This window comes from Salvelinus namaycush, chromosome 13, assembly GCF_016432855.1.
Source record: "Salvelinus namaycush isolate Seneca chromosome 13, SaNama_1.0, whole genome shotgun sequence".
NCBI lineage: Eukaryota > Metazoa > Chordata > Actinopteri > Salmoniformes > Salmonidae > Salvelinus > Salvelinus namaycush.
Window position 1 is genome coordinate 25666606 of NC_052319.1, and position 230756 is coordinate 25897361.

The 230756-nt window shown below is 43.1% G+C and overlaps 5 protein-coding genes across 8 annotated transcripts; 3 read left to right on the top strand and 2 right to left on the bottom strand.

Moving 5' to 3' along the window:
• Positions 1–36433: 36433 nt before the first annotated feature.
• LOC120057934 (neurogenic differentiation factor 1-like) lies at positions 36434–39463 on the bottom strand. The gene is made up of 2 exons (XM_039006410.1): positions 39317–39463; positions 36434–38653 (listed from the first exon to the last, which is right to left on the bottom strand). The coding sequence occupies exon 2, from the start codon at positions 38642–38644 to the stop codon at positions 37580–37582; it is 1065 nt and encodes a 354-aa protein (XP_038862338.1). The 5' UTR covers positions 38645–38653; positions 39317–39463; the 3' UTR covers positions 36434–37579.
• Positions 39464–68158: 28695 nt separating this feature from the next.
• Positions 68159–69457, top strand: LOC120058023 (protein ITPRID2-like). Its single transcript, XM_039006506.1, has 3 exons — positions 68159–68339; positions 68836–69110; positions 69393–69457. The coding sequence occupies exons 2-3, from the start codon at positions 68903–68905 to the stop codon at positions 69455–69457; spliced, it is 273 nt and encodes a 90-aa protein (XP_038862434.1). The 5' UTR covers positions 68159–68339; positions 68836–68902.
• A 7965-nt stretch (positions 69458–77422) lies between these two features.
• On the top strand, positions 77423–113634 carry LOC120058364 (protein ITPRID2-like). Of its 4 annotated transcripts, XM_039006979.1 has the most exons (15): positions 77423–77474; positions 79682–79735; positions 89437–89479; positions 89603–89698; positions 90061–90269; positions 92319–93058; positions 93643–93703; positions 99427–101756; positions 101983–102045; positions 102695–102825; positions 103431–103575; positions 103951–104007; positions 105840–106337; positions 107338–107471; positions 113302–113351. In XM_039006979.1, the coding sequence occupies exons 4-14, from the start codon at positions 89655–89657 to the stop codon at positions 107452–107454; spliced, it is 4395 nt and encodes a 1464-aa protein (XP_038862907.1). In that variant the 5' UTR covers positions 77423–77474; positions 79682–79735; positions 89437–89479; positions 89603–89654; the 3' UTR covers positions 107455–107471; positions 113302–113351. The 4 variants fall into 4 exon arrangements, with proteins under 4 accessions (XP_038862907.1, XP_038862906.1, XP_038862905.1 ...); XM_039006978.1 differs by lacking the exons at positions 77423–77474; positions 79682–79735 and having other exon boundaries at positions 99427–101024; positions 101115–101756; XM_039006977.1 differs by lacking the exons at positions 77423–77474; positions 79682–79735; positions 113302–113351 and adding an exon at positions 113592–113634.
• Positions 113635–113718: 84 nt separating this feature from the next.
• Positions 113719–128383, top strand: LOC120058365 (protein phosphatase 1 regulatory subunit 1C-like). The gene is made up of 6 exons (XM_039006980.1): positions 113719–114414; positions 115347–115413; positions 123474–123505; positions 123732–123798; positions 126766–126939; positions 127498–128383. The coding sequence occupies exons 1-6, from the start codon at positions 114322–114324 to the stop codon at positions 127584–127586; spliced, it is 522 nt and encodes a 173-aa protein (XP_038862908.1). The 5' UTR covers positions 113719–114321; the 3' UTR covers positions 127587–128383.
• Positions 128384–128480: 97 nt separating this feature from the next.
• LOC120058051 (calcium/calmodulin-dependent 3',5'-cyclic nucleotide phosphodiesterase 1A-like) lies at positions 128481–227854 on the bottom strand. The gene is made up of 15 exons (XM_039006532.1): positions 227659–227854; positions 147902–148037; positions 146042–146224; positions 144437–144503; positions 143874–143990; positions 139331–139471; positions 139076–139176; positions 137165–137290; positions 133575–133676; positions 131338–131458; positions 130962–131043; positions 130555–130675; positions 129806–129999; positions 129363–129644; positions 128481–129010 (listed from the first exon to the last, which is right to left on the bottom strand). The coding sequence occupies exons 1-15, from the start codon at positions 227852–227854 to the stop codon at positions 128955–128957; spliced, it is 2025 nt and encodes a 674-aa protein (XP_038862460.1). The 3' UTR covers positions 128481–128954.
• Between the last annotated feature and the right edge of the window lie 2902 nt (positions 227855–230756).

Below are 230756 nucleotides of genomic sequence, written 5' to 3' on the forward strand. Positions count from 1 at the left end.
GGACCAGGCTAAGATGTTACACTCATCTAGTCAGCTAGCAGACAGGGACCAGGCTAACATTCTACACTCATCCAGTCAGCTAGCAGACAGGGACCAGGCTAAGATGTTACACTCATCTAGTCAGCTAGCAGACAGGGACCAGGCTAACATTCTACACTCATCTAGTCAGCTAGCAGACAGGGACCAGGCTAACATTCTACACTCATCCAGTCAGCTAGCAGACAGGGACAAGGCTAACATTCTACACTAATCCAGTCAGCTAGCAGACAGGGACCAGGCTAAGATGTTACACTCATCCAGTCAGCTAGCAGACAGGGACCAGGCTAACATTCTACACTCATCCAGTCAGCTAGCAGACAGGGACCAGGCTAAGATGTTACACTCATCTAGTCAGCTAGCAGACAGGGACCATGCTAACATTCTACACTCATCCAGTCAGCTAGCAGACAGGGACCAAGCTAACATTCTACACTCATCTAGTCAGCTAGCAGACAGGGACCAGGCTAGCATTCTACACTCATCTAGTCAGCTAGCAGACAGGGACCAGGCTAAGATGTTACACTCATCTAGTCAGCTAGCAGACAGGGACCAGGCTAACATTCTACACTCATCTAGTCAGCTAGCAGACAGGGACCAGGCTAACATTCTACACTCATCCAGTCAGCTAGCAGACAGGGACCAGGCTAACATTCTACACTAATCCAGTCAGCTAGGAGACAGGGACCAGGCTAAGATGTTACACTCATCCAGTCAGCTAGCAGACAGGGACCAGGCTAAGATGTTACACTCATCCAGTCAGCTAGGAGACAGGGACCAGGCTAACATTCTACACTAATCTAGTCAGCTAGCAGACAGGGACCAGGCTAACATTCTACACTCATCCAGTCAGCTAGCAGACAGGGACCAGGCTAAGATGTTACACTCATCTAGTCAGCTAGGAGACAGGGACCAGGCTAACATTCTACACTAATCCAGTCAGCTAGCAGACAGGGACCAGGCTAAGATGTTACACTCATCTAGTCAGCTAGCAGACAGGGACCAGGCTAACATTCTACACTCATCAAGTCAGCTAGCAGACAGGGACCAGGCTAAGATGTTACACTCATCTAGTCAGCTAGCAGACAGGGACCAGGCTAAGATGTTACACTCATCCAGTCAGCTAGCAGACAGGGACCAGGCTAAGATGTTACACTCATCTAGTCAGCTAGCAGACAGGGACCAGGCTAACATTCTACACTCATCCAGTCAGCTAGCAGACAGGGACCAGGCTAAGATGTTACACTCATCTAGTCAGCTAGCAGACAGGGACCAGGCTAACATTCTACACTCATCCAGTCAGCTAGCAGACAGGGACCAGGCTAAGATGTTACACTCATCTAGTCAGCTAGCAGACAGGGACCAGGCTAACATTCTACACTCATCTAGTCAGCTAGCAGACAGGGACCAGGCTAACATTCTACACTCATCTAGTCAGCTAGCAGACAGGGACCAGGCTAACATTCCACACTCATCTAGTCAGCTAGCAGACAGGGACCAGGCTAAGATGTTACACTCATCTAGTCAGCTAGGAGACAGGGACCAGGCTAACATTCTACACTAATCCAGTCAGCTAGCAGACAGGGACCAGGCTAAGATGTTACACTCATCTAGTCAGCTAGCAGACAGGGACCAGGCTAACATTCTACACTCATCTAGTCAGCTAGCAGACAGGGACCAGGCTAAGATGTTACACTCATCTAGTCAGCTAGCAGACAGGGACCAGGCTAAGATGTTACACTCATCCAGTCAGCTAGCAGACAGGGACCAGACTAAGATGTTACACTCATCTAGTCAGCTAGCAGACAGGGACCAGGCTAACATTCTACACTCATCCAGTCAGCTAGCAGACAGGGACCAGGCTAAGATGTTACACTCATCTAGTCAGCTAGCAGACAGGGACCAGGCTAACATTCTACACTCATCCAGTCAGCTAGCAGACAGGGACCAGGCTAAGATGTTACACTCATCTAGTCAGCTAGCAGACAGGGACCAGGCTAAGATGTTACACTCATCTAGTCACCTAGCAGACAGGGACCAGGCTAACATTCTACACTAATCTAGTCAGCTAGCAGACAGGGACCAGGCTAACATTCTACACTCATCCAGTCAGCTAGCAGACAGGGACCAGGCTAACATTCTACACTAATCCAGTCAGCTAGCAGACAGGGACCAGGCTAAGATGTTACACTCATCCAGTCAGCTAGCAGACAGGGACCAGGTTAAGATGTTACACTCATCCAGTCAGCTAGGAGACAGGGACCAGGCTAACATTCTACACTAATCCAGTCAGCTAGCAGACAGGGACCAGGCTAACATTCTACACTCATCCAGTCAGCTAGCAGACAGGGACCAGGCTAACATTCTACAGTAATCCAGTCAGCTAGCAGACAGGGAACAGGCTAAGATGTTACACTCATCTAGTCAGCTAGCAGACAGGGACCAGGCTAACATTCTACACTAATCCAGTCAGCTAGCAGACAGGGACCAGGCTAAGATGTTACACTCATCTAGTCAGCTAGCAGACAGGGACCAGGCTAACATTCTACACTCATCTAGTCAGCTAGCAGACAGGGACCAGGCTAAGATGTTACACTCATCTAGTCAGCTAGCAGACAGGGACCAGGCTAAGATGTTACACTCATCCAGTCAGCTAGCAGACAGGGACCAGACTAAGATGTTACACTCATCTAGTCAGCTAGCAGACAGGGACCAGGCTAACATTCTACACTCATCCAGTCAGCTAGCAGACAGGGACCAGGCTAAGATGTTACACTCATCTAGTCAGCTAGCAGACAGGGACCAGGCTAACATTCTACACTCATCCAGTCAGCTAGCAGACAGGGACCAGGCTAAGATGTTACACTCATCTAGTCAGCTAGCAGACAGGGACCAGGCTAACATTCTACACTCATCTAGTCAGCTAGCAGACAGGGACCAGGCTAACATTCTACACTCATCCAGTCAGCTAGCAGACAGGGACAAGGCTAACATTCTACACTAATCCAGTCAGCTAGCAGACAGGGACCAGGCTAAGATGTTACACTCATCCAGTCAGCTAGCAGACAGGGACCAGGCTAAGATTTTACACTCATCTAGTCAGCTAGGAGACAGGGACCAGGCTAACATTCTACACTAATCCAGTCAGCTAGCAGACAGGGACCAGGCTAACATTCTACACTCATCCAGTCAGCTAGCAGACAGGGACCAGGCTAACATTCTACACTCATCCAGTCAGCTAGCAGACAGGGAACAGGCTAAGATGTTACACTCATCCAGTCAGCTAGCAGACAGGGACCAGGCTAAGATGTTACACTCATCCAGTCAGCTAGGAGACAGGGACCAGGCTAACATTCTACACTCATCCAGTCAGCTAGCAGACAGGGACCAGGCTAACATTCTACACTCATCCAGTCAGCTAGCAGACAGGGACCAGGCTAAGATGTTACACTCATCTAGTCAGCTAGGAGACAGGGACCAGGCTAACATTCTACACTAATCCAGTCAGCTAGCAGACAGGGACCAGGCTAAGATGTTACACTCATCCAGTCAGCTAGGAGACAGGGACCAGGCTAACATTCTACACTCATCTAGTCAGCTAGCAGACAGGGACCAGGCTAAGATGTTACACTCATCCAGTCAGCTAGCAGACAGCGACCAGGCTAAGATGTTACACTCATCCAGTCAGCTAGCAGACAGGGACCAGGCTAAGATGTTACACTCATCCAGTCAGCTATCAGACAGGGACCAGGCTAACATTCTACACTCATCCAGTCAGCTAGCAGACAGGGACCAGGCTAACATTCTACACTCATCTGGTCAGCTAGCAGACAGGGACCAGGCTAAGATGTTACACTCATCCAGTCAGCTAGCAGACAGGGACCAGGCTAACATTCTACACTCATCCAGTCAGCTAGCAGACAGGGACCAGCCTAAGATTTTACACTCATCTAGTCAGCTAGCAGACAGGGACCAGCCTAAGATTTTACACTCATCTAGTCAGCTAGCAGACAGGGACCAGGCTAAGATGTTACACTCATCTAGTCAGCTAGCAGACAGGGACCAGGCTAACATTCTACACTCATCCAGTCAGCTAGCAGACAGGGACCAGGCTAAGATGTTACACTCATCTAGTCAGCTAGCAGACAGGGACCAGGCTAACATTCTACACTCATCCAGTCAGCTAGCAGACAGGGACCAAGCTAACATTCTACACTCATCTAGTCAGCTAGCAGACAGGGACCAGGCTAGCATTCTACACTCATCTAGTCAGCTAGCAGACAGGGACCAGGCTAAGATGTTACACTCATCTAGTCAGCTAGCAGACAGGGACCAGGCTAACATTCTACACTCATCCAGTCAGCTAGCAGACAGGGACCAGGCTAAGATGTTACACTCATCTAGTCAGCTAGCAGACAGGGACCAGGCTAACATTCTACACTCATCCAGTCAGCTAGCAGACAGGGACCAGGCTAAGATGTTACACTCATCTAGTCAGCTAGCAGACAGGGACCAGGCTAAGATGTTACACTCATCTAGTCAGCTAGCAGACAGGGACCAGGCTAACATTCTACACTCATCTAGTCAGCTAGCAGACAGGGACCAGGCTAACATTCTACACTCATCCAGTCAGCTAGCAGACAGGGACCAGGCTAACATTCTACACTCATCCAGTCAGCTAGCAGACAGGGACCAGGCTAACATTCTACACTAATCCAGTCAGCTAGCAGACAGGGAACAGGCTAAGATGTTACACTCATCTAGTCAGCTAGCAGACAGGGACCAGGCTAACATTCTACACTAATCCAGTCAGCTAGCAGACAGGGACCAGGCTAAGATGTTACACTCATCTAGTCAGCTAGCAGACAGGGACCAGGCTAACATTCTACACTCATCTAGTCAGCTAGCAGACAGGGACCAGGCTAAGATGTTACACTCATCTAGTCAGCTAGCAGACAGGGACCAGGCTAAGATGTTACACTCATCCAGTCAGCTAGCAGACAGGGACCAGGCTAAGATGTTACACTCATCTAGTCAGCTAGCAGACAGGGACCAGGCTAACATTCTACACTCATCCAGTCAGCTAGCAGACAGGGACCAGGCTAAGATGTTACACTCATCTAGTCAGCTAGCAGACAGGGACCAGGCTAACATTCTACACTCATCCAGTCAGCTAGCAGACAGGGACCAGGCTAAGATGTTACACTCATCTAGTCAGCTAGCAGACAGGGACCAGGCTAACATTCTACACTCATCTAGTCAGCTAGCAGACAGGGACCAGGCTAACATTCTACACTCATCCAGTCAGCTAGCAGACAGGGACCAGGCTAACATTCTACACTAATCCAGTCAGCTAGCAGACAGGGACCAGGCTAAGATGTTACACTCATCCAGTCAGCTAGCAGACAGGGACCAGGCTAAGATTTTACACTCATCCAGTCAGCTAGGAGACAGGGACCAGGCCAACATTCTACACTCATCTAGTCAGCTAGCAGACAGGGACCAGGCTAAGATGTTACACTCATCTAGTCAGCTAGGAGACAGGGACCAGGCTAACATTCTACACTAATCCAGTCAGCTAGCAGACAGGGACCAGGCTAAGATGTTACACTCATCCAGTCAGCTAGGAGACAGGGACCAGGCTAACATTCTACACTCATCTAGTCAGCTAGCAGACAGGGACCAGGCTAAGATGTTACACTCATCTAGTCAGCTAGCAGACAGGGACCAGGCTAACATTCTACACTCATCCAGTCAGCTAGCAGACAGGGACCAGGCTAAGATGTTACACTCATCTAGTCAGCTAGCAGACAGGGACCAGGCTAAGATGTTACACTCATCTAGTCAGCTAGGAGACAGGGACCAGGCTAACATTCTACACTCATCCAGTCAGCTAGCAGACAGGGACCAGGCTAACATTCTACACTCATCCAGTCAGCTAGCAGACAGGGACCAGGCTAACATTCTACACTCATCCAGTCAGCTAGCAGACAGCGACCAGGCTAACATTCTACACTCATCCAGTCAGCTAGAAGACAGGGACCAGGCTAAGATGTTACACTCATCTAGTCAGCTAGCAGACAGGGTTCAGGCTAAGATTTTACACTCATCTAGTCAGCTAGGAGACAGGGACCAGGCTAACATTCTACACTCATCTAGTCAGCTAGCAGACAGGGACCAGGCTAACATTCTACACTCATCTAGTCAGCTACCAGGCAAGGACCAGGGTAATGTCCTTCACACACTCATCCAAACAGGAAGAGTACTAATATCCTACAGAGGATATGACCGCATCAGGAGAGGGGAGGTTGCTGGACACACACTGACAAATAGGTAATCTGCTGTAAAGCAATTTAATTCATGAACTTTATTTAACTGATTGTACTAACATTTTTGCATATGATAAATAAGGTTCTAAGGACAGGCGGAGCTCCTCTGAGACTCCTACTCTAAGACTCCTACTCAGAGACACCTACTCTAAGACTCCTACTCAGAGACTCCTACTCTAAGACTCCTACTCAGAGACTTCTTGTCACGTTCCTGACCTGTTTTCCCTTGTTTTTGTATTTATTTAGGATGGTCAGGGCGTGAGTTGGGTGGGTTGTCGATGTGTGATTTTTATGTTGGGATTTTGTGTGTTCGGCCTGGTATGATTCTCAATCAGAGGCAGCTGTCAATCGTTGTCCCTGATTGAGAATCATACTTAGGCAGCCGGGGTTTCACGTGTGTTTTGTGGGTGTTTGTTCTTGTGTCAGTGTTTCGCCACACGGGACTGTCACGGTAGTTATTTTGTTATTTTGTATCGCATATTGTTTTGTTATATTAAATCACTATGGAAACTAACCACTCTGCGTATTGGTCCGATCCTTCTCGCCTCTCCTCGTCCGAGGAGGAAGAAAATGACTATCGTTACACGTCTACTCCGAGATGCTTTATAAATATAGCCCCAGATGTTTCGTTTTGTAGCCTTTCTGATAGAAGGTGATTATAAAGTTTCAGTGTCACATTAAGCGGTGGATATTAGGCTCCTGTGTGCTCTGAGATGTGAAGTCTCTGTCTCTCAGCTCCTTCATTAGAGTTCCTCTAGACAGCCTTAGCCAGGTTCTCTGTGTGTGTGTGTGTGTGTGTGTCCTGAAGAACAGATGCATGCTGCTATCTTTTACTACATTAGCTTCCCACATTAGCTAACTGACTTGCCTGCCTGGGAGAGAAATGCATTACTTTGGGCCACATGTCACCTTGGTCCGCGCCGCGCATGACTGCCTGTTAAAATTATACCTTGATAGCCTCACACAATGGAACATAAAGGACGGTGTGCTAGCGCCTCCTCTAGCTCCTCCTCTCTCTCTCTCTCTCTGTTTTCCACAGGGGGATGTCTTTTGTTTTATTATAAGGCTGTTAAGTCAGTGGTGCTGCTGAATAATTTCTCCCACAGGGGGAATTTAAACTGTGGTATGCTGGATTACAGGAGCTCTCACCTGTTACAGTGGGAACGGTGTATCCCTGCGCCCTCGTTTCCCAGGGAGCCTCTAATAACGTTGCACAATGAAGGGAGTGTCCCAGCTGACAGTTAAACACAAAAGGTGTTGCTGTATAACCCCGTCTCCCTCCTTGCCTTTTTTATCAACCCCTCACTCTCCTTTCCTAGAGATGGATTCTGAACGCTGGAAACCAAATGGAGGCATTGCCTTGGCCGGTGCTGTGGTCATTGCTGGGCCATCGCAGTGACAAGCCATGTGATGTGGTCTGACACATGAGGTGGCGTGGTCCAGCTGAGGGTGTCAGCCACCAGATTAAACCAGCCATCAGTCGTCTGGTAATGTCACCAGCCTGGTCACAGACAGACCAGCATGTGTAGAAGCCAGAGCTAACAATGGCAGCACCTGTACAAGGCTCAAGGCAGGATGTCCGTGTCTTTCTGATACCCTTGCCTTGTGCGAGCGGAGCGACGCTGTGTAGAGCTACAATCCTACAATCACCTCCATGGCATTTTCAAAGCCCCCTTTCTTTCACAGATTAGTGGGTCCTGTGTTGGGCAGGTCAATCAGACCAACCAGGCCCCTCATAGCCCACACCAGGCCATCTCCCCTCTCTGGACAGATAATATGGCCTTGGTGCTCTTGTCAAAGTGGATGGTCACACTCCTGCATCAAGTTGAACTTTATTGTTGTCGGAGCTAAAGGCCCTCAGGGGGAGGAAAAGAGAGAGTGGAGGAGAGAGCGAAAGAGAGAGGAGAAAAAGAGAGGGGGAAAAGCTCAGAGTTCAACTTAGAGTTGATCCATTGACCATTGTCCTTTAAACTGAATTCATATGTCTATTGATAAGTCTAAGTGTGAGAACTACATAAACCCTTTAGCTAAGTTGTTTAACAACAGAATGGAGAGGATTTTTTTTTACCCTTTATGTTTTAACTCTTTGTATAGAGCCTATATGAATATATGCATGATTCATGTAGTTGATGGCTATTATTTAATCGTATATAACATTATATGTCTATTGTTGATAAGGACAAGGTCTGTTATGCCCTTAATTTACTTTTGTACTTACTTAGGCCTTGTTGTGCCAGGTGATGGCTAAGGGCTCTGCATTATGCTCCTAATACCATTTTTTAACAGGGTCAATATTTCGAGCCGCAGTGGATCTTTGTCAGATCAAGCCAGAGCCGTATATTTATTTAGTGTATGAATCTGTGTCGAACCATATTCGCCCAGCACCTGAGTGTAATGAGATGCAGGTTTTATAACAACCAATAACTCTTGTTGATTCAATTTAGTAGTGCAAATGCACTGCCGCTGTGTTACATTTGGTGAAAAATATTCTGTACAATGATAAAAGACGAAACTGCTTGTAGTTCAGCACTCCTCTTCTAAAATGCTTTTTGAATACGGGCCCAGGCTTAGTTTCATAAGATGATCCATTCTGCATCATAAAAAAGAAGAAGACAATATCGAATCAATTAATGATTGTTTTTGTATGTTTTTTTCTTCATAAATAAGGCTATTCAGTGTCCTGTAGGCCACCTCAAGGCATGTTGTTTTAATTATGTTAATAAATTCATGTTAAAGTACAAAGTACTCACAGCCCTCTCACACAAAAACCCAAGGCCAACGTCCCAAATGACACCCTATTCCCTACATAGTGCACTACTTTTACCAGACGCATATGGGCCTTTGTCAAAATTAGTTCACTATATAGAGAATAGGGGGCCATTTGGAACACAGCCAAGGCTAAGTTCCAAATGGCTGAGGCTGAGGGAGGTACAACTTTAAAAGTCGGCTTTGCCAAAGTTGTACTGAGTCTTAAATGGCATACTATTCCCTACGCAGTGCATTACTTTTGACCAGGTCCATAGGGCTCTGGTCAAAAGTAGTGCACTATATATAAGGAATAGGATGCCATTTTGGACAAATCCTTGGTTTGCCTGAGGAACAGAACAGTACAGGGCTATAACAGAGCGGACAGGCCTGTGAAAGGAGAGATGGTGTAATGCCGGCTAGATTGAGCTAACATAACAACAATCCCCTTTAATCTCAGATGACTAATGCAGAACTAATCACGTAGTATTAGCTGGCTGCTGCTATAACGAACGTTACAGGGATTACGCTGAATTGTGTTAACACAGCATTATGTACAGACAGACAGTGTCACTAACTGGGGCTGTCTAGCTTTCGAGTGCTTGTCTAAGCTGCACCTGGTAGAGCTATCTCTAAACCAGGTTTTTCACTTACAGAAACTCCAACATACATTCTATGCACACACTGTACTGTATATTAGGCAACATTTCTGGGGTGGATATTTTAGATTGTCAATGATATTATGTCTGATGAGGCAGCATGTAGTAGATTAATTGAAAGGTGTTGTCACGTTCCTGACCTGTTTTCTGTTGTTTGGTATGTGTTTAATTGGTCAGGGCGTGAGTTTTGGGTGGGTAGTCTATGTTATGTGTTTTCTATGTTGGGTTAATGGGTTGCCTGGTATGGCTCTCAATTAGAGGCAGGTGTTTGGCGTTTCCTCTGATTGAGAGTCATATTAAGGTAGGTTGTTTCACATTGTTTGTTGTGGGTGGTTGTCTCCTGTGTCTGTGTTATGTTACGCCACATGGGACTGTTTCGGTTTTGTACGTTCGTTCTTTTATGTTGTCAGTTTTCCTGTTCATGCGTTCTTCGTGTTTCATGTGAGTTCGTCGTTCAGGTCTGTCTACGTCGTTTATTGTTTTGTAACTATTCAAGTGTTCGTTCGTGTTTTCTGTTTTGTTAATTAAAAATCATGTCATTTCACAACGCTGCATTTTGGTCGAATCACTACTCCTCCTTTTCGGATGAAGAGGAGGAGGAATTCCGTTACAGAACCACCCACCAAACCCAGATCAAGCAGCGGGTTAACGGACAGCAACGACAGCAGCAGTGGGTCAAGGAGGATTGGACATGGGAAGAGATTCTGGACGGAGAAGGACCCTGGGCAGAGCCAGAGGAGTGTCGCCGTCCCAAGGCGGAGCTGGAGGCATCTAAAGCGGAGAGGCGACGATATGAGGAGGCAGCACGGAAGCAAGGCTGGAAGCCCGCAAGTACAACCCAAAAATTTCTTGGGGGGGGGGGGGGGGGGCTAAAGGGTAGTGTGGCGAAGTCAGGTAGGAGACCTGCGCCAACTTCCCGGGCTTACCGTGGAGAGCGAGAGTACGGGCAGACACCGTGTTACGCAGTAGAGCGCACGGTGTCTCCTGTACGTGTTCATAGCCCGGTGCGGGTTATTCCACCTCCCCGCACTGGTAGGGCTAGATTGGGCATTGAGCCAAATGTCATGAAGCCGGCCCTACATATCTGGCCACCAGTACGTCTCCTCGGGCCGGCTTACATGGCACCAGCCTTACGCATGGTGTCCCCGGTTCGCCTACATAGCCCGGTGCGGGTTATTCCACCTCCCCGCACTGGTCAGGCGACGGGGAGCATACAACCAGGTAAGGTTGGGCAGGTTCAGTGTTCAAGGGAGCCAGTACGCCTACACGGTCCGGTATATCCGGCGCCACCTTCCCGCCCCAGCTCAGTACCACCAGTGCTTACACCACGCACCAGGCTTCCAGTGCGTCTCCAGAGTCCTGTTCCTCCTCCACGCACTCTTCCTGTGGTGCGTGTCTCAAGCTCAGTGCCTCCAGTTTCGGCACCACGCAGCAAGCCTCCTGTGCGTCTCCAGAGCCCTGTACGCACTGTTCCTTCTCCCCGCACTCGCCCTGAGGTGCGTGCCCTCAGCCCGGTACCTCCAGTTCCGGTACCACGCACCAGGCCTATAGTGCGCATCGAGAGTCCAGTGTGCCCTGTTCCTGCTCCCCGCACTAGCCTTGAGGTGCGTGTCTCCAGTCCGGTACCACCAGTTCCGGCACCACGCACCAGGCCTACTGTGCGCCTCAGCGGGTCAGAGTCGGCCGTCTGCCCAACGCCTTCTGCACTGCCTGTCTGCCCAGCTCCGTCTGAGCCATCCGTCTGCCCAGTGCCATCTGAGCCATCCGTCTGCCCAGTGCCATCTGAGCCATCTGTCTGCCCAGCGCCGTCTGAGCCATCTGTCTGCCCAGCGCCGTCTGAGCCATCTGTCTGCCCAGCGCCGTCTGAGCCATCTGTCTGCCCAGCGCCGTCTGAGCCATCTGTCTGCCCAGCGCCGTCTGAGCCATCCGTCTGCCCAGCGCCTTCTGAGCCATCCGTCTGCCCAGCGCCTTCTGAGCCATCCGTCTGCCCAGCGCCTTCTGAGCCATCCGTCTGCCCAGCGCCTTCTGAGCCATCCGTCTGCCCAGCGCCTTCTGAGCCATCCGTCTGCCCAGCGCCTTCTGAGCCATCCGTCTGCCCAGCGCCTTCTGAGCCATCCGTCTGCCACGAGCCATTAGAGCCGCCCGTCTGTCCCGAGCCATTAGAGCCGCCCGTCAGTCAGGAGCCGCTAGAGCCGTCCGTCAGTCAGGAGCCGCCAGAGCCGCCAGCCAGTCAGGAGCCGCCAGAGCCGCCAGCCAGTCAGGAGCCGCCAGAGCCGGCAGCCAGTCAGGAGCCGCCAGAGCCGCCAGCCAGTCAGGAGCCGCCAGAGCCGCCAGCCAGTCAGGAGCCGCCAGAGCCGCCAGCCAGTCAGGAGCTGCCAGAGCCGCCAGCCAGTCAGGAGCTGCCAGAGCCGCCAGCCAGTCAGGAGCTGCCAGAGCCGCCAGCCAGTCAGGAGCTGCCAGAGCCGCCAGCCAGTCAGGAGCTGCCAGAACCGCCAGCCAGTCAGGAGCTGCCAGAGCTGCCCTACAGTCATGAGCTGCCCTACAGTCATGAGCTGCCCTACAGTCATGAGCTGCCACTCAGTCCGGAGCTGCCACTCAGTCCGGAGCTGCCACTCAGTCCGGAGCTGCCACTCAGTCCGGAGCTGCCACCCAGTCCGGAGCTGCCACCCAGTCCGGAGCTGCCACTCAGTCCGGAGCTGCCATTAGTACAGAGTTGTCCCTCTGTCCTAAGCTACCTCTCTGTCCGGAGCTACCTCTCTGTCCGGAGCTACCTCTCTGTCCGGAGCTACCTCTCTGTCCTGAGCTACCTCTCTGTCCTGAGCTACCTCTCTGTCCTGAGCTACCTCTCTGTCCTGAGCTACCTCTCTGTCCTGAGCTGTCTCCTCTATGTAGGAGGGGCCTTAGTGAAGGTTCCTGGACCATGGTCGGGGGCGAGGGTCGCCACTCAAAGGACGCGAAGGAGAGGGACAAAGACAGTGGTGGAGTGGTGTCCTCGTCCACCGCCGGAGCCGCCACCGCGGACAGATGCCCACCCAGACCCTCCCCTTGAGTTGTAGGGGTGCGCCCGGAGTTCGCACCTTGAGGGGGGGGTTCTGTCACGTTCCTGACCTGTTTTCTGTTGTTTGGTATGTGTTTAATTGGTCAGGGCGTGAGTTTTGGGTGGGTAGTCTATGTTATGTGTTTTCTATGTTGGGTTAATGGGTTGCCTGGTATGGCTCTCAATTAGAGGCAGGTGTTTGGCGTTTCCTCTGATTGAGAGTCATATTAAGGTAGGTTGTTTCACATTGTTTGTTGTGGGTGGTTGTCTCCTGTGTCTGTGTTATGTTACGCCACATGGGACTGTTTCGGTTTTGTACGTTCGTTCTTTTATGTTGTCAGTTTTCCTGTTCATGCGTTCTTCGTGTTTCATGTGAGTTCGTCGTTCAGGTCTGTCTACGTCGTTTATTGTTTTGTAACTATTCAAGTGTTCGTTCGTGTTTTCTGTTTTGTTAATTAAAAATCATGTCATTTCACAACGCTGCATTTTGGTCGAATCACTACTCCTCCTTTTCGGATGAAGAGGAGGAGGAATTCCGTTACAGAACCACCCACCAAACCCAGATCAAGCAGCGGGTTAACGGACAGCAACGACAGCAGCAGTGGGTCAAGGAGGATTGGACATGGGAAGAGATTCTGGACGGAGAAGGACCCTGGGCAGAGCCAGAGGAGTGTCGCCGTCCCAAGGCGGAGCTGGAGGCATCTAAAGCGGAGAGGCGACGATATGAGGAGGCAGCACGGAAGCAAGGCTGGAAGCCCGCAAGTACAACCCAAACATTTCTTGGGGGGGGGGGGGGGCTAAAGGGTAGTGTGGCGAAGTCAGGTAGGAGACCTGCGCCAACTTCCCGGGCTTACCGTGGAGAGCGAGAGTACGGGCAGACACCGTGTTACGCAGTAGAGCGCACGGTGTCTCCTGTACGTGTTCATAGCCCGGTGCGGGTTATTCCACCTCCCCGCACTGGTAGGGCTAGATTGGGCATTGAGCCAAATGTCATGAAGCCGGCCCTACATATCTGGCCACCAGTACGTCTCCTCGGGCCGGCTTACATGGCACCAGCCTTACGCATGGTGTCCCCGGTTCGCCTACATAGCCCGGTGCGGGTTATTCCACCTCCCCGCACTGGTCAGGCGACGGGGAGCATACAACCAGGTAAGGTTGGGCAGGTTCAGTGTTCAAGGGAGCCAGTACGCCTACACGGTCCGGTATATCCGGCGCCACCTTCCCGCCCCAGCTCAGTACCACCAGTGCTTACACCACGCACCAGGCTTCCAGTGCGTCTCCAGAGTCCTGTTCCTCCTCCACGCACTCTTCCTGTGGTGCGTGTCTCAAGCTCAGTGCCTCCAGTTTCGGCACCACGCAGCAAGCCTCCTGTGCGTCTCCAGAGCCCTGTACGCACTGTTCCTTCTCCCCGCACTCGCCCTGAGGTGCGTGCCCTCAGCCCGGTACCTCCAGTTCCGGTACCACGCACCAGGCCTATAGTGCGCATCGAGAGTCCAGTGTGCCCTGTTCCTGCTCCCCGCACTAGCCTTGAGGTGCGTGTCTCCAGTCCGGTACCACCAGTTCCGGCACCACGCACCAGGCCTACTGTGCGCCTCAGCGGGTCAGAGTCGGCCGTCTGCCCAACGCCTTCTGCACTGCCTGTCTGCCCAGCTCCGTCTGAGCCATCCGTCTGCCCAGTGCCATCTGAGCCATCCGTCTGCCCAGTGCCATCTGAGCCATCTGTCTGCCCAGCGCCGTCTGAGCCATCTGTCTGCCCAGCGCCGTCTGAGCCATCTGTCTGCCCAGCGCCGTCTGAGCCATCTGTCTGCCCAGCGCCGTCTGAGCCATCTGTCTGCCCAGCGCCGTCTGAGCCATCCGTCTGCCCAGCGCCTTCTGAGCCATCCGTCTGCCCAGCGCCTTCTGAGCCATCCGTCTGCCCAGCGCCTTCTGAGCCATCCGTCTGCCCAGCGCCTTCTGAGCCATCCGTCTGCCCAGCGCCTTCTGAGCCATCCGTCTGCCCAGCGCCTTCTGAGCCATCCGTCTGCCCAGCGCCTTCTGAGCCATCCGTCTGCCACGAGCCATTAGAGCCGCCCGTCTGTCCCGAGCCATTAGAGCCGCCCGTCAGTCAGGAGCCGCTAGAGCCGTCCGTCAGTCAGGAGCCGCCAGAGCCGCCAGCCAGTCAGGAACCGCCAGAGCCGCCAGCCAGTCAGGAGCCGCCAGAGCCGCCAGCCAGTCAGGAGCCGCCAGAGCCGCCAGCCAGTCAGGAGCCGCCAGAGCCGCCAGCCAGTCAGGAGCTGCCAGAGCCGCCAGCCAGTCAGGAGCTGCCAGAGCCGCCAGCCAGTCAGGAGCTGCCAGAGCCGCCAGCCAGTCAGGAGCTGCCAGAGCCGCCAGCCAGTCAGGAGCTGCCAGAACCGCCAGCCAGTCAGGAGCTGCCAGAGCTGCCCTACAGTCATGAGCTGCCCTACAGTCATGAGCTGCCCTACAGTCATGAGCTGCCCTACAGTCATGAGCTGCCCTACAGTCATGAGCTGCCACTCAGTCCGGAGCTGCCACTCAGTCCGGAGCTGCCACTCAGTCCGGAGCTGCCACTCAGTCCGGAGCTGCCACCCAGTCCGGAGCTGCCACCCAGTCCGGAGCTGCCACTCAGTCCGGAGCTGCCATTAGTACAGAGTTGTCCCTCTGTCCTAAGCTACCTCTCTGTCCGGAGCTACCTCTCTGTCCGGAGCTACCTCTCTGTCCGGAGCTACCTCTCTGTCCTGAGCTACCTCTCTGTCCTGAGCTACCTCTCTGTCCTGAGCTACCTCTCTGTCCTGAGCTACCTCTCTGTCCTGAGCTGTCTCCTCTATGTAGGAGGGGCCTTAGTGAAGGTTCCTGGACCATGGTCGGGGGCGAGGGTCGCCACTCAAAGGACGCGAAGGAGAGGGACAAAGACAGTGGTGGAGTGGTGTCCTCGTCCACCGCCGGAGCCGCCACCGCGGACAGATGCCCACCCAGACCCTCCCCTTGAGTTGTAGGGGTGCGCCCGGAGTTCGCACCTTGAGGGGGGGGTTCTGTCACGTTCCTGACCTGTTTTCTGTTGTTTGGTATGTGTTTAATTGGTCAGGGTGTGAGTTTTGGGTGGGTAGTCTATGTTATGTGTTTTCTATGTTGGGTTAATGGGTTGCCTGGTATGGCTCTCAATTAGAGGCAGGTGTTTGGCGTTTCCTCTGATTGAGAGTCATATTAAGGTAGGTTGTTTCACATTGTTTGTTGTGGGTGGTTGTCTCCTGTGTCTGTGTTATGTTACGCCACATGGGACTGTTTCGGTTTTGTACGTTCGTTCTTTTATGTAGTCAATTTTCCTGTTCATGCGTTCTTCGTGTTTCATGTGAGTTCGTCGTTCAGGTCTGTCTACGTCGTTTATTGTTTTGTAACTATTCAAGTGTTCGTTCGTGTTTTCTGTTTTGTTAATTAAAAATCATGTCATTTCACAACGCTGCATTTTGGTCGAATCACTACTCCTCCTTTTCGGATGAAGAGGAGGAGGAATTCCGTTACAGGTGTTGGATATGGGCACTCTTTTTGTGTGATGGCCATGTCATTGCCCTAGACTATGCTGGAGAGGAGGAGGGTGGGAGAACGATGTGGAGGTGTTGGCCACTAGGGCCTGAAGAACAGGTTGATGGTGGCCACCCTGTAGTTAGTAATTATCTTTCCTTCTACGGGACTGACAGGGGGAGACAGTGGGTGGAGAGGGGAGGAGGACAGGCTGCCTAGATGGTCCAACCCAGCAGGACCCTCAGAGACAGGTGTCCCCATCATGCCAGGTCTCTTCCTAGAGACACTCACAGAGCCAATAACCACACAGGGTTGCTGCTTAAAAAAGTCATAAAAAATCACAACAGGAAGATATTGGAGAATGTCTTTGTGTGACAACCTGTAAAAAGATGGTGATATCCTAGTGACTATAGTGATCGATAATGTATTGCTTTATTATCAGTGACCAACTATGTCTCAATCTTTGTGGGTTGTTGGCATCATAAATGTTTGATTGCACTTTACAACATCACTGCAAACTGCTGTACAACATATATGCCCTGATATGTTTGGTGTTCAAATATTTGTCAAAAGCACAGCCCACTTAGGGTAGTACAATTACGTTTGGGGCCATAGGTTGAGTCCACATAAAAATGCACTATATTAGTTGATGTTCTCCATCTTTTTTACTGTCAGACCAAATACTATATGAGCCAGTTTACCAGACCTAGATTCAGTCTTAAAAGCAGAATTGCCACTGAGTCTAGAACTAGGCTTAATCTTTGTCAGAGAAACCAGTCCTATATGTTTAAAGTATTTTTTGTGAAGCACACTTACCACTGAGTATCTCCTTCATTTTTTTAAACCAGATCTCACAGTGGTCCACATTCATTTTGTTGAAGTGAATGGCATGGTCCTTCAGCTTGGGTCCATTCTTCTTACACTGGAACAGAGTGATGCCCAAGAGAGTGGCCCCTGTCTGCTGGCCCGTAGCAGAACGATGTCTCTTCACCTTCACTTCAAACACATCCTTCAGATGCACAGGAAGCAAAGACATGCTCCGGAAGTGCAGGAACCCTTTACTACAATGCCGCCATAAAGGCTTAGGCCTATACTTGAACAAAGAAATAACTTTAGTTCTGAGAGATAATAGCTTTAAAAGTGTTAAAGGCCCAGTGCAGTCAAAAATGTGATTTTCCTGTGTTTTATATATTCTTTATTTCCACACTATGAGATTGGAATAACAATGTGAAATTGTGAAAATTATGATAATGCCCTTTTAGTGCAAAAGCTGTTTGAAAAGACTGCCTGAAATTTCAGCCTGTTTTGGTGGGATTGAGTTTTGGCCTTCCATGATGACATCACCATGTGGTAAATTAGTTAATAGACCAATAAGAAATAGAGTTCCAAACCTATCTGCCAATAACAGCTAATTATCAGTTTTCCCCTAGACAATGCCAGAAAAATTGTTGCTTGAGAAATTGCCCTTTGCAAAGAAGCTATTTTTGTTTATTTTTGACCATTTTAATTTAAAACAATTACAGTACAGTAAGGTACTTAATTGTTACGCAGAAATGATTTGATCTTGAGATAAAAAACAGCTGCATTGGATCTTTAACTCTTAATGGGTAATGTGTTGACAGAGTGTGACATCACAGGATTGTTTAGTGTCTCATTCTCCCTGGCCCTCCTGCTGAAGACAATCAACATCAGACACAACTCCAATTAAACAGATCTGGGTTCTTTGTCCAAGATGGCCAACTGTCCTGACTGTGACTCCTTCTCTACTCTAAATGAGTCTGTCTCTCCTCATGTGAAACCCTTTCTTCATTAGGAAGATCCCCAGCCCCGGCCCCAGCCTGTTCCTCAGACAGTGTTTCAGAACATTAACTATCATCTATCCTCTCACATTACTGAGCTTAGCGGGACACCCCGGCTGACACCATCTGTTCCTGGTGATCAGGCTTCTTCCAGACCTGGGTCCAAATCCGATTTGAAATTGTTCAAATACTTTGAGTGTGTCCTCTATCCCACTCTAATGTTGGCTGCTACAAAAATATCCAATATATTTAGAGGAAATAAAGATAACCTCCCCCGATTGACAAAATGAGCTGGCTGTAGACAGGGACCAATGACAAACAGGGCCATATTAACAACAGTGATATATTAGGGTACAAGGGAAAAGGTACTCAGAAAAGGGGGTAGAGAGGGGGGATAGTTTGAGGCTTTAGAAAGGGGGGAGAGTCCCCCTCACCCGTTTCCTTCCCTCCAGTAATACAGTGATGTACAAGGGAAGGAGAGGGGGAAGGGGGGATTACAGTAAACTGGTGCTGGCGCCCTGTTCTGTCTGGATCAATCTAGGCACATCTGCCTGATTCCGACCATAAACAGGATTATAGGGGGACTTATCTGCTTGACGCTAATTGTTTTCGCAGTTTATGCACAAGCCAACTCTTTCAGGTGCTGCAACTCGCCATATAAAAACTCCATACACAGTGGTTGGCTGCCCGTGACTTCTTTCAGGCACAGGTCCATTCATAAAGTTGGCTGAGTTGTTTGGAACTTTTTTGGGGGTTATTTAGGGGTTTGGCAGGGGTTTGAATCTGTGAAACTAATTAGTGTAATGTTTTGGATTTGGACATTGTTGGTTTGGGTGGGATGTATTGTCACACTGTGCATAGGCAATATAATGATATATAGAGATGTCATGGCATTGAATTGCAACTTAATAAAATGTTCATGTATTTGTATATTCTGCAGAGGATGTGGAGTATTTTTGAAATTATAATTTTTTCCCAATTTTATCTATCTTCTTAAAGTCTTTGAAGTGAAACAGACTGGTGCATTTTTCCCTCCCTTTTTGGCAGACATTGCAAAAAAGGGATTACTTACTACTATTAACACCTAGTCATTATGTTACAACTAGGGCTTTCAGAGTTAATCAGTTATGTCACGACTTCTTCCGAAGTAGATGCCTCTCCTTGTTCGGGCGGTGTTCGGCGGTCGACGTCGACGGTCTTCTAGCCATCGCCGATCCATTTTTCATTTTCCATTTGTTTTGTCTTGTTTTCCCACACACCTGGTTCTCATTTCCCTCATTATGTGTTGTGTATTTAACCCTCTGTTCCCCCCATGTCTTTGTGTGGTATTGTTTATTGTAAGTGCTTGTGCACATTTAGTTTGACTGGTGCGCGTCAGGTTATTTGTGCCCATACTTTGTATTTCTTATGCCTTTGGTTTTACTATTAAACTGCTCCGGCTATTATCAAGTTCTGCTCTCCTGCGTCTGACTTCCCTTTCACCAGATACACACCCCTTACAGAATACCACACCCATTACATGGAGTCAGCAGGAGCAGGTGCACCTGGTATGAGGATAGAGGAGTGCGTCTAGGAGCAAGCAACGATGATCCAACATCTTGGCGTCGCGATGGACCGCGTCGTGCAGACCATGGACCGCTGGGAGAGACAGAGAGTTCCTCCAGCGCCCCCACCAGCCCAACCGGGGTTACCACTACTCATCCCTCCTGTACCCGGTCCCAGTGGGATGCGTCTCTCCCTTCCCAGGGAGTATGATGGGACGGCAGCACGCTGCCAGGGTTTCCTGCTACAGCTGGACTTATACCTGGGCACCGTTTACTCGGCTCCCTCGGGAAGGGAGAGGGTGTCCGTCCTCGTTTCGTGCCCCTCGGGGAGAGCTCTGGAGTGGGCTAACGCCGTATGGGGAGAAGGAGATACGGCGTTGGATGACTTCGAGGAGTTCACCCGCCGCTTCCGGGCAGTCTTCGACCACCCGCCCGAGGGTAGAGCGTCTCTTCCACCTGTGGCAGGGGACGAGGAGCGCGCAGGAGTTCGCTTTGGACTTTCGGACCCTTGAGGACCCCCGAGGACGTCCATCGAGAGTTGGCCTGCAGGGACACCACCCTTACTTTCGACCAGCTGGTGGACCTGTCCATTCGGCTGGATAACCTGCTGGCTACCCGCGGACGTCCAGATCGGGGTCTGTCGGCTCCATCCCCCAGCACCACCACTCCGATGCCCATGGAGCTGGGAGGTGCTGCGCTCAGCGAGACCGGAAGAGGTTCCGTCTCGTGCACCATCTGTGGCCGCAGACGTCACACTGCCGGTCGGTGCCGGGTTGGTTCCTCTGGAAGTCGAGGCACCATTTTCACCCAGAGCCCTCTGTTGCACAAATGATTTTGTTCGTTACGTTTCCTGAGTTTTCCCCGCATTCCCAGCATAAGGAGCTCGTCGATTCAGGCGCGGCTGGGAATTTTATAGACAGATCATTAGCCTTTAGTTTAGGGATCCCCATCGTTCCTGTAGGAATGCCCTTCCCAGTTCACGCCTTAGATAGTTGACCATTAGGGTCAGGGTTGATTAGGGAGACCACCGCTCCTCTGGGCATGGTGACGCAGGGGGGTCACACGGAGAAAATCAGTCTCTTTCTCATTGACTCTCCTGCGTTTCCAGTGGTGCTAGGTCTACCCTGGTTAGCTTGTCATAACCCCACTATTTCATGGCAACGGAGGGCTCTGTTTACCTCGGCTCCCGTGCTGGCCCATCCGGATCCCTCTTTGGCATTCATAGTGGAGGTGGGATAGTCCGAGGCTGGGATAGGAGCCGTGCTCTCTCAGCGCTCGGGCATGCCACCGAAGCTCCGCCCCTGTGCCTTCTTCTCGAAGGAAGCTCAGCCCGGTGGAGCGAAACTATGACGTGGGGGACCGGGAGCTGTTGGCTGTCGTCAAGGCTCTGAAGGCGTGGAGACATTGGCTTGAGGTGGCTAAACACCCTTTTCTCATCTGGACTGACCACCTCAATCTGGAGTACATCCGGGCGGCGAGGAGACTGAACCCTCGCCAGGCAAGGTGGGCCATGTTTTTCACCCGTTTTGTGCTCACCCTTTCTTACAGACCAGGTTCCCAGAACGTAAAGGCAGACGCACTGTCCCAGCTGTATGACACAGAGGAGCGGCCCATGGATACCACCCCCATACTCCCGGCCTCCTGCCTGGTGGCGCCGGTAGTGTGGGAGCTGGACGTGGACATTGAGCAGGCATTACGTGCAGAGCCCGCTCCACTCCAGTGTCCCGCTGGGCGTCTGTATGTTCCGTCTGCTGTCCGTGACCGGTTGATCTATTGGGCCCACACGTCACCCTCCTCTGGTCATCCAGGCATTGGTCGGACGGTGCGCTGTCTGACTGGGAAGTACTGGTGGCACACTTTGGCTAAAGATTATGAGGGTTTATGTTTCTTCCTACTCGGTGTGCGCCCAGTGTAAGGCTCCTAGGCACCTGCCCAGAGGTAAGCTACACCCCTTACCCGTTCCACAACGGCCATGGTCGCACCTGTCGATTGATTTCCTGACTGATCTTCCCCCATCACAAGGAAACACTACGATTCTGGTTGTTGTGGATCGTTTCCCGCCGTCTCCTTCCTCTGCCGGTCTCCCTACGGCCCTACAGACTGCGGATGCCTTGTTTACACATGTCTTTCAGCACTACGGGGTGCCTGATGATATAGTGTCTGATTGGGGTCCCCAGTTCACTTCGAGGGTCTGGAGGGCGTTCATGGAACGTCTGGAGGTCTCGATCAGCCTTACCTCAGGTTTTCACCCCGAGAGTAACGGGCAGGTGGAGAGAGTTAACCAGGATGTGGGTAGGTTTCTGAGGTCCTATTGCCAGGACGGGCCGGGGGAATGGGCAGCGTTCGTGCCCTGGGCAGAGATGGCCCAGAACTCGCTCCGCCACTCCTCCACTAACCTCTCCCTCTTCCAGTGTGTATTGGGGTATCAGCCGGTTCTGGCTCCTTGGCATCAGAGTCAGACCGAGGCTCCTGCGGTTGACGACTGATCCGGCGCGCAGAGGAAACATGGGACGCCGCCGCCTTTATTTTCTTGTGATTAATCACATTGTCTGAAAGCATTCAAAATACACTGAAAACATACCAAATACATAATCTATACAGCTTAAAACAACAATGCAATGTTAAAACAAGTCAACATGAGGTTAAAGAAAGTGTGCTTTTTCAATTTGCCTAATTTTGCTAAACGTTACATTAGACAAAATCAACGTCAATATTCTTGTAATGTTTTTTTGTATGAAAAAATCTTAATTTACAGCTAAATTTGAGCAAATTCAGAATTTGCGATGAATCGCGATTAATCACAGCAAATCCTGCGTTTCACTCAAAAAAAAAAAAAATAGCATTTGACAGCCCTAGTTACAACCTGTGCTGTTCACTGTAAGGCATGTGTGTGTGGTGATATAAATGCTTAGAGTGATGGACTGCAATTACCAGAAATACTATTGTGTGTAGTTTCATCCACCGAGTCAACACAATACGCCATGATTGTGGGAAGTGCACATGACAGATTGAAAGGACTAATTTCTGCCCATATTTGCTCTACAATTTATGACAGTCAAAGTTAATTAGCTGAACGGTACAGTGAGTACAGTAACCACAGCGAGGGTTCAGAACGTGTGTGACCCCTCCGTATTACAAGAGGGACAGATAGAAATTGTGTCTGTCCCAAATGGAACCATATGCCATATATGGTGCACTACATTTGACCAGTCCAATGGCCTGGTCAATTGGACTCTGGTCAAAAGTAGTATACTATATAGGGCATAGGGTTCCATTTGGGACAGACAGAGACAGACAGACAGTGTCATAGTCTAATTGCACAAAGGGAACAAACAGACCCTGTCGTCTGCTTTGTTTGCTTCCTGGTGGCTTGACAACAGCAATATAAAAATGTAAATATTGGGTTTTGCTGTCTGTGTGTGTGTGTGTGTGTGTGTGTGTGTGTGTGTGTGTGTGTGTGTGTGTGTGTGTGTGTGTGTGTGTGTGTGTGTGTGTGTGTGTGTGTGTGTGTGTGTGTGTGTGTGTGTGTGTGTGTCTCGGCAGGCAGGCCTCTGAAGGCACAGGTGGAAAATATGATCCTAGGTGCCACACTGTGAACCACATGGCCCAAACAACATGGGGGCAAAGAGGAGCACTACACTGACCTGGCACAGACTGGCTATGCTTGGACAGTTGACAACATGATAATGTTAGCTAGAGTTATCTGGGACTGAGAGCACTCTACTGTATGTCCCAACAACAACAAAAATCAACAACAACAGCTGAAATGAGACAAATAGCAGTTAAATCTGTAGTGAATATCAACACGTTGTAGTGTGAACTAAGACACACTTGAGATCACACATTAACACATTGAATGAAGAAGAACCCAACAGAGAGATTCTAATTTATGAATGCACAATACAAATTTGAACAAAAAGGCATATCTGAGAATATTCGTTCAATTTTTGTATTACAGACAATGTTGAAAACATTATCATTTCGGGATGTCAGATTAAATGGATGTATTTTTTTTACCATAAATGAATTGTAGTAGATTATATGATGCTGCTGTGCCACCTATGTCTGCTAGGAGCAGAAGTAGTGCTGGGAAGAAGCTTGTCTCCTTCTGGCTGCAATAAAGTTTTCTAGAAGTCTGCAGCTATGCTTAATCTTTGAGCTCCTTCTTGTGCCCCAAATGAAAGGCTGTACCTATCATGTCCTTTCAAATCAGAATCATATTTCGACAGAGAGAGACACAAGCCAGGCTGTTGAGCAGAGTATACAGTCGTGGCCAAAAGTTTTGAGAATGACACAAATATACATTTTCACAAAGTCTGCTGCCTCAGTTTGTATGATGGCAATTTGCATATACTCCAGAATGTTATGAAGAGTGATCAGATGAATTGCAATTAATTACAAAGTCCCTCTTTGCCATGCAAATTAACGGAATGCCCAAAAAACATTTCCACTGCATTTCAGCCCTGCCACAAAAGGACCAGCTGACATCATGTCAGTGATTCTCTCATTAACACAGGTGTGAGTGTTGATGAGGACAAGGCTGGAGATCACTCTGTCATGCTGATTAAGTTCGAATAACAGACTGGAAGCTTCAAAAGGAGGGTGGTGCTTGGAATCATTGTTCTTCCTCTGTCAACCATGGTTACCTGCAAGGAAACACGTGCCGTCATCATTGCTTTGCACAAAAAGGGCTTCACAGGCAAGGATATTGCTGCCAGTAAGATTGACCTAAATCAACCATTTATCGGCTCATCAAGAACTTCAAGGAGAGCGGTTCAATTGTTGTGAAGAAGGCTTCAGGGCGCCCAAGAAAGTCCAGCAAGCGCCAGGACCGTCTCCTAAAGTTGATTCAGCTGCGGGATCGGGGCACCACCAGTACAGAGCTTGCTCAGGAATGGCAGCAGGCAGGTGTGAGTGCATCTGCACGCACAGTGAGGCGAAGACTTTTGGAGGATGGCCTGGTGTCAAGAAGGGCAGCAAAGAAACCCCTTCTCTCCAGGAAAAACATCAGGGACAGACTGATATTCTGCAAAAGGTACAGGGATTGGACTGCTGAGGACTGGGGTAAAGTCATTTTCTCTGATGAATCCCCTTTCCGATTGTTTGGCGCATCCGGAAAAAAGCTTGTCCGGAGAAGACAAGGTGACGCTACCATCAGTCCTGTGTCATGCCAACAGTAAAACATCCTGAGACCATTCATGTGTGGGGTTGCTTCTCAGCCAAGGGAGTGGGCTCACTCACAATTTTGCCTAAGAACACAGCCATGAATAAAGAATGGTACCAACACATCCTCCGAGAGCAACTTCTCCCAACCATCCATGAACAGTTTGGTGATGCACAATACCTTTTCCAGCATGATGGAGGACCTTGCCATAAGGCAAAAGTGATAACTAAGTGTCTCGGGGAACAAAACATCGATATTTTGGGTCCATGGCCAGGAAACTCCCCAGACCTTAATCCCATTGAGAACTTGTGGTCAATCCTCAAGAGGCGGGTGGACAAACAAAAACCCACAAATTCTGACATTTTTTGTCCATTAAAATAACATCAAATTGATCCGAAATACAGTGTAAACAAAGTTAAACAAACCTTCTTCTGAAACTCGTCAGTCTATTCTTGTTCTGAGAAATTTTGGCTATTGCATGCAAGAAATTGCCAAGAAACTGAAGATCTCATACAACGTTGTGTACTCCTCCCTTCACAGAACAGTGCAAACTGGCTCGAACCAGAATAGAAAGAGGATTGGGAGGCCCCACTGCATAACTGAGTAAGAGGACAAATACATTAGTGTCTAGTTTGAGAAACAGACGCCTCACAAGTCCTCAACTGGCAGCTTCATTAAATCGTACACGTAAAACACCCGTCTCAACGTCAACAGTGAAGAGGGGACTCCGGGATGCTGGCCTTCTAGGCAGAGTTCCTCTGTCCAGTATCTGTGTTCTTTAGCCCATCTTAATCTTTTCTTTTAATTGGCCAGTCTGAGATATGGCTTTTTCTTTGCAACTCTGCCTAGAAGGTGCCAGGTTTTATGCGCCTTTTACTGAGGAGTGACTTCCCTCTGGCCACTCTACCATAAAGGCCTGATTGCTGGAGTGCTGCAGAGATGGTTGTCCTTCCGGATGGTTCTCCCAACTCTACAGAAGAACTCTGGAGCTCTGTCATAGTGACCATCGGGTTCTTGGTCACCTCCCTGACCAAGGCCCTTCTCCCCCGATTGCTCAGTTTGGCCGGTGGCCAGCTCTAGGAAGAGTCTTGGTGGTTCCAAACTTCTTCCATTTAAGAATGATGACCACTCTGTTCTTTGGGACCTTCAATGCTGCAAACATTTTTTGGTACCCTTCCCCAGATCTGTGCCTCAATATAATCCTGTCTCGGAGCTCTACAGATAATTATTTTGAACTCATGGCTTGGTTTTTGCCTGACATGCACTGTCAACTGTGGGACCTTATATAGACAGGTGTGTGCCTTTCCAAAACATGTCCAATCAATTGAATTTACCACTCGTGGACTTGAATCAAGTTGTAGAAACATCTCAAGGATGATCAATGAAAACAGGATGCATCTGAGCTCAATTTCGAGTCTCATAGCAAAGGGTCTGAATACTTATGTAAATAATGTATATATATATATATTTTTATATATATATACATTTGCAAACATTTCTAAAACCCTGTTTTCGCTTTGTCATTGTGGGGTATTATGTGTAGATTGATGAAAAAATATATATTTAACCCATTTTAGAATAAGGCTGTAACGTAACAAAATGTGAAAAAAGGCAAGGGGTCTGAATACTTTCCGAATGCTTACATGTATATAAGATACAGTATATCTCAGAACTGTTCTAAAGGACCAGAGTGCCTGTCATAGTTTTTATTATTATTATTTTAATTTTAATCTACATATATCAGGAACCATATAGGCCCAAGTATGGAGCCTTATGGGACACCACATTATATTATTTTGGCTCCGATAGAATTCCATCAATATCACAGACTTTGATATTATAAAAAATATATATTTTGTGTTCATATTTAGTGCATGGTGACCAACAACTTTTCTTCAAAATAATATTTATATCCTGAATTATAACACAAATTGAATGGCTGCTATTTGTAAGGTATTCCCAATATGTGCACTAGATGAGAATGTAAATCCATTAAAAAGAGCCCCCACAGGTTAATCTATCTATCTGATAAGATCTCTGGAGACAGTGGATATACGTATAATGTAGATCTGTAGTCTGACTCTAGAGAGGAGAGACTTCATGTTACATATATGACCCTGTGTGTCAACAGATGTGTTGTATTGATCTGGTCCCTATACAGCCATGACCCACAACATATGGAGCAGATATACACATCAGCAGTCAGAGAGATTAGCAGACTATAGGGCCTCAGCATGGGGTTAGATGTCCCTGTCAATCCTGAACTCAAGATGAAAAATAAGAGCTGGTTGAAGACCTTGACTTATTCCACATTTTGTTGTGTTACAGCCTGAAATTCCAAATGTATTAAATAGATTTTTTTTTTGCACATTTATTGAAAATGAAATACATAAATATCTCATTTAAATGTATCCACACCCCTGAGTCCATACATGTTAGAATCACCTTTGGCAGGGTTTATAGCTTTATAGAGTCTTTCTGGGTTAGTCTCTAAGAGCTTTGCAAACCTGGATTGTACAATATTTGTACATTATTATTATTTTTTAATTCTTTAAGCTCTGTCAAGTTGGTTGTTGATCGTTGAAGACAGACATTTTTAAGTCTTGCCATAGATCTAAATGCAGATTTAAGTCAAAACTGTAACCAGGCCACTCAAGAACATTCAATGTTATCTTGGTAAGCAACTCCAGTGTATATTTGGCCTCGTGTTTTAGGTTATTGTCCTGCTGAAAGGTGAATTTGTCTCCCAGTGTCTGATGGAAAGCAGATTGAACAAGATTTTCCTATAGGATTTTGCCAGTGCTTAGCTCTATTCCATTTATTTTTATTATAAAAAACTCCTTAGTCCTTGCCGATGACAAGCATACTCATAACATAATGCAGTCACCAACATGCTTAAAAATATGAAGAGTGGTAAGGAAGGACGCCTGTATCTTTGTAGTGACTGGATGTATTGATACACCATCCGAAGTGGAATTGATAACTTCACCATGCTTAAAGGGATATTCAATGTCTGCTTTATACATTTTTACCCATCTACCAATAAGTGTCCTTCGTTGCGAGGCATTGGAAACCCTCCCTGGTCTTTGTGGTTGAATCTGTGTTTGAAATTCACTGCTCGACTGAGGGACCTTAGAGGTAATTGTATGTGTGGGGTACAGAGATGAGGTATTCATTAAAAAATAATGTTAAACTCTATTATTGCAAACAAAGTGAGTCCATGCAACTTATTATGTGACTTGTTAATGTCACGTGTGCTCCCTCTCCAGCCTCTAGGTCACCAGGCTGCTCGTTAGGGTGCACACCTGTGCACCCCACACCTCTCACCTGGACTCCATCACCTCCTTGATTACCTGCCCTTTATATGTCACTCCTTTTGGTTTCTTCCCCAGTTATCATTGTTGCTGTTTCATGTCAGTGCGCTGTTTCTGTTTCTTTCATTTATTAATTAAATGTATTCACTCCCTGAACTTGCTTCCCGACTCTCAGCGTACATTGTTAAAACAAAGGGAAGCATCAGGGAGTGTATATTTTTTTATGTGTTGGAGGTGATGTCGGGTCTGGGTGTTCAAGCCGGAGCTACCTGGGAGGCCTCAGCCGGTTTGTAGGCTCCCATGAATACGCGGGTTGGATAGGCTCCCATGCCTAAGCTGGGTGAACAGGTTCCCGTGCCTCAACCGAGGCAACCGGGGAGGTCTCAGCCGGCTCATCAGGCTCTCACTCCTCAGCCTGTTAGTCAAGTTTCTGCGCCTCAGCGGAGGCGACCAGTCCGCTACGGATCCCCGGGATCGTCCCTGTGGTTGGCGACCTGCGGCTGGAGCCGAACGCGCCGGGGAGGGGGTACTGTCACGTATGCTCTTTCTCCGGCGCTCTAGGTCGTCATGCTCCTGCACCTCAGCCGGATCGACAGGTTCCCGCGCCTTAGCAAAGGTGACCGGTCCGCTCCTGATCCCCGGGATCATCATCTTGGTCGGCATCCTGCAACTGGAGCCGCGCGTCGGGGAGGGGGTACTGTCACGTGTGCTCCCTCTCCGGCCTCAAGGTCACCAGGCTGCACATTAGGGCGCACACCTGTCACCAGCGTTACGCGCATAATGACACTCACCTGGACTCCATCACCTCCTTGATTACCTGCCCTTTATATGTCACTCCCTTTGGTTTCTTCCCCAGTCATCATTGTTGCTGTTTCATGTCGGTGTGCTGTTTGTGTTTCTTGTTTTGTTCATTTATTTATTAAAAGTATTCACTCCCTGAACTTCCCGACTCTCAGCGTACATCCTTACAGTTTAGCACATTTTTAGTCCTGAACTTATTGCGTTAACAAAGTGGTTGGATACTTACTGACTCAAAATATTTCAGCTTTTATTAATAAAAAAATGTATAATAATTCCACTTTGGCATTATGGGGTATTGTGTGTAGGACAGTAACACAATCTCAATTTAATCCATTTTAAATTCAGGCTGTAACACATCAAAATGTGGAAAAAGTCAAGGAGTTTGAAAACTTCCTGAAGGCACTGAATGTACACTGTAACCTACACACGCTCATATTTCAACCGGTATGTAGCCTACAAATGCTCATGTTACATTAGCCGTCAAGCCTCATCCCTTTTTCTTGAGATTTATGCTGACAATTAGCTGATATCAATGTTTTGAGAACTTGTCACGAGTGAACTACCATAAAAGTGATACCCAGAGCCTTTGGCTAATTTATTTAAAAAACAAATACGTTATTTACATAAGTATTCAGACCCATTTTCTATGACACCTGAAATTTAGCTCAGGTGCATCCTGTTTCCATCGATCATCCTTGAGATGTTACTACAATTTGATTGGAGTCCACCTGTGGTAAATTCATTTGATTGGACATGATTTGGAAAGGCACACACCTGTCTATATAAATTCCCACAGTTGACAGTGCATGTCAGAGCAAAAACCAAGCCATGAGGTCGAAGGAATTGTCCGTAGAGCTCTGAGACAGGATTGTGTTGAGGCACAGATCTGGGGAAGGGTACCAAAACATTTATGCAGCATTGAAGGTCCCCAAGAACACAGTGGCCTCCATCCTCTTAAATGGAAGAAGTTTGGAACCACCAAGACTCTTCCTAGAGCTGGTCCCCTAGCCAAACTGAGCAATCGGAGGAGAAGGTAACAACGAACAGATGGTAACAACGAACAGAGCTCCAGAGTTCCTCTGTAGAGATGGGAGAAACTTCCAGAAGGACAACCATCTCTGCAGCACTCCACCAATCAGGCATTTATGGTAGAGTGGCCAGACGGAAGCCACTCCTCAGTAAAAAGCACATGATAGCCCACTTGGAGTTTGCCAAAGGGCACCTAAAGACTCTCAGAACATGAGAAACAAGATTCTCTGGTCTGATGAAACCAAGATTGAACTCCTTGGCCTGAATGCCAAGCTTCACGCCTGGAGGAAACCTGGCACCATCCCTACGGTGAAGCATGGTGGTGGCAGCATCATGCTGTGGGGATGTTTTTCAGCGGCAGGGACTGGGAGACTAGTCAGGATCGAGGGAAAGATGAACGAAGCAAAGTACAGAGAGATCCTTGATGAAAACCTGCTCCAGAGCACTCAGGACCTCAAACTGGGGCGGAGGTTCACCTTCCAACAAGACAACGACCCTAAGCACACAACTAAGACAACACGGGAGGAGGGGCTTTGGGACAAGTCTCTGAATGTCCTTGAGTGGCTCAGCTAGAGCCCGGACATGATCCTGATTGAACATCTCTGGAGAGACCTGAATATAGCTGTGCAGCGATGCTCCTCGTCCAACCTGACAGAGCTTGAGAGGATCTGCAGAGAATAATGGGAGAAACTCCTCAAATACAGGTGTGCCAAGCTTGTAGCGTTATACCCAAGAAGACTGGAGGCTGTAATCGCTGCCAAAGGTGCTTCAACAAAGTACTGAGTAAAGGGTCTGAAAACTTAGGTACATTTTATATTTCCGTTTTTAATTTGTAATACATTTGCAAAATTTCTAAAAAGGTGGTTTTGCTTTGTCATTATGGGGTATTGTTTGTAGATTGATGAGGTGGGAAAAGCAATTTAATCTATTTTAGAATAAGGCTGTAGCGTAACTAAATGTGGAAAAATCAAGGGGTATGAATACTTTCCGAATGCACTGTAGACCCAAGAACCTCTGTGGTGCAATTAATTCCCCAAAACTGAGGACAGACTGACAAGTAGCAGTGACAGAGGACCTGACGAGCCAAGATCTGCCTCACAGTCTCAGAGTCTTGGGAAAACAGGATATTTTTGAACATCAAATTAACACTTCAACACCCTACATCTAACAACCCACAAGTGAACTGGCCAGAGAAGTCATATCCCTCTCACAGGGACTGAACCTCATGGAAGGATATCTAGGACAGAGTGAAATAAAAGGGAGCATAACATTTTATGAAGTTAAATTGCATTTTGTAAACATTCACTGTGTGTCAATCTAAATCTTGTTGTTTTCTTAGACATCCATCCAATAAGAGGCATTTGACAAATAAAAGTGTTTAACATGCTATCTAGTTTAAATGCTGTGGCCAGGAGACAGATTTAATAAACCTCTACTGTTCTCCTTGCCTAGGTCAAGACACCTAGTACTGCCAAAGTTGTGGGTTCAATCCCAGCAGGAATCACATACACGTACTAAAGACAGTAACCTCAGTCCAAGGTCCAATCACAGTAAATAAGGCCAACGAAAGCAAAGCCAGGGGTCTCAAGGTCAAGCTATTGTAGGAGCCTCTGGGCAAACAACGCTTCAGTAGGTTTACATTCAATTTTAATTCACTATGAATATTATCTGTGGTGAGTTGATGCATTTAGTGTTTGAAACTGTGATATTAAAAGTATTGCCTCTCAATGATATGAGAGCATCAGATAAATAAGTACAAGAATTTAGTATATTATAGCTACTTGAATATGTTCAGTACCTAAAGAATACCTGTTATAACTTAATATTAATTTCTGTCTATCAAAACAGCATAACATTGCATTTCTTTGAACATTGGCATAACCTCAGCATGTCAAATATATAGGCTACTGTGAGTCATATTTCAAATGCTGATTGAAATTGAGACCACTGTACAGATCTGATCTGCTATCCCTGGGCAGAACAGAATCTCAAACCCAGTCAAATAGACAACCTCCAGCGAATCAGACATGTGCCTGTGGTTTTTTGGCAGTTTTGTTGGAGCATTTGGTAGTGGCCATAGGGGGTTATTAGACTAATGCTTTCTGGGTAATGAGAGTGCTGGCTTAATAACATTAGCTTGGATCACACATAACCAAAAAGTATTGCCTGTAAAGATTATTAAGCAAAATGAAACCCAATCTGTTTTGCACTCAGCAATTGATGCTTTTGAGAGATATATACTGTACAAAACAACAACACAAAAAAAATATGAAAGGGATGGATATCTAGTTCAAACTCTCCATATGTTTCCTTTTTTTCATTTTGTTTTGATGGAACTGTTTCATCTGATCAACCATTTGGACACATTTGATTCTATGTTTGAAGTCTGTGCACAAGAAACATGGCTACAACCCCACCCCCCTCTCCATTGAAACTGATAAGGCAAGTAGGGCCTCCTATACCAGCCCATGATGATCACACGTTGTCCCATGTATCCATCCTTCAGTGTGGAGATGCAGATGGCAATGTGTGAGTATCATTTACTTGGACATGTTCTAGGTCTGCTCCCCAAATGGCACCCTATTCCTTACAGTATATATGGCGCTGGTCAAAAGTAGTGCACTATGAGGGGAATAGGGTGGCATTTGGTATGCAGACTAACTGTCCACATGAGCACCAGATGCCCTGCTTTAGGTGGTCACAATAGTCGGCCAGCCGGCCGGTCAGAGACGGGGTCTATTACCGACACATCTGTTACACATGACTTTCTGGCAACAGGCACTTTCTACATTTTTCCTAACTGGTTTAGTGATTTTATCTTCAGTATACTTTGGCCGAGCGGCCAACAATAAATAAAGAATTCTTATTAGGCTATTGGCTGGCTAAGCTCTTCAAGAGGCAGCACATAATATAATTTATTTACAGCAATATAACACGAGACAAAGTAAGATCTGTCTGCTTCTTCCAGAATAATATTTGGTAACCTAGACCTACATCATTTCACCATTTCTTTTTATTTACCCTACAGCATGGGCTGGCCATTGAGTTTCACTCCCATTTATGTCACCATTGACAAGGGAGACTGAAACTGATTTAGACTGCTGTGTAACATAGTTTGAAGACCAAATAAATAAAATATCAAACAATAACGTTTTGAATATTGATAGGTTTAAAAGGCAAACTGTTATAATAGGTTTAGTAACAGTCAATAGGCCTATAAGCCTACATCACATACTGTGCGAATAATAGGCTATATGTAGTCTATAGTATAGGCCTATGCAAAATTGACTAAATATACTTTGTTTTATAACAAGAATACATTTTATAACGTTTTTTTTGTTGTCAATATTTAATATCTGTATACATAGAGCCAAGTATGTTTACTTCATGGCATGCAATTGATAGGCTGTCATTGATGTTGCACCTTTTCTTGGTTAATCTACCGTAGATAGATTAAACACGTACAACCCTCTTTTCTCAAATACCTTTGTGTCACTTCTTACAAGCCATGTAGGAAATGTCCGAAATTCACGAATTCATGGGGGATTCTGTTTCACTAAAGCCAAGAAACGGTTAGCTATGTCTTCATGTGAAAATATTATGTTTTATGATTCCCCTCCCTGTCTGATGTAGGCTATGTTGGTCGGCATGCGGCACTGGTAGAAGAAACAGACCCCGTCTGCAATTGTCATGGATAATGGTGAAACAGTGAGCTCACCTGTAGGGGTCTCTGGCTGAATAAGACTCCATGTCACCCTCGTCGATGACAGAAGGACGTCGTGACTCTTCTTCCCTATTTGAAATATCCCTCTCACTATCGGTTCGTCTGTGTCGTAATCGGTGTACTGTTTCTCTGACTGTTCTTGTTCTTGCTCACACGACTCGTCCGCGCAAAGCTGTGCAGCTGAGACCGAGAGTTTATCGGGTTGTTTTGGTGGTTGCGTTCTCTTGTTCTTCTTCCCACGGTTGCCTGTACTCACCGGAGACCCCGGTGGCGTCTCACTCAACTCCTCCTGGCTCTTTGACAATGCGTCCTGTTCATTTATCGATTTTCGAGGGGACTCAAACATTTAAAAACGTTAACGGTAAAGTCTTATTCCACAATGGTGCCTGCTTTGTAGGCTATTACTGGATTGCTTACATGGGCGCGTGCCCGCGATGGTAAGGTTACTATGGCAGGTCCAACAGTTGAAACTTCCCACTCTGCCTAGTTATGTAGTTATGACTAGATGGTATACAGTTTATGTCAGAATTGACCAGAATTAACTGTTGCTGCAGGTTGGGATAATTAACGTAGCAGGTTATGAGAATTAGGTTAAGGTTAGGAAAATGGTTAGGGTTAGCTAAAATGCAAAAATGTTAACTTTTGACGTAAATGTGACATAAACTGTAATCAATCGAGCCATGACCCCTCTGCCTACTTCAAGTCACCAGACGGAGCGCAGCCCGTGAAGTGTTCCTCCCGGGCACACGCCCGCAAGAAAAGTTCAAAATAAAATCTCTGTCAAGAGCCTATAGGATATAACGTATGGTGTGTTTATATTTCATGCAGCCAACTTGCCAGTCATTAGACCATCATTTGTATCATGCTATGGTTAATTTCTAAATTCGTTTACATGCTTGGCCTATGCACCGAATCCAAAGAGCTGGTGCGTAAAGTTTGAGTTACGCACAGGAATGGATTTATATTTTTCAGGACCCTGTCTGTCCTGTCCATTATGTCATTGACTTTACCTCAATGTTGAAGGTTTACGAACTAACAAAAGTAATATCCTACTGAGTAATACGGGTATAGGCCTATATACCTAGACAAGGCTAATGCACCAATATCCTTAACAGCACCATGGACAGTTCCTGATTTAACAAAGGAACCCTGCGTACCCATTCATAAAGTTACAGATGACACAGGGATTCCAGTTTCCCAATTTGACATAGTTTACAGCCAACCGACCAGGATGTCTCTCAAATAAATAAAAAACTGTGTGCATTTATGAAATAATACATTTGTATTTTGGGGACACATGATATACAGATTTCAGGAGTACATACATTGATTTCATTTTTTCATTTTATTATTCCAGTTTAAAGCATGCTGTGAGTGTTTACTTCCATCTAAGATGTATGCTTATAATCAAATGATTAAACGGTTCAGTGAAGATTCTTATATTGAGGAAGGACGGATATCCAAGGAAACATCTCTAATGGTTATTCAACATGACCAGTGAATAAAGAAGCACCATTCAGAATGTCTATCATGAAGTTGGCTCGCTGCATGGTGTTTTCCCTTATGATATAAGTATTGAGTTATAGATGCAGCCAGTGTGTTCATGCATAAACAAGATCATTTTCATAAATTAAAAACCTCCCTAGCAGAAGTAACATCTGTGTCTTGCTCGGTTTGCATACGAGATGGTGTTCGTACTAAATAGCAACCTATACCCTTCTATACTTGTGCAGGGCTCATAGTGCTCCGGTCAAAAGTAGTACACTATATATAGGGGATAGGGTGTCATTTTGGGAAGAAACCATGGTGGCATGTGAATGCCCCTTGACTTACTGCAGCTATTCGTGACATGGCAGAAAAACGCTCGTTTTGTCCTTCAGTATTTGATATACAACGTTAGGTAAATAAATGCTGGCTAAGGGGATGTGCTCATTTTCACTCATATAGCCTAGGCCTAAATGTTCATCACAAATGGATGTCTTAATATTTCTCATATCAAGATGCTTTTAATTTCATGCATCTACAATTCATAATATAGCCTAGGACAATATAGGATATATTGATTTAGTAGCCTATCCTTATGGGCAGAGAAATAGTCACTCTCCATGCGTAAAGATTTGACGGAACCCCATATTTTAGAGAATGTGTCAATAATTTGGACATCCAAGAAGTGTCGAATGTGGGTCTCAACGAAGTCAAGGTTATTTTGCGACCAGGCTGAGGGACTGAGGGGAAAGCCACTGAAACTAATTGTGCCTTAACTCTGGGTTTTGACAGATTTAGTCATAGGCTATACGTTTTCATTTAGGTTTTTATGCAATTTTATCATTATAAAGAACCATATAGTCGATGATTGAGCCACACCTGTCAACGTAATGTTGGCCAAATCAGTCCTGCTCAAAAGTTTCTATTTCTGTTTAGCTCCGTCATTGTCAATGCAGATGTAGGATATCAATTTGAGCCAGTTTGCTACAGCAGGAAAATGATCCTGCAGCATTAGGAAATGTGAATTATTATGTGGATTATAATTAATGGACATTTTTGTAGCGGTTGATACATTTTTCGTTAGGGCAAAGTCTGACATTTCAAAGTGGAAATTACAAACTTAAGAAGACTTTTTAAACCTAAAATAGACTACAGGTTTGCATTTTCTGTGTAGGAAATTCTCAGCAACAAAGGAATGATCAAACTAAGATCCTACATCTGTAGATCCAGATAATAATTAAAGAAATTGTAGGCTACTCATTCACTTTATTTTACAATAATAATTGAGTGCGCCTCATGAGATATACATTTATCTCCACTGACTTATGTACACTCGAATCACATCGGAAGAGAGTTTAAAACTAAAAACTAAATGCAAATAACGAACATATGAGCATAACTCCATGGCACTCAGTCCCTATGCGTCCTGAAAACATCCTACATTATAAAATGTTTACAAACAATATACAGTCGGCACACATTGAAGATAAGCATCATGCTGCAAATAGCTCTTCTGCACTGATTTGGACATGCATGCAATGGCGCAATAAGAAGGTGCCTGGTATGTTCCAAAATGTGCTGCACTGATAATGAATTTGAAGATGGGCCACGGTTGAATTTTGAAATGAAATAATAAGTAGGCCTACTTCGTTTTATGCAATGAGCATTTCCAGGTGAAGCGTTGTATACACAGTTAGGCGTTTAGGATACTTTGCAAGTAGTAGGCCCCTACGCATTATCAAACTTTTAAGTAGGCTATCAATGTTTTGGGGAAAATAAAATTATCAATATTGTGCAACGTTGCATGATTTGCAGTAGGCTAAATAATTGCTAAGGCAACCGATTTGTATTAGCACTAGCCTCTGTATACATAACTTTTTTATAAAACGGTTGTATCATATAAACATGACATAACACTATTTTATAAAAGATTAACAACATGGAGTTGTGTGAAATGAAATACGACTCGACTTTATAAAAAAGCTATTCATAATTCTGTACAAAATCACAACAAAATAATTCAGTATGGGAGATGTACAATACTGGTTGAAAAATATAGAAATCTTTATTATTTATTTTATTGGCCCAAGTATTCGTTTAAAAATTGCATAGTTTTCCAAATTATTGCTTGTGATTTTGTAGCATGGATAATCAACACATTCTGAGTATAGTCACCACTATTTCCACAATGTGACCTATAGAAGCGCTATAGAATACAATACATAAAATGAAAGAGAATATGCATATGTATCCGCACTTCTCCTAAAGGCAGTAACAACAATAAATACATAGGCTACATGATAGAATCAAGAGGATAATAAATTGCTCTTTTGCATCAGTGGCACTAGGATATCATATCATGACGCACTCTTATCAGTCTTTGTTGGTTTAATGTATTCACGGATCATGAAATATAGCGTTAAGCTGAGCATTCATGACTCTCTCGTGATGAGTGTGTCCTTCGTATGACATAATGTTTTCCATCGGTATCTCACACCGCTGCGCAGAGCTCGCGTAAAGGGGCGCGTGTCCCTGTGGACCCGCCAGTCCCGCGGCAGCCTGGTAGTGCATTGTAAATGCGTAGTTCTTTTCGAACTCAGACGAAGGCTCGTGTTTGAAGGAAAAGTTCCCGTTGACACTCAGTGGTGGGCTTAAAGGTCCGTCGAATGATGGACTAGTGCAGTCTGTAAGCGGCAGCGCGGTCTCAAAGAACGGCTCCAGCGCACTTCCGTATGAATGGGGCTTGACGTGGAAGATGTGGGAGCTGTCCATTGTACCATATGGAGGGCTGGGAAGACCCGGGGTCTGGTAGGAGTAGGGATGCGCGGCGAAGGAAGCACTTGCTGGTTGCATATGAGATGGTATCTCCTGTGTCTGCTCCGGGAGGAAAGTTCTGGGGTTGAGCTGGAGACAGCCTGCCACTAGATTAGTAGTGGGCTGAGACAAGCCCTTACACAGGGCCTGTACAAATGACATGATGTCTGGGCTCTTACCCGACCGCAAGATCTCTGACAGGGCCCAGATGTAGTTTTTAGCCAGACGCAGAGTCTCAATTTTTGAGAGCTTTTGGGTTTTGGAGTAACATGGCACAACTTTACGCAAACTCTCGAGCGCGTCGTTGAGTCCGTGCATACGATTCCTTTCGCGCGCGTTCGCCTTGTGGCGCCTCATCTTAAACCTCTGCATTCTGGCTTTTGTCATTTTCTTCTTTTTTGGTCCACGACGTTTAGGCTTTTGATCGTCGCCTTCTTCTTCCTCATCTTCCTCTTCATCATCATCCTCATCCAGTCTGTTTAACCCATCCTCGTCGTCATCCTCGAGGTCCCCGTGCATGGATTCGAGTGCGCCGTTTTTCTTCTCCATATCCTGTTCGTCCTGGGAGCCCTGACACTCATCAGTCCAGGTCGCAGAATCGTGGGGGTCTGATGACATCATGGTTTCTTCCGTGTAGGACTTAGTCATATTGGAAATCTGTCAATAAAAAAGACAACCGTGAGCAGACTCACTTAGGACATAATTTTCTACTTGACTAATAGCCTATTCAGCAGGAATTCGTTTTGGAAAATGTTCATTATGCTATACACATTTTTTCACTCTAAGTCAAACAAAAATAATGTTGTATCAGAAGAACCAATATTACGTTTGCAACACCGATGATTATATAGGCTATCATAAACGTCATATGAATTTGAGAGCAAAATGTAGAACAGTACTTTGTGGTCAGGATAAACCAAAAACATTATAGTAGCATAATACATAAAGTATTCAATTATCACCTAATAGCTTGACATAACGAGTCCACAATTTGGTAAAAAAATAATTGTTGCAATTACGTTATTTTAAATCTCCAGTCAGTTGAAACATCTATGAAATGTAATCGCTGAGTTCAATCAGAATATCTGAATCCCTGTTTCCTTTTTGTAACAGGTGACATATGGTCACATCACCTCTCATCTGAGCAGGTTTGTATCAATAAATAATTCAAGCCTATTCAGAAAATCTTTAACTGCTAAATAACTATACTTTTTGGCAATGTAACAGATAAATCACAGCACACAGCACTCCATGCAATTACTTTAACCCAAAGCATTTGCATTAATAAGTTATTGCGTTATAAGATTGAGAAATAAATACCTATGTTTTGCAGAATTATCTTGTTATGACTCTGGCATGCCCCTCCTGAAGTGTGAGGTCCGGTGGATGGATTGTAATGTGGCTGCGCCGACAGATGCTCGGGTTATATAGCGCTGCTGCTGATGCTGCGAGTGACTGACGGAGAGAGAGATGAACCTGTGTGTTTATATGGCTGTATCCCTAATACCATCACCATCGCGTTACCCAATGACAGTCAGGAACAGGCTCCACCCACCCAGGCCTTACTCCCGGCACGCGCCATATGGTCCATCTACGTCAGGCAAAAACGGCCTCAAGTGTCACGTGATATGGGACCATTTGTGTTCGCCAGCGCTCTGTATTCCGCTCCTTTGTGGCCAAAAGAAAGTGGCCATCTGTCACCAGTTAGGGACTCCATAGACCTGTGTGGACCCGCAGGGTGGATTAACCCTTTGGTGCGTAAGACATATTCAATCACTACCAATACTCAAGCCCAACCCATTCCCCACGTGTGTCCTCTTTACATGGTTTGATTTTATTAATCATGAATCTCATAATTAAGGAATAATGTCATTTTGCACATTAGGCTACTTTGGGGACATTGAACAGACCTAACATAGCCCAATAAACACGTCAAGTCACCAAGGAAAGAATAAGGCCCTTGCTGGCAATATTAAAGGCCCCATTCTGGCCCTTCATAACAAAAAAAAAGTTAATTTAGACCAAATGCATACTTTGCCTTTCTTTTTTTGCTCATTGCTGACTGCATCAGTGCTCATCTGTAAGCGTTATTGTCCCCATCTCTAACAGTGCGTGATGTTGATTGGCAACAGTGGTTGTACAATCTGGACCGAGCTCGAGCTGCTGAAGTAATGAGCATCGAGTCTCCCTCTCTTTTCAAACTGCAGGTCGGCACGCGAGTCGCACGCGCACTAACAAAAGCCTGTTTCACGGCTCACTGCCTCGATCCAACGACCAAAATCTGTTATCTTCTGTTCAATAATGCCCCAAAAATCTACGTGTTGACCGTTGGACAGACAGCGTAACAAGTGGGGGTAACAACATACAATCAAGACAGAACTGAACCACGAGACAACGATTGAATATTTAAGCAGAATAGTTATAGAGTGGGGCTACAAAATTAGTCCATAGGCCTAGAATGAGAAAGGCAATCTGCTACACGAACTAAAACCATACGGACTGTCTGGTCATTCACAAAATGAGTAACTCTAGGCCTATAGCCTAAAATCTAACGACTGGGCATTTGGGTAGTCCTAAATGTAAATACACCCATAAGCACATAATTTGGGATGAATTATCAATATCTTTAAATAAACCTATTGATATAGCCTATAGTTGCCTAGGCCTACGTGTATGGATAATTGCGCAAATAACTAAATTCTTTATGCTAAACAAAAAGTCTAAATTAAAACAATTTTGCCGAAATGATGAACCATCATAACATTTTAAACTTGTAAACGTCCATTAAAAAAGCTTCTTTTTTTTTCAACATTTCAACTCGGTAGTGTCTGAACGGACATCCCGAGAAAAACACCCCACATTCACACTGTTTGCTCAGCTCTGAATCATATATTTAACAGCATCGGTTAGGCTAATGGCCCGGCGGAGCAACGCAGAGCTCGGGGCCGCTCCGTGATGTAGGTAACCGTCAAGTGGCCACATAACCTGGTCGCCTCAAAGTGCTGCCTGAGAGAGAACACCTTATCTTGACTCTTTCATAAAACCAGGACAAGTTGTGTCAGTCGAAAGTCCCCTACGAGAACAAGCTGCGCACGCAGCTTCCCGGACTACATCTTTCTGTTACCATGTAAACTGTGTTAGCAGGAGACACACGTGGTCGAGGCTTTCAGCACCACCGACAGCTACACGTACAAGTTGGAATACATCACACTTCTCTTAGAAACTACATATGATTTTAGGATAGACTTCACAAAACAATTTGTTTATGTATTTAACAGCTCATAATTACTAGGCTAACTTTGGTTTAAATAATACACAGTAAACATATAACTAATTCCTAAAGAAAATGCACTGATTAAACGTGAATTTGCTTTAGACTTGCCTATGTCTAAACATAATTCACACTGATATTGGCTTCATATTGTAGACATATTGTAACATGTCTTTGCAAACATTATTCGTTTATTCTGTGCTCAACAATATGATACTTTACTGTTTTGCTCGTAAAACAATATTTTAAACGCAAAAAAGATAAACCAAGTTTACAGAACATCCCACTTGGCACAGACATAATTTCAACGTCTATTCCACATTGGTACAACTTAATTTCATTGAAATGACGTGGAAACAACGTTGGTCCAACCAGAGAGTGCACAGTGGGGTGCATTGTGTTCAATTTGGTGTTTGGTTGCAAACATCCTAAACCCACCGTATCTATTTGAATATGATGATCTGACCTATTCTCTAGCACTAATTAGAAGCCCTTGTCCCAGAGCAGGGAATACATACTGAGTCCCTACTCCTAGTCTCCTACCAATGCCCTTCCGCTTGAATGGACGCTTAGATTGAACTAATTCCGCGTAGCATTTCATTGCACCTTCATCGCACTAATTGCTTATGCAAAAATGCAAATGTGTATTAATTAGTTAGACCACTGATTAGTTATTTGGTATTGGCGTGTTATAAATCACAATTTTGGACGCGGATATAAAGTCCTGGCTCGAAATCCAGCTGTGTATTGCGCGATGGGTTTTGGTTTCAATAATAGGCCTAGGATATGGAACCCTTCCGGCGCGTTCATATTGCAGGTGACCACCTGCTGCATGCACGTGTCTATCTGACCCCTGTGTGGAGTGAAGATATGACCTAAATATCTTATTAGGGAAATGCATAATATTAACAATAACACCAATGGGCTAAGAATAAATATCAAATAATAATAATCATAATGTTCTTATTATTACTCTGTTGAAGCCTAATACAAATATTAACATATAAGGCCTACACTGTTGTAATATAACAATACCTACTAGACTTTTAATAATAACAATGTAAGTATCATACAAGTATTATTATTTGCCGGGGCCTCAGAATGATGTCCAATAATTTTGTTTATTGACGAACAAATATTAATCTTATATTTTTAGCCAAAAACGCATCACTTAGTTAAGACAATCCATTTTGTAAAATGTTGGGAACTTTAAAGCTAAAATCCTTAGTTGATATACATACAGTTTTTGACTTATAAAGTAATGATATAGAGGCCTATACCCATTTATTCTTGAAGAATATAATTTATAAATGCCTCATCCGCTTAGTTCAACTGTCGTACCCCATCAGAACCCAAAATATAAGTCTGGTTTACTCCAATGTTTGTAAACAATGTAAATGTAAACAAACACTGTATAGCCTCAAAACATGGTTAAAACTATAAAGTTGATCAAATCAAATGTTTATTGGTCACATACACATGGTTAGCAGATGTTAATGCGAGTGTAGCGAAATGCTTGATATCATGGATGGTCAGTCCTTGCATCTATAGATCTGTCTATACATTTGAGTGGTAACATTTATCCAGGCCCATCCCTCAGCTACTGTTTCAATTAAGGATTCTAGCTTTAATTTTGTTGTTTTTCTTTTAAAACACACATAGCCTAACAGTCACCCATAGATCACAATTACATCCTTCCCGATCTGTTTTAAATTCTTCGAACAGGCACTCATAACTAAGCTAGACAATATAACTTTTGTTTTCATAATTAAGAAACAGGGGTGGCACTTGAGGTAGCACTCGAATGTGATGAAATCAGCACATTTCATTGTTTATTTGTCAAAATGAGGTCCAGAATATTAGAGTTTTGCGCTGGTGAGTAGGACTGTGAGACTGAGTCACTTTTCTCAAACCCGACCAAGATCTTTTTATTGTTTTAATGTTTTGTCTTGGACGGATGCATGCAGCTGAATGCGGTAGTATGGCGTCGTCTTGTGGTGGATATGAAACATTATGTCGGAGGCACCAGGACCGGCTTCTTCAAAACTGTTAGTCTATAACGCTTCGAACACACCGACTGCGTAATTGCATCACTGCTGCATAACATTTTGCGCAGCTAGGCAACTATACTGATGCAGGTACCTTTTGCAAATGGTCGCATGCGGTTGGACACATGGAGGAGAGAATCATTTTCGCAGTATCCTCAAAACCGTGTCTTTTTGACACAACTGCTGACAGCTACAGGGACATAAACACAAAAAATGCTGCTTGGAGACAAGTGTCCACGATAGTAGGATTGCCAGGTCAGTTTAGTAGTGAGCTTGTGCTAGATGTGGCTAGTTAGCGTTAGCTAGCTAGCTAACCTAGCCAATGAGGTGTGTGTGAAAGAAATAGTCATACCACCTTCCTCAACGTTGGTCTCATTGTTGAAAGAGCCTACTCTGCCTATCTTGACTATTTATTATTGCATTTCGCTCCAAAACTGCATTTTGGAGGGAAATTATATTATAGGCTCTCACAATTAATTTGAGGATGTCATCGAATAAATAATATACTTGGCAAATAAATAAATAAAAAATGTAAAGAAATTATGCAATCAAACTGTTTTTATGTAATCCCAAATTTTTACTGAATGTGTGCAAAAAATAAAATCTACATTCATATTTTGCTACTTTCTGTCAAGTCCACTCATACAATTTGATGCATACGTTCGATTTATCGAACGTATGCACCACACAGAACGCACTGCAACTGCCTCTGCAACGCAATGCTGCAAGGCAAATGCAGCGTTCCATTGGAAATGAATGTACTTCTGGTGTATCGAAACGCAATGACACAGTCGGTGTGTTCGAAGCGTAATGCTCTTTTTCGCTATCCAGGATCAAATTTTATGAAAATAATCGGATAGGGTCATTCAGGTCCAAATACCAAAATATAAAGATCACAGAAACCGTATTTTCATTGCATTAAACAGGCCTACTCATTGCCGCCTAGTACTGGACAGCTATCTACGCGTTCACTGTCATGGTGAAACAGAAATTAGTAAACTACATGAATTAAGGTAAAGATAATAAAATAAATTATATTAGCCCCTGCATTTCGCTTAAGTAGGTAGGTAGCTAGGCTACATGCATTTGTTTGACACTTCTTAATGTAAGAGCTGACCACATTCCTATACTGCAGTCAATTTAACATCATGAAGCTTTGGTTTTCAGAGTTAAGAACGTTTTTTAAACCACCCCACCTTAGTTTCATTGAAATATCTCGGTTGTAGTGCATTTCGCCTATCTAAATCATCCCTTCCAGTCGGATCAAGAATATGCTGATTTTCGGGAATAAAAACTATTCTAATCACTTCCGTTGAGTCTTGAGAAACGCAAAAACAACATTTAATTAATACAGGTCGGATTGGATTACCCAATCAGAAGAATCAGAATCACATTTTTCAGTTTTAAAATACTAAATTCGAGCATTTAATCCACAATTGCCGAAAATCCGTTTAGAAAAATGTCGAAAAACTGGGCCCATAGGAGAAGCTTTAAACTATAGGAACTACTTTTTAATCTTTAAACTATTCCATAAAGTTTTTAAATTGTTTAGATTATGAACATCTAAAAAGTATAAATGTTACTGCAATTAATTGACCTAGTCAAACGTTCCTGATAACCACTCTAGCACAGGTGGGATTTCACATCTTCATATATATTGACTGAATTATAGGTATGTGGTGAATTGTTATATTGAGAATTGTCAAATAAATGCATCTACTTACTTAGAAGTGATATGCAAGCCCTATCATTTTTAATCAAGGTAGCTCTACCACTATTCATGTAGTCTACTCATCTCTGTTAAGACAGTGTAGAGGTAGTACCACAACCTGTCTAGTAGATGGCATGATCCTATCCAATTATTTTCTGAAAAATCGTCTCAAAAACAGCCAGATCAATCTGATCCCCCTGGATAGCAAAACATGGATTACAGAATCTGGATCAATCTGATCCCCCTGGATAGCAAAACATGGATTACAGAATCTGGATCAATCTGATCCAGATAAAACATTTTGAAAAACTGTGCCCTGAGCCTTGTGTGCAAATTAAGTAGAACATACATAGACAAACTATAATCCACTACACAACAAAACAACAACATAGGCCTATAAGCAAACCTGACTCCTACACTCTGGAAAAAAATTAAGTTATTCCATTCTATCTACTCTACACAAGGCTTATCCTATTGTATGCTATTCTATTGACAGGTGCTGCTCTGAGGAAAATCAAATACGGTGCATACGGAAAGTATTCAGACCCCTTGACTTTTTCCACATTTTGTTACGTTACAGCCTTATTCTAAAATGAATAAAATTATTATTTTTCCTCATCAATCTACACACAATACCCCATAATGACAAAGTGAAAACAGGATTTTAGAAATCTTTGCAAATGTATTAAACATAAGAAACAGAAATACCTTATTTACATAAGTATTCAGACCCTTTGCTATAAGACTTGAAATTGAGCTCTGGTACATCCTGTTTCCATTGATCATCCTTGAGATGTTTCTACAACTTTATTGGAGTCCACCTGTGGTAAATTCAACTGATTGGATATGATTTGGAAAGGCACACACCTGTCTATATAAGGTCCCACAGTTGACAGTGCATGTCAGAGCAAAAACCAAACAATGAGATCAAAGGAATTGTCTGTAAACCTCTGAGACAGGATTGTGTCGAGGCACAGATCTAGGGAAGGGTACCAAAACATTTATGCAGCATTAAAGGTCCCCAAGAACACAGTGGCCTCCACCATTCTTAAATGGAAGAAGTTCAGAACCACCAAGACTCTTCCTAGAGCTGGCTGCCCGGCCAAACTGAGCAATCGGGGGAGAAGGGCCTTGGTCAGAGAGGTGACCAAGAACCCAATGGTCACTCTGAATGAGCTCCAGAGTTCCTCTGTGGGAGATGGGAGAACCTTCCAGAAGGACAACCATCTCTGCAGCACTCCACCAATCAGGCTTTTATGGTAGTGGCTAGATGGAAACCACTCCTCAGTAAAAGGCACATGACAGCCCACTTGCAGTTTGCCAAAAGGGATTTAAAGGACTCTCAGACCATGAGAAACAAGATTCTCTGGTCTGATGAAACCAAGATTGAACTCTTTGGCCTGAATGCCAAGTGTCACGTCTGGAGGAAACCTTGCACCATCCCTACGGTGAAGCATGGTGGTGGCAGCATGATGCCGTGGGGATGTTTTTCAGTGGCAGGGACTGGGAGACTAGTCAGGATCGAGGGAAAGATGAACGAAGCAAAGTACAGAGAGATCCTTGATGAAAACCTGCTCCCGAGCGCTCAGGACTTCAGACTGAGACGAAAGTTCACCTTCCAACAGGAAAACGACCCTAAGCACACAGCCAAAACAACGCAGGAGTGGCTTCGGGACAAGTCTCTGAATGTTCTGTGGCCCAGTCAGAGCCCAGACTTGAACAACAATTGAGTATTGTGTGTAGATGGATGAGGGGGGGAAAACCATTGAATCAATAATAGAATAAGGCTGTAACGTAATAACACGTGGGAAAAGGTCAAGGGGTCTGAATACTTTCCGAATGCCCTGTACATTCCAATATTTCACTAATACTGTAACCTACTATAATAGGCCTAGCCTGACTACCCATACACATCGCTCCTGACAAACTAGCATTTCTTCTCCACAATGAGTCCGAATTTGCTTTCCTCCCTGACATTTTCGAGAACGCAAACACCTTCTGACTGTTCTGATTGGTCCCAGAAACCAATGGGTTGGGCCAGAGCCGGCCTACATGATGATGTTATGAACTTTGATATTCTGATTGGTTAGATTTGTTAGAGATGATCCAATCCCTGATGAATTAGTTTGGTACAACGCCCCTCATTTTGAAGTCACAACAAACTATTTGGTTGGCAGTTTCAGACTGAATGTATGTAGAGATTCAGGATTAGTCGTTGGGCAACAATAGGCCTACTGTATTTCACTGATGTTTGCACTACACATATGCCACAAGCAGGTTACAAAATATCTCTGTGGAAGACTCATCTCATCCCAGTTATGAAAACAGATGCTGCGCGCCCTTTGTTCTGTTACTTTACTCCGCCCGGAAGCGGAAGACTAGGGTAAATTAAGTTCTACAAAATTTGTCAGATTCCATTTCCACTGAGCTGCTTTTTAACGCTTCAAACTCCTTTCCAAACCACAACACAATGGTAGGCATAAGTGTTTATTGAAACATTACATACGATGATGTTTAGAAATCTGATGCTAAACTTTTACTGTGGCGTACTTTGCCTGATGCAATTCACATGGACCTCAGTTGTCACTGATTTCAATCCTCTTCGTAATTTTTGGGATACAAATTAACAGCTTTTATGTCAAGGGGAAATTTACACGGCAAATATATGTCAGAAAACAATGTAAATGCATAGGATATGGCGGTGTAAGACACGAATAGCCTTTGGATAAATAGTTTAGGATAGGGACATCTCAGGTGAGAGACTAGCTCGACTTTAGACACCTTTTTATTAATTCATTAATTAATAAACCGTCATTGACAGCTTGCGAGATATCGCCCGACACGTTGCTGACTGTGGCCTACCTGTTTTAGCAGCATTTGTCCTGCTTTGGATTTTATCCGTATTATCTTTAGACTGTTCTAGTCCCAGTTTCCCGATAGCGATGGATTTTAGGTTTACGAGTGTTTTAACTTTACGTGGTCCCTACAACGGTCGAAGATACAACGCGCGTTTCCAAAAACAGCACGCAGGGAGAATGTTCGCGCTGTAGGATCGAAATAAAAGCAGCGCTGCTCTCGGATTAGCTTTCTCCATTCAAATCATACTTTACCATTCTAATTATTCCACAATACTGAAGACTCATCAGCTTCTAGAGGGCTATATCACCCACTGTTGCAAATATTGTTGCAGCTTATTCTAATTACCCCCAAAAATGCACTAAATAAAGTAAAACAATTATAGACAGTTGCCAGTATGATTGAAATATATAGCATTGCAGGCTATAGGCCTACTGTATTTCCAGTATATTTTAGTGCAGTTATCTAGGTTTTCATTAGAAGCATATGCTACTTTTATCTGTTTGTAACAATTGCAAAGACATTGGCAACTTTAGTCAACTTTGTTTTGAAGTTATCAGGGTCACAGAGAGACAGACAAACATATTGATTATGTGTTTAGTGGAGATGTTCTGTGTATTAGTTGACGCAGAAGGGGAAAAAATGATCTAATGAGCACTTTGCTATTCTATGAGTGGTCTGAGACAGTTGGTAAAGGAGCGTTTTTAAGTGAAACTTTAAGGATGGTCTTCCTGTCAGTGTGCGTCTTGGTCAAATCAATAATCAATATTTCATCTTATTTGGATGGGCAAGGAAGTACAGTAGTGGGGTAGGGTGCCCATAACACTGTCCCTGATGAGTGTTATTTTGATTTCAATAACACTTTTGTTAGTTTAATTTATGAATTGACAAATATAAACACAAATATATAAGTAGTTGATTTGGCAAATGTTTCAATATATTATTGAACATAATATACTCTATGGGGATATCAAAGGTCCAGAGTGCCACCTCTGCTAGATTTTGAAGTAATCAACCATTTTACACAGAGAAATTGTCATAGTAGGCAATGTAACCAATCACAGCCCTCCTTTTACTTCTATCATTGCACGTCCTGCAATTCACCAGCAGAGGGCGACCATTTTGAATCCGTTTTCACGTTCACTCTGTTGGTAATGCTTACAAATTTGATCATAAATCTCTAAAAGTAGCAGACATCCCACTATGGAACTTTGATATGCCTGTAGAGTATATTACCGTATAACCATGTCACCAACGGTTATGGATGAAGGCCGTCATGACAATAAAATAACTGTTGTAAACCATTTTAAAATAAATACAAATATGTGTGTATTTTTGGAACTAACTGCTGACTGAAGGACGTGATGGCCGGGCATTCGTGCCTTAGCCGCAGGAAGATGTTACATTTTTCAGGGGGTGCTGCAGCACCCTCAGCATCCCTACTTCCTGCGGCTATGAGTAGTGCGGTTGAGTCCGTTTCTCCGGTAACATGGACTCTTAACAACGTGATGAAACTTTGTTGCTCCTTAATGAAACAAGCAAGGTGTTGTGTCAAACGAGCCCCATACAATGCAGCAGCGGCACACACAGAAATAGAATGAATAGAACAGGCTTTATTCTATTTCTATGGCAGCATATGCATTCAGGCGCGGAGGAGAGAGAGAGAAAAAAAGTCAAAATTACGGAGACCGCTGTCATTTGACTGGCCAATTACCGTCATCCAAAATTCCATGACTTTCACAGCCCTACCCACGTGCGAACACACAAGAGACACCCACATCAAAGCATGCCTCCAAGACCCAAATCTCGTTCTCAGTTGCATATCCTAATGAGGAGGATTAAATCAGTCAGTTCAGCCCCCCTTTAACCTCGAACACCAAATTATCATCACTGTCAATCATAAATTATAATTATTCATTTTTTATGGGTGAAACGTCCAGCTGCGTCTGCATTAAACTATTTGATCTCAATTAGTTTAATGGAAATATGCATTTAGATCTTCCTGAATTATGTAAGTAACTACTATTTGAGCAAATTTTAGAGCAGATGGTGTTAGCAAGCATCGTCTGAGTGTCCTTTAAACTCCAAGCGGGCTGTCATGTGCCTTTTACTGAGTGGCTTCCATCTGGCCACTCTACCATGAAGGCCTTTGGTGGAGTGCTGCAGAGATGATTGTCCTTCTGGAAGGTTCTCACATCTCTACAGAGGAACTCTGTTACTCTGAAAGAGCTCCAATCTGGTTCTTAGTCACCTCCCTGACCAAGGCCCTTCTCCCCCAATTGCTCAGTTTGGCCAGGCGGCCAGCTCTAGGAAGAGTCTTGGTGGTTCCAAACTTCTTCCATTTAAGAATGATGAAGGCCACTGTGTTCTTGGGGACCTTCAATGTTGCAGAAATGTTTTGGTACCTTTCCCCAGATCTGTGCCTCAACACAATCCTGTCTCAGAGCTCTACGGACAATTCCTTCGACCTCATGGCTTGGTTTTTGCTCAGATTTGTTTTAATACATTTACTACAATTTCTAAAAACTTGTTTTCGCTTTGTCATTATGGGGTATTGTGTGTAGCTTGATGAAGATTTGTATTTATTTAATCATTTTCGAATAAGACTGTAACGAAACAAAATGTGGAAAAAGTCAAAGGTTCTGAATACTTTCCGAATGCACCGAATGTTAGACCAATGTAGAATACAAATTCATCATTAAGTGATCTTGTGAGACATTGATTCAACTATGATCAAAACTTTCTTTAACAAGCAGCACAACACCCCTGGGCCTGGGAAAGGCCAAGATGTCATAAATATCACAACTTTGATAAATAATTTCTCAATTATGCTTTTAGATAAAAATGTCAAATATACAGTCGTGGCCAAAAGTTTTGAGAATGACACAGATATTAATTTCCACAAAGTTTGCTGCTTTAGTGTCTTTAGATATTTTTGTCAGATGTTACTATGGAATACTGAAGTATAATTACAAGCATTTAATAAGTGTCAAAGGATTTTATTGACAATTACATGAAGTTGATGCAAAGAGTCAATATCATGCTGCTCCATCATGCTCCATCACGCTGGAAAAGCATTGTTCGTCACCAAACTGTTCATGGATGGTTGGGAAAAGTTGCTCTCTGAGGATGTGTTGGTACCATTCTTTATTCATGGCTGTGTTCTTAGGCAAAATTGTGAGTGAGCCCACTCCCTTAACTGAGAAGCAACCCCACACATGAATGGTCTCAGGATGCTTTACTGTTGGCATGACACAGGACTGATGGTAGCGCTCACCTTGTCTTCTCCGGACAAGCTTTTTTCCGGATGCCCCAAACAATCGGAAAGGGGATTCATCAGAGAAAATGACTTTACCCCAGTCCTCAGCAGTCCAATCCCTGTACCTTTTGCAGAATATCAGTCTGTCCCTGATGTTTTTCCTGGAGAGAAGTGGCTTCTTTGCTGCCCTTCTTGACACCAGGCCATCCTCCAAAAGTCTTTGCCTCACTGTGCGTGCAGATGCACTCACACCTGCCTGCTGCCATTCCTGAGCAAGCACTGTATGGGTGGTGCCCCGATCCCGCAGCTGAATCAACTTTAGGAGACGGTCCTGGCGCTTGCTGGACTTTCTTGGGCACTCTGAAGCCTTCTTCACAACAATTGAACCGCTCTCTTTGAAGTTCTTGATGATCCGATAAATGGTTGATTTAGGTGCAATCTTACTGGCAGCAATATCCTTGCCTGTGAAGCCCTTTTTGTGCAAAGCAATGATGACGGCACGTGTTTCCTTGCAGGTAATCATGGTTGACAGAGGAAGAACAATGATTCCAAGCACCACCCTCCTTTTGAAGCTTCCAGTCTGTTATTCGAACTCAATCAGCATGACAGAGTGATCTCCAGCCTTGTCCTCGTCAACACTCACACCTGTGTTAACGAGAGATTCACTGACATGATGTCAGCTGGTCCTTTTGTGGCAGGGCTGAAATGCAGTGGAAATGTTTTTTGGGGATTCAGTTAATTTGCATGGCAAAGAGGGACTTTGCAATTAATTGCAATTCCTCTGATCACTCTTCATAACATTCTGGAGTATATGCAAATTGCCATCATACAAACTGAGGCAGCAGACTTTGTGAAAATGTATATTTGTGTCATTCCTACAACTTTTGGCCATGACTGTACAGTTTGTCAACAATAATTCCTCTAAAGGACCATTGTATGGATTCAATGCTTTTTGTCCTGATTTCATGAAGAGTCACCCATGCCATATTTTGATTTGGATTATTCTATTTTATTGAACTACAGTAAATTAAGTGGCTTTACATCCGGTAACAGAATTGCAGTAATGGAATTTAATCATGGGTCCTTGAGCTGTACTACACAGAAATGGATATGAATGGCATTCTCTTCATGGTGACGTATCCTAAATAGGTACGCAAAGGTAGAAATATGCAATATCCTCCTTTGCATGCATATTTCTGTATTATTCTACTCCGGCTATTATTTTAATGCGCTCCGCCACTAAACAAGACCAAATTTGGTTGGTCAGGATCGGACCAAATTGGAACCAATTATAACGTCTATGGCTTTGTTTAGCTGATCTGATTGTCCAATTTTTTTTTCAAATAATCATAATTGGGCTGCCTGTCTAAACACAGCCCAAGTGTCACAAGTTTGGACATCAAAGTACAGCACGGTGGAGTTCAGTACATTATAGTGTACTCAACTCTAGTGTGCTCTGCGATGCACAGAACTCCTCTTCTACTGTACTGTACAGCACAGGACTGTACTGAACTATACTCTAATTTTCTTTACTGTAATGTACTGTACTCTAATGTAGTGTGTTGTCCAAACTAGTGAAACATAGACATCTATGATTGGTTAAGATTTGGTCTGGACCAGACCAAATCTGAACCAATCATGGACGTCTATGTTTGGGCCAAATGCTGGCTGGTCAAGACCTCTGTGGATGTTGAAATCAAGGTTGGTACAGACCGGACCAAAAAACTAGGCCAGTGGACGTTGAAATCAATGCCAGGGTGGACTGACCAAATTTAAACTACTTTTCAACGTCAATTGATGTTCGGTGTAGGGAGGACTTGTCCAGACGTTTCACACTCTTGCTTTAACCACAAGATGACAGATAGAGAAAGAAAACAGTTATCAGCTAAACATGACAGAAATTCTGTCACCGAGAATCTTTTTTATCACTTCATGAACAAAATGTATGTCAGTAAAAAACAAACTAATTGGTAGGTCTACCTTTACTTGTTACTTGGTAACGGAATTTCAAGGCACAAGGCAATGTTTCTTAAACTTACAGGAGACAAAAAAATGCATCCTTAACAAAATATGTTGATATTAGATGGCAGGGGTCTCTACTTCAGAATTATTGTATTTAGATGTATATCTGTTACCTTTTTAAGACTTTTTCTGGTAGTTGTTTTCTAAAACCCATTTTCCACCTGTTTGACAAGAAATCAAAGCTTTTGCTTATTCCAAAATTTTAGGATGGAAAATGGTTGAATATATATATACCTTCAGAAAGTATTCACACCCCTTGACCTTTTCCACATTTTGTTCTGTTACAGCCTAAATTTAAAATTGATAAAATTTAGATTTTTTTTGTCACTGGCATACACACACTACCCTATAATGTCAGTGGAATTATGTTTTTAGAGATGTTTACAAATTAATTAAATGAAAAGCTGAAGTGTCTTGAGTCAATAATTATTCAACCCCTTTGTTATGGCAAGTATAAATAAGTTCAGGAGTAGAAATTTGCTTACCAAGTCACATATGTTGCATGGACTCAAACTGTGTGCAATAATACTGTTTCACGTCATTTTCAATGTACCTCACACATAGAAAATGACATGAAACAGTATTATTGTATGTACCTCACTCATACAATTATCTGTAAGGTCCCTCAGCCGAGCAGTGAATTTCAAAGACAGACTCACCCAGAAAGACCAATGAGGTTTTCCAATGCCTCGCAGAAAGGCAGGCAACTATTGGTAGATGGGTAAAAAACAAAACATACATTGAATATCACTTTGAGCATGGTGAAGTTATGAATTACACTTTGGATGGTGTATCAATACACCCAGTCACTACAAAGATACAGGCGTCCTTCCTAACTCACTTGCTGGAGAGGAAGGAAACCGCTCAAGGATTTCACAGACGCCAATGGTGACTTTAGAACAGTTACATACTCTAGTTTAATGGTGGTGATAGGAGAAAACAACTGAGGAAAGATCAACAATGTTGTAGTTATGCCACAATACTAACCTAATTGACAGAGTGAAAAGAAGGAAGCCTGTACAGAATATTCCGAAACATGCATCCTGTTTGCAACAAGGCACTAAAGTAATACTGCAAAAAAATGTAGCAAAGCAATTAACTTTTTGTCCTGAATACAAAGTGTTATGTTTGGGGTAATACAATACATTACTGAGTACCACTCTCCATATTATCAAGCATAGTGGTGGCTGCATCATGTCATGGGTATGCTTGTAATCGTTAAGGACTGTGGAGTTTTTCAGGATAAAAAATAAACAATGGAGCTAAGCACGGGCAAAATCCTAGGGGAAAACCTGGTTTAGTCTGCTTTCCATCAGACACTGGGAGATTAATTCACCTTTCAGCAGGACAATAACCTAAAACACAAAGCCAAATCTACACTGGAGTTGCTTGCCAAGAATGTTCCTGAGTGTCCGAGTTAGTTTTACCTTAAATCTGCTTGAAAATCTACTGCAAAACATAAAGATGGTTGTCTAGCAATGATCAACAACCAATTTGACAGAGCTTGAAGAATTTTGAAAAGAATAATGGCCAAATATTGTAAAATGCAGGTGTGCAAAGCTCTTAGACTTACCCAGAAAGACTCACAGCTGTAATCGCTGCCAAAGGTGATTCTAACGTGTATTGACTCAGGGTTGTGAATACTTATGTAAATTACATATTTCTTTATTTCATTTTCAATACATTTGCAAACATTTCTAGAAACATGTTTTCACTGTCATTATGGGGTATTGTGTGATGGGTGAGAAACATATATTTAATCCATTTTGAATTCAGGCTGTAACACAACAAATTGTGGAGTAAGTCAAGGAGTATGAATACTTTTTGAAAGCACTATGTATATGCCTTAGTTTCTCAAAAATATAGAGTCTTAGCTTTCATTTGACACCCAATTTGATATGCTCCTATGAATGTCACATGTTGGTGCTCATGGGTCCTTTTTACATGGAAGTGACCCACTGTAAAACGTTGCCAGCAAATCTCTTACAGTACAATAGTAGTAGTTTGTTGTTTCTAATATCAGGTGGATGCTATTAAACCCATCATTTTCAGCTGTTATAAGAAAATGTTATGATAATGCTCCAGGACGGTACATTGCGTGTTGCTGTGTTCCTGGCTGTTGGCTGGTGGTGTACCTTTGCTATCCAGGCATAAAGGCAGGCAGGTGGACAGGCAGGGCAATCAGGCAATCAAGCAGACAGACATCTATGTGGACAGAAAGGCCGTAGTGCTGATCGATTAGTGCTTTTTGGGGTCGGTTCACTTTTGGTTCGACTATTCAAAAATAATAATGGATTTTAGTCCCTTTTTTTTCTTTAACCCTTTAATGCACTATGCATTATGTGGGTTGAACAACACAGAATAAAACAATGAATACAATTCCCATGAATAAAGTCATCAAATAAAACAAATGTAATATACACAACAACTGAAATATTTTGTTAAAGTAATGTTAATAACTGCCAATTACCGCTTATCACATATAACCATAATTTATTAACATTACATTACTTTAACAAAATATTTCAGTTGTGTATATTACATTTGTTTTATTTGATGACTTTATTATTTAATCTCTATAGAGCTGCTGCCTATGCTGTCTGAAAAACTACAAAATTGTGATTTTATCAAAGTAAATAAGGCATACTTTTATGACTGCTGAATACCAACGATCAATCACTTAGATCATGTATTTTCAGGTAGAGATACATCGCGAAGCAACATCTGCTCTCTATATCACCTCACGATCACACATTCTTCTCTCTTCCGTAGCAGGCATAAAATAAATAGACCGGACAAGTAGATGCGCAATGGATTATGCTCATTTTAGTTAGTTTAGCGCATAAAATGTGGTAATTATGTAGAATATACTCCCTACTACATCGTACAGTTCAAGCTGGATCTGATTTATCAAATAATTTAACCGATGTCAGTCAATTAGTTGTTTAAAAAAAACAGAAAAGAACCAACATTTCGGTTAATCACTCAGTAGTAAGACAGGCAGACAGGCTCAGGAGGTGAGCACAGAGGACAATGTCCACAGACAATTTTTGGCAGGGTTGCAGTCACTGTCCAGTCCTGTGGGCAATTCCAAGGTAACAGAGTGATGCGGATTACCAACAACGACGAGACGCCCTACAGGGAGGAGGTGAGGGCCCTCGGAGTGTGGTGTCAGGAAAACAACCTCACACTCAACGTCAACAAAACAAAGGAGATGATCGTGGACTTCAGGAAACAGCAGAGGGAGCACCCCCCTATCCACATCGACGGGACAGTGGTGGAAAGTTTTAAGTTCCTCGGCATACACATTACGGACAAACTGAAATGGTCCACCCACACAAACAACGTTTTGAAGAAGGCGCAGCAGCGCCTCTTCAACCTCAGGAGGCTGAAGAAATTTGGCTTGTCACCAAAAACACTCACAAACTTTTACAGATGCACAATTGAGAGCATCCTGTCGGGCTGTATCACCGCCTGGTATGGCAACTGCTCCGCCCACAACCGCAAGGTTCTCCAGAGGGATGTGAGGTCTGCACAATGCATCACCGGGGGCAAACTACCTGCCCTCCAGGACACCTACACCACCCGATGACACAGGAAGGCCAAAAAGATCATCAAGGACAACAACCACCCGAGCCACTGCCTGTTCACCCCGCTATCATCCAGATGGCGAGCTCAGTACAGGTGCATCAAAGCTGGGACCGAGAGACTGAAAAACAGCTTCTATCTCAAGGCCATCAGACTGTTAAACAGCCATCACTAACATTGAGTGGCTGCTGCCAACATACTGACTCAAATCTCTAGCCACTTTAATAATAAAACATTGGATGGAATAAATGTATCACTAGTCACTTTAAACAATACCACTTTATATAATGTTTACATACCCTACATTACTCATCTCATATGTATATACTGTACTCTATACCATCTACTGCATCCTACCTATGCCGTTCGGCCATCACTCATTCATATATTTATATGTACATATTCTTATTCATTCCTTTACGCTTGTGTGTATAAGGTAGTTGTTGTGCAATTGTTAGATTACTTGTTAGATATTACTGCATGGTCGGAACTAGAAGCACAAGCTTTTCACTACACTCGCATTAACATCTGCTAACCATGTGTATGTGACCAATAAAATGTGATTTGATTTGATACTCAGATGTTTCACTTTAAATTGTATGTCAAACAAAAACAATGATAATGTTAAACAAACCAATTGTAAAGTTAAATATACCAGACAGCTATGCACTATACTTTTAACAAATACCACAACAAATTGTACAAAAACACATTTGCTTGAAGAACAGTGCAGATGCAAAGTTTGGTTAAAGAATGACGCCACAAATCATCATTCTGTCACCCAACTTTGCATCTCTCTCTTCTTCAGCTCCCAGCTGTGAAAGTGATAGACATGGGTTGAACTTGACACACTAAACTTCTCCTGCCCTTTTTTATGTTTATATAACCTGGGTCATGGTCAAGTTTGCCAACAGCAATCATTTTTGATAGGTCACTCTCTAAACCACTGCACTGTGATTTAGGCATAGGCTACATCCCAAATGGCACGCTAGGCCCTTTACATATAGGATGAAGGTGCCATTTGGGACGCACATTAGGGTCACCCCTGGTCTACTTGCCTCTACGAGGGAAAAAAGGGTTGAAGTGACACATTTTATAGGTTGTGGTGAGAATATTCACAGAGCGGCAGGGGTACCAGAGGTGTGAAACCTTTGGCTGGATCCAATCAGGAACACACTGACACGTGTGTGTGTGTGTGTGTGTGTGTGTGTGTGTGTGTGTGTGTGTGTGTGTGCTTTGTCAGTCCTGGAGCCTCTTTAGGTCAAGCACAGTTTCTTCTTCCTCAGGATAAATCTGGGATAAATCTTAACTTCACATCGCCTCGACGACGCTCTGTTTGAATTGAAACGGAAACTTAGGCTTAAGCTCGACCCTGTCGGAATGAGACTTTCACAAAAATACCAAAAGTGATGCTATCATAAGCAATGTCACTTTGTTCTTAAATAAAACGTAGTCTTACATTTTCGATTTATTTGGATTGGAACCCAGTCTGTTTGACATATCCAGGATATATAATATTTAGTGAGAGTTTGAGACTCTTCTTGACTTGTCAGGTCTGACAGTACGTGGGTCATTCAGGCTTGCTTGGGATCTAATGCTACATGATATTGCTTCAGCTTTATTTGGTAGAACTCAAAGGTCCAATGCAGCCATATTTATATCAAATCATTTTTGGGTGTAAATGGCATGTTATAGAAGGGATGTAAATGGCATGTTATAGAAGGGTCCATACAACTTTTTTTTTGTGATATCACGTTTTTGAGAAACTTACCCCAAACAGCAAATTCTTCATCCTCATTGTGTAGTATGGGGGCCCTGAAGAAATATGAACAAAGGCTCCAAATTCACCCAAATATGTCCTTATAGAAATGTCAAAGCTCTCAGTATAGTGATGCAGGTCTTTAGATGTTGTACAGATGAAATTTATCTGCAATGTTGTATTCCATTTTGTGCGACTAGTACCGGGTCGGAACCCAATTGCCTTCAGAGCTGCCTGAATTCATCGGAGCATATAAACCTTGCTCAATTGGTATCAAGGGACCTAACGTGTGCCAGGAAAACCTTCCCCCACACCATTACACCACCGCCACCAGCCTGTACCGTTGACACCAGGCAGGATGGGGCAATGGACTCATGCTGCCTACACCAAATCCTGACTCTGCCTTCAGCATGACGCAACAGGAACCGGGATTCGTCAGACCAGGCAACGTTTTTCCAGTCCTCAGTTGTCCACCGTTGGTGATCGCGTGCCCACTGGAGCCGTTACTTTTTGTTTTTAGCTGAGAGGAGTGGAACCCGGTGTGGTAGTCTGCTGCAATAGTCCATTCGTGACCAGGACCGACAAGTTGTGAGTTCCAAGATGCCGGTCTGCTACCCGCCTGTTAGCTTGCATGATTCTTGCCATTCTCTTTTGACCTCTCATAAGCGAGCTGTTTTTGCCAATAGGACTGCCACTGACTGTTTTTTGTTTGTCGCACCATCGTAAACCCTAAACACTGCCTGGCAAAAACGATCATGCTCAAAGTCGCTTAGGTCACTCGTTTTGCTCATTCTAATGTTCAATCGAACAGTAACTGAATGCCTCGATGCCTGTCTTCCTGCATTATATAGCAAGCCACGGCCACGTGACTGTCAGTAAGACCAAACCGTTTTCATGAACGGGGTGGTGTACCTAATAAACTGGCCACTGAGTGTATAGGAAACAGAGGTAATTCACATTTTTGACTGCACTGGGCTTTTAATAATTTGTATGTGTTTCTTCAGGACTTGCATCCAAGTTTGCAAGCTTCAACTTAATTAGGATTTTAAAGTGCATTTTACAGAGAGGACACAGCAGAGGAAGGTAACACCCTGGCGCTACATTGCTCTGTGAAACATCACAATGAAGAATGGAGTGTGTTTGTGTCAGTCAGTGTGCTGCTGTGGTAGCTGACTGCACAATGTCAGTAGAAAAGGACGTGTGTGTGTGTTCGTGCATGTGTGTACGTGACGAAGCAGTGGGATGGCTGGCAGGCCAAGGTATTCTGTTACAGCTCTAGACAAAGCAGTCGTGGTTCAGATAGCCAGATTGCAGCTCTGAACCCCGGCATTAATTCTTGAATGGCACCCTATTCCCATATATTGCACAGCTTTCGACCAGAGCCTTTAGGGCTTCGGTCAAAGGTAGTGCAGTGTATAGCGAATAGGGTGCCATTTGGGATTTTGAATTTGTTTAACTTTGAACTGGACTTTATGAAAGAAGTTTGGCATAACGAAAGGCCCTTGTTGGCACTGATATAGAAGGCCTATTTTCCCAGAAGAAGTTGCCTTTATTTATATTTTTTTCATTTAAGCTTTATTTGTAAGGTAATCTTATTGAGAGAAAATGTATTTTTTAAGAGCTGTAGTAGGATTGGATACTGTGGTTGACCCATTTTGACTAGTCTATCTACGCGACACTGCATAAAAAAAGAAACCATCATAGTAGTGCTACTGTGCTGTTTGTTTTAGAAGGTCATAACCGATAGCTGGTTTAGAAAAACTACGTATGTCCGTATAGAGGCAAGATCCCTGACAAGCTAAATGGAGGATACTGTATTTGTGCATTTTCTTTGCTGATTAAAGGCAATTTGTATTTTTACTTACAAACCAACCCCCCGAGACACACCACATATGTAATGCACAACCCAAAGGGGTTGGAAGAACTCTTAAATAACTTATGTAAGCCTACACAACTGTTGAGGGGAGGATGGCTCATAATAATGGCCTGAATGAATGGAATTGCATCAAACACATGGAAACATGTCAATTATTTGGTACCATTCCACTCCAGCCATTACCACAAGCCTTTCCTCCCCAATTAAGGTGCTACCAACCTCCTGTAGCCTATACTCTTAAGTTCAGTAATGAGTTTTCCCAATATATTTTCTCTTAAGACGTGAGAACTTTATTACAATTTTAAACTACTTGTTGGCTGAATGGAGTTCTTACTAAGTGCTTTGTTTTGGGGTGGGACTTGGTGTTCAGTAGCGCACACTAGCAAAACATTTTGCAACTAAACACAAGTTCAGAAAGTACCTCCCCGTTCCATTACCTCCACCGTTCAGAGTATTTCCTTTCTGGTTGTGTGTCTTTGGGATGTGGTGGCAGTCACGATTTAACTGATGGATGATGGGTCACATTTGGCCCATGATGTGGAAACTGGGCATTTTTAGTTCTGCTGAAAGGGGTTACGGGGTCAGGGTTCAGGAGGTTGGTGTGTGAAAGGGGTGCAGACTGGGACCTATATAGAAGCAACATGTAAAGTGTTGGTCCCATGTTTCATGAGCTTAAGTAATATATCCCCGAAATGTTCCATACGCGCACATTTCTCTCATTTCGTTTACATCCCTGTTAGTGAGCATTTCTCCTTCGCCAAGATAATCCATCCACCTGACAGGTGTGGCATATCAAGAAGCTGATTAAACAGCATGATCATTACACGGGTGCACCTTGTGCTGGGGACAATAAAAGGCCACTCTAAAATGTGCAGTTTTGTCACACAACACAATGCCACAGATGTCTCAAGTTTTGAGGGAGCGTGCAATTGGCATGCTGACTGCAGGAATATCCACCAGAGCTGTTGCCAGATAATTGAATGTTAATTTCTCTACCATAAGCCGCCTCCAATGTTGTTTTAGAGAATTTGGCAGTATGTCCTCACAACTGCAGACCACGTGTATGGCGTCGTGTGAGCAAGCGGTTTGCTGATGTCAACGTTGTGAACAGAGTGCCCCATGGTGGCGTTGGGGTTATGGTATAGGCAGGCATAAGCTACGGACAACGAACACAATAGCATTTGATCAATTGTCATTTAAATGCACAGAGATACCGTGACGAGATCCTGAGGCCCATTGTCGTGTCATTCAGCCACCATCATCTCATGTTTCAGCATGATAATGCACAGCCCCGTGTCGTAAGGATCTGTACGCAATTCCTGGAAGCTGAAAATGTCCCAGTTCTTCCATGGCCTGCATACTCACCAGACATGTCACCCATTGAGCATGTTTAGGATGCTCTGGATCGATGCGTACAACAGCGTTACAGTTCCCACCAATATCCAGCAACTTCGTAAAGCCATTGAAGAGAAATGGGACAACATTCTACAGGCCACAATCAACAGCCTGATCACCTCTATGCGAAGGAGATGTGTCACGCTGCATGAGGCAAATGGTGGTCACACCAGATACTGACTGTTTTCTGATCCATGCCCCTACCTTTTGTCTTAAGGTATTTGTGACCAACAGATGCATATCTGTATTACGAGTTATCTGAAATTCATAGATTAGGGCCTAATGACTTTCTTTCAATTGACTGATTTCCTTATACGAATTGTAACTCAGTAAAATCTTTGAAATTGTTGCATTTATATTTTTGTTCTGTATAAATATAAGTATCCTCTTTACAACATGTTTGGTCGCAAGGGAGTTTGATGTTGATGGGCATGATAACAGCTGAACAGTGTTCATTCTGACCAAGCTGGACAGCAGCATAGACGTGCTGTGGTGTTGGATACAGACCCACCCACACACACAGACATAAATAAACAATGTATTGTAACACACACACACACTGACACTCATAGTTCTCTAGGTCTTGACCAGGCCAGGTATTTTCTTTGGTCAATGTTAAGCTAGTCTCGCGTTGCTATACCTCAAATCACATCGTTGTCACGCCTCCCTTGGAGGTCTGGAGAATTTTGTATTGCAAAACCGTTTTGAATGGTCCCCTGGCTCCCAGATGTTACATTTCAAGAACCCTCCCCCCACATGGGGGTGCTGTGTGTTATGTTCATCACTGTTTTTAAGTGTGGCTGACAGTCTGCGTTTTTTTAACAACAAAAAAATATTTACTGAAAGGAGTACGCTGATAAAGTCAAACGTCACGACATGTTCTGAAGCGCTCAGGTGAGCGAGAATTTTTCCATGTCGCCATTCATCCGATGCTGGCTGTGCTTTGCTACCACCCGAAAATACCTTTAAGATTGCCCATTATTTTGTTTTGTTAAGGACCCAAAAACAGAGGCAGCGGGAGAATCTATTCAAGTAAGTAAAAACAATTTTCAAATGTTAAACAATATATTATTAGCTTGCTTGCTACTGTAGATTAGGCCACTTTGTAGGCTAACTCAATTGAGCTGCTAGCTGTTGAAATTGTGCTGGAATATATAGCGGCCGGTTTACGGCCACCTGACCAATTCTGCCATTTCCTTTTTTATAAATTTCTTTCGCTGTTCTTAAATATTTATTTTGTAAATAATGTTTCCACAACCATGTCCAGAAGCTATTTTCAGTCATAGGAAATCAGAACAGCAATCGCTAACCTCGATTTGGATGAAGATTTCTACTTCAACGGGTCAGCATCGCAGGACATACTGCTCACCCCGAACCGGGCCCTAATTCCAACTCTCATAAGAGAAAGAGACGACTATATAGAGGCCGACTTGCGGGCACCCTGATGCAACTACGGTGGCGAGTAAATAAACCACCACTACCCTCTGTTCTATTGGCGAATTTGCAATCACTGGAGAACAAACTGGACGAGCTCTGTACGTGACTATCCTATCAACGGGACCTGAAAAACGTAAATATTCTATGTTTCTCTGAAACTTTGTTGAACAAGGACATGGATAATATACAACTAGATGGTTTTTCTATGCATCAGCAGGACAGAGCGGCAGCGTCGGGTAGGCTCAAGGGGGGTGTTGTCTTTTTGTTAACAACAGTTGGTGCACAATCTCTATTATTAAGGACGTCTCAAGGTTCTGCTCGCCAGAGTTAGAATACCTCATTATAAACTATAGACCAGACTATTTACCAAGAGTTTATCTATATTTTTGTAGCTGTCTATTTACCACCACAAACTGATGCTGGCACGAAGACAGCACTCAACAAGTTGTATAGGGCCATAAAAAAATAAGAAAAGAGTGGGGCTCCTAGTGGCTAGTGATTTTTAATTCTGAAAAACTGAAATCCATATATCCTAATTTCTACCAGCATGTCACATGTGCAACTAGAGGGGCAAAAACTCTAAATCACCTTTACTCCACACACCGAGTCGCATACGAAGCTCTCCCTCGCCCTCCATTTGGCATATCTGACAATAAGTTTGAATTTTACTACACCGGCTGTGACACTCAACAGATGTGGCAGGGCTTGCAAACTATCACGGATTACAAAGGGAAACCCAACTGCAAGCAATACTGACCCATGTGTGAGGGCACCAGCTGTTCCGTACGACTGTGTGATCACATTCCCCGTAGCCGATGTGAGTAAGACCTTTTTTAAACAGGTTAACATTCTGTGTGTAAATTGGTCACCTCCCTGACCGTTGCCCTTCTCCCCCATTTGCTCAGTTTGGCCGGGGGCCAAACTAATTTCTGCCATGGAACTTCCCTGGTTCGCGACGAGGCTACTGTTGTGGTTGGTTTGGCTGCCTTTCAGTTTCCCTCCAGTCTCTGTGCTGTGGTTGGTTCGGCTGCATTTCAGACAGGGAAAGGAAAGAGTCTGCTCTGTAATCCACTATTGTTCTGCAGTATCAGCACTTTCAAAATATTTATAAGGAGGTATGGACCAGAGGCAGCAGCTTCAAATTGCCTGGCTTAGCACACCCTTATACGTAATAGTCGTATTTTGGCTTGATGCATGGTTTGCATCCCAAATGGCACCCTATTCCCTACATGGTGCAATACTACCCATGGGATATGGTCAAGTAGTGCACTATATAGGGAACAGGGTGCCATTTGGGATGCAAGCCCAAATGGGTTTGTTAGTCAGTATGAGTGGTGTAAGTGTCTGAGTGTCTGATCCGGTGGATAGGCCTGTAAGTGCAAAGAGTGATTATCAACACAGCTGCTATAATAAAGCCTCCACTCACATTACACTAATCTCTCTTTCCCTCTTCCCTTTCTCACACTCTTTTATCCAACATTCCATCTGCATCTGAGACCTCCTTAGGCCGTCATTGTAAATAAGAATTTGTTCTTAACCTTTTATTTTATTGTTGTTATTATGATATTAATAATACGCATAACACTATTTTAGTTGTCAGTGTTTTATTATGATTTTAGTGGCAAAGCAGAATAAAAAAAATCCAAATGTGAGGTAAACTCCCAGCAAAGCCAGCAAAAATAGTGATTATACAGATGTTTAACTAAACATGCACACAACAACAGTATTCATACCTTGGTTTTTGTGGTAAATGCGAATGCACATACCTTATCCATATTGTAGAGGCCAATGGGGTTTTCATTGAAGAGGTAAGGGAGGAGGGTGGTACATGTGATCTCCATAACATACCAATAGACATACCCTTGTATGCCTCCTCGTCTGTATACCTACCGACACAAAAGTGAGCAGTTCAGTCATCTGCACCCAATGCAGCTCCCGAGTGGCGCAGCAGTCTAAGGCACTGCATCTCAGTGTAAGAGGCATCACTTCAGTCCCTGGTTCGAATCCAGGCCGAATCACATCAGGCCATAGGGCGGCGCACAATTGGCCCAGCGTATTCCGTGTTTGGCCGGGGTAGGCCATCATTGTAAATAAAAATGTGTTCTTAACTGACTTGCCTTGTTAAATAAATAAAAGTTAGCCTTCATATTCTTATAGCATACAGTACATATTCTTACCTCTTTGATTGATATCCATTGAATTGTGTCCATTTTCTGTTTTTAGAAATATTTGCACAAATATTAAAAGCTAGATGGTATCATCACAAAACAATAGCAATTTAGATCATATAAGGGACAAACCTTACCTTAAATTGAGGAGATCTTAAACATTTTCGTTTAAATGCCTGCACATGCGGTCCTTTCAAATTCAAACAGTTTAGTTTGGCAGTTAGTTGGTGAGGGTTCTTGCAGGAACCTAAGGCGGTTCCTCGATGAACCCCACCTCCTATGGGGTTCGTGGAAGAACCTTTTGAGGACAATTTTCAGTGCCAAGAACCCTAAGATTCTCTGAAGAACTTTGAGATCTTAGAAGAACCCTTGTTAAACCCCTAATTTTTAGTGTCTTTGGGCTCAGATGATTTAAGCTGGTACAGTAGATTACTTCCGCTGTTCCTCTGTCTCTCATGCTGCATCCCAAATGGCACCATATTCCCTATATCAGGGCTCTCCAACCCTAATCTGTAGGTTTTCTGTAATTTCTTAATCTGTAGGTTCTCTCTCCAACCCTAATCTAGCACACCTAATTCTAATAATTGCCTGGTTGATAAAATGAATCAGGTTATTTACAACTGGGGTTGGAGTGAACCTACAGGAAGGTAGCTCTTCAGTGATGTACTGGGCTGTACACACTACGCTCATCAATCTACACACAATAACCCATAATGACAAAGCGAAAACGGGTTTTAAGAATTTTTTGCAAAAAAAAAAAAACTTAGTTACATAAGTATTCAGAACCTTTGCTATGAGACTCGAAATTGAGCTCAGGTGCATCCAGTTTCCATTGATCATCCTTGAGATGTTTCTACAACTTGATTGGAGTCCACCTGTGGTAAATTCAATTGATTGGACATGATTTGGAAAGGCACACACTTGTCTATGTAAGGTCCCACCGTTGACAGTGCATGTCAGAGCAAAAACCAAGCCATGAGGTCGAAGGAATTGTCCGTAGAGCTCCAAAACAGGATTGTGTCGAGGCACAGATCTGGGGACGGGCACCAAAACATTTCTGCAGCATTGAAAGTCCCCAAGAACACAGTGGCCCCCATCATCTTAAATGGAAGAAGTTTGGAACCACCAACACTTCCTAGAGCTGGCTGCCCGGCCAAACTGAGCAATCGGGGGAGAAGGGCCTTGGTCAGGGAGGTGACCAAGAACCCAATGGTCACTCTGACAGAGCTCCAGAGTTCCTCTGTGAAGATGGGACAACCATCTCTGCAGCACTCCACTAATAAGGCCTTTATGGTAGAGTGGCCAGACGGAAGTCACTCCTCAGTAAAAGGCACATGACCACCCACTTGGAGTTTGCCAAAAGGCACCTGAAGGACTCTCAGACCATGATCGAGGAAAAGATGAATGGAGCAAAGTACAGAGAGATCCTTGATGAAATCCTGCTTCAGAGCTCTCAGGACCTCAGACTGGGATGAAGGTTCACCTTCCAACAGTTCAACGACCCTAAGCACACAGCCAAGACAACGTGGGAGTGGCTTCAGGACAAGTCTCTGAATGTCCTTGAGTGGCCCAGTCAGAGCCCGGACTTGAACCAGATCAAACAGCTCTGGAGAGACCTGAAAATAGCTGTGCAGCAACGCTCCCCATCCAACATGACAGAGCTTGAGAGGATCTGCAGAGAAGAATGGGAGAAACTCCCCAAATACAGGTGTGCCAAGCTTGTAGCATCATACCATACCCAAGAAGACTCCAGGCTGTATTCGCTGCCAAAAGTATTTCAAAAAAGTACTTAGTAAAGGGTCTGAATACTTATGTAAATGTGATATTTCAGTTTTTTTTTTAAATACGTTTGCAAAAAAATTCTAAACTATTTTTGCATTTACATTTAAGTCATTTAGCAGACGCTCTTATCCAGAGCGACTTACAAATTGGAAAGTTCATACATATTCATCCTTATTCATCCTGGTCCCCCCGTGGGGAATGAACCCACAACCCTGGCGTTGCAAGCACCATGCTCTACCAACTGAGCCACACGGGACCGTAAAAATAAACTATTTTTGCTTTGTTATTATAGGGTATTGTGGGTAGATTGATGAGAAACAAATACATTTTTTAAATAAAGCTGTAACGTAACAAAATATAGAAAAAGTAAAGTGGTCTGAATGCTTTCCGAATGCACTGTAGATACACAATTGATAAAAAATGCTTAAAATCTTGGGTATGATACTTCAGTTGTTTGAAAAATGCTAAATTCTCCAACCCGTCTCCATCCTTATATGCTCCCTCTTCACAAAATGGCAGCACAAACTGTCACGTGAATATCAGTTCATTATCTGCAGAAGTGTTTTAAGTTCATCGACACTCTTTGTATCGTCAAGATGTCTCACTGTACTTCATTTAAATAGACAATCCTATTTGTTAATGGTATTTTCTAATTACCCCTTTTTAGATTCCCACACATTTAGATAGCTGTCTGTCACCGCCATTGTTTTATGTTTTGAGAGCAAAGTGTTTGTTTTGTGTTTGTTTATTTATTTACATTCCTTCTTATTTCAGATGATTACTCTGGAAATAGAAGTAACATAATAATAGCCGCCTCCTCTTGTCCCTCGAGGTTTGGCCTATACACTCCAGTGAGAACTCCCTCCCTCCTTCTGTCTATCCCTCTATCCTCCCTTCAGAAAAGAGCTGATCCACAACAGGAAATGACTCGGCACCAGCACGCAATCTTTCAACTAAACCGACATTTTCTGCTCCACTTGTTGGCAGTTGGACTTTTTACTCTCTGTAGCTCCTCACTGTATCCATCCATCCACCCTGCCTGCCTCTGTCCCACATCTCTGCCTGGCTGAGTGGGAACTACTTTTACATTTGATGGCTTTGGAAGTAATCTTAGTATTCTTGGAAGAATTCTTAGGATAATAATTCTGGCAGAAGGAGGAATTCCCACCAGGTATTATTAGTGTCGTGTGTCGTGCGGATTGTTTTGTGTTCTTCTGCTTCTTGTTCTTGAAGAGGTTGTCACATTTATTAATTTGGTGTTCTGGTCGTAATTAATTTAGCCATCTAAGTTATGGAAAGAAACAAATTGTGTGTAGTCTTGTTTTATCTTTGTTTGTATGATATAGCAACTTATTTTCCAAAGTCAGTTCCATTATTGGACATTTGCTCGTTTACAGCTCAACTCTGTTCTGTGAGCATACATGGTTATCATGCAGGATGATGTTATATTACAGGCATAGGCATGTTTTCATACCTTTCCTTTGTATAGTGAAATGAGGCTTGTTTGTGCAAGGTGTGTGTGTGTGTGTGTGTGTGTGTGTGTGTGTGTGTGTGTGTGTGTGTGTGTGTGTGTGTGTGTGTGTGTGTGTGTGTGTGTGTGTGTGTGTGTGTGTGTGTGTGTGTGGCTACCATCTAGTCTCATAACAATCCCCTCCTATTTGCTACAGGTGATTTGCCCCCTGCTGTAGCGACCAGGCCAGGGGAGAGGAGGAGTTGTGGATCCAGGAGCGGACCATGGAGCAGTGTGAAACTGCTGCGAGCCCCAGCATAGATCACCCATGGAAGGCAGCGACAATAATGAGGAAGGCCTGGATCCAGAGCAGAGACTCCTGGCAGGGCCTCTCTGAGAGCCAGGACACCCAGGATCAGGAGGGTTCCAGCGAGAAGACACTGTGTCCAGATCCCACTATGGAGGAGAAGACAGTCCCGGCCGAGGAGCCAGGTACGTTGGGATGAGCTACAGGGAGCAGCAGGCAGAAATAATTATAGTTTGGCTTTTTACAGCTCCATGGAAGTCACAACGAAACAATAAAGCCTACTTAAGGTCTTGTTGCTATATAATTACCAAGCCCAAAAGGGAATAAAATCCTGCAACAGCAAACAGATTATTATTTTAAAAAATTATCCAGTTGTAATCTACATTGTAGATTGAATGTTAAATTGCGTTTATAGAAAACTGAACAGTTGTACATGGCTTTGAATTGCTCCGTTTTTTTTCTCTCAGGGCCCGTCCCTAAGAAGATTGCGAGCTGGCTCAAGGACTGCAGGTATTGTAGTGTTGCATTATAATGAAACCTTTACATTTGCATGTAAATAAAACTCCTGACTGTCACTGTATATCAGGGAGGCTGGTGTGGAATGCCTAGTGACTAGCTCAGTCAGCATAGTCAGGAAAGTAAATACTTACTATTTTGTCATTGTCACTTCTAGGCGATCCTCAAAGACATGTAGTTAGACATCATTTGAATAAAGACTTGTGGTTAAATGGGACTGGATGGCTGGCTTCTCAGGAAAGTCATTGTTTGGTATGACTATTGGTTACTTTTTACAGCTTGTTTAGTATACTTAAATATACTAAACATTAAAATAATATACTTCAAATACGAGATGTATTTTTATAGTATATCTTAAGTATAACTATAATATCACTACACTTCAATACACTTATTAAAAGTGTACTTTATTATCATTGTTTTTTCGTACGATAAATATATTATCTGTCACGTTCCTGACCGGTTTTCTGTTATTTTGTATGTGTTTGACGGTCAGGGCGTGAGTTTGGGTGGGTAGTCTATGTTATGTGTTTCTATGTTGGTTAAAGGGTGACCTGATATGGCTCTCAATTAGAGGCAGGTGGTTTTCATTTCCTCTGATTGAGAGCCATATTAAGGTAGGTGTTTTCACATTGATTGTTGTGGGTGGTTGTCTCCTGTGTCAGTGTCTGTGTATGTTACGCCACACGGGACTGTTTTCGGTTTTGTTTGTTCGTTCGTTTTATGTAGTCATTTTTCCTGTTCATGCGATCTTCGTGTTTCATGTAAGTTCGTCGTCCAGGTCTGTCTACATCGTTTTATTGTTTTGTAATTATTCAAGTGTTCGTCGTGTTTTCTGTTTTGTTTATTAAATATCATGTCTTATCACAACGCTGCGTCTTGGTTCAATCCATGCTCCTCCTCTTCGGATGAAGAGGAAGAGGAAAGCCGTTACAGAACCACCCACCGAACCAGAACCAAGCAGCGTGAGTTCGAGCAGTGGCCTACGAAACAGGAATCCTGGACATGGGAAGAAGTATTGGAGGGAAAAGGACACTGGGCTCATATTGGGGAATATCGCCGCGCTCGTGAGGAGATGGAAGCAGCGAGAGCCCAGGAGCGGTGGTATGAGGAGGCAGCAAGGAGACGTGGCTGGAAGCCCGCGAAGAAACCCCAAACATTTCTTGGGGGGGGGGCTAAGAGGTAGTGGGCCAAGGGCAGGTAGGAGACCTGCGCCCACTTCCCAGGCTAACCGTGGAGAGCGGGAGTACGGGCAGACACCGTGTTACGCAGTAGAGCGCACGGTGTCTCCTGTACGTGTTCATAGCCCGGTGCGGGTTATTCCACCTCCCCGCACTGGTAGGGCTAGATTGAGTATTGAGCCGGATGTCATGAAGCCGGCCCTACATATCTGGCCACCAGTACGTCTCCTCGGGCCGGCTTACATGGCACCAGCCTTACGCATGGTGTCCCCGGTTCGCCTACATAACCCGGTGCGGGTTATTCCACCTCCCCGCACTGGTCGGGCAACGGGGAGCATTCAACCAGGTAAGGTTGGGCAGGCTCAATGCTCAAGGGAGCCAGTACGCCTGCACGGTCCGGTATTTCCGGCGCCACCTCCCCGCCCCAGCCCAGTACCACCAGTGCCTACTCCACGCACCAGGCTTCCAGTGCGTTTCCAGAGCCCTGTTCCTCCTCCACGCACTCTCCCTATGGTGCGTGTCTCCAGCCCAGTGCCTCCAGTTCCGGCACCACGCACTAAGCCACCTGTGCGTCTCCAGAGCCCTGTACACACTGTTCCTTCTCCCCGTACTCGTCCTGATGTGCGTGCCCTCAGCCCGGTGCCACCAGTGCCGGTACCACGCACCAGGTCCATAGTGCGTTTTGAGAGTCCAGTGTGCCCTGTCCCTGCTCCCCGCACTAGCCTGAAGGTGCATGTCCTTAGCCCGGTGCCTCCAGTTCCGGCACCACGCACCAGGCCTACAGTGCGCCTCATCCGGCCAGAGCCATCCGTCTCCCCAGCGCCATCTGAGCCATCCGTCTCCCCAGCGCCATCTGAGCCATCCGTCTCCCCAGCGCCATCTGAGCCATCCGTCTCCTCAGCGCCATCTGAGCCATGACCAGCCAGAGCCGTCAGCGAGCCATGACCAGCCAGAGCCGTCAGCGAGCCATGACCAGCCAGAGCCGTCAGCGAGCCATGACCGTCCAGAGCCGTCAGCGAGCCATGAGCGTCCAGAGCCGTCAGCCAGCCATGAGCGTCCAGAGCCGTCAGCCAGCCATGAGCGTCCAGAGCCGTCAGCTAGCCATGAGCGTCCAGAACCGTCAGCCAGTCATGAGCTGCCCCTCAGCCCAGAGCGGTCATTTATCCAGAACTACCTCTCTGTCCTGAGCTATATCTCTGTCCTGAGCTACCTTGTCCCGGTGCTGCCCCTTATCTTAAAGTTACCAGTTAAATTAAGTGGGTGTAAGATGAGGGTGGTCATTCTAAGGGGGAGACGTAAGCTGGGATTGACTATGGTGGGGTGGGGACCTCGCCCAGAGCCTGAGCCACCACCGTGGTCAGACGCCCACCCAGACCCTCCCCTAGACTTTTGGTGGTGCGTTCGGAGTACGCACCTTGAGGGGGGGGTTATGTCACGTTCCTGACCGGTTTTCTGTTATTTTGTATGTGTTTGACGGTCAGGGCGTGAGTTTGGGTGGGTAGTCTATGTTATGTGTTTCTATGTTGGTTAAAGGGTGACCTGATATGGTTCTCAATTAGAGGCAGGTGGTTTTCATTTCCTCTGATTGAGAGCCATATTAAGGTAGGTGTTTTCACATTGATTGTTGTGGGTGGTTGTCTCCTGTGTCAGTGTCTGTGTATGTTACGCCACACGGGACTGTTTTCGGTTTTGTTTGTTTGTTCGTTTTATGTAGTCATTTTTCCTGTTCATGCGTTCTTCGTGTTTCATGTAAATTCGTCGTCCAGGTCTGTCTACATCGTTTTATTGTTTTGTAATTATTCAAGTGTTCGTCGTGTTTTCTGTTTTGTTTATTAAATATCATGTCTTATCACAACGCTGCGTCTTGGTTCAATCCATGCTCCTCCTCTTCGGATGAAGAGGAAGAGGAAAGCCGTTACATTATCAAACTTCAACACATTTCAAAATACACTTGGAGTTGTTTTTAAGTTGAAGCATAGATTTTATTTTAAAGGAAACTGCTTGAGCGATACAGTGCTTTGCAAAAGTATTAATACCCCTTGGATTTCTTCACATTTTGTGTTAAGTGGGATTAAAATTGATTTATTTGTCATTTGTTGTCAACAATGAACTCTAAATACTCTAATGTCAAAGTGGAAGAAAACAATTAAATAATTAAAATATAGTCATTGCATAAGTATTCAGCCTCTTTGTTTAGGCAAGCCTAAATTGGTTCAGGAGTGTTTGGCCTATCAAATCACAGAATATGTTACATGGACTCTGTGTGAAACAATAGGGGTTGACACAATATTTTTATGACTAATGGTTCCTCTGTCCTCCATACATACATCTGTGAGTTCCCTCAGTCAAGTATTGAATTTCAAGCACAGATCCAACTACAAAGACCAGGGAGCCTTTCGAAAGCCTCATAAAAGGGCAGCGATAGGTAGATCGGTAACAATATCAAATCAGACATTGAATATCTCTTTAAGCATGGTCAAGTTAATAACTACTGTATGCTGTGGATTATGTATTAAACCACCCAGACACATCAAAGATGGTCATCCTTCTGAGCTGCAGGACAGGAATGAAACTGCTCATGAGGCCATTGGTGATTGTAAAATAGTTACAGAGTTGAATGTCAGTGATGGAAGAAAACTGAGGATGGATCAACAACATTTTAGTGACGCCACAATAATGATTTAAATGACAGAATGAAAATAAGAATACAAATAATCAGAATTCCAAAACATAAATATTGTATTTAACAAACAAGGCACTAAAGTTTTGACTTAAATCTGCTTAAATCTATGGCAAGATTTGAACATTTCTGTGTAGCCATGAGCATCAACATCTTGACAGAGCTTGAAGAATTCTGAAAAGAATAAAGAGATAATCTTAGAGACTTACCCGGGAAGACTCCCATCTGTAATGGCTGCCAACATTGTTTCCAGCATGTATTGACTCAGGGAGCTGAATACTTACGCAATTACTATATTTTAGTTATTTAATATCTAGCAATCTTTAACACATTTTTTATAGATATCTTCCACTTTAATATAGTATTTTGTGTAGATTTTTATTTTTTATTTTTTATTAAATCAATTTTAATCCCACTTTTTAACAAAAAAATGTGAATAAATCCAAGGGGTATGAATTATGTTGCAAGTTACTGTAGTTTCACTGCCAATAATGAGTTTTGAAGTACTTTCTGAATTCCTGTTCAGAAGAGTGCAGCAAAAGTTGAAAATGATAGCATCCTTTTTTGCAGTTGAAGTTTTGATTTATAATATGATATTGTTCCTCATATTTAGTTTATTCAAATGTTTTGATGTTAATTTTCAAACTGAATAATGTTCTACTTTTAATTACACATTACATATTACACATTTATTGAAATGTTAATAAGGAAGGCCTGGGTCCTTAATGTGAACAACTAAAGTGTTAAATACCAATCAGGTATATCTCAGGTATATCTCACTGATCATCCCCAAAGCCAACACCTCATTTGGCCGCCTTTCCTTCCAGTTCTCTGCTGCCAGTGACTGGAACGAATTGCAAAAATCGCTGAAGTTGGAGACTTTTATTTCCCTCACCAACTTTAAACATCAACTATCTGAGCAGCTAACCGATCGCTGCAGCTGTACATAGTCCATCTGTAAATAGCACACCCAATCTACCTACCTCATCCCCATACTGTTTTTATTTTATTTACTTTTCTGCTCTTTTGCACACCAGTATCTCTACTTGCACATCATCATCTGCTCATTTATCACTCCAGTGTTAATCTGCTAAATTGTAATTATTCGTTCCTATGGCCTATTTATTGCCTACCTCCTCATGCCTTTTGCACACACTGTATATAGACTTTCTTTTTTCTACTGTGTCATTGACTTGTTTATTGTGTTATTGGCTTGTTTATGGTTTACTCCATGTTTAACTCTGTGTTGTTGTCTGTGTCACACTGCTTTGCTTTATCTTGGCCAGGTCGCAGTTGCAAATGAGAACTTGTTCTCAACTAGCTTACCTGGTTAAATAAAGGTGAAATAAAAATAATTTAAAAATGGTGCACAGTTCTCAAAAGTGTTACTTGTAAATTGTAAATAGCATGTTGACATTGGCATAACATTGGCTCAATTACAATAGCTAATGTGGTTAATGAGTCGAAGTGTATTTGTAAAAGTATACTTGAAACACATTATAAATACACCTTTTTTGCAAAGAAAATATAGGAATTCTAATCACAATACAATTTTAGTATATTTCTAATTTATGACAAATGTACTTAATGTGCATTCAAAGAATATTTGTTTTGCTCTTCATCTGATATACCTAGAAAATACTTAAGTACATTTTAAAGTCCCAATTTATATCATTTTAAATATATTTAACATACTTAAGTACGAATAAAATACAAATCAAATTGACATTAAATGTATTTAAAATTGTTCCAATTTGATAATATTAAATATACTTAAAATATGAAGTATGATTTAAGTATATATAAAAAATAAAGAATCCCCGCTTGAGTTTGCCTGCGTGACAGGTTAAATGGCTCCCGGAAGAATTTCCTTGCTTACTAATAGTCTGGGTCATGTTTATTAGGGTTTAGCGCTGTACTTTAGTGCACAAGTTAAACAAACATTACCATGGAACTTAGAATCATTTATTCAGTCAAATATTCTAGTTGGTTGAAAATCCCCCGCGAACCTACGTCCATGAGTAAGACAGAGTGAGATAGTGGGAGAGAGCAAACAGAAAATCACATGCTGTTGAGGGTTTTACACAATGTCAATAATGTCCTTTTTATGAAATCTTCATTATGACAGGGCGCTGGTATAGGCCTACAGACAGCTGTTCCAAGTTTAGTTAACCTAGATGTTACATGAACAATTAGCATATAGACTTGAGTTGGTCAGACTGACTCATTATAGAAGTACAGTAAGATTTGAATACAGTAGGTCACATCAGAAAGCATAGGTCTGGAATAGTGACCATATGGAGTTTGATCTATTGACAGAGAGGTGAGGTAGAGACCTAGGAGCCAGCTAGAGCAGGGTTAGGGATGTTATGTAACGTGCTACCTTAGACTAGAGCAGGGCTCTCCAACCCTGTTCCTGGAGAGATACCGGCCTGTAGATTTTCACTCAAACCCTAATCTAGCGTGCCTGATTCTAATAATTAGCTGGTTGATAAACTGACTCAGGTTAGTTACAACTGGGGTTGGATTTGAAAACCTACAGGAGTGGAGCTCTCCAGAAACAGGGCTGGAGAGCCCTGCTCTAGTCTAAGGGCAAACAATAGCAATGTAGCACGTTATTTTTTTTAATATTTCTTTTTATTTAACCAGGTAGGCCAGTTGAGAACAAGTTCTCATTTACAACTGCGACTTGGCCAAGATAAAGCACAACAGTGCTACACAAACAACAACACAGAGTTACACATGGAATAAACAAACGTACACTCAATAACACAATAGGAAAAAAATCAATATACAGTGTGTGCAAAAAAAGGTAAGATTAAGGAGGTAAGGCAATAAATAGGCCGTAGTGGCGAAATAATTACAATTTAGCAATTAAACACTGGTGTGATAGATGTGCAGAAGATGCATGTGCAAGTAGAGATACTAGGGTGCAAAGGAGCAAAAAATAAATAACAATATGGGGATGAGGTAGTTGGATGGGCTATTTACAGATGGGCTATGTACAGGTGCAATGATCTGTGAGCTGCTCTGACAGCTGATGCTTAAAGTTAGTGAGGGAGATATGAGTCTCCAGCTTCAGTGATTTTTGCAATTCGTTCCAGTCATTGGCAGGGGAGAACTGGAAGGAAAGGCGGCCTATAAGGAGGAATTGGCTTTGGGGGTGACCAGTGAAATATACCTGCTGGAGCGCGTGCTACGGGGGGATGCTGCTATGGTGACCAGTGAGCTGAGATAAGGCAGGGCTTTACCTAGCAAAGACTTATAGATGACCTGGAGCCAGTGGGTTTGGCGACGAATATGAAGCAAGGGCCAGCCAACGAGAGCATTGTTCTGTGTGGGATCTTTATGTCAAACAAGATTTGCATGATACAGTAACTATAGTACTACTGTACAGTAGGATTGGGTGTGACTTGATCTGCTGATATGTGGGTAGTTGACAAAAAGATGAAACGGTTGTAGTGTTTGTGTATGGGTCTTCCTGTGTGAGGAAATGAGCCAGCACAGTGTTAGGAGGACACTAGAGACCAGGGGTGTTGAACTCATTTAGCCCCGGGGGACGCATTCAGTCTTCTGTATGAATATAGGTCCATTATTTCTACACAGTTTCAGTTATGTTTTGGTCATTTTTAAGTATATTGAGTTTGTTCCCGCCTAACGGTGTATGTGTGTCTCTTCACAGGACTCCTCTTGGGGCCTCTCTGGATGAACAGAGCAGCACTCAGTCCAAGGGTGAATTCCCCTCTACTATAACATCAGTCCTATTCTATAAAACTAACTCTCATATGGAAAAAGATCATGTGGAGGAGTGTGTGTGTGTGTGTGTGTGTGTGTGTGTGTGTGTGTGTGTGTGTGTGTGTGTGCGCCAAGGGGGTGTTTGTGGAGCATTTCGCAACTGTCTCACCACACCCCACCTTGGAGCCATAGTGTACTTTGGAGCATACTAGCCAGCTTCTGTACTCATACACCCACACTCACTCCAGTTACCAGTTGGTAGCTTTGTCAAACTGTTATTGTGCTTCTAAATCGAAGTAAGAAACAGACTCAGGCATGATACAAGTATCCTGAGCTAAAAGGAATAACATTTGGATTCCCTGTATTTGCCTTGTCTAACTGGTAATGCAAACTACATGGGCTGCTGGTGCCCTTTGATCAATGGCTATCTACAGTAGGTAAGATTTACCAACCAACCAGCTAGGAAAGTATTTGACGGTAAATATTTGTCTTGGTTTGAAGCGTTTGTCTGTAGTAGGCTGTTCAAAATGCGTTCGGTCAACCATGTAAAACGTTTTTTACAGGCACGTGCCAAGGTTTTTATTTGAATGGTTATGTAGTCTACTGTAGGGTATACATTGCATTCGGAAAGTATTCAGACCCCTATACTTTTTCCATGTTTTGTTACATTACAGCCTTATTCTAAAATTGATTAAATTGTTTTTTTCCCCCTCATCACCCAATACCCCATGATGACAAAGCAAACATTTTTTAAAAAATTGCACAAAAAAAAACAAATATGACATTTACATAAGTATTCAGACCCTTTACTCAGTACTTTGTTGGCAGCGATTACAGCCTCCAGTCTTCTTGGGTATGACGCTACAAGCTTGGCAAACCTGTATTTGCTGAGTTTCTCCCATTCTTCTCTGAATATCCTCTCAATCTCTGTCAGGTTGAATGGGGAGCGTCGCTGCACAGATATTTTCATGTCCGGACTCTGGCTGGGCCACTCAAGGACATTCAGAGACTTATCCCGAAGCCACTACTGCGTTGTGTTGGCTGTGGGCTTTGGGTCATTGTCCAGTTGGAAGGTGAACCTTTGCCCCAGTCTGAGGTCCTGAGCGCTCTGGAGCAGGTTATCATCAAGGATCTCTGTACTTTGCTCTGTTAATCTTTCCCTTGATGCTGACCAGTCTCCCAGTCCCTACCGCTGAAAAACATCTGCACTGCATGATGCTGCCACCACCATGCTTCACCGTAGGGATGGTGCCAAGTTTCTTCCAGACGTGACGCTTGGCATTCAGGCCAGAGAATCTTGTTTCCCATGGTCTGAGAGTCATTAGGTGCCTTTTGGCAAACTCCAAGCGTGCTGCCATGTGCCTTTTACTGAGGAGTGGCTTCCATCTGCCCACTTTATCATAAAGGCCTGATTGGTGGAGTGCTGCAGAGATGGTTGTCCTTCTGGAAGGTTCTCCCATCTCCACAGAGCAACTCTGGAGCTCTGTCAGAGTGACCATTGGGTTCTTGGTAACCTCCCTGACCAAGGCCCTTCTCCCCCGATTGCTCAGTTTGGCCAGGCAGCCAGCTCTAGGAAGAGTGTTGGTGGTTCCAAACTTCTTCCATTTAAGAATGATGGAGGCCACTGTATTCTTGGGGACCTTCAATACTGTAGAAATGTCCCAGATCTGTGCCTAGACACAATCCTGTCTCGGAGCTCTACAAACAATGTCTTTCGACCTCATTGCTTCGTTTTTGCTCTGACATGCACTGTCAACTGTGGGACCTTACATAGACAGGTGTGTGCCTTTCCAAATCATGTCCAATCAATTGAATTTATCACAGGTGGACTCCAAGTTGTCGAAACATCTCAAGGATGATCAATGGAAACCGGATGCACCAGAGCTCAATTTCGAGTCATATAGAAAAGGTTCTGAATACTTATCTAAATAAGTATTTTTATTTTTAATTTTTAATACATTTTCAAAAATGTCTAAAAACATGTTTTTGCTTCGTCATTATGGAGTATTGTGTGTAGATTGAGGATTTTCAACGTAACAAAATGTGGGAAAAAATCAAGGAGTCCGAATGCACTATACGTACAGGCTCCCAAGTGGCGCAAAGGTCTAAGGCACTGCAGCTCAGTCCTAGAGGCAGCACTACAGACCCTGGTTCGATTGCAGGCTGTATCTAAACCGGCCGTGATTGGGAGTCCCATAGGGCGGCACACAATTGGCCCAGCGTCGTTAGGGTTTTGCCGGGGTAGGCCGTCATTGTAAATAAGAATTTGTTCTGAACTGACCCAGTTAAGTAAAGGTTAATTAAAAATAAAACAAACAGTTCTGTCTGTGTGCTTAAACCTCTAGAGCTGATGTCCTGTGGAAATCTAATTAGCATAATAAATAAAACATCAAAATCCGTCTGTTTATGCTAGAGATACAGTATGTTTTTTGCATGGGCTCATTGTACCGCATCTGCCGGTGTCAGTCTTCCACGTTTGCAGCGGAAGGTTGCAGACCTACAGTAGTGTTTGTCAGACCATCCCTAAAATTGGTCTTCTAAGGAAAACATCTGTTGCGTTTGAATGGTTTGGCCTACAAACTAATATGACCCCTCTATGGAAGATGACACTCACGAACACGATTTAACTAACTGTACTTTACAGGAGTGCTAAAGAATGGCTGCAGCTTTGAAGACTACTTTTCTCTGGGAGCTGAGGGTAAGTGACAAGATGTGTTTGGGGGGAGGGGTGTGTGTGTGGGGTCATTAGATCAATACAATCTAGGACAGGGATGGGCAACTGGAGGGCCCTGTCTGCCACATAAAATAAATTAAAAGAAGAAAAAAAAAAAACATAAATGGGGGGGAACTCCGTCTGGTTCTCAATTTACTGTTGAGAGTTAGATTAGTAGAATACACAAGGTGCAATTTCGAAATGTGGTTGTGCATCAGCAGTTTTTCTGTTATGTCAGTCACTGATAGTCACTCAATTTGCCCATGTAAATTAGTCTAGCCAGCTATCTAAACTTGTAGTAATCATGGTCCAATTACCGAACGGGGGTGCCCCCAAATTGTTTTCTCTACGCTGTCAAAGGTGGGTCGCTAAAATGTTTTGCTTGCAAGTTGCCAATCCCTGATCTAGGACCACATTACTTCTATGGCAGTTTCAGTTGTTAATGAGCCTTCTAGAGAGACTAGGGTTGAATGTCAAATTGCACCCTATTCCCTATATAGTGCACTACTTTAGGCTGGACCCTGGTCAAAAGTAGTGCACTATATAGGGAATAGGGTGCGATTTGAGAGACAGAAAATCTGTGTGGCCAAACAATTAAGAGCTAGAAGCTTTTCATTGTAGGAGTGCTTGGCTCTTTAGTTTTTACGAAAGCTACAAAAAGGTACTCCCTGCTGTTGCTGCTCTTACGAGCGGACATAATACTATATCATTTGGTGGGTGCTTATAAACTCAGAAAAAAAAGAAACGTCCCTTTTTCAGGACCCTGTTTTTCAAAGATCATTCGTAAAAATACAAGTAACTTCACAGATCTTCATTGTAAAGGGTTTTAACGCTGTTTCCCATGCTTGTTCAATGAACCATAAACAATTAAGGAACATGCACCTGTGGAACGGTCATTAAGACACTAACAGCTTACAATAGGCAATTACAGTAGGCAATTAAGGTCACAGTTATGAAAACTCAGGACACTAAAGAGGCTTTTCTACTGACTCTAAAAAGCACCAAAAGAAAGATGCCCAGGGTCCCTGCTCATCTGCGTGAACGTGCCTTAGGCATGCTGCAAGGAGGCATGAGGACTGCAGATGTGGCCAGTGCAATTCATTTCAATGTCCGTACTGTGAGACTCCTAAGACAGGGAGACAGGGCGGACAGCTGATCGTCCTCGCAGTGGCAGACCATGTGTAACAACACCTGCACAGGATTGGTACATCTGAACATCACACCTGCAGGACAGGTACAGGATGGAAACAACAACTGCCGGAGTTACACCAGGAACGCACAATCCCTTCATCAGTGCTCAGACTGTCCACAATAGGCTGAGAGAGGCTGGACTGAGGGCTTGTAGGCCTGTTGTAAGGCAGGTCCTCACCAGACATCACAACATCGCCCATGGGCACAAGCCCACCGTCGCTGGACCAGACAGGACTGGCAAAAAGTGCTCTTCACTGACGAGTCGCGGTTTTGTCTCACCAGGGGTGATGGTCGAATTCGTGTTTATCGTTGAAGGAATGAGCGTTACACCGAGGCCTATACTCTGAAGCGGGATCGATTTGGAGGTGGAGGTTCCGTCAGAATCTGGGGCGGTGTGTCACAGCATCATCGGACTGAGCTTGTTGTCATTGCAGGCAATCTCAACGCTGTGCGTTACAGGGAAGACATCCTCCTCCCTCATGTGGTACCCTTCCTGCAGGTTCGTCCTGCCATGACCCTCCAGCATGACAATGCCACCAGCCATACTGCTCATTCTGTGCGTGATTTCCTGTAAGACCGGAATGTCAGTGTTCTGCCATGGCCAGCGAAGATCCTGGATCTCAATCCCATTGAGCACGTCTGGGACCTGTTGGATCGGAGGGTGAGGGCTAGGGCCATTCCCTGCAGAAATGTTCGGGAACTTGCAGGTGCCTTGGTGGAAGAGTGGGGTAACATCTCACAGCAAGAACTGCCTAATCTGGTGCAGTCCATGAGGAGGAGATGCACTGCAGTGCTTTATGCAGCTGGTGGCCACACCAGATACTGACTGTTACTTTTGACCCCCCCCTTCGTTCAGGGACACATTATTCCATTTCTGTTAGTCACATGTCTGTGGAACTTGTTCAGTTTGTCTCAATTGTTGAATCTTGTTATGTTCAAACAAATATTTACACATGTTTAGTCATATGTCTGTGGAACTTGTTCAGTTTCTCTGTTGTTGAATCTTGTGTAAATATTTGTTTGAACATAACATGTTTAGTCATATGTCTGTGGAACTTGTTCAGTTTGTCTCAGTTGTTGAATCTTGTTATGTTCATACAAATATTTACACATGTTAAGTTTGCTGAAAATGAACGCAGTTGACAGTGAGAGGATGTTTATTTTCTTGCTGAGTTTATTTGTCCTAATTTCACACATGTATTAATACGCATGTGTGAATTGGAAATGTGTTTTTTTTGCATATCCCAACTCCCCGAGAGACCCTCGGAGAGTGGGGTCACGGCCAGGGTCACCATTATCCAGCGTTTCCGGAGCAATTAGGGTTAAGTGCCTTGCTCAAGGGCACATCAACAGATTTGTTTCATCTTATGACCATGCGCACACACACACACGGGTTTCCCAGTTCAAAAGGAAAGGAGACGAGCAGTGTGTGTGTGTGTGTGATCAGATGGCATACAGTTGAAGTCGGAAGTTTACATACACTTACACTTAGGTTAACTCATTTTTCAACCACTCCACAAATTTCTTGTTAACAAACTATAGTTTTGGCAAGTTGGTTAGGACATCTACTTTGTGCATGACACAAGTAATTTTTCCAACAATTGTTTACAAACAGATTATTTCATTTATAATTCACTGTATCTCAATTCCAGTGGGTCAGAAGTTTACATACACTAAGTTGACTGTGCCTTTAAACAGCTTGGAAAATTCCAGAAAATGATGTCATGGCTTTAGAAGCTTCTGATAGGCTAATTGACATTGTTTGAGTCAATTGGAGGTGTACCTGTGGATGTATTTCAAGGCCTACCCTCAAACTCAGTGCCTCTTTGCTTGACATGGGAAAATCAAAAGAAATCAGCCAAGACCTCATAAAAACAATGGTGGACCTCCGCAAGTCTAGTTCATCCTTGGGAGCAATTTCCAAATGCCTGAAGGTACCACGTTCATCTGTACAAACAATAGTACGCAAGTATAAACACCATGGGACCACACAGCCATCATACCGCTCAGGAAGGAGATGCATGTCTACTAGAGATGAACGTACTTTGGTGCGAAAAGTGCGAATCAATCCCAGAACAACAGCAAAGGACCTTGTGAAGATGCTGGAGGAAACAGGTACAAAAGTATCTATATCCACAGTAAAACGAGTCCTATATCAACATAGCATGAAAGGCCTCTCAGCAAGGAAGAAGCCACTGCTCCAAAACTGCCATAAAAAAGCCAGACTACGGTTTGCAACTGCACATGGGGACAAAGATCCTACTTTTTGGAGAAATGTCCTCTGGTTTGATGAAACAAAAATAGAACTGTTTGGCCATAATGACCATCGTTATGTTTGGAGGAAAAAGGGGGAGGCTTGCAAGCCGAAGAACACCATCCCAACCGTCAAGCACGAGGGTGGCAGCATCATGTTGTGGGGGTGCTTTGCTGCAGGAGGGACTGGTGCACTTCACAAAATAGATGGCATCATGAGGCAGGAATATTATGTGGATATATTGAAGCAACATCTCGACATCAGTCAGGAAGTTAAATCTTGGTCGCAAATGGGTCTTCCAAATGGACAATGACCCCAAGCATACTTCCAAAGTTGTGACAAAATGGCTTAAGGACAACGAAGTCAAGGTATTGGAGTGGCCATCACAAAGCCCTGACCTCAATCCCATAGAAAATTTGTGGACAGAACTGAAAAAGCGTGTGCGAGCAAGGAGGCCTACAAACCTGACTCAGTTACACCAGCTCTGTTAGGAGGAATGGGCCAAAATTCACCCAACTTATTGTGGGAAGTTTGGAAGGCTACCTGAAACATTTGACCCAAGTTAAACAATTTAAAGGCAATGCTACCAAATACTAATTGAGTGTATGTACACTTCTGACCCACTGGGAATGTGATGATAGAAATAAAAGCTGAAATAAATCATTCTCTCTACTATTATTCTGACATCTCACATTCTTAAATTGAAGTGGTGATCCTAACTGACCTAAGACAGGGAATTTTTACTCGGATTAAATGTCAGGATTTGTGAAAAACTGAGTTTAAATGTATTTGGCTAAGGTGTATGTAAACTTCCGACTGTATCTATCTCAGTTCTCCCTCTGAGTGACCTGCCTGTTGGTGGAGGAGAGGAAGAGAGGAGGATAAATAATGAAAGGGATTTATCTGCAGATCTAGATAGGAACATACATTTACTTTAATGTCCTCTGGCACTGCTCTGTAGCTAGTCTCTACTAGCCCGTCTAAAACACTCCCTCTTCTCAAGGCCCATTTTATTTTATTTAACTAGGGAAGTCAGTTAAGAACAAATTCTTATTTACAATGACGGCCTACCAAAAGACAAAAGGCCTCCTGCGGGGAAAGGGGCTGAGATTTTTATTTTAAATTTAAAAAAATATTGGACAAAACACACATCACGACAAGAGAGACGACACAACACTACATAGAGAGAGACCTAAGGCAGCAACACATTACAACACAGCATGGTAGCAACACAACATGACAACAACCTGGTAGCATCACAAAACATGGTACAAACATTATTGGGCACAGACAACCGTACAAAGGGAAAGAAGGTAGAGACAACAATACATCATGCAAAGCAGCCACAACTGTAAGTAAGAGTGTCCATGATTGAGTCTTTGAATGAAGAGATTGAGATAAAACTGTCCAGTTTGAGTGTTTGTTGCAGCCCGTTCCAGTTGCTAGCTGCAACGAACTGAGAAGACGAGTGACACATGCCATACTGTATGACAATAGCAAAGGTCCTGTTGTGTTTCACTTGCAGACCTGGGTTTAGATGGTATTTTAAATCGTTCAAATATTTGTTGCATTTGCTTTAGCCAGCCTGGAGTGCCAGATGTCTTTGTGCCTTTGCTACAATTATACTGAACAAAAATATACTGAACAAAATATGCTGAACAAAAATCTAAACGCAACATCAAGTCAAAGTGTGTTTGTCACGTGCGTTGAATACAACAGGTGTAGACCATACAGTGAAATGCTTACTTACATGCTCAAAACAACAGTGCAAAAAAGGTATTAGGTGAACAATAGGTCATTAAAGAAATAAAAACAACAGTAAAAAGACAGTGAAAAATATCAGTAGCGAGCTTATAACAGGCACTGTCGGGCTGATTTAGTCGGGCTGATTTAAGGTAGTATGTACATGTAAATATGGTTAACGTGACTATGCATATATGAGCACCAGAGAGTAGCAGTAGCGTAAAAGATGGATTGGGGGGGACACACAATGCAAATAGTCCGGGTAGCCATTTGATTACCTGTTCAGGAGTCTTATGGCTTGGGGGTAAAAACTGTTGAAGCCTTTTTGTCCTAGACTTGGCACTCCGGTACCGCTTGCCATGCGGTAGTAGAGAGAACAGTCTATGACTGGGGTGGCTGGGGTCTTTGACCATTTTTAGGGCCTTCATCTGACACCGCCTGGTGTAGAGGTCCTGGATGGCAGGCAGCTTAGCCCCAGTGATGTACTGGGCCGTACGCTCTACCCTCTGTAGTGCCTTGCGGTCGGAGGCCGAGCAATTGCCGTACCAGGCAGTGATGCAACCAGTCAGGATGCTCTCGATGTTGCAGCTGTAGAACCTTTTGAGGATCTCAGGACCCCATGCCAAATCATTTTAGTTTCCTGAGGGGGAATAGGTTTTGTCATGCCCTCTTCATGACTGTCTTGGTGTGCTTGGACCATGTTAGTTTGTTGGTGATGTGGACACCAAGGAACTTGAAGCTCTCAACCTGCTCCACTACAGCCCCGTCGATGAGAACCATACAACAATTTCAACAATTTTACTGAGTTACAGTTCATATAAGGAAATCAGTATATTGAAATAAATAAAGTAGGCCGAAATCTATGGATTTCACATTACTGAGCAGGAGCGCAGCCATTTGTGGGCCTGGGAGGGCATAGGCCCACCCAATCAGAATGTGTTTTTCCCCACAAAGGGACTTTATTACAGACAGAAATACTCCTCAGTTTCATCAGCTGTTTGGGAGGCTGGTCGCAGACGATTCCTCAGGTGAAGAAGCCGGATGTGGAGGTCCTGGGCTGGCCTGGTTACACGTGGTCTGTGATTGTGAGGCCGGTTGGACTCACTGCCAAATTCTCTAAAATGACATTGGAGGCTTATGGCAGAGAAATTAACATTACATTCTCTGGCAACAGCTCTGTTGGACAATTGCATGCTCCCTCAAAACTTGAGACATTTGTGGCAAAACTGCACAATTTAGAGAGGCCTTTTATTGTCCCCAGCACAAGCTGTCATGCTGTTTAAACAGCTTATTGATATGCCACACCTGTCAGGTGGATGGATTATCTTGACAAAGGAGAAATGCTCACTAACAGGGATGTTATTGTGCACAATATTTTAGAGAAATACTATTTTTGTGCATATGGAACATTTCTGGGATCTTTTATTTCAGCTCATAAAAAATGGGACCAACACTTTACATGTTGGTTGCATTGCACCAGGTGAGCTCAATCAAGGCCAACTAAAGTATTTTAAATGATTTTGCCCAGGTTGTTCATAGGAAGTGTGTTTTGGTATTCGTTATTTTGAAATGTCAATAATATCAAAGAGGGTAGTTACTTGCATACTTGCTAAATAGAGTCCTTCATAAACTCAGCAAAACAATAAATGTCCTCTCACTGTCAACTGCGTTTATTTTCAGCAAACTTAACATGTGTAAATATATGTATGAACATAAGATTCAACAACTGAGACATAAACTGAACAAGTTCCACGGACGTGACTAACAGAAATGGAATAATGAGTCCCTGAACGAAGGGGGGGTCAAAATCAAAAGTAACAGTCAGTATCTGGTGTGGCCACCAGCTGCATTAAGTACTGCAGTGCATCTCCTCCTCATGGACGGCACCAGATTTGCCAGTTCTTGCTGTGAGATGTTACCCCACTCTTCCACCAAGGCACCTGCAAGTTCCCGGACATTTCTGGGGGGAATGGCACTAGCCCTCACCCTCCGATCCAACAGGTCCCAGACGTGCTCAATAGGATTGAGATCCGGGCTCTTCGCTGGCCATGGCAGAACACTGACATTCCGGTCTTGCTGGAAATCACGCACAGAACGAGCAGTATGGCTGGTGGCATTGTCATGCTGGAGGGTCATGTCAGGATGAGCCTGCAGAAAGGGTACCACATGAGGGAGGAGGATGTCTTCCCTGTAACGCACAGCGTTGAGATTGCCTGCAATGACAACAAGCTCAGTCCGATGATGCTGTGACACACCGCCCCAGACTCTGACGGACCCTCCACCTCCAAATCGATCCCGCTCCAGAGTACAGGCCTCGGTGTAATGCTCATTCCTTCCACGATAAATGCGAATCCGACCATCACCCCTGGTGAGACACAACTGCGACTCGTCAGTGAAGAGCACCTTTTGCCAGTCCTGTCTGGTCCAGCGACGGTGGGTTTGTGTCTATAGGCAAGTTGTTGCCGGTGATGTCTGGTGAGGACCTGCCTTACAACAGGCCTACAAGCCCGCAGTCCAGCCTCTCTCAGCATATTGCGGAAAGTCTGAGCACTGATGGAGGGATTGTGCGTTCCTGGTGTAACTCAGGCAGTTGTTGTTGCCATCCTGTACCTGTCCCGTAAGTGTGATGTTCGGATGTACCGATCCTGTGCAGGTGTTGTTACTAATGGTCTGCCACTGCGAGGATGATCAGCTGTCCGTCCTGTCTCCCTGTAGCGCTGTCTTAGGCGTCTCACAATACGGACATTGCAATTTATTGCCCTCACCACATCTGCAGTCCTCATGCCTCCTTGCAGCATGCCTAAGGCACGTTCACGCAGATGAGCAGGGACCCTGGGCGTCTTTCTTTTTTGGTGCTTTTCGGAGTCAGTAGAAAGGTCTCTTTGTGTCCTAAGTTTTCATAACTGTGGCCTTAATTGCCTACCGTCTGTAAGCTGTTATTGTCTTAACGACCGTTCCACAGGTGCATGTTCCTTAATTGTTCATGGTTCATTGAACAAGCATGGGAAACAGTGTTTAAACCCTTTACAATGAAGATCTGTGAAGTTATTTGGATTTTTACGAATGATCTTTGAAAGAAAGGGTCCTGAAAAAGGGATGTTTTTTTGTTGTTGCTTAGTTTTCCATCAGACCTGTATGGAATGGCTTTGAGGTTTATTGTTGGTAGTGCATGGTTGGTTCTGTCAAAGCTGTGACTAAACTACATGTTTCTCATTCTTCCACTCAGCTCAACAGCTGTAGTGATGCATGCTCTCTGATGTGCTACTGTATGTTGGTCTCTTTGAGAGATGGGGTCAGTCAGATTTTGTACGCATGGTTGCACTCCACACATTACTATTGTGTTTGTGCAGACCAGAAACGGTGGGTGGTAGCTAGTGTGTTGTGCTAAGGTTGGCTCCTGTTAAGGTCTGCTCTGACTTGTCTCAGGCTGTGTCCCAAATGGCATCCTGTTCCCTATAAAGTGCACTACTTTTGACGAGAGCCAATTTGGGTATTAGGGTGTTATTTGGGACATACCCATACATTGAAGCAAAGCAAGGGGCCCTAGTCAAACCTGAGATCAGTGTTCCATTGTGTCCATGTCATAACGCCCCATGATTAGTCAATCTTACTCAATCTCCGGCCTAGCGGATCTAGAAGGTACAAGTCTCAACAGACACCTGTATGAGGGCCCTTCACCCTTCTGGCACCAATCCACTCCATCAGGGAGTGGCAATGATGTGGATAGATGGATGCATATAGAAAAACATCACCATGTATTGCTACTGTTAATGCTCACACACAACAAGAGAATTAAGAGTAATTCAATGGAATCACATGCTTTGATGATTATCCTGCTTTTTGAGGTTAAAGAACCAGTTAGGCTGATTTGTGTTTGTTCAGTTCCAGGCAGACAACTGACATCGTGTACTCTCCTGTCTTTGTCTCAACCAGGACCTGGGTTCAAATACTATTCAAAGTGTTTGAAATACTTTGTGTTTGCTCTAACCTGCTGGACTGCCAGATGGGAGTTTACTGTTTTGGGACTATTCTATTGATCGATCACGCCAAGAAAGCTCAATTAAGCTCAGATAAGGAATTTAAAATGGTATAATATTTAGAATAGTATTTGAACCCAGGTCCTGGTTGAGACAGTCAGGCATCCACGTTTTCTTTGCGTCACTAAGGCGGCCTGGAAGAAGCCATCAGACTCGGAGCAGGATTTTTTTTCCTGACAGATGAGGCTAGTCCAGACTTCAGGAGGACCCTCTTTACTGTCTGTTTCCAAACCATCATTCCGTCATTATGTTCCTCTTTGTCTCAAAGACGAGGATTTGGTTCTGGGGATTCTCATTTCGACAGTGGCCTCTTTTGCTTATGTTATATGTGTGAAAGGGAAGGATTCATATTTTTAGAAATGGTTGACTTGGAATCACTGCAAAAACAAACCATTCTGTGATGTTTCATATCTGTTGTCCTTGATCACAAATATTAATTTCTTTCTTTCTCCTCCCTGCAGCCAACCACCTTCAGCCCAACAGTGCCAAAGCAGAGACACCCCGGTAAGACCCCCCCCCCCCCCCCCGCTTCTGCTATTGGCCACCCCTCACCCCCTCAGTTCAGTCCCAGCAGTAGTCTTACTCTCTGTAGCTGTGGTGTGAATACTTGCTCACTCTGCTCCCCAGCTATGGGATATGTGCAAAGGACAAGAGGAGCCAGTTCCTACAGAACAGGAGTATGAACTCAATAGGCTCAGGGAAGAGCAGCACCAGTGTATCCAGGTGAGTAGTAGACACTCAGATGGGCAGGCCCTGAGCCTCAGCCAAGCTCTGTGGTTGGTTTCTGCCCTTCTGGGTTTGAACTGAAGCCAGCCAAATAAGGTTTAGAGTGCTCTGGTTCATTCATATATTACAGCACTTCATTATTAGTATGGTAACCAGAACATTTCAGGTCCCAAGAAAGAGCTAAAAGCTGGTACATTTATATCAAGTTTAATAAAATACTGTTTCTGAAGTTAGTTAGCCAAGAAGTTTGGAAGTATCTCTGTTTTATCTCAGACTTTTCATTGTTTCATTGATGGTTCAGCACTGCATTATTTCAACAGTGTATTTTCTATGCATTCATGCATTCACTTTGTCTCCAGTGTGTCTGAGTTGTTGGACCTATATGAAGAGGATCCAGAAGAGATCCTGTATAACCTGGGGTTTGGCCGGGAGGAGCTGGATATCGCCTCAAAGATCCCCTTGCGCTTCTTTAACAGCCCCTCTTGTGCTAAGGGCATCGATCTCAAGGTCTACCTGGAAGCCCATCTACAACGCACAGAGATGGAAAAACCCAACTATGCCCTGACAAGTATGTTAACACTCTCTGTTTGCCTCCAACTGTCTTGCTTTGTCTTTCTATTGCTCTCTTGTTCATGCATTGGCTCTCTCTCTCTCTATCTCGCTCTCTTTCCCTTGGTTTCGCACTCTCTTTTTTCCATCCCACCCTCTTCCTTCGAGCTGTGAAAACACTGTATGGCCTGGAAACACTGATCGTATCACTGTTCGCTGTCATAAAATGGTCCAGACATACAGCCATGTGCTGGCATGTACATACATGCAGACGTACAGGTAGTGATGAAAATAATGAGTTGTGGTTCTGAGTGTCACCTGGAGTGCAGAGTAGCAGTGGGATAGGTGGTATGGTGGGGATGGTAGGTGGTGTAATGCAAAATGGTGGTAGGGTTGTGGTTGGAGTGGGGTGCTGGTGGGGGGTTGGGGTTAGGATGTGGTGGTTAGGGGTAGGATGTGGTGGTTAGGGGTAGGATGTGGTGGTTAGGGGTAGGATATGGTGGCGGGGGCGGGGTAGGATGTGGTGGTGGGGAAGGGGTAGTATATGGTGGTGGTTAGGGGTAGGATGTGGTGGTGGTGGTTAGGGGTAGGATGTGGTGGTGGTGGTTAGGGGTAGGATGTGGTGGTGGTGGTTAGGGGTAGGATGTGGTGGTGGTGGTTAGGGGTAGGATGTGGTGGTGGTGGTTAGGGGTAGGATGTGGTGGTGGTGGTTAGGGGTAGGATGTGGTGGTGGTTTGGGGTAGGATGTGGTGGCGGTTAGGGGTAGGATGTGGTGGCGGTTAGGGGTAGGATGTAGTGGTGGCTTAGGGGTAGGATGCGGTGGTGGCTTAGGGGTAGGCTGCCGTGGTGGTGGGGTAGGGGTAGGATATGGTGGTGGGGTAGGATGTGGCGGGTAGGGGTAGGATGTGGTGGCGGGGTAGTATATGGTGGTGGCTTTTGGGTAGATTGTGGTTGCGGGGTAGGATATGGTGGTGGGGTAGATTGTGGTTGTGGGGTAGGATGTGATGGTGGGGTAGGATGTGGTGGTGGGGTAGGATGTGGGGTAGGGGTAGGTTAAGATGTGGTAGTCTTGTAGGTGGTGTAATAATGGATGACACACCACACATTGGCTGGCCAGCCAGAGAGGAACAGGAAGGGACACAATGGCTGGCCAGCCAGAGAGGAACAGGAAGGGACACAATGGCTGGCCAGCCAGAGAGGAACAGGAAGGGACACAATGGCTGGCCAGCCAGAGAGGAACAGGAAGGGACACAATGGCTGGCCAGCCAGAGAGGAACAGGAAGGGACACAATGGCTGGCCAGCCAGAGAGGAACAGGAAGGGACACAATGGCTGGCCAGCCAGAGAGGAACAGGAAGGGACACAATGGCTGGCCAGCCAGAGAGGAACAGGAAGGGACACAATGGCTGGCCAGCCAGAGAAGAACAGGAAAGGACAGAGAGAGGTGTGTGTGGAACATGGCCTGTTGTCTGTAAAATGCTGGACCGAGGCCCAGTAAGAAATGCTGTGTTGTAGCAGCTCTCGAGTCAGTTTTATCTTGATCTGGTCTAGATTAGCACGTTAAAGGGAGAGATGAGACTCTCTCATAAATCCCTTTTGAAGTTTCACTCCTCCCAGTTAAGTTTGTGAGAGGTTTTGTCTTCCTTTTGAGTTGTTGTTGATTTGCAGCAGCCCCACCACTAACTGAAGGTCTTGCTGTTTCTGTTTCATAACCGTGTTGATTTAATGTACAGCATACTGATCATTGGAATTATGGTGGCCCTGTGAGCTGTGACAGCCTGTGCCTTTCTGTGGCTGGAAAGCTGATTTTATTGTTATGATGCAGCTTTCGCTTTCATCATCCTCCAAATGAACTGCACCCATGAGGGCTGAATCTGCTGCTAAGAGAGACAAATATAAACAGGCTTTCTGGAGACTAGCTAGCTAGAGCCTTGGGTCAAAGAACTCAGGAGCTCATTGTTTCTATTTTGATTCTTAGTTTATCAAGTTTACTCCCTCTTTCTCCCCCCCCCCTAAACTAAAAGTTGTATTTTAATTCCAGTTTCCTCTCTCTTTCTTTCCCCCTAAAGGTCGTTTCCGTCAGATTGCGGTCCTGACCACAGTGGCCAACGAATTATTCCATCTCTACTCCCAGGTGTCGGGCCAGCCCGTCCAAAAGATCTGCAGCCTGGATGGGGAACCCCTTACCATCGTCACTCCTTCTCCTCTGAAGAGGAACAACTCAGCCCTGAACGCAGCCAAGATCCTAAAGAAGACCATCACCAAGCATAACCTTTTCGGTGGGGCAGCAGAGGAAGTCTCTCATAGCCCCACAGCCCTGTCTACTACCACAGAGAAACAAGCAGACCAATTGAGTCCAGGTACAGGGGACAGCGCCATCACTACTGACTCCGACCACAAGGGGGAGCTCAAGCAGAAGGCCTTCATGAAGAAGGAATCTACTTCTCCGGCTATGTTGACTGAGGACAGCCACTCTAGAGGCAGCACTGAAGCCCCCCTGAGCATCAACGGACACCACCCTGGAGTGAATGGAGACAGTCCCAAGCTAAATGGAAATGGCCTGGCGTTGACAGGAAGTGGAGAAAATCACATCTCGTTCACTGTCAGTGTTGTCCCTGAGGAGGCCCAGGAGGGTGACCTGAGCCTGTGCAGCGAGGCTGACCTGGAGAAAAAGCACCAGGAAATCCATCAGATGGGCCAGAGGGCCATCCGATCAACCCCAGGCGAGGAACCTAACTACAGCCTGATGCCCAACCTTCACATCGCCCACCACCACACGCAGGCCAAGGATTCCTTTGAGATGGAAGAGGTAGGAGGACCATACTCACACACGGGTTGAGGGGGGTTCAAATCTTGGCTTAGTTGTACTGTTGCACTACTCCCTCCAGTTTGAGATGGAGGTAGGACCGTCCGTAGAAACAGAGTTATGGAGAGGGGTTTCGCTATACTGCCTTCCCAGTTCAATATACAGTTTTCTTCTTATCTTCATCTCCTGGTTCTCACACTGGGCTGTTTTTTTAAAACCCTGGTTTTAGCTGTCCTAGCAGATATTGTGAAAAGCTAAGGTCACGAACTTGCGTCTATAAATAAGTAAGAACAGTAAGAGAGAGCATATGGAGGACCCTGGAGACCAAATTATTATTGTGACTCCATCTGCAGTTTGTCCCTCCTCTCTCTCCAGATCTAGCAGAATGGGGTAATAGTTACAGTAACTGGAGGGAGGGGGCTGTATGCATCAGAAGTGTGTCAGTGTAGAAGTTGCCCCAAGTGTTTTTCTGTTTGGCTTTGTTTCACCACACAATATAAGTAACTGTGGAAGCCTTATGTTCCACATACTGTAGGAATGAAGAGGATTAAGTAAGTAAAAAGTAAAATGTTTATCTATCCTCTCAGGTCCAGAGTAATGAGGATGAAGCTCTACCTGGAACTTGCAGCCCCTCTAGAGCTGGCAGTGGTGAGTCTGGCCTGCATGTTATACACCTTTATAAGACATTATAAAGGCTCATACATGCTTATAACAAGTCATAATACTTTTCAGATTGATGTAAGGTGTTACCAAACTTTCCAACGTGGATATCCACTAATATGATCAATCACTTTATTACGTTACAAAACCATATGTTCTGTTGCTGATCAGTAAAATGAGTTAACTGGCATAATCACCATCTCTCAAATATTCACTAACATTTTGTTGTCTTATACAAAGTATTTAAATACTACTGTAGTGTACTCTGATGGAATTTTCCATATTGGCCTTTTAGACAAAAAAGACACAGGTATATCCTGGCCAGTTTTGTCGACCGTCAACTAATTGTAGCACAGGTTTTAGATTAGCGATGTCAGGGAAGAAGAGAGCAGATATTTAGGGAGCATTTTGAGGATAGTGATCGAATGGTTTAATTTATCTATTATTTCTAAGAAAATTGCTACTTAGAACACATGGACCCGTGACAATCCATTATAATTGAGTGACCCATCTAAAACAAAGGGCCGCTTTCCTCAGGAACTTATACATGTTTTATTAGATAAAACCTTATATAACGACTCAGTATATTTATTTTCCTACTGACCATGATATATTAGAACATGGAGCCTTAGGGATGTGCTCTTCAGGGAATCACTATAACCCAAAATACATGGAGCTGAAGTTAACTAAATGGATGACGTCTGCCCTCTGGTGGGTAACTCTGTACTTTTTTAAATGTGTGTATAATACAAGTTGTAGAGATGGGTTGGTTGTTTAGCAACAAAACAGACACTTGCGCCACTATGGGGCAAAACAGACGGGGTTGGCTTAGATTGTTGATAACATGTTGAAAACATAAAGTTGCAGAATGAGCACTTGTCTCAAATACATCGTTACAGTTGTTGGTTAGGTGGTTCGCAGGCTAGCACATTTTAGCCATATTAGCATAGACATGACATCAGTCAGAACATCTCAAAACAAGACATGGTATCAAGAACAAGATCAAACGAGCCCCTTATGATTCACCACATGGCCGTTTCTAGCTAGCTATCTGTCCATACAGAACCATAACAACACACGGCCTTCAGCCCCATTGACACGTGCGCATAGTTTTCATGGCGTTGTCAGCAAACCCGTCTATTGTAGATGCAATGCAAGTGTGTCATATCCCTGTGTTGCAAAGATACCAATGGAACACAGATTTTTTTTACTCAGTACAATGTGTCTCGTAATTCCTATGACAATGTTGATTACTTATTTTGTTTAAACCCAGATTGATGGTCCTCATGGACGTCACCGGGACCTGGCTACGATTTTTGGTCAGCCGCGAATATTTTGCGCTGCTGCAATTGTAACCGATGTGAAATGGCTAGCTAGTTAGCAGTGGTGCGCGCTAATAGCGTTTCAATCGGTGACGTCACTCGCTTTGAGACCTTGAAGTAGTGGTTCCCCTTGCTCTGCAAGGGCCGCGGATTTTGTGGAGCGATGGGTAACGATGCTTCGTGGGTGACTGTTGTTGATGTGTGCAGAGGGTCCCTGGTTCGTGCCCGGGTCGGGGCGAGGGGACGGACTAAAGTTGAACTGTTACACAAAGGTGTAAAAATATATATATACTGAACTTAATGCGCCACTTAATTCATAGAGCTGTGGTTAAATGAATCTCCCGAAGTCATCCAGCCGTTATGATCAGGGTTGTAGTGCTGCTGGAGCGCAGCACTTCTCAGAATGGTGCTGTCTAGCAAGATCACTTAATGATGAATTAGTAATCTACATAACACACCGAATATGCTAGCATAATGTCAGGCTACTGTTATACCAAAACACCATGTCATTTCTTATGACAATTTAGGATGATTGTGCTGAAATGTTGAATTTTTTCTCATGCGGAGCTGTGTTTAACTCCATCTGCTCTAAAATGTGATTAGTTCGGCTGGGTAGCCACCCTTGCGTCATTCAAGAAGATCCAAATGCATATTCCCATGAAACTGGTTGGGATCAAATGGTTGGTTGGCATGCATGCAGCATGGCCGTTTCACCTGTAAAACGTGAAGAATTAGGATTCACGATTTACATTAATGATGGCATTATTTATGATAAGGTAGGCCTAATTTGGTGTTTTAGATTTTTTTACATTTACATTTTCCTTTAGCCATTTACAGTATGTGTAGGCATTGGCAATCATGCAATTTGGATGATGCATTGTATGTACAGTACCAGTCAAAAGTTTGGACACACCTACAAATTCAAGGGTTTTGTCTTTATTTTTACAATTTTCTACATTGTAGAATAATAGTGACGATATAAAAACTATTAAATAACACATATGGAATCATGTAGTAACCAAAAAAGTTAAACAAATCAAAATATATTTTAGATTCTTCAAAGTAGCCACCCTTTGCCTTGATGACAGCTTTGCACACACTTGACATTCTCTCAACCAGCTTCACCTGGAATGCTTTTCCAACAGTTTTGAAGGAGTTCCCATATATGCTGAGCACTTGTTGGCAGCTTTTCCTTCACTCTGCGGTCCAACTCATCCCAAACCATCTCAATTGGGTTGAGGTCGGGTGATTGTGGAGGCCAGGTCATCTCATGCAGCACTCCATCACTCTACTCCTTGGTCATATAGCCCTTACACAGCCTGGATAGTCCCATTAAGCGCAAAGCAGATGGGATGGCGTATCGCTGCAGAATGCTGTGGTAGCCATGCTGGTTAAGTGTGCCTTGAATTCTAAATAAATCACTGACAGTGTCACCAGCAAAGCACCATCACACCTCATCCTCCATGCTTCACGTGGGAACTACACATGTGGAGATCATCCGTTCACCTACTCTGCGTCTCACAAAGACACGGAGGTTGGAACCAAAAATCTCACATTTTGACTAATCAAACCAAAGGACAGATTTCCACCGGTCTAATGTCCATTGCTCATGTTTCTTGGCCCAAGCAAGTCTGTTCTTCTATTGGTGTCCTTTAGTAGTGGTTTCTTTGCAACAATTCAACCATGAAAGCCTGATTTCACACAGTCTCCTCTGAACAGTTGATGTTGAGATGTGTCTGTTACTTGAACTGTGAAGCATTTTTTGGGCTGTAATTTCTGAGGCGGGTAACTCTAATGAACTTATCCTCTGCAGCAGAGGTAACTCTGGATCTTCCTTTCCTGTGTCGGTCCTCATGAGAGACAGTTTCATCATAAAGTTATTGAAATTTTCCGTATTGACTGACCTTCATGTCTTAAAGTAATGATGGACTGTCGTTTCTCTTTGCTTATTTGAGCTGTTCTTGCCATAATATGGACTTGGTCTTTTACCAAATAGGGCTATCTTCTGTATACCACCCCTACCTTGTCAGAACACAACTGATTGTCTCAAACGCATTAAGAAGGAACGAAATTTAGTTTTGATGTCTTCACTATTATTCTACAATGTAGAAAATAGTAAAAATAAAGAAAAATTCTTGAATGAGTAGATTTGTCCAAACTTTTGACTGGTACTGTATATTCTAAAATAATTTAAACAATAGGCTTCATGTCAGTACCAACTTTCATTCAGAAATGCTAGTTTAATAATAATAATAATAAAATGCCGTTCCCGTAGGCTACCTAAACAAACAGCACTACACCACTGGTTATAATAAATGTAAAGCAATTGACATGTGTGGTCAACTGATAATTGGGACAGCGTCATGGTGCTGCTTTGCGACAAGCATGGAAACTCATCTTGATAAATCAATCACGGACAGATTTTTGTTTTCAGTGAATCTCTGTTTGGATATTTGGTCACAATTAGGCTGGCAAATGTTAGCTACATTGAGGTGAGTGCTCATGATCATTAGTTAAGCAAATGAAAGCAATGCAGATTTTCTCTACACACAGATAATTAGGCCTATTGCCTAGCTGATGAGCTTCCCTGATATTTCCTGAACTTTCCAATACTTTTCTGATGCATTTCAGACACTTAGCCTACTGATGCGAATACAAGTCATCAAAGGTCATAAGGCCTACATTGTTTCAATAACAATATAGCTGAAACAACTATTGGATTCATTGATTTACTGAATTTACTCTTTTGTAATTGTAGGCTAGGTTACTTGCTGATAATTTTAAATATTATAGTAACAGTAGGCCTCCTACACCATAAGCTCTAAATCAAATCAAATGTATTTATATAGCCCTTCTTAGATCAGCTGATATCTCAAAGTGCTGTAAAGAAGCCCAGCCTAAAACCCCAAACAGCAAGCAATGCAGGTGTAGAAGCACGGTGGCTAGGAAAAACTCCCTAGAAAGGCCAAAACCTAGGAAGAAACCTAGAGAGGAACCAGGCTATGAGGGGTGGCCAGTTCTCTTCTGGCTGTGCTGGGTGGAGATTATAACAAAACATGGCCAAGATGTTCAAATGTTCATAAATGACCAGCATGGTCAAATAATAATAATCACAGTAGTTGTCGAGGGTGCAACAGGTCAGCACCTCAGGAGTAAATGTCAGTTGGCTTTTCATAGCCGATCATTGAGAGTATCTCTACTGCTCCTGCTGTCTCTAGAGAGTTGAAAACAGCAGGTCTGGGACAGGTAGCACGTCCGGTGAACAGGTCAGGGTTCCATAGCCGCAGGCAGAACAGTTGAAACTGGAGCAGCAGCACAGCCAGGTGGACTGGGGACAGCAAGGAGTCATCATGCCAGGTAGTCCTGAGGCATGGTCCTAGGGCTCAGGTCCTCCAAAAGAGAGAAAGATAATTAATTAGAGAGAGCATACTTAAATTCACACAGGACACCGGATAAGACAGGAGAAATACTCCAGATATAACAGACTGACCCTAGCCCCCCGACACATAAACTACTGCAACATAAATACTGGAGGCTGAGACAGGAGGGGTCAGTAGACACTGTGGCCCCATCCAATGATACCCCCGGACAGTGCCAAACAGGCAGGATATAACCCCACCCACTTTGCCAAAGCACAGCCCCCACACCACTAGAGGGATATCTTCAACCACCAACTTACCATCCTGAGACAAGGCCGAGTATAGCCCACAAAGATCTCCGCCAACCCAGACAGGAAGACCTCGTCAGTGACTCAACCCACTCAAGTGACGCACCCCTCCTAGGGACGGCATGGAAGAGCACCAGTAAGCCAGTCTAAAGGGGTTACTGACCACAATCAATTTAATTAATAATAGTGTTGATTATTTGGCCTTGGCGAGAGCACAACGAATGTAAGAAAACAGCGCTGCAGGAAGGGGTGCTGGAAGTGCTGCAGATGAATTGAAATACATTTGCCAAATTATATAATTACTCTTGTCTCTATAAATAAATGACATAAATGAAAATACTACACCAGCATAATTTAGCCACAGAGGATCAATAGCTTATTCATAAAAAATAGCTGTAGATTGTGTTTTGTCACATTTATGAGCGCATAGGCCTAGTTAGTCTACAGTCGGGAGTCCTGCAATTGGGCAGCCCGCGCGGTAGCAGAGAGAACAGTCTATGACTAAGGTGGCTGAAGTCTTTGGCAATTTTTAGGGCCTTCCTCTGACACTGCCTGGTATAGAGGTCCCGGATGGCAGGAAGCTTGGCCCCATTGATGTACTGGGCCGTACGCACTAGCCCTGCCACATCCGATGAGCGTCGGAGCCGGTGTAGTGCGATTCAATCTTAGTCCTGTATTGACGCTTTGCCTGTTTGATCTCTCTCTCCCTATCTCCATTACAGAACAACAACTGAGAACAACCAGCCAGCAGTCAGACAGTAGTGGTTTTGCAGAGGGCCCCTCTACTGATGGCTCAGCTAACAATTTAAAGGTACAGGAGAGCGCTGACAGCTGTGATTGTGAGACCATGCTGATGTCCTACGCTGGGGAGGTGACCACTCCTCTAGCCCTTGAACACCCTGCCTTTGAGAGGCTGCAGTTAAAGGAGGAACAGGAGGAGGAGGCTGTGCAGACACCCTCTGTCCTACAGAAACACCTTGAGGAGGACGGGAGGGGGAGCAAGAGCCCTATTGGGGAGGAGGAGCAGCGGCAGGAGGTGCCACAGTACACCTTCCACCAGTTACCTAAACCAGGAGATAGAGGAGTGGCCCAAGATTTGGAGCAGGACCAACAGCATAGCACTGCTGAGGAAGCTGCTTCTTATCCTGCCTCTGAGACTCCTCAGTCAACTCCTGAGACTTGCCATACTGTTGAGGCTGATCTTGATACGGCTACAGTGCCTGGTCCTACAGAAGACCATGGCTCCATCCTGGCCCCTGACTGCAGCTCCTCTGGTGCCCCAGCCAGGGAGGGTGTGCCTGACAGGGTGGAGATGGAAGCCAGGCTCTCCAGCCCTAGCCCCAGCTGCCCCATCCTCAATGCCTCAGCCAGGGTCCACGGGGCCCTCTACAGGGCCCAGCAGAGGGCCATGTCCCCAGGCCTCCAGGGCGCCTGCATGGAGGGGAAGGTGACAGTGAGGGATCTGTTCAGGAGAAGAGCCCCCCTGACGAGGTCCCGATCCCTGCCTACCTCCCTCCTCAGCCCCTCCCGTGCGGTCTCCTCTGTCAGGATCCAGTTTGGCCAGGAGACAGTCAGGCACTGCACTCGGACGGTCTTTTCCTACCGATACACCCCAGAAGTGGAGGAGGAGGTGCAGGTGGAGGAGGAGGTGCAGGTGGAGGAGGAGGTGCAGGTGGAGGAGGAGGTGCAGGTGGAGGAGGAGGTGCAGGTGGAGGAGGAGCAGGTGGAGGAGGAGCAGGTGGAGCTGGAGGTGGGGTCCATTGTGGAAGAGGAGGTTGCGGAGGAGGGGGTTCAGAGGAGAGGCAGCTTTTGCTCTATCTTAATTATCAACAGAGAGGCCGAGCGATCTCATGGCCCCGGGCTACAGAGAGATGGGGATCTGAGAAAGCTTCAAGGCAGAGTTCCCCCTTACCCCCTGGCCATCCCCCGCCACCTGACCCGCTCAACCATCTCACTGCACAGCCCCACTCCTGAGTGGGGAGAGAGACCTCTGGTGGAGCACCACCGTGCCTGGAGCACCTGCAGCGTACCTAACCTCACCCAACGTAACCTGGCACAGCATAACCACCCTAACCTGAACCACTTCAATAACCATAACCTCACTCAGCACAGCAACCCTAACTTCAACCTCACCCAGCACAGCAACCCTGATTTCAACCTCACCCAGCACATCAACCCTGATTTCAACCTCACCCAGCACAGAAACCCTGATTTCAACCTCACCCAGCACAGAAACCCTGATTTCAACCTCACCCAGCACAGAAACCCTGATTTCAACCTCACCCAGCACAGAAACCCTGATTTCAACCTCACCCAGCACATCAACCCTGACTTCAACCTCACCCAGCACAGCAACCCTGATTTCAACCTCACCCAGCACAGAAACCCTGATTTCAACCTCACCCAGCACAGCAACCCTGACTTCAACCTCACCCAGCACAGCAACCCTAACCTGGCGCACTTCAATTACCCTAACCTCACCCAGCACAGTAACCCTAACTCTAACCTCACACAACACAACCTAGCCCAACACAATAACCCTAACCTCCCACAGCACACAGCCCACAACTTACCCCATCATATGGCCCCTAACCATTCTCACCAGAGTCCTCCTTACACTAACAACATGGGCAACACCCTTCCACACAACTTCCCACACAGCACACACTACCCCTTTTCCCCGTACAGCTCCTCCTATAATACCCCGCCCCATAGCGACCCTTTCAGTTCACCTTACTATAACTACCACGGTAACCCATATAGTGGGTCCTACAGCTACCTACACAGCAACACTCATTATACTGCCCATAGCTCTTACTCTAACCCATCACACACACCTTCCAAACTGCCTCCACATCTCTCTACTGCCCCCTATGGAGAACCATACAGTACTCCATTCCCTGGCCACCGTCATCTGTTTCCTTACCCCCATGGAGTTGATCCTATGGGGGCAGCCCCTAATTCCCACCTTCCACCAGCCCTGTCTACCACTGAGATGCAGCTCAGACGGGTCCTTCATGACATCAGAGGAAGTGTACAGAACTTGGCTCAGGTGAGACAAAACTACTACACACTACTGTAAGTTGCTTTGGATAAAAGCGTCTGCTAAATGGCAAATATAGTATAGTAGTACATATGTGTTCTATAACTTTCTGCAAGGCTCTTTGCAGTTTTAACAACTAACACTAGCCATCCCACCCATAATGCAAGCAGAGACATTTGCACACTAGTTTATCAGTGACTAAGTATTTGATCTGTGGTTTCTCTGCCCTCAACAGAATTCATCAGAATGCAGAGCAGACATTTTCAATCCTCAGAGATCTGCCCAGCCACTGTTTGAGGTATTCACTCACCTGACCTGCCACTCTTAAAGAAATTAAATCCATGATTACCAATTCTGTCCTCCAACCTCTCCTGGGGTGTGTCTTGGGGGTTGGGAAATAGGTCAAAGACAAATCTCTGTGGCCTTTTGTCAATTTGATTTGCTCAACTTCTGCGTCCACGCTCGGCGTGGATTAAAATGCACTTGTATGAAATGACTCTCATTCTCCATTCGCACTTCATCAGGCACATGTTTACAGGGGTGGATCCCAAAGTAAATGTGTAAAGTGATAAAAACAAATGAGGTTAGTTGTGCAAGACATATAATAGATACAATTATAAGTAGCATATTGTTTCTAAACCTGTGCATGCTTTTCTCCTCCGACAAAACGAAAGCTGATTCAAAGGGGGCGTGGCAGATATCAAAACTCTTCCGTGAAGGACTCAGGTAGATTACACATTACTGTCCTTGATGAAAGGTGGCTATCGAAGAGGGGAGGACAGTCTTCCGTTCGTGTGACACTCGTCGACCACTTATCTGTTTCTGGGTCGCGGAGGAGAGACTACAGAAGACAGTTTTTTGCCCAAATGAAAATCTCCCTGTGTCTCTGTGACAATAGACAATAAAGTAATCTTCTTCGTTGTTCTCCCCCCCCCTCCTATCCTCAGACCTCTCTCCAGAAGGAGCTGCAGGCTAAGAGAAGGAGTCTGAATGTGTTCCGGACCCAGATGATGGATCTAGAAGTGTCCCTGATGAAACAACAGGCGTTAGTCTACCAGCACCTCAGTCACGACGAGAGGTAGGCTAGAGGCCCTCGGACACGGATGTTAGCAGAGTCTGTGACAGACAGACATGCATACATGCAAGTGTCTTAATTGGGCGTTGGGCCACCACGAACCAGAACAGCTTCACTGCTCCTTGGCAAAGATTCTACAAGTGTCTGGAACTATATTGGATGAATGCGACACCATTCTTCCACAAGAAATTCCAACATTTGGTGTTTTGTTAATGATGGTGGAAAACGCTATCTCAGGCGCCGCTCCAGAATCTCCCATTAGTGTTCAATTGGGTTGAGATCTGGTGATTGAGGCGGTCATTGCATATGGTTTACATCATTTTCATGCTCATCAAACCATTCAGTGACCACTCGTGTCCTGTGGATGGGGGCATTGTCATCCTATACAGGCATAGACATGGTAGCAAAATGAATGGCCTGTCCAGCATTTTTATACATGACCCTAAGCCTGATGGGATGTTAATTGCTTAATTAACTTGGGGATCACACCTGTGTGGAAGCACTTACTTTCAATATACTTTGTATCCCTCACTTAAGTTTTTCCATTATTTTGCCAGTTACCTGTACACACATGGTAACAGTGGTCTCTTTCTGTATGTGATTGCCAGGCAGGAGGCGGAGCAGCTGCAGGGCCTGCGGTCAGCAGTGAGACGGGAGCTGAAGGAACTAGAGCTCCAGCTGGAGGATCGGCTGCTGACCTTGAACGAACAGCTCCGCTCTGCCAGCCACCACAGTCTCTACCGCCACCGCATGGTCGGTACCTGAAACTACACCTGGAAACACACACACACACACACACACACACACACACACACACACACACACACACACACACACACACACACACACACACACAGACCGGACTGGACCGACTGATACTCTCTCGCACTTTCTCTCACTCATAACTCCTAAACATGTTGGATAAATGGTTTGTCATAACTCAGTTTGCTCATGGCACCTACTGTGGTTCCTCTGGGTTCTTCTCATTTGACATGACATCAGGCTGCATGTACATCACTACTCTTGTGTTTGTTGTTTAGCCACCCATCATATCATCCCGTACCTCTTCTTTAATGTAACATTAGTGTGGTTGATATTTATCTCTCCTTTCTCCTGTACGGTATGAAGAGCGGTCACAGCATGTACAGCCTGTCTAACAGTTCTGCTCTGAGAGCTATGGAGCCGGTGAGTACCTGCAGTGGGTCTGGGCTTTTATTTTCTAGGTTGTTCTTCCTGTAATGGTGTGTGTTCTATTAATAGAAATATAATGAACTTGCTTTCACTTCCTTGTATTGTTATCGTCAATATGGCTGCACGTCCAACCGTCACAGAACATTCACATGAATAGGAATGTCTGTTCTTGGAATTCTAATTCTACAGTGCATTCGGACCCCTTGACTTTTTCCACATTTTGTTACTTTGCAGCCTTATTCTAAAATTGATTTAAATGTTTTTTTCCCCTCATCAATCTACACACAATACCCCATAATGACAAAGCAAAAACAGGTTGGGTTTTTTTGGGCACATTTGATCAAATAAAAAAAACTGAAATATCACATTTACATAAGTATTCAGACCCTTTACTCAGTACTTTGTTGAAGAACCTTTGGCAGCGATTACAGCCTCGAGTCTTCTTGGGTAGGACGCTACAAGCTTGGCACACCTGGGGAGTTTCTCCCATTCTTCTCTGCAGATCCTCTCAAGCTCTGTCAGGTTGGATGGGGAGCTTCGCTGCACAGCTATTTTCAGGGCTCTCCAGAGATGTTCAATCCGGTTCAAGTCCGGGCTTTGGCAGGGCCACTCAAGGACATCCCAAAACCACTCCTGCGTTGTCTTGGCTGTGTGCTTAGGGTCATTGTCTTGCTGGAAGGTGAACCTTTGACCCAGTCTGAGGTCCTGAGTGCTCTGGAGCAGGTTTTCATCAAGGATCTCTCTGTACTTTGCTCCGTTCATCTTACCCTGGATCCTGATTAGTCTCCCAGTCCCTGCCACTGAAAAACATCCCCACTGCATGATGCTGCCACCACCATGCTTCACTGTAGGGATGGTGCCAGGTTTCCTCCAGACATGATGGTGCCAGGTTTCCTCCAGATTTGATGCTTGGCATTCAGGCTGAAGAGTTCAATCTTGGTTTCATCAGACCAGAGAATCCTGTTTCTCATGGTCTGAGAGTTCTTTAGGGGCCTTTTGGAAAACTCCAAGCGGGCTGTCATGTGCCTTTTACTGAGGAGTGGCTTCCGTCTGGCCACTCTACTACTGAGGCCTGATTGATGGAGTGCTGCAGAGATGGTTGTCCTTATGGAAGGTTCTCCCATCTCCACAGAGGAACTCTGGAGCTCTGTCAGAGTGACCATCAGGTTTTTGGTCACCTCCCTGACCAAGGCCCTTCTCCCCCGATTGCTCAGTTTAGCCATGCGGTCAGTCTTGGTCTTGGTAGTTCCAAACTTCTTCCATTTAAGAATGATGGAGGCCACTGTGTTCTTGGGGACCTTCAATGCTGCAAAAATGTTTAGGTACCTTTCCCCAGATTTGTGCCTTGATACAATCCTGTCTCGGAGCTCTACGGACAATTCCTTCAACCTCATAGCTTGGTTTTTACTCTGATATGCACTGTCATCTGTGGGACCTTATATAGACAGGTGCGAGCCTTTCCAAATCATATCCAATCAATTTAATTTACCACAGGTGGACTCCATTCAAGTTGTGGAAACATCTCAAGGATGACCAACGTAAACAGGATGCACCTGAGCTCAATTTTGAGTCTCATAGCAAAGGGTCTGAATACTTATTTTTAATACATTTGCAAAAATGTAAAAAAATAACTGTTTTGGCTTTGTCGTTGTGGGGTATTGTGTGTAGATTGTTGAGGATTTTTTTTTATTTAATCCATTTTAGAATAAGGCTGTAACGTAACAAAATGAAAAATAAAGGGAAAGGGTCTCAATACTTTCCGACTGTTTTACTTGTCGCACTTCACTATGTGTCATGCTTGTGGTTTGTGTGGTTTCTCCCTCCAGATGTCGAACCTGCTGATGGAACCGCTGTACCTGCAGACAGAGCTGGGCTACGAGGATGGGGCAGAGAGCAGACCAAGCATGGCACCCACCCCGAGCTCAGGCCGCTCCTCCAGGTCAGCCAGTCCAATGAGGTCCTCCGGATGTCACCCAGGCTCCTCCCACACCCCAGAGCTGCCCCTCCCAGGCCCCCAGAAGACAGAGGTGTACCGAGCGTCCATCTCCCTCACCCCAGCCCCCCCTCCACGGCCTGGTGCCTCCACAGGGTTCTCCCAGGGCCAGATCAGTCCTCTAGATGCCCAGGACCATGCCATAGAACAGGCACTGACAGGAGAGCAACATCCAGAGGATCGAGCGCAAGGAGAGGAAGAGGGCAGAGGAGGAAGAGGGGCAGCTGTAGACCCTCACCTGCTAGAGGAGAGGGGTAGGGAGGGAGGAAGAGGAGGAAGATTAGGTGTAGGAAGGGCAAACAACCCCCAGCTACAGCAGCTCATCAAGGAGGTAAGTGAGCTCAGTGTGTTCTAGGATTCTATTTTAGAATAAAGGTCAACATTGAGATTGTATTCTATTTTAGAATACGGGACAACATTAAGATTTGTCCTTCACTGAACTATGAGTGCTCAAATTGGACCATGCCCGGTGCCTGCCAGTATTTGTGTTTGAGGTGCAATAACAATGCCAATATCGCCCAGGACATGTTTTATTATGTCCTTGGCTAACGGACAAGGTTACTACATCCATATTGAAAGACGATTCCGCTCAGGAAAAATCATTCACTGAGCTGATTTAAGCGCTTGGCATGGACCACATTTTGAAGCTTCAAAAGGAAATTGGGATTCCACAGGAACCTATGGATATAACTTAGGACTACTTCTTAGTCAGTGGCCTGATGTCAGTGTTTGGCAGGGCTTTAAAGATGGAATCTGAAGTAAGGGGAAACGACACCACTGGCCTCCCGACCGCCGTTGTTATTGTTTTTTTTGCCAGGCTGAGGAGCGTCGTGCTGCATGGTAAAACAAATTCTGTATATATTGTGCTCTTTTATTGTGCGAAAATTGATGTCCGAGGGGAAAAAACAGCATTCGTTGTTTGGAGTAACTTGTTGTTGTAATGTTGCAAAGGAAAATAGCAGTTTCACCATTAAGGATTCCAGCTTTAGTTATTTTGAGGGATGAGAGATGTGTGTTTTGTGTTTCACAAATCTAAGTTTAAAATCAACTATTTATGAAGCCCTTATTACACCAACAGAACAGGGTGTACTGCCAATCCTGGGTTGTGTTCATTAGAGCACTCTGTGGCAAAACGTTATGCAACGAAAAACCAGCATTTCTTATTGGGCAAGTTCTGATACTGTAGCACCTCCTTGTTTCACTCAGTTTCTGAGCATTTCCTTCTGTTTGAGTGTAGTCAATGAGTTATTATGTCCCTTCCTATCAAAGAGACGATTGATTGATTGATTAATTGATTAGTCTCTCTGTGTAACTTCTGTCCTCTACCTCAGATCAAAGAGAGCCTTGCTGATGAGATCCGACAGGAGATAGCCAGCGAGCTCCTGGTGGCCGTATCTCCACTACGATCACCTGTGTTGGCCAGAGAACACCCCCTGTTAGACTGTTGACAGGTCCTACATCTGAGGTGAGTGTCTGTCATTCTGTGGGTAGAGACGCTATCTGTTCATACTGAAAGTAATCTCTATTTCTTCACTAAGCCATAAAGATCCTTTCATGTTATCTACACCCTGCCGTAACCAGAATCCCTGTAGCAATCCACCATACCTGATCCAGCGGAGCTCAGCTCAGCTCATTTCATACACTTGTACAAATTGGTTCTTCGAGCCATATAGACCTGTTGCGATTCAGCCATCCGCTGGCACCTCCATAGCTTTCGGCTAGCACCCCTATTTCTCAATGTGTAAAGAGTGTTGTTGTTTTCTCCTGCAGTTGAAGATAACCACTGGTAAAGTCTACCAATTCTACTCAACCTGAACACTGGTGAAGCCATACACTGAACAGCCCAACAACCTTTTTACCACTGTTTCTACTATTTCCAGAGAGTCTGATGATGGCAGATACCTTAACACTGTGTTTTCAACCATATAGGTAGAGTTTTTTTTATTTCTATGGTTTCTTCTCCTGAGTAATCTGCTGACTGACAGATACTCTGGGGCCTCATTTATAACCGTTGTGTAAATTTCACACTAAATATCTGAATATCTGCGTGTGCCATTTCTGAAAAGACTGCATACATACAAAAATATTGAGATTTATAAACTTGGCACACACCATACACCCGTCCTGAAACTGCGTGAGTGAAAGAGCATCAGTACTCTGTCTGAAAAACGCCCATCATTCACCTTTTATGGTGACAAAAAAAAACTTATTTGCTGTATACTTTGGAAGTATTCGAGCAGTTTTCTAAAGGAAATGGCAATAGCGAACTTGATCAAATGTCTTTGGAGGTGATTGCAGAATGTTATACTTTTGCAATGACATTTGCTGTAGGCCTAGGCTATCTGATAGACAAAAAGTTCATGAAAGACAACAACTATTGCAAATTGCTGTTGAGCTGTAAGCAGACCGTTTGAATTTAATTGGGCCTAATGTTTTGCATTGACTTTTTCTCGAAACGATGCTGCACTGCCCTCGAATTCTGAAACCTTCTCTACTTACAGTGGTAGACATGCACACTACAATGCACCTATTCACCTGGTAAATTTTAATTTAGTTATAAACCTGCTTCCTTTCTGATGCATAGAGCAAAATACTTGAAATAATAGCTTATCTAATAGGCTTAATTAAATGAATGATGTGCATGGTAATTTGTTTTAGGCTATGATTACTTCAGAAATTTGGACCAATAATGTCCAGAAAAGGTGAAGAATTTATTCTGCAATAGTTGTGAAAAGATGTATTGTGTATAAATGCAATATTGTCTACTCGAGAAATGTTAAATTACAGTATTCAGATGTCGGCTACAGAAGTAACCTGCAACCCGTCTGTTCCACCGTTAATACAACTGCGCTCTGGATCGGATGGCATAGAGCAAAATACTTGAAATAGCTTATCTATTTACTACTGTGAAGTGGGTCCAATTAAAGGAGATATGAGATGAATGGTGTCCTTGTTGTTGCCCTATATAGGCTACCTCGTGAGTATGACACCATCACAGAAAAGGTGAGGAATTTATTATGCAATGATCATGGAAATAAATAATAAATAATAGCCAGGGATATAGATGATTGTCTAATTATTTTTAAATCCAAGGATAAACTAAATATATTTTCGCTTTACTCACTAACGGAAAATGATTGCATCTTGTTATTAACCTGTTTATTGTGATGCATAAGCGTGTCCATATCCTCCATTTGCACAAAATATAAATGTACTTGCCTGCTTGCAATACAATATTTCAACCACTAGAATCTGCATAAGCATTGTCTAAAGTCTGTGAGAAGGCGAGCACGTTTTTACATCAGGTTCAGTTTTTATAAATGCTCACTTTTGCGTGAAAATTGGAAATATATTTTGTTCCTGCCAAAGGTTTATAAATGAGTTCCCTTGTATCTTTAGACCTGTATGCTGTGTACCTTGGAGACACTAATGCTGCTGTATACTTGCTGTTATAGTGAACTGTCTTGTTCTCTGTCTTAACCGTCCTATTTCAAACACTCAGAATGACTAACTACTGCATTACTCATGTGTTGTCCACAGGGGTGGAATTGGAGGGGAACTAGAGTTCGCAAAGTAAAATAATTTTGACATGTACAAAATGTGTTTAAGTAACTCCCCAGTGTTTCCAGATTTCTGTGAAACATGACCTATAATTACTTACAATATGAGCTAAATAGTTTTCCTTGTATTTTTTTTATTTTTTAGTAAGTGTGTTAAAAAGCTGTTTTTCTGTGTTGGAATGTTATGGGTGTACCCCAACAACAGAATGGTGTGGGCATATACCCGGTATTTAAAAATATTAATGCTAGTAGACCGCTGATTGGCTATCTCCTCCTCCTCATGGAGATGACATCATGTTCTATGAGGAAATGGCAAGCATTTTTGTGTTTTATTTTTTTCAATTAATGCTGGCAACATATGAGTATAGGAAGAGTCAACTGTTTTTGGGGGATATGAGTTAACAGAATATGAACTTTTAAAAGTTCGATTTTCACTGGGTAGTTACTTTAAGGTAAATTCTAGGATCAGTTAGTTCCCAGAGTGACTTTTCTCCAATTCCATCTCTGGTTGTTGGTGACATTGTTATTATGTTATGATATGATCCTGACGTTGTGTATGGGTTGTATTTAAGCACATAGATGTGGATCAGGGTGCGTCTCTTGTCCTAAAGTTGAAAAATAGAGTTAGAAGATGATTATGGTTGTATGGAAATTTAGTGTCAGCTGTAAATTACCATGCCCTCTTCTAATGCCATCTCTATGAGGAACTAATCAGAGCAAAGTCTTTTAAATACTTTGATTGTTTGCTCAGCTTGCCTGTAGTGCCAGGTGGGCAGGGTTTACCGTTTTGGGACTATTCTAATGGCTCATTAAGCCAGGCAAGGTCAGATAAAGTATTTGAACCCAGGTCTGGAACTAACTATGCAATACATTTCACTGTCTCTGAACTTGAAAATATCCTTAGTAGAAAGACTATATAGAGCTCTATCAGACAAGATACTGTTAATTCTACTGTGTTTCTACTCTCCAGTTCAGGCCACCTGTCTGTCTCTATTATCTATCTTTTTTATTATCCCTTTAAAGAAAATATCTCAGGACAAATACATTTAGTGGTTTTAACGTCTATTTAAGATAAGAAATACAGGTATGAATTTTTGTTTGTTTTTAATGAGACACTAACGAAAACACGCATCTGGGTCGTATTCATTAGGCACCAAACGGAGGGAAATTGATTGAATCGTGGAGGGACTAACTGGACTTACTTTCTGTAGATTTTTTTTTAAATAACGTTTTCCAGTGTTACCCTAATGAACACAACCCAGGACAAAGGTGTGAAATGAATATAATGCATACATTTAAGTGGTGCTTTTCAAAAGCAGTAGTTGATGCAACCCAATTAAACTTGTCGTTTCCAGTTTGGACAAATTATGTACATAATGTTTATGTTAAAATTAAATATTGGTGCACCTAAAATATTGAAGGAATGCAAAAGGGACTAATTTTGTGGAATGACCCACTTACTACATAGCTGATCTGTACTTACCTGTAGCTTACTTGTACTTACTAATGGTCAAGCACAGACGAACATGCAACTTATAACATCTCTTTTCCCCTATATTCTGAACTGTGCATCACCCCTGAGGTGGCACCCAGTCGCTTGTCCGGCCCGCTCCACACCTCCAGCCCCTGCCTCTAATTCTCTGGTATTTCCTCCAGAGGTATTAGGTGTTCCTAGGTCGTACGTGTTTAGAGGCACAGAATGATCCCCGAGCATAAATGGGCACCATTGATGGCAAGGCGAAAACACACTGGTTGCGTCTCAAATGGCATCCTATTCCCTACATAGTGCACTACTTTTAACCAGGGTCAAAAGTAGTGCAGTAGGGAATAAAGTGCCATTTGAGACGCAGAACTGCCCCAACCATGGGCACTGGGACTGTGGGCCTGTTTGTGTGTCACTCAGTTTGACTTGGCGTGGTGTAAATAACAGGTCTGTGTTGCTGAGGTTATTACTTTTCTCTAAAGCGCTCCTTTATATTGTTTATTATGGTTTCTCTGTGTACAGCACGTTGACACATTGTGAACATTACATCAGCGTACTGTGTTTTGTTTTCTCATTCTAGCTTGGATCATCTGCCATTCCTAGACAGATGCCAGACACAGAGAAATGGGTCATTTATGGGTAATTTATGGGTTATTTATGGGTCATCAAAGTCCTCATTGAGGACTGCATGTCAGAATGTTGTTGTTTTGCCACTTCACTTAAATTGAAGTTTTGGTCAGTCCTTGCAGACTACTACATCATCCACAAATAAACATGTTATTTATTTGTATGTATTTGAACATTGTGGTTACATTAATGATGAATGAAATCAAATAAATCTAATTCATGAATTATGGGTGTCAGAAGCTGGTCGTTTTTCCAACACACCTATTATAGCGTTGGTATTTCATCAACGCTGTCCAATTCAAGCATATAAGGCTATAATATCGTTTGGATTAATGTAATAACTATTGTATGTGATTTTATAAAAATGTGGGGTAAAGAAAACTGTTTTAACATGGCAACCTCTTGAACTGACCTGTATTTTCCTGCATTCTAGACTAGAGCACTGAGTGGAACGATGAATTAAAAATCTCTGTTTAGTTAGAACGCAGATTTTTGGAGGGTCTGTGGTTTGAAAATGCAGACTTTTGAATTTGGAAGCTAGCGCAACCCCCTGATCTGAAATATGAGGATATATGGTGATGGGAGTCAGTATCCCATTCCGAAATGGACACAGGGTTTTCCCACTCTGACCCGATATGCACAAATACATTTCTTTAACATGAACCAGGTTTCCAGCCAAACTTTATGCGATTAAACTACATATTGAAGAAAAAAAAATCAACAGGCCTGGTGGAAATAACACATTTATTGGTCAATTTTCCAAATTGCGACAAAACAAAATACTATAAAAGTTGCCCACTGGGCACAGACGTCAATTCAACATCTAGTTTTGTACGAGATCTTCAGTTTCTTGGCAATTTCTCACATGGAAAAGCCTTAATTTCTCAGAACAAGAACAGACTGACGAGTTTCAGAAGAAAGGACTTTGTTTCTGGCCATTTTGAGCCTGTAATCAAACCCACAAATGCTGATGCTCCAGATACTCAACTAGTCTAAAGAAGGCCAGTTTTATTGCTTCTTAAATCAGAACACCAGTTTTCAGCTGTGCTAACATAATTGCAAAATGCTTTTCTAATGATCAATTAGCCTTTTAAAATGATTAACTTGGATTACCTAACACAACATGCCATTGGAACACAGGAGTGATGGTTGCTGATAATGGGCCTCTGTACGCCTATGTAGATATTTCATAAAAAATCTGCCGTTTCCAGCTACAATAGTCATTAACAATGTCTACACTGTATTTCTGATCAATTTGATGTTATTTTAATGGACAAAAAATTAGCTTTTCTTTAAAAAACAAGGACATTTGTAAGTGACCCCGAATATTTGAATGGTAGTGTGTATATATAGATCAGTGAGAAAATCTAAATGATACTAATTTATAAACTACGACATGCCTGCGGGATTGAGCATATTAGTCATTTTTCAGACAAATCCACTGTCTCAAGGTTCACATACCACTCAGGAAAGGAGAGGGAGCGAGAGGGGAGTAAGCAACCACGAGGTCTATGAGAGAAAGAAGTATGGAGGGAGATAGAGAGAGCAGGGGGCAGTGGTTTCCTGAACTTGGTGTCACAAATCCCGTTTCCTGAGTCTGTTTTTGCCTGTGTTCTGTCCTGGAGTGTTTTTCCGGTGTCCTGGAACGCACCCTGTCTGGTTGCCGGACGACGTAGCTAGTTGGGAGATCTCTGATTACCCGCACCTGTATCCCATCAGCTATCTGCACACCTGGTCCTGATCATCATCCCTCCACTTCATAAGCTCTGACCTGACATCCATTCCCTGCCGGATCGTTAGCCATGAACAGTATGTTATGCCAGCGTATCAGCCTCCAGTTTGATAGAGTTTGTTTTGTTGTTTTGTACGTCTTGCTTGCTTGCCTTGAACTTACCTCTGTTTGTTCTGTCTACAGTCATTCACCCGGAACACTCACCCCATCCCTGCCTGGTCGTCGGTGGCTTCTGTTACTCCCTTGGATCTGCCTATTCACTCCCATCAACTCACTTCCGCTGCCCGCTCCACCACCTGGATCTTTCTACCTTTACGGTTAAACTTGTAAATAAATACTCACCTTCGTCCTACTCTCCTTGTCCTGGTCTGCTTCTGGGTTCTACTTTAGAAAGTCGTGACACTTGGGTTATCAATATTTAACATTGTGCCTGCCTGGTCCCTTCGGGGGATTATATTGCACTTCTGGGCCGTGATGTCATGATACTCAGAGAGAGAGATGGAGGGAGGGGGAGAGAGATATCAGAGACTCAGACTGGCCTGTGGCTTTCATCAAAGATAGAACACTTGACCCAGCAGAGGCTAAAGAGCATGCTGTTGGTCTGTCTGAGTTGAGGGCTGGGGGACAAGGGAGACTGGCTGTGGCTGCTATAGTGGACTGGACATTAGAGGAGTGTGTGAGGTGGAGTGCATCTCTCTTTTTCTCTCGTTTTCTCTGACGGGGGCAGGGGAGAGGCAGGCTGGGCTGTGCACTAAAGCTATCACAGGGCTCATAAGGAAGGGGGGAGGAACAGAAGAGAAAAGAGGCTGCTGCTGCTACAGTATGTGCAGCTGCTCCCAACACAGTCCCCTCTTCCTCTCTTTCTCTTACTTTCCCTCTCTCCTCGATCTTTCTTTCTCTATCTTCTCACACCATGGAGCCCAACATGGAGCCCAACAGTCCTAAGAAGATCCAGTTTTCTGTACCTGTCCGACAGAGTCAGCTGGACCCTCAGGCATCGGAGCATGTAAGTAAAAACATCCACTTCTACATGATATGTTAATAAATGTGATTACCATTATGACATGGTAATGGAATGATATTGTGATGGTGGGCTCACTGAAAGAGTGTGGGGCTTATCCCTGTGAGCATTTCTGCCCCCCAAAAATTGCAACACTTACGAAATTCCTCCTGCTCTTGCTCAGAATGTTTTCTCAATTTATTTTTTCTTCTACATAATCACATCGTAGAGAAGACAGGACACACAACAAATGCTACTTAGTCCATCTCCGTAGACTCAGATGTATTTCTATGTAGTGTTAGACATGAGTTTAGGACCTGTTGCATTTTTGCAACCCGGGAATCTCACAGAGTTAAAAGGACTAGCTCCTCTTGACACTGACTGGCAGAAGAAGCTTTACTTTGATCATGTTATGCATGTGTGGGAAACCTGTTTTATGTCATGGATGATGGTGAACTCCTTGTAAGATGAGTGAAGGCTTGTTTTCCCCATCCACTTTCTGCAATTATTTGTCACAATCTTAGTTTTCTAGACTTTATTGCAATGTCTTAGTGCCTTAAGTGAATATTGCTTGGGGAAAAGTATAGTGCCAGACTAAACTATTTCCATTGTATCCTTATTTGTCACCATAGTGGTTATAGAAAAATAGCTTCATCCAAAGCTTTGGCCAAACTCCCACTCCACCCACCACCTCCACACCCACCCCTCTCCCTAACCTATACTAGTGATTTTATTGACACTGAACTCTAGTCTATCACTTTGTAAAACATGCACACACAGCAGTGACTGGTGCTTGTTGTCTGTCTCCAGCTATCCTCAGCGCCACACTTTAACACCACTTTTCCCTGTCCTGTCTCTCTGCCCTGTCCTGCTCTACCCTGTCCTGTCCCGACCTGCGCCCCTATCCTATCCCGCCCTGTCCTGTCTCTCCCAAACAGATCCGTAAGAGGAGACCTACACCAGCCACCCATGCCATCTATCTTCCACCAGACCTAACTGCAGCAAGTAAGATACTTCTCCTGTGTGAGAAACAGGGTTGGGGTCAATTTAAATGTAATCTCATTCAATTCAGGAAATAGACATTCCAATTCCAATTGCCCTCAATGAAAAGCAGTGAAAATGGGATTTCGGTAGTTTCCTGTATTGAAATGGAATGTGTGGTCTGGATGTTGCTAAGCTACACTCAGCATGACTAAACTGTCATGGAAAGTATGTGTCTTCATATGACAATTGTTTGGTTTTTGATTTGTTATGCTGGTTTGAGGGTCGTTTGAATTTGGAGACTTTTTGTTTGTTCCCAACTTGCTCATTATTGATAATGAGAAACACAAACGAGATTTGGCTCGCTCTCATTTATGTCAATCATCTAAGTGCTTTCTTTCAGATCTGTCTGTTGACATTTAATGAAGAGCTGTGGGATATAAAGGAGTTACGTAAACATGGGTTGAATGAGGGTTCGAAGACTATTCTTGTGGGCTACACAAAATGGAGTGTTAAACTACAAGATGTCTAAGGGGGGAATGATGGATCGAGGGTGATATCAGCCCTGGAGAATGGGAGTAACGAGAAGAGTGTTAAAAAGGAGGCGGCAAGGCGAGTGTTTTTATCTTTGTTGTGTCATCATGAAACAGTGAGAGTGGAATCTAACCTTGAGTGAGAGATCCAGAACATGGAGGGTCACAATGTGATATCAGCACAAATACCTTCCCTGTGGCGTCAGCATATGGAGACTGCAACACTGCACAGCTATAGTCACAACACAGCCACAGCTTACAGCTCAGCCTCCAGCACAGCCTGCTACCAAGCCACAGTCACAGCCCATACCCTAGCAGACTGCAGCACAGTCATAGCAAAGGCTGCCTTGTCCACACTCTGGCCTTCCTCCCCACTGCTTTTGAAAGGTCATCATAGAGTAAGACTGGGAGAACCTGTGCCAAAGAAAGCTCCACAGGTATAGCTGTGGATGACTCTGAGACAGTGAGAAGAGACCAGCAGGACCAAATAAGAGATGGTTGGTCTGTAAAAGAGAGTACAGTATCTGTCTGTAATCAAACACTGGTACGTTTTACAGTTCAAACCTGATAGATAGCAGAGATTCAACCTTCAACCACATGACACACACCAATCTATCAACCATTTCCTTATGTTGCGTCTGGAATGCAGTGAGATCAGATATTTCTGGCCTCCAGGGTAAAGCTTGGTTCATTAGCCTCATCAACACCCTGTTGGTGACCTTGACCTTTACCCCATGTGACTTGACTCTGTGATCATGGACAAACATACATCTCCACACGCATCGCCCAGCTGCCCACCACGTCCCAGCCTGCTGTACAGCCCAGTACAGAAGGCATGCAAAAACCCACCCAGACACACAAACACACACTGTTCAGGCTGCCCAGTACAGAACAGAAAGTCATGCAAGCAGTCAGGCATCACGGTCATACGCAACATCACATCACTGAGGGGAACAGGATGTGAATGGTTATCATTACCGTTATGTCATGACATGAGATAGTGTTGTTGTATCTGACCGCTGTTCCTCATGTCATAACCTGGCACAGCCTGGCTGGCCACATATCTTACAGCACACAGGGTTTGATAAATCATCCGTTTGTGTGTGCGTGTGTATTTGTGTGCATGTGAGCATGTGTGTGTTCTGTGAGGTGGGGTGCGGCCTGAACAGTGTGTGTTTGTGTCTGGGTGGATTTTTGCAGGCCTTGCACGCGCGTATGTGCGTGTCTAGAAAGAGAGGTTTGATAGATAATCAGTATGTACAGGGTGAATTTCTACCCATTGTACTGAATCATCAGTATGAATGTACAGATTTTATTTAACCATTGTACTGAATCATCAGTATGAATGTACAGATTTTATTTAACCATTGTACTGAATCATCAGTATGAATGTACAGATTTTATTTAACCATTGTACTGAATCATCAGTATGAATGTACAGATTTTATTTAACCATTGTACTGAATCATCAGTATGAATGTACAGATTTTATTTAACCATTGTACTGAATCATCAGTATGAATGTACAGATTTTATTTAACCATTGTACTGAATCATCAGTATGAATGTACAGATTTTATTTAACCATTGTACTGAATCATCAGTATGAATGTACAGATTTTATTTAACCATTGTACTGAATCATCAGTATGAATGTACAGATTTTATTTAACCATTGTACTGAATCATCAGTATGAATGTACAGATTTTATTTAACCATTGTACTGAATCATCAGTATGAATGTACAGATTTTATTTAACCATTGTACTGAATCATCAGTATGAATGTACAGATTTTATTTAACCATTGTACTGAATCATCAGTATGAATGTACAGATTTTATTTAACCATTGTACTGAATCATCAGTATGAATGTACAGATTTTATTTAACCATTGTACTGAATCATCAGTATGAATGTACAGATTTTATTTAACCATTGTACTGAATCATCAGTATGAATGTACAGATTTTATTTAACCATTGTACTGAATCATCAGTATGAATGTACAGATTTTATTTAACCATTGTACTGAATCATCAGTATGAATGTACAGATTTTATTTAACCATTGTACTGAATCATCAGTATGAATGTACAGATTTTATTTAACCATTGTACTGAATCATCAGTATGAATGTACAGATTTTATTTAACCCTTGTACTGAATCATCAGTATGAACGTACAGGTTTTTATTTAACCCATTGTACTGATTCATCAGTATGAACGTACAGGTTTGATTTATCCCATTGTGCAGAGGAAGGGAAAGGGTTGGTACTGTTAATTGATGGAGGGTGTGCTGGCCCATATTCTCCTCAGAGAGAGTTTTTGGCAGAGAGTAGGGGGTGTTCTTGTCTGCGTCCCAAATAGCACCCTATTCCCTTATAGTGCACTACTATTGACCAGGGCTCATAAGGCTCTGGTCAAATGTAGTGCACCATGTAGGGTGCTATTTGGGATGTTCCTGTTTGTGACAAACCAGCTAACCCAAATCTACTGGGTGGCAATTAAATTGTCTGACAGAAGCCAGTCGCAGGATCTTCATCCAGGAGCCAGCTTAGAGGCATTACATTGTCAGAATGTATGAATGTGTGTTTTACATCACAGACCCACCCTTTCTTTTTATACATTGATTTCTTTATCCTTGGCTGGGTGCATGTATTTCTGTCTCCTCAGTGCCAGGTCTGTGTTTTATGGCAGGCGTAGGTAACCACTGCCAATGTGACAGCTCTGTTCCCACCATGACCCTGGTTCCATCCCTCCTTCCATCTCTCCATTCCTCTATCCCTCTATTCTATATGTCTCCATGGGCGTATGGACAGTTTCCTCCAGCCTAGTTGTCTTGTCAAACTCTTTGCTTAGTTGATAGTGTTTATGCTATCTGGCCTTTTACCATTACATTATCCTGAGAGATCCCATTGGGAGCTACTGACTGTGTGCTGTGAATGAGAATGGATGGTGTAGTCGAGTGAAACTTATTTTGCTCAACTCTGTCTGTGTATGTGGGCTGCATACTGTAGGTGGTGTGCGTGGGACCCTATTCATTCACAGCCATTATTTCAGCTACAAGCAGATCTTTGTCTTGCTGATATTTCCCTGTGAATGTCATCCAAACTGTGTCTCTTGGAGAGAGGCCACTTCTGAAGGTTAATACTGAAACTTACTGTAGTATTGTGTCTCTGGATTATCGGGTGTTCTGAATTAGAATTTTATCATTGAGAACCAGAGGTGCTATCAAGATATTTTGAGCTGCAGTGCCCATGGCTTTAATTTAACACTCTCCCTAACAGAGATAATGTGTGAAACCCATGGACCTGGAGATAGCTAATACAAGACTCTCCCTCTGGCCATTTTAGCTTTTTATAAGGTTCACTGTTGATTTGCCATCAGCTCTTCAACTCTCTCCTCTTGTGTAAAAACAGCTGGTCATTTTCCTTGGACGCAGACCCAGTAGTATGGCTGGTGTCCTATAACAGTGGCTGGATTGAAGGGTGTCACAGAGGATGTATAGTGTTATAGATGCATTGTAAAGTGTCATAGCAGCCTTACATGACCCCAGGGAATGCCAGTCTTTTCCCCTGCCCACTACAGCGGAGACTATGACGTCATCACCCTCCCATGCCCGTAGGCTTGATGGTCCGAGACACACTGACTTCATTCAGCTATTGTTGTGAGGTGATGTGTTATATGGTAGTAACATGCTGATAATGTGGTTCACATGTTTTGCTGCTGCCTTTAGTTCATGTACTGTGTTGGCCTTAGAATACAACATAGGCCTACAGTACAAGGTTGAATTTTTGTCCAATACATATCATGTGCTCTGCATTTGTAGATTTTTGTAGTCACATCCAATGCTTGTCTGTTGTTCCATGCCATTCATACAACACCCTTGGTCATGTTAATGTGCTCCACATGTTTTGATGTACGTTCATGTCAGTTCATGTACAGTGTTGGCCACAGAGAACTACATACAGATGTAGGATCTTAATTTAACCTACAGTCCCAGTCAAAAGTTTAGACACACCTACTCATTCAAGGGGTTTTCTTTTGTTTTTTACTATTTTCTACATTGTAGAATAATAGTGAAGACATCAAAACTATGAAATAACACACATGGAATCATATAGTAACCAGAAAAGTGTTAAACAAATCCAAATATGTTTTATTTTAGTATCCACCCTTTGCCTTGATGACAGCTTTGCACACTCCTGGCATACTCTCAACCAGCTCCACCTGGAATGTTTTTCAAACAGTCTTGAAGGACTTCCCACATATGCTGAGCACTTATTGGCTGCTTTTCCTTCACTCTGCGGTCCAACTCATCCCAAACCATCTCAATTGGGTTGAGGTCAGGTGATTGTGGAGGCCAGGTCATCTGATGTAGCACTCCATCACTCTCTTTCTTGGTCAAATAGCCCTTACACAGCCTGGAGGTGTGTTTTGGGTCATTGTTCTGTTGAAAAACAAATTATAGCCCGACTAAGCACAAACCAGATGGGATGGCGTATCGCTGCAGAATGCTGTGGTAACCATGCTGGTTAAGTGTGCCTTGAATTTTAAATAAATTATTGACAGTGTCACCAGCAAAGCACCCCCACACCATCAAACCTCCTCTTCCATGCTTCACAGTGGGAACCACACATGCGGAGATCATCCGTTCACCTACTCTGCGTCTCACAAAGACACGGCGGTTGGAACCAAAAATCTCACATTTGGACTAATCAGACCAAAGGACAGATTTCCACCGGTCTAATGTCCATTGCTCATGTTTCTTGGCCCAAGCAAGTCTCTTCTTATTATTGGTGTCCTTTAGTAGTGGTTTCTTTGCAGCAATTCAACCATGAAGGCCTGATTCACGCAGTCTCCTCTGAACAGTTGATTTTGAGATGTGTCTGTTACTTGAACTCTGAAACATTTATTCTGGCTGTAATTTATGAGGCTGGTAACTAATGAACTTATCCCCTGCAACAGAGGTAAATCTGTCTTCCTATCCTGTGGCGGTCCTCATGAGAGCCAGTTTCATCATAGCACTTGATGGTTTTTGCGACTGCACTTGAAGAAACTTTCAAAGTTCTTGAAATTTTCCGTATTGACTGACCTTCATGTCGTGAAGTAATGATGGACTGTCATTTCTCTTTGCTTATTTGAGCTGTTTTTGCCATAATATGGATTTGGTCTTTTACCAAATAGGGCTTTCTTCTGTATACCACCCCTACCTTGTCACAACACAACTGATTGGCTCAAACGCATTAAGAAGGAAAGAAATTCCACAAATTTACAAGGCACACTTGTTAATTGAATGCATTCCAGGTGACTACCTCATGAAGCTGGTTGAGAATGTGAAAATCTGTCCTCAAGGCAAAGGCTGGCTTCTTTGAAGAATCTCAAGTATAAAATACAGTACCGTTAAAAGATTTGGGGTCACTTATAAATTCTTGTATTTTTTTAAAGAAAACCTTTTTTTTTGTCCATTAAAATAACATGAAATTGATTAGAAAAACAGTGTAGACATTGTTAATGTTGTAAATGACTATTGTAGCTGGAAACAGCTGATTTTCTATGAAATATCTAGATAGGCGTACAGAGGCCCATTATCAGCAACCATCACTCCTGTGTTCCAATGGCACGTTGTGTTAGCCTTTTAAAATTATAAACTTGGATTAGCTAATTGATCATTAGAAAACCCTTTTGCAATTATGTTAGCACAGGTTTGATTACAAGCTCAAAGGAAAGGACAAACCCATAAATGCTGATGCTCCAGATACTCAACTAGTCTAAAGAAGGCCAGTTTTATTGCTTCTTTAATGTGCACAACAGTTTTCAGCTGTGGTAAAATAATTGCAAAAGGGTTTTCTAATTATGTATTTCTGATCAATGTTATGTTATTTTAATGGACAAAAAATGTGCTTTTCTTTCAAAAAACAAAGACATTTATAAGTGACCCCAAACTTTTGAACGGTAATGTTTATTTAGATTTGTTTAACACTTTTTTTCATTACTGCATGATTCCATATGTGCTATTTCATAGTTGTGATGTCTTCACTATTTTTCTACAATGTTGAAAATATTAAAAATAAAGAAAAACCCTGGAATGATGAGTAGGTGTGTCCAAACTTTTGACTGGTACTGTATATTGTCACGGCAAAACAATCCTACAGTGTCACACCCTGGCCTCTGTTATATTGATTTTCTTTATTAGTTTAGTTAGGTCAGGGTGTGACATGGGATGTTTGTGTGTTTTTTCTAGTTTAGGGTGTGTGTATTGTTTAGGGGGTTGTGTATGGGGTTGTGTTCAGTAGAGAGGTCTAGGAAAGTCTATGGTTGCCTGGTTTGGTTCTCAATCAGAGACAGCTGTTTATTGTTGTCTCTGATTGGGAGCCATATTTAAGGCAGCCATAGACTTTAGGTGATTGTGGGAAATTGTCTACGTTCTATGTTGCATGTGTGCACTTAGTTCGGTTTAGCTTCACGTTCGTTTATAAGTGTTTGTTTTTTCCTTCATTAAAATATGTCTTTTTTCCACGCTGCGCCTTGGTCCACTCATTCGTCTCCTAACGATCGTGACATACAGAAACAGGATTTGAACATTTAGTCGAATGTTGCTTGATCGGTGGTTAGGCTATTAGCTGGTCAAAGGTAGGATACACAAAAATGCAATACTCTTAACATAACCATGTGTTAGTGTGGGTTTTCAGTGAGCTTATGTAAATCACAAAGCTCATCTGCATTTCCTGAGGTGCAGGAAAATTCTTAGCAGCAAAAGAGTGATCAAAGTAAGATCCAGCATCTGTATAATACAGGGCTCGTGTGTTGCCCCATGCTATCCTTTCAACAAAATAGTCATGTTAATGTGGTTCACGTTTGTGCTGTCTTCCGTTTATGCACTACAGACGTGATGGAGCTGAATTTAGTCTGGATTTTCAGGCTACGTCTGTTGTCCAGTGCCATTCAATAACTTATTGAATTATTGGTGTTTTGCTCCAGCTGTGATCATGGTGATATGAATCACCCCTGGTTGTCGTTTCTAAGATCAATTTCAATTCAGAGAAACGTTAATGGAGGAGAAGTTAGAGCAAACCAGTCAGCCATTACAGCCGGAGGTTAGCAGTGATCTGGACACTGAACCATACACTCTCTCAGCCATGAGCTCATCGTGATAAACAGTACAGCTCTCCCACTGTAGTCACATCACACAGGTGAAATACAATGTTCCAGCAGAACCTCAGCACACAGATTCTAACCGAGGGTTGAGTAATAGCTCTTTTTTGGGGCGACAGGTAGCCTAGTGGTTAGAGCGCTGGTTCAGTAACCGAAAGGTTGCTGGATCGAATCCCCAAGCTGAGGTAAAAATGTGTCATTCTGCCCCTGAGCAAGGCAGCGCCCCGCACCTCTCTGATTCAGAGGGGTTGGGTTAAATGCGGAAGACATTTCAGTTGAATGCATTCAGTTGTACAGCTGACTAGGTATCCCCCTTTCCTTTTTTTAAGGCTGACAATTTTAGCTAAACTGACAAATGTACTATAACTCATGTCTGCTTTTCTCTCACACAGATGACAAGCAGACTACAAGTCATCAAGGAGAGGTAGTTCACACTCTGTTTAAAAGCAGAAATAAAAGTCAAAAGAACAACATTATCAGGATGCTCCCTAGCAGCAGTCTATGGTTCTATGAGGTAGCATGTCTATCTGATGCAGTTGTCATTGATTACCTGAGATGGCCTGGCTCCTGAAATAGCTTCAGTGAAATGGGATCTCTGCTTGTTGGTTCTCATGCGGTTCTTTTTTTCCCCCTCCATCTCTCTACACCAGACCCAGAGTGCAGGGGCATCTCCCGCTCAGAGAAAACACAGCGTCTACACTCCGCCCACCATGAAAGGTACAGGTCGTCACTCACACCATTTTTTCAACACAAACCGTTGCATTCACAAACTCTGCGTCATGACAGCACAGGTGCCATTGGTTCATATTCTCCTTTTATTCTGGAGAGTAGGAAACACTGGGTGTATTGTCTGTGGTCAGCATTATATTTAAACAGAGCCTCGTGAAGCGTGTGACAGAGTGACTGACCATGCTTGCTGGCTCATAGAGGTAGCTAATTCCTGGAAAGGCCATGGCCACTCACTATACATCTACATTAGATATTGATTGACTGAGTTATATCATCCTCCTGTTATAAGTCTCACAAATGGATAGTCAGATAATGCACAAAGAGAGCTACACCATCCCATCTCTCAAATGGATAATCACTAGTCAGGTGGTGCAACAAGGACTATGGGCACAGAATAAACTAATTTGAACACAGCAGCCTATTCTTGGTCCAATTAGATAGCAACTATATTATTGTAGTAATTATTGCAGTTTTCATTACACATTTCGCTTGTTAATTAGGGTGTGGATTAGAATATATCCAACATGGCCCACCGCCCTTTAACAACAACATGGCCAAACAATATCCAATGGCCAAAAGCCTTTAGGCTCAATGGCCTTGAATTCAGTTGAATGCTGAATATGCTCCAGTTCAGAGCACAGCAGAAGACCACGTTCTGTTGTAACAGATGGTCAAATAAATTAAAGGCCCAGTCCAGTCAAAAACATGATTTTCTATATTTTCTATATTTCCATACTATGAGGTTGGAATAATACTATGAAATTGTGAAAATTATGATAATGCCATTTTAGTGTAAGAGCTGTTCAAATCATCAAGTCAAATTATATTAGTCAAATGCTTTGTAAACAACAGGTGTAGAGACTAACAGTGAAATGCTTACTTATGGGACCTTCCCAACAATGCAGAGAAGATAACAGAAAAGTAATAACATGTAATAATAAAGTATAATAATAAAGTAATAATAGATACACAATGAGTAAAGATAACCTGGCTATATACAACGTATCAGTACTGAGTCGATGTGCAGGGGTATGAGGTAATTGAGGTAGATATGTACTGTACATATAACTAGGAATAAAGTGACTAGGCAACGGGATAGATAAACAGTAGCAGCAGCGTATGTGATGAGTCAAAAGAGTTAGTGCAAAAAGGGTTAATGCAGATAGCCTTGCAGTTAAGAGCGTTGGGATGGTCACTGGTTCGGATCGCTGAGCCGACTGGGTGAAATATCTGTCGATGTGCCCTTACGCAAGGCACTTAACCCTAATTACTCCTGTAAGTCACTCTGGATAAGTGTCTGCTAAATTAATAAAAAAAAAAAAAAATGTAAGATCATTATAGTCTGGGTAGCTATTTGGTTAACAATTTAACTAACTATTTAGCAGTCTTATGGCTTGGTGGTAGACGCTGTCAGGATCCTGTTTGTTCCAGACTTGGTGCACCTGTACTGCTTGCCGTGTGGTAGCAGAGAGAACAGTCTATGACTTGGGTGGCTGGAGTCTGACAATTTTTAGGGCCTTCCTCTGACACCGCCTGGTATAGAGGTCCTGGATGGCAGAGAGCTCGGCCCCTGTGATGTACTGGGCAATTCGCACTACCCTCTGTCGCGCCTTGCGATCGGATGACAAGCAGTTGCCATGCCAAGTAGTGATGCAGCTAGTCAAGATGCTCTCAATGGTGCAGCTGTAGAAAAGTTTGAGGATCTGAGGGCCCATGCCAAATCTTTTCAGCCTCCTGAGGGGGAAGAGGCGTTGTCGTGCCCTCTTTACGGCTATGTTGGTGTGTTTGGACCATGATAGATCCTTAGTTATAAGGACACCGAGGAACGTTGATGTGAATGGGGGCGTGCTTGGCCCTCCGTTTCCTGTAGTCCACGATCAGCTCCTTTGTCTTGCTGACATTGAGGAAGAGGTTGTTGTCCTGGCACCACACTGCCAGGTCTCTGACCTCCTCTCTATAGGCAGTCTCATCATCGTATTAGGCCTACCACCGTTGTGTCATCAACAAACTTAATGATGGTGTTGGAGTCATGCAGTTGTGAACAGGAAGTACAGGAGGGGACTAAGCACGCACCTCCGTGTTGAGGGTCAGCGTGGCGGATGTGTTGTTGACTACCATCCCCACCTTGGGGCGACCCGTCAGGAAGTCCAGGATCCAGTTGTAGATGGAGGTGTTCAGTCCCAGGTACCTGAGTGATGAGCTTGGAGGGCACTATTATGTTGAACCCTGAGCTTTAGTCATAGGTGTTCATCTTGTCCAAGTGGGAGAGGGCAGTGTGGAGTGCAATATAAATTGTGTCATCTGTGGATCTGTTAGGGGGGTATGCAAATTGGAGTTGGTCCAGGGTGTCTGGTATGATGGTGTTGATGTGAACCATGACCAGCCTTTCAAAGCATTGGCTTCTTGGGCACAGGGATTATGGTGGTCTGCTTGAAACATGTAGGTATTAAAGACTGGGTCGGGGAGAGGTTGAAAATGTCAGGGAAGACACTTGCCAGCTGGTCAGCGCAAGCTCTGAGTAAGCGTTCTGGTAATCCTTGTGAATGTTAACCTGTTTAAAGGTCTTACTCACATCGGCTTTGGAGATTGAAAAACCGCCTGAAATTTCTGCCGGTTTTGGTGGCAGGGAGTTTAGGCCTTCCATGGTGACATCACCATGTGGTAAATTAGTTAAATCCACTAATAAGAGAGTTCCAAACCTGTCTGCCAATAACAGCTAATTTTCTGTTTTCCCCTCCCCACACAAACCCTCCGACAGTCTTAGCAAAATTCTTGTTTGAGAAATTGCTCTTTGCTAAGAAGATTTTTTGTTTGTTTTTACGATTTGAATTGAAAATTATTACAGTATGGTTACCTAGAAATGATCTGATATTGAGATAAAAATGGCTGCATTGGACCTTTTAAAGTTAAGTATTATAGCACCATTTATTATGGTTCCATACTGTGTGTCCACAGACTGCTTTAGAGGCCATGATGAGGACAGAGACAGCCTGCCTCCTACCAGACTGGCCAAGTCTCACACAGACACGCTGGCCCTAGCAGAGGAGCTATCAGGGGCCCTGCCACGACTGGCAGACACACCGAGGCGCAAAGACACCCCCTACCAGCACCAGCCTCCCTTCACTCCAGGTAAGGCCCTCACAGCAACACACTGTACCTGATATGAAAGTCTAGTCGAACTGGACTGTAGCTTATGTGGAAGGCTACAGTCAAATAATGTGGGCCTGGCTCAGGGTGGTGGTGTTTCCTTTACAGAACATGTAAAGCTGCAGATACAGCTCACCACTGTGGTTTAGGTTGTGAGGGCGAATCAGTTCACACTGTCAAATCTAGTTGGTCACACTACTGTCAATGGCTTGATGTTGGTCATAGTTAACAGATATAGACTAAAGCGTTTAAAGATCTCCATACACATGGACGTCTTCTCTGTGCTGTTGCTTAGCTGCAGGGAGGAGTGTTCCAGACACCTTAACAGATGGTCTGGTCACAGGACAGATTACATTTGACCACTGTGCTGACACAAACAGCATCATACTTGCACACACACACATCATCATCCTTTGTAGCGTATTAGAACAGGACACAGTGTGTGTCTGTGTCAGGAGCTGTTAGAACATACTACGACTGTTTCTTAGTTATTGATCTCTCTGATATGACCCTACAGCACTCTGTCTGTCCAATTCCCAGGGGTCAAGCTGCTCAAGAGCAAATCAAAGATCTCCTTCCCTGAGGAGGAAGAGAAGGAGGCGGAGGAGGAAGAAGATACCAAGAAGTAGGATCCAAAGTGAAGCGTGAGGAGCAGACAAACTGTTGGCCATGTTTCTGATAGTTCAAACACATGAATGGGTAATGAACTCTTGGTAAGAGATGATGCTAAACTATCAGGTTATCATTTCTAACCTGGGAATCCATTTTATTCAGCCATGCGTTGTTGAGATCAAGAAAGGACAATGTCATTCATTTGTCTGTACTGTATCTCAAACTCTTAGTTGGTTATGTATGGTTAATTGTTGTTAGATATTGTAATAAGAGAGTATATATGAGAAATTTCAACAGCAATACTGGCTGTTATGCAGTGAAATTATATCTGGAAATATACTGGTTTTTGTGTTCTTTAAACAGAAAATATCATAATGCATCTCATTGTGTCAGTCTCATCATGTAAAAACATATTTCACATAGATTGACTTGATATTTTTGTAGTATTTTATACAGAAACTGGGCTAGGTAAGAATTGTTAGACTTGTTTACCACTCTACGGTACTGCACAAACAAAGGAGTCCTACCATTTATTACATTTTTTTCACTCACTGGTGTTTGGAGTGTCTGAGTCCTAGGCTGATGCATTGCACATGTGACCAAATAATAAAGTTCATTATTGAATGAACTGTTGGCAAAACCTGTACATTTCAGATGTCTAACGCATTGTGGACATATAGTGTAGCAGAGAAACATCACCTGCAAATAATGCCAAACCCTCTCCTCTCAATTTCAGGCAGCATTATTTTAGTAGGCTAATTGTTATCTCAAATTAATCGTGGAAAGATTTCATAACACAAAATAAAACATTTTACTCCTACATGTAGTCAGTGTATTTATTGTGTCTACATTAACTACATTACAATAAGAAATGAATAAAACAGCACCCCCAAGTGGGTAATATTAGGCACTGCACAACCAATCATACTCATAGTGTGGGTAACTGTCGGCAACCATTCCAGTACTACTCTAGGGTAAAATATGTTTGTCTAGCATGAAATCAAGAGAGAACACACACTGTTGCAATTAAGTACCGTGATCGTCCTAGTGTACCATACAAACCCATCTGAAAGAGAAGAGAGAATGAATATAGACAAAAACTACTTGCGGTGCAAAGAGGAGCAAGAAGATCCCCATATTTAATAAATAACAATACAATAACAGACTGGAAATAAAATCAATCAGAACAAATACAATAAAAAAAGCTAACAAACAAATATGGTGAATCAGGGGCGACACACAATTGGCCCAGTGTCGTTAGGGGCTGGCAGGGATAGGCCATCATTGTAAATAAGAATTTGTTCTTAACTGACTTGACTAGTTAAATAAAGGTAAAGTAGAATAAAAATCAGGAAGTGGCAGCGTTGTTGGGTAGCTTATCAGAATCAAGGGCTCTGAAGAGACTCCTCCCCTGACTCAAGGACTGCCCCAGGGCCTGCTCCTGTAAGCAACAACAGTTACCATGACAACACAGCATCACACAGTTGTAACCTTGACAACCCTCCACTCCGCAGTTATCTCTTGGACACTTGGTCACAGATCGTCGTGACTGACAATACGATTATAGAGATGAGAGAAATACTACATAGCTATAGCCTACTGACAGGACACAGAATTATAAAAAGACATGACATTGATAGGTTTCACTGTGATGTTGTACTGTTCTGTTACGGTGCACTACATTATGTTGCATTGTTGTATCGTATTGTACATCGTGTTGTATATAGTGTCATATACCTTATTGTATATCATATCATATTGTACCACATCATATCGCTAGCTAACATTCCTACCGTTCCATGGTAGGCGTTCAGGAGAGATGGAGCCAGGTGATGTTGTCTCTTTATCCTCACACGGGGACAGAGAACTGTGAGGATGGTGGTCCAGCTCTGAGTCCTCCTGGGAAGAGTTATTGGAGTTTGTGTTGTTCATCAGTTCATTGAAGGGCTCTGATTGGAGCTCCTGGCTGTGTCTCTCAGGGCTGGTGTGAGTCAACGTAACCTCTGTTTTCATCTGGGACTCCTCCATCTCCTCTGGGTCAGTGTTCAACTCAGCTCGCTCTTTACTCGCCAACTCTGAGGAAACAAGAACACAAGCAAAAAGAACATCTAATGTCATACATAGACTTCTGACAATGGAAAGAACATAACACTGAAAGAAGGAAAGGTATTCAGGAGACTGAAGAAGACAAGGAAGAAAAAGACGAAGAAGAGCAACAACAAAAAGACAACTATACCTTGTACAGAGAGCTCCTTCCATCGGTCTTTGTTGTGTTGGATGACCTCTGCCAGTGTGTGTCTGACCCGTTTCAGGTCGATGCCAGTCAGGCTATAGTCTGTAGTAAGCCCCTGGTCAACCCCCTGGCTGGATCCTCGACCACTATGTTTCTGGACTGACTCCACCACCGTCACCGACCCACTACCCGTCAAACTGAGCAACATAGAATATAAACACTGTCTATTCTGTCAAATATATGACACCGACTCCTTGTGAGGCTGTCCTAATATGGACATCAATTAAATAGAACAGAACATACTGGAGTAAGACTTGGTTGCTTATTCCACAACTTCGATCGACCATAGAGACTGAACATCAGGAAAGTGGTAAGCCTACTGATGATACTGGTAGGCATGTTGATTCTGTCAGACATGTTAAACTGGGAAAACTGTGATTTCAAATCAATCAACCAAATGTATTTATAAAGCCCTTCTTACATCAGCTGATGTCACAAAGTGCTGTACAGAAACCCAGCCTAAAACCCCAAACAGCAAGCAATGCAGGTGTAGAAGCAGGGTGGCTAGGAAAAGCTCCCTAGAAAGGCCAGAACCTAGGAAGAAACCTAGATAGGAACCAGGCTATGAGGGGTGGCCAGTCCTCTTCTGGCCGTGCCGGGTCGAGATTATGACAGAACATAGCCAAGATGTTCAAATGTTCATAGATGACCAGCAGGGTCATAGTGTGTATAATATTAGGAATGTGTCATACCTTGACCTGCGGACGCCAGTGTCATGTGACTTTAAGGTATCCTCTATTAGAGGGGTAATGATCTTCTCGGTCGTGTCCACCAACACAGAGAATGTGGGTTCCACTATGAAGTCAATGAACCCTGCGAGACAGACAAACATTTGAGAAGAAAAACAGGCATGACTCGCTCACACTGACGATTATAGTTTTCAGAGAAACAGGAGAAAAAAATGTGTGTGTGATGTCACAATAATTTATGAGGACAGGCAGTGTAGATTCCCATGCTTTATCATATCAAGGGAAAAATATTAAATACTTTCTCAAATGTCCACATGGTGGCCCATTTGAGCTATGGCCTGTCGGAGAATACAAACCCATCCTGAATGAAACCACACACAGTGAGGCCAATAACAGGGTGTGATGCTCACCTATTTGTGACTGTGCGATCATGGTAGCTTTACGATCACACAGAGGAGAGAATGGCAGCCCTAACGCAACCTCTTTATCGCCCTGTAAGAAATCAACAACACCAGCCTTGGTAACCATACCAATGTAGAATGGCAGGTTACTGTATACTGTAGTATTGTGTACTACAATACCCATAATGCTCTGTATAACATAACCAGTTCATCCAAGTGAAGATATTACTGAAGCTATCAGAATGGTGTCCCATCTCCTTAATAATACAAGTTTCATTAGGTGAGATACATACAGAATACAGTGCTGAAACACTCAAGTTTCCCTCTTCCATGGTTTCTGTCAGTGACTATACACTGTAGTGGTGAGACTATGTTGGTACTGTACCTGTCTGAAGAACTCCTCCATCAGGGCCTGTGTCCATCGGTAGTGCAGCTTCCAGGCCTTGGCTGGGTGGCTGATGTCAGCTGCATGCAGCATCAGAGATAGGGCTTTAGCCTTGTCTACTCTGTAGATACAATGGTACATCAGGTAACACACAGAATTATACACTGAGAAAGAGTGACACACTCACACACACACAAACATATAGGATTGAGGGCACGTTCCAGCGCGCGGTCTCAGAACATGCGCAGAACAGCTGGCAGGCATATTCACTGTAATGTTCAACCTCTTCTTGTCCCTGTCTGTAATCCCCACATGTTTTAAGATGACCACAGTCATCCCTGTTCCGAAGAACTCTAAGGTTTACCGCCCTCTAGCTCTCACATCTGTAATCATGAAGTGCTTTGAGAGGCTGGTTATGGCACACATTAACTCCACCATCCCAGACACCCTAGACCCACTCCAATTTGCATACCGCCCCAACAGATCCATTGACGCAATCTCAATTTCTCTCCACATTGCCCTCACCCACCTAGATAAGGGGAATACCTATGTGAGAAGGCTGTTTATTGACTACAGCTCAGTGTTCAACACCATTATCCCCTCCAAGCTCGTCACCAAGCTTAGTACTCTGGGTCTGAACGCCTCCCTCTGCAACTGGATCCTGGACTTTCTGATGGGCCGATCCCAGATGGGGAGGGTAGTCAACATCACCTCCACCACGCTGAGCCTTAACACAGGGGCGCCACAAGGGTGTGTGCTTAGTCCTCTCCTGTACTCCCCTTTCACCCACGAATAACTCCAACACCATTATCAAGTTTGCTTTCGACACAACGTTGGTAGGCCTACAGGGAAGAGGTCAGTGACCTGACAGTGTTGTGCTGAAGCAACAACCTCTCCCTCAACGTCACCAAAACCAAGGAGCTGATTGTGGACTACAGGAAACGGGGGGACGAGCACGCTCCCATCCACGTCGACGGGGCGGCAGTGGAGCATGTAGACAGCTTCAAGTTCCCTGGTGTCCAAATCACTAAAGACTTAAAATGGTCCAAACACACGCGCGCAGTCGTGAAGAAGGCGTGACAGTGCCTTTTCCCACTCAGGAGGTTGAAAAAGTTTGGAATGGGCCCTCAAATCCTGAAAAGGTTCTAAAGCTGCACCATTGAGAGCATATTGACTGGCTGCATCACTGCTTGGTATGGCAATAGCACCGCCCATCGATCGCATGGCGCTACAGAGGGTTGTGCGGACAGCCCAGTACATCACTGGGCCCGAGCTCTCTGCCATCCAGGACCTCTATATCAGGCAGTGTGAAAAGAAGGCCCGGAAATTGTCAAAGACCCCAATCACCCAAGCCATAGACAATTTTCTCTGCTGCCGCATGGCAAGAGGTACTGACACCAACAGGCTCTTGAACAGCTTCTATCCCCAAGCAATACGACTGATAAATAGCAAACAAAATAGCTACACGGACCGAGTTTACCTTATATCTATATTGAGCTTTGCACACTGACAGGGCCCTACACACTCACACTGTCACTCAAACACACACACAAACACTCACTCCATAATTTACTCACTCACACATAATATGCACATACATTATACTGACTCTACACATCCACTCACATGCAAGCTGCTGCTAACCATTTTCTTATATCCTGTTGCCTAGTCACCTTACCCCTATACATATCTACCTCCATCACACCTGTATCCCTACACATGGGCTCCCGAGTGGCACAGCGGTCTAAGGCACTGCATCTCAGTGCTAGAAGTGTCACTACAGACACCCTGGTTTGATTCCAGGCTGTATCACAACCGACCGTGATTGGGAGTCCCATAGGACGGCGCACAATTGTCCCAGCGTCGTCCGGGTTAGGCCGTCATTATAAATAAGAATTTGTTCTTAACTGACTTGCCTAGTTAAATAAAGGTTCAATACAAAAAACATGAACATACACTATGGTATAGGAACTGACTTTTAAAATATTTCCTGTACTGTATATAGTATGCTTACTTTGTATTTCTTATTTCTCATGTTAGTTTTTTCTAGTATTACATTGTTTATGATTATTGCATTGTTGGGCTTTGAGTTTGCAAGAAAGGCATTTCACTGTACTTGTGCATGTGACATAAAAACTTGAAAGAAAGGCATGGTCCAGAGAGCCAGGGCTAAAGGTTAGGGGTAAGGGTTCAGGGGTTAGGGGTCATAGGTCAGGGTCCAGAGACAGTCCACTCACCCCTCAGGCTGCTGCAGGGCGTTCCTCATGCTTTTGATCTGCTGGAAATGGCAGGACATGTCTGTACTCATCACCATCTCAATCACCAGGGTCCGCAGCTCTCTGACAGACACAGACACAGACAGGTTAGAGAGAAATGGCAGGACGTCTGTACTCATCACCATCTCAATCACCAGGGTCTGTAGCTCTGACAGACACAGACACAGACAGGTTAGAGAGAAATGGCAGGACGTCTGTACTCATCACCATCTCAATCACCAGGGTCCACACCTCTCTGAAAACACAGGAAAAGTGAAAACAAAAAACAAAAAAAAGTCTGTTTCCACCTAGCCTCCACTCCAGCTGGTCTTGGATTCTCCAGGACAAGAACACAGTGTGATGTCTAGCACCACTTCCACTTCCAACAACATCAAGCATTGCATTTCTTTACAGTACCTAATGATGGGTGTGAGCCTGTGGAACTTTCCATAATCACTGATAGAGTGAATGTGAAATAGTTTATATAATAGTCTTGCGTTGACATCCAATTGTATTAGTCACATACGCCGAAAACAACAGGTGTAGACCTTACAGTGAATGTTAACTTACAAGCCCCTAACCAACAACGCAGTTTAAAAAATATGAATAAGAATAAGAACAAGTAATTAAAGAGCAGCAGTAAAATAACAATAGCGAGACTATATACAGGAGGTACCGGTACAGAGTCAATGTGTGGGGGCACCGGTTAGTCAAGATAATTGAGGTAATATGTACATGTAGGTTATTAAAGTGACTATGCATAGATAATAACAGAGAGTAGCAGCGGCGTGAAAGGGGGGGGGGGGGGGGGGGTAGCCACTTGATTAGATGTTCAGGAGTCTTATGGCTTGGGGGTAAACCCTGTTTAGAAGCCTCTTGGACCTAGACTTGGCACTCCGGTACCGCTTGCCGTGCGGTAGCAGAGAGAACAGTCTATGACAATTTTTAGGGCCATCCTCTGACACTGCCTGGTATAGAGGTCCTTGATGGCAGGAAGCTTGGTCCCAGTGATGTACTGGGCCGTACGCACTACCCTCTGTAGTGCCTTGCAGTCTTGGAGGCCGAGCAGTTGCCATACCAGGCAGAGAAGCAACCAGTCAGGATGCTCTCGATGGTGCAGCTTTTCAGTCTTCTGAAGGGGGAATAGGTTTTGTCGTGCCCTCTTCACAACTGTCTTGGTGTGCTTGGACCATGTTAGTTTGTTGGTGATGTGTACACCAAGGAGCTTGAAGCTCTCAACCTGCTCCACTGCAGCCCCATCGATGAGATTGGTGCGTGCTCGGTCCTCTTTTTCCTGCAGTCCACAATCATCTCCTTTGTCTTGATCACGTTGAGGGAGAGGTTGTTGTCGTGGCACCACACGGCCAGGTCTCTGACCTCCTCCCTATAGGCTGTCTCGTCGTTGTCGGTAATCAGGCGTGCCTGGCCGTGCAGTCATAAGTGAACAGGAAGTACAGGAGGAGACTGAGCACGCACCCTTGAGGGGCCCCTGTGGGGAGGATCAGCGTGGCGGCTGTGTTGCTACCTACCCTTACCAACTGGGGACAGCACATCAGGAAGTCCAGGATCCAGTTGCAGAGGGAGGTGTTTAGTCCCAGGGTCCTTAGCTTATTGATGAGCTTTGAGGGCACTATGGTGTTGAACACTGAGCTGTAGTCAAATAATAACATTCCCACATAGGTGTTCCTTTTGTCCAGGTGGGAAAGGGCAGTGTGGAGTGCAATAGAGACTGCATCATCTGTCGATCTGTTAGAGCGGTATGCAAATTGGAGTGGGGCTAGGGTTTCTGGGATAATGGTGTGGATGTGAGCCATCACCAGCCTTTCAAAGCACGTCATGGCTACAGACGTGAGTGCTACGGGTCAGTATTCATTTAGGCAGGTTACCTTAGCGTTATTGTGCACAGGGACAATGGTGGTCTGCTTAAAACATGTTGGTATTATAGACTCGGACAGGGAGAGGTTGAAAATGTCAGTGAAGACACTTGCCAGTAGGTCAGCACATGCTTGCAGTACACGTCCTGGTAATCCGTCTGGCCCTGCGGCCTTGTGAATGTTGACCTGTTTAAAGTCTTACTCACATCGGCTGCGGAGAGCGTGATCACACAGTCGTCCGGAACAGCTGGTGCTCTCATCCATGTTTCAGTGTTATTTGCTTCGAAGCGAGCCTAGAAGTAGTTTAGCTCGTCTGGTAGGCTCGTGTCACTGGGCAGCTCTCGGCTGTACTTCCCTTTGTAGTCTGAAATGGTTTGCAAGACCTGACACATCCGACGAGCGTCGGAGCCGGTGTAGTACGATTCGATCTTAGTCCTGTATTGATGCTTTGCCTGTTTGATTGTTCGTCGGAGTGCATAGTGGGATTTCTTATAAGCTTCCGTGTTAAAGTCCCACTCCTTGAAAGCGGCAGCTCTAGCCTTTAGCTCTGTGCGGATGTTGCCTGTAATCCTGCTTCTGGTTGGGGTATGTACGTACGGTCACTATGGGGACGACGTCATCAATGCACTTATTGATGAAGCCAATGACTGATGTGGTGTACTCCCCAATGCCATCGGAAGATTCCCGGAACATATTCCAGTCTGTGCTAGCAAAACAGTCCTGTAGCTTAGCATCTGCTACATCTGACCACATTTTTATTGACCAAGTCACTGGTGCTTCCTGCTATAATTTTGGCTTGTAAGCAGGAATCAGGAGAATATAATTATGGTCAGATTTGCCAAATGCAGGGCGAGGGAAAGCTTTGTAAATGTCTCCGTGTGTGGAGTAAAGGTGGTCTAGAGTTTTTTTTCGCTCTGGTTGCACATTTAACTTGCTGATAGAAATTTGGTAAAACGGATTTAAGTTTCCCTGCATTAAAGTCCCCTGCCACTAGAAGCGCCGCCTCTGGATGAGCATTTTCCTGTTTGCTTATGACGGAATACAGCTCATTGAGTGCGGTCTTAGTGCCAGCATCGGTCTGTGGTGGTATGTAGACAGCTACAAAAAATACAGATAAACTCTCTAGGTAGACAGTGTGGTCTACAGCATATCATGAAATACTCTACCTCAGGCGAGCAAAACCTCAACACTTCCTTAGATATCGTGCACCAGCTGTTGTTTACAAATATACTTAGTCCGCCCCCCCCCCCCTTGTCTTACCAGACATCGCTGTTCTATCCTGCCGATACAGAGTATGTTGATAATGTTATCGTTCAGCCACGACTCCCGTGAAGCATAAAATATTACAGTTTTTAATGTCCCGTTGGTAGTTTAATCTTCCGTGTAGGTTGTCGATTTTATTTTCCAATGATTGGATGTTAGCTAGTAGGACTGAAAGCAGTGGGGGTTTATTCGATCGCCTACGAATTCTCAGAAGGCAGCCCGAACTCTGTCCTCTTTTTCTCCATCTTCTCGTCACGCAAATGACAGGGATTTAGGCCTGACATGCCACACCACACCACATTCGTATCTAAACCTAAAGTCAAGGCTAAGTATCTAGGTTATGTTACAGTACTAGCCCCTTCGTTCTTTGAAGTGGTGATCTCAATCTCTTAATCAAATGTATATTATAAAGCACTTTTGACTTTCTTAACTCACCGCCAGTCATCTTTTGACAGGTTGACCAGTATGTTCATCTCATCCTCTTGCATAAGTCTGTACGCAGCACTGACATGGTGGTTCTCCAGGACTGACCGGTCATTGTACAGGATGGCCACCTCTGACCTGGAGAGAGGAAGAGAGGGGGGAAGAGAAGGTGTGGATCACCGTGTGATTAGTCATTGTGCTGCATGGTGGTTACCAGGCGAGATTACTTTACCAGGTAGCCATCCTGTATGGCAACAGTAACTAGCAGGCAAAACTGGTTGAAATGATTTAATTTCAACCAGTTTAGAAATTACAACAGCAATTATGATACGATAGTGATGGTAGATATTTGAGATGGGGTGGCAGGTAGCCTAGCGAAATGTTGCTTGTTTGAATCACCGAGCCGACAAGGTGCAAATTCTGTTGATGTGCCCTTGAGGAAAGCACTTTACCCTAATTGCTCCTGTAGGTCACTCTGGATGACTAAAATGTAAATGTGATGGTAGCGAAATGAGAATTCCAGATTTTCCTAATGCAGAACAGGGCCACATCAGAAAGTAGTTGTTCTGAGACAAATAATATATATATTTTTTTTTTACCCCCAATTTCGTGGTATCCAATTGTTAGTAGTTACTGTCTTGTCTCATCGCTACAACTCCCGTACGGGCTCGGGAGAGACAAAGGTCGAGAGCCATGCGTCCTCCGAAACACAACCCAACCAAGCCGCACTGCTTCTTAACACAGCGCGCATCCAACCCAGAAGCCAGTCGCACCAATGTGTTGGAGGAAACACCGTACACCTAGTGACCTGGTCAGCGTGCACTGCGCCCGGCCCGCCACAGGAGTCTCTAGTGCGCGATGAGACAAGGATATCCATACCGGCCAAACCCTCCCTAACCAGGACGACGCTAGACAAATTGTACGTCGCCCCATGGACCTCCCGGTCACGGCCGGCTGCGACAGAGCCTGGGCTCGAACCCAGAGTCTCTGGTGGCACAGCTAGCACTGCGAAGCAGTGCCTTAGACCACTGTGCCACCAGGGAGGCCCTGACAAATAATATTTTATTTAATTTTCTAAATTTTATTATAAGTAAAATGAGAAAAAACTAAATGAGACAGTTACTAGTACTTTACTCCAGTGCTAGGGCAGTTTGTAGTACTTTACTCCAGTGCTAGGGCAGTTTGTAGTACTTTACTCCAGTGCTAGGGCAGTTTGTAGTACTTTACTCCAGTGCTAGGGCAGTTTGTAGTACTTTACTCCAGTGCTAGGGCAGTTTGTAGTACTTTACTCCAGTGCTAGGGTAATTTGTAGTACTTTATTTCAGTGCTAGGACAGTTTGGAGATTGAAAGTAATCAGAGAGGGAAAGTTTACTAAATACCTTCATTGTCCATTTCACAACAACCCCTCATTTCTAAAATACGAGTAGCCTTTCTGATCAATTTTTATTAGACTAGAGAGTCATGCAGAGGTAATGAAGGGTTTAAACTAAAGGACTCTCTCTCTCTCTCTCTCTCTCTCTCTCTCTCTTTCTCTCTCATCACTGAGGTCAGTGCTGCAATTTTGAGTATTCTCATTGTGCAATTCATTTTAATGGGTTCTTTAAATGGGTGCCTTCACTTAAATGGGCTCTTTATATGGCCATGTTCCCTTCTTAAGGCTCCATTGGCATTCATTAGTCAGGGTCAGACTGACTGAACTGTCTGTCTGTCTGTCTAGGAGGCAAAAGCTGTACAATACAAGGACATCTTCAGTTTAACATTAGTATTGGTAGGATGGAATGAATGAAAATGGAAATAAATAATATGTCCATTAGGTACAGCAGCTAAGTGTTGTGTCAAACTTCAGGAATAAAAATGCCTACTGAAAGAAGCAGAAGTTTGCACCGTCCGTAGGAAATTTCAGGAAGAATACTGACACACACCTGGTCTGAATGTGAAAGTTGTTGGTTGTCCCAGTGTGTTCAAAGTCATGGATAGCTGCAGCAAACACCATGGCTAGGATGTCCAGTTCAGTGAGCCAGTGCTAGAGAGACAGAGAGTAAATGTAACAAGAAACACAATCAGAATCCTCTGTCCTTTGATCTGTCTATTATGCTGGGGGGGGGGGGGGGGGGATTCATTGCATCCCTATTGCACCAACCTGCATGTGTGTGTGTGAGTGTGCATGTGAGACTCACCATGATGCCAGTGTGGAGCATCAGATAGTGTGCTGTCTGTGTGACGTCGGCAGCGTGGATCAGGTTATGGTAGGGGTTTCTGTGTTTGCTGTAGCCCAACTCTAGAGCCTCTACGAAGGACACCAGAGATGACACTGGTATCTGGGGAAAAACAGGGCGGTTAGAACATCAGAGATGACACTGGTAAATCAAATCGTATTAGTCACATGCGCCGAATACAATAGGTGTAGACCTTACAGTGAAATGCTTACTTACGAGCCCCTAACCAGCAATGCAGTTAAAAAAAATACTTATAAGTATAAGAAATAAAAGTAACAAGTAATTAAAGAGCAGCAGTAAAATAACAATAGTGAGACTATATACGGGGGGGGGGGGGGGTACTGGTACAGAGTCAATGTTAGTTGAGGTAATATGTACATGTAGGTAGAGTTCTTAAAGTGACTACGCATAGATGATAACAGCAGAGAGTAGCAGCGGTGTAAAAGAGGGGGGGGCAATGCAAATAGTCTGGGTAGCCACTTGATTAGGTGTTCAGGAGTCTTATGGCTTGGGGGTAAACCCTGTTTAGAAGCCTCTTGGACCTAGACTTGGCGCTCCGGTACCGCTTTTTTATTTTATATTAATTTTTTTATAGGTTTTGTCGTGCCCTCTTCACAACTGTCTTGGTGTGCTTGGACCATGTTAGTTTGTTGGTGATGTGGACACCAAGGAACTTGAAGCTCTCAACCTGCTCCACTGCAGCCCCATCGATGAGAATGGGGTGTGCTCGGTCCTCTTTTTCCTGTAGCCCACAATCATCTCATTTGTCTTGATCACGTTGAGGGAGAGGTTGTCCTGGCACCACACGGCCAGGTCTCTGACCTCCTCCCTATAGGCTGTCTCGTCATTGTAGGTGATCAGGCCTACCACTGTTGTGTCATCAGCAAACTTAATGATGGTGTTGGAGTCGTGCCTGGCCGTGCAGTCATGAGTGAACAGGGAGTACAGGAGGGGACTGAGCACACACCCCTGAGGGGCCCCTGTGTTGAGGATCAGCGTGGCGGCTGTGTTGTTACCTACCCTCACCCCCTGGGGGCAGCCCATCAGGAAGTCCAGGATCCAGTTGCAGAGGGAGGTGTTTAGTCCCAGGGTTCTTAGCTTATTGATGAGCTTTGAGGGCACTATGGTGTTGAACGCTGAGCTTTAGTCAATGAATAGCATTCTCACATAGGTGTTCCTTTTGTCCAGGTGGGAAAGGGCAGTGTGGAGTGCAATAGAGAATGCATCACCTGTGGATCTGTTGGGGCGGTATGCAAATTGTGAAATGCTATCACACACACCAAATTATTTTCTCATTTTGTAGTGCAGGGAATTACATCCCCAGAGTTGACTTCATTAGAGAAAAGATAACTCCTGCACACTCCTGCGAGATATTACATCTGGCACATTGTTTATTGTCCAAATTGTCATGTGTGCCAGAGTTATCTTTTCTCCAATGAAGTTGGAGAGACCGAGAGAGACATGTGTGGGGGGCTTCATGTGTACTGTAGCTTATGTGTAAGCTTAACTCCTTTAGTTTAATCAGACTAAGAGCAGAGTAGGGCCCAGAACACCGCTCTTCCTAAATCAAAATATGAGCATCATGCGTCACAAACGTTCACATTCACAATGAAAGAGCTGAGCTCCTCCGGATATTTGAGTATCCATTTAAAGCCTAGCTGTCACATTGATTCTAGGAACAGTATGGCTGTGAATGACAAAACCCACACGTGACAAGGCCAGGGCCTTTCCGACTGACTGTTGAGCGATAGCATGGAAGAATAACAAGTGATTGGATTTATATAGCACTTTTCTACCAACTGAGGTACTCAAAGCGCTTTACATAGTAGTCGGAACCACTTCATGCATCACCAATGTGTGGCACCAACCATTGGTGATGCATGGCGACCATTTTTGTGCCAGAACACTAATCACACATCAGCTAGAGAGTGATATATGCCAATTAGGAAGGAGGGGGATGATTAGGGGCCATGTTGGGAATTTAGCCATGACACCAGGGTTAATACCCTTACTCTTGGGATTTTTAATGACCACACAGAGTCAGGACACCCGTTTAACGTCCCATCCGAATGATCGCACCCTACGCAGGGCAATGTCCCCTTCACTGCCATGGGACATTAGGACCTCCTGGCCCTCCAACACCACTTACATCTGGTCTCCCATCCAAGGACCGACCAGGACTAACCCTGCTCTGGTTCATAGGCAAGCCAGCAGTGGGATGCAGGGTGTTACGCAGCTGGCTCGTATACACAATCTTGGCAATTTGGTAGTACTTCAGCAGTTTTCCTCCTGTTATGTCAGTCACTGACAGTCAATCAATTAGCCCATGTCAGCTAACATTTTATAGATTGCTAGGTAAGTTAGTCTAGCCATGTCACGCCTACTCCCGTTTCGACGCTCAACGTCGCCAGTCTACTAACCACCGGTCCTGGCAATCATCATTACTCACACCTGCTCCCCATCGTTACGACACCTGGACCTCATCATCACCTTGATTACTCTCCCTTTCTTTAGCCCTCAGTAGCCTCAGTCATTAGGCAGTATAGGTTTTGTTCACATTCTGTACGCCTCTCCTGTTTTGTTTATCTTCAAGATTCTTATTATTAAACTCACCTTCTGGACATGCTTCCTGACTCCCAGCATATACATTACAAGCCAGCTATCTGAACACTGTACAGTAGTAATCATGTCCGAATTAGAATCAAATCAAATTTTATTGGTCACATACACGTGTTTAGCAGATGTTATTGCGAGTATAGTGAAATGCTTGTGTTTCTAGCTCCAACAGTGCAGTAATATGTAACAATTTCACAACAATACACACAAATCTAAAGCAAAGGAATGGAATTAAGAATATATAAATATTTGGACGAGCAATGTCAGAGAGGCATAGACTAAGATACAGTAGGATAGAATATAGTATAAACATGAGATGAGTAATGCAAAATATGTAAACGTTATTAAAGTGACCAGAGTTCCATTATTAAAGTGGCCAGTGATTTGAAAGTCTATGTATAAAGGGCAGCAGCCTCTAATGTGCTAGTGATGGCTATTTAACAGTCTGATGGCCTTGAGATAGAAGCTGTTTTTCAGTCTCTCTGTCCCAGCTTTGATGTACCTGTACTGACCTCGCCTTCTGGATGATAGGTTGAACAGGCAATGGCTCGGGTAGTTGGTGGGCTGGAGGGCAGGTAGTTTGCACCCGGTGATGCGTTGGGCAGACTGCACCACCCTCTGGAGAGCCCTGCGGTTGCGGGCGGTGCAGTTGCCGGGTATCACCGCTGTATCAGGCGGTGATACAGCCCGACAGGATGCTCTCAATTGTGCCTCAAAGTTTGTGAGGGTTTTAGGCGCCAAGCCAAATTTCTTCAGCCTTCTGAGGTTGAAGAGGCGCTGTTGCGCCTTCTTCACCACACTGTCTTTGTGGGTGGGCCATTTCAGTTTATCAGTGATGTGTACGCAGAGGAACTTGAAGCTTTCCACCTTCTCCACTGTGATCCCGTAGTGAATAGGGGGGTGCTCCCTCTGCTGTTTCCTGAAGTCCATGATCAGCTCCTTTGTTTTGTTGATGTTGAGTGAGAGGTTATTTTCCTAGCACCACACTCCCAGAGCCCTCACGTCCTTCCTGTAGGCTGTCTTGTCATTGTTGGTAATCAGGCCTATTACTGTTGTGTCGTCTGCAAACGTGACGATTGAGTTGACCGGGCACACAGGGCACATGCCTAGGGGCTCTGACCTCCAGGGGGCCCCATTGATTTTGTTAGACACTCCCACTCAGATATTACATGAACATGGCATAAATCATGGCAAAATGTGTGGAACGGCAAGGGATATAGCATTAAAACTGTAACATTTTCTCTCTATCCATGGCATAATTTGTTGAATCGTATAAAATTTGCAAAACACTTATGTTATGTCATGTTACGTAGTCTAAATGTGTATCTAGAACCTAAAAAGGTTATTTGGCTGTCCCCATTGGAAGAACCCTTTTAGGTTCCCTTTCTACAGAGGGTTCTACATGGAACTCAAAAGGGTTCTGCCTGGAACCAAAAATGGTTCTCCTATGGGGACCGCCGAAGAACCCTTTCGGAACCCTTTTTTCTAAGAGTGAATGTAGCCCTTCAAGTAAAGTGTAACCATATTATCATAGGATTAAAATATAATCCTGACATTCAGATCAAAGCACAGTAACTGTATGTGTTTGTGATAATCTCACCACTCATCTAACAGAGGACATGTAGAAACTCAGGTATAAAACCAGACAAAGAGATGAGGACAGAGAACAGAACAGAAACAGTGTGAGGTTGAGTGCATATGTCTTCCTCTGAGGTACCCAGACCAGAGGCCTGTGGTGTAGAACAGAGGACAGAGTAACACACACGCACACACACACACAGAGGCTTAGGGTATAGAACAGGCTGAGGGGGTGATTAGGAAGAACACTTAGTCAATAAACAAACTCACACACCCTGATGTTAGAGTGAGAGACTGAATAGAGACTAACCCTGAAGCGGTTGATCAGGTCATATCGGGTGAGCAGTTCGTAGACCAGGAACTTTAATGCGTGTTCACTGCTGGCCTCGTGGAGCACAAACACATCAAAGGACCAGTTATCTACATCCTGTAAACAATAAGATGTCAGGGATGATGACAGCACAGAATTAAATAGAACACACATTGTGTTCTATAATAAAACACATATTGATTATCATCGCTATGAATGTCAGAATATGATGTTATGATAAAGTCTAAAATAGCTGTAAAATCGGGTACATCTTGTACAGATGTAATAAAGCCTTTATTCTGCAATGATTATGCATGATATGACAGTTTATCTATTTAATGTTTTAGGATGTCATCATTCCTATCTCAAAGTGTAGCTTGACTGATATCATCTTTCATTTCTCATAGGTCCAGTTTCCCAGACACAGATTAAGCAAGACAAGAGATTCCCCATTGAGCAAGATTTTTTTGTCCAGGACTAGGCTGAATCTGTATCTGGGAAACCAGTCCCTAGTGTATGATGTATAATAGTAATAGTAATACTATAGTAATAGTAATATGTACCTTCAAAGCAGCGATGGCAGCTGGAGGGTACGTCAATCCAGCCATGTTAGATGTCCGTCTGTACATCCTGAAGATAGGTACACAACCATTAGGTGGTTAGACAATAGAACTGCGATGCACCCAGCGGGCAAAACGGGTTGAAATAATGTTATGATGAACACTGCTTGTAATGATTTCATTTCAATGAGTTTTGCCCACTGGGGCAGTTCCTGTACATGTACTTTGTATACATAGAAAACTGTACACACAGACAACAAACCCCCTGCTGATGATTTCAATTGTATTCTTCCCATTATGGTATCAAAATGCTACAGTCACATAATGCCACAATGCCTCAGTTTTCAACGATTACCAGTAATGGGATCAACAGTAATTGAATTTTTAAAAAGATTAAAGGCTTTTGAGCAGGCATTCTTTGCAGATTACGAATATTTTGGCACTGGACAGAACCGAACCAAAGGCTGGATGTTGAAAGGGGTGAGGGGAGGGATGAGACAGGGCTGTTAAATAAGGCCAAAGAAAGACTGTATTTGGGCTTTGGCAACAACAACAAAGAAAGGTGTGACATGTCGGAAACCCAGCCAAGTTATCTCTGTTCTTTAAGTGGGCCTTGGTCAAGAGTAGTGCACTATATAGGGAATAGGTTGCAATTTGGGATGCATCCTACATCTAGTTTATAAAAGAGAAGGAGAATCTGCCAGGCTGGGCTTTGACTGTATTCTCTTCTCTCGTCTCCTCTGAGAGTGTTTTCAGTCATAGACCAGTTCATTTTTCTCAGGGGAATCTGGGCTGAAGAGACCATAATCTCTGACACAGACATATTGTATGTGTAAAGACAAAAAACAACAACTGTAAAGACAGATCTTACTATGGAATATGGACACACATTTTATAACTCAAATTCTAATGTTGTCCACAAAAGAAGAAACCATCCAAACCTGTTGTTTGACAAATTTGAATAATAAACTAAGCAATGTACATTCCAACTGTCGAACTGAGAATGCCTGCATTGTGGATTCCATTTTGGAATATTCATTTCAGGAGATACTGTAGCCTAGTAGTTGCCATGGAAATAAAAGTGAGACACAGGCCATAGCAACAGCTCTTGAGAAGACTTGAGACACATTGCTGAATATGATGTTTATGTATTCATGTTAGTGCCCACTGTAAGTAAGAATTCACTATTGACCATTTTTATTGACTGGCAGAATGACAATTAATACTATTAGACTACAAGCGAAAGCAATTGAGGGAAGCGCATTGCTCAATATTATTTATGTATTCATGTTTGTGCACACTTACTGGAAGGTTTTTAAAAATAACAATTGTTCTAAGGCAGAATGACAGTTACGTGTTTATTTTAAGAGCAACATAAGAAGTAATTCATAGGAGCTTCTAACAAAAGTGTTAATGGTTTGATGGTATGTTTTTTTAACTTATCTGTACTTAAATGTATCTGCATACTTATCAATGTAGATAGCCTACTGTAATTCTTTGTTTATTTTCCCATATATCACAAGAGTACATCCTCCAGTACCTCTTGACGAAGAAGACTGTGGTTTGTTGTGTGTGTGTGTGCGTGCGTATCTGTGTATATGTTTGTACCTCTCTACAAAGATGCCAGCCTGCACGGCATGCACGATGCTCTTGAACCGTGGTTTCTCCTCGGGTCGTCTCCTGACCACGCCCATCTTCCTGGTGAAGGTCGAGGCCAGCCAATCCCGCACCTCCATTGGGACAGAGTCCGTCTGGATGTCACTGAGCTCATCCTCAGTGTCCAGAAGACGCCTGTGAGGGGGAGGGACAAGGGACAGTCAGACTACAGGTCACTCGGAACACACAAATGTAACAGTCCCATACTACCTGATATTCACCTGTTACATACCTGTAACCCACCTGTAACAGTGTCACATTCCCTGTCATTCACGTTTTACCCATAAGTAGTATAGCTTACATTTCCTGCAAAAGTATGCGAAATGTCACTTACACTAATAGCTAATACTGTAGCTAATTAAAGTGTAACTTGTTTCCATTGCTGACTGTGATGTGATGAGATGAGAGGCCAGGTCTTGTAAATGCCTGTTTACCTGTCCTGGTATGGAGCCCCTGAACCATCATCCTCACTATGTGATCCCCAGTAAATGTCATTCTGAAGGCTGAATGGACTTCTTAAGTGTTAACTGACAGGCTCTCTTTCCATTGCAATTTGTTTAGCTGAGGAAATAGCCTTGGTGAATTATTAACCGTAAAACAGATCCTCAGCTGTAATGAGAAAGAAAATGTGGCCAATGAAGGAAAAGAGAGGCAGATATTTTGAATGTTGTGATTTTAGAATGTCAACATTAGGTTAGATGCTAACGTAAGGAAATGAGGCTTACGGAATCACGATAAGGGTGCAGGACTTCCTTCTGCAAGTAATTATTCTGAAATTGTAAAACCGAGCTACCGTGAAAATAAATGATAATATATTATGATGATGGGAAATGCAATTACTACACAAATATGATTCAATCAAAGTCTGCATCCAAAATGGCACCTTAATCTTTTTATAGTGCACAAAGCCCATGTGCACAGATGTAGGGGAAGGGTTCTACATTGAACCCAAAAAGGTTCTACCTGGAACCAAAAAGAGTTCATCTACAGGGACATCTGAAGAACTCTTTTAGGTTTTTCCTAAGAGTGTACATAGTAAATAAGGTGCCATTTGGGGGGGGGGGGGGGGAGGGAGAAAGTGAGCGAGAGAGAGAGATGAGCTCTGCAATCAGACTACAGGCTATGCAACACCTGCTTATCACTGGAGAGCCCAACTGAGCTGACTCACTCTGCAGTCACTCTGCAGTCTGTATCAACAACTACAGCCACAACGACCCAGACTGAGAGGGATGTGTGGCTCAGTAAGACTTTAGTTTTATAGTCTCCTCATGGAGAGATGGAAAACTTCACACATGGAGTTTAAGAAGTAAAGTATGGAGTGCTCCTTTGAGTAATCGGACGTTCCCCCATGACGGGGGAGACACCCAGAGAGAAGTGAGACACCCAGAGAGAAGTGAGACATCTAGAGAGAAGTGAGACACCCAGAGAGAAGTGAGACACCCAGAGAGAAGTGAGACATCCAGTGAGAAGTGAGACATCCAGAGAGAAGTGAGACACCCAGAGAAGACACCCAGAGAGAACTGAAGGACTTTGATCAGCAGACACAAAGACACAGTTTGCATAGAAAAAGTATATTTTCAAACTGTCTGAGCTAAGGCACCAAAACAGAGTAGTACTGCACTTGTGGTACTCTACTGGTTGTACAGCACTCGATCTGTCAAGGAATTTGATCATCAGAATAGGTTACTATCTATGAGTACCATATTTTATGTGAGTTGTATTTGTGCAGTTATTTCCCATACCTTTAACGGGGTGCAGAGTGCAAAATATTTGATGTAGTCATGGAATTGAATTCAGCTGAAATGCACTCACCTGGTTTCATCAATATAGACTGCCTCTAGAACAGAGGCTGCATACTCTATATTCTTCCTCAGGTCCACCACATTCACTTCTCCCTTGTCTAGCTGCTTCACCAGGCATCTCAATCTGCAAAGAGGAAGTTGGATTCAAATTTCATCTTCATATATGAGCTCATGAACACTGGATAATACATAGTACACGGAGAACAGTACTGTATGTCGATACAACTCAACAGTCTCTGAGCTGGTCTAGTCAAATCAAACGTTATTGGTTGCGTACACATATTTTGCAGATGTTATCGCAGGTGCAGCTAAATGCTTATGTTTTTAGCTCCAACAGTGCAGTAATACCTAACAATACACACAAATCCCCCTACAAATGCAATAGGCAGGAAAGAAATTCCACAAATGAACTTTTAACAAAGGTGCACCTGTAATTGAAATGCATTCCAGGTGATTACCTCATGAAGCTGGTTGAGAGAATGCCAAGAGTGTGCAAAGCTGTCATCAAGGCAAAGGGTGGCTACTTTGAAGATTCTAAAATATGTTTTGATTTGTTTAACACTTTTTTGTTTACTACATGATTCCATATATGTTATTTCATAGTTTTGATGCCTTCACTATTATTCTACAATGAAGAAAATAGTCAAAATAAAGTAAAACCTTTGAATGAGTAGGTGTGTCCAAACTTTTGACTGGTACTGTATATATTTCTTACATTTCTTTTTTATTTTTTTATTTTTGGGGGGGTGTATTGTTTTGCATTGTTAAGTATTGCTGCACTGTATATAATGGTGTGAAATAGACAGTATGGACAATACCATTTATAGAAAAGGTGTGTACAGCATTAGTTATATAGAGCACCACAGTATGAGTCATAATACCCATAAATCCTAGCAGTCAAACAGGGAAATGGTTCCATTCATTTTTCCCATAGGGGATTTTAGAATCACATAAAATAAGGGCTGTGTTTCATGTAGGCTTACCCTGGTGTGACCTTTCGATAATTGTGTAAATCTCTCTCGGACAAGGCGACTTTTATCAATTTATTCACCTGGATTTACCCCCCCACCCAAAATTAAATGCTAAAGTGGCTATCATAAAGAAGTACAAATGCCATGATGATCTAGACAAGACTGCCGAATCGAGGCAAAGGTAAGAATCTCTGCATTAACTATCTAATGTTAGCTAAATGTAGTAATTAATAAATTGGCTTAAATGGACAATTCTGTGATCAGTCTTGTGCAAGTTTTAAACTGACACAAACTGTTAACAAAGGTGTCAGCTAGAGATGACGTGCAGGAGTTTGCAGGGATTTGTAGTCTTGCATGATGTCTACTTTGACGCTAATTAGCATTTGCTAATTAGAGTTAATGGGGCTGAATAGAGAGTTAATGGGGCTGAATATATTGATAAAAGTCACCTTGTCGAAGAAAGATTCACAGTTATCAAAACGTCAGGCCAGGGTAAGCCTACACGAAACATAGCCCTTATTTTAAGTGTTCCTAAAATCTCCCATGGGAAAAATGCATGGTTAAAAACGATTGGAACAATTTCCCTGTTTTACCGCTAGGTTTTATCGGTATTATGACATCTCAACTGTGGGGCTCGAAAAAGAAAAAAAATGTTTAGCAGATGCTTTTATTCAAAGCACTCACAGATATATGTGCATACATTTTAAGTACGAGTGATCCCAGGAGTCGAACCCACAACTCTGGCGTTACAAGCACCATGCTCTACCAACTGAGCTACAAAGGACCAAGGGCCCTTTAGGATGAGCCTCGACTAGAACACAGTATATACATATGAAGTGGGTAAAACAGTATGTAAACATTATTCGTGTGTGTGTGTGTGTGTGTGTGTGTTAGACATCCAGAGAAATAGCACCACTGAACTCCAACCGCCTGATCAACAAAGCCCATAAAGTCAGTGAAGCCTTTGGTTTTGGTCTCATACAGATCTTTAAATATTTACCACGGGACTAGTGCATCATTAAAAACAACAGGGGATTGACACTGTGCCATGGCTCGCCTCGGTGGGCACACAGACTATCACCAAACACCAGACGCCCAACCGACCAACCAATCCTCAGCAAAATGACTTGGGATGTGTCCCAAAGGGCACCCTATTCCCCAGATAGTGCACTACTTTTGACCAGAGGGCCTGTAGTGCACTATATAGGGGATAGGGGGTGCCAGTTGGGATGCAAACCTACTGTAAGATCCCTGCTGCAAGGCAAGACCATAAGAGGAGCATCTGTTTTCAATCTGAGGTGTTATTATGTGAAAATCTGTAACAGAGGAGGATTCAGAAGTATTGAAGTGTTATTGACATGTGGTTTTATATGAACACATAATCCTAAAACCCAAGCTGTCAAAACAACAGGATCAACTGACTGAAAGCCAGGATACAATACAGAAAACACACACACACACAATACAGTACGAAAAACAACCAACGCATCTGCATACAAAGTGAGCAGGGGAAAGCCATTTACGAAGTGAGCAGAATGTATGTAGTAGAGAGACTGATAAGCCTTGGACTTTATGGTGCCTTTACTGTGGGCTTGTTTGCCTTATCTAGTCATTTGTCTTCCTTCTCTCTAGTCTTTCCTTCTTCTGTCTTCAGAGGGGAAACACAGCAGGATACCGCTCTGCCAGTCAAGATGAGTGAGCCATGTGCCAAGTCTATACTATTCTATCACAGGCGGCAACTTAATTGAAGAGGACAGGCTCATAGAAATGGTTGGAATGGAGTAAATGGAATGGCATTGACATATCAAACACATGGTTTCCTAGTGCTGATACCATTCCATTAACTCCATTCCAACATTATTATGATCCGTCCTCCCCTCACCAGCCTCCTGTGTATTATATTGTGCTCAGTGTTAATTGAAAATCTGACTGACTACTATTGGCAAACTGCCACCCCCAGCATTAGCTTGTTCTGTAAGCTACAACAAGACAAACACCTAGGAGCGGCTCAAACATGGTGAACTCAACCTACATTGACGTGACCGTAAATAGTGACACCTGTTGCACCTAATAGTGGTCTGTAATATCAAAATATTTCAATACATGACTCTAATGAGGATGCAGAAAGTAAACATTTGCCTTGCATAATCAAGCTGAAGACAGCCATCTCTTCCACATTGTCAACTGCCTGTGATATTACATCTACTGTTGCATTTAGCCTGATATAGTATCTGGTGCACTTTGGATGAGAGTGAGATGCAGCCAGGGTGAGAGTTGGCAACAGTCCCTCAAAACAACTGTCTCTCCAACTCACTTATCACACATTCAGTAGCAACAGGTTTCCACAGACCAGGGTCTGATTTCAAAAAGTGTCTCAGAGTAGGAGTGCTAGGGCAGGTCCCCCCTGTCTATATAATCATATGTACTATGATCTAAAAGGCTAAACTGATCCTAGATCAGCACACCTACTCTGAAACTCTTTGTGAAAAACAGCTTCTATCTCAAGGCCATCAGACTGTTAAACAGCCACCACTAACATTTAGCGGCCGCTGCCAACATACTGACTCAACTCCAGCCACTTTAATAATGGGAATTGATGGAAATTATGTAAAAATGTACCACTAGCCACTTTAAACAATGCCACTTAATATAATGTTTACATACCCTACATTACTCATCTCATATGTATATGTATATACTGTACTCTATATCATCTACTGCATCTTGCCATCTTTATGTAATACATGTATCACTAGCCACTTTAAACTATGCCACTTTATGTTTACATACCCTACATTACTCATCTCATATGTATATACTGTACTCTATACCATCTACTGCATCTTGCCTATGGCGTTCTGTACCATCACTCATTCATATATCTTTATGTACATATTCTTTATCCCTTTACACTTGTGTGTATAAGGTAGTAGTTGTGGAATTGTTAGGTTAGATTACTTGTTGGTTATTACTGCATTGTCGGAACTAGAAGCACAAGCATTTCGCTACACTCGCATTAACATCTGCTAACCATGTGTATGTGACAAATAAAATTTGATTTGATTTGAATATTGTCACAGACACAGCGTTTAGACTACAGTTTGAAACCACTGAAACCATGGGAATAGTTCATGTGTAGTGGGTGGGGGAATAACAACAGGGCTATTCCCCCACAGTGTTTCCAGCCGTAGGTTTATCAATCATATGACCTTTTCCTCTGTCACTCCCCACAGCACTGGCCTGATGTCTTCCATCTCACACACCCCGGATTAGACCAATCACACAGCAGATAAATATAAATAGTGGCCCTGATTGGTGGATCTATCTGGGTCACAATAACACAACCTTGTCTTTGGAAGCAAGCGAAAATTACTTTTTCATGTGATTTCAGTATGTTTCAGTATAGGTTAGCATATGATAAAAGATTCTGAATAAAGTGGCAGTATATTAATAGTTGAAACAGCCACAAAGGTAGCAGTATTGAGATATTTCTTAAGAAATAGAAAAAACATGGACTTTACAATGGTAAAGGGACTAAAGACAGGTCAAACATGTTACAACAAGTTCAGTTGTATAAGCATGTGCCATATCTTTCTCAACAACTGGGTTGCTTATCAGAGTTCACATGAGCTCTTGGAATTTTTGTTTGACATTTTGGTCAAGTAGAAAACCTAAGACATCTGGACAACTCTCAGATGATGTTGTACAGTACCAATGTTTTAAACACTCACATACAGATGTAGGATCTATATGTAGGAACTATTTTGTTGATGAGAATTTTCCTGTACAGCAGGAAATGCAAACTTGTAGTATATTCAAGGTTTAAAAAGGCTTCTAAAGTTTGTAATTTCCACTTTAAAATGTCAGACTTGATTTGCCCTAACATGTAAAATGTATCAACCCCTACAAAAAATGCCCATCAATTAAAATGCACATAATAATTCACATTTCCTGTTGCTGCATGATTATTTTCCTGCTGTAGCAAACTGGATCAAATTAAGATCCTACAGCTGCAGGATGCATCCCAAATTACACCCTATTCCCTACGCAGTGCACAACATTTGACCACAGTCCTATGGCACTGGTCAAAAGTAGTGCACTATATAGGGAATAGGGTTCCATTTGGTACACAACCATAGCCTTATCTTTGCTGTCCAGGACTTCAACTCAGAGCTCAATATAATGAGAAACTAACTCCATGTGTTGACATATATTATCCTCTTACTGTGACTATGAAATATTTTGAGTATATTCGTCATAGAACTATATAGACTACAGTACATACTGTAAGAGGACCCTTAGGGACCTGTGTGAGGTTTTTAAAGAATGAAAATGAATAAAGTTAACAATTTGCCAGGGTCAGATTAAAATAGGCTTTATGTGAAACTGTATCGCCTTCAGGAACTTCTTTCTGAGCTGGGCCTCCAAGAAGTACAAACAAAGACATAGGGGGATGTCTGATTTTAGCTGCATCCAACGGGACATGTCAGACCTACAAGAGAGCATTTTCCCATGAGTTAACTGTGTCCTCCTCCTTGGAAGGGGCTGATGCCGTCACCAGGGCCCAGACTGGGGCCCCAGAGGGCACAGTGACAGGGCTGGAATAGAGTTGGGGCACCCTGCCCTGCTCCTCTCTGCCAACCTCTCAGACAGACTGATCCACCATTCCTCACCCCTGAAGATGGCACCCACAGGACTACTTTATGACCCGATAACGACCCATTTCCAAGAAACAGCGGTGGATGATTGCTACTACATTTCATGTATGAAAAAAGAAAAAGTCCAGAAAAAGTCCAGACTCTCTGCAGTATGTTGTCTGACTGTGAACTAGACTGGTTTTGTGCATCATTTATTTCAACAAATAAACAGATCTGTACCCTGGTGGTGCCCCAGGAACACAGAGGCTAAACGAGAATGCTTTTCATGTTGCTAAGAAATCCAAATGGCACCCTATTCCCTATTTAGTGCACTACTTTATGGGGTCATTTGGGATACTGTCACTGTGTTTGGGTGGTTGTCTTTAATGGCTCCTCAATAAACTAATTCCCATGCTTTCAGATTGTCAACAACATGGACTCACAGAGGGGATCTATTGATGGCAATAAAAATAACATCCCTGTATGATACAGGCTATTACCAAAACAGAAATTTTGTCAATGTGTAATTTAATGTGTTGATCCATGAAATCAAAACGACCTACAGTACATTATACTTTGGAATGTTTTTGCTGTACAATTATTTTATTTTAAATAACACTTTGTATGGGAAACAAACCAAACTCCGATGTAAGCTGGTGAGTTTTACAACCGGCTTACCATTCAAGGCTCCATCATTCTGACAAGTGAGTGGTTCCAGCGCTCTTGGTGGCTTTCCAATTCAGATGCTCAAGCTTTTAAAAAACGGTCATTCACTGGCCTATAAACACACTTGGTGAGGACAGGGCCTTGTTGTGTTATGTTAACACTGGTCTGAGCCTGGGCCTACTTTCTGCTTTCTACAGACCTGCAGGCCTCCTAACTGACACTGGGTCTCTCCAACTCAAACATGTTCACAGGACCTTTGGTAAAACCTTGCCGACAAAAGAAATCTGGTGTTGGTAGTGGTATGTTTGACAGCCCTATAGATTTCAGTATAGGGACAGACAGACTCTCTAACTGAAACAGGGACTGTTCAACTCAAACATGTTCACAGGAACGGGGTTTAAAACAAGCCGACAAAAAGCAATTTACATCCGATGTATGTTGCAGACATATGTTGCAGACCCTAACCATAACCCTTACCATTAACCTGTCTCTAACATTATCCACGCTATGTGACATATAGGCTAACTAGTATGTTATGATAAGTAATGTCAGTTTGAGGATAATGGTTTATTTCATGTGTAAAAAAAAAGTTAAAGGAAATTAATTGTCACATACACCAGATAGCTGCAGTGAAATGTGTTGTTTTACAGGGTCAGCCATAGTAGTACAGCACCCCTGGAGTAAATTAGGGTTAAGTGCCTTGCTCAAGGTCACACCGACAATATTTTCACCTTGTTGGCTACTTTGGCAACTAAAAGACTGAATTACAGTAACACATAGGCTACACATACAATAAACACATTTAAGTTAATAAGATTAGATATAACAAATTGAACAATATCAAAAAGTATGGGGGTTAAGGCAGGAGAATGGAGGCAGGAGAATGGAGGTAGAACGGTCAGAGGCGATGGAGGGAGGAGGGAGCATCTATTATGTGACATATAGCTAGAATAGTTAAATGTCACTATTTTGACATTCTAATGAGACCAGGCAGTTATAACTAAACAAAAAGGTATTTTCTCTGGCTTGCCACATTTTAGATAATATAACCCATATAACACGCTTCTGGTTTATTCTGAATTGTAAACTGGCCTCTTGGGTGGTCCCTAAATGGATCTCACGTCTGTTCTATTCCTAGTTTGGCACAACAGACAGAGACAAAGTCCTACACTCTGACCAGTATCTCTGTTGGACATCTCATCCTACAAGTCAACAGAGATTTCAGTTTCTCACAGGGCCAACAGAGGTTCCATAGTCTCACCATCCCTGGTTCCACCTCTGGTGTATGGTGACATCTTAGTTCAGTCGGTGTGACTAGAGGGTAATTAGACCAGTCTCCTGGGTGATACATGATAAATCAGACTCCCTCATCTCTCTGTTATCATCCTGTTCTCCCCCTCCCTCCCTCCCCCTCCTCCCTCCAGCCCTCCCTCACCTCTGTGTTATCAACCTCCTGTTCTGTTTTGTTCTATATGTAATGGGAGGGCTAAGACTCCATAAACTCTCATTACATGAAGGATAACCTACTGCAAAGTACACTGTAAATCCTGGCACGTCAAACACCCACACACACAAACAGCAGTTCCCCATAATCCCATTATAGCAGATGACTATTCTGAGGGGTGCTGGCTGTACTGTAAGTCGAAGAGCAGGCCATGGGGTCAGTGGTTTCAGAGTTGACACACACACACACACGGCCATATGAAAAACAGATAATGCTCTCTCTGGGGAAAGTCAGAGGCCTCTCTCTCTCGGCTCAAAACCCTCTGTAGTCATCTTTGATGGAGATGGAGAGAGGTCATTTAACTGTTTGCTAGACGTTTTTCTGACAGCTGAGGTGAATTATATCATAACACCAGACCCACCCACACACACACACACACACACACACACACACACACACACACACACACACACACACACACACACACACACACACACACACACACACACACACACACACACGCACACACACACACACACAGATCTCCTAACTGTGATGGTTAGACTGTAGCCATTTGCGATGGACAGGGAAGTACATTTATGTAGATCATATTTGGCTCGCAATTCCACAGCCACAGCCGAGACTCACAAGAAGTTACAGCTGGCTGCAGAAGTAGGTCAGAAGTTGGCGTTGTTATATACTTTGGTACTTTATTTCCAACCCAGATGATACACAAGGCCTGACGACAAGGGGAAACCAGACAGCTGTTTTCTGTTATACAATAGCAGAGCAAAATGTGCTTCATGTGTGCTAGGTTTAGTACAGGCATAAACCATGATCATCTCAAGTGGAGCCTGACTGAACTTTTCTAACCACAGAGGGGAAACTATTCGCTCTTCGTCTTTCAAATCTCCAAAGAATGATATCAGTCTCAGCTCTGTCCCTGGCTAAATTAAGGAACTAATAACAAACTTAATTCAATAAAATTATCAATGTTGTTTTACAGTTTTGCAGCAAAGGGTGATTTGAAGACCTGCCAAAAAAATACTCTATTGTTTTCCCTAATTTTGTGAATTGTGCTGAGAAAATAGTTTTAATATGATCTTGGTCAAGCTTATCTACCTTGGTGTTTGAGATAGTGTCGATCTCCTGGACTGTTTTCTGTAGCACTGAACCCTACACCCCTTTAGTCCCAGGATGCAGTCACAAAGGGTCACCGCTGTTTGGTGTGTGTGTGTGTGTGTGTGTGTGTGTGTGTGTGTGTGTGTGTGTGTGTGTGTGTGTGTGTGTGTGTGTGTGTGTGTGTGTGTGTGTGTGTGTGTGTGTGTGTGTGTGTGTGTGTGTGTGTGTGTGTATATCCTGACCAACATGTTTGTTTGGTCCCTCTCGTCTCACAGTAAACATCATGTTATTTATTCATCTGGGTCGCGTCCCAAATGGCACCCTACTCCCTTTATAGTGCACTACTTTTATGGTCTCTGGTCAAAGTTAGTGCATTATATAGGGAATAGGGTGCCATTTGGGATACACATATTCAGCCATGATGATCCAGTACAGATGTCATGTTGCCCCTCTAGTCCCTCTACTCTTTCTGTCTATCCACTGGGAATTGAAGTGCAGCCTGGGATGTCAGTTGTTATACTGTACTATACTCACTTGGCAGAAATCTCAGAGATCAATTGGTAAACTCTGATTTACCACACCAAAATACCACCACACAAGGTCTATTTGCGCCTCTACCGGATGGAAACTACAAGTGTAATGGCTGTGCTCAATGCAAAGGCACTTACAAATGTAGATCCTTCAAACACCCTCAAACAGGGAAACAGATCCAAATCAAAAGGTGTTATCATGTGCTCCACTAAGGCAGTTATTTATCTTATAACTTGTCCTTGTGGTAAAAAGTATGTGGGTAAAACGAAGCGCGAATTAAAAGTAAGGATCTCTGAGCATCGTAGCACCATCAGGTGCAATAACCCGACATACCCAGTTGTGGTCCACTTTTTGGAAGCAAACCACTCTATTTTGTCCCTTCGCTATTTCGGCATCGTCTAGGAGAGGGGGTGACCATGACAATTTATTGTTAAAACGAGAGGCTGCCTGGATCTTTAATTTACAGACCCTTGCTCACTTCAGTCTCAACGTAGACTTTGATCTGAAGCCATTCTTGTGATTATTGTGCTTTTCCTATTCATTGTAAATGTTTATAGGCCTATGTAGCCAAATTGTATCTATGATCGTAGGTTATCCATTCATGCTTTTTATATGTTCTATTTATATCTGTAAATCAAGCCACTCCCAGCCATGATTACAGACACCTGTGTGTCCTTTCAAAGTATATAAACTAGTGACCCGCAGTGTTTGTCATTATACCCTGATGAAGACAGCGTGTCTGTCGAAACGTTGGTTATTCAATTATTGTATCTGAGCTCCTAGAGTCTGCGCCTCTCCTTTTCTTTTTCAGTTGTAATACTGTAAACATAAGATAGTGTGCCTCATTTCCAGTCCAGAGACATGGCTTGATTCAAAGAGAGAGTGTGTGTGTGAACATGTGTGCGTATATGTGTGTGTGTGTGTGTGTGTGTGTGTGTGTGTGTGTGTGTGTGTGTGTGTGTGTGTGTGTGTGTGTGTGTGTGTGTGTGTGTGTGTGTGTGTGTGTGTGTGTGTGTGTGTATGTGTATATGTGTGTGTGCATGTGTGTATCAGTCAGAAAACAAGTATTCCCATGCAGACAGTCTTCCCAGCAGTATCAAAGCCTGGAAAGGTTTCGGGGGGCTAGCGGAGGATTAGAGCACCATAGGTTGACTAAGGAACATGACAACCCCACAAGACCCCACAAGACTCCACAGGACCCACAAGACCCCACAGGACTCCATGAGACCCACAAGACCCCACAGGACTCCAGGGGACCCCAGTACTCCACAAGACCCCACAGGCCCCACAAAACTTAAGGAAAAGAGTCCCCCTCCATCTTATGGGGTCACTAGTTCAGTATGGGCTCAGGATTCAACAATCCAAGAAACATAAGCGACAACACCACCCAGATACACTTTGATTATGACCATGACGTAGAAGTATTTGGGAAATTACTAATGTTCTCAAACTAGGACTGGACACCTCCACAGGACCCTGCTGGACCGCCCGCAGTAGATCAAGGAGAAGAAGAAACATCAAAACAATACCACTCAGATTACAGTCTATATTCATTTCCATGGTGGAATCTATTCATAGAGGTGACTTGGGAAATGACAGCTTTTTCCAAACCCAGTCCTGACTGACAAAGCAGAGGCATCCATCCTGAACAATGTGACAACGCCTCCCCTCATAGTCCAGAGAAACACGTGCTTTCATTTTGTCAGACTATGTCAGACTCAGCGCAGATTAATTCTGAACAATGTGAGAACACTTCCTACCCCTGAGAAACAAGTGCTTTAAAACATCTTTAAAACAGCAGTTCATGAAGCGAAGTAGCTGCTAAATATTGATGTGCCCTGACTAACTCTGTAAGAGCAGAGCAGAGAGAGGGACCTGTTACACCGCTGCATTTCTTTACCAGCCCTCTCTCCTTCCCTCCCTCCTTTCCTCCTTTCCTCCCTCCCTCCCTCCTGTTTTACATGCTAAGAAGCTATTAGCAACCTGCGTCTAATAACCGTCAGGGCCAATGAACCATGCCACAATGTTCTGCTTTTAATGACCGTCGAACCACAACAGAGACAGACAGGAGTAGTTAGTACACTCCACTTCCTACTCCTTAGAACACACACACACACACACACAGATATTGGAGAGTGTGCTATAACAGTGAGAGAGAGCTCTGGGAATTATCCAGCCATGAGATAGGACTATGATTACTGCAACAACATAGCTAGTGTAGTTATACCAACGGAACTGACACAGTCCGGATCATCAGGCAGAAAGAGTAGGCAGGTGAAACAGCCTTTAATATGATCCTTCACACTCCACAGGAGCAGGAGCAGGAGCAAGACAGAGAAGACAGGCAGGATAGGGAGAGAGGCAGGTAGGTAGACCGACCACACTTGTAGATTGATATGAGCCTTCACCCTCAACAAGAGCAGCACAGGAAAGAGAAGCAGAAGAGAGGCAGGTACAGTAGGTAGAGTGACCTATTAGTAGTAGTTTCCTGGGGACGGACAGTTGCTCTTTCTGTCTTACCTGAAGACGGGTCTGTGGAGAAGCTTCCTCTTGATCGTGACATACTCTTCCATTTAAAGTATGAGCCCAGGCTGGGCTGGGTTGGGGATAGGAGCAGGGAGCTCTGTGTGAGGCTGGGCTGTCCCCAGCTGCTCCTCTCCTCACGTTGCACTGTGCTGCTCTGAGACAACTGGTCCTGCCTGGTCCCTGCTAGTCCCCCTAGTCCATGGTCCTGCCCTCTCCCTCTCTCTCGCTCTCCTCTCTCTTTCCCTTTCTCTACTCCCTTTCTATGCTCTCTCTAACAGACCAATGAGAAAGGCCATAGAGGACACATCACAGTGTTGCTCTCCTAGTCTCAGACAGAGAGGAGGAGAGAGCCAGGGGAACAATCCCAAACAACCACAAACAGGTCATCAAAAGAACCCAAAAGTATCCAAAATAACCCCCAAGTACCCAAAACAACCACAAACAATCCCAAACAGATACCTCTGGACTCCTGTGTGTGTGTGTGTGTGTGTGTGTGTGTGTGTGTGTGTGTGTGTGTGTGTGTGTGTGTGTGTGTGTGTGTGTGTGTGTGTGTGTGTGTGTGTGTGTGTGTGTGTGTGTGTGTGTGTGTGAGCACAAACAATCTCTCCTGTCCATCGAGAGATTTAGAACCCTGCAGCAGCCCCCTTATCACCGAACTTCATCACATACAGAATGTTTTGGGGTCTGCTGCCTCAACTTCAAGGCGTCCCGTGTGAGCAGATTTTTTAAAACAAGTTGTTAAGCAAATGTTCTGTATAGAAATTAATGAAGATGGATAGAGGCTGGTCAGAGGGGCTGGCTAAACATCAAGACGTGGTCATTAAATCACAATATCTTTTATTTTGCCAGGATGATGTGTGGATGGTGCAATGCAGAGTAAAGTACAGTAGAGTAGTGTAAAGTACAGTAGAATAAAGTAGTGTAGAGTACAGTAGAGTAAAGTAGCGTAAAGTACAGTACAGTAAAGTAGCGTAAAGTATAGTAAAGTAGCGTAAAGTACAGTAGAGGAAAGTAGCGTAGAGTAGAGTAAGGGAGTTGGGAGTGTGTGTGTCCGTATGTATGTGTGTGTGTAGGGGGGACCACAGAGCGGTGGGAGGCCCTGCGGTGCTTTAATCAACAGAATATATGGTTGTTTAACTTACTGTATGTGAAGTTGAGGCACGCTTTCTCACCCCAACCCAGCTGGAGGAAACTGATGATAAACATCACCAACAGTGGGGATGTTTCCAAATGGCACCCTATTCCCTACATAGTGCAATACATTTGATCAAAGCCCTATGGTCCCTGGTCAAATGTAGTGCACTATAGGGAATATGGTGCCATTTGGGACTCTGGGAATGCCATTCCTCCTGGAGGTGGAAACAAACACTCAAACACTATCATCTGATGGAAGACAACCCTGACACACACACACACACACACACACACACACACACACACACACACACACACACACACAGACACACACACACACACACACACACACACACACATACACACACACACACACACACACACACACACACAGAGAAATGTGGGTTTTGGGGTAAAAGCAAGCAACAAGAAGTCTCAACTTCAGGAAAATACCCTCATTGACAAATACATTGTAGTGCACAAAATCAGACAAGTTCCAACTAGTCTGTCACTCAAATACTGATTGATTATATTATTATTATTTTTTTATTTTATTTTTTTTAAATGTTATCCCATTTTCTCCCCAATTTTCGTGGTATCCAATCGCTAGTAATTACTATCTTGTCTCATCGCTACAACTCCCGTACGGGCTCGGGAGAGACGAAGGTTGAAAGCCATGCGTCCTCCGAAGCACAACCCAACCAAGCCGCACTGCTTCTTAACACAGCGCGCCTCCAACCCGGAAGCCAGCCGCACCAATGTGTCGGAGGAAACACCGTGTACCTGGCCCCCTTGGTTAGCGCGCACTGCGCCCGGCCCGCCACAGGAGTCACTGGAGCGCGATGAGACAAGGATATCCCTACCGGCCAAACCCTCCCTAACCCGGACGACGCTATGCCAATTGTGCGTCGCCCCACGGACCTCCCGGTCGCGGCCGGCTGCGACAGAGCCTGGGCGCGAACCCAGAGACTCTGGTGGCGCAGTTAGCACTGCGATGCAGTGCCCTAGACCACTGCGCCACCCGGGAGGCCCTGATTATATTATTTTGACTGTATTCAAAATTAGCTTGCCAAACCAAAATGATTATGCCAAAATATTTAAGTCATTCAAGTGAATCAACTTTACACTACAAATTGAAAACAACACGGCCATAAACAACACGTATTTTGTCACAATTCCTCAGTCGGTAAATCAACAATATTTCCCACACATATCGAGGTGTTCTAATGAGTGGGTGCGCTTTAAAACAGTTACCTGTCCAAAATTGTAAATCAGTAACGTAACTTTTGGAATACCCAAACTCAGTAACGTAATCTGATTACATTCTGTTACTTTTAGATTACTTTCCCCTTAAGAGGCATTAGAAGAAGACAAAAATACATAACTGGCCATACATGGATGTTACATTTTACTTTATGGGTTGGTTATGTAGGCTTCTTCTAACCCATTGCTTTCTACTACATATAATAATACAATTAAATATGGAAGTATAAATTTGTCAAATTGTTTTACCTGAGCATAACCCCAAAACTAAGGACTTATTAGCCAGCCCTACTCTGTTGTTTAGGATTTTGTTGTCATGGAGGACTGATTGGGCTCGTTGATTCGAGATGAAAAATAAATGCTGCGCTCATGGAATGGCATGCTTTGAGCACTGAAGTAGCATAAAGTATAGTACTATTCACTGAAAAGTGCAATTTACATGTGAAAAATGTATGCCATAACCTGCATTTGCTAAATGCCTATGGTTTACCTTTTTGTTGGTCACACTTTGATGTCTTGATAATATGCAGCTGTTTAAAGGGCAAATCCACAAATGAAACAATAACAAAACGGCTCCCTGCCCCTGTTTTGGTAAAAAGATGAGGGATGGGCCTGGAGAAATGTAACCACTCTCAGAATTATTGTTTTAACCATGTTATGAGGATATACAGTGTTAGTTTACATTTATAATATTTACAAACATTGGAGAAAAACAAGCTTATATGTTTGGTTCTCATGGTTGGTTCTCAAGAAACAATGGATATACAGTACCAGTCAAAAGTTTGGACATACCTACTCATTCAAGGTTTTTCTTTATTTTTACTATTTTCTACATTGTAGAATAATAGTGAAGACCTCAAAACTATGAAATAACACCTATGAAATGATATGGTAACCCAAAAATATTTTTGATTCTTCGAAGTATACCCCCTTTGCCTTGATGACAGCTTTGCACACTCTTGGCATTCTCTCAACCAGCTTCACCTGGAATGCTTCTCCAACAGTCTTGAAGGAGTTCCCACATATGTTGAACACTTGTTGGCTGCTTTGTCTTCACTCTGCGGTCCAACTCATTCCAAACCTTATCATTTGGGTTGAGGTTGGGTGATTGTGGAGGCCAGGTCATCTGATGCAGCACTCCATCACCCTCCTTCTTGGTCTTATAGCCCTAACACAGCCTGGATGTGTGTTGGGTCATTGTCCTGTTGAAAAACAAATGATAGTCCCACTAAGCGCAAACCAGATGGGATGGCGTATCGCTGTAGAATCCTGTGGTAGCCATGCTGGTTAAGTGTGCTTCGAATTCTAAGTAAATCATTAACAGTGTCACCAGCAAAGCACCCCCACACCTCCTCTTCCATGCTTCACGGTGGGAACCACACATGTGGAGATCATCCATTTACCTACTCTGCATCTCACAAAGACACGTCGGTTGGAAACGAAAATCTCCAATTTGGACTCATCAGACCAGATTTCCACCGGTCTAATGTTCATTGCTCATGTTTCTTGGCACAAGCAAGTCTCTCCTTCTTATTGGTGTCCTTTAGTAGTGGTTTCTTGGCAGCAATTCGACCATGAAGGCCTGATTCACACAGTCTTCTCTGAACAGTTGATGTTGAGATGTGTCTTACTTGAACTCTGTGAAGCATTTATTTGGGCTGCAATCTGAGGTGCAGTTAACTCGAATGAACTTATCCTCTGCAGCAGAGGTAACTCTGGGTCTTCCTTTCCTGTGGCGGTCCTCATGAGACCCAGTTTCATCACAGTGCTTGATGGTTTTTGCAACTGTACTTGAAGAAACATTCAAAGTTCTTGAAATGTTCTGCATTGCCTGACCTTCATGTCTTAAATGATAGACTGTCGATTTCTCTTTGCTTATTTGAGCTATTCTTGCCATAATATGGGCTTGGTCTTTTACCAAATAGGGCTATCTTCTGTATACTAAATTGTCACAACACAACTGTTTGGCTCAAATGCATTAAGAATGAAAGAAATTCCAGAAATTAACATTCAACAAGGCACACCTGTTAATAGAAATGCATTCCAGGTGACTACCTCATGAAGCTGGTTGAGAGAATGCCAAGAGTGTGCAAAGCTGTCATCAAGGCAAAGGGTGGCTACTTTGAATAATCTCAAATATAAAATATGTTTTGATTTGTTTAACACTTTTTTGGTTATTACATCATTCCATATGTGTTATTTCATAGTTTTCATGTCTTCACTATTATTCTACAATGTAGAAAATAGTAAAAATAAAGAAAAACCCTTGAATGAGTAGCTGTGTCCAAACTTTTACAGTTGAAGTAGGAAGTTTACATACACTTAGTTTGGAGTCATTAAAACTCCTTTTTCAACCATTTCTCAAATGTATTGTTAACAAACTATAGTTTTGCCAAGTCGGTTAGGACATCTACTTTGTGCATGACACAAGTAATTTTTCCAACAATTGTTTAGAGACAGATTATTTCACTTATAAGTCACTGTATCACAATTCCAGTGGGTCAGAAGTTTACATACATAAAGTTTACAGTGCCTTTAAACAGCTTGGAAAATTCCAGAAAATGATCTCATGGCTTTAGAAGCTTCTGATGGGCTAATTAACATCATTTGAGTCAATTGGAGGTGTACCTGTGGATGTATTTCAAGGACTACCTTCAAACTCATTGCCTCTTTGCTTGACATCATGTGAGAATCAAAAGAAATTAGCCAAGACCTCATTAAAAAAATGTGGACCTCCACAAGTCTGGTTCATCCTTGGGAGCAATTTCCAAATGCCTGAAGGTACCACGTTCATCTGTACAAACAATAGTACGCAAGTATAAACACCATGGGACCACGCAGCCATCATACCGCTCAGGAAGGAGACGCGTTCTGTCTCCTAGAGATGAACGTACTTTGGTGCGAAAAGTGCAAATCAATCCCAGAACAACAGTAAAGGACCTTGTGAATATGCTGGAGGAAACAGGCACAAAGTATCTATATCCACAGTAAAACGAGTCCTATATCGACATAACCTGAAAGGCCACTCAGCAAGGAAGAAGCCACTGCTCCAAAACCGCCATAAAAAAGCCAGACTATGGTTTGCAACTGCACATGGGGACAAAGATCGTACCTTTTGGAGAAATGTCCTCTGGTCTGATGAAATAAAAATAGAACTGTTTGGCCATAATGACCATCGTTATGTTTGGAGGAAAAAGGGGGACGCTAGTTAAACAATTTAAAGGCGATGCTACCAAATACTAATTGAGTGTATGTTAACTTCTGACCCACTGGGAATGTGATGACAGAAATTTAAGCTGAAATAAATCATTCTCTCTACTATTATTCTGACATTTCACATTCTTAAAATAAAGTGTTGATCCTAACTGACCTAAGACTGGGAATTTATACTAGGATTAAATGTCAGCAATTGTGAAAAACTGAGTTTAAATCTATTTGGCTAAGGTGTATGTAAACTTCCGACTTCAACTGTATATAAATATCATTTATAAGTCCAAAAATGGATGTAGCAACTACAGATTGCCTCTTAAAGCCTATCAAAAGTGTGCAAGTTTGAGCATGTGTACATTAGACCTATAGATATATATTTTGTATCAGCATGAATTAGATTGAGAAATATAAAAGCCACACTTTTATTCCATAGGCTGGGATCCGCACTATGCAGCGGTTGCAAGAGCATATTTTCACTGGCTGTCCACTGGTTTCAAAAACAATGATTGATAGGCAGCTTAAACTTCTTGAATTCAACCATTATTGGGTTCAAATACACATTTAGATTTGTGAACTGCCATCCACGACAACCACAATCTGTAAGGCGCAAATAGCCAAATGAGAGAGCAGCAGCGTGATTCACATAAATGCGCTATGTAGATATCAATAATAAGTTATATCCGTATAACCGAAGACTACACCACTTCTGTCATCCTTAATTCCAAGCGTAGATTCAAATTGGATAATCCTTGGATGCTGACAGCAGTCCCACCATTGGAAGATATATCTTGGACTGTAGCCTACAAAAGCCTATTCCTGCTCTTTTCCTGCGGTCCATCAAACACTTTTCGTGTGTCATTATAGTGGTCTCTGTCTTGTGGTCAGACTTGCTCAGGTGGAACAATCTTAAACTTGCACCTTTTTTCAAAGCTGATTTGAATGTCATTGAGACAACAGAGAAGTGTCAAAGATTTTTTTTGCAAACATCCTTTCTGAATTTAAATGTAATCCTTGAAGTAATCTAGTTTTTCAAAAGTATCTGTAATCTGATTACAATATTTTTGCTGGTAACGTAACGAATTAGAGTTACCGTTTTTTTGTAATCCCTTACATGTAACAGATTACATGTAATCCGTTACTCCCCGACCCTGCTATTCAAGCACTACCAAGCCATTTTCCTGTCAGCTTGGATCTAATCATGTCTTCAGCATGAGGAAACACTTGATGAAAGCAGGGGGAAGAGGAAAGCTGTTTCAAAAAAAAGGAGGCAGATGTTAGAGAGAGATACTGTACTACTCTAATAGGCCTAATAGTCGCAACAACTGACACTATTTCGCAGGTTATATCAAGCTGTAACAGACAGAACATATTCCAGGCTATACTTGACCTGACACGATATCACGTGACAAAACTTAACAAGATGCAACAAGTGTTCACATAATCTTGGAATGCAGAATCAAACTTTGCATGCCCTAGCTAGCTAGCTATTTGATTTTACATGTTAACAGTCTGCCATGAGAGACTATTGTTCCTTTGAAATGGCATTGGGTTAGGTTGCTTTGGGTCTTTCAACACAACTGCCTGTTGTCCGGGAGGGAAGGAACTAAGAAACTCACTTCAGCGCTTGACATCAAAGAGTGGAAAATATGTACTGGCACCACAATGACTTACGCAACTCTTCTAAACTTGAAAAGCTAAACATGATTGGTTCTGAAAGCAGTGAAACTCTCCATAAATGTTCACTATTTAAGCTGTAATATTATGTTGAAGACACAATTTTGCTATTATAACAATGTTCTACACTTATCTAGTTCACTGTACATAGTCCATCTGTAAACAGCCCACCCAATTTACCTACCTCATCCCCTTACTGTTTTTATTGATTTACTTTTCTGCTCTTTTGCACACCAGTATCTCTACTTGACAATGATCATCTGATGATTTATCACTCCAGTGTTAATCTGCTAAATTGTAATTATTCGCTCCTATGGCCTATTTATTGCCTACCTCCTCATGCCTTTTGCACACAATGTATATAGACTCATTTTTTTCCCCTACTGTGTTATTGACTTGTTTATTGTTTACTCCATGTGTAACTGTGTTGTTGTCTGTTCACACTGCTATGTTTTATCTTGGCCAGGTCACAGTTGTAAATGAGAACTTGTTCTCAACTAGCTTACCTGGTTAAATAAAGGTGAAATAAAAAAATAAAAAAACTGTGACAGAGGTGAAATACAATACAGCGTGGAGAGACAACATAAAGAGGGTGAAGAGGTTGAAGTCAAAGTATTGTTGAAAGGGCGCTACAAACAGTATCATGACTGTAAAGGGTTTACCTTGAAGGTTCACCTCAGCTCAGATGTGTTTCACCTGAGAGTTTAGAATTAATCTTATGAACAGAAGAAGACAAACCAACAAACAACTAGAGTAGCTGTAAATAGGGTACCCTACCAGTCAGAGCCAAATCAATAGTGAACCTTGGGTACTGGGTATGTTCAGGACGTAAAACAAAAGTGGCACAGTCGGTAGAGCATGGCACTTGCAACGATTCCCGCTGGGGACACCCATACATAAAAATGAATGCATGCATGACTGTAAGTCACTTTGGATAAAAGCGTCTGCTAAATTGCATATATTATAATTATGTATTTCTTTATATTAAATGTCATTATAATTATTACTGATGTTAGCAACCCATAACCAAGTAGAATCTCAGTCACTGGTCAGCATTGGGCCTGAGCCAGCCCAATATTGGTGTTGGCTGTGGTGCATGGAATACAGGGCTATATTTGGATGCCATTATGGATTGCTTTACCATGCTTTTTCCATTCTCCCATTCTTAAGCGCAAAACATATCCTTTAGGGCTTGTTTGAGGATCCAAATAAATCCCAAATTACAGCTTTCTTGATATTTTTTGAAAACCTGTCCAAAAAAGACAACTGTACCATGTCAGATATAGAGTTGAAATGTATTCAATTTTGAGTTTGCATCCCAATATTACACTTTATATACATCACAGAAGACTGAACTATAACAAAACTGGATTTTTGTCTGTTTTTTTTTAAAAACAATCTTTATTCTGAAGAATATTAATAACATTCTACCCATGAGACAAAAAGGGCCATTTTGGTCATTTACTGCAGGATAGGGGCACACTAAACTAAATAACTATTATACGAGTGAGGAGTCACCCAAATATTGTGTGCATGCTGGCCTGCTTGCTACATTTCATTTGTTACAAGACACTAAGGACTCTGAGGCACAATCAGTCATTAGCTTTCAAACAAATTATAGAATATAATGTACAATAACATCCACTCCAGTAAGTAATAAAAGCATGTCAAGCCATTGATCATGTGCTTCTAAGGGCCCTAGTGAAATATTCCTTTACTGTGTTTCCACTACAGGTGCATCGGGCCTATTCCTAACTATCGGTCTAGTAGAGCTGAATTATTCCTAAATCCAACTGTGTGTGTGTGTGTTTATCTGTGCGTGCGTGTGTGCAACACCTTTAGTCATTTCTTTCCTCCCTGTATCTGACAGACAGACAGGGCCCAGAGCCCACAGTCAGTGCAGAGCAGGTTACTTTTCTTCTATATCTGTTGACTTTCTGCCAGACCTGGGTTCAAATACCTTTCAAAATATTTCAAATACTTAAAGCATTTGCGCTACCTTGCCTGGAGTGCCAGTTTGTCATTTTAGGACTATTGTATTAGTCCATTAAGTCAGGCAAGCTCAATCGAACACAGACACAATATTTGAAATTATTTCAAATAGTCTTTAAACCCAGGTATGTTGGCTGGTCTGGTGTTCCTCTCCTTGCCCTGACAAGAGTGAAAGGAAACGGTGCACTACTCAGTAGCTCTGCATTTAGCTCTCACCGTATTTCAATCTGTGTCATGGAAAAAAGGCAGAAAGGCAGAGGCAGAAAAAAGGCAAAAAGGCACCAGAACCCCCCCCATGAAAAAACAAACACCAGATAGCTGCAGTGAAATATGTTGTTTTACAGGGCCAGCCATAGTAGTACAGCACCCCTGGAGTAAATTAGGGTTAAGTGCCTTGCTCAATGGCACATCAACCAATTTTTCACCTTGTCGGCTTTGGTAATTGAACCAACAACCTTTTGGTTACTGGCCCAACGCTCTCACCGCTAGACTACCTGTCGCCCCAATTCTGCTGTTAGCATGTGATTGTGATAGCTCTGTTAGCCCTGTGGTGCTATGAGGATTTTCAGTATGGCAGTATGTGAAGTGGAGTAACACTTTCAACTGTAAAGTCTTGTACTAGCTTTACACACGCAGCCTGTCTTTCCTGGACTCAGTGTGTGTTGAACAATTAATAACTGTAGAGTGAATCTCCACAATGAAAGTGCTCTCATCCAGAACTTGTGTATGCTTAATTGATCTACTCCAGAGCACTATGCATCAACCTCAAGCCACAGACTACTACGATGTCCCATAGATGACACGTCACATGCTGCTATAGTAACAACAAATTGTAATGCGTTGTCTCTCCATTAGATCAAAATGGGTTCAATTAACTGTATAGGCGGTTTGGTTGTTTAGCAACAAAACCAATGGGTGCGCAACTATGGGGCAAAACAGACAAGGTTGGCTTAGATTGTTGACAACATGTATACCATATTTAAAAAAATAAAAATAATTGTTGTTGCCATATTAGCCTAGACGTGACATCAGTCAAAACACCTCAAAACAAGACATGGTATCAAGAACAAGATAAAACTAGCTGAAACGAGCCACTTACGATTTCCCTATGGCAGCATCTTGTCATTGTTGCTAGCTATCTGTCCATCCAGAATCACAACACACACAGACTTCTGCCACATTGAAGCACACGCATCGTTTTCGTGCCGTTATCAGCTAACCCGTCTATATATCCAACAAAAACACCACACATGTTAAGCAAATGTCTATGGAAAGGTAATAACCTGACAAACAGATAGCTATTTAAAAACATGAAACTAAATCTCGATGCTTGCTTGTTAACTGAAATCAGAGGGAGCCTGAGGTACTGTACGTGACACAGATTGAACGTAGAGGAATTGGAATTGGTAATTGCATTGCAACACTTTCATTCTGTGGCAGAATTGGTTCTAAGGAAGCATGGTGCTGCAGGGTCTGATCTAATCAAGAGGAGACGAGAGAGGAGCAGACAGGCAGTTCTGTTTAGAATAGACAGTCAACATCAGGGGATTATAAACAAAGAATAAGAGTGACACAAAAACAAGGACAGGATATTCACTAGTGATTGCCTTTTATTGTTCAGACATTCTTGTAGTTATGGTTAAACAAGGGTCCTATACATCCCCTATATCAACAGGCTGATTGTCTCTGTCCATATACATTAGGACACTGACTTATTTTCACTGGTGTGGCAACCTGCCAACCACATAGTGTATGTGTATAGAGTAGGGTTGGGAGGTATACCGTACAGTATATATTATATCCCGGGGTATTTTGAAAAAACCTTTATGATTTTCCAATACCGTCAATATAGGTTTTTTATAAATGTGAATATTTGTAGTTTTTAAAAAATACCTGCAGTCAACTTGTGCACCGACAATAGATAAAGCAGATTACGTTCATAATTTCACCTCTTAGATTATTGTCATGATGAAGTTTACCGGTACTAGCTACCCAAAACAGTTGTTTGAGCCAGTCACGTGTGTTTTTTACAAAGAAGCACAACGAACAAAACTGGAGATTTGTGAGCTGAGTCACTCCTGCAGCGCAATTTAAGTGAGGTGATCAAGTTACATTGCATGAAATTCACTAGTAATGTTAGCCAGTTATATATCTTATAACTATTAAATTAACTAACTATGTAAGGTGTGCCATAATTTATGTCCAGCTGGGTTTTGCTAACTTGCTAACGTTAGCTAGTTAAGTGGCTAAAGTTAGCTTGAAAGATCAAGCTTCTTGGTCGCTAACAGCAGCACAGACAATCTCCTCCTGGATTAAGATCACTGCTGTCTAGTATTTGTTTTATGTATGCCGCAAAATGCATTTTAAGATACTTGCATGAGCTGGGTTGTCTATCTTACTAGTAAATGTTTGCATGCGCTCGTTCGCATTTACCTAGCATCAGCTATGGGGATTCTTTAGTACTTGTTAGAATTCTGGTAAGTGATGTTTTTTTGCCTTTTTTACGTAAAAAGAAAAAGGCCCCTTGTGCGCACTATCGGTAATGCTGTATACCACGGGATGGCACAGGCACGCTATGAAGGTATGGAAATCTGAACGTCGCCCAACACTAGAACAGAGTTTGAGAAGATGCCAAGTTGTTCAAAAATATCACCTCTATCAGAAACCAATTCAACATTATAGTTAAACCAACCATCGAGATCAACATCTGCAGTACCTTCAATTGTTATTATGAAGGCCACATTCCTGAATAGATTGGCTAGACTTCACAATGATTGGCTGTCCATTAACAGCTGCCTATCATTGGAGAGTATGAAAAGGGGGGAAAATAGAAAGGAGAGAACAGCTGGTTGCCAGGAAACACCACAGCACAGTGAATCAACTAACCAATCTGCTGCTGCTGGGTCAGGGACGTAGACTTACTGAACATACTTCACATATGTGCACAATAGAAGGTTAAAACTGGATTGGAGTCACAGTATAATCAAGTACACACACACACAACATGGGGTTTAGATTTGGGTGGAAAGGGTTCAAGGAGCTACTGAGCATACATTCACACAACAGAATAGATGAGATAGAGAGGGTTCAGGGAAAGGGTTCAGTGCACACAGAGACGTACAGTACCTACTGATCATACATACTGTGCGTGAACACACAATAGCTATAGACGGAGAAGAGAGGAGTCAAAGCCAGGAATACAAACATGAAAGTAGTTTATAGCCTCCTGCCCTATCCTCTGCTCACTGTAGACAAGCTGCATGTACTATGGATACATCATCTCTTCACGTTTTTACTGAGACAGCTTGACCGACGGTTGACTGTCAGAGGCACAGCTGAGACTCATATGCACTCAATGACCAAAAGAGAGCACTTTTGGTCATTGACAGCAGGAAAGGGCTACATCAGCCATAAATCCCCTTGTGACAGGGGGGAATGGAAGCTTGGCTACAGGGAGTGGCACTTGAACGCAAGCTTCACAAACACATTTGATTGTTAAAACAGTTGTAGCCTGTCTATCTTTGGGTAACAGGGTTGATGTGTTATGCTTGACCCGCTCAGTTTTCCAACACTAAACACTAGAAAATGGTCAAAGAGTATAACCAGCTCACCTGCTTTTACACTATGATTTTTGACTATCAGATGTTCAATGTTTATTTTTATTTTAGAGTTCAGTTTACGTAACAGGATTGACCTTAAAATGAGGGACAGATGTAAATTAATCACTAATCACATTAAATAAATATTAATCTTCAGAAATGACTTTGTCAAAGCAAAAAAATAACTTGGGCTTAACAATAATGATGAAACTTGTAGAAATTTGGGGATTAAGTGGGGTCAAATCTTCCTAAAAATGACACAAGGTTGATGTCAAAATGCTGAATTTTGGCACTTTAGCAAGTCTTTATTCATATGAAAAAAGACTTTTAAAATGCAATATTGGTGCAAAATGTCTACTTAAAATATCAAAGGGATGCAAAAGGCACTCTTTTTGTGGAGTGACCAATCTGGCCTCTGCTCACTCTGAAGACAAGCTGCATGTACATGTACTATGAATACATCATGTCTTCACGCTTTTACTGAAACAGCTTGACTGACAGTTGGCTATTAGAGTCACAGCTTGCCTCATATCTGCTCTGCTCATGTCATTGATGCCTTATCGAAAGCTTTTACACTATAACAGTATATAGAGCTTCAGTAAAATTATGGCCACTTAAACTAGAAACACATTTAGTAAATACATTTGAGCTATGGCATCCTCAAAGCTACATTTGAACAGCAGTCCAGAATGTTGGGATTTAATTGCAATTGATCGATTACATTTTTGAACATTTTCAACATACTGTATAGTATCTCCTGTTGCTGTACAGTATCCCCTGTTGATGTCACATTGAGTGGATTTAGTGGGATAGTTCAATGGGTACCTCTAGTGGAGAGAGAACTCTATGGGCCAGTTGAAATGACTCACCCAGGAGTCAATATTTGAAAGTCTATTGCTACAATCAAATCCACTAACTAACATTATCTATTCATGAAGATTCCTAAAAATGTTTGGTTCATCAACCACAGAGAATGGACAATAACTCCATGCGATCGGCGCAACTACACAGTTCACAACTCCCTTAATAACAGACTGCTCTCTGACTCAGTGGCCAAATATTGTACCCTCTAGTCTAATCTTTTGTGGACAAACACACGTAATATAGGATGGTATCGCAGCGTCTGTCAACAGACTGTGGGATGCGACGACTAACAAGGAACTTTGTTCCGGTGCACAGATTTTTTTCGTAACAAATAACAATTTTACAGGTGTTCGCATCTTTTGAATTTTGGAAGGGGAGAGGACATTTGTCCAATGATTTGTCTCAGAGTTTCCATTTAGGGCGGTGGAGACCTTGCTAGTCTCGTTATCTCCTCCTAGGACTTAATCGAGCATCTGACGCAATTACGCAAGATTTTTGTTCTGGGTTCCTGAGACGATGTAACCTTCCTGAGACGATGTAACAGTTCTGTTGAATCAAAATACATTTTATTTGTCACATGCACCGAATACAACAGGTGTAGACATAACAGTGAAATGCTTACTTACAAGCCCATAACCAACAATGCAGTTTAAAAAAAAATAAGTGTAAAGAAAGCATTAACTAAAATAAACTGAAGTTAAAAAAAAAAGAAAAGAAAAAAAGAAAATATAAAAATAACTAATAATTAAAGAGCAACAGTAAAATAAAAAGGTAGCAAGGCTATATACAGGGGGAACTGGTACAGACTCAATGTGCTGGGGCACAGGTTAGTTGAGGTAATATGTACATGTAGGTAGAGTTAAAGTGACTATGATAATAAACATAGATAATATATAGATAATGAACAGAGTAGCAGCAGTGTTGAAATGGTGTGGGTGGATGGGGGGGTCAATAGAATTAGTCCGGGTAGCCATTTGATTACCTGTTCTGGAGTCTTATGGCTTGAGGGTAGAAGCTGTTAAGAAGCCTTTTGGACCTAGACATGGTGCTCCGGTACCGCTTGCCGTGCGGTAGCAGAGAGAACAGTCTATGACTAGGGTGGCTGGAGTCTTTGACAATTTTTAGGGCCTTATTGAGGATCAGCATGGCAGATGTGTTATATACATGTGTTGAATACAGTATAACAACATCTGGTTATACATACTGCGTTAAATACTAATGCAGAGTTCTGTATCATTATATTTCTACACACTTCACAATCCACACCCACCCTTAGAGACAGACAGACAGACAGACAGACAGACAGACAGACAGACAGACAGACAGACAGACAGACAGACAGACAGACAGACAGACAGACAGACAGACAGACAGACAGACAGACAGACAAAACCTGTGCTGAGGGCCTGACTCTTTCCTACAAGGGTCATTGTGGAAGAGCACCTATGTGTGAGCATGTTGCATGAATGCAAGCTTTCAACAGTAGACTGCATAATGCAGTATGTGTGAATATGTGTGTGTGCGTGCGTGCGCATTTATGTGTGTGCGTGTCTCCCTGTGTGTGTGTTTGTGTGTGTGTGCATGTGTGTGTGCGTGCGTTTGTGCTTGTGTGTGTGTGAAGGCCAATTGATCCAACTTAACAGTCTCTGAATGTGCTCTCTGTGAGAGCTACTGACCCCACCATACAGTATGAAAGGGATGTAACAAGACGCTCTAAACCAACACAGTACTGTGTAGTATGAATATAGTATTTAAACCCACATACAGTATAGCTTCAACAAGAGCATTACATGTTTTATTCTGTAGATCAGGGATAGGCAACTTTGATGGGTGTGGGGGCCACAAAAAAATCTGAACTCATCATGAGGGGCCGCAGTGGCTCGCAGGTCTGCGTACCCACATCCATACCCACACCTTGCAAGCAAAACAATTTAGTGGCCCCTCTCTTGACAGTGGAGAGAAACATTTTTGTTTTAGAGTGCATTTACTGCAATCAATACTTTTTTTCATGGGACTTAAATAAAAATGTTACGTTTGCTGCAATTCTACACATTTTTCCATGAGGTGGAGAGAAATGTTGGCAGGTTTTTATGATATCTGAGTAAGAGTGACTAACAAAATCAATGTGGGCCCCCGGTCGGTAATTTGACCATGATTACTACAAGTTTAGATAACTTACCATTAAAACCATTTTTGCTGACATGGGGTAATTGAGTGACTGTCAGTGACTGACATAACAGGAGAAAAACCTAATTTTGAAATTGCACCGTGTGTATTCGAATATTCTAACTCTCAACAGTAAATTGAGACCCCGACTGAGTTCCTCCCACCCCAAAAAATATATGTATTTTTTCTTTGTTTTGGAAATTGATCTCCGGGCCTTCAAATTGGGGGCTGCAGGCTGGCAGTTGCCCCTCCCTGCTATATACACTAGGCGTGGGTGGTATACTGTATATACATTATGCCCTGGTATTTGAAACAGCCACGGGATGGTTTTTCAATATCGTCAATACTGTTGAAACTATTTAGAAGTTTTACAATAGATTTGTGAATATTTGTAGCTTATTTTTAAGTACATATCTGCAGTCAACTTGTGCAATACATTAGGAGAAAGCAGATTGCGTTCTTCATTTCACCTGTCACATTATTTTACATTATGAAGCTTACCATAGTTCCCCAGAAAAGTTGAGCCAGTCACATTTGTTTGTAAATAGCACAATGGGAGAAAGTGGAAGCTGTGTATATGGTTTAACTTGCTAGTTAGCTAAGTAAGTGGCTAAATTAATAAGGAGACAAGGCATCATATAGTGTTAGCTTTCGGCAGTGTTTGAGAAGCAATTTGGATTTAATTTCATTTAACCTTTAACTGTGGATGCATTATCTGTACTGCTGCCACTGCTATCTATCCTGATTTCCTTGCATTTTTTCTCCTCTCCGTTCTCTGCCCCTCAGTCTGCCCCTCTTCTCAGATCAGAGCAGGCAGGCCCGTTGCCCTAGCGACTCAAGACTCCACACAGACAGTCCTTCAGACAAGCATGCATCAAAACTTGCACAGTGGCTCTCATTGTAAAATGTCCAAACTCACCAAAAATGACATTCGGTAGCTACTACATATACATACACATATGTATATACATACATATATATATATATACATATACATATATACAGTGGGGCAAAAAAGTATTTAGTCAGCCACCAATTGTGCAAGTTCTCCCACTTAAAAAGATGAGAGAGGCCTGTAATTTTCATCATAGGTACACTTCAACTATGACAGACAAAATGAGAAAAAAAATCCAGAAAATCACATTGTAGGATTTTTAATGAATTTATTTGCAAATTATGGTGGAAAATACGTATTTGGTCAATAACAAAAGTTTATCTCAATACTTTGTTATATACCCTTTGTTGGCAATGACAGAGGTCAAACGTTTTCTGTAAGTCTTCACAAGGTTTTCACACACTGTTGCTGGTATTTTGGCCCATTCCTCCATGCAGATCTCCTCTAGAGCAGTGATGTTTTGGGGCTGTTGCTGGGCAACACGGACTTTCAACTCCCTCCAAAGATTTTCTATGGGGTTGAGATCTGGAGACTGGCTAGGCCACTCCAAGACCTTGAAATGCTTCTTACGAAGCCACTCCTTCGTTGCCCGGGCGGTGTGTTTGGGATCATTGTCATGCTGAAAGACCCAGCCACGTTTCATCTGCAATGCCCTTGCTGATGCAAGGAGGTTTTCACTCAAAATCTCACGATACATGGCCCCATTCATTCTTTCCTTTACACGGTTCAGTCGTCCTGGTCCCTTTGCAGAAAAACAGCCCCAAAGCATGATTTTCCACCCCCATGCTTCACAGTAGGTATGGTGTTCTTTGGATGCAACTCAGCATTCTTTGTCCTCCAAACACGACGAGTTGAGTTTTTACCAAAAAGTTATATTTTGGTTTCATCTGACCATATGACATTCTCCCAATCTTCTTCTGGATCATCCAAATGCTCTCTAGCAAACTTCAGACGGGCCTGGACATGTACTGGCTTAAGCAGGGGGACACGTCTGGCACTGCAGGATTTGAGTCCCTGGTGGTGTAGTGTGTTACTGATGGTAGGCTTTGTTACTTTGGTCCCAGCTCTCTGCAGGTCATTCACTAGGTCCCCCCGTGTGGTTCTGGGATTTTTGCTCACCGTTCTTGTGATCATTTTGACCCCACGGGGTGAGATCTTGCGTGGAGCCCCAGATCGAGGGAGATTATCAGTGGTATTGTATGTCTTCCATTTCCTAATAATTGCTCCCACAGTTGATTTCTTCAAACCAAGCTGCTTACCTATTGCAGATTCAGTCTTCCCAGCCTGGTGCAGGTCTACAATTTTGTTTCTGGTGTCCTTTGACAGCTCTTTGGTCTTGGCCATAGTGGAGTTTGGAGTGTGACTGTTTGAGCTTGTGGACAGGTGTCTTTTATACTGATAACAAGTTCAAACAGGTGCCATTAATACAGGTAACGAGTGGAGGACAGAGGAGCCTCTTAAAGAAGAAGTTACAGGTCTGTGAGAGCCAGAAATCTTGCTTGTTTGTAGGTGACCAAATACTTATTTTCCACCATAATTTGCAAATAAATTCATTAAAAAATCCTACAATGTGATTTTCTGGATTTTAATTTCTCATTTTGTCTGTCATAGTTGAAGTGTACCTATGATGAAAATTACAGGCCTCTCTCATCTTTTTAAGTGGGAGAACTTGCACAATTGGTGGCTGACTAAATACTTTTTTGCCCCACTGTATATACGTACATATATACACATATATACACGTACATATATATATATACACATACATACATACATATACACACACACATATATATATATATGCATATCTCTCTCTCTCTCTCTCTCTCTCTCTCTCTCTCTCTCTCTCTCTCTCTCTCTCTCTCTCTCCCTCTCTCTATATGCATATATATATATATATATATATATATATATATATATATATATATATATATATATATATATATATATATATATACACATATACACTGCTCAAAAAAATAAAGGGAACACTTAAACAACACAATGTAACTCCAAGTCAATCACACTTCTGTGAAATCAAACTGTTCATTTAGGAAGCAACACTGATTGACAATAAATTTCACATGCTGTTGTGCAAATGGAATAGACAAAAGGTGGAAATTATAGGCAATTAGCAAGACACCCCCAATAAAGGAGTGGTTCTGCAGGTGGTGACCACAGACCACTTCTCAGTTCCTATGCTTCCTGGCTGATGTTTTGGTCACTTTTGAATGCTGGCGGTGCTTTCACTCTAGTGGTAGCATGAGACGGAGTCTACAACCCACACAAGTGGCTCAGGTAGTGCAGCTCATCCAGGATGGCACATCAATGCGAGCTGTGGCAAGAAGGTTTGCTGTGTCTGTCAGCGTAGTGTCCAGAGCATGGAGGCGCTACCAGGAGACAGGCCAGTACATCAGGAGACATGGAGGAGGCCGTAGGAGGGCAACAACCCAGCAGCAGGACCGCTACCTCCGCCTTTGTGCAAGGAGGAGCACTGCCAGAGCCCTGCAAAATGACCTCCAGCACGCCACAAATGTACATGTGTCTGCTCAAACGGTCAGAAACAGACTCCATGAGGGTGGTATGAGGGCCCGACGTCCACAGGTGGGGGTTGTGCTTACAGCCCAACACCGTGCAGGACGTTTGGCATTTGCCAGAGAACACCAAGATTGGCAAATTCGCCACTGGCGCCCTGTGCTCTTCACAGATGAAAGCAGGTTCACACGCACATGTGACAGACGTGACAGAGTCTGGAGACGCCGTGGAGAACGTTCTGCTGCCTGCAACATCCTCCAGCATGACCGGTTTGGCGGTGGGTCAGTCATGGTGTGGGGTGGCATTTCTTTGGGGGGCCGCACAGCCCTCCATGTGCTCGCCAGAGGTAGCCTGACTGCCATTAAGTACCGAGATGAGATCCTCAGACCCCTTGTGAGACCATATGCTGGTGCGGTTGGCCCTGGGTTCCTCCTAATGCAAGACAATGCTAGACCTCATATGGCTGGAGTGTGTCAGCAGTTCCTGCAAGAGGAAGGCATTGATGCTATGGACTGGCCCGCCCGTTCCCCAGACCTGAATCCAATTGAGCACATCTGGGACATCATGTCTCGCTCCATCCACCAACGCCACGTTGCACCACAGACTGTCCAGGAGTTGGCGGATGCTTTAGTCCAGGTCTGGGAGGAGATCCCTCAGGAGACCATCCGCCACCTCATCAGGAGCATGCCCAGGCGTTGTAGGGAGGTCATACAGGCACGTGGAGGCCACACACACTACTGAGCCTCATTTTGACTTGTTCTAAGGACATTACATCAAAGTTGGATCAGCCTGTAGTGTGGTTTTCCACTTTAATTTTGAGTGTGACTCCAAATCCAGACCTCCATGGGTTGATACATTTGATTTCCATTGATAATTGTTGTGTGATTTTGTTGTCAGCACATTCAACTATGTAAAGAAAAAAGTATTTAATAAGAATATTTCATTCATTCAGATCTAGGATGTGTTATTTTAGTGTTCCCTTTATTTTTTTGAGCAGTGTATATATATATATATATAGAGAGAGAGAGAGAGAGAGAGAGAGAGAGAGAGAGAGAGAGAGAGAGAGAGAGAGAGAGAGAGAGAGAGAGAGAGAGAGAGAGAGAGAGAGGGAGAGGGAGAGAAGATAGATAGATAGATAGACAGATACCATGTGACGTACCTTTGAGACGTGTTTTTGTACTTCTGCCTGAAAAACAAGATGAGGGGTGGACATTAGATTAGTAGGCCATACAAGGTACGTCATCGCTCTGAGCTGTGTCCCAAATAGCACCCCATTCCCTGCATAGTGTACTACTTTTAAACAGATCCCCCTATGGGTCCTGGTCAAAAGTAGTGCTCTATATAGGGAATAGCGTGCCATTTGAGACATAGCCAGATATAAATAATGAGTATGTTTCTGCTCTGGAGCAGTCTGGTCTAGGAGATTCAGATTAGTCATGTACATTTATGTTTTCTCTCTCCTCTCCAGTCAGTCATCTCCTTCTAACTATAGGGTAGTGGAGAACACACACACACACACACACACACACACACACACACACACACACACACACACACACACACACACACACACACACACACACTTCTTCACCAGGGTGTTTAATCTGGTGTGAAGATCCAGTGAAGAGGAGGAATGTTGCAAAAGAATCACTGGAATTATCACACTCACAGCAATTATTTCAACAGCAGTAAATTATGCATCACACAAAATGTTTTTTTCAGATTTTATAAAAAGTGCTTGAAATTGTACTTTAAAGCATTAAGACAAGAGACAGCTTCAACAAGAAAAGTTATGAGAAAAGAGCAAAATCACTCCAATTTAGCTCAATCATTTTTTAAATAAATTTTCCCTAGACTGTTAGATTGACATGTAGCCCTGTATGTGGCCTATTCCTATACAGATGCTCAGTGTGACATCATGTCATTTCAGGGAGGGGAGAAGTGCTCAGTGGAGAGTCCTGACTATACAATGAGTCTGTGTGTGTGTGTGTGTGTGTGTGTGTGTGTGTGTGTGTGTGTGTGTGTGTGTGTGCGTGCGTGCGTGCGTGCGTGCGTGCGTGCGTGCGTGCGTGCGTGCGTGCGTGTGTTGCTCTTTGTGAGCTGAGGTGATTATAATGCTGGAGCAGAGATTTTAATATCTGAGATCAGGCAGCCAGTCAGTCCGTCAATCAGCCAGCCAGCCAGCGAGCGATCACCGCTTACCCCAGCTGTGTTGACTTAGATCAGCCCGCCTAAAGAGGATATACAGGTATCTGCTCTGCTCTACCCGCTGTTACCCCTACTCTCCTCTCCACTCTTTTCTCTGCTCTCCTCTCCTCTGCTCCCCTCTCTCCTATCCCCTCCTCTTCTTTCCTTTCTTCCCCTCTGCTCTCCTCTCCCTTTCTATCCTCTCCTCCTCTCCTCCTCTCCTCCCTTTATATCCTCTCCCTCCTCTACTTCTCCTATCCTATCCTATTCTCTTTACTTTTCTCTTCTCCTTTCCTTCCTCTCCTATCCTCTAGAACGCTATTTTATTCTCGTCCCCCTCCCCTCCTCTCATCTATCTCCAATCCTATCCTCTTCTCTCCCATCCCCTCCTCTTAAAACCCCTCTCCTCCCCCGCTCTGCTCCATAGCAACACAACTGTCTGTCTCCTACACCAGTGAGCCACAGGTATTCAGGGGATTACATTGAGAGCAGGGTGTGTGTGTGTGTGTGTGTGTGTGTGTGTGTGTGTGTGTGTGTGTGTAGGGTAGGTTACTTTCTAAATGTAATCCGTTAGATACTAGTTACAAAATTGTAAACAGTAATGTAACTTTTGGACAACCCAAACTCAGTAACGTAATCTGATTACATTCAGTTACTTTTAGATTACTTTCCCCTTAAGAGGCATTAGAAGAAGACAAAAATACATAACTGGCCATATATGGATGTTACATTTTACTTTATGGGTTGGTTATGTAGGCTTCTTCTAACCCATTGCTTTCTACTACATATAATAATACGATTAAAGTATATCTTTACATTAATATATATAATTTATAAGTTCAAAAAATTTATGTAGCAACTACAGATTGCCCATTTAAGTCTATCAAAAGTGTGCGAGTTTGAGCATGTGTCCATTAGGCCTATGGATGTATTTTTATCAGCATGAATTAGATTGAGGAATAAAAGCCCTATGTTTATTCCAAAGGCTGGGATCCACACTATGCAGCTGTTGCTACTTGTTACTTGCTGTCCACTGGTTTCAAAAACAATGATTGATAGGCAGCATAAACTTCTTGAATTCAACTATTATTGGGTTCAAATATACATTTAGATTTGTGAACAACCACAATCCGTAAACCGCAAATAGCTAAATGAGAGAGCAGCAGTGTGACTCACATCAATGTGCTATGTAGATATCAATAATAAGTGATATCTGTATCGCCGTAGACTACACCACTGCTGTCATCCTTACCTCTAAGCGTTTATTCAAGTTGGATAATCTTTGGATGCCGACAGCAGTCGCACCATTGGAAGCCATAGCTTGGACTGTAGCCTACAAAAGCCTATTCCTGCTCTTTTCCCGCATTTGGTGTGTCATCATAGTGGTCTCTGACTTGTGGTCAGACTCGCTCAGATGCATTTTTTTTTAATTTGCGCTATTGTTCAATGCTGATTTGAACATCATTGAGAAAACAGTGAAGTGTCAAACATTTTTTTTCCGCAAACATCCTTTCTGAATTTAAAAGTAATCTTTTAAATAATAATCTAGTTTTTCAAAGTATCTGTAATCTGATTGCAATATTTTTGCTTGCAACACAACGGATTACAGTTACCGTCTTTTTGTAATCCCATACTTGTAACGGATTACATGTAATCCGTTACGCCCCAACTCTGTGTGTGTGTGCGTGCATGCGTGCGTAGAGAGGAGATGCTCAGGGGACAGTGTGTGATTGAGGACTATGTGATCAGGGATTTCAGCGGTGGATTGTGTGTGTGGGCGAAAACATGTGTACTGTGAGTGCACATTATAATGAACTATTTTTTTTTTATTTTTTTTTTTTTTTTTTTTATATTTTTTTTTTTTGGGGGGGGGTAAATATATATATCCATTCACGTATGCATACATATACACATATATACATACACATACCTACATAGACATACATACTTTTTTAAAAGAGTATACCTTTATTATTATTCCCCGCAAACCCTACCACCGATCCCCCAATTGGAGTAAACTGATAAACATTTCTGTTTTTACCTTCAATTTATACATCTTATACACATTTTACAGACACAGTCTACTTTATAATAGTTCTCTCTTGTTTGTTCTTAGTCCTTCCTCTATTTCTGTTGTCCATCCAGTTTGATTTCCACTTGTAACTGTGCTATTTCACAATAGCTACCTATACACATTTCACAGATCCCGTATGCCCTACATTGTTTATCTTGTTATTAGTCCCACCCTTCAGCTCCACTCAACCTTTCCCATCTATCTTCCAACATCATCCATTTCGGATTTTTATTTGCCATATATTTTTCAACTGTGCTGTGATGCTTCACAAAAGATTTGAATCTTCCTATTCTCATAGCTTCCACGGATTGTAAATTAAAAATAAACATTTTTGCTAAAATAATTATTATATTATTGATTGATTGACTATGGCTTTTCAAATCCCCCAGTATTGCTATCTGTAGCGTTAGTTCTACGCAAATGTTGCAATTCTTCAACCATTCCTGGACCTGTGACCAAAAACGAGCTACATGCGGACAATACCAAAATAAATGGTCTAATGACTCTGCCTCCTCACAGCAGAATCTACAGAGCTGGGAAGATTGTATCCCCCATATATATAACATTCTATTAGTTGCAAGAATTTTGTACAATAATTTAAATTGAAAAATTCGAAGTTTTGAATCCGGCGTTGTTTTGCGTATCAATTCATAAACCATGTGCCATGGAATGGGTACATCGAAAATCTCTTCCCAACTATTTTGCAATTTATATGGCACAGCTGTAAGTTTTTTGGTCCTTAAATGAAATTGGTATATGTTTTTATTTATCACACTTTTCTTTAACCATTTATGTTCTTTAATATAAGGCCGACATACAAGTTCCTTACTTTTATCCCCTTCCACCTGCCTCTTCCATTTTTGTGGTAATGCTGCAATTAATTGGTTGTAATTTTGGGTAGAGCAGACATTTCCATATGTCTGTGTTAGCTGCATGTGTGACATTACTCCACCAGTCCTATTTATGATATCATTCACAAAAATTATACCTTTTTTAAACATTTCTTCGATAAATACAGTTTTTTTTATCAATTACTATATTTGAATTTAACCACAAGATTTGTTGTACTATTTGTTCCGTCCTTTCAGGTGGATTAAACTGAAATTGCAACCAACTTTCTAAGGCTTGTTTAAAATATAAAGATATTTTGGAGATTATTTCCTTTTCAAGCAACCGAAAGTGAGCAGGTGTAATCTGAATAAAGGGAAAAAGGCCCTTCTTGAACATAGGATGAGACATTCGTACCAATCTACTAGAGAACCAGTTTGGATTTAAGTATAACTTTTGTATGACTGATGCCTTTAGTGAGAGGTCTAATGCTTTAATATTTAATAATTTCTGCCCTCCGAATTCATATTCGTTATATAAATAGGCCCTTTTAATTTTATCTGGCTTGCCGTTCCAAATAAAATTGAATATTTTTTGTTCATATAATTTAAAAAGCAGGTCACTAGGTGTAGGCAAAACCATAAGCAAATAGGTAAACTGTGATATGATTAAAGAGTTAATCAGGGTGATTTTCCCACAAATAGACAGGTATTTTCCTTTCCATGGTAGCAAGATCTTATCTATTTTTGCTAACTTTCTATAAAAATTTATTGGAGTGAGATCATTTCTTTCTTTTGGGATTTGTATACCGAGTATGTCCACATCACCGTCAGACCATTTAATTGGTAAACTACATGGCAATGTAAAATGTGTATTTTTTAGTGATCCAATACGTAATATGGTACATTTATCATAATTTGGTTTTAATCCAGAGAGGATAGCAAATGTATCTAGATCCTCTAAGAGGCCGTGGAGAGATTCTAGTTGTGGTTTTAAAAGAAAACATGAATCATCAGCGTACAATGACACCTTAGTTTTTAGGCCCTGGATTTCTAATCCCTTAATATTAATGTTTGATCTAATTTTAACAGCTAACATTTCGATGGCAATAATAAATAGATATGCCGATAGTGGACAACCTTGTTTTACTCCTCTAGATAGTTTAAAACTTTCTGAGATGTAGCCATTATTTACTATTTTACACCTAGGGTTACTATACATAATTTTTACCCATTTTATAAGAGATTCCCCAAAATTGAAATATTCTAGGCATTTATATATAAACTCCAGTCGTACTTTATCAAAAGCCTTTTCAAAATCAGCTATGAAAACCAGGCCTGGTGTCCCCGATATTTCATAGTGTTCTATTGTTTCCAGTACTTGCCTTATATTATCTCCAATGTATCGTCCATGTAAAAAACCTGTCTGATTAGGATGAATAATATCTGACAAAACTTTTTTTATTCTATGCGCCAAGCATTTTGCTAGGATTTTTGCATCACAACACTGAAGTGTAAGAGGTCTCCAATTTTTTAAATGGACTGGATCTTTATATATACCACTTGGGTCCTGTTTCAGTAATAATGATATCACACCTTCTTGTTGCGTGTCTGATAATCTATCATTTATATAGGAGTGGTTAAAACAAGCTAATAATGGTCCTTTGAGTATATCAAAAAAATGTTTGTATACTTCCACTGGTATGCCATCCAGTCCTGGAGTTTTCCCATCCTTAAAGGCCCCAATTGCATCAAGTAGTTCCTCCTCTGTAATTAGGCCTTCACATGAGTCTTTCTGTACAGATGTTAATTTTACATTATTATTAGGGAAAAAATCCATACAATTAGTTTCAGTTAGTGGAGATGGAGGAGCCTGAAACGAAAATATATTCTTAAAGTACTTTACTTCCTCTTTCAAAATATCATTTGGTGAATCATGCGTGACTCCATCATTTGTAACAAGTTTTAATACGTTTTTTTTGGTAGCATTTCTATATTGAAGATTGAAAAAGAATTTGGTGCATTTTTCCCCATATTCCATCCAGTTCGCTTTATTTTTGTAATATATTACACTGGATCTTTCTTGAATAAGTTCCTCCATTTCTTTTTGTTTTTCCTCTAACTTATTCTGTGCCTCTATAGTACCGTTTTTATTGTTATCTAACTGTACTGTTAGTCCTTCAATTTCCTTTGTTAATATGGACTCTTTTGATCGAAATTGCTTTTGTTTTATAGATGAGTACTGAATTGCATGGCCTCTAAAGGCACACTTAAAAGTGTCCCATACAATATGGGGATCTGCTGTACCTATGTTATGTCTAAAAAAGTCAGTTATAAATTCTTCTGTCCTAGTTCTAAACAATTTATCATCTAGTAGGCTTTGATTAAATTTCCAATATCCTCGCCCACGTGGAAATTCTGTAAGAGTAATATATATGCCAATTATGTGATGGTCCGACCGCATTCTGTCCCCTATCAAACACTTTTTAACTTTTGGTGCCAGAGAGAATGATATAAGAAAGTAGTCAAGGCGACTAGCTTGATTAAGCCTCCGCCATGTATATCTCACTAGGTCAGGGTATTTAAGTCTCCATATATCCACTAATTCCAATATATCCATGACATTCCTGATTTCCTTAAGTGCCTGAGGGTGATAGTTTGTAGTGTGATTTCCTTTCCGGTCCATAGAGGTATTTAAGACCGTATTAAAATCTCCCACTATAATAATAGAGTCTAGTGTTGCTTGTAGAGTTGATACATTCTTATATATATTGTCAAAGAAGCTTGGATCATCATTATTCGGACCGTATAGGTTAATAAGCCATATATGTTTATTGTCCAATAACATATTTAAAATAATCCATCTACCTTGAAGATCTGTTTGGACAAGTTGCACATTTGGATCAAAGTTATTATTAATTAAAACCATCACCCCTTTTGAATTTCTTTGCCCATGGGAGAAATATATTTCCCCCAGTTCTTTTTCCACAAAACTTCATCTAAAACTGTTGAATGGGTTTCCTGTAAACAGTAGATATTATAATCCTTCTCTTTTAGCCAGGTAAATACTGATCGTCTTTTCTTATTATCTGCTAAGCCATTACAATTGTAACTGGCTATACTTATTTCACCACTTACCATAATGAGACACACCTTTCAATTATTTTTATCAAAATATATGTTTGTAAACGTCCTATTAAAAAGTAACATAATGATTGAGTGTCTATATAGTTGTACCATGACATTTGCATCTCCACTAAGCAAACCTCCAATTGGTCCCCACTATTCCACCCGCCAAAAGCCCCCATCTCGAGTTGGGTTGTCATCCCAATGCCCGGCAGACCACCCCCGACCCCCCGCATTGCACAGCCCCGGACCGACTGGGATCCATCCTTCGAAAAGTGCACACAGCACCATCCACCGAACCGAAGCAGATCCATTGCCAAATGCATTTCCATCGCCCTCACCTCGATTTTTATTACATATTGCTGTGAATCATCCTCTATAGTCCCTAACATCTATTACTTCTTCCTTCGCAACAGTTGTGGGATACACACATACACCCACACACATTCAGCCCTTACCCCCACACAACCATAAGCTCACCCTCTCAACAATTGCACCATCCCAGAGCCCAACTCAAGATGGGTCATGATTTACAAATGTACTTGCAGTTGCAGCTGCATGAGAAGGCCTGCAAGACCGCGCAAAAAATGAGCATAAATGTAGAGATTTATTTACCATTGTCACATCCTAGATGATGGAGGTCAAATGTACACCTTCTTCCTGAAACACCCACAATACGGTCATCCATTTTGACCATGTTCCCAAGCATCTCCATGCAGTCCGATTGGTTTCGTGCCACCAGGGCCACAATAATATACCCCCTCTCTGAATGTCCGAGTGTGACCCCCTCCCCATGGGTTACTGCAGCTAGTGTTGCCAGCACTGCCACTGCCTGGGTGGGGGCACCCCACCGGAATCCCCACCGGCTAGGTACAAGGTCGTCAAGGTTCTCATTAGCAGCTTTGAGAATTTCCTTGTTTATTATGCTCTCCCTTTAGGGGGCTTTGGCTTTGCAGGACCAACCCTGCCAAGCAGGCTCAGAATCTTGAGGGGGCAGTGCTGCTCTTGGTCCCTGACCTCATTTTGGCTGCATACAGACCGCTTACAGCATGCACATAAAACAGTTAGGGACTTCTCCTTAGTATCTGGGCCATTCATGTGGGTGTCTAGGGTATAGGGCCATGGACCGTACCATTAAAATAGGATAATAAATAATTAGATATAATTTATTTTAAAAATGTAGTTCCCCATGATAGGATAATAAATAAATAAGACGTATAATTCATTATAAAAGTATATCCATCATCTGAACAACATTGAAAGCCCTCTCATACCCGGCCCACAGCAATACACTGGCTCTGGGATATGCAACTATTTCATTACTCACTCACTCAACTTTCCAAACATAACAAATAAAAATAAACACACACCACACCATCCACACATACTGTGCCTTCTGTTTACTTAGTGTTTATCTTCACTATGTAGAAATAGTGCTTGTGTTCAATTAGTTATATGTGAAGATTTATAGAAAAGCTATATTTTGTATTGTATTGTTACAATCAGTAACCGGGCTTGAATTGTGTTTATTTTCCTCATCTATGAGAACTTTGTAATTTTTAAAATAACCATGGAGTAATCTTTGTGTCTCTGAACAACTGGTTATCAATATATAGTTTATCAACGACGAGAGCTACTCGTTTCGCTTTTAATCTATTTTCTTTGAAAATTGGATACAGAACTTTGCGCCGTTCTGCAATTTCTTTCGGAAACTGATCATTCATGCCAATTTTGGTCCCAGCAAGTCTTTTACCCAGGCTTTTAACCATTATTTTATCTTTAAATGAAGCAAATTTGGCAACGATTGGGCGTTCGTACCTCTGCCCTCTCTGTCCGAGTCGGTGTACACGTTCAAGTTGGATCTTATCGATAACTTCGCGTGGAATCTGAAGCGCTGCAAAAAGGAACTCTCTAACTACAGATTCAGGAACCTCTCCTTCTTTCTCTTGGATACCTGTAAGTACCAAATTCTCTCTCATGGATCTAGTTTGTATGTCCAGTAAGCATTCCTTCAGAACGTTGTTCTCCTTTTTAAATTTATTCATTTCGGTTTCAATCTTATTGACTGTCCCTTTTAGCGCGTGTGTTTCCTTCTCCAAAGCCGCAGCTTTTTCATCCCTCATCTCTAGGCTTGCCTTCAACTCTTTTATATCTTTACTAACTAATTCAAGTATACCCAGTTTGTCATTTATTGATTTTAGCAGATCGGTTTCGACCTTTACCATTGCCGGTGGTGAGAATATTAGATCATCAGTGTCGGTTGAGGAGTCACGTTTTCGTTTTTGAATCGGTTCCCCTGTCTTACTCTCCGTCATGTTTGGGTGTTGCTTGTTTTCGTAATATTTGTCGATAAATGTCTCTAGTCTTAGGATTTGTTTTGTGTTATTATCCAGATTGAAGGTTATCACCCACCAGATTATTTAGTGCTAATATTTTAGTCTAATTTAGCAGATATTTCGAATATTATGTTTTATCTTGAGGTGCTCTACATAACTTCGTTCAGTCCGCCATTACCTTTACGTTACCTTTACGTCCGCCGTTATAATGAACTATTGAATACATAATGAGTTTAGACAAGCTTCAGTGATAAACAGTTTGTAACGGCGTTCCTCCTCCTCTTCATCCGAAGAGGAGGAGCAGGGATTGAACCAAAATGCAGCTTCTTGATAAGACATGATTTATTAAATTAAAGACGAAAAAACACGAAAACACTTTAACTAACTACAAAACAACAAACGACGTAGACGCACCTGAACATAAGAACTTACATGACACGAAGAACGCATGAAACAGGAACAGACTACATAAACCGAACAAACAAACCGAAAACAGTCCCGTGTGGCGCAACGTACATAGACACAGACACAGGAGACAACCACCCACAAACAAACAGTGTGAAAACACCTACCTTAATATGACTCTCAATCAGAGGAAATGAAAACCACCTGCCTCTAATTGAGAGCCATATCAGGTCACCCTTTAAACCAACATAGAAACAGAAAACATAGACTGCCCACCCAAACTCACGTCCTGACCAACTAACACATACAAAACTAACAGAAAACAGGTCAGGAACGTGACATAACCCCCCCCTCAAGGTGCGAACTCCGGGCGCACCAGCACAAAGTCTAGGGGAGGGTCTGGGTGGGCATCTGACCACGGTGGTGGCTCAGGCTCTGGGCGAGGTCCCCACCCCACCATAGTCAATCCCAGCTTACGTCTCCCCCTTAGAATGACCACCCTCATCTTACACCCACCTACTTTTAATGGTAACCTTAATATAAGGGGCAGCACCGGGACAAGGGGCAGCACCGGGATAAGGTAGCTCAGGACAGAGATATAGCACAGGACAGAGAGGTAGGTCAGGATAGAGAGGTAGCTCAGGATAGAGGGGCAACTCCGGACTGAAGGGCAGCTCCGGACAGAGAGACAGCTCTGGACTGAGGGGCAGTTCTGGATAAATGGCCGCTCTGGACGCTCATGGCTGGCTGACGGCTCTGGACGCTCATGGCTGGCTGACGGCTCTGGACGCTCATGGCTGGCTGACGGCTCTGGACGCTCATGGCTGGCTGACGGCTCTGGACGCTCATGGCTCGCTGGCGGCTCTGGCAGATCCTGTCTGGTTGGCGGCTCTGGCAGATCCTGTCTGGTTGGCGGCTCTGGCAGATCCTGTCTGGTTGGCGGCTCTGGGGCAGATCCTGTCTGGTTGGCGGCTCTGGCAGATCCTGTCTGGTTGGCGGCTCTGGCAGATCCTGTCTGGTTGGCGGCTCTGGCAGATCCTGACTGACGAATGGCTCTAGCGGCTCCTGACTGACTAACGGCTCTGACGGCTCGGGACAGACGGGCGGCTCAGACGGCGCTGGGGAGACGGATGGCTCAGACGGCGCTGGGGAGACGGATGGCTCAGACGGCGCTGGGGAGACGGATGGCTCAGACGGCGCTGAGGAGATGGATGGCTCAGATGGCGCTGCGGAGACGGATGGCTCAGATGGCGCTGCGGAGACGGATGGCTCTGGCTGATCCTGTCTGGCGGAAGGCTTTGGCTGCTCCTGTCTGGCGGAAGGCTCTAGCGGCTCCTGTCTGGCGGAAGGCTCTAGCGGCTCCTGTCTGGCGGAAGGCTCTGTAGGCTCATGGCAGACGGGCGGCTTTGCAGGCTCATGGCAGACGGGCGGCTTTGAAGGCTCAATACAGACGGGCAGTTCATGCGGCGCTTGGCAGACGGACAGTTCAGGCGCCGTTGGGCAGACGGCAGACTCTGGCCGGCTGAGACGCACTGTAGGCCTGGTGCGTGGTGCCGGAACTGGAGGTACCGGGCTAAGGACATGCACCTTCAGGCTAGTGCGGGGAACAACAGGGCACACTGGACTCTCAAGGCGTACTATAGGCCTGGTGCGTGGTACCGGCACTGGTGGTACCGGGCTGAGGGCACGCACATTAGGGCGAGTACGGGGAGAAGGAACAGTGCGTACAGGGCTCTGGAGACGCACAGGTGGCTTAGTGCGTGGTGCCGGAACTGGAGGCACTGGGCTGGAGACACGCACCATAGGAAGAGTGCGTGGAGGAGGAACAGGTCTCTGAAAACGCACTGGAAGCCTGGTGCGTGGTGTAGGCACTGGTGGTACTGGGCTGGGGCGGGGAGGTAGCGCCGGAAATACCGGACCGTGCAAGCGTACTGGCTCCCTTGAGCATTGAGCCTGCCCAACCTTACCTGGTTGAATGCTCCCCGTCGCCCGACCAGTGCGGGGAGGTGGAATAACCCGCACCGGGCTATGTAGGCGAACCGGGGACACCATGCGTAAGGCTGGTGCCATGTAAGCCGGCCCGAGGAGACGCACTGGAGACCAGACGCGTTGAGCCGGCATCATGGCACCTGGCTCAATGCCCAATCTAGCCCTACCAGTGCGGGGAGGTGGAATAACCCGCACCGGGCTATGCACACGTACAGGAGACACCGTGCGCTCTACTGCGTAACACGGCGTCTGCCCGTACTCCCGCTCTCCACGGTTAGCCTGGGAAGTGGGCGCAGGTCTCCTACCTGCCCTTGGCCCACTACCTCTTAGCCCCCCCCCAAGAAATTTTTGGGGTTTCTTCACGGGCTTCCGTGCTAGCCGTGTACCTTCATAAATCCGGTCTCTCTCTCCCGTTGCCTCCGCTCTCCTAATCGCCTCCAGCTGTTCCCATGGAAGGCGATCTCTTCCAGCTCGGATCTCCTCCCATGTGTAGCAACCTTTTCCATTTAACACGTCCTCCCATGTCCACTGCTCGAACTCACGCTGCTTGGTTCTGGATCGGTGGGTGGTTCTGTAACGGCGTTCCTCCTCCTCTTCATCCGAAGAGGAGGAGCAGGGATTGAACCAAAATGCAGCTTCTTGATAAGACATGATTTATTAAATTAAAGACGAAAAAACACGAAAACACTTTAACTAACTACAAAACAACAAACGACGTAGACGCACCTGAACATAAGAACTTACATGACACGAAGAACGCATGAAACAGGAACAGACTACATAAACCGAACAAACGAACAAACAAACCGAAAACAGTCCCGTGTGGCGCAACGTACATAGACACAGACACAGGAGACAACCACCCACAAACAAACAGTGTGAAAACACCTACCTTAATATGACTCTCAATCAGAGGAAATGAAAACCACCTGCCTCTAATTGAGAGCCATATCAGGTCACCCTTTAAACCAACATAGAAACAGAAAACATAGACTGCCCACCCAAACTCACGTCCTGACCAACTAACACATACAAAACTAACAGAAAACAGGTCAGGAACGTGACACAGTTTGCTACTACTGCGACACGTTTGTCAGATACAAGTTTAACAGCTATATAATCGACCCATTCATTTGTTGTAAACTGTGAAAAATATATATTATGCAACTGCAAATTAGTGTAATCATAGTGCCAGCTGTATTTAGCTTAATCAATCTTATGTGGTAACATATTGATTATAAGGTAAAAAAATAGAACTGCTGAAGAACACATATTATACCATTATTACTTCCATTAAATCTTTAATTAATTTGTTCATTCATGTACTGTAAAAACAGTAGGTAAATACAAATACTGATATCGGTTTACAGTAAGTACCAGTCAAAAGTTTGGACATACCGACGCATTCAAGGGGTTTTCTTTATTTTTACAAATGTTCTACATTTTAGAATAATAGTGAAGACATCTAAACTATGAAATGAAAGAACACATATTGAATCATGTAATAACCCCAAAAAGTGTTAAACAAATCAAAATATATTTTAGATTCTTCAAAGTAGCCACCCTTCACCTTGATGACAGCTTTGCACACCCATGGCATTCTCTCAACCAGCATCATAAGGAATGCTTTTCCAACAGTCTTGAAGGAGTTCCCACATATGCTGAACACTTGGTGGCTGCTTTTCCTTCACTCTGAGGTCCAACTCATCCCAAACCATCTCAATTGGGTTGAGGTCGGGTGATTGTGGAGGCCAGGTCATCTGATGCAGCACCACCACTCTCCTTCTAGTTCAAATAGCCCTTACCTAGCCTAGAGGTGTGTAATTGGGTCATTGTCCTGTTGAAAAACAAATGATTGTCCCACTAAGCACAAACCAGATGGGATGGCGTATTGCTGCAGAATGCTGTGGTAGCCATGCAGGTTAAGTGTGCCTTGAATTCTAAAGAAATCACTGACGGTGTCACCAGCAAAGCACCCCCACACCATCACACCTCCTCCTCCATGCTTCGCGGTGGGAACCACACATATGCAGAGATCATCTGTTCACCTACTCTGCATCTCAAATTTGGACTCACCAGACCAAATGACAGATTTCCACCGGTCTAATGTCCATTGCTTGTGTTTCCTGGCCCAAGCAAGTCTCTTCTTATTATTGGTGTCCTTTAGAATAGGTTTCTTGGCAGCATTTTGACCATGAAGGCCTGAATCACCCAGTCTCCTCTGAACAGTTGATGTTGAGATGTGTCTGTTACTTGAACTCTGTGAAGCATTTATTTGGGCTGCAATCTGAGGTGCAGTTAACTCTAATGAACTTATCCTCTGCAGCAGAGGTAACTCTGGGTCTTCCTTTCCTGTGGCGGTCCTCGCAAGAGCCAGTTTCATCATAGCGTTTGTTTTTGCAACTGCACTTGAAGAAACTTTCAAAGTTCTTGCAATTTTCCGTATTGACTGACCTTCATGTCTTCAAGTAATGATGGACTGTTGTTCTCTTTGCTTATTTGAGCTGTTCTTGCCATAACATGGACTTTGTTTTTGCCAAATAGGGCTCTTCTGTATACCACCCTTACCTTGTCTGATTGGCTCAAATGCATTAAGAAGGAAATAAATAACTTTTGACAAGGCTCACCTGTTAATTTAAATAAATTCCAGGTGACTACCTCATGAAGCTGGTTGAGAGAATGCCAAGTGTGCAAAGCTGTCATCAAGGCAAAGGATGGCTACTTTGAAGAATCTCAAATATATTTTGATTTGTTGAACACTTTTTTGGTTACTACATCATTCCATATGTGTTATTTCATAGTTTTTATGTCTTCCCTATTATTCTACAATGTAGAAAATAGTACGAATAAAGAAAAACCTTTGAATGAGTAGGTGTGTCCAAACCTTTGACTGGTACTGTACGTATACACACACACGCTAAATACATACACTAAATATACAAAAGTATGTGGACACCCCTTCAAATTAGTGGATTCGGCAATTTCAGCCACACCCATTGCTGGTAGGTGTATAAAATCAAGCATACAGCCATGCAATCTCCATAGACAAACATTGGTAGTAGAATGGCCTTACTGAAGAGCTCAGTGACTTTCAGTGTGGCACCGCCATAGGATGCCACCTTTACAACAAGTCAATTCGTCAAATTTCTGCCCTGCTAGAGCTTCCCCGGTCAACTGCAAGTGCTGCTATTGTGAGGTAGAAATGTCTAGGAGCAACAATGGCTCAGCCGCTAAGTGGTAGGCCACACAAGCTCACAGAATGTGACTACAGAGTGCTGAAGCGCGTAGTGCGTAAAAATCTTCTGTTCTTGGTTGCAACACTCACTACCGAGTTCCAAACTACCTCTGGAAGCAACGTCAGCACAAGAATTGTTAGTCGGGAGCTTCATGAAAATAGGTTTCCATGGCCCGAGCAGCTGCACACAAGCCTAAGGTCATTATGTGCAATGCCAAGCGTCGGCTGGAATGGTGTAAAGATCGTCGCCATTGGACTCTGGAGCAGTGGAAACGCGTTCTCTGGAGTGATGAATCACGCTTCACCATCTGGCAGTCCGACAGACGAATCTGGGTTTGGCAGATGCTAGGAGAACGCTACCTGCCCGAATGCATAATGCCAACTGTAAAGTTTGGTGGATGAGGAATAATGGTCTGGGGCTGTTTTTCATGGTTCGGGCTAGGCCTCTTAGTTCCAGTGACGCTACAGCATACAATTATGTTCTAGAGGGATTCTGTGCTTCCAACTTTGTGGCAACAGTTGGCGGAAGACCCTTTCCTGTTTCAGCATGTCAATGCCCCCGTGCACAAAGTGAGGTCCATACAGAAATGGTTTGTCGAGATCAATGTGGAAGAACTTGACTGGCCTGCACAGATCCCTGACCTCAACTCCATTGAACACCTTTGGGATGAATCGGAATGCCGACTGCGAGCCAGGCCTAATCGCCCAAAATCAGTGCCCGACCTCCCTAATGCTATTGTGGCTGAATGGAAGCAAGTTCCCGCAGCAATGTTCCAACATCTAGTGGAAAGCCTCCCAGAAGAGTGTAGGCTGTTATAGCAGCAAAGGGGTGGACCAACTCCATATTTTTATTTTTATTTTTTTTATTTTTTTTAAATTTTATCCCCTTTTCTCCCCAATTTTCGTGGTATCCAATCGCTAGTAATTACTATCTTGTCTCATCGCTACAACTCCCGTACGGGCTCGGGAGAGACGAAGGTCGAAAGCCATGCGTCCTCCGAAGCACAACCCAACCTAGCCGCACTGCTTCTTTAACACAGCGCGCCTCCAACCCGGAAGCCAGCCGCACCAATGTGTCGGAGGAAACACCGTGCACCTGGCCCCCTTGGTTAGCGCGCACTGCGCCCGGCCCGCCACAGGAGTCGCTGGAGCGCGATGAGACAAGGATATCCCTACCGGCCAAACCCACCCTAACCCGGACGACGCTAGCCCAATTGTGCGTCGCCCCACGGACCTCCCGGTCGCGGCCGGCTGCGACAGAGCCTGGGCGCGAACCCAGAGACTCTGGTGGCGCAGTTAGCACTGCGATGCAGTGCCCTAGACCACTGCGCCACCCGGGAGGCCCCAACTCCATATTAATGCCCATGATTTATGAATGAGATGTTTGACGAGCAGGTGTCCACATACTTTTGGTCATTTAGTGTACCTACAGTACATACATTCACTGAAATCATATAATGTACACAATCCTCTCAAACCTACAGTAGTAATTTATACACACTGTAATGTACTGTTTACAAAACAAATATGTACACATAAGAATACCAATGAACCTGCTTCGATATACAGTATAGTGATGGAATACAAAGATACTGCAGCAGCGCGTCAGAACTGGCGTTAAACACTGCATCAGTTCTTATAACAAATAAACATTTCTACACAAGAGCTTGAAAGCATCTCACTCGTTCAACCACCCTGACAGATCACGTCTCATGGTCAGCTCCTCGCTGAGGAGGGATGAAAGATGAAAAAGAAAAGGAAGGATAAGAAGAAGAAAAAAAACTTACATTCCCTTGAGTCGCATCCACATTTTCTCAGTCTGCTCAGTCTTTGGGTACTTTAGGGAGCTGCTGTCCATGCCATCTGTGTAAGTACACAGTTCATCCAGATCCATGCTGAATGTGTTATAAAGGTGCAGCGATTAACTGCAGTATCTCAGGTATGTACAGCACAGCAGCTCTCTCTCGGTCTGCACGATGCAGTCTGAAACCCTGAATCCTCAGAGCACTTCTCAGTCTGGTCCTCAAAGCATCATCCCTGTACTGTAGTCATGAGAGGCTTGTGTCTCTTCTTTCCTCTCTACAGCTTCTGCATTACTGCGCTTATTGGCCTATTAGAGTATCAGAGCAGAAAAAGAGACAGCTGCTTCACACAGTGCAACACTGTCAGGCAGGCAGAAATGAACCACTCTCCACTACACACTGACATTCATTGTCTGACTGTCAGATGGTTCAATCTCTCTCTAGAGTACCTCTCGCTCTGTTTCTCTCTCTCTGTCTGTCTCTAGTACCGCTCTCTCTCTGTTTATCTATCTGTTCTCTCGCCCTCTCTCTCTGTTTTTCTCTCTCTAGTACCTCTCTCTCTTTCTCTTTACCTCTCTCTCTCTCCCCGTCTCTCTCTTGTACTCTCATCACTCTCAGAGAGGAGTGGAGCAGAGAGACCAGAGCTAGGCAGCAGCGAGCGGCTCCACCTCGCAGAGGCAGAGATTCCTTTCTCATCAAGAGGAGTTCAGTTGCATTTGCTCACATCCAGATCCAGTGTAACATGATGTGGCCAGTAGATGCTCATCAGAAGCTGTAGCAGCAGTATCCTCTATGGATCTCACATCACATCCGCTCCATTTGTCCAGGCAGATCCATTGAGAGATGCTAGGGATGTACAATTAGTGTCAGCTGCTTATGACATAATTATCAAGCCCACCTAGAAATCATTCAGGGGCACCACACTGAGAGAGACCATTAGACACTACAGACAGCTGCTGCAGCCAGGGAAGCAGAGCATCGGCAGCTATAGAATAGATTCAATAGATAAATGTCCTGGTGCTTGCGTCAGTTCCTTTATCAATCACAAAGGTGCAGTAGTAATGAAATAAAACAGATCGGTAGCAGTGGTAGCATCGCCTGCTACAATGTCTCACTCCCCCATTCCACTACCGTCCGCTCTCACTCTCCCTGGCAGAAGGAAGGAGGGCAGGAGAGCTCTGATGAAAATATGATTGTTTGTGAAGCAAAAGAGGCGTCATGGCTGATTAGTGGGACAGAGGGAAGAATAGAAAGATAGGGCAGATAAGTATAGAGAGATAGTGTAGATGGAAGGCTTGGGCTGGGATCAGTACTGTACATTTGCCCTAAATCTGATCAAACCGCCACAGGACAGATGATCTTACAGTTGTGAGAGAGGGGGTTTTACACATATCTCAAAATAATGACAGAAGCTGGACAAGAGCATGGTCCAATAGAGAAAAAGGAAATGTCCACTTACTGTTCTCAGTGCTGCCTTACAGATATGATTCCACTCAGAAATAGTCTCACTGAAACTATTAGAAATACCACCGCAATGAATTATCACATTTTTCCAAAATCAAATCAAAGTGTATTGGTCGCGTACACATATTTTCAGGTGTTATAGCAGGTGCAGTGAAATGCTTATGTTACTAGCTCCAACAATGCAGTAGAATGCCTAGAAAACACAATGCAAATACACAAATAATCCCAAAAATCTAAACAAGAAATCAAGAAATAACAATCCAGTGTAGATACAGTGAGCATGGGTTAGAATCCAGAATATAAATACGTGGAGTGTATATCATTTGGAAAAGAAGATGGTGTGTACAGTAGGAGGTATATTAGGATAAGCTATGTCCAGAATACAGTATACATACACAGTGAGTAAACAACATTATGTAAACTGAATAGAAATAGAATCTAATAAATGTCACCATATTAAAACAGCACTTCACTCCTCTACCAAGAATTATTTCAAGGGTGCACCCTGCACTGTACTTTTCTCTGTGAACAGATTCATCCTAATCATATCCTTGACGTCTGCTTGTCTTGCCTTCATATAATTACAGCACAACAGAGAGCAGCACGCAGAACAACTTAATTGTTTTCAAATTAGCATGGCACGCCAAGCAGAAGCACGTTTCCTCTATTCAATTATACTGGAGTGGTAAAAGAGAGCTTCTCACGATAGAGTCACACACGTTATCTTGCACAAAAAGTAACCTATATCATCTGCAAGATTGCACAATATACAATAAGTTATAGGGTAAGCAAAATGGTTAGCGCATAGAATTTAAAAGGTATTGTCGGATATTATTCATCCTAATCAGACAGGTTTTTTACATGGACGATACATTGGAGACAATATAAGACAAGTACTGTGTCACGGCCGTTGAAAGATGAGGACCAAGGTGCAGAGTGGTGAGCGTACATTTTCTCTTTATTTGGAAAAAGACGCCGAACAAAACAACAAACACTATTAATGTAAATAGTCTGGGTAGCCATTTGATTAGATGTTCATGAGTCTTATGGCTTGGGGGTAGAAGCGGTTTAGAAGCCTCTTGGACCTAGACTTGGCGCTCCGGTACCGCTTGCCGTCTGGTAGCAGAGAGAACAGTCTATGACTAGGGTGGCTGGAGTCTTTGGCAATTTTTAGGGCCCAACTCTGACACCGCCTGGTATAGAGCTCCTGGATGGCAGGAAGCTTGGCCCCAGTGATGTACTGGGCCGTACGCACTACCCTGTGTAGTGCCTTGCGGTCGGAGGCCGAGCAGTTACCATTAAGAGACAGTGATGCAACCAGTCAGGATGCTCTCGATGGTGGAGCTGTAGAACTTTTTGAGGATCTGAGAACCCATGTCAAATCTTTTCAGTCTCCTGAGGGAGAATAGGTTTTGTCGTGCCCACTTCACGACTGTCTTGGTGTGCTTGGACCATGTTAGTTTGTTGGTGATGTGGACTTGAAGCTCTCAACCTGCTCCACTACAGCCCCGTCGATAAGAATGGGGGGGGGGGGCGATAGAACACTATGAAATATCTGGGAATACAGGCCTGGTATTCATAGCTGACTTTGAAAAGGCCTTTGATAAAGTGCATATGGAGTTTATATATATACAGTGGGGCAAAAAAGTATTTAGTCAGCCACCAATTGTGCAAGTTCTCCCACTTAAAAAGATGAGAGAGGCCTGTAATTTTCATCATAGGTACACTTCAACTATGACAGACAAAATGAGGGGGAAAAATCCAGAAAATCACATTGTAGGATTTTTAATGAATTTATTTGCAAATTATGGTGGAAAATAAGTATTTGGTCACCTACAAACAAGCAAGATGTCTGGCTCTCACAGACCTGTAACTTCTTCTTTAAGAGGCTCCTCTGTCCTCCACTCTTTACCTGTATTAATGGCACCTGTTTGAACTTGTTATCAGTATAAAAGACACCTGTCCACAACCCCTACATATACACACTACAGTGCAAAGGTTTGGGGTCACTTAGAAATGTCCTTGTTTTTTAAAATAACATCAAATTGATCAAAAATACAGTGTAGACATTGTTAATGTTGTAAATGACTATTGTAGCTGGAAACGGCTGATTTTTTATGGAATATCTACATAAGCATACAGGGACCCATTTTCAGCAACCATCACTTAAAAGGCTAATTGATCATTAGAAAACCCTTTTGCAATTATGTTACCACAGCTGAAAACTGTCGTGCTGATTAAAGAAGCAACACAACTGTCCTTCTTTAGACTAGTTGAGTATCTAGAGCACCAGCATTTGTCGGTTTGATTATAGGCTCAAAATGGCCAGAAACAAAGAACTTTCTTCTGAAATTCGTCAGTCTATTCTTGTTCTGAGAAATGAATGCTATTCCATACGATAAATTGCCAAGAAACTGAAGACTTCGTACAACGAATACAACAGGTGTAGACCTTACAGTGAAATGCTTACTTCCAGGCTCTAAGAAATAGTGCAAAAAAGGTGAACAATAGGTAAGTAAAGAAATAAAACAACAGTAAAATGACAGGCTTTATACAGTAGCGAGGCTATAAAAGTAGCGAGGCTACATACAGACACCGGTTAGTCAGGCTGATTGAGGTAGTATGTACATGTAGATATGGTTAAAGTGACTATGCATATATGATGAACAGAGAGTAGCAGTAGCGTAAAAGAGTGGTGGGTGGTGGGACACAATGCAGATAGCCCGGTAAGCCAATGTGCGGGAGCACTGGTTTGGGGTAGTATGTACATGAATGTATAGTTAAAGTGACTATGCATATATGATAAACAGGTCCCAGACGTGCTCAATGGGATTGAGATCCAGGCTCTTCGCTGGCCATGGCAGAACACTGACATTGCTGTCTTGCAGGAAATCACGCACAGAACGAGCAGTATGGCTGGTGGCATTGTCATGCTGGAGGGTCATGTCAGGATGAGCCTGCAGGTAGGGTACCACATGAGGGAGGGGGATGTCTTCCCTGTAACGCACAGCGTTGAGATTGCCTGCAATGACAACAAGCTCAGTCCAATGATGCTGTGACACACCGCCCCAGACCATGACGGACCCTCCACCTCCAAAAATTGATCGCGCTCCAGAGTACAGGCCTCGGTGTAACGCTCATTTCTTCCACGATAAATGCGAATCCCGACCATCACCCCTGGTGAGACAAAACCGCGACTCGTCAGTGAAGAGCACTTTTTGCTAGTCCTGTCTGATCCAGCGACGGTGGGTTTGTGCCCATAGGCGACGTTGTTGCCGGTGATGTCTGGTGAGGACCTGCCTTACAACAATCCTAAAAGCCCACAGTCCAGCCTCTCTCAGCCTATTGCGGACAGTCTGAGCACTGATGGAGGGATTGTACGTTCCTGGTGTATCTCGGGCAGTTGTTATTGCCATCCTGTACTTGTCCCGCCGGTGTGATGTTTGGATGTACCGATCCTGTGCAGGTGTTGTTATACGTGGTCTGCCACTGCGAGGACGATCAGCTGTCCGTCCTGTCTCCCTGTAGCGCTGTCTTTGGCGTCTCACAGTACAGACATTGCAATTTATTGCTCTGGCCACATCTGCAGTCCTCATGCCTCCTTGCAGTATGCTTAAGGCACGTTCACGCAGATGAGCAGGGACCCTGGGCATCTTTCTTTTGGTGTTTTTCAGAGTCAGTAGAAAGGCCTCTTTAGTGTCCTAAGTTTTCATAAATGTTACCTTAATTGCGTAAGCTTAATTGCGTACACCTTAAGTGTGTAAGCTGTTAGTGTCTTAACGACCGTTCCACAGGTGCATGTTCATTAATTGTTTATGGTTCATTGAACAAGCATGGGACAGTGTTTAAACCCTTTACAATGAAGATCTGTGAAGTTATTTGGATTTTTACGAATTATATATGAAAGACAGAGTCCTGAAAAAGGGACGTTTCTTTTTTTGCTGCGTTATATATATATATATATATATATATGTGTGTGTGTGTGTGTGTGTGTGTGTGTGTGTGTGTGTGTGTGTGTGTGTGTGTGTGTGTGTGTGTGTGTGTGTGTGTGTATAAATATATATATTTACCCAAAAAATATATGGGGGATAGGAAATGATGCAGACAATTATATTGATGGAAACTACAATCTATCCACAATATTAAAGCTGATCTACCCCCCAAAAAAATATTATTATTATTATTATTATAATAAGGTAACACTTTACTTACAGCTATTGTACTATGATGACATTACAATGCATTGGAAGCATGTAAAATAGTTCAGAGTAAAGCTAGTTCACAGAGTAGCCTATAGTTTTCAATAGCTAAGAGAAGAGACAAAAGATCAGAAAAAATCATACAGATGTAGGATCTTCATTTGAGCCACTTCGCAACAGCAGGAAAATAATCCTGCAGAAACAGGAAATTTGAATTATGTAAATTATAATTAATGGTTGTTTGTAGTGGTTGATACATTTTTCGTAAGGGAAAATCAAGTCTGAAATTTCAAAGTGGAAATTACACACTTAAGAAGCCTTTTTAAACCTCAAATACACAAAAAGTTTTAAATGTCCTGCATTGCAGGAAAGTTCTCCTGCAACAAGGTGATCAAATTAAAATCCTACATCTGTAGTATAGGTATTCAGGTATTATAGCATAGGTAGTATATGAATTCATTCTTGTTCACTGAATTATGATTAGATCAGGTGCCATATGGTTTTGCTGGTGCTTGGTCTTGTAATCAAAAAGGATGTAATGACTGTTTGAACTGATTTTCATACAAAGCTATTTCAATAATTGAAAAAGAAAAACATGAACCTTGAATAATAGTAAACGAGAACACAAGAACACTCATACTGAGCAAGTCAATCAAACATTTTTCATATTTGCTCCCTGCTGCGTTGCGTGATTGATGAGGGGTTGCCATGGTAACACATTTTCTTGTTACACAAATGGCTTCTTGGTACTGAGGGTGATGACTTGACTGCTGTAAAATAAAATAAAAGGAAAAAAAACAGAGAAGAATGGACCTGATGCTGTGAGGCAGGGGAGCTTAATCTAAATGCTTGAAGTAGTTTTTTCTTTGACACTAACTTTCTTTCTTCCCTGAAGCCCTGAAGAACAACTGTATAACAAATACATAAGATTCACATCTATTCAGCATTACAAATGCCTCCCACGTCTTTCTGCCCTTCTGTGTTTGGGGGAATTCTACAGGCTTAGAACATACTTAGCTGTGTTCTCTACTATGTAAGACTCATTTCTCCCGCAATAATATTATGAAGAAAGACCATTTCCATAATTCTAAAGAATGAATGTCTTCTTTATGAATAACAAATTAGCCGTGCGAAGCTAAACTCCCGTCAACGGCGCACTTGTCAATAAATATGTGGAAGTCAACCTCCCTCCAAGAGGCCACGTGTCAAACTATAAGCAGAAACGAGTAGTATGTATAGTACCGTATGTACTGTATGTTAGCCTATACAGGTTATGTTACAGTGCTGCTCAAGGTCACATCCCCATGATTCCTTTCAACCCCCTCTATAAAGGCATAGCTATCATCAGTGTACATCTGATACAGAGCAAACACACATGCGCACACACGCAAACACACACACGCAAACACACACACAGTTTCCCTCCATGCAAGAAGCATTAAGAGGCAAAGGCATTAAAGCATCAATCTGAGATTGGTACATCCATTTAAATTAATGGTACGAACATTTAAATTAATGATATGTATCTATTGATTCTTGTTGAATATGAGCTTAGTTCAATTGCCATACCCCATCAGAACACACAATATAAACAATGTACATGTACTGTAAATAAACACTGTATAACCTCAAAACATGGTTAAAACTATAATGTTGATATCATTGTTGGTCAGTTCTTGGATCAATAGCTCTGTCTATGAAATAGAGAGTTGTTACATTTTTCCAGACCCATCCCTATTTTTTACCGAAAACACAGGCAGGTTGTTCGCTTTGTTATTGCAGATTGCCCCTTTAAATCTACCCTAATCAACTCTTCTCTCAATCCTCTTTGTGATGCAATGACAGATACCTGCCATAGCAGTGAATGGAGAAATAATTAACTTGATTTGACTTCTACAAACATTTGTCATCAAGTTTTGTGATGCAGTAATGCAGTGACAGATAAACAGCCATGATGTCAGTGCCTGGGGGAAATGATCATTGTCAGGACAGGAAGGTGATGGAGAGCAGAGAGAGCACTGTGTGGCCGTATGGTTTTAACACGTATTTTTAATTAAATGGCTTTTTAAAGTACCTACACTACACTATGACGCTTTGCCAATGTTAATTTCCAAAGCCGGTTGGAATTATACAAGGTGATTGATATTTTCATCTTCTTACTCAGTGTCATAGGCTCAGAACTTGTAAAAAATAAAGTATAATTGCTCAATTAAAGTTCGGTATCATGGCAGCAAAGTTCAGTACACAACCCCTATCCCCTAACCGTTCTGTTAGAAGATCTGAATCAACCAGACAGACAGATGAAAACAATATGGCAGAGCCTCATCTATGCCCACTGAAAGTCTCTAACCCCATATAAACAAATGTGGCTGTGAAACGCTGCTGTCACCATGGAGACCAATCCTGAATAAGGCAATATGTGAAAACCGTATCTCTTTAATTAAGTTAATATGTTGGCATTTAATTTGGATGCGCACAACGGACAGAGAAATCCCAAGAGAAAAGGGATTTAGATATGAGGGTGGATACAAGGCTAGCTGTCGAGTTCCACTGATCCGCTTTGAACACGATATCGGTGATGAAGCAATTCATTTTAAATGAAGGAAGCGAAGTGGGCGAGGGGACTGAGGGGAGACGTGAGCATGGGCGAGAGAGTGTGAACAGGGCGGGACCTAAATTGCAGAAAGCTGAATTTTATGCAAATACTCGTGGCATGATTGACCAATCAAAGCTTACTATAGCTGCCAGCCCCTACTGGATTGTCTGTTGATACCTAGCACTATCTAGCATGCTTGTTGCTGACAAGCACCCACATGAGGGCAAAGCTAGAGAGGCTATCCGAATTACCGCAGACAGTGGAAATCCCCTGTAAGAGTTATGGTTAAGGTGATCTTCCTCTTTGTTTCGTTATATTAGCATATACACTATATATATATATACACAAAAGTATGTGGACACCCCTTCAAATTAGTGGATTTGGTTACTTCAGCCACACCCGTTGCTGACAGGCGTATAAAATCGACCACACAGCCATGCAATCTCCATAGACAAATATTGGCAGTAGAATGGCCTTACTGAAGAACTCAGTGACTTTCAACATGGCACCGTCATAGGATGCCACCTTTACAACAAGTCAGTTCATCAAATTTCTGCCCGACTAGAGCTTCCCCGGTCAACTGTAAGTGTTGTTATTGTGAAGTGGAAACGTCTAGGAGTAACAACGGCTCCTCCCCGAAGTGGTAGGCCACACAAGCTCACAGAACGGGACCGCTGAGTGCTGAAGTGTGTAGCGCGTAAAAATAATGTGTCCTCGTTTGCAACATTCACTGCCGAGTTCAGAACTGCCTCTGAAAACAATGTCAGCACAAGAACTGTTCGGGAGCTTCATGAAATGGGTTTCCATGGCCGAGCAGCCGCACACAAGCCTAGGATCACCATGCGCAATGCCAAGGGTTGGCTAGAATGGTGTAAAGCTCACTGCCATTGGACTCTGGAGCAGTGGAAACAAGTTCTCTGGAGTGATGAATCACGCTTCACCATCTGGCAGTCCGACGGACATATCTGGGTTTGGCGGATGCCAGGATAACGCTACCTGCCCGAATGCATAATGCCAACTGTAAAGTTTGGTGGAGGAGGAATAATGGTATGGGGCTGTTTTTCATGGTTTGGGCAAGGCCCCTTAGTTTCAGTGAAGGGAAATCTTAACGCTACAGCATACAATAACTTTCTAGACGATTCTGTGCCTCCAACTTATTGGCAACAGTTTGGGGAAGGCCCTTTCTTGTTTCAGCATGACAATGCCCCTATGCAGAAAGTGAGGTCCATATAGAAATGGTATGTCGAGATCGGTGTGGAAGAACTTGACTGGCCTGCATAGAGCCCTGACCTCAACCCCATCGAACACCTTTGGGATGAATTGGATGCCGACTGCGAGCTAGGCCTAATCACCCAACATCAGTGCCGACTTCACTAATGCTTGTGGCTGAATGGAAGCAAGTCCCTTCAGTAATGTTCCAACATCTAGTGGAAACCTTCCCAGAAGAGTGGAGGCTGTTATAGCAGCAAAGGGGGGACCATTTCCATATTAATGTTTATGATTTTGGAATGAGAAGTTCGACGAGCAGGTGTCCACATCATTCTGGTCATGTAGTTTGTGTTCTCTCCTAGCTCGTTAGTTATTGAGTGTGTGCGTCACAAATGGCACCCTATTCCCAATAATAGTGCACAATTTTTACGAGGCCCCATAGGGTTTTGGTCAAAAGTAGTGCAATACTGTATGTAGGGAACAGGGTGCCATTTGGGACGCATGCAATGAGTCTCAGAGGGAACTTTCCAGAATTATGTCTACCAGGGCTCTACATTAAAGCTGATGGTACTCGTCACTGCAGCTTTTTAAGGGGAAAACTGGAGACATGAAATAAAACAGAATCCCCTGAAGATTCATTAAAACATTCACACTGTCTGCATTTCCTTTATCTCCTGCATTCATTAACAAAGTCTTCATTACGCTTCACAAAGTGGGAACAAAATGTCATAGCTTGATAAATGATATGCGTTCTCATTCCCTGTGCCCTGTGGATTCCACAGGAATTATCATCAACATATTAACTAAGGTATTAGATAGCTACAAGGTGGACATGACCAAGTCAGCACTGAGCAGCAACACCTTCTGTCAACACAAACAGTTGGTGACCTATTTAGCTAATACCGGGGATACTTAAATCAAATTGTATGTCACATGCGCCGAATACAACAGGTTTAGACCTTATCGTGAAATGCTTACTTAACCAACAACGCAGAATTTTTCAAAAGTAAGAAAGAAAATATTTGCTAAAAAGAAAATACAAATAATAATAAAATAAAGTAAGAACCCAATAAAACATCAATAACGACGCCATATACAGGGGGTACCGGTACCGAGTCAATGTGAGGGGGTACAGGTTAGTTGAGGTAAATTGAGGTAATAACTACTTGTAGGTATGGGAAAAGTGACTATGCATAGATAATTAACAGCGAGTAGCAGCTGTGTAAAAAAGGTGGTCAATGCAAATAGTCCGGGTAGCCATTTGATTAACTGCTTAGCAGTCTAATGGCTTGGGGATAGAAGCTGTTAAGGATCCTTTTGGACCTAGACGTGGCGCTCCGATACCGCTTACCGTGCGGTAGCAGAGAGAACAGTCTATGACAAAGGTGGCTGGAGTCTTTGACAATTTTTAGGGCCTTCCTCTGACACCGCCTGGTATAGAGGTCCTGGATAGCAGGAAGCTTTGCCTCAGTGATGTACTGGGCCGTACTCGCTACCCTCCATAGAGCCTTGTGGTTGGATGCCGAACAGTTGCCATACCAAGCGGTGATGGAACCAGTCAGGATGCTCTCGATGGTGCAGCTGTATGACTTTTTGAGGATCCGAGGACACAAGCAAAATCTTTTCAGTCTCCTGAGGGGGAATAGCCGTTGAATAGGTTTTGTCGTGCCCTCTTCAAGACTGTCTTGGTGTGTTTGGACCATGATAGTTTGTTAGTGATGTGGACGCCAAGGAACTTGAAGCTCTCGACCCACTCCACTACAGCCCAGTCGATGTGAATGGGGTGTGCTTGGCCCCTCTTTTCTTGTAGTCCACGATCAGCTCTTCTGTCTTACTCACATTGAGGGAGAGATTTCTTTGACCTCCTCCCTGTAGGCTGGCTCATCATTGTCGGTGATCAGGCCTACCCCTGTTGTGTCACCGGCAAATATAATGATGGTGTTGGAGTCGTGCACGGCCACGCGGTCATCAGTGAACAGGGAGAACAGGAGGGAACTAGGCAGGCAGCCCTGAGGGGCCCCCGTGTTGAGGATCAGCGTGGCAGATGTTTTGTTGCCTACCCTTACCACCTGGGGGTGGCCCGTAGGAAGTCCAGGATCTAGTTGCAGAGGGAGGTGTTTAGTCCCAGGGTCCTTAGCTTAGTGATGAGCTTTGAGGGCACTATGGTGCTGAACGTTGAGCTGTAGTCAACGAACAGCATCCTCACATAGGTGTTCCTTTTGTTCAGGTGGGAAATGGCAGTGTGGATTGCAATAGAGATTGCGTCATCTGTGGATCTGTTGGGGTGATATGCAAATTGTAGTGGGTCTAGGGTTTCTGGGATGATGGTGTTGATGTGAGCCATGACAAACTTTTCAAAGCACTTTGTGGCTACAAACGTGAGTGCTATGGGGCGGTAGTCATTTAGGCAGGTTACCTTGGCATTCTTGTGCACAGGGCCTATGGTGGTCTGCTTGAAACATGTAGGTATTACAGACTCGGTCAGGGAAGGTTGAAAATGTCAGTGAAGAGACCCGCCGGTTGGTCAGCACATGCTTTGATAATGGTAATTCGTCTAGACCTGCGGCCTTGTCAATGTTGACCTGTTTAAAGGTCTTACTCACATCGGCTACGAAGAGCGTGATCACACAGTTGTCCGGAACAGCTGGTGCTCTCATGCATGGTTGAAATTACTTGCCTCGAAGCATGCATAGAAGGCATTTAGCTCGTCTGGTAGGCTCGCATCACTGGGCAGCTCGCGGTTAGGTGCTTAAGATAACTATTATGTGATTCATCAATTCTGACTTCATCAACAGGAAGAAATGCAGGTATCTCAGAGAGAAAGAACAATCCTCATCAAATGGTCCACATTCTTTTAACGTTCTGCACTAGTTAGTTCACACAACGAAGCAAAGAGATGTGGGATATTAACTTCCTTACACACGAGGGTGGCAGGTAGCCTAGGGTTAGAGCGGTAGGCCAGTAACAGAAAGGTCCCTAATTTGAATCCCCGAGGTGACAACATGAAAAATGTGCCCTTGAGAAAGGCACTCAACCTCTAATTGCTCCAGGGTTGCTGTTAATAATGGCAGACCCTAGCTGTGACTCCACTCTCTGAGGGTGTTTCAGGGGGAGTTAGGATATGCAAAAAATACATTTTTAATTCACACATGAGTATAATACACACTTGAAATAGGACAAATATAAGCAGCTAACTCTTACTACAAGCCATGGTGCAGACCCTCATTCTGCTTTTCCCTCATTCAAATGATCTTGCAATGAAGAGAGGAGATATGGATTTGGCCTAGCCTAGTTAGTTCACACATTCATGACGGTCAGTCCCCTGAGCTGGCCACATAACATCATTAGCCTCCTAACGAGGAGAGGGACAGTGACATTAGCATGGAGCTGTAACTGGAGGAGATATGACAGCCTTGACACTGCGTGTGCCCCAAATGGCACCCTGTCCCGATTCCCTTTATAGTGCACTATTTTTGACCCGAGCCCATTAGGCTCTGATCAAAAGTAGTGCACTATGAGCCTCCCGAGTGGTGCAGCGGTCTAACGCACTGCATCGCAGTGCTTGAGGCGTCATTACAGACTCAGGTTCGATCCCAGGCTGCGTCGCAGCCGGCCGCGACCGGGAGTCCCATGAGGCGGCGCACAATTGGCCCAGGGTCGTCCGGGTTAGAGGAGGCTATGGCCGGCCGGGATGTCCTTGTCCCATCGCGCTCTAGCAACTCCTGTGGCGGGCTGGGCGCATGCACGCTGACTTCGGTCGCCAGCTGTATGGTGTTTCCTCCGACAGATTGGTGCGGCTGGCTTCTGGGTTAAGCAAGCAGTGTGTCAAGAAGCAGTGTGGCTTGGCAGGGTTGTGTTTCGGAGGACGCATGGCTCTCGACCTTCGTACGGGAGTTGCAGCGATGGGACAAGACTGTAACTACCAATTGGGGAGAAAAAGGGGTCAGAAATGGGAATAGTGTTATCTTATTCAGAACTAACTCTTTTGATTGGGGTCAGAGATGTACTGGTTCTGGCATGTACTGGTTCTGACATAGATGTCCTGTGTGGATTAGTAGAGCATAGCAATGCCAAGGTCGAGGGTTCAACTCTGTCATGGATCACAAATACACATACAAAAAATGTATGCACTCACTGTGATGTAGTTGCTTTCGATAAAACTGTATGCAAAGAGATTATATTTAAGCAATAAGGATCTGAGGAAGTATGTGCGTTGCGTCGTGCTTTAGGACAGCCCTTAGCCATCGTATATTCGGCCATATATCACAAACCACCGAGGTGCCTTATTGCTATTATAAACTGGTTACCAACGTAATTACAGCAGTAAAAATAAATGTTTTGTCATACCCGTGGTATACGGTCTGATATACCAAGGCTGTCAGCCAATCAGCATTCAGGGCTCGACCCACCCAGTTTATAATATTGCATATCGAAGCTTCTTCTTCTCTTACTGTAGTATGCGGTTCACTCTAGATTATAGTTTCACTGCATTGTAGCTTTTCTCTTTGCAGACTGAAACATTGTGGTAGACTGTTGCTTCTTCACTGGTGCAAAGGACTGTTATTTTTGCAAAGTGGTCATGATTTTCATAACAGGACTTTGACTGCAATATGTTTCTGAGAACAAATGAGCAGCAGAGTGGACGTGTTGCTATGGCTACCTGAGCCTGGGCTTGTGTGTGTGTGTGTTTCTGCGGGAGAATTGATGCCAAAGCATTGAATTTCATTACTCCCACCGTTTATACCCCGATGCGAAACACAGCATTTTGCTCATGAATCAAAGAGGATCAAATGGGATATTTTAATGGGATAAAGACCCAACATACCAAATCTAAATGTAGATCAAACATTGTGTTTCTATCCAGCTCAAAGGACCAGTGTGCTGGAACAGGGAATGATGATGAAATGTGTGATCAAACATTGGCCATTGCATGAACCGGGGGTACAGAATGTGTGCTTTGTTTTTTTATATGAACACAACCCAGTGAAGTGAAAGATACAGTAAGCAGTAACAGCCAACATAAAGACAGGCCTGTGTCCATAGAGATTCTATAATTACAGCCAGGCTATGCAGCGCCCCAACCTAATCCTGGGCTCTTTGGCTGCATATATGAACTGTGAAGTGAGAGTTGTCCTGTGGAGTACTGTCCTGTGGCAGGTTGTAGCCAGTCGATCACCTAGCAGGGTATCTTACCTTATCCTGGGGTATTTGGCTGTAGTCACAGTGTTTTCTTTCCCTGATCCCCCTGTTCCCATCCCTGGTTGCAGCCGAGGCCGGACCCCCACAGTGCTACACCTGGTCCTCAGTGGCCAGGACAAGGGTTGGGATGGCTTGTGCACTATGGAGTTGGAGTGCAGTGAGTCACCTGGCAGGACAGGAGGAGCAGACTGTTAGAACCACAGCTCAGACAACACACTGTGAATCGTGTCCTGAATCGTGCCTGTGACTCCTCGTGTCCTCTCTACTCACCTCCTTCTCAAAATGTCACAGAAGGAGGTGAGGACAGAAGCACAAGGAATCAAGGAAAATACTTTTGAGAGATGGATTGCAGTGTTAGAATTACATATTTTCCACATTGTTCAGCGAAACAACACACTGGTCAAGACTGTGACTAATGTAGGAGTAGCTTGGATCAGATTTATCAGGGCAAACTAATATAGCATTTTTTTTTCTCACAAACTTGCCACCGAATTTATCAGTTTATGATAACATTCCTGTGATGCTGATTAAATCCATTAGAATCCCTGACAATCTGAACCAAATTAGCCTCTACCTCTAATTTCCGTGATTTCTGTGGAGAAATTATTACCCTCCAACATTCTGTATTATTGTCATCTAGGAATGTCTAATTATTTCATCCCACTAGCAGTGTTTAGATATGGACGTCATTAATATACTAATGGTTTTCTGTAGTCTTTTTCCTGTTAGGAGTAGAGCGAAAAGGAATCAGGATCAAAATGAGAATATTAACAAAGTCCATTACTGTAATTGAGAGAGAGAGAGAAAGAGAGCGAGAGAGAGAAAGAGAGCGAGAGAGACACAATTAGACACAACCAAATCATAAGAAAACAAAAAGATAATTCTTTCCAATGTGTCAAGTAATTAACAAAATAACAGAGCAAACTAGAACGCTATTTGGCCCTAAACAGAGAGTACACAGTGGCAGAATACCTGACCACGTGACTGACCCAAAATTAAGGAAAGCTTTGTATGTAGCTATGTAGACTCAGTGAGCATAGCCTTGCTATTGAGAAAGGCTGCCGTAGGCAGACCTGGCTCTCAAGAGAAGACAGGCTATGTACATACTGCCCACAAAATGAGGTGGAAACTGAGCTGCACTTCCTAACTTCATGCCAAATGTATAACCATATTAGAGAGACATATTTCCCTCAGATTACAGAGACCCACAAAGAATTTGAAAACAAATCCAATATCTATTGGGTGAAATTTCAGTGTGCAATCACAGCAGCAAGATGTGTGACCTGTTGCCACAAGAAAAGGGCAACCAGTGAAGAACAAACACCATTGTAAATAGAACCCATATTTATGTTTATTTATTTTCCATTTTGTACTTTAACCATTTGCACATTGTTACAACACTGTATATAGCCACAATTTGAAATGTCTTTATTCTTTTGGAACTTTTGGGAGTATAATGTTTACTGTTAATTTTGTATTGTTTATTTCACTTTTGTTTATTATCTATTTCACTTGCTTTGTCAATGTAAACATATGTTTTCTATGCCAATAAAGCCCCTTAAATTTAAATTGAATTGAGAGAGGGGAAAAAGAGGTGGGTTAGAGAGAGTTAGTGTGAGTCAGTGAGTGAGTGGGAGAGGGGTGCGTGGATTAGAGAGAGGGAGAAGGAGAGAGAAAGAAAAGGAGAGCAAGAGGGAGAAGAGAGTCAGTAAATACAATGATTTGTACACAACATTTATAAGCTTGTTTATACAACCAATCACTGTTAGTGACAGTCAGTGTGGTTTAACAGGTTGCCATGGAGACAGTCAGTCGTAGCCCCTTCAAAGTTACAGTAGCAGCGCACTAATGGAAAGGCAAAGCTTCTCATCCATGATGTAACAATAATATAGTCTTAGAGCAAATACATGTTCTCTCTCTCTAGTGAGTAGGAACATTGGGAAATTCTTGAGTCCTGAGAGTACAATAGTGGAGGGAGTGGAGGCATTCTATTTCTATGAGTGGAGGATCCAGTGGAGAATGTTCAAACGATTCTATCGAAAACCTGTTACAAACTATGGAGATTCAGTTAGGCTGTTGTCTTGAAATACTGCTTCCCCAGTGACATAAACCTCTAAAGATATCAGGACAACTTTTGTAAACTTTTAAAGATTAGACTATGCTTGACGTGCAGCTGTAATGTCTTACACATGTAGGATCTTAATTTCATCCAGTTTGCTACAGCAGGAAAATAATCCTGGAGCAACAAGACATTTTTATTATTATGTGGGTTATAATTAATGGACATTGTTGTTGGGGTTGATACATTTTTCGTATGGTAAAATCAAGTCTGAAATGTTTAAATGGAAATTACAAACTTCAGAAGACTTTTGAACCTCAAATACACTACAAGTTTTATATTTCCTGAATTACAGGAACGTTATCCTGCAACCGGGTGATCAAATCTGTATGAAGAGAATAGCAGAGCATAAAAGGTTGATGCTGACAATGGGGTGTCGATGGAGTGTCTAATGTCTTTGAACTGATCTGACTTGCATGAAGCTTAGATAAAACAGACTGACTGAGGACACAACACACACGTGCACACACACACACGTGCACAAGCATACACACACATACTGTAGTCAGCCACTTTAATGGGGAACAAGGATTTGTTCCAATCTTTGAGTTATTGAGGAAGAGCAATGACTTAATTTGCATTCACACTGAAAGAGTGAGCCACCAACAATGTACTAAATGTAAACATGCAAATAGTATTCCTAATCAAATCATCCCCATGCTGTGTGTGTGTGTGAGTGTCCTGCAGCTGCCATTTCAGCCCATTAGCAGGTGATCTAATTCTGATTTGATCATACCTCGTTCAGTCTTGTGAGAACAGAACACGCTAACTGCTGTATTCTCTGGTTGCCATGGTAAAAGATAAGAACCAGATACACATGTCCAATGACATCCCACCAGGAAACATAATGAATTCAGGAAATACATAATGAGTTCTGAAACAAAAACCACAGCCAGGGGTTATATTGAGGTTAACCATTTCTGCGGAGGGGGTCATCGGCTGTCACCTGCCCTCCATCGAGGAAATGCACGTGTACGACTCCAGGACAAGGAAGCGTGCAGGAAAGATCATTGTCGACCCCACACACCCCAAACACCCCATCTTTCAAAGACCCCCCTCTGGCAAATAGTTCTGGTCAATCTTGACCAAAACCACCTGAACAGTTACTTCCCCGGTGCTGTGGCCCTCACCAACCGGCCATAGGGATTAATAGACTTTGTATTGAGCCGAACACTGCACCTTGCCATCAGTGACCTGTAATACGAATAACTGCATTTGCCCTATGTACACACTATGTACTCCTTTGCATAACACTTTATATGCACTATACACCGTATATTCATCACTACAGTATCCCTCCTTCTGCATACTGTACATATATAACCCCTCTGTAAATTGTATATCCTCACTGTAAATCAGTTTATATTCCAGAGTTTTATGTTTACTGTATTTATAGTGTATATTCTGTAAGTTGACTATGTTGACTTGGTGTCTGTGTTCTGTTCGTACATTGTCTATTGCTGGCAGCAATCAATTTATGGGTTTGCGTAAATGTAGTTGGCTAATAAAGTGATTCTGATTCACATCAGGGTAACAGTTATAGGCCTAGATGGTAATATGCAGGTATGTGGCTAACATGCCCCCCTGATCTCTATCTTTCTGTGCAGGCAGTTTGACAAGTAGTCAATGACAAGACATATATGTGCTCTGCCACTGAATGCCAAATTACGTGATTTCCACACCGTTGTTATAGTAACAATGCAAAATCCTCCATCCACTTCAGAAGACTGGTAAATTACACTTGATGAGAGTCCAACAAAATGTCACTGATAACCAGACTGTGCTCTTCGCTGACACAACATCTTTGTAATTTTAACAGTGTATTCAGAAAGTATTCAGACTCCTTCCATTTTTCCACATTTTGTTACGTTACAGCCTTGTTCTAAAATGGATTAAATACAACAAAAAATCTCATTAATATACATACACACACACAATACCTCATGATGCCAACCATTTTTCTTTTTAAATGTGACCTGTTGCCACAAGAACCTGTTGCCCAAAAAAACAGAAATACCTTATTTACATAAGTATTCAGACCCTTTGATATGAGACTTGAAATTGAGCTCCGGTGCATCCTGTTGATCATTCTTGAGATGTTTCTACAACTTGATTGGAGTGCACCTGTGGTAAATTCAATTGATTGGACATGATTTGGAAAGGCACACATCTCTCTATATAAGGTTCCACTGTTGACAGTGAATGTCAGAGCAAAAACCAAGCCATGAGGTCAAAGGAATTGTCCATAGAGCTCCGAGACAGGATTGTGTCGAGACACAGATCTGGGGAAGGGTACCAAAACATTTCTGCAGCATTGAAGGTCCCAAGAACACAGTAGCCTCCCTTATTCTTAAATTGAAGAAGTTTGGAACCACCAAGATTCTTCCTAGAGCTGGTCGCCCGGCCAAACTGAGCAATTGGGGGAGAAGGGCCTTGGTCAGGAAGGTGACCAAGAACCCGATGGTCACTCTGACAGAGCTCCAGAGTTCCTCTGTGGAGATGGGAGAACCTTCCAGAAAGACAACCATCTCTGCAGCATTCCACCAATCAGGCCTTTAAGGTAGAGTGGCCAGACAGAAGCCACTCCTCAGTAAAAGGCACATGACAGCCCGCTTGGAGTTTGCCAAAAGGCACCTAAATGACTCTAAGACCATGAGAAACAAGATTATATTAGTGCCCACCACTATTTATCACCGTCTACTTGCATAGACATCAATACTGAATTGTTGGACAACATGGAAAATTCATATTATGTGTTGATTAAATTAAGCCAAAAATGTCCCAGGTTAATGTATTAGACATTCTACATTTGTTGCTAAGATAATTATCTGACAAAAATTAATTAATGATGTGCGCACTTATAATGAAGCCAAGCATGTCAAAAAAGGACGTCTTATGCACTCGTTATCAATGTTGATATATGCCATAAATTAAACAGTATTACATACATCAGAAGGTAATACCTCACATCTGCCATGGATAAAAAGATAGCTTGGTAATATAATTGAATAGACCCATATATTCTCTATGTAATCAAGAAACCGATTGTCTCCCTGACATCTCCTTCCTTTCCATTGAGTTAATGTCAGCCCATAAACACCCCACAGCCCTGGAATTAGAACTATTTTTGTGGAAGCCAGGCACTGAAATAGGCCTAAATGATGTAAATGTTCTCTGTGTCTACAGAAGGGTCTACAACACAACACGAATAGGCTCATAGGAATCCTAAAGAATAATGATTGCTAATTATGTTTACTCATGGTACTGTTATTAAAGGTATCACCCACTTGGCACAGATGTCAATTCAACATGTATTCAACCAGTGTGTGCCCAGTGGGCATGTGCAATATTCATGAATAAAATGCTGCATCATTATGCCTGGTAATAGACTATTTGTGGTTTCCTTTTCTATATCAAAATAGCTATAGCTATTCACCAATATATATGAAAGCTTGTATGGCAGAAATACTTAAATAATTGATCAATCGGACAACAAAAATGTTTTGGGCTGCAGTCTCAATGGGAACAACTATCAACTGCTTCTCTTATTCACAGTTAGAGAGAAGATCAAACAGGATCAAACATTAGACTTAATCCTGACTCCTGGCCCGCATGAACATTGTTCAAAGGTCTCTGTAATCCCCAGGCACGTGGCCCCTTTGAATCCATTCATAAAAAGTGGAAATGGAAAAGCAATAAGGTAAGTTAATGAATGTTTTATCAAGGATCAGCTCTCTGGGTGTGACAAGATAATCCTTTCAGATTAAACAAGCCAAAATGTCAAATACTGCTTTTGGTTAAATCCAGTCAGAGCACATTGATTCCCAGAGGTCCCACTCCCTCAAGAGATAGATGGCATGCTATGTTGCACTCCATACACCTGCTCAACACACACAGAGACACACACACACCACACGTACACACAGAGACTCCCTCAGAGAGATGGCATACTATGTTGCACTCCACACACCTGCTCACCCCCTATGTTTCTTCATCCTTTGAGCATCCAGAGAAGTGGGTGTTATTTTGTTGGAGGTTTATTGTTAAATGAAGCCATCTAGTGGCTACGTTTGATAAATGTTCTGTATGATAACCTTACCAGTGCAGTAGAATTTCCCCAAACACTTTTAGCAGTTCGACTGATCTTCTGCTAGATGGCAACAGAAAGAATACTTTATTTTTGAGGACTGATTACATCACATTTTTTGTAATAAGTTCTGCTAGATGGCAACAGAAAGAATACTTTATTTTTGAGGACTGATTACATCACATTTTTTGTAATAAGTGTCTGTCTCTTAAATTCCAATCGATGTATATGGGTCTTTGCAAATACAAAAGGTGACTTGATAGTTGTAAATCAAACATTTTGTATGTGTTTGTTTTGTTTCAGCTGTAATTGTGTGTGTAATTTGTTGGTACAGCCAGAGGAAAAGGAAAACTAAGAAGTGTGCCTTTAACCCTAAAAGGTAAATGAATGTCATGTTTTCCCAAGCCTTTTTTTGATCCTTATGAACATTTTTGAATTTTTCAAGCATCTAGTTACCAACAAAAATCATTGATTTCTGTGTTAAAATGGAGGAATTAAAAATGATCTCTTTTGTAAACTAGTGCAGTGTATACGAACTCAATATGGTTTACAACTTACTATTGAAATTTGTAGTAGTAGAATGCACAAGGTGAAATTTCAAAATTGGGTAGTGCATCACCAGTTTTCCTATTGTCATGTTAGTCATTGCATGCCATAGAGTTATTTATAACTTGTCAGAAATTTCCAGATCAACTAGCCCATGTCAGCAAACATTTTTTAGCTAGGTTTTTAGCCCATAGATTTTGTAGTAATGTTTGAGTCTCAAATGTCACATGCATACACGTTAAACATGACAACATGTATAGAATTGCAAGAAAATTAGGTTTAAAATTGCTGCATTTTCTCTGCACCCCCCTACAGGGAGGAGGTGAGGGCCCTCGGAGTGTGGTGTCAGGAAAATAACCTCACACTCAATGTCAACAAAACAAAGGAGATGATCGTGGACTTCAGGAAACAGCACAGGGAGCACCCCCCTATCCACATCGACGGGACAGTAGTGGAGAGGGTAGTAAGTTTTAAGTTCCTCGGCGTACACATCACGGACAAACTGAATTGGTCCACCAACACAGACAGCGTGGTGAAGAAGGCGCAGCAGCGCCTCTTCAACCTCAGGAGGCTGAAGAAATTTGGCTTGTCACCAAAAGCACTCACAAACTTTTACAGATGCACAATCGAGAGCATCCTGTCGGGCTGTATCACCGCCTGGTACGGCAACTGCTCCGCCCACAACCGTAAGGCTCTCCAGAGGGTAGTGAGGTCTGCACAACGCATCACCAGGGGCAAACTACCTGCCCTCCAAGAAAACCTACACCACCCAATGTCACAGGAAGGCCATAAAGATCATCAAGGACAACAACCACCCGAGCCACTGCCTGTTCACCCCGCTATCATCCACAAGGCGAGGTCAGTACAGGTGCATCAAAGCTGGGACCGAGAGACTGAAAAACAGCTTCTATCTCAAGGCCATCAGACTGTTAAACAACCACCACTAACATTGAGTGGCTGCTGCCAACATACTGACTTAACTCCAGCCACTTTAATAATGGAAAAATGTATGTAAAAAATGTATCACTAGCCACTTAAAATAATGTTTACATACCCTACATTACTCATCTCATATGTATATACTGTACTCTATACCATCTACTGCATCCTGCCATCTTTATGTAATACATGTATCACTAGCCACTTTAAACAATGCCACTTTTATATGTTTACATACCCTACATTACTCATCTCATATACTGTACTCGATACCATCTTCTGCATCTTGACTATGCCGTTCTGTACCATCACTCATTCATATATTTTTATGTACATATTCTTCATTCCTTTACACTTGTGTGTATAAGGTAGTTGTTGTGAAATGGGTAGGTTAGATTACTCGTTGGTTATTACTGCATTGTCGGAACTAGAAGCACAAGCATTTCGCTACACTCGCATTAACATCTGCTAACCATGTGTATGTGACAAATAAAATTTGATTTGATTTGAGTTTGCTTTCCAACAGACACTGGAAGACAAATTCACCTTTCAGGAGGACAATAACCTAAAACACAAGGAGTTGCTAACCAAGACGACATTGAATGTTCCTGAGTGGCCTAGTTACAGTTTTGACTTAAATCAGCTTGAAAATCTATGGCAAGGCTTAAAAATGTCTGTCTAGCCATTTTCAGCAACAAACTTGATGGAGCTTGAAGAATGTGCAAATATTGTACAATCCAGGTGTGCAAAGCTCTTAGAGACTTATCCAGAAAGACTTACAGCTGTAATCAGTGCCAAACGTGATTCTAACATTCACACTCAGGAGTGTGAATACTTATAAAAACATGTTTAACTTTGTCATTATGGGGTATTTGTTGTAGATGGGTGAGAAAAAATATATATTGAATCAATTTGAATTCAGGCTGTAACACAACAAAATGTGGAATATGTCAAGGGGTATGAATAGTTTCTGAAGGCACTGTACGTACCCTGAAAATATATACCGTAGATATTGACCCACACCAGTATAACAAAAAAATTACTCAAAAATGTAAATACCTATTTGGCATCCAGGTAATGTCTCTACACCAAGTTGAGTCTCCTCTTTCAGATGTAATTGGAACTGAGTTGACAGCCCATAGTTCCAAAGTTATAGCTAAAGGTCTGATGGCACCGGCAGGCATTTCGCCTATTTCAGACATCAGGAGTACCGTTATGTCAGATTGGCTCAATCACCAATTTCTCAGCCTCTGAGTATAACAGAAACACAACACTTTGAATGAACAACAGACAAATGTTCATAACAAGTGGCTATGGATGACATTTATCAAAATATCTATTCAAACATGAAAAACACATCTATTTTGAAACATGAAACGTTACTATAAAGGTGTGTGTGTGTTTTTAAGATATGCTTATGTTGGAGAATTTAAACCATTTTATTGTGTTACAAAGGGTTAATAAAAAATAAAATAAAAAGTGTTGCTGTTTGACAGAAAGTGTGTTTTTGCTATTTTCAATTTGGGGTCAAAAATGACCCCTGTTGGCACTTTCAGGGTTAAGGATTTATGTGGCTCATCACTGGCCTGCCTGCTAACAGGGAATGCTCTCATAAGGTGTGGCCTGTGGCTTGACATTGAAAGGCAGTTAATCTCTCTCGGTGTCTAACACTGGTCTAGGTCTCAGATACACTCTTAGAAAAAAGGGTTCCAAAATGGTTCTTTGGCTGCCCCATAGGAGAACCCTTTTTGGTTTCACGTATAACCCTTTTGGGTTACATGTAGACCTCTGTGGAAAGGGGAACACAAAAAGGGTTCTACCTGGAACCAAAAAGGGTTATTCAAAGGGTTCTCCTACGGGGACAGACGAGGAACACTTTACATTTAAGTCATTTAGCAGACGCTCTTATCCAGAGCGACTTACAAATTGGAAAGTTCATACATATTCATCCTGGTCCCCCCGTGGGAATTGAACCCTGGTCCCCCTGTGGGAAATGAACCCACAACCCTGGCGTTGCAAGCGCCATGCTCTACCAACTGAGCCACACGGGACCACGTGTATTTCTTCATATTCACTGAAGGAAACATATGCCTCTCAATATGCAAAAAGCTGTATCACTCATTTTTAACATATTTCTTCTCATATCTCTCTTGTCTCAGCTCCATTCACACAGAGCAGGCAAATTAACAGTTCACTGGCACAACAAAGGTGTTATAAAAAGCATAATAATAGAGACAAAGATTTTATTTAGAGCAAATTTAAAAATAACAGTTTTGTGGATTGTAGAGATGATGGGAGGTTTCCATCTATTGAGGAGCTACCCCTGGAAAAACACAGTGCAGATTGACCCTGGTTTGTACTCATGTTAATCTAACAGCTCTTCACTGTGATTGGGCTGAATTCATTCCTCTTAATTACGCATCATTTGGCTATCTTTAATTGCTTTCCTAGCAGCTGTCCAATAAGCTTTGGCAGCAGACAACATAGTGGAGAGCAGCAGACCTGGGTTCAAATAGTATTTTACATTTTTCATATACTTTGAGCGTTTGCTCTAGCCTGCCTTGAGTGCCAGGTAAGCAGGGGGTTACAGTTTTGGGACTGTTCTATTGATCCAGGCAAGCTCAATCGAGCACGGATAAAGTATTTTAAATGATTTCAAATAGTATTTGAACCCAGGTCTGGAGAGCAAATTAGAGCTTGAGCCTGCAGTGCATTCAATCCACTGCCCAAAGAGGAGAGATGTGTATGTGTGCTCAATCTGCTGCCCAGAGAGTAGAGAAGAGGACACATAATCAATTCCACTGTCTTTGTTCTGCCTACTCAACCCTGTGAGTCCAGTGGGCTTGAAATAAAACAGTAAGATTCAGTCATTATGATGGATTTCTAAAGGGTAATGAAGACGAAAACAACAACAATATGCTATTAATGTGTTACAGAGTTACCATGACAGAGAAATTGTCTGAATTCTGACCCTGTAACACCATAGGTTACTCTAAACTAACCCATACTGTATATAACATATGTACAGGTAACTGCCAAAATAATGGAAACACTACAGTAAATGAAGGTTCTGGTGGCTGTTTTCTTGGCATGGTTTAGGTCCACTCAACCCCTTAGAGGGTAAACGCCAGTAAATACTCAGCCATTATTTCTATCCTGAAGGGAGTGGATGACAATGCTCCCATCCACAGGGCACGAGTGGTTGATGAGCTTAAAAACAATATAAGCCATATGCCATGGCTGTCTCAGTCACCAGATCTCAACCCAATTGGACACTTATGGGAGATTCTGGAGCGTTTTCCATCACCTTCAACAAAACACCAAATGATGGAATTTCTCATGGAAGAATGGCGTCGCAAACCTCCAATAAAGTTCCAGACACTTGTAGAATATATGGCAAGGTGCATTGAATTTGTTCTGGTGGCTCATGGTTGCCCTATTAAAAAAAGTTATGTTAGTGTTTACATTATTTTGGCACTTAACTGTATATTATAGGATATTCCTGATTTACAATATCTTCCTCAAGTGTGTTTTGATTGTTTTCTGTAGGTGATGTAAATGAGTCCTGTCATATGTCCAACCCCAGCTCTTATCTGACCAACTTGCTTTGAATAAGGAAGATTTGTAACTTCAATTCCTGATGATATAATATATTATCTCGAAAGAAAAAAGTATTTTAGTGACCTCAGCTGTGTGGGCTATGAAATTGTGCAATAATGGGATTCAATTTGACTGGTGTTTTTGAACAGGTGAGGCCAGGGCCGTGCACAGACATTTGAGAAGGCAAGTGCTAAAAATGAAAAAAGGGCACCCACCGGCGGAGAAGTGAGGTACAGGTGGGTGGCTAACTTGACAATGTCATAACGATTAGCGGGCAGTGGGATCAGAACAAAACGACAAACACTGTATCCCAAAAATATAATTATACCACCATCCAAAAGGGCACTTTGTGAGTGGGAGGGCAAAGGGGCAGGTGCTCGGGCACAGGTAGACCCTTATCTGTGCACGTGCCTGGGTGAGGCCATACAAATTAAAAAAATTACTTCAATAAGATGTTGTGCAAGCTGCATGATGTTGTCAAAGTCTCAGAGGCCACTATGCAGCTTGCCAACTCCACTTTGGGTGTGTGGCAGGGTGCAACAAGGTCCTGTGGGTCTGGGTCCCCATGGAAGGACTGTGTTTATGTGCTGCACTCACCATGGGCATTGTTTAGTGGGCCTAAATGTTGAGATAACAGAAAACTGACATGAAGTGGTCAACATGTTAGCCTAAACCTTTGGAAATACAGTCTGGGTTGACTGGAAGTCACTGGGCCTTTTAGCATACAGTTTTGAAGATTGTCCATGCTGTTTCAAACACTGGTAATGACACACTCAAAGTTCCTAAATGGTTCTTTGTGGAGGGACAGGGTTCTACCAAAAACTGTTTTGATGTGAATAACAATTGTTAGAAGACAAGGGTTCTTTGTAAGGTAAAGGGTTATACCTAGAACCTTTAACATCCTAAGAACAGTTTTTGGAAGAAAGGGTTATTTGATTATTCTTTGGAAGGCAATAATTATTATTTTTAAGGCAAGAAGGGTTATTTGGAAGGCAAGAAAGGTTCTACATAGAACCATATATCATATATCCAAACATGCTATATTGTAGGGTGATTTTCTACATCACTTTGCAAGCCAGCATAATGTGACTTGCGGGCCTGATGTGGTCTGTAAACCAGGAGTTCCCTAACACCACTGTGTTAGGTTATAACTAGGCCCACAAAGAAAGGCCTTGCGATATATGTAATGTATTGTCATAAAGAATGTAATTTTAATAAGGCTGGCGGAACTGTTCATAGAGGGTTCTAGGAAGAACCCACCAAAGAAAAAACGGTCATATAGGGTTCTAGGTAGAACCATATTTAGGGGGTTCTATGAAGAACCCACTATAGAGCGTTCTAGGTTCTCCCTAGCACCAAAAAGGGTTCCCCTATGGAACAAAGAACCATATATGGTTCTACTTAGCACCTTGTTTCTAAGAGTGTAGGCTATATCTATAGGGAGATAATGAGGTCTACGTGAAATCGTGTTTAGGCTACTACAAACCCTCTGTTACTCATCTTGCTTTTATTAAAAATAAAGGTGATACCCTACACTGTAAAAAGTTACTGCCTAACTCATTAAAGAAATTGAGTAGTGGCTACTCAAACATCTCTAATGGTCAGTAGAACTCAAATCATAAAAGTGGTACTAACTCATATGTCAATATGATTTTTTTCACTTAATGTTTTTCCGTAATGTTAACAAATGTTAAGTTATTCAGTAAATGTAACTTTATTGATTTGTGTTCTGCTAATGTCAAGTTATTGCGTTTTTATAAGTTATGATTATTTAATATTTTAAAATCAATCTAACATTTATTAAATAAGTTGTTCTTACTTGATTCTATTATGTTTTACGTTTTTACTTAAAATAATAAAGTAGTAGTCAGTCACATTGATAGCTGAGTAACAATTACTTGATGTATCTGTGTTGTGCTGATTATAGAATTAAACTTTTTTTTGCAAGTGATGAATACTTAATAGTGCTACATGGCTCTGTTTTTAGAGGATTGAGGGTAATTCTTTATTTTTTTACTTTATGATACTTTTATACAATGTTGTATGCATGTTTGAAGAAAGATAAGTATATTTCTAAAATAGTATTAAGCAGTTTGTTGTGCTATGAGGTGTAATTGCACATGTTGAACAGATATCAAAACCGCCAGGCAAATTGATGTTCAATAATGAGACAAGCCATTCTCACCATCAACAAGGTCATGTGCACGCCTCTAATGGCAGAGGATAATGCAGCATCCTGTAACATACTGTAGCCGTGGGAAGTAAGGTTGCTTTTTTTCACAAAAGTAATAGTCCTGTATTAGCGTATATATCTTATATCCGTCTGCTACACCAGCGTGTGCAAAAGTATGTAATTCTCAGCACCCACAAAACAGTTCAATATTTACAACTTAAAAATATAATCATATGGGTCACTTTATGACACAGATCAAAAATGTAAACGCAACATGTAAAGGGTTTGTCCCATGTTTCACGAGCTGGAATAAAATATTGCAGAAATGTTTCATATGCACCAAAAACGTATTTCTCTCAAATTTTGTGCACAAATTTGTTTACATTAGTGAGCATTTCTCATTTGCCAAGATAATCCATCCACCTGATAGGTGTGGCATATCAAGAAGCTGATTAAACAGCATGATCATTACACAAGTGCACCTTGTGCTGGGGACAATAAAAGGCCACTCTAAAATGTGCAGTTTTGTCACACAACACAATGCCACAGATGTCTCAAGTTTTGAGGGAGTGTGCAATTTGCATGCTGACTGCAGGAACGTCTACCAGAGCTGTTGCCAGAATATTTAATGTTAATTTCTCTACCATAAGCCGCCACCAATGTCGTTTTAGAGAATTTGGCAGTACGTCCAACCGGCCTCACAGCCGCAGACTACATGTAACCACGCCAGCCCAGGACCTCCACATCCGACTTCTTCACCTGCAGGATAGTCTGAGACCAGCAACCCGGACAGCTGATGAAACTGGGTTTGCACAACCGAAGAATTTCTGCACAAACTGTCAGAAACCGTCTCAGGGAAGCTCATCTGCGTGCTCGTCGTCCTCACCAGGTTCTTGACCTGACTGCAGTTCGGCATCAGAAACGACTTCAGTGGGCAAATGCTCAACTTCAATGGCCACTGGCATGCTGGAGAAGAGTGCTCTTCATGGATGAATCCCAGTTTCAACAGTACGGGATAGCGTGTATGGCGTCGTGTGGGCGAGCGGTTTGCTGATGTCAATGCTGTGAACAGAGTGCCCCATGGTGGTGGTGGGCTTATGGTATAGGCAGACATAAGCTACGGACAATGAACACAATTGTGCTTAATCAATGGCAATATGAATGCTCAGAGATATCGTGATGAGATCTTGAGGCCCATTGTCGTGCCATTCATCCGCCACCTCATGTTTTAGCATGATAATGCGCGGCCCCATGTTGCAAGGATCTGTACACAATTCCTAGAAGCTGAAAACGTCCCAGTTCTTCCATGGCCTGCATACTCACCAGACATGTCACCCATTGAGCATGTCTGGGATGCTCTACATTGACGTGTATGATAGAGTGTTCCAGTTCCCTCCAATATCCAGCAACTTCACTTTTTTAAGGTATCTCTGATCAACAGAAGCATATCTGTATTCCCAGTCATGTGGAATCCATAAAATAGGTCCTAATTTATTTATTTCAATTGATGGATTTCCTTAAATGAACTGTAACTCAGTAAAATCCTTGAAATTATTGCATGTTGCATTTATATTCTTGTTCAGTGTACTTTAACTATTGAACACTGGAATACTTTGAGTTGGGTTACTCCAATTGTTCTAGGAAACGGGTTCCCCCCCCAAAAAATGTTAGCAGAACTGATTACTTTCTACAGTTTATAAAAAAAACTATTAAAAGTTGTAGTCTGTCAGAGACAATGTGAGTGTACAAAACATTATGAACACCTGCTCTTTCCATGACATAGACTGACCAGGTGAATCCAGGTGAAAGCTATGATCCCTTATTGATATCCCTTATTGATCACTTGTTAAATCCACTTTAATTAATGTAGATGAAGGGGAGGAGGCAGGTTAAATAAGTCGTTTTAAGCCTTGAGACAATTAAGACATGGATTGTGCATGTGTGCCATTCAGAGGGTGAAGGGGCAAGACAATAGATTTAAGTGCCTTTGAACAGGGTATGGTAGTAGGTGCTAGGCGCACCGGTTTGTGTCAAGTACTGCAACGCTGATGGTTTTTCACACTTAACAGTTTCCCCTGTGTATCAAGAATGGTCCACCACCCAAAGGACATCCAGCCATTGGAGTCAACATGGGCCAGCCAGCATCCCTGTGGAACGCTTTCCGACTCCATATTAGGAAAGTTTTCTTAATGTTTTGTATAGGTTAAGTTGAAATATTGAATGAACTGAATGACATTATAAATACCTGCATAAATAATTAAATCCTTTAAATCGTAAGCCCTTTATTGAAGTGCACACTATATGTAGTATTTAGCCTACAATATATAGAAACTTGACTCTTTTTTATTCTCTATTCAGCGCACTGACATTCACTCTGACTACAGCGTACAGTTAATGATGCGGGCAACGAAAGTTTCAGCACTTGCCTTCTTCGCTGATGACAGACACCTTCTGCATCTCTCGAGCGACCTTTTGAACCGCATTTTTAATGACGGCGCTCGGTCCAGCTTCGGTCAGGTGGTCCTCGTTCTCTGCTGTCCAAACCGGTTCTTCTCGCTCGGTGACTATGACCGAGACAACTGCCGTTTTCCGTCGCGTGAGGGTCGAAGAGAGAGTGCCCATGTAGAATACGGAATTCCCCGCCGAAACTTGTCAACATGTGAGAGGTACAGCCTTCCCGCGAGCGAAACCTCACAGCGATAGAAAGCCCATGGCCACACCTGTTGGATGCAATATTCGCCTGTGGATTTTTTTCTCACAAAATATGAAGCATGCCATACAGCCTAGTTGTTGCCTTGTAGTAGTTTCGTCATGTCACTTCCCAGCTCGCTGCTATTGATGTTCAGTAGTCTAAACACAGTTGTCTTTTCTACCACAGCATCCTCTCGATTAGGCTGTAATATTAGAACCGCTCTGTTGTGATTGAACGTGACTAGCATACGCGCAAACGGCATTTGGCATTATTGTGCCCTATTCAAACATGTGAGTGGATAGTCAGATTAATATAATAGTTAGTTGAAAACGTTTCCATGCTTTGCGAGAAGAGCGACTCCCTAATGATCCTGTTTACATGGACACATCTGACATCAGTACCTGATGGGACTTTTGCTAAAGGCAGAAAATCGCCAATCAAAATAAACGTTCTAACACAGTGACCATGTTATTTTTGCGAAGCATATTTGATTCTGAATTCGGACATATAAAGTCTGGACATGAAAACTATTTCTAAAATGCATACTTTTATTTTTTTGTGAACACACTTCACTCGCGCATAAGAGGGACGTTTGCGTTGCTGGTCCTGGCACATGCGCAGATCAAATACACCGCTTGAACTCCGATTACTATGTATAGATGTCCTAACAATTCGAAATATTGTTCAGAAAACCAGGTGTTTTAATCGGCGTATGTTTACTTCGATTTTGACCTTATGCCGAATAGATAAGCAGAGTAAGGTGTTTACGTGACTATTTACATACTCTGCTTACTGCCAGTATCAGGTTAATATCGAATTATTCGTGTGCATGTTAACATACTTAATGTGTAGGCTAATAATAATGTTCTAATCATCAAATTACACTGCTTTGACGATGTGTGATATTAAGCCCATTAATCGAGTGCATCTGTCCAAAGAGTTTAGTCCTGTCTAAAGCTCTATAGCCTTCTCTATAGCCTTCTAAATGTTATATTACATGATTATAACTTGTTTATAAGTGGTTATTATGCATAAGGACATAATACTGCCATTGTAATCAGATGTAATTAATGTCACGATAATCAGCCAACAAGGATAGAATAGGATAGAATAACTTTATAAACTCAATTGAATGGAGATAAACTCTTCAGTAGCAATATTTTATTCAAACATATTCTGAATGTACACACACACATTGATCCAAAGGGTGCATTTATGCATTAATCAACATAGGTTCTTAACAACACAATTCACACTAGTTCCCGAAACATATATTATGTTGTAAATGTTAGCAGTAGCCTAGCCTACATTGAGTATGGAAGAATAATTAACTTCAATAATTATATGTTTACATTCTAGAACAAGAGTTCATAACATTTTATCAAACATGTTCATATAAAAGAATTTAACATTAATAAACATCATATTTCAAACACCCACAATCATAGTAATTTTTTTTGCAATAAAAAAAAACAATTTTAAACTTATAATAATAACATCAAAAATAATGCATGTCTGTTACAAAATCATGGAAGTACATTATAACATTTAAAATCTAGCCTCCAGTATATTATTATCTTAGCTTATTCAACGTCGCATAGATAAGGGGTTTTCAAACTTGGGGGAAATATTTTTGGGGATTTTATGTGAAAAATATTTTTTTTATGAATATCGCTGCTACAACAGAATACCATCGTGGATACTATTGTTAAGTCTCTGCGTCCAGTATGGAGGACGTTAGAGGTAATTTCACGAGCCAATGCTAACTACCGTTAGCACAATAACTGGAAGTCTACAGGAACCGTTAGCATGCTAGCTAGTATGCTACCATCTGACTCTGGGGAAGTAGATAAATGGCTTCATTGCCAAAATCTCGAACTATCCCTTTAATATGATGCTAATTACCAGGTTATTTTCTGTATAGAAAATTCTTAGGCCGCCGTTTCGGGATGGAAAAACAGTTTCAGTGTCAACTTAAACTACCAAAACCAGATAGAAAGCATGCAGAAAAGATATTGAACTATGTATAGTTTTAAGTAGTAGCATCTTTTAGAACTAACAATCAAATAAAAGCTAGACAGTCAGGGAGAATCGAAAATTCCAGGGCACATGCACATTGGTTTAATAATGCAGAAGCACACAGCGGTAGCCACGGCAAAATGCATAGAATTGCTGGAAATTAGCTTAAAATCTGCTAAATGTTCTCTCAACTCAATGGAAAAATATGTAGAATTGCAGAAAATTTGCTTCACAACAGCAAGTTGAGTCGAGTTTACACTTCCAATGAACTGTAGGGAGGTCAAAATAATTAAACATTCTACCAAATCTATTCATTTAAATTTGATTACTTATACTTTCAATTATCATTCACCTGATGATAAGATAAGACAATACATTATTTTACTTTGGCTAACAAATGATGGGGGTCCCGGGGTTGTCGGTTTGCATGGGTGGGGGACCCTGGGCAAGGAAAGTTTCTGAAATCCCTTGCCATAGATAACATCCCAACATACAATAAATAATATGTTAAGACAAAGTAAGAAGATGTCCATAATATTTCTTAAACCAAGATTTAAGTTAATAAAATTAAAACTATATTAAATAATACAGTTTAGTCGGTTTTCTCGAACTTTCACATCACACGTTTTGGTACAAAAAAGGAAAGACTCAAAATGAACTTAAGAATTGTTGCACAGACATGGTTCATAAAGTTGAGAATTGTATATTTATACCTTTATTAAATTCCATTGTGGCCTCATACCACCCTCAGTGGTTTATAGAAATTGATAACAGAGACGTTTAACTATTGAATAACACTGGACCCACAGTGTA

Coding starts and splice junctions, on each gene's coding strand:
- LOC120057934 (XM_039006410.1), bottom strand. CDS start 38,644: ATGACTAAGTCCTACACGGAAGAAACCATGATGTCATCAGACCCCCAC.
- LOC120058023 (XM_039006506.1), top strand. CDS start 68,903: ATGGAGCAGTGTGAAACTGCTGCGAGCCCCAGCATAGATCACCCATGG. Junction 69,111..69,392: donor AGTCCCGGCCGAGGAGCCAG/GTACGTTGGGAT, acceptor TTTTTCTCTCAG/GGCCCGTCCCTAAGAAGATT.
- LOC120058364 (XM_039006979.1), top strand. CDS start 89,655: ATGAACTCAATAGGCTCAGGGAAGAGCAGCACCAGTGTATCCAG. Junction 89,699..90,060: donor AGCAGCACCAGTGTATCCAG/GTGAGTAGTAGA, acceptor CTTTGTCTCCAG/TGTGTCTGAGTTGTTGGACC. Junction 93,704..99,426: donor CCCCTCTAGAGCTGGCAGTG/GTGAGTCTGGCC, acceptor TCTCCATTACAG/AACAACAACTGAGAACAACC.
- LOC120058365 (XM_039006980.1), top strand. CDS start 114,322: ATGGAGCCCAACATGGAGCCCAACAGTCCTAAGAAGATCCAGTTTTCT. Junction 114,415..115,346: donor ACCCTCAGGCATCGGAGCAT/GTAAGTAAAAAC, acceptor TCTCCCAAACAG/ATCCGTAAGAGGAGACCTAC. Junction 115,414..123,473: donor ACCAGACCTAACTGCAGCAA/GTAAGATACTTC, acceptor TCTCTCACACAG/ATGACAAGCAGACTACAAGT.
- LOC120058051 (XM_039006532.1), bottom strand. CDS start 227,854: ATGGGCACTCTCTCTTCGACCCTCACGCGACGGAAAACGGCAGTTGTC. Junction 137,291..139,075: donor AACTTTCACATTCAGACCAG/GTGTGTGTCAGT, acceptor TCCTCTCTCCAG/GTCAGAGGTGGCCATCCTGT. Junction 131,044..131,337: donor TGGAGGAGTTCTTCAGACAG/GTACAGTACCAA, acceptor GATTTCTTACAG/GGCGATAAAGAGGTTGCGTT.